General features: G+C 47.2%; 6 protein-coding genes across 16 annotated transcripts; 1 reads left to right on the top strand and 5 right to left on the bottom strand.

The window, feature by feature from the left end:
* Positions 1–2,893: 2,893 nt before the first annotated feature.
* Positions 2,894–5,163, bottom strand: LOC130880172 (cytochrome c oxidase subunit 8A, mitochondrial). The gene is made up of 2 exons (XM_057779105.1): positions 4,956–5,163; positions 2,894–3,344 (listed from the first exon to the last, which is right to left on the bottom strand). The coding sequence occupies exons 1-2, from the start codon at positions 5,067–5,069 to the stop codon at positions 3,249–3,251; spliced, it is 210 nt and encodes a 69-aa protein (XP_057635088.1). The 5' UTR covers positions 5,070–5,163; the 3' UTR covers positions 2,894–3,248.
* A 4,110-nt stretch (positions 5,164–9,273) lies between these two features.
* Positions 9,274–9,935, bottom strand: LOC130880043 (60S ribosomal protein L9-like). The gene has a single exon (XM_057778863.1). The coding sequence runs from the start codon at positions 9,917–9,919 to the stop codon at positions 9,341–9,343; it is 579 nt and encodes a 192-aa protein (XP_057634846.1). The 5' UTR covers positions 9,920–9,935; the 3' UTR covers positions 9,274–9,340.
* Positions 9,936–12,977: 3,042 nt separating this feature from the next.
* Naa40 (N-alpha-acetyltransferase 40, NatD catalytic subunit) lies at positions 12,978–30,187 on the bottom strand. The gene is made up of 8 exons (XM_057779765.1): positions 29,951–30,187; positions 23,530–23,625; positions 22,547–22,599; positions 17,350–17,445; positions 17,107–17,265; positions 16,879–16,962; positions 15,648–15,725; positions 12,978–15,399 (listed from the first exon to the last, which is right to left on the bottom strand). Exons 1-8 carry the CDS (start codon positions 30,062–30,064, stop codon positions 15,258–15,260), a joined length of 822 nt encoding a protein of 273 aa, XP_057635748.1. The 5' UTR covers positions 30,065–30,187; the 3' UTR covers positions 12,978–15,257.
* A 25,663-nt stretch (positions 30,188–55,850) lies between these two features.
* On the top strand, positions 55,851–63,418 carry Rcor2 (REST corepressor 2). The gene is made up of 13 exons (XM_057779738.1): positions 55,851–55,872; positions 57,301–57,539; positions 58,216–58,272; positions 58,545–58,625; positions 58,829–58,881; positions 58,970–59,131; positions 59,242–59,366; positions 59,458–59,527; positions 59,607–59,822; positions 61,313–61,390; positions 62,025–62,082; positions 62,211–62,440; positions 62,537–63,418. The coding sequence occupies exons 2-13, from the start codon at positions 57,413–57,415 to the stop codon at positions 62,849–62,851; spliced, it is 1,572 nt and encodes a 523-aa protein (XP_057635721.1). The 5' UTR covers positions 55,851–55,872; positions 57,301–57,412; the 3' UTR covers positions 62,852–63,418.
* Positions 63,419–63,581: 163 nt separating this feature from the next.
* On the bottom strand, positions 63,582–130,099 carry Mark2 (microtubule affinity regulating kinase 2). Of its 10 annotated transcripts, none has more exons than XM_057779093.1 (19): positions 130,082–130,099; positions 79,529–79,708; positions 79,252–79,305; positions 76,015–76,063; positions 75,692–75,757; positions 75,526–75,596; positions 75,102–75,158; positions 74,258–74,494; positions 72,918–73,037; positions 72,714–72,813; positions 72,519–72,631; positions 71,554–71,686; positions 71,139–71,311; positions 70,844–70,941; positions 69,952–70,113; positions 69,165–69,422; positions 68,240–68,266; positions 66,265–66,309; positions 63,582–65,628 (listed from the first exon to the last, which is right to left on the bottom strand). In XM_057779093.1, exons 2-19 carry the CDS (start codon positions 79,661–79,663, stop codon positions 65,268–65,270), a joined length of 2,259 nt encoding a protein of 752 aa, XP_057635076.1. In that variant the 5' UTR covers positions 79,664–79,708; positions 130,082–130,099; the 3' UTR covers positions 63,582–65,267. The 10 variants fall into 10 exon arrangements, with proteins under 10 accessions (XP_057635076.1, XP_057635075.1, XP_057635070.1 ...); XM_057779092.1 differs by lacking the exon at positions 130,082–130,099 and adding an exon at positions 129,905–130,037; XM_057779087.1 differs by lacking the exon at positions 130,082–130,099 and adding an exon at positions 129,486–130,018 and having other exon boundaries at positions 79,529–79,776.
* A 20,569-nt stretch (positions 130,100–150,668) lies between these two features.
* Positions 150,669–166,169, bottom strand: Spindoc (spindlin interactor and repressor of chromatin binding). 2 transcript variants are annotated; one of them, XM_057779094.1, is made up of 6 exons: positions 165,795–166,169; positions 158,281–158,610; positions 158,056–158,205; positions 157,812–157,937; positions 157,461–157,661; positions 150,669–151,451 (listed from the first exon to the last, which is right to left on the bottom strand). In XM_057779094.1, the coding sequence occupies exons 1-6, from the start codon at positions 165,922–165,924 to the stop codon at positions 151,240–151,242; spliced, it is 1,149 nt and encodes a 382-aa protein (XP_057635077.1). In that variant the 5' UTR covers positions 165,925–166,169; the 3' UTR covers positions 150,669–151,239. The 2 variants fall into 2 exon arrangements, with proteins under 2 accessions (XP_057635077.1, XP_057635078.1); XM_057779095.1 differs by having other exon boundaries at positions 151,251–151,413.
* Between the last annotated feature and the right edge of the window lie 47,205 nt (positions 166,170–213,374).

Here is a 213,374-nt window from a genome sequence, read left to right as displayed (position 1 = left end):
AGGGCGAGTAAATAGAAGGAGAAATTGAGGTTCAAAGGAGAAAGAGAGGAAAAAAGAAAAAGAGATGGCAGGTGCCAGACAGACACAAAGGAGCAGGAAAGTAGGACATACAGAATGAACGGTAAAAACCCCAGGGCAAAACGTAGATGAATAGAAACAGGTTCAGTTAAAAGAGCTAGCGGGACAAGGCTAAGCTAAGGCCGAGCATTCATAATTAGTAAGTCTCTGTCTTATTTGGGAGCTTGTAAGTGGCCCAGCTACACCCCTAGAGTTGTACTGCTGTACCCACCAGGGTCTAGGGATGCGGGGAGCTGAACAGAGGCTGGACTTTGGGGCAGTTAGCTGAGCTGTGACAGTCACCTGTAGGATCCAGGCCACTGAAGCACAAGACAGTGGGGAGCAGAGCAAGGGAACACAGAGTTCTACCCACACTCCTAGCTGGGGACCTGTGGCAGTGTCCCGTTGGCCCCAGAAAGATAACAAGCACCCCCTACACTTGCCATAACCCATGGAACCTCCTGAATCAGGTGTTTGCACTTGTGTTGTATTTTTGGAAGCTTCATTCAGGTTATTTTGAGATATTGAAATTTACTGGCTAAATTCGTTCTCCAAGTGTCTCTGAGTCTCCATTTCATGGACCTGTGACAGGGAACTCATCTGGAAATGTCATACATGAGTTTGCTTTGTGTCACCCAGAGGCTGAGAGACAATCCATCTCTTCCTTTCCACACTGCTGGCAAAATCCAGATGGTCCTATGTTAGGGGAAGTCTCCCAGTCCTCCTAGCAGTAAACTGAGGGCTATTGCAACTGTGGCTAGGCATCCCTTAGCTCTAACCCACTTCCTGCAGTGACAGGATGGGCTTGCTTGCAGGGCATGCCGTGTTGGGTGATCACATTAGGCCACCCAGATAATCCAGGATATCTCTAGGCTCAAGGCCCAGAACCTTAATCACATCTGCAAAATCACCTTGGCCATTCAAAATGACATCATGGATTCCTGGGATCAAAGAAGTGACATCCTGCCTTTTTTTTTTTTTTTTGTAGTCCTGAAAACTGACTTGTTAAGGTCACCCTGGAGTCTCCAGACTCTCAGCCCATGCCCATCACACACCAGACAGGACACAAGATATAGCTCAGAGCACAAAGCCTTACTTGGTGGGACATCATTTAAGGATCCCTAGCTTGGTGAAAGAGCCACTGAAAGGTGATAGATTCCAGGCCCGTGAGGATGCCCAACCATGACAAATCAGTGGAAATCTCTTAAGCCCTCCTTCATGTCCCCAAGCCATGTGCCAGCCCACCCCCCCACTTCCCCTGAGATGTTAAACCTGCTTAAGGGCTCAGACCAGGGTATGGGAACTTATAGCCAATTGGCTTCCCTCCAGCCTGAACTGACTCAAGACAGAACTTTGGTTTCGAGCAGTTCTGTGACAGGGTGTCTGTCATATACTTCCTGGGCACAGAATAGGAGATAATTAATCCTTGGCAGAGCAGTGACATTACCATAGAAACTGGACCAAAACTTCTGGAACTGCATCCTTGCTTCAGGACAGCCCATGGCTCTGAGATCAAGGTATTAATCTCTGTCGGTGGACAGAGCAGGTCTGGGCAGCTGAACCTCTTCTGGCAGCAGAGGTTTGGCAAGGAGGGCCACTGTCCGCCCACAAGCCTCCATCACTTCCAAGGTGAGGAAGCAGATGACACACACCCCGTTTTCACCCCACCCTGAGCTGCTGTGGACAGGAATTGTGAAGGCAGGTACAGACAGCTGAGGTCACTTGGCCAAGACTTTTGAAGTCATCCCTTCATTTTTATCCATTTCTTTAGTGGGGTTTTTGTTTTAAGAGGTAGTATCTTTGCTGGGCTGGTGGTGGCACACACCTTTAATCCCAGCACTTGGAAGGCAGAGGCAGGTAGATTTCTGTGAGTTTGAGGCCAGCCTGACCTACAAAATGAGTTCCAGAATAGCCAAGGCTTTTTACACAGAAAAAACCCATCTTGGAAGGTTTGGGGGGAAGGGAGATAGTATCCTTACTATGTAGCTCAGGCTAGTCCGGAAGTCAGGATCCTTCTGCCTCAGTGTGCTGGGATTACAGGTATGAGCCACAACACTGGGCCCTTGAGACTAGGCAGCAGCATACTCCCCCTGGCCAGTGTCCTACGCTGTGCCCACCTTGTAACATTCTCCGCCTACTCTGGCAGCAGGTCCACAATTCCTCGGTTGAGGGCAACAGCCCCTCAGGAGGCAGGGAGTCCTTTCCTACCCTTAGGGAAGCATCCTTGGCCTTGGGTGTATAGCATCATCAAACACCATGCAGAAAAGCCAGGTGTAAAGGGAACGGAGGGGAGCCAGCTCTACCTGAAGCTCAGAACACAGGCCTCCAGAAGGCCACTGTTCCAGCCCCAGGTGCACAGGGAATGGTGTCCCTGTGTCTGTCTGAGCGAAGTATCCAAGTGAAGTGAAGCCATGTCACCTTCGGGGGCCCAGAGTGTGGCTTCCTACGCACCACATGGCTAGAGAGGCCATCTCCAGATCGCCCCCTCCTGAAAATACTGAGGTACAATGAGGAAGGCCGCTCAGCTGATAGCATTTATGAAGGACTAAACAGGCCCTGAATTTGACATAAGTGGTGGTAATGCCCAGCACAAACCCCTTGGGCTCCACCATACCCAACCTGCAAGGTACTGCACATGGACACCCAAGCCAGCAAAGACGCTTGATAAAACATCACACTACAGCTGGCCTTAAAAGTGGAGTCCTCTGCATACAGACAAGCACTTACAGGGAGCCACAGGCAAGGAAACTGGAAGGGATGAGCAGCAAGGTGGAGCACTCAATAACAGGCGTTTTCCAGAAGCCGAGAACCATTTAAATAAGTAAAGTACAGCTGACACACACCTAAGAAACCTCAGACAGCACTGGGACCTGCCCAGCCAGGTGTCCCCCCCATAAGCCCCAATCCAACCATCCTCGGTTCCTGTGCAGGCAGGAGCCCAGAGCAGGAGGGCACGATGTACTTCTGGGGCAAGGTTTAAACAGACTTTATTGTTACAAGGGGGACCCCACCAAGCAGCAGCAATATATGTGGTCCCAGTTGTCACCATGGAAACATCGAGAGGTCATGATTGCAGAAGAGGTGACTGGAATTGAATGGCATGATCCCAGGGAAGGCCAGCCAGGAATGCAGGAAACATGATCAAGATGGGCTGGCAAGGGTGGTCTAGTCACAGAGGGAGGAAGCTCCCTTCACTCCCGCTTCTTGTAGCTCTCCAGATGTGACAGGACCCAGCCCGCAGGCAGGAGGCAACAGACGAAGCAGGAAGTGAGCCCAACGGTGACATCCTACACAGAGCACAAGAAAGAAGGATGCCTCAGGGCACGGATTCTGTAGGCACTCCCGAGGCATAACTCTCAGCGAGCCAGGAGCTCAGTGACTCCGGTAGACAATCTAAGCAGCGGGCTCCAGGGAGTTCCCTGCCTCTGCCCCCTTCAACACTGAAGTTAAAGACTAGCTGGTGGAGCCGGGCGGTGGTGGCGCACGCCTCTAATCCCAGCACTCGGTAGGCAGAGCCAGGCGGATCTCTGGGAGTTCGAGGCCAGCCTGGTCTACAAGAGCTAGTTCCGGGACAGGCACCAAAGCTACAGAGACCCTTCCTCGGGGGAAAAAAAAAAAAAGATTAGCTGGTGGCTGGGTGTCCAAACTCAAATCCTTATGCTTGTGAGGCAAGTATTGTACAAAATAAGCCATTTCCCCAGGCCCTTGTTTTTTGTGTGTATTTTTTCTTTCTTTTTTTAGTTATTGTTTCGAGACAGGGTTTCTCTATGTAGCTCTGGCTGTCCTGGAACTCACTTAGTAGATCGCCTGCGTCTGCCTCATGGATGCTGGGACTGAAGGCATGTGCCACCACTGCCTGCCTGGTTTTTGTTACTTTTAAAGATTTGTTTTAGCTGCATCTGTGTGGTGTGTGTTGGGGTGTGAGCACAGGTGTGTGCTCCTGTGCTTTCCCAAAGGTCAGGGGAAGGTGTCAGATCCCTTGAAGCTGGAGTTACAAACACCTGGCTCGTTACACGGCTGCCAGGACCCACGCTTAAGTCTTCCTGTAACCACACACCAAACATTCTTAAGTGCTGAGCCACCTACTTCTCCAGCTCCCAGGCACAGTGAGACCCTGTCACAAAACATGTCTCATTATGTTGCCCAAACTGGCCTGAATTCCTGAGCTCAGTCTTCCTGCCTCAACCTCCCCCATGACTTGATTGTCAGTTTCCTCAGTGGCAACACTTTGCCTCTACCACTAATTCAGTGCCCAGCTGCCTGGATTCAGGACCCACTCTCACTAAAAACAGGAAAGCTTAAAATAAGAAAAAAAAATTTAAAAAAAAGAGGAAGAGGAGGGCCTGGGCAGGGGTGTAGTTTCTGACAAAGCCGGGGTTTGATCGCCTGCACCACATAAAACCAAATGCGGTGGCACGTGCTTGCAATCCCAGCACTACAGGTGCAGACAGGATTATCAGTTCAAGGTCAAATATGGCTACAAATTTGAAGCCATCCTGGGCTACGTGAGACCCTACCTCAATTTAAAAAAAGGAAAGTTTAAAAAGTGAAAATTGTCCACATAGCTATCTTTCATTTCTGATAATTCCAAAGACAAAGTGGGACTTCTACATTTCTTAGTTTAAAAAAAAAAAAAAATAGAGGCAACAACCATTACCGTCGCTGCCTGTCAGTCATCAGGCATTTCCCACCAAAAATTGGAAAGGTAAACCGGTTTGGAGAGGCTGAGCAGCGAGTAAACAACAAAGCGGGCTGACGGGCTGACCTGAGATCCAAGGGCTTGGGGGGGAAAGACCTAGGGCTTAAGAGCATCCGAGCAACTTGTCCCATCCACGCCCTGCAGCCAGGCCCGAGCAAGGGCAGCAAGCCGCCCCCAGCACCCTGTCGGTCCCGCTCACCACGACCCCGATCTGCTCCCGCGGCGGCTTCGAGTGGACCTGAGCGCGCGGCACCATGAGCCGCCGGGCCGAGCCGGTCAGGCCTCTCAGCAGCAGTGGCGTCAAGAGAGACATGTTAGCGCGCCGACCAAAGACGAGGACCAGAGGCAGACCAAGGTCAGGAAGTCAAGATGGCCACACCAGCCGGAAGTTCCGGCGCTGAAGTTGACGGACGCGGCAGCCCGGAACTATCTCGGAAATGGCGTCACGACAGTCCCTCGCCCGCCTGGGTCGTTTCTGGCGCGCTCCTCGAAGCAGCCAATCGACACCATCCTACCCCGATGGGAGGAGAAATGATACACCTTTTGTCCCACCTCCACCATCTTCGAGAGTGACGTCTAGAGCCACCCAATCACACAAGCAAGAAGTATAACTGAATTCTTGACTCCTCCCCCCATTCATATAGCTGTTTAGCATCCTCTCTCCGCAGGGCCTGAGACGATGCTGAGAGTAGCCTCCCAACTGGTCGCCTCTGCGTTTAAAAACACTGTTAATAGCCGAGCGGTGGTGGCACACGGGAGGCAAAGACAGAAGCATCTCTGAGCTCCAGGCCAGCCAGGTCTACAGAGCGAGTTCCTGGACAGCCGGGCTACACAGAGAAACCCTGTCTCTTAACACACACACCACAAACACACGTTATTATATATATATATTTATATATATATATATAATTTTTTTTTTTTCGAGGCAGGGTTTCTCCGTAGCTTTTGGTTCCTGTCCTGGAACTAGCTCTTGTAGACCAGGCTGGCCTCGAACTCACAGAGATCTGCCTGCCTCTGCCCCCCGAGTGCTGGGATTAAAGGTGTGTGCCACCACCGCCCAGCTAGAGTTCCTTTTCTACTGTCCTCCTTTTCATCACGCCAGCTCCACGTCCTGGCCTCCACATACTAACATGGCTTCTTTATTCAACAAGTGCTTATTAGCCCGGTGGTGCGCCAGGAAGTGTTCTAGACAATGCAGTGAACAAGGCAGACAGGCTTCTCATCCTTCAGAAGAAAGATGTAACAATAAGAAAGCTTTCTTTAAAATTTTTGTGCATGTTTTTTTTTTTTTAAAAAAAGATTTATTGCCGGGCGGTGGTGGCGCACGCCTTTAATCCCAGCACTTGGGAGGCAGAGGCAGGCGGATCTCTGTGAGTTCGAGACCAGCCTGGTCTACAAGAGCTAGTTCCAGGACAGGCTCCAAAACCACAGAGAAACCCTGTCTCGAAAAAGCAAAAAAAAAAAAAAAAAAAAAAAGATTTATTTATTTACTATGTATACAGTGATCTGCCTGCATGTATGCCTGCAGGCCAGAAGAGGGCACCAGATCTCATTATAGATGGTTATGAGCCACCATGTGGTTGCTGGGAGTTGAACTCTGGACCTTTTGAAGAACAGCCAGTGCTCTTAACTGCTGAGTCATCTCCCCAATCCAAGAGAGCTTTTTAAAAAGGATTTGTTTATTCTTTTTTTTTTTTTTTTTTGGTTTTTCGAGACAGGGTTTCTCTGTGGCTTTGGAGCCTGTCCTAGAACTAGCTCTGTAGACCAGGCTGGTCTCGAACTCACAGAGATCCGCCTGCCTCTGCCTCCCAAGTGCTAGGATTAAAGGCGTGCGCCACCACCGCCCGGCTGATTTGTTTATTCTTTTTTTTTTTTTTTTTTTATTTATTATGTATACAATATTCTGTCTGTGTGCATGCCTGATAGCCAGAAGAGGGCACCAGACCCCATTACAGATGGTTGTGAGCCACCATGTGGTTGCTGGGAATTGAACTCAGGACCTTTGGAAGAGCAGGCAATGCTCTTAACCTCTGAGCCATCTCTCCAGCCCCTTGTTTATTCTTATTTAATGTGTTTTGTCTGCATGTATGTCTGTGTGAGAGTGTCAGAGCCTCCGGAACTGGAGTTGCAGACAGTTGTGAGCTGCCACTGGGTGCTGGGAATTGAACCTGGGTCCTCTGATCAGCTAGTTGAACCTGGGTCCTCTGATCAGCTAGTGCTGTTAACTGCTGAGTTATCTCTCCAGCCCACACAAGAAAACTTTTAATGCTATGGTGAAGATAAAACTGCCATATATTACAGGTCATGGTGGTGCACACCTTTAATCCCAGCACTCGGGGGGCAGAGGCAGGCGGATCTCTCTGAGTTCAAGATCAGCCTGGTCTACATAGTGAGTTCCAGGACAACCAGGGTTATGTAGAGCCTGTATCAAAAATAAAAAAATAAACAAAAAACTGCCTTCTGTTTGGCAGTGTCTTTGAATGCCTCAGGACACCTTCTGAGCACTCCACACCTTTGCATCCTCCACATCCTGCAGCAGCTATGGTAACACTAGTCAGTCACAGGGTGGACCTCTATCCTAAGCCTAGGCGGATACCTGTAGGCAGAGGCTGTCTGACTACCCACACTGTCTGTCTCCCAATATCCTGACAATCCTCAGACACTGGAAGAATGTATTGTATTCAAGTAGGTAAAAGGCAAAGCAGAAAAAGGAGCAGGGCGAGCCTTAGAGCCAGGCCCCAGCCACACACTTTCAACTGTCTTCCTCACAGTGCCATGAAGGGAGCTGCCAGTACTCCTGTGATGTTTCACCAATAGGGAAACAGGCTGCTCAAACTGTGCAGCCGAGAGGCTGCCAGGCAGGATTCCAGGGCAGGTCTGTACCCCGAGACTGCACTTTGAACTGCATACCAGCCGCTGACAGAAAGGAGTCTCTAGAGCTTCAGAGAGGTTTGTCTGTTTAAACAGGGTCTATGTGTCCTTGGCTTTAACCCCTAGGTTTTACCGGATGACCCTGAACTTCTGATCTCCCCATCGCCCTCTGCTGACTATTGGGATTACATGCCTATATAAGCGTGCCCAGTTTTTGCAATACTGAGGATCAAACCCACAGGCTTGTGTACATTAGGCAAAAATTTGATCAAGTGAAGTACAACTCCAGCCCTAGAGAGCAGGGTGTTTGTTTGCTTGTTTGTTGTCTGATATGCTGAGGCAGGACCTGGCTCTGTGACCCAGGCTGCCTTCACACTGGTACTCTTCCTGCCTCAACCTCCTGGATGCTGGGTTTATAGGCATCTACCACCAACCATCCCAACTTCACAAGTTCATTTTACATCCAGGGTCAACAGCATCAAAGACTGTGGCAAGGGATGGGAGCACCGGGGAGAGATAGGGAAATAGCTTTGAAAAGAACCTCAACTCCTTGGATGAGGTGGAGAGGAAGTGAAGGAAAAGTGACAATGTACCAGGGTGTCTGGGAGGGCAAGCTGTGTCTTATGCCTCTTCTGATGTGTCCCTGGTCCTAAATCAACCTGGTTTTGGTACATCCTCAGTTACTAGCCACCCCTGCCTTTCTTTTTCCCTGGGCCCTGGCAAACAGTCTAGGACAGATAATTCTAAATTCCTCAACCCCATCTCTAAGGGAACAGGAGCTGCTATCACCAGGGAAGAAGGGAATAACGTCTAGGTGTGAGCACAACCATGAGAAGAGCCTGGAGCCATCCCAGCATGAGAGCCTATCTCAAAATAAGAATTAAAAATATCCTTGCCTGGTGTGGTGGTGCATATCTTTAATCCCAGCACTTAGAAGGCAGAGTCAGGTGGAGCTCTAACTCTACAGTGACCAGGAAGAGCTACATAGTGAGAGCCTGTATCAATTAATAGCGATAATAATCTTGAATATACATATAATTTTACTATTGATGGAAGACAAGCTGGGGCTACAGCTTAAGTCAGACAAATAATTGCATAGCATGTACAGAAAGGACCTGGGTTCTCTTCCCCAGCTCTACACAGACAATTGATTTGGTGGCCCAGCCCTGTAATCCCTGCTTTTGGAAGGCAGAGTCAGGAGAACCAGATTCAAGGTCATCCTTGACTATATCAAGTTTCTAACCAAATAGGGACTTTGGATGGGTATCTCTTTTGTTTTAGGTTTTTTTTTGTTGTTGTTTGTTTTGTTTTGTTTTGTTTTTTGAGACAGGGTTTCTATGTGTTAACAGCCCTAGACATCTTGGATCTCGTTTTTTTAAGTCAGGCTGGCCTTGAACTCAAAGATCTGTTTCTGCATCCCTGAGATTGAAGGTGTACACCACCACACCTGGCTGCTTTTTTTGTTTGTTTTTGAGTCAAGTTCTTGTGTGGGCCTGGCTGGCCTAATGTTTGCTATGTGAACTAAGCTGGTATCCAGTTTCCAGCAATCCTTCTGCCCGAGCCACCCAACTGCTGGAATATACACATTAGGCCTTTTCATTGTTGGTTCTTTTTTTTTTTTTTTTTTTTTCAATACAAGTCTTTTATTGTCCCAAAAGACACCCCAAATCGTAATAAAATTCCGAGCTTGTTTCTGGGACTGGTACCTTATGTCTACTCATCAGCCTGCTGCACTGTTCCCTTTTCAGACACATAGATACCATCCAAAAACTTCCTGATATCCTTGTTCTTAACTGTTGTGGCCTGCTGTATCAGAGCCACCGAGTTTGAAACAAGTTCAATATCATTTCCTTCAAGGATTAATTCATCCTTCTGGGCTTGAGAGACAGAACAAGCAACGCCTGTCCTCATCCGAACCCTGCGGATGTATTTTTCACCCAAGAAATTTCGGATTTCAACCAAAGACCCATTCTCCTGAATAACGACGTTGATGGGGAAGTGAGCATACACAGACCTCATCTTGTAGCGGAAGCCCAGTGTAACACCCTTGATCATGTTTTGAACGTGGCTGCAGATGGTTCTGACGGTGGCCAGTTCCTTCCTGTTGCCCCACCATTTGTCAACCCGGAGCCTCTTCTTCTTCTTCCCAAGAAGGCTCAGCTCTACGTTGATGTGATTGAAGTCCCTCCGGAGGGTTCCTCTGGGGCCCTTCACAATGACTGTGCGCCCCTTCAGAGTGATGTCCACATTTTCTGGAATGTCGACCGTCTGATTGCTGAGAATGGTCTTCATTCTCGCAGTAGATGGGGCAAAGCTCATTGTTGGTTCTTGTTTTATTTGTTTAATACAGCATCTCACTCTTGCAGCCCTGATTGGCCTGGGACTCTCTGTGTAGCCAAGGCTGGTCTCAGACTTATGGTAGTCTTCCTGCTTCAGCCTTCCTGAGTGCTGGGATTATAGACATGAACCATGTCCAGCTAAAGAGATTCCTCTAGCTGTGCTAAAACACCATGACCAAGATAATTTAAGATTGAGCTTATTTGGGTTTACTGTTCCAGAGGATTAAATGCCATGATGGTGGGATAGAGGTGGCAGGCAGCAGACATGGTGGCTGGAGCAAGAAATTGAGAGCTTACGTCTTGATCCCCAAACACAAAGAGAGCCAGGCACTAGGCGGTGGTGGCGCACACCTTTAATCCCAGTACTTGGGAGGCAGTGGCAGGTGAATCTCTGTGAGTTCGAGTCCAGCCTGGTCTACAAGAGCTAGTTCCAGGACAGGCTCCAAAGCCACAGAGAAACCCTGTCTCGAAAAACCAAAAAAAAAAAACTTAAAAAAAACAAAAACAAAAACCAAACAAACAAAAAAGTCAGCAGTGGGAATGGTGCCTGTGCCTGCTGCCCTCTATGATACTCCTCCAACACGGTCACACCTCCTAAATGTACCCAAACAGCACCACCAACTGGGAACCAAGTATTCCGAGTATTCAAACTTCTGCGTCTATGGGGACAACTCTCACTTACGCCATCACACCCACTGGTACTCCGCACCTTGTGCCACCTTCAAGAATAAGGAGCACTATTCCTCACCTATGATTGCCCCTCAGCTGACTGTGGGCCTCCCACTGTGCTAAGGGCTAAAAGGCCCAACTGAGATCCTGCTTTAGGTTAAAGGGCCCTAGTTGTTTCTACGGTTCCCTCTTCCCTATACAGGACACTAAGAAGAAATGCCAGGCCTTGAGGATGGGCAGGGGAGCTGGTCCCTAGCTCTGATATATGCTTTTTTTTTTTTTTTTTTTTGGTTTTTCGAGGCAGGGTTTCTCTGTAGCTTTGGTGCCCTTCCCAGAACTAGCTCTTGTAGACCAGGCTGGCCTCAAACTCCCAGAGATTCTCCTGCCTCTGCCTCCCGAGTGCTGGGATTAAAGGCGTGTGCCTCCACCGCCCGGCTCTGATATATGCTTTATGGTCTCCATGTCTGATATTGACCAGAATGACGAGAGGCAGATTCGGCTGGCTCAAGATACCACTGGACAGTCTGGTGAAACAACAGATGTTCTTTTTCTGTTTTTGTTTTTTTTTTTTTTTTTTTTTTCCGAGACAGAGTTTCTCTGTGATGCTTTGGTGTCTGTCCTGGAACTAGCTCTTGTGGACCAGGCTGGCCTCAAACTCATAGATCTGCCTGCCTCTGCCTCCTGAGTGCTGGGATTAAGGGCATGTCCCATCACTGCCCAGCCACCAGGTGTCCTTTACTTGTTTATGAAAGGCTTGGGCCCAGGAGATGCTGAGGCCAGTGTCATGGAAAAGTGCCTTTACTGTTCCTGCTCTCAGAACTCTGACTCTCCAGTCTTCTCTTAGCTTGGACTCTCCTCGGCATGTTGAATGGTACACACCGAACCCAAAGGCTGCCTGCAGGAGGCTGGCGGAAAGGGCCTGCACTGGTCTTGTCTTTAGACTGTGACTCTCACTGAGGGTCAAGGAAATTGGGCCTTCCTACATCCACAGGAAACTGACGCCCTAGCTGGTGACAGCAGGAGACACCAGGATAGTTTCAGGATATACCCAATATATCCTGGCTAAACCCAGGAGGTAGAGGACAAGGCTTGGCTGTTAGAAAAGAGCTGGTCTAGGAACCTGAGCAAAGGGGGGGGGGGGGGACACAGCGACTCAGGGTCCTGGAGGTGTTTGCTCTTCCTGGGGCACAGCTGTCACCAGGAATCCTGAAGTGGCTGGACTCAACTATCAATCAGGTGGAGCAATGAGGTGTAAGTGCAGGGGAGCCAACTGCTTCTGCTGCTTCTGCCCCTGCAGTCACAGCTGTCTGGCCTGGCACCCTAGCATCCAAAAGCCTAAAGATGCTGGTGTAGCCATCTGGGACTTGGAATCAGACTGACAGTTAGCCGGGCGGTGGTGGCGCACACCTTTAATCCCAGCACTCGGGAGGCAGAGGCAGGCGGATCTCTGTGAGTTCGAGGCCAGCCTGGTCTACAAGAGCTAGTTCCAGGACAGGAACCAAAAGCTACGGAGAAACCCTGTCTCGAAAAATCAAAAAAAAAAAAAAAAAAAAAAAAAAAAAAGAGACTGACAGTTAACCCCTTCAGGCCTGTAATGGTGATCAAATCCCCATCCTCATATGGAACAATGCTCCCAGCTTTGAGAGGAACCACAGGGCTGGCACTTCAGTTCTCTTCATTGTGGACGGAACCCTGCCGTATCCTTCCCCTGGTGTGTCCAGGTGTACCCAGTATCCTCACCTGCCAGGGACCTCAGTGACTTGTCCTTCACCTACCACTACACCTGACCAAGAGTACAGTGAAGACGGTCCCTCCTCAGTCCACAGGAAGTTCTGAACTCCAGTTCCCAGGACCACTTCCTGCCTCTGAGCCTGTGCCAGGCAGGAGCCCAGCCTAGGGAAGCAGCTGTAAACTCTCCCAGACATGCTGCAGAGGTCTGGCGGGGCGAACCCTTCCTTTGGGCCTCTTTCTGTGAAGAGACTTCAGAGTCCTCGCTGAGGACTTTGATGAGGACCACTCTTGAGTATTGTAGCAAACACAGGGACAAAGCTCATCCTTCCACTTACACAGGGGACTGAATTCATGGCTGGGTGTTGATGCCCAGTCAGAGCCTGGCTCAGGGCCTGTTCCAGGATGCCAAGCAGACAGCATTCTGAACATCCCTGACCTCACCCCACAACTTCTGGGAAATGGCACAAATAAGTACACTTAGGCTCCACTTACCCATGGCTTCCTTCTCAGAAAGGGGGTGGGGCCAGCACAGCCCATGTGGCTCCCAAAAGCAATGCATAAAACCCACTGCCCATGGCACACAGCATCTGGACACCATCCCAGCATCTGAACAAAGTGTCTTTTATTAATGACATACAAATAAAACTGATACAAAAGGAGACATTTTCCCTCTTTGATTCCAGTGATAAGAAGCTGCTAGGAAAAAATACATAAAACAAGAAACTTATCTTCCAACTTTCCTCTAAAAAACAAAAAACCCTCCAGAAAGTTAAAAAGAACCACACACATTTAACAGCAACAAAAATAACCTGAAATGGGACAGGCTCACTAAAACAAAAACCTTTTTAAAACATTTTTTAACACGTCCCAAACAAAAAACAAAAGAGCCTGGTACAGCAGGCTAGACCTTCTGTTTCTCAAAATCATGAGGGTGGAAGATGACGTAGCCTGATAAACCACTGGACTCAACACCCACAGATCTGCTGGTCTTGGCCACCATCCCTCTGGTGATGAGTGAGAGATCCTGAAGGGTCCTTTGGGATGTGGTCTGCAGAGGGTGAGGAGCAGGGCAGGCACTCAGCACCACAAGCGCCCTGATGCCAGGTGTCCAGTGACTGGAGACAAGACACTCACCTCACATAGGATTTAGACTGGGGGTTCCTTTTGGTTCCCCCTAAGTGTGAGGCATCAAAAATTCATGATCTAAGACAGATGAGGATCAGGGAGTAACTCTTCCAAGCATGTTCCTGTTTCCTGATTCTTGGAAGGAGCCTACCAATCCCATCTGGGCAGCTTCAACTCTCACCAGGGGATACTCCCCAGAAGCTAGTAGGCCAGGCAAAGGTAGACCTATTCCAGTGTAAAGCACCAAGGCCCTCTCCAAGGCAAGACTGACAGGCCTAAGAACAGCACAGGGTGCTCACAGAGGACAGGCCATGGCAAAAAAGGACCCTCCATGCCCAGGCTACCATGCAAGCAAGGATCTGAGTGAGAGGTGACTGCTCTGGGAAGACCTGCCAGGACAGACAGCCAGAGTCAGGCAGGGGGTGAGCTGAGCAGACTCTGAGGAAGGGTCTCAGAGCAACTGCACAAAGGCAAGTTCTTTGTCATGCCTCAAGGCAAAACTCAGGGATGGCAATGGGGAAGCGGCAAGTGTGTTTTCCTAGGTGAAGATTTGGTTTTGCTTCCTTGGAAGAACATAACACAGAGATCAGGATAAGTTCAAGTTCTAAGCCTACATCCTCTTCATCCTCTGAAGAGGAAGGCCTTCTCCTGGCCCTGGCCTGCCACTGCACGACGACACCAATGACAGAAGGCAGTGGCGAGCCCCTGAGAGGCTCCTGAGTATCCCAGTGGGCCAGGACAGGGCACAAGTGCCTCATTGAGGCAGTGAGGGATGGGGCTGGGGAGAACAGGCAAAGAGGCCTGCTGCTGGCTGGGGCTCCTCAGACAGGGAGAATGGGGGGGTATAACCCACCTTCAGAGAGCAATCAGCACCAAGAGTAGGAGAAAACGGTATCAACTATACCAGGAAGGAGGGGCCTTCTGGGGAAGAAGAGGGGTTCCCTGCTGTTACTTCTCTTGAGATTAAGAACAGAGGTATCTGGGCTGAAGAGAGAGGTGTGTGAACAGGCGGGACTGTGGTTTCCTTCTTGAGTAAAAAGGCTGAGTCAAGATCATGAAAAATGCAGCAAAATTCAAAGGCCCAGAGATGCTGCATCCCTAGGGCAAACACGTAAGAGATTGGCAGCTCTTCCTGGTCTTCTCTGCCTTACTGATAGTGATGGAGACATAGTCTCCTCCTGAAGTTGGCTGGTCCTGAGATTCCACCCTGTGGATCTATAAGAACACAGCACAAACCCCTGCATCTTGCCATCAAAGAGCTACATGGTCTCCAGGAGAGCACTTGGTCCCCAGAGTAAAAATGTCCAAGGGCTGTTGTGTGCCCAGATCTGCATCCAATCCTTGCTGGGAACCAGCAGACTCCAGGTCTTTCACAAAGGTGGGGATAAACATTCCATCTGTCCATACGGGGCATGGTGTGGGGCCCTGTCAGGAACTCAGCTGTAGACAAGTGGGAACCTTCCATTTTAGGGTCCCAAGAGCTAAGCAAGGAGGCAGCCACTGCACAAGGATGGGCTCGGTGGCCAACCTGTCACCCTTCTCACAGCACCCTCTCCCTGTGCTCCCTCCTGACACTCTGCTTTTCCAGGAGGGGGTGGAAAGGCAGCTGGGGTCACGGCTCCCCAGGGTTCTGTGCTCTCAGGGTATGCCTGGCTTATGCAGGGCTAAGGCACCCACAGTTCTGGGGGTACCTGGCAAGTAGCTTAAGACCAGGGAAGAGGACAGGCCTAAGGAGAGTGACTTCACTTGCAAATGGTTCTGGGAGTTCAGTGACAGCAGCCACCACAGTGCCCGCCTGTGTGGGAGTGCTGACTATCCCCAAACTTGGTCCTCCGGCTCAGGATCTCGTAAGAACAGTCCTCCCCACAGCAACCAGACATGCTGGGGGAAGAGTCATCGATTTCAAACCTACAAGACAGACAGGAGGAAAGGGTTGGCAGCTGGTTTTGCTCACGAGCCGAGAATTTCTGCAGCAGTTCTGAGACCCTTGGAATGAGGCAAAGGGACCAAGTCAGAGGGCACTGGCACACCATCTCACAAACCCCAATACCCACAGACCACTGACAGGATCAGCATGAGGACAAGCAGGCACCTGGGATCAGCAGAGGGAGCACCCTAACCACCCAGAAGGACCACGCCAGAGCCGCGCTCCTTACTGAAGTGCCTCTCGGAAGAACTGATAGGCGCCATGGTTGTGTTTAAAGACAGTTAGCATCACCTTCTTCATCTGTGTGCTGGAAGGGAGCAGAGAGAGCACCTTTTAGAAACTGAATCAAGGGTCTAGAGAGATGGCTCAGCAGTGAAGAAAGAACACTTCTGTTCTTCCAGAGGACTGGAGTTTATTTCCCAGCCACAGGGTGGCTCACACCTACCTACCTGTAACTCAAGATCTAGAGTATCCCACACCCTCTGGCTTCTCCAGGCACTGTACTCACATGGCAGGCATGCACATACACATAAAAATATGTAAAATAAAAACAAAACTAAATACACACACACATTTTATTTTTTAACCTAAGAGTGCTCTATCCGTATGTATGCCTTTATGCCGGAAGAGGGCATCAGATCCCACTAGAGATGGTTATAAACCACCATATGGTTGCTGGGAATTAAACTCAGGACCTCTGGAAGAGCAGTCAATGCTCTTAACAGCTGAGCTATCTTGTTTTAAAACAAAACAAAACAAAAACACAAGGTTTGGAGAAATGTCTCAGAGGTTAGGAACACTGGTTGCTCTTGCAGAAGACCTGGGGTTTAATCTTTAGCCCTGACACGGTGGTGCATAGCTATCTGTAACCCTAGGTCCAAGGAATCTGATGCCCTCTTTGGGCCTTCAAAAGGTACCAAGTACAAACATGGTGCATGTATAAACACACAGGAAAAAACACCCATACACTCATAAAAGTAAAAAACAAGCTGTAACTTAGCGTTAGTGCAGCCTTTAATCCCAGTACTTGGGAGGCAGAGGCAAGTGGCTCTCTGAGTTTCAGGCCAGCCTGGACTACAGAGTGAGATCCATGACAGCCAGGGCTACCCAGATAAAACCCTGTCCCAGACAACAACAACAAAGCGAATCAATCTATCAATCAATACAGAACAGAGACTAAGGTCAGGCCTCCTCTTTCTCTTCCTTACATTTTGCCCCAAAAGGAGTCCTCCAGTCCCTCCTCCAGCCTGCAGAGGTCTTGGCCCCCTTGGCACCGAGTCCCTCCTACCACTGCAGGTTGGCCAGAGTACCCCAGTGTCAGGGATCTTTCCCACTTGCCCTCTAACCTAGAGGTGTAATAAAGCAGGGCCGGCTTTCTGACGGATCTAGATACATTTTTCCTCCGAGATCAGTGGCCCCCTTGATGCAGCTTTCCCCCGCAGCTGTGCGGCAGCCCTTACCTGTTGGCCATGAGCTGCAGGATCTGAATGAGGAACTTCCCCAGGCCTTTCCGCCGCACCTTGCTCTCCAACTGCACTTCGTAGCTAACAAAGAAAGCAGAAGCATGCACAGGACAGTGCCAAGGAAAGGACCCTCCAGAGGAGCCTGCTGTCCAGACCCAGAGAGGCTCGGTGGGCTCCACCACCTGGTCTCCTCCCTCTCTACCCAAGTTAAGCCTCAGTTCCTACCAGTACAGGACTTCATCCCCGCACTCCACATCAAACCGGAAGTGAGAAAAGGCAACTGGGATGGAACTGTTTTCCCAAGCAATGAGGTACCAGGCTCGGTCATCAGTCATTTCCTCCCGTTTCTCTCGGTCCTTCCAGCCCCATTCACTTTGCTCATACCTGAGGAGTTGGGGCAATCAGGACAGGGGACCTTGGAAGAAAGCCACTGGGATGCAGGGCTGCCCTCAGTGAGGCCATGCTTACATTGTCTGCATATTGGTTTTGGTGAGGTCAAAGGCCCAATCCACAGTAGCTGGCTCCAATCCAGACACTCGCTTACATTCAATGGAGATATTCAACCTGAGAAGTGGACAGGGAGACATCAGGGCCAGGGTTCCCACCAGGAACTGCTGTTCCTCCTTTAATGTCTGCCAGGGAGGCATGCCACTCTCAGGCACCCTACAGGAAAAGCCAGATTTTCCAGATGTAGGACTAACAACAGTCATGGCAGGCCTATTTCCCGCTCACCTGTACAGTCTATCAGGCTTGCTGTCAGCTGCTCCCCTACCTGCCCAGTCTCTGCAGCTTCTAGTACTTACCAGAAACACTCTACTCCCCAGCTGTTTGTAAGCACCTGTCCTGCTAACTGCACCTCTGCTCCTCCTCTTACCGGGCTCACAGGACCAGGGCTTTAGCTAACTGCCATCTCTGCAGAGCAGCTGGGTGACCTGGGCTTTCAAGAAGACACAGGTCGATACCTCTCCCCCAGTCCAGTCCTACCTGCCTCTTCCTTGTGACACCCAATGGGGACTGACGTGTGGAACGGGATATAAACCACTACTACAGGCATGAAGGTCCTTCATTCCAGTAAGACTGAAAGGAACCAGACTGAAAACTCAAGATTTTAAGGAAAAAAAAAAAAAAAATGGGGGAGAGTGGCTGGAGTTAACGGCTTGCTGTTAAAGATCACTTGCGCCAGGCAGTGGTGGCGCACGCCTTTAATTCCAGCACTCAGGAGGCAGAGGCAGGTGAATTTCTTTGAGTTTGAGGCCAGCCTGGTCTACAAGAGTTAGTTCCTGGACAGGCTGCAAAAAAGCTACAGAAAAACCCTGTTTTGGGGAACAGAAAACAAACAAACAAACAAAAAAACACTTGTGCTCTTCCAGTGAACTGAGTTTGGCACCCAGCACTCACATCAGGCCGTTCACTGGCTTGTAACTGGAGCTCGAGTCAATTGGATGCACCTGATCTCAGGACACTTGCATACACAATTTAAAATGAAATCAATACTTACTGTTTAATTATTTCACACTGAGTACGGTGGGGCACACCTTTAGTCCCAGCACTCAGGAGGCAGAGACAGACAGTTCAAAATCAGCCTGGTCTACACAGTAAGATAGTTCCAGGCCAGCTAAGGCTATACAGTGAGACCCTGACTCGAAATACACACAAAAGAGGGGTGTGTGTGTGTGTGTTGCATATGAGTGAAGACTCACACAGGTCAGAGGGCAGTCTTGGGAGACAGGTTTCTTCTTCTTGTTTTTTTTTGTTTGTTTCTTTTGGTTTTTCGAGACAGGGTTTCTCTGTAGCTTTGGAGCCTGTTCTGGAACTAGCTCTTGTAGACCAGGCTGGGCTCGAACTCACAGAGATCCGCCTGCCTCTGCCTCCCGAGTGCTGGGATTAAAGGCGTGCGCCACCATCGCCCGGCCAGGTTTCTTCTTCTATCATGGCTACCTGGAGATGAAGCGCAGACGTCATGCCTGTGCAGCATGCACTAACTGCAGAACTATCTCACCAGTCTTTTTGTTTGTTTGGAAACGGTTTCTATGTGTAGCTCTAGCTGTCCTGGAGCTTACTATGTATACCAGGCTGGCCTCAAAATCAAGCGATCAGCCGGGCGGTGGTGGCGCACGCCTTTAATCCCAGCACTCGGGAGGCAGAGGCAGGCGGATCTCTGTGAGTTCGAGGCCAGCCTGGTCTACAAAGGGAGTTCCAGGACAGGCTCCAAAGCTACAGAGAAACCCTGTCTCGAAAAAACCAAAAAACCAAAAAAAAAAACAACAAAAAAAAATCAAGCGATCAGCCTGTCTCTGTCTCCTGAGTACCCAGATTAAAGGAAGGCGCCATCACTCCCAGCTAGGTTGGACACAGGGTCTTACTATGTACCTCTGACTAACCTTGGACTCATGAGTTGTTTCAGCCTTCCAACTACTAAAGTGACATGGACTCCCGCCTAAAATTAAACCTTTAAAAATTCCCACATCAGGCTGGGCAGTGGTGGCACATGCCTTTAATCCCAGCCACTGGGAAGGCAGAGGCAGGTGGATCTCTGTGAGTTCGAGGCCAGCCTAGTCTATATGAGCTAGCTCCAGGACAGGCTCCAAAGCTACAGAGAAACCCTGTCTCGAAAAACCAAAAATATAAACAAATAAACAAACAAACAAACAAATAAATAAAGAATTCTCATATCAGTTGGGCGATGGTGGCGCACGCCTTTAATCCCAGCACTCGGGAGGCAGAGGCAGGCGGATCTCTGCGAGTTCGAGACCAGCCTGGTCTACAAGAGCTAGTTCCAGGACGGGCTCCAAAGGCACAGAGAAACCCTGTCTCGAAAAACCAAAAAAAAAAAAAAAATTTTCATATTGCTGGGCGGTGGTGGCACATGCCTTTAAACACTGGGGAGGGGCAGAGGCAGGGGGAATCTCTGTGAGTTCAAGACCAACCTGGTCTACAAGAGCTAGTTCCAGGACAGGCTCTAAAGCTATAGAGAAACTGTGTCTCGAAAAACAAACAGCAACAAACAAACAACAACAAAAAGAACCAACACATTAGAACCATTCAAATCCAGCTCTGTACCTGTTAGCTAGAAAATACCCAAAGTCCAGCCTACAGTAATCTGCATTCCTTTATTCTTTTGGTCTTATAAGATAGGATCTCTCCATGAAGCTCAGGCTAGCCTTGAATCAGTATGCAACCCTCAAACTCATGGAAAGCCCCCTGCATCAGCTTCTCAAGTGCTGTCGCAGGCATGCTGAAGGATCGGAGCTACAGGAACCATATGAAAAGCAAAGCACTAAAGCCTGCTGGTATGGTCTGCTTCAGAACACATTGATTTCTGGAAGAGAAACACGGCACATGAAAACACTAGGAATCACAGAAGAGATCCCTAAACCATGCAACAACGTCCCAGAAATGGAATAACAAAGCTGCTACAAGAACTGTCATATGCCAGATCCCAGATGAGAAGAGGTAAGAGTAAGTGAATTGATTCCATGATAGCCACATAGTTATAAAAAGTCACAGCAGGGGCTGGAGAGATGGCTCAGAGGTTAAGGGCATTGCCTGTTCTTCCAAAGGTCCTGAGTTCAATTCCCAGCAACCACATGGTGGCTCACAGCCATCTGTAATGAGATCTGGTGCCCTCTTCTGGCCTGTAGGCATACACGCAGACAGAATATTGTACACATAATAAATAAAATATTTTTTAAAAAGTCACAGGCCTGGGCTGGAGAGATGGCTCAGAGGTTAAGAGCACGGGCTGCTCTTCCAGAGGTCCTGAGTTCAATTCCCAGCAACCACATGGTGGCTCACAACCATCTGTAATGAGATCTGGCGCCCTCTTCTGGCGTGCGGGCATACATGGAGGCAGAATGTTGTATACATAATAAATAAATCTTAAAAAAAAAAAAAAGTCACAGGCCTTTGGAATCTACACAGCAGTCCTTCTCCTCCTTGTCCACTTTCTACCTGGGTATTTGCTCATCTTCTCAGTACATCATTTAAGCTTCTAGCATCATCCTATTTGACAGGTAAGAAACCAAGGCTTAAGGTGTATGGGTGGTTTATTCCAGGGGCATAATGCAAAGTCCAGCCATTCTTCACCATCATAGAGAAACTGTAACCTCTGACTTTCCTGAAGCAAGCCAGAACAATACAAAAACATCACTCAGGAAGACAGAGGGGAAAGGCCTGCAACCTAGACCTGCATGTCAGCTGGGACAGCTGTCACCAACAGCCATAATTACGTTCAACAGGCTCCACTGATCAGAGCTTTGGACCTAACCCTTCAAACTCCTAAGGAAGAAACCATTAGACCCCAATCTTTTTCCTTTTCCTTTCTTCCCTTTTGCTCTTTAGTCTGAGACAGTGTCTTACTATAAAGCCTAGGCTGGTCAAAAACTCACGATCCTTTTATCTCTCTAAACCAAGTTTTTAGACCCATTTCTGATTATAAAACTAAGGCAAGATATACAATGTATACTCCAGAAAAAACAAAACAAAAACAAACAAACAAACAAAAAAACTCACATAATTGGGAATGAAAAGCTCCTTCAGATGGAAGGGCATACTCCAAAACGTCATTCAAACATTTGAACTTTCTGAGGCTCAATTTTCTAATAATAAAATGCAACAGTGGGCCAACAAGTTTCCAGGTTTCATCATATTCTTTTTTCTTTCTTTTTTTTTTTTTTTTGGTTTTTCAAGACAGGGTTTCTCTGTGGTTTTGGAGCCTGTCCTGGAACTAGCTCTGTAGACCAGGCTGGTCTCGAACTCACAGAGATCCGCCTGCCTCTGCCTCCCAAGTGCTGGGATTAAAGGCGTGCGCCACCACCGCCCGGCTAAATTATTATTATTATGGATACAATATGCTGTCTGTGTGTATGCCTGCAGGCCAGAAGAGGGCACCAAACCTCATTAGAGATGGTTGTGAGCCACCATGTGGTTGCTAGGAATTGAACTCAGGACCTTTGGAAGAGCAGGCAATGCTCTTAACCGCTGAGCTATCTCTCCAGCTTGTTGTTTTTTCGAGACAGAGTTTCTCTATGTAGCTCTGGCTGTCCTGGAACTAGCTCTGTAGATCAGGCTGGCCTTGAACTCAGAGATCTGCCTGCCTCTGTCTCCCAAGTGCTGGGATTAAAGGTATGCACCATCACAGCCTGGCTTTATCTGATTCTTTGAACACAGAAAATTATAAGTCCTAAAAAGGGCAATCAGAGGGCTGGGAATGTGGCTCCTGCACAGAGTGGTCATCTAGGACACTCAAGGCTATGGGTTCAATTCTCAGTGCCAGGAAAACTAAAAAACTGACAATATTCTGTTGCTGGGCGGTGGTGGCGCACACCTTTAATCCCAGCACTTGGGAGGCAGAGGCAGGTGGATCTGTGAGTTTGAAGCCAGTCTGGTCTACAAGAGCTAGTTCCAGGACAGGCTCCAAACTTCAGAGAAACCCTGTCTGGGGGGGACTGGGGCGGGCTATCAGTTATTAGTTGTGCAACCTCAATCATACACAGTCTTTGTACACCTACCAATTCCTGCATCACCTTAACTGGGAGACTGTATCAATAGGAAGCATCAGCCAGTTGTTGCTTTTTCATAATGGAGAAAAACATGCAAGACTCTGGGGGAGTGACCGCCCAAGAACCCCCAGGAGACAATCATTAGGAAAGCCAGCACAACTCACCCATTGCGGTCATATTTCTTGAAGACTGGGAATGCCTCCAGAGGGTCTCCAAGCTGTGAAGAGAAAGAGTACACAAAGATGAACGAAGACACTGGTAAGGTGTGGGACCATGTCAGCTTTACGTGGTGGGAGAGAATGGACAGGACTGGCCTGTGGCATAATGCCTGACCCCGTGTAGGAATTCCAAGAAAGAGGTGACTGATGTGCTTGAGTACTTCAGGAACAAGACTGCCAACTGACTACAGCCTGTCCATCACCCCGGATGGAAAGCACAGCCTTGAAGGGTATCTGTTCAGAAGCACAGCTGTTTACCATGATGGAGATTAATAAACGTGACATAATGGGCTGGAGAGACGGCTCGGGGGTTAAGAGTACTTACTGCACCTCCAGAGGACCTGAGTTCATTCCCTAACACCCATGTAGGATGGCTTACAAATTCCCATGACACCAGCTCCAGGGGGCTTTAAAGCCTCTGCCCACCCCCATGGACACCCACACTCACGTGCACACAACCCTCACCACACCCCCACAAAATTTGGAAAAAATGTGAAATATAGCATGAGACAGGAAGGCCACCAAGGCCAAGCCCTTAGGCTCGGCCTGAAAGCTCCCAGGCCCAAGAGCTGATTCACAGCAGCTGCTCCTGACTTCAGCCCCAGGGCCCAGGCTGCTGAAGCCTTGGGTAAAGCAGAGTTTACAGCACTCATGGGTAGGCAGTAACCTCTGAAAGAAGGAAGGGTTAAGAACACCATGTGCCATGTCTCATGAGAGAGATTTCCTCACCCAAAAGCAAAGTAGCAGAAAATCTCCCCAATTCCCCTATCAGGAAGTCCTGTTCACACTTTCCTCTGCACCTGAGCCAACTCTGCCTGGGCATAGGCCTGTGTGTACAATGCCACAGATCTACCACTGGGTGGCGCCAAGAAGTCAAATTAAAAAAAAAAAAAACTGAAATTGAGGGAGAAATTGAAAAGGAGAGTCACCCTGTTGGCAGCATCCACTTTGGCACAGACAGCATCCATGGCCGCTCGCTCCTCCAACCGCTTCTGCTTCTTCTCCTTGGCTTTGCTCGACTTTCTCTGCAACAAAGAAAACACCACCACTAGAAGGACTGTGACTAGCACCCTCAGAGGAATCCAAGGGGCCTTGTACCATTCACCTGGCCCTGCAACAGGAAACAACCTGAGTGTGTGGCCCAGTGAAGAACAGTGTTCGCTCATGGTCCTGAGGTCAAGGAGGAGAGGCAGGGCTCTTGAGGAAGAGCACTCCTCCAGCTGTGACGCTGGGAGTGCTGGCCATGGGGCAGCCTGCTGACCCAGCATGGTGCATTTTCCTACAGAGGAAGCACTCACTTTCAGGAACACTTAGGGAAATGTTCTGGGATCTGAGGTGGCCCCAGACACTGTTCCTTTATGTCTTCTGACTCTGAGAGACACAGACAGTCCCATGAAATCAGCATCATATGCACATGAAGGCCAAGGCACACTAGCTTCATGACACAGTACAGAGCCACTCCCAGAAGCTCTGCCCAGTGAAGGCCAACGAGTGGCAGGTACAACATGCACCTGTTGATGACAAGGCTGGACTGAGAGCCTCATGGGTTCACCTCAGGGCAGAGATGCCACATCGTCAGCAAGACCAAGCTGCAGGGGCATGACAGCACGGACAGGCAAAGGCAAGTTGTCCCTACCTGCATCTTGACCAGACCTTATCTGAAGACTAATGTGAGGCTCTCTCAAAAATACCTCCTCGGGCTGGAGAGATGGGCTCAGAGGGTAAGAGCATTGCCTGCTCTTCCAAAGGTCTTGAGTTCAATTCCCAGTAACCACATGGTGGCTCACAACCATCTGTAATGAGGTCTGGTGCCCTCTTCTGGCCTGCAGGCATACACACAGACAGAATAGTGTTATACATAATAAATAAAAAAAATAAAATAAAAAATAAAAATAAAAAAGTACCTCCTCCACTGGGGGATGGGGTGGTCTCAATACTGTAGCTCAGGCAGGCCTCCAACTCAACTGTCTAGGATTACAGGTGTGAACCATGTCCCCAGTTTCTCATCAAAGGTGCTTGTTCCTCTTTCCCTGCCAGATCCTACAACAAAAGAGCCTCATGCTCTGGTGCTGTCGTGACTACAGCTACAGAAAGGTGCTCAATGACAGCACGTATCTCCTGACTCCACCCCTACCTCTCTACAGCTCACTGGAAGGTCAAAGAGCATCAATGCCAATGTGACCGTGGCACTGCCTGGCCCTAGGACACAGCACCGAACAATCCACATTCACACGAATTGAAAACCAGCTGCTAAACAGCTGGGTAAGTTCCAAAGCATAACCTCAGCCTCGATTTCTAAAGAACAACATTGCTTAACTCCTGCCTCAGCAACCAGAAGGTAAAAGAATTACACAAAGAACTCACAAGATTCTTCTGACAGGCAAAATGCCAGCAGCATCTACTACTGCTAAGCACTATGCCAGGAACCAGGCTAGCTCCCATGTCTAACCTCCCCCAAGAAAGGCACACACAGAGAGCAGAGCAGGATTTTGTCCCTGTGGTGCTGAGAATGGAACTCAGGGCCTTGTGCGTGCCAGGCCAGTGATCTAACATTTAGCTACACACCCGCAACCCGAGGCTGTCTTCACAGAGACACAAAGGGAACAGAGTGGCCGGGCGGTGGTGGCGCACGCCTTTAATCCCAGCACTCGGGAGGCAGAGGCAGGCGGATCTCTGTAAGTTCGAGGCCAGCCTGGTCTACAAAGGGAGTTCCAGGCAGGCTCCAAAGCTACAGAGAAACCCTATCTCGAAAAACCAAAAAAAAAAAAAAAAAAAAAAGGGAACAGAGTGGCCCCTCTCACAGATAGGTTTTCAGAATTCATTTCTCCTCTGGGACAACACTGACATTGGTTAACAAAACACTTTCACAGAATACATGAGCCAAGGCTCAGAGTGGAAACCATCAATTACCTTTACACATGAAGAAACTGAGGCTCGCTGGGCAGTGGTGGCGCACGCCTTTAATCCCAGCACTCAGGAGGCAGAAGCAGGTGGAACTGTGAGTTGAGGCCAGCCTGGTCTACAGAGCTGAGTTCTAGGACAGCTAGGGCTGTTATACAGTAAAACCCTGTCTCAAAAAAAAAGAAGAAAGAAAAAGAAACACACACACACAGAAACTGAGGCTCAAGGGAGTATGACTCATGCACAGCTCCCCAGGCAGCAAAGCGGCCACATGAAGATAACCTCAGGGGTCAGCCACAGATGCAGTGTTTGTGCAGCAGGTCATCTGTTTCCACAGCTTCCTGACGGAGTATTAGGAGCACGAGCCTTCCATCAACCAGACCAGGCTGCGCCCCACCTACCACCCCTGAACGACCATTTGAACATCTCCAGGGAGACTGGGGTACAACCTAGCTTCACCTTCACAGGAGATAGAAGCCCCCCTCTCCAGCCTGCCAAGCAGACAGACTGTCAAACTGCTGGACTGTCACATAACAGCCGGGGCGGGAGGAAAGGTGCTGGAAGGCAAGCGTGACTGTCAGGCCCCCAAAAGCACAATACCTGGGTTCCCTCCATAGCGTCACGTTTCTGAACACAGTTCCGAAGACTTGTTACGCAGGTTGGTGAGCCAGGCAACCCCCAAATTGAGGCCCAAGGCTGCCACCACGGAGACTGAGATACTAAAAACAGCCCGTAAGCACTTGGCTACCAGCACAGAGAGGGGTGGAGGCAGGCTGTAGCAGGCTAGGCCACACAGGCAGGGGCTCCCCCTCAACCCCAGCAAGCACCAGTTAGAGTGGTCTCCCACTGTTCCAATTAGCTTCACTGCAGCCTTGTGGAGGGAAGGCTGTCCTGCAGGGACGAGGGAAAACTTGGCTAATTAAAATGGGAAATAAGTACAGTGAACAGTAAAGCTCATTGCGGTTAAGTGTCTTTCCCAAGGGAGCTTTATATAATAAAAAGAGTGTGGGATTTTGAGTCAAGAGACCTGGATTTGATTCTGAGCTCTTTTACTTAATAGCTGTGACTTTAGGCATGTTACTTAAAACCCTTTTGGCAAGTTACTCAATTTGTCAAAACCTCAGTTTCCTCAACCATAAAACGGGGCTGCTATACAGATAAAATGATACTATGCATTGGATAGAAATTCTCTTTGGCTACACCTGTGTTACTGCCCAACTTCATCCATGGCCAGAAGCTGCATTACACTGAGCTATACACATCTCCAGCTGTAGACGGTCTGTTTACAGAAATTCACTAGTGTTGGACACTCTGCTTGGTGCATTTTTTTTGGGGGGGGAGGTGGGGATAGGGATAGGATCTCCTATAGCCCAGATTGGTCCCTAACTTGCTATGTAGCTAAGGTTGACCTTGAATTCTTGTTCCTCCTGACTCCACTTCCTGAGTGCTAGAATTACCAGCTTCTGTCAGTTCATCCAGTTTATATGGCTAGGGATCAACCCAGTGCTTCTCGCATGCTAGGCAGGCACTCTACAGAATAGCTAAAGATCCCTCACCCTCTGCCACTGCTTTTCTAAAGAGATTGTGTCAGACAGCTCAGCTGGGACTAACTCAAGCTATAGAGCCCGGAAGTTCTGAGATGTCTTAAACCTGCCTTGGACTGGGCTCCACCAGGCAACCAGTCAGGGGTGGATCTACTTTACTTACCAGTGTGTGCATCCAGTGCTCACAAACAGGACACCCAAGATTCACATTTAGGCTTGAGCCGTAAAGTATACGTCCCTTCCATGATATCACATGTGGCTCATGTTAATGTTGTGTAAATACTGCATTCACTGGGTAGCTGCACATCTGATCTCCCTTCACTATTCCTGTTAAAGCAGTAACTCTACACAGTTCTAAGAGGCTCAGGAATCACAAAGAAAAATTTGAAAAAAAAAAAAAAAAAAAAAAAACCAACAAACAAAACACAAGTGGCTGCTTCCAGAAGAGATTTGACATCATTTAGATTTCAGTGCCAATGCTTCTATTGAGCTGGTTTTGGCAACGGGAGAGAGATCTAATGTATAACTCAAACCCCATGAGTAGTAACTAGTACACAAGAACATAGGAGAAGCGGGTGGTGGTGGCATACGTCTTTTTTTAATCCCAGCACTCGTCTTTAATCCCAGCACTCTGGAGGCAAAAGCAGGAGGACCTGAATTCAAGGTCAGCCTGGTCTACAGAGTGCATACCAAGACAACCGAGCGGGGCTGGAGAGATGGCTCAGAGGTTAAGAGCATTGCCTGCTCTTCCAAAGGTCCTGAGTTCAATTCCCAGCAACCACATGGTGGCTCACAACCATCTGTAATGAGGTCTGGTGCCCTCTTCTGGCCAGCAGGCATACACACAGACAGAATATTGTATACATAATAAATAAATAAATATTTTTTTAAAAAAAAGACAACCAAGCTACACAGAGAAACCCTGTCTCTAAGGGGAAAAAATAATCTTGAAGAGGTGTTTCACTTGCTGCCCCCTCACTCAGCCTGGGGTAAAGCAGGGTTCTACCTCCTTGGAATGGGTGGAGACCACAACTGCCAGCCGTGCAGCAGGGCGTGAGGTGGGGCCTGATGAGCAGGAGAGTCCCATCGGAGTCAGAGAAGGTAATTCAAGTCTCTGCTGCCTTCTAGGCTAGGAGACACTCTGAAGGGGGCTGTTGTGAGAAACATCTCCAAATTAAGAGCAATAGAGCGGGACCCAAAGGAAGCAAAGCAGGCAGCACATCTGGGCCGGCTACTTCAGGGCCCCGATGAGGACTAGAGCACCTGCGGCATGCTACCCTCCTTACTGAGGGCTGTCTGCAATGGCTGGTCCTGGGCAGTTACGGAGTAATACTAGAAACTTGGACTTCATTTAGCTTGTTCAACAACAGCTGGGGCCTAGGATCGCTTATTAAATCTACGCTAAATATGCCAAGGTCTCTAAGCTCGATTTTCTTCATATTAGGTAAACAACAGTAAACTGCCTGAACTATGACAAATGCTTTGGAAGATTTTGTTTTTTCCTTTTTTGGATGCTGGAGATTGAACTCAGAGCCTTACATATGCTAAGCACATACTCTACTACAGAGCTATATAACCCAGACCCCCTTCCCCAGGTTTGTTTTGACATGGGTCCCCAAAAAGTTTTTTGACACAGACTAATTTTCTTCTAACAAGCTGATTTGTTTGTGAAAAAAGAAAAAAAACTAGGTTAGCTGTCATTAACTGAGGACAAACCCAATGAGATAAAAATAGCACCAATCCATTTATGATCCTTAAAGTGAGTTTGAGAATAAAAGCAAAGTAGCAGCCACTGCTTATATGGCACCTAGTGGGCTATTTACATCCATTACCTTGTTTAGTCTTCAGCACTATCCTAAGAGGGAGGTCATGTGCCTCACGCAGATGAGGAGAATAAAATTAAGAAAGGCCTCATCACTGGTGGGGTCAAGCTGCTAGCCATGAAGATGGGGCTGTCACTGAGTCATCTGGTTCCAAAGTCAGGACTCCCTAAAGGTGTTGCAAATCCCACACAAACCCTAATAAGCCATGCTCAGGAAGGGCCAGTTACATTTTTAGGAGGGTGAACTCAAACACAAGACACTGCTTTTTCCCAGTCCTAGATCTGCCATTCCAGGAACGGACACGGAAAAGCATCTTCTCACTGCCAACGCTTAACAGGTGGTTACTATGCATCCTGCCTGGGGCCATCACCAGTGGCTCCATCCTCCCTGCTCATCAGCACAATCCCCCCCTCCAGCAAGTCACCTGCAGTGATGTGACTAAGAACAATCGAACCTTCTGAGACCCACTTTCCTGCAGTCAGGGGCTGAACAGACAGGCCTCTGTGGGAAGACTATTTTATCAGGAACAGGAGGAAGCTGGTAACGACGACCCAAAAGTATAGCGCAACAGACTGGGCTGAGGCTTGAGCAGCGGGAAGCAGATTGCACTGGGGCTCCGAAGGAGACGGAGGATGGGGTCCAGCGCCCAAGCCATTGTCAGTGTGACCTTGGCCGTGCGCCTTCTCGCCTCACGGCCTCAGTGTCCTACAAGTCCGGGTAGCAGAAAACCGTTGAAACCGTGACAGCCAGATGATGGGTAACCTCAAGGAGCAACGGACTAACCACAGAGACGGAACGGGGTTCGGGAGTGGGGAGGCACACCAGGAGGTCAGAAAGGCAAGAAGGGGCGCGAGGGGCGAGGGGCGCGAAGAGGGGCGGGAGAAGGGGACTCCAAGAGGATTCCTAGGCTAGGCTCAACCCGGGGACCCTTACAACAGGGGACTCCGGTCAAGTGAGGGTCGGGGGTCACGTGAGGCTGGAGGGGGGGGTCAGGGTCACGTGAGGGGGATTCACGAAACAATAAGGACGCGGAGGATGAAGAGCAGCTGTGTACTTCCCATTACTTCTCCAGCCTCACTTACCCCCATGGTTGCGGCAGCGGCGACCCTCGGCTCCTCCTTCTCGCACTTGCCGGTAGGGAGGCGGCAACGGCAGCGGGCGAGCGACAGCGGAGCGGCGGGCCACGCACTACGCATGCGCCACACCAATCCCCCGCGCGTCCTAGCGGGCCCGCGCCGGCGCAGAACCGGATAGAGCCGGGCGGCGAGCGCGAAGGCGCGCAGGTGGAGCGGTCGCCGGGCGCGCGGAGGGCCTGAGAAAGGCGGGAGGCGCGGCGGAGCGTCGCGCTTGGAATGACGCGCACACGCCGACCCCACCCCTTCACCAGTACGCGTCCGTAGCTATGGAAACGACCACGCGGAGCAGGAGAGCGCTCAGGCTTGGAGCTGCGCGCCTCGGAGAGGCTCGGTGGGCGGTGGCGAGGGCCGCCTTGGCGGGCGCGCGGGCACAGCTAAGTCTTGGGAGGCGTTCCGGCCTTCTAGAAGCTGACCCTCGGCATTGCGTGCCTTTTCTAACCAGTCCTGCTATCTATCCTGCTCACATTTGTTCACACAGTATTAACGTGCACCTACACTGTGTTGAACCCAGAGGACATAGAAGTTACTGCAGTCTTAAACTTCGCTGTTTAGAGGGAAAACGGGCGTGCAACTACCGTGTAAGTGTTGTTTAAAAGGCGGCTGTTAAAAGAAGACCTCAGGTGTCCTGGGTAGTATTCATTTCAGTCTGTGCAAACACCTGGGAGTGTGACCTCCGCATGACCTTGCATGGGAATCACCTGGGGAGACAGGGCAGTTTGTAAACCCCTGGGACTAACCCTGGAATCTAGGGTAGGCGCGAATCAGAGATTTGGCTTTCTTGTGATTTTTGTTTTGTTTGGTTTGGGGTGTCCTCCTCCCCCGCACCCCGCACCGCCTGCCCTACTGAGAGGATCAAATCCAGGGCTAGGTGAGTTCTGTCACTGAGCTACAACCCCACCCCAGAGTCTTCACTGATACACAAAAAATTAGAGAGCCAGCGCTCCAGACTTAATGGATTTTTCAGATTTTAATCATCCTACGTTTATTACTCAGAGAAGCTGTAGTTCTGGCAAAATTCAGTGAGTGCCTACTGCACCGAAGGCACTGTTATGGACAGCAAGGAAAACAACGCCAAGGCAGGGGTGGTAGCTCACACCTGTGACCCCAGTACTGAAGAGACAGGAAAGTGGATCCCTGGAAGTTCGAGGCAGTATTGGTCGCTATAACAAGTTTCAGGCCTGCCAGAGCTACTTAGTGAAACTCTGTCCTCAGAAAGGAAAAAGGAGATGAGAAGGTAAGAGAAGGAACGGATGGCTCAACGGTTAAGACCACTAACTGCTATTCCTGAAGACCGGCTTCACTTCCCAGCCCCCAGCATGTTGGCTCACAGTTGCCTGGAACTCCAGCTGCGGGATCTGACGCCCTCTTCTGGTCTTCACGAACACTCCATGCACGTGGTGCATAGGGATACATATAAATAAAATATCAAAAAAATTAAAAAGAAAGGAAACAGTACCAAACATGAATGACACTTCTGGTATTTTCTAGAAAGGAGATAATAAACTAATTAAACAAATAATATACACAGAACATTATGTGACGTAGATTCCATGAAGAGAAATAAAGCAGGTCAGGAAAGGGTAAAGTTTACAGTTATAAGTAGGATTCTTGGGGAGGGCAACATGAGGTGATGAGTTAAAATCTTTTTTTTCGAGACAGGGTTTCTCTGTGGTTTTGGAGCCTGTCCTGGAACTAGCTCTTGTAGACCAGGCTGGTCTCGAACTCACAGAGATCCACCTGCCTCTGCCTCCCAAGTGCTGGGATTAAAGGCGTGCGCCACCACCGCCCGGCATGAGTTAAAATCTTTAAGGATTAAGAGAGCAAGTCATAACCAAGATTTATGGCGCAGGCCTTTAATCCCAGCACTCAGGAGAGACTGGTGGATCTCTGAATTCGAGGCCAGTCTGGTCTACAAATTGAGTTCCGGAGCAGCTAGGGCCAACAGAAAAACCTGTCTAGATAAAACAAAAAGAGCAACTCATGAGGCTACTTGGGAACAGGGCATTCCAGGCAAGGGGTTGGGGATTGTCAAAGAGTTCAAGACATCTTACCTCCAAGCTACCTTCAAGTGGAAACACTATTGGTTGGCACTCCTAGTATTAAGTATAGTATAGCCGTGGATGGAACCTGCAGAAGGATAATACAAGGTGCATAGACTTGCAAATTTAAGTATATAGACTTAGAATATTGTTGGAAAGTTTGAATGGAGGAGTCACCCAGCTGGCTTAGGTGTTCAGAAGAAGGGCTGCTAATTTGAAAGTCACTGCTGTAATCAAGGGGTGAGTCTGTGCCCCACGATAGGCAAGAGGGAGAAGGCCAGGAGCGTTGAGGGCAGAGATGGAGGAGGATTTGCTGGCATAGTGGATATGGGGTGTAAGGGATGCATCAAGATCCATCCCTTCTTAGGGTGGGAAGAATCAGGAAGTCTGGTTTTGGGGGGGGGTTGTTTTGGTTTTTCAAGACAGGGTTTCTTTGCATAGCTCTTGCTGTCTGGGGTCTTCGTAGACAAGGCTGGCTTCAAACTCACAAAGATCCGTCTGCCTTTTGTCTCAAGTGGTGAGATTAAAGGTGTGTGCCACCACCAGCTGGCTAGGAATTCTATATTTTTATATTTATTGGTTTTTCAAGACAGGGTTTCTCTGTGTATCCCTGGAACTTGCTCTGTAGACCAGACTGATCTTGAATTTAGAGATCCACCTGACTCTGCTTCCTGAGTGCTGGGATGGAAGGCACGTGTCACCATGACCCAGCCAGAAATTCTATTTTTAATATTATTTAAAGACACCAAGAGACTGTAGGAAAATGAGTGAATCTGCAACTGGTTCCTTACCTGGACACCAAAACATGTGCTGCTGGTGGTCACCTAGCACTCTGGGGACTGGCCCGGGAGAGGGAGCTAAGGTGTGGGTGAGTAGAGAGGACAAGGCAGGAGTCCACCAGTAAAACCTGGAGGAGAGAGGCAATTGAGGCTTCAGTCCACTTTCTGCCATTTGACTTTTCTCCTTCCCTCCGTCCTTGTCATAGTTTGCTTTCTGTCCCAATACAGCCATCACGTCCCTTGTACCACCTTCCTCCCAGGCTCTGGAGTTTTCTTCCTTTTTTTTTTTTTTTTTTCTCCAGTATTGGGAACTGAAGCCAAAGCATCATTGATTTGCCTTTGAGCTATGTCCCCAGTCCTATAAAAGGAGTTCAGACAAACCACCTCCCCACTCAAGTCACCTGAGAAGACCCAATACCCTATTATTGTCTCCAAGGCAGCATTCTCCTGGATGTATTTATTTATTTATTTAGAGACAAGGTTTTTATGTGTAACAGTCCTAGGTGTCCTGGAACTCAATCTGTAGATCAGGCTGACCTTGAACTCACAAAGATCTGCCTGCCTGCCTCTGCCTCCCAAGTGCTGGGAATAAAGTATACCACCACTGCCTGGCCCTCCTGAACGTCTTTAAATATTGGCCTTTTCGTTTTTCAGGGCATCCTAGGTCCTCAGTCTGGTCAGAGGCTTAGAGTCAGACCAGCTTGGCTTTAAGCCCATTCCTTGCTGCTGACTGGCTTTGTTACTGAACACTTCTCATTTCTTTTTTGGATTTTTAAATTATGTATACAACGTTCTGCCTGCATGTATGCCTGCAGGCCAGAAGAGGGCACCAGATCTCATTACAGATGGTTGTGAGCTATCATGTGGTTGCTGGGAATTGAACTCAGGACCTCTGGAAGAGCAGTAAGTGCTCTTAACTTCTGAGCCATCTCTCTAGATTCCCTCATTTCTCCCTCCCTTCCTCCCTCTCTCTTTCTGGCAGTTAACATCTCTAAGACTCAATTTCCTTACTTGTGAATAAGATAGCTGCAGGACCTGGCAAGGAAAGGTCCCTTCCTTGTCCCTGCAAACATCCTTCCGTTGTGAGGGTGCTTTCTATTAACACCTCACTAACCATTCCCTGAGGGTTAAAGAAGCCCTTGTCCATTCTCTTTCTGACTTCATAGACAGGGATATTAATCCCTAGTCTCACCCACGTCTGGAGTGTCTCTGGCAGCTCTTCCCACCTGCCCCCTGGATAATCTCTCTCTCAACACAGGATCTCTTGTAGTCCAAACTGGCCTCAATTTTGCTATAGAACTCAGGCTGGCTTTGAACCTCTGATCTTTCTGCCTCTACCTCTTAGGTGCTAGGACTTGAGGGTGAACCAGCACACCCTACTTAAGTCCTTCCCCTTTTCTTCCCTTTCCTCTAATGCAGCCAACCCCTCCAAACACCTACAGCCCTCCTTAGACACTCACTCTCCTGCTTAGTGTTGTTTTTAAGTTCCAGGAACTAGGGAGGGAAGGTTGAGTGTGTGTGTCTGTACATTGTATGTGTCTGTGCCTCTGTGTGTGTGACAGGACTCCCTCCCCCTGGAGAGGTATGGTGTGGAAGGAGAATCATGGTGAGAGTCCCCCAAGTTCCCAAGGAAAATTCTATTTTAGCTTTCTCACCTCTATACCCTGTGCTTCATCCCTGAACATACCAGGATTCCTTCCCTAGTCTTCAGCTCTGCTCCTCCCCCCCCTGCCTCTTGCTTGCCCCAGGGCCTCCCCTCTACAAGTTGTTTCAGAAGTCACTCTCCTTCCTGTTGGCATCACCCCACTCCCGGGACAGGCTGGGCCGCTGGGCTCCTGGCTCCCCTGGCCTCATGCCCACATTGAGTTTAACCAGCTGTGCTGGGATGCCCTTGAGCATTCCAGCCCTCTCCACAGCATCTATTCTTCTCTCTCTCTCCTTCACTTGGGTAACACAGGACACCCCTGTTTTTGTGAGGCTCAATTAAAAGCCTGTTAGGGAGGCTGCCTGTTCATGCCTCTAATCCCAGACCTGAGGAAGCTGAGGCAAGAGAATGGTGAATTCCAGCACTAAGGTGCACAGTGATGTCTTGTCTCTCAAATTTAGTCTTCATATCACAGATCAGCAACATGGCCCTTCTTCTTTTGGCTTAGTTTGAGTAGTAGGGTTTGAATGTGCTAGACAAGGGTTCTACTGCAGAGCTACCTTCCATGACTTCTTCCTGAGTTCTGGATTTTATGCTCTCTCTCAGAAACCCTTTTTCCTCCTCTTGATGATTCAGGTCCCAGCTTAGATTGTGACCACCTTCTCTCATTCCACATGGATGACCTGGGCACCTACTGAGGACTTCCACCATCCCTGCCATTCCCTCTGTTGCCTACACATCCACCTTCTTTTGAAGACAGGGTTTCACATAGCCCAGGTTGGCCCCGAATCTATTATGGAGCTGAGGGATGAGCTTTAACTTTTTTGCTTTATTCTATTATCTTATGTATGTGGATGTTATTCCTGTATGTATATTTATCTGGTGACCAAGAAAGCCAGAAAACTCATCGCACAGCCTGGAACTGGAGTTACAGGTGATTGTGAGCCACCATATCAGTGCTGGGAATTGAACTCAGGTCCTTTGGAAGACCAGCTGGTGCTCAAAACTGCTGAGCCATCTCTCCAGCTGCAATCTTGAACTCTTGATCCCCTCCCTGACTCTGCCTCCAGGTCCTGGGATTTCAGGAGTGTGCCTCCACTGTAGTGCTGGGATTTCAGGAGTGTGCCTCCACTGTAGTGCTGGGATTTCAGGAGTGTCCCTCCACTAGGTAGGGCTGGGATTTCAGGAGTGTGCCTCCATGAGTAGTGCTGGCAAGCAAACACAGGCTTCCTCTTGCTAGGCAGTTGCTCTTCCTACTCAGCTACATTCCCAGCCTCTTTCATCACTCTGTTGGCTCCCCGCGGCTGGGAATTGTACTTTCTCGCCATTGCTGTTAGGACAGCAGACTCAATGCACAAATTCCAACTTGTCCCTTATCTGACACCACCACTGAACTGGGTACCCAGCTCAAAGCAATTTCAGAGAGGTGTTTCAGATGCTAATGCCAACAACCTCTGTCAGGGCAGCTGTACCTCTGGGACCCAGTAAGTTTCCATAGTTGGAGTGGTGGTAAGCAGAGGTGCTATAATGGATCTCAGAGGGGAGAGCAAACTCCTAGGATGAGGGGACATCTGAGCTGAAGCAGGCAGAGATTTGAGGTCCCAGCACCGTCTTTTCCATGGTGATGCCTCCTGTGGTAGCCTGAGCAGGGTTCTCCCAGGAGCTAAGACCCAGTCCTAACCCTCTGGGACCTGTGAATGTGACCTTGTGTGGAAATAGGGTCTTTGCAGATTGTTAGGATTTAGGCTTTTCTCTCTTGAGTTTATGAGTTAAGCTGGTCCCCAGTGTGGGCCTTTGAAGGGGAAGAACCAAGTGTAAGGTAGGTAGGTAATTAGGCCATGGGGGGGAGGGCACTGTCTAGAAGGAATTAAGGCAGTTCTCTTGGGACCCAAGTGTTACTGCTTGGGTGTTGTTATGAAAGAGCAAGGGTGACTCCAAGCTGGTCTGTCTGGCTTCCTGTCATGACGGGTGACTCTTTTTTTTTGGTTTTTCGAGACAGGGTTTCTCTGTGGTTTTGGAGCCTGTCCTGGAACTAGCTCTTGTAGACCAGGCTGGTCTCGAACTCACAGAGATCCGGGCCTCCCAAGTGCTGGGATTAAAGGCGTGCGCCACCACCGCCAGGCTTTTTTTGTTTTTCGAGACAGGGTTTCTCTGTGGCTTTGGAGCCTGTCCTGTAGTGCACCACCACCGCCCGGCTGGCCTTTCAGGCTCTATATTAAACTTTGTCATTGTAACCAATGGACCCCACAGAAAGAGTTTGATTGGCTCATGATTCAGAGGGTTCAGCACGAGATCCCTTATCCCACGTGCATGATCCAAACATTATGGAGGTGTGAGAATGGGAGAGGCTGTTGTTACCTCTTGGAAGACAGGATTTGGAGACAATGGCAGACAAGAAGAGGCCAGGTCAAGATATCTCCCCATGGACACATTCCAGCGATGACTTCCTCTAACTAGGGGCTAACCCCCCTCTGTCCTCCACGTCCCAGTAATTCCATTATATGAATCTGATCCCTTCATGAAGTCAGAGCAATCAAGATACCTTCATAGGTCAGGCAGTGGTAGCACATGTCTTTAATCCTAGCACTCAGAAGGCAGAAGCAAGCAGATCTCTGAGTTCAAAGCCAGCCTGGTCTATGTAGTAAGTTTCAGGACTGCCAGAGCTATACAGAGAAACCCTGTCTTGAAGAAAAATAAATAAAACTCTTCTTGGTTTTGAGACAGGGTCTCACTAATAGCCTTCACTGGCCTCGAACTGTGTAGACCAAACTGCCAAGCTGGCCTCAAACTCACAAAGATTCACCTGCCTCTGCCTCTCAAGTCTTGGGACTGTAGGTGTGTACCACTGTGCCTGGACCCTTGGTATTTTTTCTTTCTTTCTTTCCTTTTTTTTTTTTTGAATTCCCTGTGTAGCTTTGGAGCCCATCCTGGAACTTGCTCTGTACACCACGCTGGCCTTGAACTCAGAGATCCACCTGTCTCTGCCCCCAAGTGGTGGGATTAAAGACACGCATCACACCGCCTGGCTCCATTGGCACTTCTTAATCTAAACTGACCACCGACTCTGGACTGACAGTTAGGGAGCCAGCGTGGGACCGACCTCGGCCGTCTGCGTGTGTGTCACAGTTGTGCAGCTTAGTCTGTCTGTAAGGCTCCTAGCAGTGGGGTCAGGGCCTGTCCTTGGCACTTGGACTGGCTTTTGGGACCCCAAGCCCCAGGCTAGGTTGCCTGGCCCAACCTTAATGCAGGGGGAGGAGCTTTGTCCCGCCTCAACTTGTTGCCTTGCTTTGTTGACTCCCCTGGAAGGCCCGCCCCTTTCTGAATGGAGTCAGAGGAGGAGTGAAGTAGAAGGGGGGTGGGGAAGGGAACAGGAGGAAAGGAGGGAGGAAAAATTGTGGTTGGTATGTAAAATAAATGAAAAAAATTTGGCCGGGCGGTGGTGGCGCACGCCTTTAATCCCAGCACTTGGGAGGCAGAGGCAGGTGGATCTCTGTGAGTTCGAGACCAGCCTGGTCTACAGAGCTAGTTCCAGGACAGGCTCCAAAAAACCACAGAGAAACCCTGTCTCGAAAAACCAAAAAAAAAAAAAAAAAAAAAAAAATTTAATAAATAAATTGGCAATCACAATTAACCAGCAGCTTCCATCCCCAGTGCTAACATACATACAACTGCAGCATTTAAGTATGAACTAAAGGAACTTTCCAAAACACCAGCCACCAATAATTTCAGTAAACAGTAAATGGACAACTATATAGATGTAATTAAGAATCTTTTTATCATTATTTTATTTTGTTCCTAGACTTATTTATTATGTATGCAGTGTTCTGCCCATATGTATCCCTGAAGGCCAAAAGAGGGCACCAGATCTCATTACGGATGGCTGTGAGCCACCATGTGGTTGCTGGGAATTGAACTCAGGACCTCTGGAAGAGCAGCCAGTGCTCTTAACCTCTGAGCCACCTCTCCAACCCCATAATTAAGAATCTTTAACTAACAGACAGTAGTGGTGCACACCTTTGATCACAGCACTGGGGAGGCAGAGGCAGGCAGATTTCTGTGAGTTTGAGGCCGGCCTGGTCTACAGGGCGAGTTCCAGGACAGGTTCCAAAGTTACAGAAAAGCCCTGTCTTGAAATACCCCCCCCCCAAAAAAAAAAGGAAAGAAAAAGCTTGAGCTAGCCAGGCGTGGTGAGGCATGCTTTTAATCTTACCCTCAGGAGGCAGAGGCAGGTGGATCTCTGTAAGTTTGAGGCCAGCCTGGTCTATATAGTGCATTCCAGAATAGCCAGATCTATATAAAAAGACCCTGTCTCAAAGAACGGAAGGGAAAGGAAGGGGACGGGGAGGGGAGGAAAGAAAAGGAAGATAATTTATTTATTTATTTATTTAGGTGTTTTGAGACAGGGTTTCTCTATGCAGCTTTGGAGCTTGTCCTGGAACTCACTCTGTAGACCAAGCTTGCCTTGAATTCCCGAGCGCTGGAATTAAAAGTCATGAGCCACAAACCAAAGTACTTATTCTTCCATAAGACCCAAGATCTGTTCCCAGCACCCAAATTAGGCAGCTCACTACCACATGTGACTCCATCTCCAGGGAATCTGATGCCTTCTGGCCTCTGGAGCTACTTGCATACATACACACACGCACACACATGCACACAATAAAAAAATTCTTTAGCTGGGCGCACGCCTTTAATCCCAGCACTCGGGAGGCAGAGGCAGGCGGATCTCTGTGAGTTCGAGACCAGCCTGGTCTACAAGAGCTAGTTCCAGGACAGGCTCCAAAACCACAGAGAAAACCTGTCTCGAAAAAACCAAAAAAAAAAAAAAAAAAAAAAAAAAAAAAAATCTTTAGGTGCTGGAGAGATGACCTAGCAATTACAAGAGCATAACATAAAAGCGAATCTTTGGGACTGGGGAGCCAGATGTCTCAGTGGTTAAGAGCACTTGTTGCTCTTGCTGAGGAGGCCAGGTTCAAGTTCCAGCACCCACACTTCAGCTCACAAACACAGAACTCCAGTTCCACATGACCGTCATGACACCTTCTTCTGCCCCCACAGACACCAGTTACACGCATGGCACACATATATACATACAGGTAAAATATTCGTGTAAAGAATAAAGAATAGAGAATAAAATAATAAAGAATAAAATAATAAATTAATTTTTAAAAAAGGTAGAGGCAAGACTGAAACCAGACAATTTCCAGCCAGGAGACACCGAGGAGAAAATACAGAGCAGGCCCTTCCTTATCACCTCCCAGAGGAACCAACCTTGCCAGCACCTTGACTTTGGTCTTCTGACCTACAAACCCTGGATATTGTTTGTGGGACATTATCACCGTGCCCACAGGAACTAGTACATTCCAGAGCTGTTTCCTTAGCCCAATTGTAAGATCCTCCTTCCTGCTTCCTAGCCTCCAGCAACCCCTCCAGTGCCAGATATTACATCCAGCCTGTGGCCACCCATTGCCACAGGGTCTAGTGTCCCTGCCTGTACAGGTCTCTGTCTGGCACTGGACGGTTAAATCTTTTTTTAAAAAATATTTATTTATTTATTATATATACAATAGTCTGTGTACATGTATGCCTGCAGGCCAGAAGAGGGCACCAGACCTCATTACAGATGGTTGTGAGCCACCATTTGGTTGCTGGGAATTGAACTCAGGACCTTTGGAAGAGCAGGCAATGCTCTTAACCGCTGAGCCATCTCTCCAGCCCCAGGACAGTTAAATCTTGTAGAAGTGATGGCGTGAGGTCCCCAGGGAGCCAGCTTCCACACTTCATCTCTAGAAAGCATCTCTGATCATGTAGGTCTGGGTGCTGAGTGTTCAAGAAGGATGAGAAGCCTATGTCACAAGGAAGCCCAGCTTGCCAGCTGAGGGATCACACTGGAGAGGTCATCCAGTATTCCTCACACAGCGACTGAAGCCCTGGCCAACAACACTTAGATTTCATGGGAGATTCCAAGTCAGGGCCACTCAGTTGAAACTGTTCCTGAATGCCAAACATGCTAAGTGTGGGAGTTTTAATGAAATCTGTCCCCACAGTCTTGGCATTTGAACACTTGGTCCCAGATGGTGCTGTTTAGGGGAGGTTTCGGTGGTGGGGTCTTGCTGGAGGAAGCATGTCACTGGGTGTAGGCTTTAAAGGCCCCACCCTTCATCTAGTTCACTCTCGGTGCTTCATGCTTGCCATCAAAGACATGGATTCTCCACTGCCTACTTCCTACCTCAAGCCTGCACTTGCTCCTCCTGGAACCACAGCCCAAATGAAGTTTCCTTCTGTTCTTTTGGCCATGGTGGTTTTTGCTTGTGTATGGGTGGAGTAGGATGTTTTACCTGTGTATAGTCTGTGCACTTGCATGCTTGGTGCCAGATGAGGTCAGAAGAAAGCACTGGGTCCCTTGTAACTAGGGTTACAGATGGGGTTGTAAACCACCGTGTGGGTACAGGGAACGGTCCCTGCCTTCTGGAAGAGCTATCTCTCCAGTCCCAGCCATGGTGTTTCTGTATATCAACAGAAAACCAAGTGATACAGTAACACACAGCTGTAATCTCAGCACTTGGGAGGCGGGGGCAGGTGGATCAGAAGTTCAAAGTCATTCTCAGCTGTGTAGAGAGTTGGAGGCCAGCATGACTACATGAAATTGTCTCAGCTGTGGAGAGAGTTTGAGGCTAGCCTGGCTACATGAAATTGTTTCAAAAGTCAAAGCCAAGGACTGGTGAGGTGGCTCAGAGGACAGATGTGCTTGGGGAGCAAGCCTGATGACCTGAGTTAATCCCAGAACCCACAACGGGAGGAGAGAACCAACTCCAGAAAGTTGTCTCTGGCCTCCAGATGTTTATTGTAGCCCACAGGTACATCTTTCTCTCACACACAAAAATAAGTAAATAGCTGGGGTGGTGGCGCACGCCTTTAATCTCAGCATTTAGGAGGCAGAGGCAGGCAGATCTCTGTGAGTTCGAGGCCAAGCTGGTCTGCAGAGCAAGTTCCAGGAGAGCCAGAGCTAAACAGAGAAGCCCTGACTGGAAAAACAAATCAAAACAAACAAAATCTGTCCCTGCTTTTTCCTAAGAAAAACAATAAGTGGCAGATGACACAGGTGCACTGGGAAGGCCCTGGGGCCAAGCCTGGGTAGCCACTGTGTCTCCAGAGCCCAGTTATGGCTATGACTGAGGCCAGAGCAGAGGCCCTTGGGCTCAGGAAGTGGAACTGAAGACAAGGAGTGGATCCTCATCACCAGGCTGGGCCACCTGGATTAGGACAGGAACCCTGGAGAACGACCTTTCTCCTTCCTCATTGAGGGATCTGAGACTATATTACCTTTTTCCCCCCAAGAGTGTACGTTGAGGTTGAGTTTTGTTTGTTTTGTTTCCAGCTAGAGAGATGGCTCTGTTGGTGACTAAGAGCCAGGCCTGTTTTTCCAGAGAACCTGGGTTCAGTTCTCAGCATCTACAATGGGGGGCTCACAGCCACAGACAACTCCAGTTTCAGAGGATCAGATGTGCCTCTGATTTCTCTGGGCACCCACACTCATTTACATTTACAAACACATTACACATACATGTAATTAAAAATTAAAAAAATCTTAAAAAATAACATAAGACATTATTATGTCTGCATGAGTTTGTGTGCACCACTCTGAGGTGGTCAGAGTGTTGGGTCTTCTAGAACTGGAGTTACATATGGTCCTAAGCAGCTTGATGTGGGTGCTGAGAACCCAACCCAGGTTCTGTGGGAGAGCTGCAAGTGCTTTAATAGCTGAGCCGCTCTCCAGCTCAGGGATGAGGTTTTTATTTTATTTTGGTTTTTCAAGACAGGGTTTCTCTGTAGCTGGGATTAAAGGCGTGTGCCACCACCGCCCAGCCCGGGATGAGATTTTTTTTTTGTTTTGTTTTGTTTTTTGTTTTTCGAGACAGGGTTTCTCTGTGGCTTTGGAGCCTGTCCTGGAACTAACTCTTGTAGACCAGGCTGGTCTCGAACTCACAGAGATCCGCCTGCCTCTGCCTCCCGAGTGCTGGGATTAAAGGCGTGCGCCACCATCGCCGGGCCCGGGATGAGATTTTAAGGAACATACCTGTTGTAGAAAATTAGTTTAAGATGTGTTACATTTGTTTATGCTGTAGAACATTTGTTTAAAGATGCAAAGATGTGTTGCATTCTTTTATGCTACATTTGTTTAACTCTTTGAAGCTGTGTTACTTTGCCTAAAATACCTGATTATTCTAATATATAGCTGAACAGCACAAGCTTGGGAAATTTCCAAGTAGCCATGCCCACTTAGCTCTGCTGTGGCGGGAGTGGGGGTTTACAAAATACCACTTAGTAGGTGAAAGCAAGCCAAGGGGTGGGAGACATGTGGGGCACCAGATGAAGACGGACGCTAGAAAGAAATCCCACAGTGGCTCAGAACTGAGTATAATAAAGGGTTATTTATTTAGGGGTAGATTCACAGATCATAGTCCTCTAAAAGAACGGGAAACACGAACTGAATCCAGCAGCCGAAAGAGAGAGGGGGCGTGTTTTATCAGCATTTATAGTATAAGAGGCCACGCCCAAGTGGGCGGGTAATTTAAAGGCTAAAGGATTTCCTACAGCATAGCAAGATAGGAGAAAGGATTGAGGGGGCTGGGAGGCAGAGAGAATAAATAGAAGGAGAGCCGGGCAGTGGTGGCGCATGCCTTAATCCTAGCACTCAGGAGGCAGAGGGAAGTGGATCTCTGTGAGTTCAAGGCCTGCCTGCTCTAACAAGAGCTAGTTCAGGATAGACACCAAAGCTACAGAGAAGCCCTGTTTCAAAAAACTGGGGGAAAAAAAAAAAGGAGAAAAAGAAAGATCAAAGAGTGAGAAAAGAAGGGGCCACCCGCATAGCCAGACACTAATAAGAAGGAAAGAAAAGAAATACAGAAATAAAGACAAAACGCCAGAGGTAAAAAGTAGACAGAATAATTTAGGAAAAGCTTACTAGAAACAAGCCAAGCGAAGGCCAGGCATTCATAAGTAATAGTAAGTAAGTCTCCATGTGTGATTATTTGGGAGCTGGGTGGCAGGCCCCCCAAAGAGTCAAAGAGTCAAAACAACAACACTCGCAGTGATGAAGCGCATCAGACTGACCAGCAGACTGGGCTCAAGCTTGGGTTTCATTATTTTTGTTTTTCAAGGCAACTTGTCACCGCGTAGCCCTGGCTGTCCTGGAACTAGCTACAGGAGTTAGAGTCTCGGGAACTGCAGTTACGGGTGGTCGTGTGTTTGGAATTGAACTTGGGTCCTCTGGAAGGGCAATATGAGCTCTTTTTTTTTTTTTTTTTTTTTTTTTTTTGGTTTTTTCGAGACAGGGTTTCTCTGTGGTTTTGGAGCCTGTCCTGGAACTAGCTCTTGTAGACCAGGCTGGTCTCGAACTCACAGAGATCTGCCTGCCTCTGCCTCCAATATGAACTCTTAACCATCTCTGTAGCTCCAAGTCCAAGCTTTTTGTCGCCATTGGAGACTATACCAGTTGGGCGGGTGTTAATTCTAAGAAGGTAGTCAGAATCACTGGAAAGATCATCTTACCCAAACTTGCCACGGTCTCTGTGCGGAGAGGTTACTGGGGAACACAATGCAAGCCTTGCACTGCCCCATGCAAGGGATCAGCCACTGTGGCTCTGCTGGTGTGTCTCAGCTCTGGTGCCCAAGAAGCTGCTGTTGCTGTTGTGGTCATTGTATGTACTAGGTACACAGGTGTACAACAGGCCACCCCCCACTCCCCACCCGCACCCCCCACTCCTCACCCTCCACCCGAATGCCCACTCCCCACCCCCACTCCACCCCCACCCCCCACCCGGCCACGGGCTCTAGAGTGCTAGTGGAGGTGATGAGTAGCAGCTGGATTCCGGAAGCAGTCTCCATGGCCACTGTCAGGAGCCATGTGTTAGTCACTCTTTGTCACTGTGACTAGATACTGGGAGCAAACTAGCAAGGAAGATCTGTTTTGGCTCCTGGTGTTACAGGTCCTTACAGTTGGCTGGCTCCACAAGGCTTTTAGGCTTCTGTGAGAACATCATGGTGGCAGCGGGGCTGGTGGGGGAAATGAACATGCTCATCTGGTGGTGGCTAGGAAGAAGTGGGGGAGAGAAGAGGAGGGGAATGGATGGAAGCCAGGGACAAAGTATACCAGTCACGTTATGTCAGTGACCTCCTTCCTCCATCCTAGCCCCACCGTTTAATATCCTGCTTAGCGGAGACCTCATCAATGGGTCACCCATCCATGTCCCAGCAGGTTCTCAGTGCCAGCAGCTGGGACAAAGCCTTCAGCACAGTAATCTTTTTGGGGATACTTTATATGGTAACTATAACAACCGTGCAGTGTTTATCTAGTCTGTACTTCCTTTTCATGGATGGAAAGAAAGGTGAGCCAGAAGGGAGAGGTCCCAGTCTGAGACCCTTTAGCTTTTTGTTTGTTGTTTTTTTGTTTGTTTGGTTGGTTTTTGTTTTTGTTTTTCGAGACAGGGTTTCTCTGTGGTTTTGGAGCCTGTCCTGGAACTAGCTCTTGTAGACCAGGCTGGTCTCAAACTCACAGAGATCCACCTGCCTCTGCCTCCCAAGTGCTGGGATTAAAGGCATGCGCCACCACCGCCCGGCTTGTTTTTTTGTTTTTGTTTTTAAACATCATTTTTTTTTAAAATATTTATTTATTCATTATGTATACAATATTCTGTCTGTGTTACCAGAAGAGGGCACCAGACCCCATTACAGATGGTTGTGAGCCACCATGTGGTTGCTGGGAATTGAACTCAGGACCTTTGGAAGAGCAGGCAATGCTCTGAGCCATCTCTCCAGCCCCTAAACATCATTTTTTAATATTTATTAATTTATTATGTATACAATATTCTGTCCATGTGTATGCCTGCAGGCCAGTAGAGGGCACGAGACCCCATTACAGATGGTTGTGAGCCACCATGTGGTTGCTGGGAATTGAACTCAGGACCTTTGGAAGAGCAGGCAATTTTAACCTCTGAGCCATCTCTCCAGCCCTGTTTTTTTGTTTTTTGAGACAGTATAACAGCTCTGACTGTCCTGGAACTCACCCTATAGACCAGGCTGGCCTCAAACTCACAGAGATCCATCTGCTTGTGCCTCCTGAGTGATAGGATCAAAGACGTGTGCCACCACCATCTGGGGAGACCCTTTAACTTTTTAAAAAGTAAGTAATCACATAGAAACCCTGTCTCGAAAAACCAAAAAACGGTAAGCATTTATTTATTTGATGTGTTTGAGACAAGGTCTCACTGTGGTGCCCAGGATGACCTGGAGCTCAAAGGGAGCCACACACCCCTGCCAAATGCTGGTTAAGATTAAAAGTGTGCACCGCCACACTCAGCTTCCTGCACCTTTTGCTAAAGTTCAGTTGTTGCTGTCTGTGTATTATATAGATACGCCACAGTGGACATGTGGAGATCATGGGGTAACTTTGGAATTGGGTCTCCTTTCACTGGGATCCCAAAGGTCCAAGCCAGATTGTAAGCCATAAATGGCAAGAGCTTTTACCCCGAGCAGTCTCAGGAGTACCTGTTTAGGAGACGGGGTCTCGTGTGTCCGTGGCTGACTTCAAAGTTGGTGTGTTGCAAAGGATGACCTTAAACTCCTGGGCGCCAGTCTGCCCCTCCTGATCCTGGAATGGCTTGTTTAGTTCTCTGTCCTGTTATCTCTGTGAAGAGACTGTCACCCTCTCCAGTGATTTGCTAGATTGGCTGGCAAAAGCCAAGCAGCACACACCAGGGGCTTAACCTACAAACATTCGTTGTCTTCCAGTTCTAGGACTGTGGAGTCAGGGCGCTGTCGGGGCCTAGGAAAGAGGCGCTGAACTGCCTTTCTCCTTGGGTTCTAGAGGAATGCAATCATGGCATAGCGTGTGCTCCTCGTACGGCTCGCCTGAGTCCTACCACCACCTCCCTTAGAAATATCTACTTATTGGGGGCTGGAGAGATGGCTCAGAGGTTAAGAGCATTGCCTGCTCTTCCAAAGGTCCTGAGTTCAATTCCCAGCAACCACATGGTGACTCACAGCCATCTATAATGGGGTCTGGTGCCCTCTTCTGGCCTGCAGGCATACACACAGACAGAATATTGTATACATAATAAATAAATAAATATTAAAAAAAAAAAGATAAGTAGATATTTAATCCCAGCACTCGGGAGGCAGAGGCAGGCCGATTTCTATGAGTTAGAGGCCAGTCTGGTCTACAGGACAAGTTCCGGGACAGGCTCCTTAGCTACTTGAAACTCTTTCTAAAAAAATCAAACCAAAACCAAACCAAAACAACAACAACAACAAAAAAGAAGTAAATATCTGGGCTGTAGAGATGGCTCAGAGGTTAAGAGCACTGACAGCTCTTTCAGAGGTCCTGAGTTCAATTCCCAGCAACCACATGGTGGCTCACAACCATCTGTGGTGATATTTGGTGCCCTTTTCTGGCCTGCAGCTATATGTGCAGACAGAACACTGTACACATAATAAATAAATAAATCTTTAAAAAGAGAAAGAAATACCTTTTGTCTGTTTGTTTGTTTGTATGCTAGGGTTAGGAGGGCATTGCCACAGTGTAAGTGTGGAGGTCAGAGGACTTGTAGAAGCTTATTCTCTCCTTCCACTAGTTGGGCTCTGGAAATTGAACTCAGATTCCCAGAATTTGTGACAAGCATCCATGCCATGAGGTGCCATGAGCCACCTCACCAGCCCTACCTCCTTCCCAGTGATCTTAATTTGATTGCTTTCGCTTCCGAAAAGACTAGCTCTACAAGTGAGGTGTGGTGGCTGTCCTGATAACTTCTGCCCACTTGACTTATGCTAACATCATCTAGGAAGAGGGACTAGCAACTGGGGAATTGCCTAGATCAGACTCAACTGTGGGCATGTCTATGGGGAAATTTTCTTGATTAATGATTGATGTGGGAGAGTCCAGGCCAGTGTGGTGGCACCACCCCTGGGCTGGTGGTCCTGGGCTGTATAAGAAAGCAGGCAGAGCAAGCCATGAAGGGCAAAGCAATGACCAATGTTCTGTGGCCTCTGTTTCGGTTCCTGCTTTGAGTCCCTGCCCTGACTCTCCTCTGTGATGAATGACCTGAGGGTGGTGAAATGAAAAGAGCCCCTTTTACTCCCCAACTTGCTTCTGGCCATGTTTTTATCACAACACAAGCCTAACTAGGCCAGTAGTATGTCTGTATAATCCCAGCCCTCATGGGGTCAAGGCCAGAGGACTGGGAATGAAAGAGTAACCTCCCTTGTCTCAAAAAAACAGCAATTCCCTCTACCCCTGTCCTGCAAGACAGGGTTTCTCTGTGTAACTCTTGACTGTCCTGGAACTCACACTCCAGGCTGGCCTCCAACTAAGAGACCCCTCTGCCTCTGCCTCCTGATTCCTGGAATAAAAAACATTGCCCAGCACTCCCGGCTGGAGCAATACTGTTTGTTTGTTTGTGTTTGTTTTTTCAAGACAGCATTTCTCTACGTAACTGCTCTGGCTGTCCTGGAACCTTACTTTGTAGACCAGGCTGGCCTTGAATTCACAGAGATCCACCTGCCTCTGCCTCCTTCCTGAGTGCTGGAATTAAAGGCAAGCAACATCTTGACCAGTTTGGTTTTTAATTCTCCTGCCTCCAAATCCTGGGATTAAAGTAACGTGCCACCATGCCTAGTTTAATGCGGTGCCAGAGATCAAGCTTGGGACTTTATGAATATCAGACAAACACTCTCTCAGCAGAGCTAAGATAACTAGCCCCAACACCAGAATTTTGGAGGAAGTGTGGTTACTGGGGGTCACCTGACACAGTACATTTCCTGCAATACTGCCTGTCTGTATGACGGGGGGGGGGGGGGACGACACGGGACGACACGGGACAGGACCCACAGCCATGCCCAGAGGTGAATAAAGATTTAGATTTCCCCGAGGGACCCAGTAGTGAACCTGCAGGGACATGTAACCCAGCATAGAGAGGCAAGCTGAGGGATGGCGGGATGTCTATAGGTGTGGTACAGTCATTCACTTAACAAATGCTGCTCGTCCACTACCTCCCCAGACCCACCTCCTTGCTGGCACAGCCTTTGCCAGTGGATATTGACTGGCACGGGGCCCGGAGACTGCTGATGGGGACTCTGCTCTGCAGCTTGCTTCAGCAAAAAAGGCTGCCAGGAGGGATTAGTAATGTCTGCCACCAGCATGAAATGGGATGGCAGGGAGGCAGATGGAGGGAAAGAGGCCAGACACAGCCAATGAGGCACAGAAAGACAGCGACTTTAAAGGGGACATCCAGGGTCTGCATAAGATGAACCGTGTCTTCTCTAGGATTCCTGCGCTAAAGTCCTAAATCTCAGCACCTCAGAAGGTGACCACATCAGAGATAGGCTGTTTTGTGTTGTTGTGCGTTTTTATGTATTTATTTGTTTGTTTTTGAAACAGTGTTTTTCTATATCCCTGGCTATATTAGAACTCACTATGTTGACCAAGATGGCCTCAAACTCAAAGATATCTGCCTTTCTCTTCCTCCCAAATGCTGGGAGTAAAGGCTTGTGTGTGTTTCAAAAGCATGCCCTGCTTTAATTGTTTTTATTACATTTTTAGTGTGTGTGTTGCAAAACGTGGAGGTCAGAGGACAATCCTAGGGAGTTGGTTCTCTCCTTTTAATGAAGTGGGTCCTGAGGTTGGAATTCAGGTTGACAGGCATTGCCCACTGAACCATCTCACCAGCCCTGTTAAACTGTTAATGTTTCTGTTTCTTTTCTTTTTCTTTTTGGTTTTTCGAGACAGGGTTTCTCTGTAGCTTTGGGGCCTGTCCTGGAACTAGCTCTTGTAGACCAGGCTGGCCTCGAACTCACAGAGATCCACCTGCCTCTGCCTCCAAGTGCTGGGATTAAAGGCGTGCACCACCACCTCTCGGCAATATTTGCGTTTCTAAACAGAGTCTCAAGCCAGGTGGTGGCTATGTATACTTTTAATGGCAGTATTTAGGAGGCAGAGGCAGGTGAATCTCTGAGTTCAAGGACAGCCTGGTCTACAGAGGGAGTTCCAGGACAGCCAGGGCTGTGTAGAAAAACCCCATCTTGAAAACATAAACAAAAATAAGCAAATAAACAAACAAAAAGAGCTCAAAGCCAGTCTCTGCTATATAGTGAGTTCAAGCTGTCCTGGGCTATTTAAGACCCTTTTTTAGCCGGGCGGTGGTGGCGCACGCCTTTAATCCCAGCACTCAGGAGGCAGAGGCAGGCGGATCTCTGTGAGTTCGAGACCAGCCTGGTCTACAGAGCTAGTTCCAGGACAGGCTCCAAAGCCACAGAGAAACCCTGTCTCGAAAAACCAAAAAAAAAAAAAAAAAAAAAAAAAGCAAAGACCCTTTTTTAAAAAACAAACAAAAAACAACAGAAGAGAAAGAAAGAATGAAGGTAGATAGAGACAGACAGACAGAATAATGACCTGGGACTTTGGCTGTGCTTTGGCATCAGTTCCCAACCCCTCTCCTCATCAAGCCAATGATCTGTAGGTGACCTGAGACCTGGGCTTCTCACCTGTGACAGAGTTTCTGGGAGAGTGGCAGAGAAAGAACTCAGGTAGGGCCCCGCTGCACACGGTGGTTCGTATTTATAAGCTTTAAATTCTCTTGCTTATTCATCCACTAATCTATTCAATAATAGTTATTGAGCGCCCGCTGTGTACTTCTGCTAATTAGGGCCTGGGAATGGAGTGTGAAAAGCTAACTAATAGGCTCTTCAAGTTCATTCTTATTTCTATGATTATTGCAAGTCTCTGCCTTCAAAGCAGCTGCTGGTATGTTGGTGGATAAGAGCAAGCTTGTCCCTGAGGTGACCAGGGACCTAGCAGTGTGGTCTGAGGATTGAGAAGGGTCCAGGCAGTGAGAGGCTGAGGAGGGATTTCCTGGGGAGGCAAAGCCCTCAGCAGGGTTGGGCTTGGTTAGTACTGGGATGTGGATGCATGCGTCTACCGCGTGGCACTTGCCGTGAAAACCAGTGAGGAGCTGGAGGGGCTCAGGTGGGGGACAGCGGCCTCTGTGGCTGAGCTCATGGTAAACCAGCCAGCTGGGAGTGTTGAAACAGAGAGTGCAGATACACTAGACAAGGTGACACCTGAGTTACATTTGGAGGATTTGTTAGTCAGCTAGCCTGCAGGAAGCACTGGGGCTCATGCTGAGGGTGACAAGGTTGCTTGGACAGTTACATTGTTTCTGAGGTGGCAGAGAATGGAGATTTTCAAATGTGTTGGCCAATGAGAAAGAGGTTCAGAGGTTTAGTGGTTTCTTGGGTTGGCCCAAGGGTTCAATGTCACTAAGAAACCAATGTTTTTCTATCTCATCAGTGTGCCCTTGAATATGCTGCCTTTATTCTCCCCTCCCTCTTCCTTTCTTTTTTGTGCACACAGACGTGTTCATGTGTGCACATATATGTGTGCGTATATAAAGGCTAAAGGTCAGCAGTGTGTCTCATCCTCAATTGCTCTCCAATTAATTTTTTAAATTTTTTTATTTATTTTATGCATGTGGTATTTTGCCTATGTCTGTCCACCACGTGCTGGCAGTGCCCTTGGAGGCCAGAAGAGGGCATAGAACACCCTAGAACTGGAGCTGTGAGCTGCCATGTAGGTGTGGAAATCGAACCCAGGTTCTCTGGAAGAGCAGACTGTGCTTTTAAGTCGAGCCCTTCTAACTTATTTTGTTTTATTTTTTCAAGACAGGGTTTCTCTGTAGCTTTGGAGCCTGTCCTGGAACTCCCTTTGCAGACCAGGCTGGTCTCAAACTCACAGAGATCCGCCTGCCTCTGCCTCTCGAGTGCTGGGATTAAAGGCTTGCACCACCACCGTCCGGCTTCATGGTCAGTTTTGAGGGGACCTGGGCAGAGGGCTGGGTGGGGGATAGTGCTGGGGCTGCTCATAGCCTAGACGGTAGCGTTGGAGCCTGGGGAGCTGAGGGACTCAGAGTCCCAAGGACTAACCAGTAAGGCTTTGGAGACTGGTGTCCAGTGTGCCCAGGGCAGAATGACCACCCTGCCCAATGTCTTTGGCATTTAGAGATAACCACACTGCTGGTGACCTTGGCAAATAGCCTCTGTGGGGTGGCACTGCTTGGACTGGGGAGTGAGTGGGAGGTGAGGGCAAGGATAGGTGTGTGGTGTGTGCGAACCATGAAGAACCCCTTCCGGAAGCCCTGCCTGGGGGATGGGGACAACGGCAGCTTTAGCTGGAAAGGGAAGCCACAATAAAAGAGGCTGGAGAGAGGTGAAGAGGGTTTGGCTGGGGTGAGGCTAGGCAGAGGGTGCCTTGGGAGAGGCGGAGCAGAATACATCCTTTGGCAGTTGATTGGAGGGGCTGCCCCTGGGGCACATGGATGGATGGGCCAGGCTGGTGTGTGCAGGGTGGGTAAGGTACCTGGGGCTCCAGGTAAGGCTCTGGGGATGGTGAACAGACCTGTTTGATTGGACAAGGCAAGGCTAGAAAGCCCCTCCAAGTACTAGGCTGGGCAAGATTTGCAGGAAGACAATAGGAAACCATGGGAGGTTATTGAGCGGGAGTGGGCCGTGATGGAAAAAGTATTGAAGACCCTGTATCCAGCTCCACATTCATCACGGAGTGATAGGGTCAGATAGGCAGGGACCTGGGTTGTTGGTTAAGTCTAGAGGGAAGCTGCAGGTTGTCTGATGTCAGAGGAGCTTCTTGGACAGAGGTCAAACCCTGGAGTCCCTCTGTGGATCCAGTAGACCAGAGGTGATGGCCTTAAGCTGGTCCACAGGGTATGGGCTGCCTCCTGCAGCAGTAAACTAAGGCCTGTGGGGGTGCTGGGTTAGCTGGATGCTGGCTCCACAAGGAAACCAGTATTGAGGGATGTGCTTGCTGCATTCCACCTGAGACGTTATTGGATCCTCTTAATAATTGATGAGGTGAAAATTATTCCCTTTTACGAGTGGAGAAGAGGGTCAGAGAGGGCAAGTCACTCACATACGGCCACATGGCAAGCAAGAAGGAGAACTGGAGTCACCCTGGATTGGAGTTCTCTGGCTTGCTTTTGTCTAGCGTGTTCCACTCTGAGAGAGTCTCGGCAGCTCTGAGGTGGGGCTTACTGTGGATGGATCTGAGCTTCAGTGACTCCCATGACTCAGGGTAGGTGGGTGGGCACCAAAGGCCAGATAACCAGTCCAGGAGCTTTGTTCCTCTTGGTGCCAGGCTCAGCCTCCTTGGGAGGTCACTCATGCCCTGGTCAACGTGGGTCTCCTCTGGTCTGGACTGCCACCGCCAGAGGGCGCATCTGTTACCCAGGTGAGGGTGAGGGGCATCCACTCCGCAAAGCTTCTGGAACCCAAGAAGCCTCCAGGAGCAGGAAGCTGCCTCTTATGTGCTCTGGGAGGTCCCTGCCGCTTTCCTGTCAACCAAGACCGCTTAAACCCTTTCCTCCTAGCTCTGCAGACGCTAGGCTCGAGGTATCAGATCTCCCTGGCCCTGGGGGCCAGGAAGCCTGGGTCCAACTCTCAGACTTCATAGCTACTTCTGCTTGGCCCAGAGCCTCCTTTAGCCTCTGAGCAGAGGTGGTGCCAAACACTGGACTGCCACCTCTGTTACCTCTCAGCATTTTTTTTTTTTGCACAGTGGGGGTGGGGTGGGTGTTGCTGCAGAGAAGGGTGATCACTAATAGGGCTCAGAGATGGGGAGGAAGCACCCTGGGTCCCCAGTAAGCCAGAAGGTCCCTAGGGGGCACAGAGGGCTCTGAAGGAGGCATTCCTGTCTGAGCAGCACTGAAGAGGCTAGGGAGAACTCCCTGGGCTCCTCCCATAGGACACCTCTCCTACCCACCTCCTCAGAAGGGGAGCAGGTCTCCCCCCCCCCCCCCCCCCCGTTGCTCAACCAGGTTTCTGCCTGGGTCCTGCCACCCTCCTCCCTCCACTCTAGACTGCCTTCCTCCCCAAGTTTAGCCCCTTGGCTGTGGCCACTGAGGGCCTGGCGAGGGTCCCAGGCACCACACCACAGCAGCCAGCCTCCAGCCTCTGCCCCGGACAGTCCCAGTCTGTCTGGCAGGGCTGGCAGATTAGGGATTGGCTGGAGCTGCCCCCGCCTTTGAGGGGAGGGGAGGCCCGGTGGCTCACCCAAGGTCACCCTTCCTTTCCTTTCCCAGCATCCCTGTTCAACCCTGTCCCTCTGCCTCACCTTGAAGAGGAAGGAGGCCAGATGCCCAGCAGGTCTAGCACACAGGAGCCCAGCTAAGGGAAAAGACTGTGGGCTTCTGTTGCTTGTTCTTCCCTCCAGCCAACGCTGAGCGCCTGCTGTATGCTAGGCTCTAAGAACACAGCCGTGAACACAATGACCCAAGCTATCAAGCACGTTTGTGTCTGTGAACCAAGTGGTAAATTAATGAGTTCTGGGCTGGCTGGGCCAAAGAAGGCTTTCCTGGGGATCTGAGGGCCCAGGAGTCTTTCAGGGCCTAGGCAAGGGAGGCAAGCCTCAGGCAGAGGCCTGTATGGGGCCAAGCTGGGCCCTAGTTCTCTCAGCAAGACTGCTCAGGGGACAAATGTGCCTGACTGTGGGCTTGGGCTTGCTGTGAGGCAGCCTGTGCCCTGGCTTGCATCCCTGAGAAGAAGGCAGGGCACTGTCGTGTTTGCCTTCCCTCCCTGAGGGCCGACGAGAGTGGAAGCTCATCCGTCAAAATGGCGGGGGAGACCTGCACTCTCTCGCCAAGCTTGCAGGTGGCCTCAGGGAGGTGAGGGACCCGGTTCTAGCAGCTTGCGTCTGTGCTTCCTCAGGCTGCATGAGAGGAGGGGCTGGCCCCTGGCTGACTCTTTCCCTTATCACACCCCATATTCCTGGCCACGTGGCACCTCTGTACCCCACATCTGAAGGAAGAAGATTCCTGACCTTAGGACTTGGGGAACTAGAGAAAGGTGGGTGGGACCTGGGGTACCGTGGGGATTAGTCCTGTGGCATAGCCACACCCCACAGCCCTAGGGCTGCAGGGAGGGGGTGCTGTCTCTTTAAGAGCCTCCAGGCTGCTAGGAGCAGATGGCCAGACCGGCCAGGGCCCTTGTCCTTTGTGTGCCTTCGCACAAAAGAGGGGGCCAGCTGGGGAGGGGGCGGCTGCAGCAGGTGGGAGGGGTGGGGCCTTGCCCCTCCCCTGAACCCTTGCAGCTTGGGGCTGAAATTGATCACATGGAACCAGCCACCTCTCTGCGCCCCGTGGCCCTCACAGTTGTCCCTAAACTCTTCTGATGCCCCCACTGTGTTGTGTCTTATCTCCTTGGCAGAAGGCTCACGACATCAGGGCTTCCAGACAGCTCCCTTACCTCAAAATAATAATAAAACCTCCCTGCCCTGCCCCCACCCCAGAGTAGGATCTTCCTTTGGTGTGTGGGGTGGAGTGCGTGGGAGGGGGTCCAGGCTGGCTTCAGGGATGAATGAGAACAGAATTGGTCCTAGCGTATGGGAGAAGTGGCTATAGGACAGAAGGGAAGCTAGTGGCTTGGGATCCTCGCTAGGCCTTGTGCTAAGGCCCGTGGGGCAGCCTGGTGGAAGGAGACAAGAACTAAGCTTGAGGTTTGAGGCCTGGGGTAGGACAAAATCTTGGCCTAGGAGCCTAGGTTCTAGAATGGAAGGAGACAAGTGGAGGATGGGGACCCAAGGGAAGTCTTGACTAATGGTCGCCATAAGCAAGGAAGCTGCCATCATAGCAGAGTGTGCTGTGCACAGCGGTCACCAGCTAGGCATAGAAATAGCAACACCTCCCTAAAGGGTAGCTTGGGACAGGTATAGCCCCCTGCCACTGGTTTCTAGGGTTCACCAGAAGTCACTTTGCTTCTTGGAACAGACCCTTTCAGGTCAGATAGCCTCTGGTTCATTCATTCTCTCTTTGTCCCAGATCTCCCCATCCTGGGGCCTGATGCCCAGCTCATGATTTAAGGGGAGGAAAAAGGTCCTATAACTCTGGCCCGAGGTGCGGCGGGCAACGTGGCCGCTGGCTGGGTGGCTCTATGTGGCCCGATAGTGCTAAAGTCGGGTGGGGTAATGTCTGCCTCTGCCAGCCGAGGGCAAGGAACCCCCAGGAACAGGACGCCCCAGCCAGGTCGTGGCCTGACCGCAGGACCCCGGCCGGTCGGCCACAGCCAGTGGATGGGGGCGGGGATCCCCGGTTGGGGCCAGGGCTGCTTCTAAATTTAGGAATCTGATTACAGAGTGGCCAAGGAAGGGAAGGGAGAGGAGGGTGCGAGTGCAGGCTCGGCTCGATCTGGGCATAGCGGGGTGTGCCTGGATAGAGGCGTGTCCAAGGAGTCCGGGGCTCTCCGTGGGAGGGGCGGCGGGCGGGGGCTTAGGCCTGTGTGCGCTGCAGCACGTGCCCCAGGCGGCGGGGACGGGCACGGGCGCAGCTCGCAGGCTTCGAGCTGCTGCCGGTGAGTGCGCTGGCTCTTTGTGTGCCTGGCAGGGTGGCTGGGTCTGGCTTTGAAAGTCTCTGCCCACCCCCTCCCCCAACTCCGTCTGTGCCTCCCAACCGGCTTCCCTGTCTGTCACTCTGCCCGTGCCTGTCCGGGGGGATGGGGGGGATGCTGCTTCCAGCTGGGGTGACAGTGAATCCAGTGGGGAGTTCGCCCCATTCAGCCCAGACCTTGCCCTGTAGCTTCCATGCCCATTCCTCTTTGGTACCACTGATTTGGGGTGCAGACTGCAGCAGTTAAGAGACACTAGGGTGACCCCTGGGGACCCACAGATCCCGCAGAAGTCAGGTTCTGGCCCAGTAGCTCTTGGAGAAATTCATCTCGCGCCTGTCCGGCCTCCCATCCGCTTTGGCCCCCAAGGGCGCATGAAGGGGGGGGGTCCCCCTGCGGAAGGGGGGGCAGGGAGTTCCTTGGCAGGAAGAGAAATGGAAGGAAAAGCTGGGCTCCACCCGGGCGGGCGGACAGGCGGCCTCTGGGCCCCCGGGGCAGACCACAGTAATCGGAGCCCACTGGTGTGTGGAGCCGGTGTGCTTGTGGGTGGGGCTGACCCCGGGGCTTCTCCTGGGGGACACTGAGGTCTACCCCACAGGGCCAAGTCTGAGAGCTCAAAGACGCGAGGGGCGCTCCCTGGGGGGGGGTACGCGCGCCCCATCCTGGTCCTGACCCCACCCCCTGGAGGTCTAGCCCCGGCCCTAGGCCCCGCCCCCCGGGCCCTCCCTCCCACCCCAGGGCCAGATGTTCAGCTGGCGGAGGCATCGACTGGGGGAGGGGTGCTGAGGCCGCAGCCGGCACTACTTCCCTGCCAGCAGCTTCATTGTGTGCGCGAGGAGCGAGCGGCGGCGGAGAGCGGGCGAGCGAGCGGCGGTAGCGCGAGCGCGGCGGGGCGAGGAGCGCGCCGGGGAGGGTGCGAGGCGGCGCCCGCGGCTGCGCTGCGCCCGCCTCCCGGCAACTCTGCTCCAGCGCCGCACGCCGTGCGCGCCGTCCCGCCGCCGGGGCCCCCGCGGGCTGGAGTGGCTGTCGTGGGGTCCGGCCGGGCAGGATCCCCCCCAGTGGGGACTGGGCATCCTCGGCATAGCCGAGGGGCGCGGAGCCCGCAGCGGCGGCCACTGCGCGGCAGCCCTCGCCGGCCGAACGGCGTGGGCAGGCGCGCGGCGCGGCTCCGGGGCTCCCCGAGGGCAGCGCGCCCCGACTCCTCCCGGGGGAGCCCCAACCCCGAAGGGCGCACGGAGCAAGTGTGCCCCCGGCCGCATCGTCCCTCACGTACCCCCACTTCTTCATAAACTTTTCTGCGGTCCTCGCCCGTGGGGGTCGCAGTGAGCGCTAGGGCAGCCCTCCGGGGCCCCGACCTCTCGGACCCTAGCCACGCTGACCTCCCGCCTCTTATAGCCTCAGTGGCGACCTCTCCAGGTCGGACCGGGCGCGGCACTCGAGGCAAGCGCGGCAAGCTCCGACGCTCTCCAAAGGCTCCCGCGCCCCCCCGGGGCAGCCGGGCGGGGTAATGCCCTCGGTGATGGAGAAGCCCAGTGCGGGCTCTGGGATCCTGTCCCGAAGTCGGGCCAAGACGGCACCTAACGGCGGACAGCCGCACTCGGAGGATGACAGCAGCGAGGAGGAGCACTCGCACGGTGAGCCCGGTGGCCTAGGGTTAAAGGCGCGCTGGTCCGGGGAGGAGACACGGAAGGTGGGGAGGGGGAGAGTTGCAAACCACAGATGGTTTCTGCCTCTCCTGAATTGCAGCCTTTGCTTTCTCATGCTTGGGGCTACCGGCACCGGGAATCCACAGCCTGGGCCGCTGCCCACCCACCTCCCCTTTGCCCTCCGTTGCTGAGGGAGCTTATAGGGTGCCTCACTTGGATGGATTGGGTCCCTTATTCCTTGCCACCTTGCAGGGGACTGAGGTCTGATTGGGCCAGGGGCTGGAAAGACATCTCCATGCGGAGCTGTGAAGCTCATGTGGTGGGGAGGAGCCCAGGGCTCCCTGCAAGGATGAGGTCCAGGTCTAGGGGCAACCCTCCAAGCCTCCACCCCCCAGCCAGAACAAAGCACTTTGCTCTGGCCTGGCCTTTAAAACTGTCCTCTTAACCCCCTCCCCCCATGGCCATGACTAGGCAGGGTCTCTCCCAGTCCCCTCTGTCTGGGAGGGTAGCTGCGGGGGTGGGGGGGAACTACCAGGGAAAAGTGAGTTTCCTGGGTGGTGGGGGCCCCGAGTGGCCAGAAAGAAGAACTCCAAATCAGCCACCTCCCCCGCCATATCCTCCCCCCACTTCCCTGGAGTCTTGACTGCCTCCCCTGGCTCCACAGACAGCATGATCCGTGTTGGAACCAATTACCAAGCAGTAATTCCGGAGTGCAAGCCTGGTGAGTGGCAGGACAGACATGGAGGGAGGGGTGGAGGCTGATGGCTTGGCCTGCAGCCCCACCTGGGAACTCTTGGCTGGCTCCTGCTTGAGGGACAGGCGGTGGGTGGGGTGGGTGGCCCCGTGGCACTGTTACTTTTCCTGCTCTGCCTTCCTGTCTGGGTCTCTGCTCCTCCTTCCCTTCTGGGCCTCACCTCCCAGCTTGACTGTGTTGCTCAGTGGTCTCCTGTCCCTGTGAATGCCACGAGGCTAATTCTCTCTTCTGCCTTCCAGAGAGCCCCGCGCGCTATAGCAACAAGGAGCTGAAGGGGATGCTGGTGTGGTCCCCTAACCACTGTGTATCGGACGCCAAACGTGAGTGGGGTGGGCCCTGGTTAGGCCCAATCTTGGGAGCAGGGCTCCAGCCCTGCCTTAGCAGTGGGCTGTTGTCCCACCTACATGGAAGTCTGGTAGGAGCACAGCCTAGGAGCTTGAGCAATAGAAAGGGGTTATAGGCTGACAAGAGGCCCTTGCTTTGAGGGGCTTACCCTCTGTGACCCCACTCCTTCCCCCTGCAGTTGACAAGTACATTGCCATGGCCAAGGAGAAGCATGGCTACAACATTGAGCAGGTGGGCTGGAGGTCCTGAGAAATGGGAGTGGGATAGGGTAGAGCAGCACCGGGGTGGCAGAGCCTGAGCTGCCCCTGTCCTGGGCCAGGCACTCGGCATGCTTCTGTGGCATAAACACGACGTGGAGAAGTCGCTGGCTGATCTAGCCAACTTCACCCCCTTCCCTGACGAGTGGACGGTCGAGGACAAGGTGCTGTTTGAACAGGCCTTTGGATTTCATGGCAAGTGCTTCCAGCGGATCCAGCAGATGGTAAGTCTATGCCCATGGCCCATTGAGTGCTCCTCAGCCCTTCAGTCAGAAACAACTTCCCTGGGGCCAGAGTCTCAGGTGGACTCCTGTTTCTGGCCTTGCTTCCCCAGCTACCCGACAAGCTGATTCCCAGCCTGGTGAAGTATTACTACTCTTGGAAGAAGACCCGAAGTCGAACTAGTGTGATGGACAGGCAGGCCAGGCGGCTGGGTGGCCGCAAGGACAAAGAAGACAGGTGGGGGTGGAGGTTGCTGGTAAGGGGCAGGGGGCTGACAATATTTTGGGTTGGGCCTCGCCTCATTTCCTCCCTGGCCCTGTGTCAGCAGTGATGAGCTTGAAGAGGGACGAGGGACAGTGAGTGAGGGAGAGCCAGATCCTGGAGACCCCAAACGCGAGGTAAGGCTCCTAGCTGCTCTGCCCTGCCTACCCCTCAACTTGGCCTCAGAAGTACACAGTGTTCCTTATTTCCCATCAGCCTCTGCCATCTCGACCTCTGAATGCACGGCCTGGTCCTGGGAAGAAGGAGGTTCAGGTGTCTCAGTACCGCCACCACCCACTTCGAACTCGGAGACGTCCACCCAAGGGCATGTACCTGAGTCCTGAAGGCCTCACGGCAGTGTCAGGAAGCCCAGACCTCGCTAACCTCACACTCCGAGGTCTCGACTCACAGCTCATCTCTCTTAAGCGCCAGGTGGGGGCCCAAGGAAAGGGGACCATGCAGAGGGGATCATCAGCTCCCGAGACCTGTGTTGGGGCAGCTGAGGTGTAAGGGAGATGGTGAGATGGTGCAGTGCTAAGCTTGACTCTCTGCCACCGTCAGGAACTCAGGATAGCTTGACATTCTTTTCTGGTGTGTGTGTGTGTGTGCACACGTGCGTGCACAGGTGTTCACATGTGTGTATGGTAGGTGCGGGGCATGTGTGCCTTGGTGTTCATGTAGTTCTTTCTACCTTTACATGAATTCGGGGAGCAAGCTTAGGTTGTTGGGCTTTGTGGCAAGCACTTTTACCTGCCTGTCTGGGCAGCTCCCTGGCGTTTTTTGGGAGGAGTGGGGAACAGGGTCTCATGTATTCTAGGCTAGTCTCAAACTAGCTCTGTAATAGAGGATAACCTTGAGTTTCTGACTCCAGCCTCCACTCCCCCACCCCCAGTGCTGGGATTATAGGCATGTGTCATCATGTCTTGTTTATGAAGTGTTGGGGATCATGCACACTGGGCAAGCAGTACCAGCTGAGCTACTTACTCTCTAGCTCTTCTAGACCTTAGACGTAGGCAGGTGGCTGTCCTTGGCTACAGAGTGAAGTTGAGGCTATCTGGGGTATGTGAGGCCTTATCTCGTTTATTTTATTATTTTGTGTGTGGTCAGGGGCTCACACATGCCATAGTGGAGGGCAGACAACTTGTGGAGTTGGCTCTACTAGGTAGGACCTGGGAATCAAACTCAGGTCAGGATTGGTGTCAAGCACCTTTTAGGAAGTGCAAGCTGCACGTATGTATGTGTAGACAATACATGTGTGGGCACGGTGCCATGTGCTCACATGGTTCTCTGCTACCTTTATGAGTTCTGGGAATCAGACTCAGGTCATCAGGTTTTGTGGCGAGCACTTCCACCTGTCTGTTTCACCCCTCGGCTTCCTAGCAAGCCCCAAGACTTGTTCTCAGATAAGAAAGTTGGGTGCTGTGGCAAGCACCAGTAGTCCCAGCACTTGGGAGGGAGAGGCAGGAGAATTACGAGTTGAAGGTCAGTCTCAGCTCTATAGCAAGTTTGAGGTCAGACTGGGCTGTGGTTCCCTCAAAAAAAAAAAACAAAAAACAAAAAAACAAAAATAAGCCGGGCGGTGGTGGCGCACGCCTTTAATCCCAGCATTCGGGAGGCAGAGTCAGGCGGATCTCTGTGAGTTCGAGACCAGCCTGGTCTACAAGAGCTAGTTCCAGGACAGGCTCCAAAACCACAGAGAAACCCTGTCTCGAAAAACAAACAAAACAAACAAACAAAAAAAAAAACAAAAATAAAAAAACCACCAACATGAGCAAATCGCCAGTGTCCTAAGATTTTGAGGAAGGAGTGGGTTGGGATGGTGGTGGCAGCTCAGTGCTCTGTGGAGGGGAGGGCAGGGGCGGGGGTGGTGTTGACCTCCTGGGATGCACAGTCCCATGGTCCTTTCTCCTTGGCCTCTGTAGGTTCAGAGCATGAAGCAGACCAATAGCAGCCTCCGCCAAGCACTGGAGGGTGGCATTGACCCTCTCCGCCCCCCTGAGGTAAGGCCTTTAGGTTTATTTGGGTGCAAAAGGGGCTTTTCCCTAGAGGAGAACAGAAATGAGGAGGAAGCATGTATTTTTACAAAATCCTTTTCATATTGACTTGGATGGGTGGAGTTGGACGGGGCGGACACCACAGTGCACACGAGGGGGTCAGAGGGTAATCTGCAGGAGTCATTTCCTTTCGTGTTGTGGATCCTGGGGATCACACTCAGGCTGTCAGCTGTGGCGGCAGAAGCCTGTACCCCCTGAGACATCTAACCAGCCCCCACATACGTATTTTAATTCATTACTTATTTTTGGCTTTTTGAGACAAGGTTTCTCTTTGTAGACCAGGCTGGCCTTGAACTCAGAGATCTGACTGTTTCTGCCTCCCAAATCCTGGCATTTTGAAAGATTATTTCTTTTCATGTGTGTTTGTCTACTGTCTTCGTAAATGTGTCCCTGCTGACCGTGGAAGCCAGAAGAGGGCGCCAGATAGCCTGGAGCTGGAGTTCCAGATAGTGCTGGGAACTGACTATAGGTTCCTCTGCTGGAGCGCCAGTGCTCTTAACCACTGACCATTTATCTCTCTATTCCCTCCCTCCATTTATATATTTTTAGTATAATGATTATTTATATTCTTGCTTTTCAGGCGAATACCAAGTTCAATTCCCGCTGGACCACAGATGAGCAACTTCTGGCTGTACAAGGTGGGTCATGCCATGGCAAGAATTGAGAACCTTAGAGACCTATCTTACCTTTTCAGGAGCTGAAGTAGAGGGGAAATAAATAGTTCTGAGGGGCATTTACAGTTTGCTGCCCTTTTTGACCCTTGCAGCTATCCGTAGATATGGGAAAGACTTTGGGGCTATTGCAGAGGTGATTGGGAACAAGACACTGACCCAAGTGAAGACCTTCTTTGTGAGCTACCGTCGCCGCTTTAACCTGGAGGAGGTGCTGCAGGAATGGGAGGCTGAACAGGATGGGGCCCCTGCAGCTCCAGTCCCTATGGAAGAGGCCAGACGAGGGGCTCCTGTTCCGGCCCCAGCCCTAGAAGAAGATGATGAGGTGAGAGGCAGGGGGTTGTCTTCAGAGGACAGGTTAAGTTTAGGGCTGCTGAGCATGTCCAGGAGCAGCCTCCTCACCCTTTTCTCTCCCCTTCAGGTCCAGATTACATCTGTCTCAACATCAGTACCCCGATCAGTACCCCCTGCACCGCCCCCACCTCCACCACCCACCTCACTTTCCCAGCCACCTCCACTGCTGAGGCCACCTCTGCCCACAGCTCCCACATTGCTCCGCCAGCCACCTCCCTTGCAACAGGGCCGCTTCCTGCAGCCCCGGCTGGCCCCCAACCAGCCCCCACCACCTCTCATCCGCCCTGCCCTGGCTGCCTCTCGCCACAGTGCCCGCCCTGGTCCTCAGCCTCCACCTACCCTGATTGGAGCCCCCTTGGAGCCCCCTGCACCCTCAATTTGAGCCCTGGATCCTTCACTGCCCAGAAGCTCCTGAACCCTTGGCTGGATATCTCTAGCATCACTTAAGGACGGAAGGGACTAGGGCTTTTGCCAGGTCTTTCAAAGACCCAGAGCTGCCAGTTGGCACAGCTTGGACCTGTGGGTTCTGCATGTGTTCTTGGCAGCTGAGCTTGTCAACCCCCAGCCAGGGGCTAGAGCTCAGGGCCTGCAGGGACTCTGCTTCCTGGCTGTGACTGGAATGGCTGCCTCCTTGCCTGCCTGCCGAGGGCTTGGCCTCTGGGCCTACCCGTTGTGTGGGGGTAGTGACTTTAGCATGGGGGATGGGCGAGAGGACAGTTGGGGTGTTAGCTGGCCTCATTCACCTTTTCCTTCTTTTAGCAATAAGTCAGGTGCACTGGGGAGGGGATTGGGGTGGTGACGGCAGAGACCTGGTAGGAAGAATACTGAGCAGCTATAGGGGGCCCACTTTGTCCACCCCCAAGAAGCTTGGAGAAAGGAGGGTTGGGGACTTACACAGACATGGGTTTATTTTTCAACATTTTTAAAAAAGAAATAAATGCAACCTCTTAATGTATGAGTGAGTCTTTATGTCTTTGTGTGGGTGGAAGGGGGCTGGCCACCTAGCCCTGGCCTCCCCCCAGGACCTAGACAGTAAGCAATTCTGCAAGGCCACATCTTGCCCAGGGGAGCAGTGAGTCCCCGCCCAACAGGGAGAAGAAACAGGAGGCAGCTCAGATTCCAAACATTCTCTTTATTACGTGTTTGATCCAGAGGAGAAACTAAGTGCAGGGTAAGGGAAGAGGGGGCTAGGCAGGGAGGGGCCACCTTGCCTGGGTGCCCCGGCCCCCACCCCAGTCGCTGGGAGCCAAGCCATGCCCTCCTGGCCCCCTTGGAGCACCCGGGCTGTTCCATAGGGCAAGAGGGGGGAGGAGGAGCCCTTGGTCTGAGCCATAGCCAGTGGAGCACGGGGCTGGAGGGTTGAGGTTGGCAAGGTCCCTTCCTGGAACCCAAGGACTCAACATGTGGCTGAGTCTGGCCTGGTCTGGGAGCCAGGGTGATGAACCGGTGAGGGTAGGGCTGACATGACACAGGCTAGGGGTGGAGTCATTGTAAATCAAAAAAATAATAAAAAATAAAACCCATCACAAAAAAAATGTACAACTCAGGTGAGGGCAGGGGCAGCCTCTGTAAGACTCCCCCAATTTCTCAAGAACTGAAACAGCAGAGAAATAAATTAAGGGATGCAGTGGCCACCACCAGCCAAACGCCTAGAGCCACCCATTCACACACTGGCCTTGGAGGTTAGCAAGCGCGAGTCACTTTGCCTCACCCTATGAAGGACAGAGGCTCCTGGACCTGCCGCCCAATCCAGCCTTCCGCCAGGCAGCCACAGAGGCCCTGGGCAGTCTCCTGAGAGGAGGGCGGCAGGTCCAGGAGGAAAAGCAAGGCTGAAGGAGAACGGTGCCCAGATTAATGCCAAGGAAGGGGAAGCAGTGGGGTGGTGGTGGTGAGGGGCTGTGCTTTCAGACAAACACGCCCCTAACGGAGAAGGCTGTGTTCCCGCTCCCAAGCAGCCCCCTGGGGGCTGAGAGCCCACGACCCAACCCCCACCCCTCTCCCAGTACTGGGGTCAGCCCCGCCTTCCGCCGGAAAGGTGGGAGAAGATGGCACAGACTTCTAAAGAGGGGAACAAATATCCCCACAGCAGCTCATGGAAGGAAATGCCCAGCTCTGGGGAAGGTGAGCAGAGGACATGGTATGGAGGGGACCAGGGTCCCACCGCCCGCCCTCGCCAAGGCTGTGCAGTACCCCCACCCGGCCTCAGTGTAAAGGCCTGTAGCCCAAGGGCCCGGGGGCGGGGAAGGCCACCTCTGGTGGGTCACTTAGAGGGGAAAGAAGAGGGGAGAGGGGAGAAGCCCAAAGTGGGCCTGGCGGAGGGCCTGCCAGGGAACTCCACCACTCTTGCCTGAGAGTGTTCCAGCCCTGAGCCACCCTTCCAGGAACCCCACAGATCCAGTCTTGACTGTCCCAATGGGGCAGGGAGGAAAGGTGGCCGCTGGGAGTTTTTTTTTTTCATTTTTTTCTTTTTGGTAATAAAAATTTTCTTGGTTTAGGCGAAATACTCTGTGCAACCGCAGTACCGAGGGGGAGCCCTGCCCCCCCCTTCCCCTTCCTTTGCCTCCTGTAGGGGAAGAGGGGAAGGAGGGACTTCTGGGCAGGGGTGAATGTGAGGGAGGAAGAACCATTTCCCATCCCCCACAAACATGGAAGAAAAAACTGAGAAGAGCCTGGAAGGGGACAAGTGCCAGCAGGGGAGACACACCAATTCATCCTGCAGTTTCTCCCTGGGGATGCAGGGTTGGCCCAAGCAGCCAAGTCCACTGGTGGGTCTCTGCTGCCCCCCTCCTGACAGCCTGTTAAAGCTTCAGCTCATTGGCTATTTTGGAGGCAATGTTTTTGAAGGCCATGGAGGTGCCCGATATCCGCTTAAACCGAACACCGTTGAGAGACAGCCGGGGCAGTTTGCACACCTCCATCTCCCACTGCACAAAGTTCTCGTGGCCTGGGGTGCCATGCATGCACAGCAGCATGTATCGCTCGTGCAGCTCGCTTTGGCAGCTGTTGGCGTCCAGCACCTTGCGGATTTCCCGCATCATCTCATTGGGCTCCATAGAGCTCGTGGTCTTCATGCTCCAGGTGAAGCGCAGGGAACGAGGCTTGGCCTCCCGAAATTCTTCCTTTTCCTTGTCATTGCCTCCACCGCCTACCACGTGAGGTCTGTGGACAGGGTAGAGGGAGGTGTAAGATAGGGCTGAGACATCCTACCCATGAGAGAGCCACCCTGGCAGACAGACCCTGAGGCCAGAGAGGAAAGCAGGAAGGAGTGCAGCAACAGCTGGAAGAGGGAGCGGCCAGTCCCTTGTCCTGGAGAGGCACATAGGACATGGGAGGCTCTTGTCTCTCAGGATGGAGGGTGAGAAGAGGCCAGCTGGGGTAGGGTGGCAGGTCCATGCTGTTACTGGTTCTTTTCTTTAGGGAACCAGGCAGGGAACAAGGGCACCGAGCAGCACCAAGCAGACTGTCTTCCATGAGGATGAGGAGGCTGAGCAGCAAGGCCAGGAAGCGTAGGAACCTGGAGTGTCCCTGCCCTGCCAGGGTTCTGGTTCCAGAATGCACTAGGACCTGAGCAAGGCCCAGAGCCACTGCGGGTAGGGTAGGCGTGGGAAAGGGAAATTCTCCTAGGAAAGGGAGCCCCCAAGAGGGAGGCAGGGCAGAATCGCCAGAGAGAGAGAGAGAGAGAGAGAGAGCGCGAGAGAGAGCGAGAGCGCGAGCCACTGGAGGAAGAGGAGCAGGATGCTGTGGCAAGCCCGGCGGCCTGGGCGGGGCCAATACTGCTGGCTCCGGCCCTCTCACCTGAGCGGCTCCACTCGGTCTTTGCTTTCAGGTTCATTCAGGTTCCTCAAAAAACAGAGCGAGGGAGAGTTTAGTCTGGGATCTCTCGCTCCTTCCACCCTGCAGACCCAGGTGAGGCTGGGTCTGGGGACAGGCCACCAGTGGGTGGGCAGGACCCAAACCCAAAAGCTACTTGCCAGCCAACTACAGACCAACATGGCTTGGTAGTCCCTCACACTGGCAGCTTGACTGCCCCTTTCTGACAGGGAGCCCCAGCGGGGGGCTGTCCCTCCCCACATTCCCAGAGATCTGTGCTGGTGGAAGGAGCCCTAGCTCTGGGGGAGGAGGGTGTGGCTGTGCAGGCACATTGTACCCAGAGCACAGCCCAGCACCAGTAGCTCCCCATCCAGCCCACAGCCAGGCTCAAGATCGCTACTGGCATGGGGGCTGGGAGTAAATTTCTGTGCCAATAACCAGAGTGTCAGAATGAAGACGGAGGTGAAGGCCATACTGTCTGTCTTGGAAGAGGGACTGTGAAAGCCTCTTAGAGGTCACTGTGTCAAAACCTGGAGTTGATAAGTAGACACCTGGGATAGGTGTCTGGGGTCCAGTGGGAAAGACCACTGTGCTGCTAGCTCCCCTACTGCTGGCTGCCAGGCTGGTTGCTCACACAAGGCAAGGGCTGGGCAGGGCCCTAGGGAGGTGAGAAAGAGGTCTGGCCCCACTGAGCGGCTTCTCCAGCTCCTGCCAGGAAGATGAGTACCCGGACCTGGGATTCTGGGGGCTGTAGGGAGAGGAGGGACAAGGAGGAGAGAGAGCAGTAGCAGCAGCACATGTAAAAGGAGCAGGAAGACACAAGACACAGATGCCAACGAGCACACTGTGAGCAGGACCCGAGTGCCAAGGATGGGGCTCTGTCCGCTCTCTCCAGGCCCCAATGGGGCAGGTCCTGCCAGCCATGCAGTGAGCTGGGGGTGGGCTGGGTGATAGGGATGTCTCAAGATCCCATCTGGCCCATTTCTCTCTCATCTGAGGAGCCAAGGCACCTGCCAGGCAAATCCAGAGCTCCCAATCTGGCCCTCAGTCTGCAGCTCAGTACCTGGCGTACCTACGCCTGCAGAGGACATGGCCAAGGCTGAACAAGCCAGGCTCTGTCCCAGGAAGGGAGATGCAGGAGCAAGGTGTGGGCCTCCTGCTGTTCCACCAGGGCCTGGCGGCAGAATGACCCCTGCCTGAGAATATCCAGCTCTTGGCTCTTTGGCAGGCTCAGGCGACATCTGGAGGAAACAGCCCAGAGGAGAGCAGTGTAAGAGCCCAGATGCGGTGCCAGGGTGGGCTGGGTCAGTTCTGCAGTATCCACCAGAAGGGGGCGCTCTACTACATCCATGAGGCAAAAGCTTCTGGGGCCTGGAGGAGTCAGGCTAGTCAAGGGACCCTTAATGTCCCTGTAGTACCTCCAAAGTCCTGTCATACCATAGTCCAGGGGAGACAGGTCACAGCCCTGAGGTTCAGCAAGTCCAGGACACCCCCAAATAAGACATCATTGCAGATGCACCTCAACCCCGTGAAGGTTTCTTGCAGCACATGCACACAACAGGGAAGGGCCAGAAAGGGAGCCCAGTGCGACCCAAACCTGGGTAGGGATGAGGACACAATCTTAAAGGGAGAGTCCCTGAGGTCTCTTCTCTTCGAGGACATGTGCCTGCAGACCAAGGGAGGCCCCTCACTTGCAAAGTCTTTTGCTCTGAGGGACCCAAAATGTCTTCTCAGGAGAACACGTATTCTAAGTCCTGCCAGTGTGAAAGGGCAGGAAGGTCGGCTTAGGGCTGAGACCCCACCAGAGAAATCTTCATCCCTTTAAGATAGCAGACAGGAGGTCCACATATACAAGGTCAGCAGAGAGACAGGAAGCATCAGCCAACAGGGGAGTTAGTGACAGAGGCAGGACAAAGACACAGACAAACACACACACATACAGAGCGGGCTCAACGCCTACCTTCTGGCAAACCTGAAAGACAGATTTCTAAAAAAAAAACAAAACAAAAAAAGACAAAATAAAAAAAGAAATAAAAAGAAAACCCAATCAAACAAACAAACAAACAAAAAACAAAAAAAACCAACAAGACGGTATGTGGATAAGCAGGTGGGAGTGGGCTTGTCAGGTTCAAGGGCCTCCCGAGTTTTAGAAGAGCCGCTCAGCGAGACTAGAGTCCTGGACTTCAGGTCTGTTGGCCCCTGCAGCCTCACCTGTGTCTGGCGGCTTGGATGGGTGAAGGGACAAGCAGCAGGTGGGGTAGATCGGCTCTCAAAAAGCCCCCCCCCCCCGTGTTCTGAACAGTTTAGTATCCCTAGGAGATTCCATGGCTGAGCCACCTCATGAAGAAATTCCCCACCTGGGTCTAGGCTAGGAAGGTACTGGAACCCTGGTGCTGCAGGAGAGGCCACTCGGCCCTCAGCAGCCATTTGATTTATGGGGTTTGCCTGGGAAGCCCCAGGGCAGAAGAACATTGTTAGAGCCAGACACAATCTACCTGGGGGAGGGCGAACAGGGGAAGGAGGTCAAAGGGGGCAAGAATAGACTAGGAAAATCTTGTCAACCCAGCCTAGCTCATGCCTCATGACTTTGCAGCTGCGTCACCAAATATAAGTTTCCATGGGAACCCAGGAGAGAAGAGGGGGCTTTTATTTTAGCATCTGAGTTCACACTCCTCTAGAGAGGAGGCGGCATCGCCCATCTGCTTGGGGCCATCAAATGAGGGGTGCCTGAGAAGAGCTGGGGAAAGGCCTAAGAGGATGAGTCTAGGTGCCGACGATGTTGAGAACAACTCTATTTCTTAGTCCTGCTAAGGCCCCAACCCCAGCTCTGTTGTCCCCACCACCAACCCCCACGCAAGTGGGAAAGCCTGGTCCCAGCCCCTTACCTGCGGACAAACTTGGAGGTGAACTTGCTGAAGATGCTGCCAGAGGCCCCCCGCCGGCCCTGGCTATGGCCAGAGGGAGAGGCTGGGGTCACACCGTAGGGCAGATTCTGCTGGTCCCGCACCTGTCGGAGCTGCCCAGCATGGAAAGTGCTTCGACTGGACACACCCCGGGGGAAATTAGTTCGGTCTGGGGCTCCACCACTGCTGCTGATGTTGTGGGCGGAGGGGGAGGCGACAGGGACACGCTGGGGGGCTGTGCTATGGGAAAAGAGGTAGGGGCAAAGGCATATGTCAGGTATAGGGAGCCACCAGTGCTGAGCACATGCAGGCCCTGGGATGGGGAAGGGGAATGCTAGGGCAGAAGCAGCCATCACGGAGGACACAGAAGGAGAAGACTGACCATTGAGGACAGTAGTGAGATGGTCTGGGGAGGAGGAGGGGAGACAAGGAGGACCCATGTATACAAGCAGTATAGGCTGGAGAGAGTTGGCCCTGGACCTGCAAGGGGACAACGAGAACCCTCAAGAGCTGACTGTCCGTTCAGAACAGAACAAAAAAGCCTTCCCTCTGGAGCTTCTAGACAGCCTCCTGCACTCCTGTTCCGGGGGGCTGGAGGAGGAGGGCATTGCTGTCACGTGTGTCCTCTGTTTCCTGGGTGTAGGGCACAGAGCTATTTCTCGTAGCTAAGATGACAAAAATGCAGCAGGCCCCCCTAGGTGGGAAGATACCGTAGGGCAAGGGTGAGACAGGCCAGGGACAAGTGCATTAGCCACCCCAGCACACTTGCCTGGGCCGAGGCACCTCACAGTTACTCTCCGTGGGGGGCAACCCAGAGGCCTTGTTGGGGTGTACGGAGGCAGACATGGATTTCTGGTGCTGGCGGGGCCGGGCCGCAGAGACTGCGGCAGAAGCAGAAGCCGTGGAGGCCCGGGACCCTGGCATGGTTAGGCTAGGAGACAAAAGCAGCGGAGAGGCCCGGATTAAGGGTGAGATAAGAGTCTGGGTTAGGAAGCAAGGGCAGGGCCAGGGTCAGAGCTGTAGCCTTGGCGGATGCAGGTCAGGCCCAGGGAGCGGTTCCAGGGAGTGAGAGCTAAGGACCATCACTGAAGGAGGGCAAGGTGAGTAAACAGCTAGGAGGGCCAGAGCCTGGGAAGAGAAAACCAAAGTGAGGGAAAACTGAGAGGAGGGCCACCATATTGAGGCCACACAATGGTTTTCCCTCTATACAAAGGACAGGATGCTGTTGAGGAGAAACTTTCATTAAACTCAAAAGACGTGGAACCAGAAATGTAACACGCCAAGCAAGGTGGCAGGCAAGGTGGGGAACTGTGCTTCTAAGGCCACAGTAAAGCCCTCACTGGGGAGTCCCTCAGTCGGGGTCCCAAACATAAAGTCATAGGTACCTAGACAGATGGACAATTCTGGGCTTGGCGTGATCAAGAAGCAGGATGACTGATGAGCAGCTCATGTGGTAACCTATGCTTGGCAAATGTCAAAGAGCAGAGGAGGACAGGAGGAAGGACGGCATGGAGCAGGGAGGGCGGATGGCTAGACTGGACAGGGCCAGGACACGACTCCAGGGACACTGCTCTGGAGAGCAGAAGATGATGCTATTGACAGGTATCTTTGCCACTGTGAGAAGTGGCCCCGACATCGCGGCAGGCAATCCAGGTACTCACCTGTCTTTACCATTCTGGATAGAGGACTGGCCAAGGCTGGCCCTGTCCAAAAGTGGGGAGTTCCTGCTTCGGTTTGTGCTGGTGGAGAGGACGCTGTTCTGTGAGGAATGGAGGGCAAGAGCTGTCTCACAGGAGCCAATGCTGTTTCCCAGGACTACTGGATGCCCCTGCCCCAAGCTGCTCTGTAGCTTACTTTCTACAGTAAGCTCAGGTACAGCCAAGGGCCAGGCTGCACCAAGGAAGACCAGAGGACAAGAGGGAGACGAGGGCCTGGGGATGGTAGCTCATGGCTTACTGTGGAGGGGGTAGGAGTGGTTTTCTTCCTCTCCAGGCCAGGCAGAGGGCTGGCAGGCACTTTGGCGGTGCTGCTGGCTTTCCGCCCTGTCTCTTCCTCAGGCCGCTTATTTTCTGCATTGTTACTCTGAGTCTTCTTAGAATAGGAATTCGAGGTGGGAATGGCAGGGACGGCTACGGGGCAAAACGTGAAATGTGTAAGAGAAGTAGTCTGCCTGAAGTCCTGCTGTGTGCTTGCTACTTTCTTACCATTACAGCTCCTTCACAGAAGTAGAGGAAGTTAGTAACCTGCCCATAGCCAAGCTATTATGAAGGAGCTGAACCAGGACTGAAATGGAGCTGTTCCCCACAGCCTTAGACCCTACTGGGGCTCAGAAGAAAGCTGTCCCCGCCATGTGATTCCCAAAAGCACATACCCTGGTCACTGGAGCGTCGCTGCTTTGGGTTGGCAGAGACACTGCGTTGAACCTTGTGGGATGGAGATGGGGCACTACTGTTGCTCAAATCAGCTGAAGGCCGGGGCTTCAAAGTGATGGTGTCACCTTCCAGCTGCAAGAACAGAAAACGTGGCTTTAAAGGAGACTGAAAGTCCCGAAGAGATTCCTCCAGATAGATAAGCTTGCATGTTCCACCTGCCCTAACACACAGACTTCATCTTATATGACTGATGCAGACAGATGCCCTTGATCACATATGCTCTGACATTGACAGGACACGTCCCACAAAGACACTAATTCCTCAGAGAGGGCTACTCAAATCTGCATATCCAGAGACACACGCACCCACAAGCACACGCACATTCAGACTAAGAAACCCATCCCTTCCCACAGGGAAACCTGGGGCTCATACCAGGTGCCATGGAAATATCTCTAAACCAGGTGAAAGTTATAACCAAGAGAGACCCCCACCACTACCGGGGCAGGCAACTGTGAGTACAGGTGGGCACTTAGAACCTAAACTAGCAAAAGAACAACCATAGAGCTTCCAGATCCATAGCCAAGACAGACACGCGACACAAAGAAACACATCCAGATACAAGATCCAGAAAGAGGCAATACACTGGGGAAGCTTCCTGTAAAACAGACACGGATACACACAGAAACCTAGAGATGGACACTTCCAGACAGAGAGACAAGATAATGGGCCTCCACAGAACTTCCATCCTGACCACCTCAGCCCTTTCTAATCAACACAATGAGCCACTTCAACTCATCACTCAGAGTCCAGGCCTGGCCTAGTGCCACCTCCTGCTCTTTAACGGAGGATCTTATGCACCATGGCTGAGGCCTCACGCTAATTAGGCAGAGGGTATGAGGCTAAAGGCTGGGCGCCACCTACAGTGCAAACGGCAGGTCAGGGCACGAGAATACAGAGTACGCACCTCAGAGCTCTTGTAGCCCAGAAGCAAATAGGTGGCCATCACTTCATTGTACCTCTGGCCCACCAGTGAGTCTTGGATCTCTTCCCGTGTGTAACCCATGGACACCATCAACTCTGGTGGTTGGGGGAGAGAAGGACAGTTAAGGCTGGTCTCCATCTATGGGCAGGCTCCAGTTCCCAGCCAGCACAGGCTCACCTGTCCGCCGGGGGTCCTTGTAGTCAGGGAGTGGCTCCACGTAAGGCTTCAGCTCATCGTCCTCGTGCCCCACGTTCATCCACCGGTCTTTCATAATTTGCTGGGAAGAGAGGGAAAGGCAAAGTACAGAGATGGAGGAAACTCAGCATGGTGGTCTCCTTGGGAACCCCAGGATTTTTGGCCGGCTGGATTCTCGCTGCTCACCTCTAAAGTACCTCTCTTACTAGGATTAAGTATGAGAAATTTCTTAAGCAGGTTTTCACAGTCCGTGGACATGTAGAACGGAATACGGTATTTCCCCCTCAGTACCCGCTCTCGTAGCTCCTGTGGTTAGAGAATTTAAGTCACCCCCAGGCCAAGGGAACAGTCTTACATCCATTACAGGATCCAGATAAGCAGACATTGAAAAAGAGGATGCAAAGTCTGGGGTTACAGCAACTCACACGTGAGGCCACCAAGCCCTATAAACCATGTACATCTTAGAGTGCTTCAGAGAGGTAGACATACACTGTCTCTTCCAGACAGGATCAAGATTCTAATTCCTATGCTTAAATACTGCATTTTTTGGCCGGGCGGTGGTGGCGCACGCCTTTAATCCCAGCACTCGGGAGGCAGAGGCAGGCGGATCTCTGTGAGTTCGAGACCAGCCTGGTCTACAGAGCTAGTTCCAGGACAGGCTCCAAAACCACAGAGAAACCCTGTCTCGAAAAACCAAAAAAAAAAAAAAAAAAAAAAAAAACAAAAAAAAAAACTGCATTTTTTTTTAAAAAAAGAAAAATAACTTTGTTGACGGGGTATGTGTGCACTACAGTGTGAGTGGAGGTCAAAGGACAACTTGTAGGAGGTCAGGTTTTCTTCCTCTACTGTGCAGGTCCTGGGGAATAAAACTTTATCCACCAACCTACCTTGCTAGTCCCTTTTTGTTTTTGCTGCTTTCCACCCCCCACCCCCCGACAGGGTTTCTCTGTGAAACAGTCCTGGCTATCCTGGAACTCACTCTTTTTTTTTTGTTTTGTTTTGTTTTTTTCGAGACAGGGTTTCTCTTGTGGTTTTTGGAGCCTATCCTGGAACCAGCTCTTATAGACCAGGTCTCGAACTCACAGAGATCCGCCTGCCTCTGCCTCCCTCCCGAGTGCTGGGATTAAAGGCGTGCGCCACCACCGCCCGTGGAACTCACTCTGTAGACCAGGCTGGCCTTGAACTCATAGAGATCCACCTGCCTCTGCCTCCCAAGTGCTGGGATTAAAGGCGGGCATCGCCGCTGCTGCCGCCACCACCACCCATTAAGTTTGTTTTGTGATCTCTCACTCTCCAGCCCAGGCTGGCATGAAATTCTGAATCTTCTTGCCCCAGCCTCTCCACTGCTGAAATTACAAGCATGTGACTCTATCCAGCAGGGAAGACCACTGAACTGCTTTTCTCAGCCTTTCTGAGGCTCTGGCTTGAGAAAAAATGTGGACAAGTAGAAAGTTGTTGAGAGAATAGAGGTAAGACCAGAGGCCAAGAAGAGACAAAACCAGAAAGGATCTAAGGCTGCACTTCACCTTGAGGTTCTGTCCATCGAAAGGCAGGGACCCGCTGACCAGTGTATAGAGGATGACTCCCAGGCTCCATACATCCACCTCAGGACCATCGTATTTTTTGCCCTGGAAGAGCTCTGGGGCAGCATAAGGAGGACTGCCACAGAAAGTATCCAGCTTGTTCCCAAAGGTGAATTCGTTGCTAAAGCCAAAGTCTGCAATCTTGATGTTCATATCAGCATCCAAGAGTAGGTTTTCTGCCTGAGAGGGAAGATGGGGAGCATCAGAGCCCCATGGAGAGAACCCCAAGACACTGGGATAAGGCACGATTGAGGGCAATGGGAGAGCCACCAGAAAGCCATCTCTAGTTCAGATCTTTCTCCATCTTCAGGGCAGGGTCAGTCAGCACAGAAGGCTGGACAGGAGGCATGAAGATGGGATCTGAGGCCTAGGGATCTTGAGAGCTACACAAGCTCCAGAGTAGCCTCTGTGTCGTGGTCATGCCTGCACGTTCTTTCAGCAACGGAGACTCACAAGCAGTGCAAATATGAGTGTCTTGGTAACAGAGATAACGTGTGTATGTCTACAGAGTAGCTGTGGTATCAGAATCACATTTACACTTTTTCCTAGGTCAGCCGCCAGGATGTCCAAAGGACGAGGAAAGCCTTGAGTATTCCTGCCATACCTGAGAGCTGGCAAGGAGAAAGACTCTATGCTTTTAGTGGTGTGGTAGGAGCCTAAGTCTAGGTACAAGGCCATTCTTAAAGACTTCCAGGTCTTTAGGAAGTTTCTGGAATACTCATCCTGACTGAAGGAGAACAGTCAGACCCACAGGAAGACACAGGAGAGACGTACACACACTCCTCACCTTTAGATCTCTGTGAACAATAAACTTCTGGTGACAGTACTGTACAGCAGACACTATCTGAAAGGAAGGAATCAGGGTTAGCTTGGGGGTCTGAGAGTGAGCCACAGGGATTGGCAGGGCTGTCACCCATGACCTATTTTGAAGTTACCAAGAGAACCAGCAGAGATCAAAAGGACCCTCTTCTAAGGCCATGGCTCAGGCAGTTCCTCTTCTGTGCCAAACCCCAAAAATGTCAAATGTGTAAGAGAAGTAATCAGTAGTCTGCCTGAAGTCCCACTGTGTGCTTGGCAATTTCTTACCATCACAGCTCCTTCACAGAAGGAGGGACTCATTAACCTGCCCATGGCCAAGCTATTATGAAGGAGCTGAACCATGACTGAAATGACTGAGCTGGGTCTACAGCAGAGGGTGGAGACACACTCACCTGGCGGAATTTCGCTCGAGCTTCTTTTTCTTTCATCCTGCCGTGGGCCACCAGATAATCAAATACCTCTCCTGCAAGAGGTGAGATGGTGGAGTACACTGAGTAGGGTGGGAGTGGAGGGTGTGGTGGGAACAGAGAGTAATGCAAGAGGCAGCGTCGGACCTACCACCACTGGCATACTCCATGACAAGGTAGAGGGTCTTCTCAGTCTCGATCACTTCAAATAACTTAACTGCAAGGGAAAAGGCTGTGTTGGGACTTAGGAGTCACACATTAAATCTGCTGTATCCAGACATGTTAAGGGCCTCTTGAACCATCCAAATTACTCAGGGCAGCCCACAGGGCCAGGAGGCAGCTGCACTGTGAGCTGAGCCTTCAGAAGTAGAGTCTGCCTAGGCCAGAATGGGAGGTGAGAAGGACGCATGTGTGCAGAGACACAAGCGTGTGGAGCCTTGCTGAGGGGAGAAGAAGGATGACAACACTTCTCACCTATGTTAGGATGATTCAAAACCTTCATTATTCTTACTTCTCGAAATAGCTGGAAGAGAAAACACAAGCGTTTACATTCATGCCCGCTTGATGAACGTACTTCAGGTCCCCCCACCCCCACCCCGTCCAGAGCCCCCAGTAAGGTTTCCTTCCTTTCTTTTTTTTTTTTTTAAAACAGACCCTTCCTTTTCCCCAAAGAAACCAAATCCAAACCCACAAAGAGAGGGAAGCAGGAGTCGAGCAAGCTCCCTAACTAACTTCCTGCTCAGACCATGCCTTTTCCCGTGCCCATCTAATCTAGCCTCCGACAGCAGTTAACAGCCTCTGCAGGGGAAGAGGCCCGAATCCTGCAGTATTTGACACTGAGTTCCTTTGCCAGCTCAGAGCCCAAATCTTTTTTTTTTTTTTTGGGGGGGGGGGGGTTGAGACAGGGTCTCTCTGTAGCTTTGGAGCCTGTCCCGGAACTAGCTCTTGTAGACCAGGCTGGCCTCGAACTCACAGAGATCCGCCTGCCTCTGCCTCCTGAGTGCTGGGATTAAAGGCATGCGCCACCACCGCCCGGCTCAGAGCCCAAATCTTTGGGTGGCGTTAGTGACCAGAGGGGAGCTCCAAAGGGGCATCATGTCATCTTCTGACATCTAGATGTCAGAGGGCCTGCACTAGGGGCGGGGGGAGGCCTTTCTCTCCAGAGCCTCTGAAGTAGCAAGAGAAGAAACCACTCCTATATATAGCTGATGCCAATTTTAATCAAATCCACCTCCACACACTCACGCTCTCTGTGAAACAAAATCAGGGGCTCCAAACCATACATTTCCATACAGAAAGATGACAGAAATGAACTTCTTCCCCTGCAGGGTCCAGAGAACTGGAAAAGGTTTTGCAATTTTCCAGGTCTCACCACTTATATGAGGACTGGGGGTTTTTGTTTGTTTGTTTGTTTTGGGTGGTGGTGGTTTATCTGGAGCCCTAATCCAGAAGGCAGTTTACAGAATATAGTAAAAATGGCTTTCTCTCTCTAATGGTGTCCCAGAGTGTTCATGGACTGGAATGAAAGGGATCTGGCCCAACTTTTCCCTCCACCAGCTCCCAGGCTTTTCTTGTTCTTTCTTTACCCAATAATTATGCTAGTAAAAAGCAAAGGCCCCTGGTCACCATCTCAGGGGTGACCGCTGGGGGCAGATCTGCGATGGCAGTCAGAGCCAGTACCACCATCCCATTCTCAAGCATATCCATTTGTTCTGAAGGAGCACTCTTCTGGGAAAGCCTAGAGCTTTCTGGGCTTGCCTAAAATCCTGAGGGCAGCAGTGTCCTCAGAAACTCAGACTTTAGGGAACACTGCTAAGAAGAAATGTCAACAGAGTGAATGGCCAGAATGAGACTGTCTTTGCTAAGAAAGCATATAAATAAAAAAGCTTTTTAAAAAAATGGCTAGGCCGGGCGGTGGTGGCGCACGCCTTTAATCCCAGCACTCGGGAGGCAGAGGCAGGCGGATCTCTGTGAGTTCGAGACCAGCCTGGTCTACAGAGCTAGTTCCAGGACAGGCTCCAAAGCCACAGAGAAACCCTGTCTCGAAAAACCAAAAAAAAAAAAAAAAAAAAAAAAAAAAAAAAGGCTATATTTCTGCATCCTGGTGGTGGAGGCAGGAGGAACAAGAGTTCAAAACTAGCCTCAGCTACATGGTGAGTTCCTGATTCAAAAAAGAAAACAAACAAACAAACAAAAACAATACAAAAAAATCTCTCATTTGTCTGGCACTGGTACCTTCCAATCAATCAGGAAGAAGCAGGTTGAAAAAGAGAGGTAGGGAATGAGATGTCCTGGTTGTCATGACAATGAACAGAGTGGTAAGCCACAATGCTACAAGGCCCATCCCATGCTAGTTTCATCTCTGCAGGGCTAGAGCCAATGTAGCAGGGACAAGTCTCCTTCTCTTCCTCCATAAGCTCTGAGCAGGAGGCCCTGGTGATGACAGCATTGCATCTGTTTTGTAATAAAAACTTTTCAGGGCTAACAGGATTTGTGAACCCCTTGATTCTAGTTGTTAGCAAGCCAAGGGATGTCACTTTATCCACTCTAACTCTGGCAGCAACTCCTTGGTAGCAATCCCTGCCTCCCATCACCATGACTGTTTACATGGTCATATCCCTCTAATTCAGCCATTGTAATATGTTCACAAAAAAATTCCCTTGAAGCTGGCGGTGGTGGCGCACGCCTTTAATCCCCAGCACTTGGGAGGAAGAGTTCAAGGCCAGCCTGGTCTACAAGAGCTAGTTCCAGGATAGCCAGGACTGTTTCACAGAGAAACCCTGTCTCAAAAAACAAAACAAAACAAAACACCTCTCTTGGCCATACCAGACAAAGAATCAGATCTTAGAAAAAACAAGCAGGGGTCAACTACACTGGGAAGGCCAAGGGAAACATGACTAACCTGGGTAAGAACTGCTTTATTTTCCAGTCTGGAGCCTCCTTCTCCTAAATATCTGAATCCAGGAAAATGAGGGGGATAGTGCGCTTCCAACTCTGTCAGTTACCTGCAAGCTGATGCCCCTCTGCCCTTTCTTTTCACACACACATCTGTACAGTTTCTTTAGTACAGGGTTTATGCCCCTACTTGAGAGTTCTCCTACAACCTAAGGAAAACTCCAGTAATAAGGGAAGAAAAGTTCAACTTTATCTACAAAAGCTGCATACTCCCAAAATGATATCCAGCAAAAGAGCCTAAAGATCAGGGGTAACTAGGGGTACTTTTAATGTGTGCACCTTGTCACAGACTTAGAATTCGAGTCTTCTATATTCATCCCTGAACTTCTAGGGGCACTCCACTGGATCACCTGGTGTCTCAGTGTAGCTGCATGTCCTTCTAGTAATGCTATAGACGTGTTTGTACAGAGAGCTGGACCCAGGCCAGAAGATAACACAATCAGGAAGTAGGTCAGACAGGTAGGGCCAAGTGGCTGGAAAGGGGCCACTTCAGAAGAGCCTGTGCCTGTGGACAGGAGGCCTACTGGGTGGAGTTGCCACGAAAACCCAACCAGGGCCATAGGGGAGAAGCACAAGTTTTTTGGTTTTATTGTTTGCTTATTTTGAGACAGGATTTCTTTGTGTAGCCCTGGGTGTCCTGAAACTTGCTCTGTAGACCAGGCTGGTCTTGAATTCAGAGATACACCTGCCTCCGCCTCCAGAGTGCTGGGACTAAGAGCAAAGTTTAGAAATGGACGGAAGGTACTGGGCACTTACTTTCTGAAGGCTGGAGGAGTTCAGCTGAGTCTTGTCAATGATCTTCACAGCTACCTGGACATGAGACAAAAGCCTAAGATCACTTCCTTGATCAGGTTAAAACCAGGACCTGATGATAACTTTCTCCACTGGATTTCCTACTCCTTCTAATGCTTGGCTCCTGGCATACCTATCACATAGATACACAAGAAGCTGGCTGTGGGAACAGTCTCAGCACTGCCTGTTGGAGTGTCAACACGATGGGAGCTGCTGCCATGGTCCCAACCCCAGTGCTCACCTCTTTCCCCGTCAGGATGTGCCGGGCCAACTTCACCTTGGCAAAGTTACCCTTGCCAATGGTCTTAAGGAGCCGGTAGTTGCCAATATGGGGCTGCTCATCAGCAGAGGTGGCTGAGTTGCGGCCCCGCAGCATGTTGGACTTACTGCTGGGCTTGGAATCAAGGTGTCCCAAGGTGGGCTGCAGGGTGGAAACAGACATGCCTTTACAGGCTGCCCCTCCAGTTCTGTCTAATGCTACCCTCAATTCTGAAAAAAAAAAAAAACATGGCAAGAGGCTGGGTGCAGGGGCAGATTCCATGGGACTGGCAGGCATGCAAAAAATTATAAAACAAGAGGAAGAGGGCAGGGGCAGGGGAGGGCATCACAACCAGTCTTCATTGCAAAGGCACACAACAAAGGGCTCAGGGCTAAGACTCTATACACACAGGACCAGAGCTGTACCTCATTAGCACCACCAAGCCCCATTAACTCCCATTACTAATCTAGCGGAGCCTCTGCTCCCATCACATTTGGGAAACCTTGTCCTGATGGCCCTGTTCAAACCGCGAGAGTGCTGCTTCTCAGTTGCAGGAGCACATGGTCTGACCACTTCAAAGTCTTCCTCATCACCCAGTTCTTAGCATCAACCTCTACTATTCATTCTTTACATTTGTTTATTGTTGTGCCCACTGAGACGGCCTATAATGTCCTTTATTCACTGACACATCACACTGCAGCACCTGACAGAATGAACTGAGTGACTGGGTCTGTTACAGCAGCCTGCCCAGCCCTGCTCTCCTGTACTCAATGGTTCAAACAAGGTGGGAAGCAGCAGCAGTTACAGATGCTGCACGGGTGAATGGGCTGAATACAAAGTGCGTAGATCTAATGAAGATCTATACATTTTCCAAAGACCAGGACTCCCAGTAATTCCTAGGGAGATGCTCAAAAGGAACGAGGATGCATGCCCACACAAATCCCAGTGCATTAATGGTCACAGGAGCATAATCCTCACTGCCAGAGGAGAAACAACTCAAACGCTTATCAGCTGTCAAATGACAACACGATGGAGTATGAGCTGAGCGTAACTAGAAAGGAAGCACTGACACGTGCTACTCTCCAAAGGATCCTGAAGACACAGAGAAGCCGGCCACGAAGGACCATCTTATCTGACTCCATTTTTATCACTGTCTAAAACACAAAACTCTAGGAAGGCAAATAAAGATTCGTGACTATTTAGGGGGTGGCGGGACATTGGAGGGTGACAAGTTAGTAAAGGGTGTAAAGTTTCTTTTGGGGGGCAATTAAAATGTTCTGAAATCAAATGACACAAAACAGAATTTAATATAAGCCACCCATCTGTACTTTCAATGGGTAGATGATATGGTGTGTGAATTATACTCCAATGTAACTGTCAAAGGGAGTCTGGTTTCATCCCTATATGGGCCCTGATTTATCTATCTCTCATAGGACATCTTAGCACACCAGGAAGATGCTGAGCCAGATCCAAGCAAGCTGCCTTGGAATCTTCAAGGATGGGCAGCAGGGTGACTGGAGATGGCGGGTCCAGTTTCTGACTCTCAGAGTCCCTCTTGATTCAACAGCCATAGAGGAAAAGCGTGACTTACTTCAACCCAGGGAGTTGTCTGGGGGGTTCCTTAGCAAACTGTGGGCATTACAGAGTCCCCTCTTCTCCGACATGTCGATTGAAGACCTTCGTGCAGCAGCTGTGTGTTTTTTCCCCTCAACTGCTAACTCAGCCCCCAGAAGTACTTGCAATGGACGACTGCGAAGGCCCCCTTGTCCCTTGGGGCGTCACCTCTGCTACAGTTCCTCACCATTTCTCATGTCCCCCTGCAGCCACCCTGTAGCGCTCCACAGTAGAGGCCGGACAAGCACATTTTAAGTTTCTGCTTTATGTCTTCCCAAAGGAACTGTGAGGCTCATCCTTGCCAAGAAGCAAATTCTATCCCCAGCTATGTCTGCTATGTCAGTCTCTTGAATGATACCCTGAGCCCATCCACAGGTCTCAAAGGCCTAGCTTCTAAAGTCTCCTTTCCTTAGCCCCATTCTCCCTGACAAACTGCCCTCAGGTCCCCCCTCCCCTGCTGCTAACCAGGACACCAACAGCTGGGAACCTTCCTCTGCTTCAGCTGCTAAGTGGGTAAATTCCTTGGCAATTTTCTTTTTTGTGGTGCTGGGGATTGAACCCAAAATCTCAATACATGCTTAGGCAACTGATCTACCCCAGACCCTTTCCTTGGCATTTTAAAAGATAATTATATCTCTGTACATGTGCCTCAGTGTGTGTATTTGCACCATGTGTGGGGATAAGCCTACTGATAACAGAACAGCACTGGATCCTCCAGAACTAGTTATAGCAGCTGTAACCACTATGTGGATGCTTAAAATTGTAACAGCAGTACATGTTCTTAACCACTGAGCCATCTCTCTAATCCCCTTGGTAACTATTTTTTTTGGGGGGGGGGTGTGGGATAACTTTTAATAAGTTCTTGTGATACCCTTTTTCCAAGAGCACAACCAAAGACAGTGGGAGCTTTAGGGCAGAAGCCTGAAGACTCGCAATTCTCATTCTAAACAGATGTGGGGAGTAGGGCCCTTTGCAGCTCTGAAGCACAAGTTAGGAAGTTCCAGCCAGCCTGCTGCTTCACCTGCTGGTCCCTTGGTGTTTCTGGTCTAGGTCTGGTCTATGTGAGACAGGCAGCATTTCCACATAAGCCTGCTGTGTCTGCTTCCTTATAGGTTAGGATTAGCAGTGTAGATATTAGATACAAACTGCCAGGGTTCAGATCCTAACTGCCACTCAGCTCAGGTTAACTTTCTTGCATCAACATCTTCCTGAAAAGGGGAAAGGAGAAGAGACCCACCCCAACATGACCTGTGTTAGCATTCATGCTGAAGGACTGTCTGGAGTTCAGAATAAGTAAGGTTCAAGTCCTAGTTCCTCACCTACTAACTTTAGTTTCCTTATCTGTAAAGTGGCAATAAAACATCTACTTTTCATGGGCAGATGAAAAAACATATGTCAACTGTTTTATTCAAAATTAAATTAAAGAGCAATCATCAGGCAGCCTAGGCTACACAGCAAGTCCAAGGTCAGCCTAGGCTATATAATGGGACCACTATATAGTTTTTGAGCAACTATTATGTCTCCAACTGTCAAGTCCTCCTGTAATGAATGTTTTGCACCCAAGCTACACGTGCTAAGCCAACTATGGTCTCACGGAGATGTATAGGAGTGACAAGGATCCAAAGTGAAACACAATCTGAGCTGTTTTGATGACTATCACAGGCTTTGTAGCTTAGCAGGAAAGAAGGGGTGCCAGGCACCCAGGTGGGATAGCCGTGAAGGGTTAGTCCCCAGCACTGTGAGACCCATAAAAGTCAGCCAGCTCTGGTGTCTGCTCCTACATTCCCTGTTCCAGTCACTAAACCCTCCTCAGATATGAGTCATCCAACTCTTAGGACTAAACCAGTATTTCTCTGACCCCACTATCTCTTTAAGCCACAAGATATTTCTTATAGCAGGGAAATGGGGACAGGATGAAGAGAACCCATGAGGAAGAGCACAGAAAGAAGTCAGAAAGTAAACTTTCATCAGGGTGGCAGCAGTGCACACCTTTAATTCCAGCACTCGGGAGACAGAGGCAAGAGGATCTCTATGAGTTTGAGGCTGGTCTTGTCTATAGAGAGAGAAGATTACATAGAGAGAGAGGATTACATAGAGAAACCCTGTCTCAAAAAAGTGAAAGGGGAGGGGGTGTAAAACTTTTTGTAGACAATGCTTCTTAAGCCACTGGCTCAAGGGAGGTACCCCTGTCCTCTCCCGCTGCTGCTCTGGGAGGTAAGATAGGGGATAGCTACTATGGAGAGAGAACTCCCCTCCCGTGGTTCAGACCAGTCCATTCTTCCTGGTCCAAACAGGTGGTGGGGGTGAGACCAAGCTGTCCTTCTGAACCACAAAGCAAGATCTGGCTAAGCCCTGTTCTCCTCCCACACCCAGTCTCCCAGTTCACACCACAGCTCTGACCCATACCCCACCTGAGGCAGGCCCCTAGCCTCCTCAATGAAAGAACCCCTGTGGCTCTCAAGTTGCCTTCAGAGGTTCTAAACAGCCCAGATCAGAAGGAGATTCCAAGGAGCTCTGGGATTAGTGATAGACAGATGACAGAGTCTTACATCCACTGGACCTGCAGAGTCTTTTGGACTGGGATCTCAGAACTTGGTCTTGGCATGCTGCTAGGCTTGCCCAAAGATAGCTTCCACCCCAGAGATCCAGCACTGACTCAGGCTGGGCAAGGCCCCCTGCCCTAATATTGGAGGCTGCCATCAACTATTCTCTTGAAAAGCTGCGCTCGGGGGCTCAGCACACAGGGTTGGCCCTCAAGTATACTGTAGCTTCTGTAGGCTAGGAAAGGGCCAGACACAGAGTAAAAGCTCAAGTGAGGCAGAGTAAAAAAAGGTATCCTTGGAAATGGCCCCAGGTTCTCGCTGGGTTCCCACTGTGACACCCTTTCTTCCACAGTCTTGTCTTCTTGGCCTCTGGCTGCTGAAGCAAAAGACCTTTTCGTATTTGCCCATTTTCCTTTCCTCCTTCCTAGCCAATCCCTCTTCAACAACTGGATGCCCTTCCTGAGAATCTGACTACCTGGTGCTAGGGCCCAATTCCACTGAGCAACTCTGCAAGATTTTGTCTGAAGCAGAAAGGAGAAAGGAGAGGATAGTCTCAGGGGTAAAACGGGGAAAACATACCCAGCCGGAGAAAGGGACAAGGGATACCAGCAACTTCCATTCAGCAGAACCTGTCAGACAGCGAGGGCAAAGTACAGAGGCCGGGAAGAGCCAGGCCCAGGGCGGGGGCTGCCGGCTCAGCCAGCCACCCTTACTCAGCCGGCACAAGCCAGACGACACCTTCCACCACCTCCTCAAGTGAAAAGCGAAGCAGCCAGGCTGAGCGGTTCCTGCCTGGGAACCTAGACTGTGTCGCAACCGAAACCACCAAGAGAGAGAGAGAGAGAGACAGAGGGAGAGGGAGAGAGACACAGACAGACAGACAGACAGACAGACAGACAGACAGACACTAACTGGATTTGGCAAAGAGCTTCACAGCTTGGCCAGTTTGGGTGGTCAGAATGTGTCCACTCCAGGATGGTCTAATCAGAAGTTAGATGAAGAGAGGGGCAGGAAGGGAGACCAAGAGAGAGGCGGGTTTAGAACAACTTCCTTCTCCCTTCCCCCTCCCTCCATCCCCGGAAGTGGGCTGCCCCACCCTCCCCAAGGTGCTCTACTGTTAACAGCTGAAGAGAGTGAAGAGCAGACTTCAGCCTGGGCTGTCATAAAGCTCTTATCTCACCTGCTGCAGCAGGTAAGCCCCAGGGAGGGGCAGATCAGCAAGGCCTCTAACGTGGCTACACTGTGTGACTCAGATATGCTAACTCAGAGAGAGCAGTAGCTCTACTGAAGACCAACAAACCTTCCCCAGTACCAAAGTAGGAAGGGTGCAAGCAGACACCAGTAAGCGTATAGTGACAATCAGACTTCCTATTTTCTAGACCTTAGAAAATGCATGCTGCACTAAGACACAAAGCTTTTCAGTCTAACTTCAGGGGGGTCTAGTGAACATGTGAAAGAATCCCCTTGAGGCATATGCTCAAGGAGCCCAACATATGACAGAACGAAAGTCTTTCCCCCAACTTCTGCCCGAAGGCTGGGAACAATCTAAATGTTCCCTTTCTTTCTAGTCCTGCTTCTATAGATCTGTCCTCAGGGTACCCCATTCACCTCAGGCACCAAATAACAAAGTCCCTATAATCTGGACTGTGGTGAGGAAGGGGCAAATCTCTGATCCTGCCACTGACAGATCACCTGTGTCATGTCTCAAGTCTCTGGTGCTCTCTCCAGAACTCTAGGGTCAGGATGTCCACTGAGCCGTGCCCCCCACCAACAGTTCTGTAAAGACTTCATGCTGGTTATCCATCAACCCTCCTAGGAACAACCAAGGCTTACTTCTGTGTCCTCCTGGCACCACTGGGAGACCATGCTTCTCAGGGGGAGCAGAAATGCCCAACACACATGCATCAAGCCTCCTTTTCCATTAAGAAACTGATACAGGTTACAAGACATAACCCAGGGTTCCCCAACCTCTCCAGTGCACAGCTGGGATAGAGTCCAAGGGCAACTGCCCCCGCTTAGCATGACAGCACCTACTGTTCAAGTCAGTCCCCTTTCCCAGTCTTACCTCAACCTTTCTTGATGGAGATTTGCTCTCATTTCCTCCCCAGAAAAGGTGAGTCCAAGGCCCTCCTTCAACGGTAGCAGGAGGGGAAGAAGCTCAGGGACTGTACAGTGTACAGGGACAGCAGAAAGGACAGGACTGACTGAAGTCAGCTGAGAGCTGCTAGAGGGGCTGTCATGTAGCACCCTTCCTCCTCCTGCCCTCCCCAGGAGGTTCTGGTTTCAGGAAGGAGTTGGCATGGATCCTAGACTCCAGTTTGCCCTTGTCTAGGAATACCTGCCTTTCCATCCACTGGCAGACTCAGAAACCAGAATGATACCAAACAGCTTCATTGTCTCAGTCCCCAGGTTTTGAATGTGACAGAATTATTTCCTCAGTCAGGATGGGAAACAGCAGTTCTGTCAACTGAATAAGTACCAAGCACTGACCGACCTTCTATTCTAAGAGAGCAGTTAGGGAGAAATGGGGTCAGATACAGATGAAGTTATGGGGCCCTCCCTCATAGCATTCAGGAGCCTTCCTACCATCCTCTGATCCAAGCAACTGTCACTACCAATAGTCCATATACCAGGAGCATTCTGGGTAGGGAGAGAACATAAAAACTGTATTTGGCATTTACCAGGTCCCCCCAAATTCCCTGAGATAACTTAACTTGTGAAACACCTACATTCCCCTAACATTCTGTTGCAATAAGGCTTCAAAGACCTGCTTACTTTCTCCGGCCAGGGTAGTCCTCCTGGACTATGAAAATCAGCAGGACATGCAGCTGAAGCTAGTTGTGTGGCTTACTATTCAAAAGTGTCTGCGCTACAACCCTCATCCCCCAGCAATAGTCAGAGCCTGCCTGAGAATAGCAGGCCCATGAAGTGAGCCGAAAGTCGCTCACCCCTTTCATGTCTGGAAGCCATAATGACCAATAACCCCCACCCTCTGGTCTTCAGGTCCACTAGAGATGCTCTTAGAGTACTAAGGATCTACTGTGTACCCAGAGCACCTACAAGTCTCTAGTCCCACCTCATCCCTGAATCTGCTTATTGTTAAGTTGTTTCTTTTGGGCTAGTGGTGCTCAGCAAGCCATTGTCAAACATCAATCTGTGCAGCTAGAGCCATCTGCAAAGTTAACTGTGGGGAAGGTACACAGTCTCTGCCTACTGTATATAAGGGGAAGCAGGAGACAGGCAGAGCTCAGGAGCAAGCTACATCTCTGCTACTTACTAGTTGACTAGTTGACTGAGCAGGGTTATGTGACTCCTCTAAATTGGAACCTTCCCTTTCTTGCTAGTGCCTTAACTCCTTCCTTCCAGAAACAGTCAAAGAAAGAGCCAACATACCAGTACCACATGGTGCCAAGGGTTGGGGGAAGCTCACATTGCCAGCCTTGTACTTCATTTGGCTCCTCCCGTACCAGTGGGTTACTGTAACCATGGAGACAGTGAGTTCCTCCATATCACAGGAGAGCCAGGCTGCCAGAAGCCCAGGCTTTGGAGGATGGGGGTGGGGGTGAGGCAGGAGGCAGTCAGAAACATAAAAGCTTGACTCACTTTACAAAGAAGTGTGGAAGTGGAAGGGCACTACCAGTGCAGCTGAGGTGTCAGGGCTCCCTCTTAGGCTCACCTCCTTTTCTCTGAACAGTAGTTTGTTTCTGGTATATTTTCTGGACTGGGCTTCCATTCCTACCCAGTTCCACTCTGTGTACTGGGAAGCTGTCACTGCATTAGACCTGTAGTGGGGTCCAGGTTCTGCTACATTGGCTGTCACACAGAGAATGAGACAGGATCACACAGTTGTACACACACTACAAGAAAGTGCTTCATCTAGTACATGGTGTCTTCCTTTAAGCAATCCAGGAAGGGAGCTCTGATGCCTTGTTCATCTCAATTTTGGATACCTTCATAGCTAGGAGTCATTTCCTTCTCTGGACTTTGAAGCACAGGACTTGCACTTCTTGTGTCCCCTCAAGCTCTGCAAAGTCAGATCGTGCCTTGCTCACCTTCATATCCTCTTAGTGTCCAATAGTGCTCACACCTAACTATGTTAAAGTACTTGTAGAATAGAGCAGGTGTGATTTTTAAAAAAGATTTATTTACTTTTTATGTGCATTGGGGTTTTCGCTTGCAAGTATGCCAGTGTGAGGATGCCAGGTCCCCTGGAACTGGAGTTACAGACAGTTGTGAGCTGCCATGTGGGTGCTGGGAACCACTGAACTATCTCTCCAGCCCCCTGTGGGTGTAATTTTTTGATCCTTACAAGTTGCCCTCCCTTGACCCCTAGGGAATAAGACAAGGGAAGAGGAAGGAAGGTCAAAACTTTGTATCAGAAGAGCCATTTCCTCCCTTTCAAACATTTGCTGCCCTTGAAGTTTGTAAGTTTAGTGTCTGTCAAAAGGAGGAACTTTGGTTTGTCTTATTCATGGCCCAGAATGCCTAGCACAATATTCAGTATTGTGCAGAGTGAAGAAGAAAATGTGTTGGGACTGAAGAAAAGGTTTGGCAGTTAGGAGCACTTGTTACTCTTGCGGAGAACCCAGGCTAGGTTCTCAGCAACCACAGCAGGCTGTTTACAAGTGCCTACAACTCCAGTTTTGGGAATCACATGCCCTCTTCTGACCTTCTTGGGCACCTGCACACATATGCTACACAGATAGATATGTAGGACATAGATATAGATAAATAATATGTAACTCTTTAAAAAAGGAAAAAGGGGTGAGATGGCTCAGCAGATAAGAGCCTGACTGCTCTTCCAGAGGATCCGCGCTCAAGTCCCAGCACCCACATGACAGCTCACAACTGTCTGTAACTCCAATTTCAAAGACTCTGACATCGTTACACCAATGCAAATAAAATAAAATAGATAAATTTAAAAAAAAAAAAAGAAATAAAAGCCAGTCAGGTGTGGGTGAGATGTGGTGAACAGGGAAGCTTAAGACTGGTAGATCTCTGATTTCAAGGCTACCCTGGGCTACATATGGCATTCAAGGCAACCAACCAAGTCTACACAATAAGAACCGGTCTCAAAAAGGAGGAAGGGGGCGAAAGAAAAAGCAAAGAAAGGAAATGTGCTGGGAGGAGACAGGGGATGTAGCTCTGTTGCTTGAATACAAAGCCCTGGGCTCCACCCACAGCACAGTATAAAACTAGGCATAGTGTCATACACCTGTAATCCTAGCACTTGGAAGGCAGAGTTAGAAGCATCAGAAGTTCAAGGTTATCCTCCACTACATAGAAAGTTTAAGACCAGCCTGGACTAGATGAGTCTTTCTCTCAAAGAAAAAGGAAGGAAGCAAGTATGCTGGGGAGCTGAGTGTACACCTGTAATCCTAGCATCTAGAGGCTGGGGCAGAACAACTGCCATGAGTTCCTGGCTAGCTTGGGCTACAGTGAATTCTGGGCTAGTCTGGTCTACCCAGCAAGACCTGCCCCAAGAACAACAACTACAAAAGTGTACTGGCTCAGAGGGTCAAAGCACTTGCTATCCAAGCCCTGACTATCTGGGCCCCACCCTCCAGAAGCCATGAAGAAGCCAGGCATGGTGGTGCACATCTCCATTTCCAACATTCCTATAGAGAGGTGTGAGGCAGAGACAGGAAAGCTTATGGACTAGCTAGTCTGGCATCTGTTACACAGAAGAAAGAATAAAGGGCTTGCCTAGCAGGCACAAGTCCCTGGGTTCAATACCAGCATTACATAAATTGGGTGTAATAGCAGACACCTTCAATCCTCAGAAAGTAGAAGCAGGATTCTGACTGAATTCAAGGTAATCCTTGGCAACAGAGCAAGTTCAAGATCAACCTAGGATATTTGACTCAAAAAAAGGGGGAAGAGTTGAGGTGTCTTCAGATGTCCAATGTTCTCAGCTTACAACAACCAAGTGGGCATTTGCCCACAATGGATGGTAGGTAGTCAGTCACTAATGGAAAATGGAGTTCACACAGACAGCCAGAGATCAGCTCCCTATTTCCTCAAAGGGGGAATCCTTGCCTCTCGTGACAATCAATACTCCTACTTTAGACAGTTCTTCTCTTTGCCTCTCTACATTCAATCCCTCCTGTTTTGCTAGGAAACAGCATGTGTTGCAGAGAGAACACAATTCAATTTAAACTATTTCAAAAGCTACTGAACAGGGAAGTGACAACTACTTGTATAAGGATGGCAACGGACATTAGTATACGTTATGTTCAGAGTGCTGCTCTAGTATTTCCTGCTCTGGTCGGCGGCTACAAGGCTCTGCCAACCTTGGGGTGCTCACAAAACACACTGCCCCACTACACAGAGCAGCATTTCCACCCTGCCCCTCCCCACGATGCCTCCTTCTCCTATGAGGCACGCAGGAACTAAACACAGCAGCAGCGGGAGCTCAGTGACTCACTCAGCACAACCAACTCCTCCCAGAATCTCCCGACTTCTCCTGGGGCTTTGCCAAAGCAAAGCAACAAAGAAGCTTGAGATCTGGGGGAAAAAAAAAATCAAAACCAAAAGCCACCTCAACATTTATGCAACAGTTTTTCTACTTGATGCAGACTTAACCCTTTGCTCCTACCCTGCCTTTCATGACACCCTATGGAGGTTTCCTGTCTAGGGGTACAGCCAGCCCCAGGCTAGGAAGCAGGCTTCCAGGTCTTAACCAGTTCCAGAAGCTCCTGGGAAGTAATGAACAAGAGTCTATTTCCACTTCACCTTTTCCTGCAAGAATAAAAAAGGCTGCCTCCTACCTCTGAAAGTTCAAAGAGGGAGTTGAAGGAGGAAGAAAGAAACAGGAAAAATACCAAGGCTGTTCACCACTCCAGAAGTCACTGTGGCCAGAGGTCAGCATGAGAAGGAGAAAGGTTCAGAAACTACCCAAGGCTGTCACTGCTAATCTGGGCCTCACAACTGCCCCCATCAGACCAGACTTTCCACCGTGTGGCTACTCCCTTGGAGTGACTGTTAAACATTCAACTGGCTGCCCTTTCCAGAAGTCAGGCTCCCTTACCCTGATGGGCAGAGGTGCTACATGCCCATCTTCTTCTGCAACTAGAGTAGAAGACGGCCTGAGGAACAGAAGGGGGTTCTGCCAGACCACAGGGTAAATTCATTGTGCTGAAGATCCTGGCATACCTGTGACTCAGGGCCATAACAGTGCAGTGCAGTCTCCAGCAAACGTGCTGTGAGCAAAGAGGAAGCTCCTTTTCATCTTTGTTGTTTGGCATCTGGGACAACTTCATGTGCGTACTAGCTGCTGGGACTACTGACTAAGGAGAACGCTCAGGCAAGCACAATCAGATGCAGAGTGTTCCTCCAGAAATTCCCTACTAGGAGCTGGGGTGGGGTTTGGGGGGAGCTCACTGGTGTTGTGCTGGCTCTACTAAAAAGATTCCTTCTGAGAAACCTTACCAATGGTGGCAGTGCTCTCAGGCCAGCCCATGAATACCCCCATTGCACTGGTCCAGCTTGGGAATATATCTTTGCTCTCTGGGCTAAATACACATAGAGCACCCTAATCCCCCAAATCTTGATGACACTGTGATACAGAGAGCTTGAATAAGGATGCTTCAAAAACTCTTGGCATGGCTGAAGCTTGCAGTAGAACAGGAGAGAGGGTCTGATGAGACAGGAACCCAGATGGAAATTAGCCTTCTGAACATGTACTGCCTTACTGAAGAGAGAGCTATTGCAAGAGGAACGAGGAAGAACATTTCCAGCTAGAGTCAGGAGAGAGCCTGTGTGTGACAGTATCCTGACACAGGTGGGGGCAATATTCTTTGGAGCTACCTTCCCTACAGCACAACCAAAGCACCTTTGGCTGAAGGCAGACATTACTGTATCCTGTTACTAAAGCAGCCACAGTTAGAGCAGGCATCTTGGATAGGCTGGTTGTCAGCAGTTAGGTGAAGACTGGAAAGTCCAAGCTTTGCTTCCCAGCAAGACCCAGGCCCTCAGCTTGCCATTCTAGGCCTGGGGACAGAGATGGCAAAGGGGTGGGCAAATAAATGTTCAATTACTGACAGTAATGGCTGTTTTGCTTCTGGAGAGGCCCTAACTATATGTACTTTTAGCCTAAAGCAAGGCATGAAAAGCAGATCACAGTCATCTTTTACTACATGTGTCTTCTTTTTTTGTTTATTTTGGTTTTGAGACAGGGTTCTCTGAGTAGCTCTGGCTGTCCTGGAACTTGCTCTATAGACCAGGCTGTCCTCAAATTCAGAGATCTGTCTGCTTCTGCCTCCCAAGTCCCGGGTTTAAAGGCATGCACTACCACACCCAGCTCTTAAAGAGTATTCTTACTTACAGTCTATATTTTCAGAGCCCTAGGAAGAGGTCCAAGAAAAGTGAAGATGCAGAGAAGAGCCCGTTCAAGCCCTGGTGAGGGTGAGGGCACTAGTGCTCTGGGACTTCCTGGCCAGACCGCTTGATGTGCATCAGCTGTGTACTGGGGAAGCCCTCAAGAACAACAACCACAATTAACCAGTGTGCTGGGGAGAAAGGGCCATGCTGGGGTCTTGTTAGATGGACCGTTACACTGACTGACTGAATGAGACAGGCAGCCAAGTCTGTAGCTACCAACCTCTGAATTTACTGAGGACCTGAAATTGCAATCAAGCTGAGTAGAAGGGCACTACTGTACCCATCCTATTCCTCCACCCAGTCCATGCTACCCACCAAAGACAAAGAGCCTCTCAGGAATAAAGAGGCTCTGAACAGAAGACTTGAAAACAGTAAAATCAGAAATTACCAAATACCCAACCCCACCCCAAACTCTGAATAATCGTGGCCTGTATTAAATGCTCAAGACACACCAGCTATCATTACTGTAATTCTAGCTTTCTCACTATTCTATAGGTTGCCAGAAGACACAGACTGAACTTCTTTACCCAGTAACTACCATAGATGCTGTGCACCTCCAAGAAAAGATGGCTTTTCTCAAACAGGTCCAGGAAAGCTCTTTAGTGAAAGGCCAAGTTCTGGTCATCTCACACAACCCAGACAGGGACTTGGGTTCCTTACAGAGAAGGCTCCAGCAGCTCAGCTGTTTTATCCCTTCCATAAAAGGCCACACTAGGCTGCCCTGATAAAAGGCACTTTAAACAAAAACATCCCACCCTACAAAAACTCAGTACATCACAACTCCTGGAAGCAGAGTATTGCCATCTTGCGAGGACTTTCTAGATAAATGGGTCTGGAAACTTTCTAAGTTAACAGTCATAGCAAGAAATGTGACTAATGCATAAGACACATGTGCACTATCATGTAGCACGTGCATACAAACATTGCTGTATGGGTATACTTAGATACTCACGAAAGTTCAAGCTGCCTTTCAACCCTGAGAAGAAGAGCCTGTGTGTGCATGTGTAATGGTAAGTGCTCGGCTCAGCAACACTTCAGTTCCGGACGTCCCTTCCAAGAGACATTCTGTGGCAGCCAGGCTCCCATCACCACCTGTCTACCACTAACAGGATAACTATTTGGGAAGATAAGATTCAGAGGTATTGGCGTTGCTATCCTGTGAACTATCTGGTGTCTGTCTCAGGGACAGTTTCCTAAAAAACTGCGTGTTGTGGATCCTTATAGACAAGATCTGAGAACAGGAGAAATAAAAGAATGCTAAAATTAGGAATGCTGGGACAATAAAACAGGGAAGGAAACATCTCGTAGCTGAAGCCCTTCTCTAGGGACACTGACATTTCCCACCTGGGCTTCACTATGGAATCACGTAGCCTCCCATGTACATTCTCTGGCAGACCTAGGCTTTCTCCTGGCATCTCCCCTCCTTTACTCAGTCAGCTCCACAAGGTCAAATGACTGACTGTGGCATATAATGCCGATGCTGGTTACCCCGTGAAGAGATAACCAAGGTCATGTGAGCTGGACCGACACGTTCTACTGCACTTGTTTATAAGCAAGAGGATTGAAACAACCTGTCAGGGGAGGGGAGCAGAGGGCAAACCTTGGACACAGGGCAAGCATTGGGAACACAGCATAAAGGGCTCCTGCCAAGAAATCTTTTGCTCAAATACAAAGATGAAATCCCTTACCAAACGCCAAACCAGTCACCTATGCCAAATACCAAGTACACTTCAGTGACCTTGAGGCACTGCTTCATCTTTCCAGAGCTCTTCACATAAAACGCTAGTTTGGGTCAATCTGGGGTGAGGTGGAAGGTTAAGCAAATGAGCAACATAAAGCTCCTAAAGAGTCACAAATTGGCCGGGCGGTGGTGGCGCATGCCGCCTTTAGTCCCAGCACTCAGGAGGCAGAGGCAGGCGGATCTGAGTTCGAGGCTGGCTTGGTCTACAAGAGCTAGCTCTAGGACAGGCTCAAAAGCTATAGAGAAACCCTGTCTGAAAAACCAAAAGAAAAAAAAAAGTCACAAATTGGTCAGGCAAGATACATACCTGTAATTTCAAATCCCAGCACTCAGGAGGCAGAGGCAGGCGGATCTCTAAGGTCCAGGCCCCACATGGAATAAATAACCAAAGTCTTTCCAACTCTGAGAAGCACGTGTGTATCCTGAGGGAGGAGTGTTATTATTTTTACTCTTCCTCGGGTGCTGGAGCTTAAACTCGGTCAAGGAAGGGCTTTCCCATGAGGCTGCATATGCAGCCAGCCGAAAGAGGAGAAATGCCAGGTGTGTACTTAAAGGGAGTGATGTTTTCAGAGATCCAACCCTCAGCTAGAAGCAAAACACCAAAACAGACCTTCCAGTGACCAATGTCAGAACTTCTAAAACAACAAATCGCCTTGAGGTTCAGCTCCAGGACACAGGATTGAAACAGCAGAGTCAGGATCATCCAATGTGGCCTGGAGGTCAACCTAACAGTGATGATCACTAGCCAGACACAGGAGGGAAGGCACCAGGCACACGGCCTTTGCTCCAGGCAGCCAGGCTGCAGAAGCTGACCTCTGGCTCTGCTACAGCACTCCTCCCCAGCTCCAGTTCCCATTGACCCTAAGTAACCACTCCTCCGACTCAGCAAGCTGGGGCTCTGCTTTAGGTACTCACAGCTGCCAGCAGGAAGTTGTTGCCAGCGATGCTTCCTGGCTGACCACAGAGGTCAGCAAAAGACTAAGGTGTCACTGCCTCTGACCAGCCAAAAGGAGAATAGATAAAGCCACTGGCAACCCCTGCCCCTCTACTACACTCCCTTTCCAGCACAGGAGCAGCACTGTGCAGTTCTGAGAGGTAGGGAAGGTGCCTCCTCTATCTGCTGCTGCTAAAGAAACGGAGTGCAGTCTTGGCAAGACGGCTGAGAGGATAGGGTGCTTGCTGACAGGCCTGACCCCTGAGACCTACATGGAAGGAGAGAACCTCTGACCTACATGTACACTTCACGACACATGAATATCCCTTCATGTGTACCAAATACATAAAACACCATAACAAATTTCACAAAGTTACTATTTCAAAAAAACAAAGCCTGAATATAACTAAGTTAGGAATAAAAACAATTTAACTGGGTGTGGTGGTGCATGTCTTTAATCTCACTGCTTGGGAGGCAGAGGCAGGCAGATCTCTGTGGGTTCACAGTCAACCTGGTCTACATAGTAAGATCCTATCTTGAAAACAACAAAACAAAACAAAAAAGCACCCAGGTAAGGGATTTAAAAGCCTGGTTAAGGGGCACTGTACTGCAAAGGGTTCCAAGGACAAATGACCCAGCTCCTAGCTTCCTGGGCAGCAGGGGTATGTGGAAGTAGTCTTCATTCCTCAGCACGTTAGAGAAAACAGTGGCCTTGGGCAGACTTTCCTGATACCTGGTGGGGTCACCATTGGCTCTAAGTCTGCTGGCCCAAGAACACACAGAGTTTGCATGCTCACTGTTCATGAATCTCTACAGATCACTGCTGTCTTCCAGAGCAGTGAAGCAGGCGTGCTGAGTCTCACTCAGAGCTGGTCACTCCAGTTTACCTGGCAGCATGGCAGTGGGGAGGAGGAGGAAGAGGAGCGAGGGATTATGATTCTCTATTTTCAAGCTCCACCCCAGAGGCCAGGAAAGGAAGCAGCTATGTTCCCACTGCAGGATCTCCAATCTCTAGCCACTATAGAGCCAATCAGCTGCCTAAGAACTCTGGGCAACAAGCACATCAAACAAGTTGGAAAAGGGAGGGGAATCAACCTGGGTAGAAGTAGGCTGGTCTCCTGCCAAGAACTTTGAATGGTATTCCTATCCAAACTAGAACACTGCAGGTGTGTGCTCCCTGGGAAGAGGCAGACTTGTATGGCACACACATCCCTGGAGAGGGACAGGCAAGCAGTGAAAGCTGCCTCATGAGGCCTCCAAGGCAAGCAGTTTATTCTAACCTTAGGTCTAATTTTGCTCTCAGGTGTGGAGCATGGTCATCTTGCTCATCTCAGGTCAGGTCTGAGCACTCTGTGACACTGTAGGATAAGAGGGGAGGGGCTCTTGCTAGCTCCTGTGTGGAATCCTGTCTGTAGAGGGGAGGGGCTCTTGCTAGCTCCTGTGTGGAATCCTGTCTGTAGAGGGGAGGGGCTCTTGCTAGCTCCTGTGTGGAATCCTGTCTGTAGAGGGGAGGGGCTCTTGCTAGCTCCTGTGTGGAATCCTGTCTGTAGAGGGGAGGGGCTCTTGCTAGCTCCTGTGTGGAATCCTGTCTGTAGAGGGGAGGGGCTCTTGCTAGCTCCTGTGTGGAATCCTGTCTGTAGCCAAGGGTACTGCAAGAGCTATCTATGAAGGCTCCTGTAGAGAGAGGAGGGTGTCTCTCTCCTCAGCACAGAACCCAAGACTGCCACAGAGAAGTGCTATTTGGTGACAAATAGGAACGTCTGTGGGGGTCAAGGAGCAAGACAGATACTTTATCTTTTCCACCAACTACGGCATCAACTCCCCCAGATCTTCTAATGGCAGCCAAGGCCTGTGAGTCCCTCCTTATGGAAAAGGAAAACAATCCTGATCTCTGGCTTAACAATGATCCAGCGTCTCCAGCTAATTCCGCTACAAAGCCAAGTCTCCCAGAAGGACAAAAACCTCAGTCTGCTGAACACACACACCTGCACACACACAAATTTGTCCTCTTTCCTGTATAACAAGGCTTGTTGTTGTACCCAGCGCCAGGAATAGGAAATCCTATCCCAAACACACCTCTCATAAAATTCTGTCTCAGGCTGGTGAGATGGCTCAGCAGACACAGGTACTTGCTGCTAAGTCTGATGACCTGTAATGGATCCCTAGGACCTGAATGGTGGAAGGAGAGAATCAACTCCAGGTTCTCCTCCGACCTACATTGAATTCACATACACAAAATAAAATTCTATCTCTGCCTTACCTGTCCCTACCCACAATCAATTTATCTGAGTATATATCTACCTATACACTTAAAGCTGATGATTTCCAACTAGACTCACAGGCCTGCAAACTGCATGAGGGATTATCTGGCTTTCTTTTCTGATAGCAGCTGCGCCCCAGCCACCTGTCTCCCAGTCTGCAATGAAAGACCTACAGGTTTTTGCTGTAGCGCCCCACAGCCTGGGTCACTTTCCCTCCATTTAGACCCCATCCTTCCTTTTGGTGAGCTAAAGGCAGACATCCCTCCCAGCAGGAAGCTTTCCAGGCTTCCTTCCACCTAGCTTACTGTAGAGTCTCCACTGTGTCCTCCTAGGTATCCTTAGCTCTTCACTGGTTGGTCTCCTTTGCAACTCTTAGTGGTTATTTGTTCACTAGTATGCAAAACTAAAAGCAGCCCCCAGGGAAGTTTCCAGGACTCGGGTCCTTCCGTGTTCTTGGAGTCCTGGCACAGTGGTGGCCACTAGCAGACCCTCCAGAAATTACTAAGTCAAGCTGGAATGTCATGGGGTCAGACCTTCCTGATTCCTCTTTAGCCAGCAGCCCCTAACCCAGCTCTGATCCATGTGACCTTTTGACCTGAGCCAGGGTTCGAATGCTGCTGCCTACTGTTTTAAATCCATTCCCTAGGGACTTCTGGCACCTGGATGGACACAGTCCCTGAAGAGAAGCCAGTGTCTTTGGTGTGTGTGTACACCTGTCCTTTTCCAGATGGCTTCTTACCACAGAAGTCTGTAGGCCTTCTAAGGAGAATCGCCATTAAAGTGGGGGCTATGAGGACAAGTACCAAGGGCCCCAAGGGAGATCTATTCTAGACTCAAATCTGCCTAAACAAGTTATATAACTTTGAACAAATCACTCTCCCAGGACCTGTCTCCACACTTGTAAAGGCTCTAAAGATTTGTGCTGGGTGAATGGAGTTCTTCATATCTGTGCAGGTTCAAGCTTTCTACACCCATCCCTCAGACCAAAGCAGGAAGTGAGCAGGGGCTGCCTGTCATGAGCCCACTTCCTGATCTTGGCTAACATTAAGTGAACCTGCCAAGGAGCCTGGCTAAGGAGCCTTGTCCAGCATGCTGTGGACACTAGGCCCCCACACACTGAAAAACTTTGACTAGGGTAAAAAAAAAAAAAAAAAAAAAAAAAGGGAGATATTCAATTCTAAACTCAAGGAGTTAGATGGATGATACTTTTCTTCCCAAAGATTTCATCTACCCCGTGTTGAAGCTCCTCACTCCCCCCACCCCCCAACAGGAATGTGGCCACAGGGCACAGGGCAAGGCACTGTGGGCCCAGGCTATTTCCCTCAGGCCTCCAGGCGATTCAACACGAGTGAGCCTTTATGCTCAGAGCCTAGCAGGCGAGCAGCACACCCAACAAGCTGCGCAGAGCCTGCCCCCACCCGCATGGTTCCCACAGTGTCTGGCTCCTGGGTGGGGAGCTGCCCGCCTGCAGTGAGCAGGTAATCCTTGAGGAGAAACTGATTTGGCAAAGCCCTGCAAGCAGCAGTTTCAGTCTCCCTGCCCAGGGTGGGGGAGGGGAGCTAGGTCCAAGCAGACCTGTCTAACAGGTCCTTAGTTCTACCACCCAGCCAGAGCTTTTTTCTGGGTTCAAATCAGGATATACAAAAGTTAGAGGGACTTACAAGAAAGAAGAAAGGGTCATATTCTCACCTTGTCTATCTATGATGGTTCTGGACCTCACAATTATTGGCCCATCTAGAAAAACAATTCTCAGGACTGGAGAGATAGCTCAGCAGGTAAGAGCACTTTCTGCTGTTCTAAGGACCCAGGTTCAATTCCCAGCACCCAGAATCGCCTGAAACTCCAGCTCCAGGGGATTCAATGCTCTCTTCTAGCCTCTACCACACAAGACACAAAGAGGTGTACATACACATGCACCCATGGCAAAAAACCCATTCATACAAAACAAATGTTTTTCTTTTTTTTCTTTTCTTTCTCTCTCTCTTTTTTTTTTTTTTTTTTCGAGACAGGGTTCTTCTGTGTAGTCCTGGCTGTCCTGGAACTCACTCTGTAGTCCAGGCTGGCTTTGAACTTACAGAGCCGTATCTACCTCTGCTTCCTGAGTGCTAGGATTAAAGGCATGTGCCATATGACCTGGCTAAAACAAAATGATTTTTTTAAAAAGTTAGAAAGGAACCTATCAGCACCGCACCCTGGAAGGTTCCCATTTCCACAGATCTCAGAACCCAAACAAACAGAGCCAGGCCTGGTTAGTACTTAAGACGGAAGAATAGCAACTCATCTCTAATGTGCTCAAAGAAAAATCTGGGTCCTTGCCATCACCAGTACTGAGCTGGTGTGAAATCAGTGCTTCCCGTGCACACTCCTGAGCTCTCCTGCCCTATAAATAAACCGCAGTCTTCTGTCCTCTGGACAGAAGTCCCAACACTCCTTGAAGCTGTTTGCCTATCACAGAGGAAAGGATGAAGCCGGTTAACCAGCCACTCAAACATCGACAAAGAACAGAGGGCTTGGCTTTCTGGCTCTTGTCTCTACGGCAGGAGGCCAGACAGGGATTCCTTAGTAGAGCGTTCTCTCCTGTGGTTTCCTGAGTTCTTATCCAGCAACAGTTTTAAACCTTCCCCTTCATTTTTTCATTTTCAAAAAGAAGTTCTTTTGGGGCCAGTGAGATTGCCAACCCCCACGACCTGAGTTCAGTCCCTAAAGCCCACCACACTGTGGGAGAACCGACAGGAACAGGTGTCTAGGCTGCAAAGCAGGACGGGCACTTTCCCTAAGGGGCACTACAAGGAAGAATGCCCAGACTGCAATTTTTATTTTTTGCAATGAGACTTAAATCCAGAGCCTCCACCAAGGCACACCCTCAGACCATTTCTTATTTTTCACCTCACAGTTAATTCATTAAGAGCTGACTGTGTGAAAAGCATCTCTAGGCTTTGGAGAAGGGTTTTACAGACACAGACACATGGGGATATAACAAGCCTTCAAAGCGTTAGCAGTCTAACATGAAAGATACAGAGATTATAACCCAAATCCAGAATCTGAAGTTATAATTAGCCCATTTACCCAATTTATTAGTGGTCTGTGACCTTTAGTTATTTTTCAGGGAACAGTGGGCAAAGACAATCACAGACCTAACTTAGAGTGAGACCCACCAGTGCTGCCAGGATCTGCTTTAAACTTTGATGAGTCTGGACACACAGGCACTGAGTGGGTTCTGCTAAGAGGCACTCTGTGCTGAGCAAGAGGAAAATGACCCAGAAATACTGATGACAACTGTGTAGCCTTCCTTGTCTTTCATTTCTATCTGAACTTCAAAAATCAGGCTCAATAATAAGATGATTAAAAACAACAACAACAACAACTTTATTTTTGTTTCTTTGAGACAGGGTTTCTCTCTACCTTTGGAGCCTGTCCTGGAACCAGGCTGGCCTCCAACTCACAGCCTGCCGCTGCCTGCTGAGTGCCGGGATTAAAGTAGTGAGCCTCCACCGTCAGGCTTACAAAAAGAAAAAAAAATTTTTTTTAAAGCCACAAAAATTGCTTTAGGGCTGGTGACATGGCTCAGTAGGTAAAGGTGCTTGGCGTCAAGCCTGAGGACTTTAGTTCAATTCTTAGAACACACAGCGTGGAAGAAGAGAACTGACTTCTGTGGGCTGTCCTCTGACCTCTACGTGTACACTGGAGCACAAATACAACCACACCCATAGGTACACCCCCCAATACATAAATAAAAATAAATAAATATACGTAAATAAATTGTTCAAGATTTAATCATGGAAATAAAGACAAAATAGGAAATGAGTTGTCTTGGTGAAGACTGGGAAGTCCAGGTTCTGTACCCAGATTCCCATCACAGCCTACACCGGCTGTGACTAAGCATGTTTATAAATTTTCCTTTTGTCTCTCAGTGGTCAATTATCAAGTCTGGTTTCCTTCCTTAACTCCTGTTCAACTGGCTCAAGTCAGACTGTCTCACTACTGCACAGGTTTCCTCCTTAGTTGCAGAGCTCTTCAGGAAGAAAGCTGGGAGAAATGACCAACCTGGCCTACATAGAGAGTTCCAGGACAGTCTAGGCTTCACAATGAGACCCTGTTTAAAAGTCACAAGTAATAAAAGATGCCTCTAATCTCAGCACTTGGGAGGTTGTCTTAGGGTTACTATAGCTGTGATAAAACACCATGACCAAAGCAACCCACAGAGGAAAGGGTCTGTTCATTTTACACTTCCAGGTCACACCCTCTCACCGAGAGAAATCAGGGCCGGAACCTGGAGGCAGGAACTGAAGCAGAGGCCATCAAGGGATGCAATTTACTGCCTTATTCTCTAGGGCTTGCTCAGTCTGCTTTCTCATACACCCCAGGACCACCCTGCCTGGAAATGAGCTGGGCAGATTGCTCAGAGGTTAAGAGCACTGGCTGTTCTTCTAGAGGTCCTGAGTTCAATTCTCAGTAACTACATGGTGGCTCACAACTCTCTATAATGAGATCTGGTGTGTAGACAGAACACTGTATGCATAGTAAATAAATAAATCCTTAAAAAAAAAAAGTGTCTCGTGCCAATTTTATGGAGGCATTTTCTCAATTGTGGTCCCTTGTGTCAAGCTGACACAAACAAACCAATGAGAAAATCAATAGAAGCAATGAACACCAAAAGTTCAAAGCCAGTCTGGATTATATCACAAGTTCAAGGCAAGAGGCTACACAAGGCTCTTTCACAAAATAAAACAAAACAAAAAGATAAAAAGAAAAGTCAGGGCTAGGGACTACATCTCACTGAAGGAGAACCAGCTTGGTATATACTTGGGCCTGTGCTTGATCCCAGCTCCAAGAAAGAAGAGGAGGAAGGAGGGAGGAAGGGAAAAGTCAAATATGTTAGCAAATGCCTGTGATGGCAGCTAAGGCAGGAGCATCGTATGCTTGGGGCATGCCTACGTTACATAAGAATCACCATCCTCCCCCCGCACCCGTCAAGAAAACAGGCTGATGAGATGGCTCAGCAGGTAAAGCCACTTAACTTTAAAGCTCAAAAACCTGTACTCGATCCCCAGATCCCATGACGGAAGGGGAGAATCAGCTCCCCAAAACTGTCTTCTAACTAACCTTTCTTCATATGCAGACCCATTGTAACACACACAAACACGCATATTCTTTAATAGTCAGTTAATTCAGAACCCAGGGATGTGACTAATTCTAATTTCTGTTCTTTGTGTGTGCATGTCTGTACGCATAGAAGCCAAAGCTCACTCTCAGGTATAAATCCTCAGGCACTGTTTCTCAGACCATTACCTTGTTACTGTTTATTGAAACAGGGTCTCTCACAGTTTGGGGCTCACAAATTAAGCTGGGCTGGTCAGAAAGCCCCAGGGATCCTCCTGTCTCTGTCTCCCCAGCACTGGGATTACAGGCATACCAAGTCCCATCTAGGTTTTTTTGTGATTTCTGGCACTGAAATTCAGGTCCTTTGACAAAACCATCTTCCCACTCTCTTCTAGATGTTAAAACCAAGATGCGCCAAGGGCATACACCTATTGTCAGGCTACTTGGGAGACGAAGACAGGGAGACCACTTGAGCCAGGATAGGTAAAAACAAACAAAATTTTGGAAAAGCTGGTGAGAGGACTGGTCTAAACCACCTCAATAAGATCTTTTCCTGAAATCAGAAGCAAGGATGCGGTGGGAGCAGATGAGGTGAGCTGAGAAGAGCCTGCCTGACATGTCCTACAGATCGTCGGCTTCTCTGAACTACGGAGAGTAATGAGAGAAGCCTGCAAACGCAGAGGGATAAGTCAACAGCTAAGTGCTACTGTGAGACCCTCACACCATGATCCGATGAAGGGCTAACATCACCAGTGTATGGCACTTTGTCACTGAGGGATCGGCATTAACAGTCTGGATTTGGCAGCCTGCCCTATCGGCTGCTTCACAAGCAGTGTCTGTGGTTTCAGAAGGCAGGGTACTTGCTCCTGAAACACTGTCTTAAAAATATATTTCAGAATAAGCATCACCCATTCCAAGACAGAAGGAGGGAATGAAAACCAAACCAAATAAAGGAATCTGCTGCTGCCAAACAGAAAGGGGCACACTGGAGGGAGAGCAGGGCATGAAGACATTACTCACCACCTGCACCAAAATGGAAACCAAGACACTCAAGACTGCTTACTACCAAGCTAGAAAACAATGGGGCTGGACACGAGGCACCTACTTGCCTTGTATCGGGTCTCAGTCTGAGATACAGCATCACATTAAGGCGCGGGCCACCACTGCCCAGCACTTATTTTTTAAAATGTGATGCTATGGCTCAGACTGAGGATCCGGTGGTGATGCACACCTTTAATCCCAGCATTTGGGAGGCAATGGCAGGTGGATCTCTGTGAGTCTGAGGCCAGCTTGGTTTAGAGTGAGTTCCAGATCAGCCAGGGATAAATAGTGAGACTGTCTCAAAACCAAACAAAATAAAAGTACACACACAAAAAGAAATGAGGACACAGAAGAACTAATGTGAGTAAAGAAAGCCCTGCACATCTTCATCGTGATATCAACTTACCTGCCCAAGTTCGTTCATCTATTGAAAACAAAAACAAACAAACACAACCAAGACAAAGCATCAGATGTTCCACAGCCGTGCAAAGGACTGTCGACTAATCAATTAGCAGCCGCACCTCTCTGCCAGCATGCTGTCAGTAATTGAGGCCCTGTGCTTATTTTCTCTGGGAATACAAGCACAGAAGGGCAGAGCCCCTATGGACCTAACCCATTAGGACAGCCTTTTCATTAGCAAGGAAAGCACTGCCATGCGCTCTCCAAGGAAGGGTGGCTGCATCACTGCGGACCACCTGAAGGCACCTGTGTCTGAACAGCAGAGACCTCAGTAAGAGAGAATCTGCAGGAAATGGGTATAGAGATGGGGTCTATTCACAACAAAGGCAGCTGGTTCAGAAAGTCAGTGCTCTTCAAAATAGCTCATGTGAATTTGGGCTTTTCCATTTTAACAAAAACAAGCAGGTTCTAAACAATTTTTTTTCTTTAGAATTTATCAGTTTCTAACACCAATGCTAATACCTTTCTCTGCTAATGGGACCCAATTGGCTGGTTAAGCTATACTTTATCAAGGTTAGCAGTTCACCTCTTCACCCCATGCTAGCATCTTCAAAGAAAAGGTACCCTTGCCAAAGTTAGATTTACAAGTAGATAAACTATACACTCCACTCGTGTTTCATTCTGTAGCAGTGTACACACAGCAATTACTTTCAATCTCAACTGCAGTTACCTAGGAGGGCCACATGCACTGTGACAGAGACCAGCTTCAGTAGACAAATACGAATGAACCAGAGACTGAGAAAATGCAAACAGAAAATGGTAGCATATTATACAGGGCACCAGGCTAAAGTTGCTCTAGCAGGATGGCCATAGTTTGGCTTCCAGGACAGAACTAGCAAGTCCCAAAGGCACAGTAGCCTGGTACTACCAGTCGTGGTGCTCAAGTCAAGCAGCACGCAGAGAGCTGTGAAGAAAGAATCTGAGTTTGCATCCTATGGATAGAATTGCACACAGTTAAACTCTATACACTAAAGCTTCTTTTTCTTTTTCAGGGTAAGGAGGTTATGCTTTAAAAAAAATAAAAAATAAAAAAAATAAAAGAGTGCCAGCAAGATAGCTCAGTGGGTAAAATCTACTTGCAATCAAGCCTAAGGACCTGGGTTTAATATCCTGAACTCACATGGCAGCTTCAATCACCTGTAACTCCAGTTCCTGAGCATCTGAAGCCCTTGCCTGGCCCTGAGGGTATCAGGCACACATGGGGTACACAGACACACATTCAGGCACAACACAAATAAACATGGTGGGTGTGTGCATGCGAGACATTTAAAAATAAAAACGAGCCGGGCAGTGGTGGCTCACGCCTTTAATCCCAGCACTTGCAAGGCAGAGGCAGGTGGATCTCTGTGAGTTCAAGGCCAGCCTGGTCTACAAGAGCTAGTTCCAGGACAGGCACCAGTAACTACAGAGAAACCCTGTCTCGAAAATAAAAAAAAAAAAATAAAATAAATAAATACAATTTTAAAACATGAGGTCTAGCCAGGTGGTAGTGCACACCTTTAATCCCAGCACTTAGGAGGTGAGTTCGAGGCCAGCCTGGTCCACAAAGCAGATGCCAGGACAGCCAGGACCATTACAGAGAAATCCTGTCTTGAAAAAACACAAAAAACAAACAAACAAAAACCACGAGGTTGGTCTAGAATCCCAGTATTTCATTGAGCTTCAAAGCAAATCTAGAAATCACAATTGTTGTGGGGGGTCCTTGAGATGGGGAGAAAACAACAAAGGAAAAGTCAGGATAAAATGAGAATTATGAAGCGCTTACTGTCTCCAATGGAGCCATGAAATGCCCATGCTGTGCTGACAGAACAAAGACAGAAAGAAACAGCTGTGACCCCATAACACACAGCTACCCCCAAAGGGCGCTAATCCTAAGGGAAGCACAGGCTGAGCAGCCCTCATCCGAAATTATGGGGGAACAGTGCTTGGGATGTTTCTTAGACTTTAGAATATTTGCACATATAAGAACTAGTTTGGAGGTAGGACTAAAGTCTAAACATGACATTTCATGTTTCTTAAAACAAGCAGAACATTTTTTATTTAGCCAGGATCTCATGCAGCCGAGGCTAGCCATAAGTTACTCTAAAGCCTGGGATGACTTTGACTTTTGCTCCTTCTGCCTCTACTTTCTAAGTGTTGGAATTACAGGTGTGTGCCATGACACTGGTTTATGCTTACTATAAAATGTACTCAGAACTGAGCCAGGAACTTGAGTATACTAAGCAAATACTCTTATAACTGAGATCTCCAGTGCCCACCCACCCATCCCTTGTTTTTGTTTATTGAGACAGGGTTTCTTTGTATAACATCCTTGGCTGTCCTGGAACTCACTTTGTAGACCGGGCTGAACTTTGTAGATCAGGCTGATCTCGAACTCACCACCGAGATCGGCCTGCCTCTCACTCCCGAGTGCGCCACCACTGCCTGGCCTCACCAGTCAAGGGAGGGTTTCATACAATCCAGTATGGCCTTGATTCACAAAGCAGCTGAAGATGACTCTGGACTTCCAATCCTCCTGTTTCTACCTCCTAAGTGCTGGGATAACAGGGGTGCCTAGGTTAAAGATCACTTTATATAAATTTTTTGATGGGCCTGAGTTTTAATTGCAACGTTTTATATGGGATCAGGTTTCCCATTTATGGCATCATCTACTGCTAAAAATGGTAAGAACCCTCAGGGTTCTTGCAAAGTACCCAAGCTCAGATCCCAGAACCTATGTGAGGCAGCTCACAACTCTCTAACTCCAGCTCCAAGTGATCTGATGCCTTTTTCTACCCTCCACAGACATCAGCACATACATGTCATATACATAGAGATACATACATGGACTTACATAAAAGCATCTGTTTAAAATTTGAAACTCTGCATCTTTCCTTTTATAGTTTTTCAGGCAAGGTTTCTGTTTAGTCAAGGCTGGTTCTGAACTCATGACCCTCCTTTCTCTGCTTCCCAAGTACTGGTATTTCAAAAACACCATGTGCCTCTCACTTTGGACTGTAGAATGAAAAAAATGATAAACCTGTACTTTCTTCTGTAAAGATGAAACCAGGAGTGAAAAGCTCTCTGTAGCCTACAATGGCTTGTCCAGGCAACAGTATTCACTCCGGACCACCTGGTTTATGGTGTCAGATCAGTGTTCTGACATCTCTTAGCCTATGTCCTTCATCTGAGGAGTGGAGAAAATAACAAGATCCCACAGAGCAAATGGGTTAATGGATGTAAAACAGCTAAATAAGTAATAAGGACAAAGCAGTGCTCAGTAAAGAAATGGTGGTTATTATAGGTGTAGTTAAAGATAGACAGCCTCAGAGGCAAACCACCTAAATGAGTGGGAATGAGTAAGGCAATGTCTATTCTTCAAGTACTCATCCATTCCTTTCAAACCAAGTTTCCTAATAATCTGGAACAGAGTTCTGCATTTGGAGGACCATCCAGGAGACACCATTACTGAGTCACTACTGTCTTTGCTAGTAAACAGATCTTTCAAAGTGAAAGTTTCTAGCATCTCTACAGACCAATGGTCAAAGAAAACAGTATATCAAGTACAATTCTGAAACTGAAGTGAAAGTCATGAACCGGGAATATAGCCCAGCAGTAGAATACTCAGAATGTGCAAAGTCCTGGTTCAATCCATAACACACACACAACACACACACACACACACACACACACACACGTAGAACAAACCATATGTAATTCTGAAAAGGAAAAACAAAACAACAACAATGAAAACTACCTTGTAGAAAGAACTGAAGTTATAGGACTTGCTGAATGATTGGAATAGAACTACAGTCCCGCCATATATGCAAATCAATTGTATCTGTATATGCAAATCAATGCTAAACACCTGATTAAAATTTTGTTTTTCAAAATTATTCTGGAGCTAATGAGGTGGCCTGATAAGGATCAAGCCTGCCGACCTCCTGTGACCCCAGGCTCACTGCCTCCTGAAAGCTGTCCTCTGACTTCCACTTGTACATACCATAAATATAATTTAAAGTTATTATTATAATATATGATTCAATGCAAATGATATTAGTTTAAAAAGATTTAGTTGGCTAGGCAGTGCTGGCTCAGGCCTTTAATCCTAGCACGGATCTCTGCAAATTCTTATCCAACCTAGTTTACATACACAGCAAGTTCCAGGACAGCCAGGGCTCTAGAGAGCCTGTCTCAAAAAACAAACAAGAAAACAAAAAGAAGCAGTTGTTTGCCAAACTGAAGTTAATTCCGGCACTTGGGAGCTTGATGTACAGAGTGAGTTTCAGTCTAGCTAGAGCGACACAGAAACCAAGGTGAGCTGGGAGAGCAGTTCAGCGTGAGTTCAATCTCCAGCACCCCAAGAAAAGAAAGGAAGAAGTGAGGGAGGCTGAAGACAGTAAAGCAAGAAAAGAAAAAGGGACGAGTATGCAGGCTCAGAATCCAGGAAAGGGACGAACTGCTCGGTAAGGGGCCCAGGCCTGACTCTGCGGGGGGGGGGGGGGGGGGGGCAGATAACCTCAGGCTACAAGTCTCTTCAAGGATGAAAGGGTCTAAGTGCAAGCTTTGCAGTTTTCAAATTGGGAACTGACCAATAGCCAACAAATAAACTTTTAAAAAACCTGTTATAATGAAACTCAAGTAAGCCAAATGATCTTTTTAATGGAATGTTTAAAAGGCCAATGCTACCAGCCTGGTCTACAAGAGCTAGCTCCAGGACAGGAACCAAAAAGCTACGGAGAAACCCTGTCTCGAAATTAAAAAAAAAAAAAAAAAAAAAAAAAAAAAAAAAGGCCAATGCTATACACTCAAAGGAGAAAAGGAGCAAACTCTGAACAAAGTCCCCTAGGTCACTGAGAACTGACTTCCTCAGCTAGAAGGACTGCAAACCCAGGCAGCAAGTGCCTTCCTGAGGGCAGGTCAGGAATCACAAAACAAAGGCTCACGATGAGGTCATACCAAATCACCAACCAATCAAGGACAGTGCTGACTAAGCTGGTATTTGGTTATTTACCTAAGAAATGGTTCTCACACTTCTGTTCAGAACTTTCTGCACTCCCTCAACCCAAAGTCTTGCCTTTATACTACAGTGCCCATGGCATCAAACAGCTTTTGTTCACGTGGCTAAAGCTCTTCCTAATCGATAGCATTAAAATTAAAACAGGCCTTGGATATAGCTCAATGAAAGAGCACTACCTGCCTAGCATGCAAAAGGCCCTGGGTTCGATTACTAGAACAAGAAAACGAAAGTAGAACAGAGGAAATGTTAAACTGTGGATTCATTTAAAGTAAGTTCACTAACCTTAACAAATGACAGACGGTATTTCTTATGAAAAGTAATTGTACTTTTCTTTTTGCTTGTTGTTGTTTTGTTTTTTGAGACAGGGCCTCTCTACACAGCCTTGGCTGGCTTAGAACTCACTATATAGACTACGCTGGCCTCCAACTCACAGAAATTTGCCAGCTTCTACTTCCCAGAGTTCTATGATTAAAGGTGTACAAAACCAGGCTGAGTGGTGGTAGTGCACACCTTTAATCCCAGAACCTGGAAGACAGAAGCCTTATTTTCTAAGTTTTCTAAGTTTTATTTTATATGTATGTATATACAGTACCTGCATGCTAGGTGCCAGGGGTGGCCAAAAAAGGGAGTTGGATCATAGGCAACTGGAGTTATGGATGGCTGTGAGCAATACATGTGGGTGCTGGGAATCAAACCCAGGTCCTCTGCAAGAGCAACACGTACTCTAGGCCATCTCTCCAGCACCACTAATTGAATCAGAATTAAAGCTTCAATTTGAATTTACCCTGAAAATATTACATTTTGAAATCAGCCAGACATAGGACAGATGTATTATTCCACTTACATGAGAAATTTAGAATTCATAGGGATAAAAGAGGAATAGGAGTTGCCAGGGCTGGAAGAGCTAGGATGGGGAGAAACTATTAAGTTAATTAGAGCAGACTCCATTTCAGATGATAAAAAAGTTCTAGAATCATAGACTTATATAACGACGTGAATCAACTTAAAAGACACAGGACTAAATAAAAAAATTATCAAGTCGAGTAGCGGTGGGGACATTCCTTTAATCCCAGCACTTGGAAGTCAGAGGCAGAAGGATCTGTTAGTTCAAGGCCAGTCTGGTCTACCAAGCAAGTTTCAGGATATCCAGGGCTACACAGAGAAACTGTGTCTCATCCCCACCCCCAAAGGAGCTGGAAAGATGGCTCAGCAGCTGAAAACACTACCTGCTCTTCCAGGACCCTGGTTCAATCCCCAGCACCTACATATCGACAAACACTGTCTTTAACTACACTCCCACAAGATCAGACATCCTATTTTGGCCTCTAAGGGGACAAGACACACACATGGTGTATTAACATTTAAGCAGCCAGGTGGTGGCGCACGCCTTTAATCCCAGCACTTGGGAGGCAGAGGCAGGCGGATCTCTCTGAGTTCGAGACCAGCCTGGTCTACAAGAGCTAGTTCCAGGACAGGCTCCAAAACCACAGAAAAACCCTGTCTCCAAAAACCAAAAAAAAAAAACAAAAAAAAAAAAACAAAAAACCCAGGAATAACATTTAAGCAGATAAAACACCCATATACATAATGTTTTTTTCCAAGACAGAAATGTTTCTCTGTGTAATCTTGGTTATCATGGAAATCGCTTTGTAGACCAGGTGACCTACTTCTGAGTGCTGGGATTAAAGGCATGCACCACCACCCAGTCACATAAATTTTTAGAAAAATTAATTATTAAAATAAATTTTATGGGCCGGGCGGTGGTGGTGCATGCCTTTAGTCCCAGCACTCAGGAGACAGAGGCAGGCGGATCTTTGTGAGTTCGAGGCCAGCATGGTCTACAAGAGCTAGTTCCAGGACAGGCTCCAAAGCTACAGAGAAACCCTGTCTTGAAAAACCAATAAACAAACAAACAAACAAATAGATAGATTTTATGGGCTAGGCAGTGATGACACACACTTTTAATCCCAGCACTCAGGAGGCAGAGGCAGGTGGATCTCTGTGAGTTCAAGGCCAGCCTGGTTTACAGAGCGAGTTCCAGGACAGCCAGGGCTGTAGAAAGAAACCCTGTCTTGAAAAACCAAAACAATAAATCAATTAAAAAATAAACTTCATGAGCTGGGCAGTGGTGGCGCACGCCTTTAATCCCAGCACTCGGGAGGCAGAGACAGGCAGATCTCTGTGAGTTTGAGACCAGCCTGGTCTACAAGAGCTAGTTCCAGGACAGGCTCCAAAACCACAGAGAAACCCTGTCTCGAAAAAAAAAAACCAAAAAATAAGAAAAAAAAAATAAATAAACTTCATGTAATAATTTTTACCATAGTAAAAGCAGTGCTTAAGTACATGGTCATAAAGAAATTTCAGACCATCATAACTGAGAAAGTTTCTAAAATACGTGATGAGCATTCTTTAAAGAATCAAGGCTGGGGCTGGTAAGATGCTTAGAGTAGAGTGCTCTGCTCTAGAATCAGGAGCACAGTTTTGGGACCCAGAACTGACACCAACACCACATGGGTGTGGCAGCCCACTGTAGTCTCAGTACATGAGAGACAGAGATCAGCTCTCAGGAGTAAGCTGGCTAGCTAGACACAAAACTCAGGCATGGTGGAGCCAGAGAAAGGAGGATCCCTAGAGCTGGGAGCCCACGTCCCAGTAAGAGACCTTGTCTCATAGAAGAAGGTACAAAGCTACCAAGGAGCAACATAAGGTTGACCCCTGGACTCCACATACACACACATACCTACATATTGTACACACATGTATCCTATACATGAACACAAACAGAAAAAGTTTAAATGAAATAAATTACATGTAAACAAAAATTATTTTTTTTATTTTTTGTTAAGTGTTTTTGGTTTGTCTCCCTGTGCCCCTCTCCCCCCAGCCTCCTCCCAAGACAGGGTTTCTCTGTGTAATAGTCCTGCCTGTCTTGGAACTAGCTTTGTAGACTGGATTGGCCTCAAACTCAGAGACTGGTCTGCCTCTGCCTTCCCAGTGCTTGGATTAAAGGTGTGTGCCACCACACTAGGCTGAAATGATTTATTTCTAATAAAAATATATTTTCTAAGCACCAATTGAATTTATACCACAGAAAGTACACTTGAGGAACTGACATGCAACCAAACACACAGGCAAGGCTGGTGTTACTCAGTGGTAAAGTATTTCTCTGGCATGTGCAAAGTTCTGGGTCCAATCCCAGCACCAAAAAGGCCCCAGACCAAAACTTTTGTAACAGCACAGGGAAGAGAGGGGTGGGAGCTGATTATAACATACAAAAGGCAGGAAGACTAAGTTCTGATATATCATTACACAGAAGGGTGATTAATATTGAATCCTATAAATCAAATGCCTAGGAGGAGTTGAATGTTCCCATCACAGAGAAATGACAAATGTTTGAGTTGGACAACCAAAAATATCCTGAGCAGATCATTATATAATATATATGTGCTAAAATACACTATACCCTATAAATATGCATATTATTTTGGAGGCAGGGTCTTGCTATGTAGCCTAGCCTGGACTCCACAGCAATCCTCTGGCCTTAACCTCCCACGTGCTGGGATTACAGGCATGCACTCAGTCAATACACACACATTTTTATTCAATGTTTTATATTTATCCATTAAAATACATGTTTTAAAAGATTTTTAGCTGGGTGGTGACATCCCACACCTTTAATCCCAGCACTCAGAAAGCAGAGGCAGTTGAGTCTGAGTTCGAGGTTAGTTTGGTCTATAGAGTTAGTTCCAGGACAGCCAAGACTACACAAAGAAACCCTATCTAAAAAACAAACAACAAAAACAAAACAAAACAAACAAACAAACAAACAAAAAGTTATTTTAAATTCACCGAACATGGCAGCGCACACCTTTAGTCCCAGCATTTAGGAGGCAGAGGCAGGTGGACCCCTGAGTTCGAGGGCAGCCTGGTCTATGGAACAAGTTCCAGGATAGTCAGGGCTACACAAAGAAACCTTGTCTCAAAAATATTTTTTGAATTTTATATGTATGCATGTATGCCTGTATTGGGCTATGCGTCCATGAGTGCAGGTGCCAGAGGAAGCTAGAGGTGTGGGATCCCCTGGAGCTGGAGTTGTGAACTACCCAACACGGGTGCTGGGAACTGACCTTAGGTCTTTTGCAAAACCAGTTCATACTCTTTCTTAACCACTAAGCCACCATTTCTCCAATTCCTAAAAGCATACATTTTTAAGAGCTGGGGAAGTGGAGTGCTTGCTAACATACACAGAGCCTTAGCACCAAGACCCTATCTCAAAAAGAAATGTGAAGGGATGCAACTCAGTGACAGAGCAGTTACCTTTTATGTATGAGGTCTGAGCGCACATCCCCAGCACAGTAACAAAACCCCCACAGCTCTAAGTAATACCTCACTCACCTCAGCCTTTTCCTGTGTTGAACCACAAGCCGATACTACTACCTCTGCAGGTGAGACAGATCATTGTACAAAGTATTTATTCACCCAGTCCATGTTTATACAACCTACTCTTTTTATAGAAACATGTTTTCCAAAACATCTGAAATTTGATAAAAAAAAAAAAGCCCTTAATATATTTGGCTTAGTGACAGATGACTTCTTATATCTAGTTCTGTATTCAGTGTTTCATAGTGTTTTATGAAATGTACAGAGAAATTCATATTGACATGCAGATGGAAAACAGAATTCAGCAGCCTTCCAAATACTGATATTTTCTATGACTAGACTAAAACTCACTGAGTGAGAGCTTTAAAGCCTAGTTATGGGCCAGCGAGATGGCTCAGCAGCTAAAATGCTTGTCACCAGGCCTGACACCTGAGTTCAAGTCTGGAGCCTCTGTAAAGGAGGACAGAGAGAACCAACTCCTACAGTTGTGCTCCACCCCACCCACCCCTACAAGAAAACACACACACACACACACACACACGGATGGACGGGCAGACGGATGGAAGGACGCATGGACACCCACCCACCCACAATCACCATGTAGAATCCAATTCTGCACACATCTAAATGAAAAGTCATATTATCAGCCGGATATGGAACCACACACCTTTAATCCCCACTCAGGAGGCAGAGACAGGCAAATCCCTCTGAGTTTGAGGCCAGCATGGTCTATAGAAGGGCTCCAGGACAGTTAGAACTACACAGAGAAACCCTGTCTTGAAAAGTTAAAAAAGAAAAAAGAAAAAATTGCCTTTATTTTTGTTTGCGTGTATAAGCACCCTAGGAAGACACGGACCCCAGAGCTGGAGTCACAGGTGGCTGTGAGCTAGCCAGTGTGAGTGCTGGGACCTAACTCAAGGCCTCAGGAAGCGCACCAAGTGTTCATAACTGCTGAGCCATCTCTGTAGAACCCCAACTTCAAGTAAACCTTTATTCCCGTGTTTCTCAAACTGAGCTAGCTGAGTTTGGTGTTCCTAAGGGATTTGTCAGAAACCAAACCCCACACCCTCATCTGACTCCTCTGACTCTTCCTTGGCTTCTGTTTTGGCTGAGGCTGCAGCAGCAGGAGGGACAGCACCATAAACACAGCTGGATCAGCAAGTGGGAAGTGTACTCAGTCTCCACAGACAAGAGCAGGTCCTGCCTGTATCCACTAATGATAGAGTGGCACTGAAGCAGCAGTCAGATAACCAATCTTGTGCCCCAAATTTTAATTTGCTTGAAAACTCAACAAGCTCATTTTGTTCATAACCAGTTTGTAAATAAGTTGTTACTTCAAGTTAAAAACAACTCATGTGGCTGGTTTAGCTCCATCACACATGTGCCTTTCTATTACAATACGGCATGTAACAATAATGCTCTGTGAATACTTGTTATTATTATTTACTAGGACTAGTTTTTTGAGACAAAGTGTATGCTTCATTGAGTTGGACAACCAAAAATATCCTGAGCAGAACATTACATAATGTGTATGTGCTAAAATACACTATACCCTATAAATATGTATATTACTTTGGAGGCCTAGCCTGGCCTCCATGGCAATCCTCTAGGACTGCAGGCATGCACCACCACACCTAGCTAACACATACACATTTCTAGTCAATGTCTTATATTTCTCCACTAAAATATACATTTAAACAAAATTTAAATTGCTTTTAATTATATGTATTTGTGTATGCCTGTATAGGGGTTTGAGTATATAAATGCAGGTGACACTTGAGGCCAGATGTAGAATCCCCTGGATCTGGAGCTACACGCAGTTGTGAGCATGCTGTCCTGGAACTTGCTATGTAGACCACGCAGGCTGGTCAGGAATTCAAGAGAGATTCACCTGCTTCTGTTTCTTGAGTGCTGGGATTAAAGATATGGGATCAAAGGATCAAAGAGTTAATGAAAATCACTTGTCAGCTCTTCATCTAGGCCACTCTCATATGCAGGTGACTTTTCCTCCTGCTGAAAAATATGTGACTGAAATGAGGACCCTGGCTACCGGCAGTTTGGTGCTATCACCTTGAGCCCTGCCTTGGCTCCAGTGGTTTTCCTTGCCACTGCATCTATGCCATCAGTGTGAAGGGAGATGAAGTTGGACCAGGTAACTTATGAGATTCAAAAAGTCACTCATGTGCTGGGTGTGGTGGTGCATACCTTTATTCCCCAGCACCAGGGTAGTAGAGGCAGAAGAATCTGAGTTCAAGGCCAGTCTGCTCTACGTAGTGAGCCCTAGGTCACCCAGGTCTACACAGAAAGACACTGTCTCAAAAAAGAAAACATTAACAAAGTTATTCACCCTTCGAATGTGTAGCACTGCTGTGTCTGCTGCTGAGTAACCATACAAGAGAAACTACCCTGTGATAACTGGTGGGTGTTGAAGCACCCTGACCACTCTGTACATAGGTGAACAAAAAACTCTGTAAATATGGAGCTGCACAGAGCTCAGTTCTGTTCCCAGCACCCAGGTAAGGTGGCTCATAAGCACCCATGACGTCAGCTCCAAGAGATCTGATGCTTATAGCCTCCAAGGATACCTGCACTCATGTGCACATACCCATACATATACATAACTCTGTAAATGAGACATTAACCAGGTTTTTGCATATACAGCTAACTCTTGCCAAATTCTAGTAACATCAGAAGCAACACTGCCCTGAAATCTACTGACTTTTCACCTATTCTAGGCAGGTCAGCTGTGTTAAGACTGATAACGGAGGGGGTGTCTCCACTCAAAGCAAAGTGGCCACTTATTCTATACCATACCAGGTTTCAAGACCCCCCTCCTTTTTGGTTTTTCGAGACAGAGTTTCTCTGTATAGCCCTGGCTGACCAGTAACTATATAGACCAGGTAGCTGGCTTCAAACTCGGAGATCTGCCTGCCTCTGCCTCCTAAGTGCTGGACTTAGAGGCATGCACCATCACCGCCCGGCCTAATTTAATTTTTTCAAGTCAACAATTGATCCTTAAGTAAAAGAGAAACATAAATTTTCTCCTACTTTAGGATAAAATAGAATAGAATGCTAAAATAAATTAGAAATTAAAATCAGAACTTTTTCCAAATGTTTTTATAAATAAGTTTCACGAATTGTATCTATTTCTTGTTTCCTCAGGTGTCAAGAAAATATAGATTCCAAAACAATAACGTATTAGGCAACAGTGAGGTTCATAAATGATACAAAGTATAACCAAACAGGACTAGTAAGGGTGCAATCCAAGTTCCAAGAACAAATTGAGTTCGTTATTAAAAACTCCATATTTATGTCTGAAACTATTACTCTAAAAGTTCTAGAAAACACAAGAATATAGAACTTTACCTCTCATAAACCATCAATGTCAAGTCTTGGAAGATACCAATGCACACTAGTGAGGAGATGAAGAATTCAGAGACTGGGGAGATATCTCAGTGAGTAAGACCACTTGCCATACAAGCCTGAAGACCTGAGTTCAGATCCCCAGCTCCTGAGTAAAAACCAGACATGGCTACCTATGTACCTCTGTACCCTAATATTACAGGGTACAGAGACATATAGACCCCAAGAGTTTGCTGGCCAACAAACCTGGCCAAAACGGTTTCAAGTGAGAGACCCTGTCTCAAGGAAGTAAGGCAGCAAGTAAGAGCAAAACACCCAGTGTTCACTGGTCTCCACCTTTGCTCACGGGCACACATCTACATACACACCTGTATATACAAGCCCCACACATTAAAAAAAATTTTTTTAAATGTCAATGGGGGGGGTGCGGATAGAGGGAGTGGCCCACACCTTTAATCCCAGCACTCAGGAGGCAGAGGCAGGTGAATCTCTGTAAATTCAAGGCCAGCCTGGTTTTGACAGAGTAAATTCCAGGACAGACAGAGCTATACAGAATTCACACACACACACACACAAAGCTCATGTTACATACAATAAAAGCAATTCTGGCCTGAAGGAATCTAGGTAACACCTAGGACTTCCAAGTCACAATGAAAACCAAACTCAACATTGCAATATCCAAGATTAACAAAATGAAAAACAAGAACAGGGTCTATGAAAACACAACATTCTTGACAGGTCAGAGGAAAAAGCTCAGAACTGGTTTAGGACTATGTCACCCAGGAAACCAAAATGCAGTCCCTAAAGTTGTCAGGCCCACAGGCCTGGGTTTACTAACGAAAAGGGTTCCAAAAGCCTACAATGGAAATTGTTTTTCTTTTACATTTTATTTATTTTTCATTACTAATTTCTTTTATGAAACAGGGACTCTTTATGTAGTCCCAAACTGGTCTTAAAATTCCAGTCCTCTGCATGAGTCTCCCAAGTGCTAGGATTACAGATGAACACTACCAATGCCTGGCTTTCTTTTTTTCTTTTCTTTTTTTTTTTTGGTTTTTTCGAGACAGGGTTTCTCTGTGGTTTTGGAGCCTGTCCTGGAACTAGCTCTTGTAGACCAGGCTGGTCTCGAACTCAGAGAGATCCGCCTGCCTCTGCCTCCCAAGTGCTGGGATTAAAGGTGTGCGCCACCACCGCCCAGCTTTTTTTTTTTGAGAGTCAGGTTCTTGCCATGTAGCCCACAATTCCCCTGCCTCATCCTCTGAAGAGTTGGTATTATAGGAGTGTGTTATGATGTCCAGCAGGGACTTTTTTCTTAGAGCAGCAAATTCAAGGCTACACATGAGGCTCACTCTGTTAGTTTTGCATGTTCAAGGCCTTGGGTGCAATCCCCAGTACCAACAACAGTAAACCAGCAATCCTTTAACTGTACAGAAATCAAAGCAATAGACAGAGGACAGGAGTGGATGGGTCTGGGACTCTATGATTAACAAAATTTCTGTCCTGAGCCAGTGGGATGGCTCAATGGGGAAACTTTGATCCCCATAATAGGGTGAAAGGAGAGAACTGACTCCTGAAAAGTTACCTTCTGATTTCTGCAAACACTGTGGCATGTGTGCATACCCACACACTAACTCTACAGCTGGAAAGCTGGATCAGTGGTTGAGCACTGACTGCTCTTCCAAAGGACTCAGGTTCAATTCTCAGTAGCTCAGAAACATCTGTAACTAGTCCCCAAGGGACCCAAAGCCTCTTCTGGCCTCTGAGAACACCAGGCACACGTGTAGTTTGGTCATACATGCAGGCAAACACCCATACACATAGAATAAAATTACACACACATATATATTCACACACAAACAGGACTCTCCTCTCAGAGAGATGGCACACATTTGTAAACCTATCATAAGTGGCTGAAGCCAGATGATCTTGAGTTAAAGGACATCTTGGGGTACATAGCAAAACCTGTAGCCTAAGCGGGGGGAGTCTTTCTTCAGAGAGGTAAACAAGCAAAAAAGAGTGGGACAAAGATCGGAGATGACGGGAACATGAATGAACAGCATAAAGGAGAGAGTTCAAATACACAAGAAAGGGAGGGAGGGAGGGAGGGAGGGAGGGAGGGAGGGAGGGAGGGAGGGAGGGAGGGAGGGAGGGACTGTGACAAAAGGGATTAAAAGGGAAGAAGAAATATAGACACAGAAGAAATGCCCAATGATCTCTGAAGTGATGTTGTTACTTTCCTTCCTGGTCATGGGTGTAGTGTAAAAATCCCAGCAACTTGCTATTCTGACAGGTATTCAGGCTCCAGAGACACCAAGAAACTGAGATAAACAAGGAACCAGTGTAGACCACAATCTGAGCCTAAGATTCAGAGTCCATGCCAGGTGGTAGTGGTACAGGCCTTTAATTCTTGAAAAATGAAAAAAAAGAAAGAAACAAAACAATTAAAAAGATTCAGAGTCTGCAAAATCACAGGGGCAGCTGAGAGACTGCACCCCTCAATGCATTTGAAAGATGAGGTAATAAGAATCTCCCCTTGAAGGCTGCTCTACTAAGGAAAAAGGAACCCTCAACCGCCCGCCAAGTCCCATGTGGTCTGTAAGAGAAACAGAGCTTTCTCTAGTACCTAAAGAGTCAACACTCGGTGCAGAGAAAGGGACAGTGTGGTGAAGGAGAGTTCTGCATGGAGGTTTAATCCTGGGGCGGGGAGAGGCGGACATGACAACAGGACATACTACTTACTCCCTCTAGCACTGGGATCCCAATTCCTATAAAATCTACAGTCTAGGAACTTTGGATTGGTCTTCCAGTCATTAATATATTAGTTCATGCAGGCTAATATATTCACTGTACCACTCATGAGAGAAATATGGACAGGCAGTTGGTAGTATCTTTTTCCTTTAATCAAAATTGCCTACTATTGAAGTTTAAAGAAAAGCCGGGTGGTAGTGGCACATGCCTTTAATCTCAGCACTAGGGAGACAGAGGCAGGAGGATCTCTCAGTTTGAGGCCAGCCTGGTCTACAAGAGTGAGTTCCAGGACAGGCTCCAAAGCTACAGAGAAACCCTGTTTAGAAAAACAAAAAACAAAAAACAAAAAAAAAAAAAGAAAAGGGGGAGGGAAAAAAGAGGGAGCCAGACAGAGGCAGTGCATGCCTTCAATTCCAGTACTTAGGAAGCAGAGGCAGGTGGATCTCTGTGAGTTCAAAGACAGCCTGGTCTACAGAGTGAGCTCCAGGACAGCCAGGGCTGTTACACAGAAAAACCCTGTCTCAAAAACTAAAAAACAATAAATAAGTAAAAATAAGTAAAAAAATAAACAAAAACAAAAACAATAAAAAAGGAAGAAGAAAAAAGAGGGGAGAAGAGAAAGAAAGAGCTGCAGGGCATGGAGTAAATCATACGTGATATCCCAGCACTTAAAAAGTTAACACTGGAGGATCACATGTTCAAGTCAGTGTGAACCCCCCCCAACTTTTTAAATAAAGTACCCATTTAGTCCAGGCTGACCTCAAACTCAGCAATCCCTCAGCCTCCCCAGGTATAGGGATTCTCAGCACATGCCACTAAATGTAGGCCTCTTTTTTCTTTTAAAGTGGCCTCAAAAGTACATGAAGTAGGGGGCTGGAGACATGGCTCAATGGTTAAGAGCACTTGGCTGTTCTTCCAAAGGATACAGGTTCAATTCCCAGCACCCACATGGCAGCTCACAATTGTCTGTAACTCCAGTTCCAAGGGTTCTAATATTCTGACACCAATGCATGTAAAATAAAGTTAAATAAATTATTTTTACATGAAGTGGGACAGGCATGGCAGTAGATGACTTTGATTTCAGCACCAGAGAGGCAGAAGCAGCCCGATCTGAGTTCAAGGCTAGTCTAGCCTACACAGCAAGTCCCAGGCCAGCCAGGGGCAACATAGCGAAACATTTGCTAAAATTAATTAACTAATTAATCAATCTAAGTAAGAACCAGTTGCTCTTCCAGAGGATCTGAATTTAGTTCCTAGCATCCATATCTATATCAGGTGGTTCACAATAACTTGTAACTCTAGTTCCAGGAGATTAGGTATCATCTCCTGGCCTGAGAGTGCACGCGTGCGCACACAACCCACACTCTCTCAAACACATTTAAAAAGTACACGAAGCTATCTAACAGTACTCTATTTCTTTCAGACAGGTAGCTAATTTTTTTGGTCTTTTTTGATTTTTGAGACAGGGTTTCTCTTTGTAGCCCTGACTGTCTTGGAACTCACTGTGTAGACTAGGCTGGCCTTGAACTCTCAGAGATCCACCTGAATCTGCCTCCCAAAAGCTGGAATTAAAGGTGTGAGCCATCATGACAGGATCGACAGCTAATGAACAACAAAAGAATTGGTAGAAAACACACCTATGGGTCATCAATGGCTGGAAAGGCTGGGAAGAACAAGCCTTCTTCAACCAATGGCAAAAAAATCCTAGTATGCGTCCCTCTGCCACCTAGAGCTGTGAGGTCCTCAGCTGCTCAAGTGGAATGGCAGTGACGCCTCATGTATTGTCCCACAAACCCTTCTACTAACTTTATATGTGCCCACCGCTTATAAACATACCTACAAGAAGCCAGACGGAGGTGGCGCACACCTCTAATCCCAGCACTTGGGAGGTACAGGCAGGCGGATCTCTGTGAGTTCTAGACCAGCCTGATCTACAAGAGCTAGATCCAGAACCGGCTCCAAAGCTACAGAGAAACCCTGTCTCGAAAAAACAAAATGAAACAAACAAACAAACCCAAAGACACAGCTACAAGATAGCTGTTGTTTGGTTTTGGTTTTTTGAGACATGATTTTGCTATATAACCCAGGCTGGCCTTTGACTAACACTCCTATTGCTTCAGCCTCCCAAGAGCTGCACCATAGGAGTGCACCATCACACCTGACTAAGATAGGTAGCCCTGTCATTATCCCCACTCTACAGAAGAGTGGCTGGGGCAGAAGGACTAAAGAAGCTAAGGACACAGTAGAGGCTACCTAGGATTCCAGGGAAGTTAGCTGCAAACCTGCTCATAATTATAGCAGAATCATTTATGGAATCTGAAAACATACTAAGATCTCGTCTTAATTCTGTTAGAAGCTCATTTCAATGCTATGCTACATCAAGCAGGCCAAAGGAGCATACTTCCTGTGACTAGAGAATCAGTCATTGTGAACTCCTGTGGAGGGCTGGAATGTAGGTCAGAGTGCTTGCCTAATATATATACAGAAGGCCCTGGGTTCAATCCCTAGCAAGGAAAAGGAGAGGGAGAGGAAGGAAGAGAGAGGAGGGGAGGAGAGAAAGCGAACGAGCTCAGTACTACCAATCAACAAACCACAACTGACCCTCAACATTACACGCAATGAGAGCAAATGTCAGCGGAGGAGAGGATGAAAGCTGTGGCACGAAGGAAGACAAAAGGTGGGAGGAGAGGCGCTCACCCTGCATCTGGGAGATCAGTAATAGAAGAACTCTGGGCAGTTTTCTAGGAGAACAAGCAGGTCACCACAGCAGTGACAGAAGCAGCCAGCCCACAGCCTGGAGCTGTCTGCAAACAAATTCAATCAAATTACCAAACTTCCACACCTCAGATTTTCTGCTTTTGTGGAGACTGGGAGAGCTGTCCTGCTCCACCTCCCAGCACTAGCGACTGCATCTTAGAACCTGGATTAGTCTACTCCCTGAAAAAAACTCTCCATGCCACCAAGTAACTGAACTTGGAAGAGGTAGGACTATGGCTAAGTACCTTTAGGCTGCCAGAGACGAAAAGCCAAGCTGTGCCCCTCTCCTCCTCCTCCCAGCAGTCTGGGGTGGTTCCACTGCTCACGCTCCAAGGGTCTGAGGTCACTAAGTTTAGTGTCCACATCACAGGAGCCGGGATTCAGGATTCCCAATTCCTTCCCACACTCCAAAGAGGATCCAACCACAGAACCCTAACCTTCCTTCTGGCCAGTCTGACTTTTTGACAAATGAGTGAGAAGGGGCCAAGAAAAGTTGTGCCGTAGAGCTTCCAGGGAAAGTACATAAAACAGACCAGTTGCTCTGAGGATCAGCATAGGGTGCAAAAAGAGCCCCCTTTCAGGAGGAGATCCAATTCCCAGGCTCATCTAGGTATTGCGGAGGGTGGAGGTTGTTTACAGAGGTGGTCCAAACTCACTCAGCAGCTCAATTAATCTACAGGGGGCAGACCTCTGAGTTGCCAACTTCCCAGAGAGGACCGGAAAATAGGCTAGCTCTGCGCAAAACCAGCTTGACTGGTTCTACAGAGCAGCCCAGTGCCTGCTCCACCTACATCACGCTGAAAAGAAAAGGCCAAAAGGGTGGCTAGGAGCAGTCATTAAATACACCTTTCTCCTGTTTCTCCATACCTACCACAACTGCCTGTCCCCAAGAGTCCCCCAAGGCAGTATAAGCATCCAATTCCACCTCTCTCCTACCAAAACCCGTGCCTTACACTTTATTTCACAAGCCTCAATTTAATGACTTCATACACTAAAGGAGACCTTTTCTGCTGGTTTTACCCTGCAGATGAGAAAAGTAGAAGTACAAACCCAAAGACAAGACACCTGTGGGAAGAGGGTTCGTGAACTACCGGCATGTCAGACAAATACATGCAGGTAAAGGGGTCCAGCCCATCTGCACCTCCACCCCACAAAGAGGGGCTGGGGCACTGAGCAGGCAAGCTACAGGGAAGCCTCCTTCTCTAAGAGACAACTGGAAACTAAGGCCAGATTCTCTTGATATTGTTTCAAAATCGGTGGTTTCATTGCAGTCTAAAAGCAATGGCAGGGAGCTGGAAAGATGGCTCAGAGGCTAAAAGCACATACTGTTCTTCTGGAGGACCTGAGTTGACTCTCATCACAACTGCCTATAGCCATGCAATGGTGGAACAAGCCTTAATCACAGCACTCTGAAAGCAAAGGCAGCCGGATCTTTGAGTTCAAGGCTAGCATAGTCTATAGAGTGAGTTCCAGGACAAGCAAGGCTACACAGGGAAATCCTGTCTTAAAAATCAAAAGCAAACAAAACCAAAAAAAAAAACCTGCCTGCAATTCAGGGCTAAGTATCTGATGCCTCCAGACTCCAAGAGAACCCGCGTATAACCCCACACAAGATATATATATAATTTAAAAATAATAGAGTCTGGGGCCAGGTTGTGGTGGCACACTCCTTTATCCAGCAGCACTCAGAAGGCAGAGGCAATTGGAGGCTCTGAGTTTCAGGCCACCAGGCAGAGATATAGAGTGAAACCCTGTTTCAGAAAATACAAACATAAAGCAAAAATTGGGGGGGGGGGCAGACGACTGAAGAGATGGTTCAGAGATTAAGCATATTTGTTGTTCTTCCAGAGGACCAGATCCATTCCTAGCACCCATATGGTGGCTCACAACCACCTCTAACTTCAGTCCCACAAAGATCTAATGTCCTCTTCTGACCTCTTCAAGCACCAGGCATGCAGGAGGTGGTACACACAGACACATATACATATAAAACAAACAAACCAAAAAGTCCCCATCGGAAAAATACTGATAATTTTTGTTTTTGTTTGTTTGAGAGAGTCTCTCTATGTAGACCTGGAACTTGCTATGCAGACCAGGTTGGCCTTAAACTCACCAAGATCCACCTGCCTCTGCTGGGATTGAAGGCATGTGCCACCATGCCTGGTTATAATAATAAACTTTTAATTAAGAAAAGAAGAAGAAATGTATTCAGTGGCTTACCCCAAGAGGCTTGTGGTGGGGGCAGTGACACTGTTGGGTTAAGCCTCAGTGCCAGCATGGGGAAAGGGTGAGTTCCTCCCCCAGGAGGTTTGCAAAGGCTTATTCTTCCTTGTGCTGAAACAGAAGGGGAAAGCACACAGCTAACATTTCAGTGACTCACAATCATGTTTGATGAAGGCTGGGAGAAAGCCTAGAGAACCCAAGCTTCAAGTGCAAAAACATACAAATACTGGAATCCCCCATCAAGAGAAGGAAACTCGGTCACCTATCCTGTTTGTCATTTTGCTGAGATTCCAAGGAAGGGCCAGGCTGGAACACCACCCTTTTCATATTACTCTGAGTTTTTGCTTTGATAGGAAAGCATCAAACCTGGTAGCAGCAACATAGCTAGAAGAGAACAAACCAAAGTCTCCACACACACACACACCACTCAGAAGAGAGGCCAGGCAGTGGGGCCCACAATTAACCAAGCAGAGGGAAGCAAGAGAATGTGGGTACAGCAGGAACCCTCATCAGGCAGCCTACAAGAAGGAAGATGACCAGTCCCCTGGCCCTTTCCATCTGCTGAAGTTACTACATCCCAACCCATTAATGGGTTTCAAAGTGCTGCTGGGGGAATCCATTTAGCAAAGACACTATTATAGGGTCAAAGGTGGCGCCCCGCCCCCATCCCACTTGTCAGTAATGTGCCACAAAGTCTGAGGCCTGACTGCACTATAAGCATAAAATATTCATTCAAGCCAACATAATACATATGTAGGAACATCACAGAAGCTCCTGGGGGAAGAGAAGTGTCAGCTAGGTGGCTAAGAGCTCCGTGAGAGTCAGTTCTTGAAGGCCTAGGTCAGTCCTAGTCAAATGCCCACTGAGAATCATGCTGTTCTGTCCAAAGGGAAACAGTCTAGCCAGACAAATGCTGACTCCTGAGAGATCTCAACATGAAAAACCTCTCAGGCAAACAAGATGATCCATCTCTTTCTACCTCATGGAACTTTGCCTAAGACATGTAAACTCGAGATTCCCAGCCCATGCTATGGTCACAGTCTGAAAGATGCAGCTCTCCCTATGCTAACTTGATTTCAATCTAAAGCAGACCTCTGAACCACTTACTTGTACCATATGTTTAGCTACCTCCCCAAATCCACACAACAGAGAAGCATTATTGTAGCTCATTAGAGAATCACTTTTAAAGTCAAAGGGTATAATGTTACTGTCTCAGAGAGACACCACTCCAACAAGCCTCATACAGAATCCCTAAGGCCCAGCAGCATCCTCACCCAGAAGGCAGAAGCCCTGTCAAGGAGCCCCACCATCAAGAGTCAAAACACAAAATCTCACATCCTCAAAAATGAAGTATTTGGTCCAGTGTTAGCCAAAAAGGAAACTGGAATCTCACAATGTGTATACGGAATGGCTCAACTCTTACCCCAAAGCCATCCTTCATATCCACCTCAATGGAAATTGAACCTTCAGCTTTGTACATGCTGGACAAACACACCACTACTAAATCACATCTCCAATCGTTTGTATATTGGACTTTGAGAGACAGGGTCTCACTAAGTTGCTAGTCTTGAATTTATCCTGTAACTCAGACAGACCTTGAATTTGTGACTCTCCTGCCTCAGCTCCGGAGTACCTGGGGTTCCATGCCCCCACAACTGGCTGGTAAGAGGCTCTTTGGTTGTTATTTTAAAAATTATTACGATTACATTTATTTAGCATACATAAGAGAAAGATTGAGAGAGAGAAAGAGAGAGAGCGCACATGTGTATATGGACATCAGAGGATATCGTGCCAGAGTGAGTTCACTTCTTCCACCAGGTATAAGAATCTCGGAGATCCAACTCAGGCAGTCAGGCTTGGGACAAGTGCCCTTACCCACTAAGCATTTCACCAGCCTTCAACAGTATGTTTTTACAGGATTCTGAAACTTAGATTTACCCTCCTCATCAGTCTTCCAAACTCCTCTTCCTTGACAATATATTCTGACACCCACTCTCTAGAAGGTTTAGGGTAGCACTGTCATCTGACTGAGGAATACCAAAAGGCTCCTGTTTTCTATCAGGTGCCCTCTGTTTGCAGGCTCTGAAGCCATATGTCTCTTCCCCCAAGTCAGGAAAGCTCTAGCCAGGGGCAGGCGAACTCTGGAAGTTGTACCCTTCTCCACACTTGACTACTAAGGCTGCTGCTGGCTGGAAGACAAATAGTCATCTTGCTGATTGCTTTCAACGTTGCCAAGCCTCCAGGCCAGCAGAGCTATTTGGAAAAGCAACTCACAGAAAGCTCAGTTCAGAGTTGAGAAACCCCAAAACTACTAGCCCCAGGTCAGAGTCCTGCAAAAGGAAGCCATCTACGGTGAAAATGCACATCTAAAATCAGGCGTCACCAAAATCATCTTCAAGACAGAGCTTGGCTTTCTCTTATCTCCTACTTCCACTGTTAGAAGCAGAGTTGACAGCAAACAGGCAATCTCCTGCAACATAAGGTTTATTTTTATGCTTCAACATGCTCTCTGTGTGTTTCAGATGTGATCAAAGTGCTCCTGGAAACAGCTTATCGCCACAATTTTAAAGAAGGGGGGCGGGGGAGGCACAAGAAGAGATTGGAAACGTCCGCTGGAGTTTGTTCACCTGTTCTCTGGTAAAGGCCAGTTTAAATAATTTAAACCTAAATAAGGTGACAGTGGAGAGGGACCGGCCCAACCAATTCCTTGCTTTCTATTTCCTACCACCGAGGCTACTGCAGCGGTTGAGCTTCCACGATGGTTTTATCATCGGCAATGGGATCGAGGGGAGGGGACTCAGTTTCACCTGGTGGCAGGATCTATTCTACAGAAGCTGGATGCTTTCTCCTGTCTTTTTTCTTTTTCTAAAGAATACAAGGTTGGCCTGGGGATGTCAATCAGTATAGAGCACTTGTCTATCAAGACAAGCACAGTCCTGATCCAATCCCCAGCAGCACTAGAAACAAAAAAGGCAGTCAGGCACCTGTAATGGGTGTACATTTAGTTTTTCCAAGTTCCCACACGGAGCAGGAAGAATATAAAGTTGACAGTCTGAATGGAGAACCAAGAACTGGCTCAGTGCAGCTAAGTTCATGAAGAATCGAGTCAAAGATGAGCAGGATGACAACGCAGCCTGTGCTCTGAACTAAGTTATCACAGAGCGGCTCCCGTGCCAACTGGTCACTGATTCTACTCTCCTGAAATCAGTGCACATGCACCAAATCCCAACTATAGGATCCACCAGTTTACGAAACACATCTGAGCACACCTAACAAGAAAAAGAGCAAGAGGACCAATAATACACTTACATTTAGTAAAGAGCACACTGAGTTCACTCTCTCTGCCCGACACAATGCCCCCACAGCCTCTCTGGGGAACAGGTAGGCCAACCACTCCCCAAATGCCTGAAGGTGCCAGTCAGTCACTTGGCCTCCACCTCCTTGCTCATAATCAACTGTCTGGGAAAGTTCTCCAGTTAAGCAAGGTCTACCTACTAAAACAAAGGTAAGAGCACTGGGGGTGTACAGAACAGCCTCACAAGAGGCTGGAGAAAAGTGGTTCCCAGGAGAGATGCCACTGGCACACAAGGGACTGTGCAACACGGACCAACTTTTCAATTGGCAGGACCAATTGCCAAGCCCAGTGATGAAATAAATCAACCATCCCTCCATCTCAAGCCCTGCTTTGCCCCAAAAATGAAACAGTCCGTTGGTAGTATGGATCCACCACGACAGCAGAACACAATGCTGACGCCTCTTTAGACAGCAAGAAGGTAACAAGGCGGAAAAGTACAGTACAGAGACAGAGAAGGCTTTTCAAAGAAGGCAGGTCATGTTAAGCAAGTACAGCAGCAGCTCTATCCAACTGGCTACAAAAAAAGAAAAAGAAAAGGAAAAACCAAAAGCCAGGAAACAAAAGGGAAACACAGAGGACTGGGGACAAAGTATGCTCCTTTTTCAACACAAGTTTGCATTTACTAAAATTTACCCAGAAACATATGACCGGCAGTGGACTGTCCAAAAAGCAGGCAGCAAGGGACACAGGAGACAGTGAAACAAAGGAGAGAAGTGGAAAGTGGATGCCTTGGTGTAGACGTGAGGGGGTGACACAGAAAAGGCAAAGGCTTGGGTGGCAAATAGCACTAACTGCCAGGAAGAAAGGGAAAGCACAGGGCCCAGCGGCTGACCTGTAGCACAAGCAGCTAGCAAGAGACAATAGAGAGGGGATGGGCACAGCAGAAGAGGTGTAAATAAACAAGGAAGAAGGCAGGAGACCCGTGTGAACACGAAAGTAGCACTTATTCAGAGGCATATAGTAAGAAAGATGGGGGAAGGTTGAGTAACAGGAAGTAGCAAACAAGGAGGAAGATACTATGAGAAGCGACAGGCACCAGTGCAGAGAGGCGATCAGTGTCCTAATTTGTGTTGCAGTTAAGTAGGCAGTGAGGTAAGGACTGAAGCAGTCCGCCAAAGACTGAGCAACAGGTTATGTTAATACAGCCGGGCTGAAACACTGTTTTTTCCATGATGGAGGGAGAGCCCAGGGATAATCGGGAAGACCATTCAGACAGGAAGCCCAGGAACTTAAATGTCAAACCCCAGGGGGAAGAAACAGGAGCGATCCAAAGACTTTGAAAGGAGCGGTGGCTGGAACCCCAAAGGCAACCTGTGGGAAAACTATGCGCATGACAGCTGTATGGGAAACACGGAAGCGACACATGCCAGTGCCAGGAGCAAGGGAGCTCCTGCCGAAAAGAAGGGAAAGTGATGAGCAAAGAGTAGGCGAACGATTTGGAAAGGTGACGAGGGTGGAGCTGGTGGGATGCAAGCAACAGGGAGAGCCCAATTTGGAACAGGAAAGGAGGATAGAAAAAGCTGGGGAACTGAAAGGAGATAGGGACCGAGAACACACTCCGGGGCAAAGACCCCTGAGGGAGAAAACCGAGGACTGGGAGAGCCGGTGCGGGCAGAGGGGGTACAAGGCTAGAGAGATGCAGGAAGAGGTGGACAACAGTTCGCCGCAAACCGCGGGGTGTTATTCGAGGAGCAGAAAGGTGGCTGCTTTAAAGCGTGGGTGGAGGAAGACTAGAAAGGCCCCTGAGAGAAAAGGGAAGAGAAGGGGAAGCTGGGGAGATAGCACGGAAGAACGCAGGCGGGCGGTGAGAGACAAGGGGCGTTTTGGCAGAGACACAAGTGTGCAGCTCAGTCAGGACAAGGTGGGGTCCCAGGTCAGGACTCGGAAGAGGGATGTGCGGGACTAGAGCCCGGGGCCAGATGACAAGACAGCCCAGGCTTGCAGAAGGCAGTTAGGAGCACGAGGAGAGCAGAGGGAGGAGGCTCTGCAAGGTGCAAGGGCCCAGCCACAGAATTGTGGGAGCCTTAAGGGCTCCTTACCTGCTCCGTGTCCCTTTCGTTCAGCGTGGGTAGGGGGGTCCGAGCGCTGGACATGGCGCCGGTATCTCAGGGGAGGGAATCGAGAAGCTTGGAGGAAGGGAGGAAAGGGAAGGCTTGGAGCCCGACCGGGCGGGGCTCCTCACAGCAGGCGCACCCGCTGCATGGGCCCCGGCCGGGGGTGCGGGGAGGCCGGGCGATCGCTCACGCCAGCCCGGGGATGCGCCGCTCGGGCTAGGCCTCGCCGGCTCCGAGCGGCTCCGGACCGCACCCCCCCGACCCCCGGCTGGGCTGTGCCGCCTTTCGGCCGGGCCGCGCCGCTCCGCCTACTCTCTGCCGCCGCAGCCGGCCGCCTGCCTCGCTCCTCCCCTGCCCTCAGCCGCACTGCTCCGCGCCCGGCACACAGGCAGCCGCCGCCGGACCTGCTGCTCCCAACATGGCCGCCACCACCGCCAGCCCTCGGCTCTTTCCGCCGGCAAGAGCCGGAAACATCCGAAACAACTAGGAACGGGAGGGGGGACGAGCCTTCTCCTCTCGGCCCAGACTATGGGTGAATTCCGGAAACTACCGAAGAAGGTAATCCCCAGGGACGAGCGCACCTCCTCGATTCCGAAGACCAAGCTTCGGCTCTGTTTACGGAAATTCACGAAGAGACTCTCCGCACCTCCAGAGCCAACCGACAGCCACGCCTACCGGCCTTTCTCCGCCCACTTGGAGTTGACTTTCGGTAGTTTCCGGAAACACCCGAAGAGTCTCCGCGTGTGCTAAACCGGCCACGCCCCCGTTCCGTCGCTCAGCTGAGGACGGTTATCAGCCATTTCCGGCAACACCCGAGACCTACCGAGGTTAACAGACTCTATCTCTTCGTTTCTTTCCGTCAGTTTTCGTTTATTTTCAAACCTTGAACAGGTGTGAGTCACCTGTACCTGTTGTTTGACTTCTTAGAAAAATGCAACTATTAGCTGTTCTGTGGTTAGTGTATTTGATCCTAAGGCAACTTCCCATCATCATGTTTGTCCGTTAGCTCATAAAACCCACCTTATCGTTCAACCTTTCTATCAACGCGTGTCAACTGCCAAATGTAGTATCACCCTATTACCTGTCTCCTGCTTTGTACACCTGCCGTCTCCCGACCATCTTGGCTTCTAGATAGCCATCTGACATCCCCAAATTCAGTCCCCTCATTGCTCCAAAGGCCTGGGACAGGCAGGCACCTTTAAAACACAATTCTGTCCCAAGAAAATGCTTGTGTGATCTTGGGGATGTGCGATCACATAACAAAGGCTGGCTAAAGGGCTCAATGGACCTGAACTTGATCCTGGAGACCCACATAGTAACTGAGAACCAAGTCTAAAGAACCAAGTCCAGCGTCCATGGGCATGCTATGCTACCCTATACACTAAAAATGTCATCAAGGTTTGTACGAGTTGGTTCAGAAGTCAAGAGGGAGCACTGCTTGCTCTCCCAGAGGCCCGGTGTTCATGTTACCAGCCCCATATAGGTGGTTAATTTCAACTTTGTAACTCCAGTTCCAGGTGGTGGCCTCCGCTAGACAGACAGTTGCACAAACCTACATACAGGCTAAACATACACAAACACAAAAGTTTTAAAAAATTGAAAAAAAGGGGGCTGGAGCAATGGCTCAGAGGTTAAGAGCACTGACTGCTCTTCCTGAGATTCTGAGTTCAATTCCCAGCAACTACATGGTGGTTCACAACCCTCTGTAATGAGATCTGGTGCCCTCTCTGGCGAGTAGGCATATATGCAGACAGAACACTGTATACATAAATAAAAATTTTTTTGTTTTTTGTTTTTCGAGACAGGGTTTCTCTGTGGTTTTGGAGCCTGTCCTGGAACTAGCTCTTGTAGACCAGGCTGGTCTCGAACTCACAGAGATCCGCCTGCCTCTGCCTCCCGAGTGCTGGGATTAAAGGCGTGCGCCACCACCGCCCGGCATAAATAAAAATCTTTAAAAAAATTGAAAAAAAGAAAACATAACAGGCTAGAGAGATGGTTCATCATTTAAGAGCACCTACTTTTTTTCAGAGGACCTGGACCAGGTCCCAGAACTCACCTCGAGTGGCTTCACTACCTCCTGGAATTGCAGTTCCAGAAGAGCTGAGCCCTCTGGCCTCTACTAGCACCTGCATGCCAGTGATACACACAAATCCATAAAGCTACATGTATATACATACAAATCAATATTTTTTAAAATCATGTAACATTTAATTTTTACTGTCAGTTTTGATTTTGTGACATGATTTCATTATGTAGACCAGGCTGGCCAAGAGCTCATAGAGATCTATCTGCTTCTGCTTCCCAAGTACTGGGATTAAAGGTGTGTACTACCTACCACCATGCCCGGCCAGGTTTTTAATTTTTTTGAAACAAGGTATCACATAGCCCAGGCTGGCCTTACTATGCATCCAAGGGTGGCATTGAACTCCTGATGCTCCTGTCTCTATCGTCCCCTAAGTAATTTGATTGCGGGTGTGTGTGCTATCATCCCTGGCCTTAAATTACCTTTTAAAATATTCTAGAAGGCAACTCGGAGAGACCATTTTATTTTAATTTTCATTTCAAATCTCGCTTCTAAAACAAAGAAACTCATGGTAAAAGAATAGGCACTCATGAAAATAAGGATTGCTGGGGTTGTAAGATAGTGGGAGAGTGCTTTTTAACACCCTCACATAGCATGAAGGAGGCCATGCAGTCAATCCCTAGCATCAAAAAGAAAAGACAGGCCGGGCGGTGGTGGCGCACGCCTTTAATCCCAGCACTCGGGAGGCAGAGGCAGGCGGATCTCTGTGAGTTCGAGACCAGCCTGGTCTACAAGAGCTAGTTCCAGGACAGGCTCCAAAGCCACAGAGAAACCCTGTCTCGAAAAAAACAAAACAAAACAAAACAAAAAAAACAAACAAAAAAAGAAAAGACAGACAACCAAAATGAAAGAATTCCTTAAGCTGAGTATGGTGGTCTGCCTTTTAATCCTGGCACAAACAAACAAACAAAAACCCAAAGGCAGAATAGATGATTCCTGGCCAGCCTGGTCTACATAATGGACAGGCAGGCAGGTCTACAAAGTAAACCCGTTTCAAAAACAAACCAAACCAGGCAAAGGCGACACATGCCTTTAATCCCAGCACTCCAGAGGCAGAGACATGTTGATTTCTGAGTTTGAGGCCAGCCTGGTCTACAGAGTGGTTTCAGGACAGGCTCCAAAACCACAGAGAAACCCTGTCTCGAAACCCCCCCCCCCAAAAAAAAAAAAAAAACATTATGAGACTTCTGTATGGGCCATTTTAATCTATAACCTGATTTCGGCTTTCAGGCACAGACTCAGTAGATGACAATGCGCTGTCAGAGTCCCACCAGGCAGAGGCAGTAGCCTATGCTGACTTCTGCTTCAAGCCCTCCCCCTTTCCTGGTTCCATAGAAGTTAGAATTTGCCCACTGACCCTCCCTCTAAGCGCAACAGGAGGGATGTAGCTAGGTCCCTGAGTGTAAAGAAGCCGAGAGAGCTCCTGGAGTTATAGGGAGAATACCAACTGAACCTCTGAGAGCTGACTGAGTGGTACCCATGATCTGCTAGTTACGGTGAGAGCTGGACAGATGCAGAGAGAGGAAAGAGAGGGTTTCATAAGGTTTGCACCACGGGACTCCAGGAAGTTCCCCTGGGCCACACTCCAGGGCCACAAAAGCAGCACCCCTGGGGAAGAGGAGGGGGAAAGCAGAGCTCCAGAGTAGTGGGAAACGGAATGGAGCTCAGACCACGCCCCCACCCCAAATTTAAACATGAGAATGATCTGCCCTCTGGTGGTCAAAGGGAGTCACGCGGCCCATCCTGTGCCAGATGTCATTTTAAGGACCACGGTCTGAATGAAGAGCAGGGTGGAGAGAGGAAACTGTTGAAGGGTGAAGGCAGATACAGTCGGGGGCGGGAGTGGGGGCGGGGGCGGGGCTCCTACTGACCCTAAATAGTCTCTGCTTCCTCAAGATTCCACTCAAACCCTGATCTTCCCTTTGGTCACTTCCCTTCCTTTCCTCCTCTCACAAGGCTGCCAAACCAGCCAACCCACCCCAGCCTCTGACCCAGCTTCTATAGAAGCCAGAATAATCTTCAAGTCCAATTCCAGAAACATCTGGAACACTGTCCTCCCCAGTGGGCTTAAGTCAGGGTCACTCTGTGGGCCAGTGACCTATGTGGCCTGTGACAGTGACCTGTGGGTCTGTACTCAGAGGATTTTTGTACTCAGAGGAGTTTTGGCTTGATTTAATGTAAAGCTATCTTTTTTTTTTTTTTTTTTTGGTTTTTCGAGACAGGGTTTCTCTGTGGTTTTGGAGCCTGTCCTGGAGCTAGCTCTTGTAGATCAGGCTGGTCTCGAACTCACAGAGATCCACCTGCCTCTGCCTCCCAAGTGCTGGGATTAAAGGCGTGCGCCACCACCGCCCGGCCAAAGCTATCATTTTTTGTTTTGGTTTTATAAGACAGGACTTCTCTGTGTAGTCCTGGTTGTCCTGGAACTCACTCTGTAGACGAGGCTGACCTTGAATTCACAGAGATCTGCCTGCTCCTACTTCATCTTGAGTGCTCAGATGAAAGGCGTGCACCACCACTCCCTGTAAAGCTGTCATTCTTTTTTTTTTTTAATATTTATTTATTATATATACAATATTCTGTCTGTGTGTATGTATGCAGGCCAGAAGAGGGCACCAGACCTCATTACAGATGGTTGTGAGCCACCATGTGGTTGCCGGGAATTGAACTCAGGACCTTTGGAAGAGCAGGCAATGCTCTTAACCACTGAGCCATCTCTCCAGCCCAAAGCTGTCATTCTTTTTTTTTTTTTTTTAATATTTATTTTTATTTATTATGTATACAATATTCTGTCTGTGTGTACACCTGCAGGCCAGAAGAGGGCACCAGACCCCATTACAGATGGTTGTCAGCCACCATGTGGTTGCTGGGAATTGAACTCAGGACCTTTGGAAGAACAAGCAGCGCTCTTAACCACTGAGCCATCTCTCCAGCCCCCAAAGCTGTCATTCTTATGAAAAAAAAATCTTTAAGCTAAGAAAGCTCCCGTTTGTTTTTGTTGTGTGTGTGTAGAACATGTATGCATCTGTATGGTTGTGTACATGTGATGTGCATGTGAGTGCTTCTATCTGAACAAATGCCAGAGATCAATCAACCAAACTTCAATGTCTTTTCTCGGTCCTTCTCCATCTTGGTTTTTTTTTTTTTTTTTTTTTTTTGGTTTTTCGAGACAGAGTTTCTCTGTGGTTTTGGAGCCTGTCCTGGAACTAGCTCTTGTAGACCAGGCTGGTCTCGAACTCACAGAGATCCGCCTGCCTCTGCCTCCCAAGTGTTGGGATTAAAGGTGTGCACTACCACCACCCGACTCCATCTTGGTTTTTGTTGTTGTTTACAGTTGTTGATTTGTGTGTGTCCATGTTTAGGTGCATGTGGAGGTCACAGGTCAACGTGTGGTAATTGGCTCTCCCTTCCACTGGAGTAGGAACTCAAGTCTTCTAGCCTGGAGGCAAGTGCCTTATCCACTAAACCATCTCAACAGTTTTCCAACTTCATTTTGTTGTTGTTTGTTTCTGAGACAGCATCTTACTATGCAGCCCTGAGTGTCCTGGAACTCACTATATACTCCACAAGATGGCCTCGAATTTATAACAATTTGCTTGCTTCATAAATGCTTGAATGCTTAGATTGAAGGCTATGTCTAGACTAACCATATCTTTCTTTCTTCCTTTCTCTCTCAGTCTGTCTGTCTCTCTCTCCCTTCCTTGCTCTTGCTTCCCTTCTTTCCTTCTCTCCCCTCCCCCCCCTTTTTTTTTTTCCAAGACAGGGTTTTACTGTAGCTTTGGAGCCTGTCCTGGAGCTCACTCTGTAGACCAGGTTAGTCTTGAACTCACATAGATCTGCCTGTCTCTGCCTCCCGAGTGTTGAAATTAAAGGTGTGTGTGCACCACCACCGCCCGGACTTTTTAAAAAAAGATCAGTGTATGAGTGTTTTCCTGCATGCCTGCATGTATATCTATCCACTACACACATGTTTGGTGCTCTCAGAGAGCAAAAGAGGGGTCAGATCTCCTGGAACTGATGCTATAATTGTCATGTTATAGATGATTAATGAATCACTGTGTGGGTGCTAAGAACTGAATTCAGTTCCTCTGCAAAGGCAATCAGTGCTCTTGACTACTGAGCAGTCTCTCCAGTTCCTTGCTGTTGTTTGTTGTTTGTGTTCTTGTTTTGAGACAGTCTCTCTGTGTAGCCTTGACTGTCCTAGAACTCATTATGTAGGCCAGGCTGGCTTCAAATTCACAAATAATTTTATGCCTCTATCTCTTTCATTGGAACTGGAGTTCAAATCGGCTAGGTTGGCTGGTTGACAAGTTCTAGGATTTTTTTGCCTGTCACCACATCCTGGTGCTAAGTTTACAGCTATGCTAACACATACAAACTAGGCTTTTTATGTGAGTACTGGGGATTTCAACTCAGGTCCCCATCTTGTATGGCAAGCATTTGACCAAGTGAGTTCTCATCTCCCCAGTACCAAAGCGCTCATTTTCATTCTGCAGTGTGCCCACAAGTGATGCAGGTGGTCCTGGTTGTGGGAGAAACTTTTGTCCTGCATGTCAGAGTTAGTTTAATCTTGCCTTAAACCATCTAATACCCACTCTAAATAAGAATCCCTGGTAGAGAGGTCTGTTGTAGGATAATCTTCCTTGTACACTGTGAAGATGGGCCTTTGTCAAGGCACCTTATGATTGGTTTAATAAAGTGCTGAAGGACCAATAACTTAGCAAGAAGAGAATAGGCGGGACTTCTGGGCAGGGAGAAGAGGGTTAGAATCTAAGCAGAAGAGAAATGCCAGCAAGACACTGAAGAAATTGGACATACAGAATGAAAGAGAGGTAAAAAGTTACGTGGTAGAATGTAGATGAATAGAAACTGTTTAATTGCCGGGCGGTGGTGGCGCACGCCTTTAATCCCAGCACTCGGGAGGCAGAGGCAGGCAGATCTCTGTGAGTTCGAGACCAGCCTGGTCTACAAGAGCTAGTTCCAGGACAGGCTCCAAAACCACAGAGAAACCCTGTCTCAAAAAACAAAAAACAAAAAAAAACAACAAAAAAAAGAAACCGTTTAATTTAGATTGGGAACAAGCCTAAGGTAAAGGCCAAGCTTTCATAATTAATAATAAGTCTCAGTAGGCGGTGGTCCCACAAGGGAAAGTCCGGCTGCATTTGGCACTCAACATGGGGTCACATTTATCCACATAGGGCCTGAAAAAGCTGGAAAAAAAAAGTTCTAAACATGGAGTCATATGTGGCTTTCTGGTGGCTGCAGTCTCTCAGGCAGGCTTTACACTAGCAGTGTAAAGAAGTGCGGCGCCTTTTTAAGGCCCTGCAGTGCAGCAGAACACTTGAGCAGCCTGGAAGGTAAAAAAAAAAAAAAAAAAAAAAAAAAAAAAAAAAAAAAAAAAAAAAGCCTGCAGTATCTGGACACAGCAACTTCCCAGAGCTGGGATGACTGGGCAAGGCTGGGATGGTTAGGCATAGGTGGAACAGTTAGTCTCTGCTCTCCCAGCTGCCTACAGATCTGAAGGGGGCAGAGCCAGTCTCTAGCACCATGTGCTAAGCAGTTAAAAGTTGGCTCACGTGGAGGTCAGAGGAGGTTGCAGGCACAGAGAGAGCCAGACCCAGGCCAAGAAAGCCACTGAACAATACAGCATGCTTAAAGGTGTGTTTAGATGCTGAATAAAAAGAAGATGGGTATAGACAGTCATAAAAAAATAGCTTAAAAATAATAAAATAAAATCTTTTAAAAAAGAGTCAAGCCAGGCGGTGGTGGCACACGCCTTTCATCCCAGTACTTGGAAGGCAGAGGCAGGCGAATCTCTGTGAGTTCGAAGCTAGCCTGGTCTACAAGAGCTAGTTCCAGGACAAGCTCCAAGGCCACAAAGAAACCCTGTCTCGAAAAAAAAAAAGAGTCAAGTAATATAAAAAGAATAAGCCACAGAAGGATGGGAAATAGGACATCTGGATCCTGTGTGATGATTTGTTGACTCTGATTTTTTTTTCTTTTTCTTTTTCTTTTTTTTTTTTTGCTTTTTCAAGACAGGGTTTCTCTGTGGTTTTGGAGCCTGTCCTGGAACTAGCTCTTTGTAGACCAGGCTGGTTTCGAACTCACAGAGATCCACCTGCCTCTGCCTCCCAAGTGCTGGGATTAAAGGCGTGCTCCACTACCGCCCAGCTTTGATTCTGAATTTTTAAAGTGCCGATGAGCAAAAGACAAACACTGCTGAGAGATAATGAATTAAAAAAAAAACCCTGCTAAATTAAACCAGGCTATTTATTTTAAGGGCTTCTTAGCTTTAAAATGGAAGTCAGAAAATGTGTTGCAATGGGGGAGAGGTTATGCCTTTGTTTCCACAAGAGACAAAAAGCTACGGGTTCCTTCAAAATTAACAAAAACCAAGCCGGGCGGTGGTGGCGCACGCCTTTAATCCTAGCACTCAGGAGGCAGAGGCAGGCGGATCTCTGGGAGTTCGAGGCCAGCCTGGTCTACAAGAGTTAGTTCCAGGGCCGGGCGGTGGTGGCGCACGCCTTTAATCCTAGCACTCAGGAGGCAGAGGCAGGCGGATCTCTGTGAGTTCGAGACCAGCCTGGTCTACAGAGCTAGTTCCAGGACAGGCTCCAAAACCACAGAGAAACCCTGTCTCAAAAAACAACAAAAAAAAAAAGAGTTAGTTCCAGGACAGGCACCAAAGCTACAGAGAAACCCTGTCTCGAAAAAACAAAAAAAAACAACAACAACAAAAAAATTAACAAAAAACATATTTGCTTGGGGGTAGACCTCCTGAAAAATCTTGACTTCAGACATGAAGAAAGAAAGCACAGTAGCTACAGGACAGGTGATATATATGTTGATCCTCCACTATGGAAACAGCTCTGAGACTGGATAAGACATGATAAATCTTGCTGGCTACAGAGTCCTCAGGACTTATTATTACATGCTATTCTTTCAAATGACATGAAGGGAGATTTATATTACAATCTGGCTATAGAGTCCAAATGGACTTATAAAGTTTACAGAGCAGGGGATCATCTTTAGTTGATTTGTACACACCACAATTCCACACTTGTGCTAATGCAGTGTACTAGCTGGTTTTGTGTGTCAAGTTGACACAAGCTAAAGTCATCAGAGGATGGAGACTCGAGGAAATGCCTCCTTGAGATCCAACTGTAAGGCATTATTAGTGATCAATGGGGTGTTGGACTCTAGCGTCCAAACACCGAGGAGGAGTCACCCCCAGAGACCACTTCATACACCACAGCCGATGCAAAAGCATGAGGATTTTATTAATTCTGTCATGACAGGGTCCCCCAGCATTCGGGAAGCCGAGGGACCTGGAATAGCTGGTACAGTCTACTTTTAAAGGGGCCACAGAAGCAAGGGGGGGCTGTTCTTTGACTATTTTGATTGGCTTATTCGAAAGGGCTATTACCAATAATTGACTGGAGAGCTGTTGCCAGATCAGGTGAGGTAAGAGGTCATTTTGACCCCGTTTCCCAGGGGACCGAATCAAAACATACATATATGGGTAATTGTTCAGGAACTGAGTACGTGCGAGTGTAGCTGTTAGGTCCTTGGTTCCCAGGGGAGGAGGGGAAGCACTATGGCACGGAGGCTGAGAAGATTCAGAATTGTCAAAATGGCTTCAGAATTGTCTTAAAGTCTTACAGGGGGAGGGCCCAACCCATAGTGGGTGGTGCCAACCCTGGGCTGCTGGTCCTGGGTTCTATAAGAAAGTAGACTGAATGGGTCAGGGTAAGCAAGCCAGTTAGCTCTCTTCCATGGCCCCTGCATCAGCTCCTACTTCCAGGATACTGCCCTGTCTGACTTCCCATCCTGACTTCCTGCAGTGATGGACGGCGATGTGGAAGAGTAAGCCAAATGAGCCCTGTCCTCCCCAACTTAATTTTTGGTCACGGTGTTTTGTCACAGCAATAGAACCCTGACTAAGGGGACTGGAGAGATGGCTCAGTGGTTAGGAGCACTGATTGTTCTTCCAGAGGTCCTGAGTTCAATTCCCAGCAACCACGTGGTGGTTCACAACCACCTGTAATAAAATCTGGTGCCAACTTCTGGCCTGCAGGGACACATGCAGGCAGAACATTGTATACATAATAAATAAATCTTTATAAAAGAAAGAAAGAAAAAAAACCCTGACTAAGACATGCAGATATATATGTTACCTTTAAATGTTTGTGTGTTTACAGAAAAAAAAAGACCAGACACTGATAAAGACAGTAGCCCAGGTGATCTAGCCTCTCCGAATGCCTTTGTTGAAGTTTCCTTAAAAATCTGCATCCAGAATAACTCCAAAGTGGCTAGCTGAGAGATCCAGCCTTACAGCCCACTTAGTCAGGACTTCAGTTAAATCCTGCACTTTCCCATTACACAGAGACTGGACAACAAATGATATCGTTAGTTCTCAATTGTCTCAGGGTGCCCTAAAGATGCCATCACCCCCAGACAATAGGAGATAATTTTAAGAACACAACACCCACATTACAGAGAGGTGGGGTGGGCGATTTTGGTCATTGAATGAGTTATGGGTGTTTATCATTGCTTGGGGGTGGTTGGTTATAAGTTGTTACTAGTCATGGTAAGGGAGTAAACTAACAGGCCAATGTTGATATTACTTTAGTTAGGCAAAGATGCATCACATTTGTTTATGTTGCATTTGTTTAATTATGTAAAGATGTGTTGCGGTTTCACTTTGCTTGCCTAAGGCACCTATTTGGTCTAATTAAAAGGTGAATGACCAATAGCTAGGCGGTAGAGAGATAGGCAGGCTGGTAGGCAGAAAGAATAAATAAGATGAGGAATCTAGGCTTGAGGGGAATAGAGAGAATGAGGGAGAAAAAAAAGGGATACTCCTGGAGCCAGTCTGCAAGACACGGAGTAGGACATACAGAAGAGAAAGGTAAAAAATTATTATATTATTATTACAAACAAGAAATACAGGTTAGTAGTTATCTATAACAATCAAATTTGTGGCCATATTAAGCATGTTTTCAAGGTCAAACATAGATAGTTTAAATAGATAGGTGGTCTTCAAACACTTCAGAGACTTTTAGAAAATGGCAGTTAAGATATTTTAATAACATAAGGGTTTTCATAATAGTGAGACATGTCTGCTCCTGGCAGCACCAATCTACTTCAAAAGAGGCTGATGGGCATTGAAGAGCCTTTATAAGGAATTTACTTTCACTGTGGCAATGTTAACTACGACTGCTCTTGCCTCAACTGCTGACAGTATGCTGTCCAAAGGGGACAAGCAGGACACAAAAGGTGACTGTCTTCAAAATTCCTGCTTCAAAAAACAGTCTGCTAGATATCCTCTACCATCGGTTGAAAATGGATGCCCCAATGTTGCAGAGGGAACTCGGGTGACAGTCCTGGCAGCCAGATGTCTCTGTCACTTCTATAGTTTTGGAAGTTATTTGCTCTGCACTTCCTGTTTACTCAGGTAATTTTGTATCTTTCTCAGGTCTTTGATGGGGTTAAAGAATAAATTAATACAGTTTTACAGTTTTCCTTGTTACCAAATTAAAAAAAAAACTTACAAAAGAGATGTAAAGTTTATAAGGTTGAGAGATATAAAACCTTAAGTTGTTTAAGAAAATGTTTTAAGATGGGCAGTGGTGGCACACGCCTTTAATCCCAGCACTCGGGAGGCAGAGGCAGGCGGATCTCTGTGAGCTCGAGGCCAGCCTGGTCTACAAGAGCTAGTTCCAGGACAGGCTCCAAAACCACAGAGAAACCCTGTCTCGAAAATCAAAAAAAAAAAAAAAGAAAGAAAGAAAGAAAGAAAGAAAAAAAAAAAGAAAAAGAAAATGTTTTAAGGTCTAAAAATATATTTTTAGGATGGTAATATAAATTATGATTTAAAAAATTGGCTTAGGTATAAAATTGGACTTACCAAGCTAGGATAGGTAGTAATTTCTCTGAAGTTGAGACACCAGGGCATTTACCCACCCATGTGTATACGGGCCCAGCATCCTCATCCTTATGAAATATGTGCCATTAAGGTACCACTTCGCTAGGCAGTGGTGGCGCACGCCTTTAATCCCAGTATTTGGGAGGCAGACACAGACGGATCTCTGTGAGTTCAAGACCAGCCAGGTCTCCAAAGCAAGATCCAGGACAGCCAAGACTGTTCCACAGAGAAACCCTGTCTCAACAACAACAACAACAAAAAAAAAGACATCACTTCTATTGTGGCTTTAACCCCACATCCCTTTCGTATGTTTTTTTCTAGAAAGAAATATCTTAAAAAGGAGATCTGGTCCACTATGATTTTATTTTATTTTTTATTTATTTTTTTTTTTTTCGAGACAGGGTTTCTCTGTGGTTTTGGAGCCTGTCCTGGTACTAGCTCTTGTAGACCAGGCTGGTCTCGAACTCACAGAGATCCGCCTGCCTCTGCCTCCCAAGTGTTGGGATTAAAGGCGTGCGCCACCACCGCCCAGCTCCACTATGATTTTAGAAGGAAAAAAAGTTACCTTATCCTATGAATATGCCTAGGCTACCTACCTTGTAAATATAAAATACTTCTCTAAGAGGCCTGTGAGGTTGCTCAGTGGGTAAGGTACCTTCCTTCCAAGCCAGATGACCTGAGCCATATGGTAGAAGGAGAGAACTGACTCCCACTAGTTGTCCTCTAACCTACACACACACATGGCATGTGCACATAACACAGAAATAAATACAATGATCTTATACCCTGTAAAGATTTATCAGTTGTATTTTAATAAAATGCTGATTGGTCAGTAGTCAGGCAGGAAGTATAGGTGGGGTGACCAGGCAAGAAGTATAGAAGAGGCAACGAGAATAGGAGAATTCTGGGAAGAGGAAAGGTTGTCTTCAGTCGTTACCCAGACACAGAGGATGCAAGATGAGAATGCCTCACTGATAAAGGTACCAAGCCACATGGCTAACACAGACAAGAATTATGGTCTAATATAAGAGTTAATAAGAAACTTGAGCTAATAGGTCAATCAGTTTATGATTAATTTAGACCTCTGTGTGTTTCTTTGGGACAGAACAGCTGTGGGACCAGGTGGGACAGAAACCTCTGTCAACAGATTGCTGTCAATTTGAGGCCAGCCTGGGTTACATAGTAAGACCTTGTCTCAAAAGAAAACTGAAAAAGTAAAGGGAAGGGGTGGGAAGGAGGATGCTGGGGAAGTATCTGCCTAGCCTGCACAAAGCTCTAGTGCCAGACAAGCAGGGCACGGTGGTTTACGTCTCTGATCTCAGCACTTGGGAAATACAGGCAGAAAGTTCAGAAGTTCAAGGTCATCCTGGCCTATGTGTTAAGTTGGAGGCCAGCTATGAGTTATATAGGACCCTATCTCAAAAGGGAACAGGGACTGGTGAGAGTCTGAAGGTGGGACAACGGCCACCATGCCTGACGACCTGAGTCTGGACCCTGAGGAGCACATGCACACATGAATGAACACATACAAGTACACACACACACACACAAACAGAATGTTTTGTTTTTTGAAACAGGGTTTCTCCATGTAGCCCTGGTTGTCCTAGAACTCCCTCTGTAGACCAGGCTGGCCCTCCCAAGTGCTGGGATTAAAGGCATGCTCCACCTTGCCCAACTGATAGATACATTTTTTTAAAGAATAAAAAGGGGGGTTCAGGAGAGATGGCTCAATGGTTAAGGGTGAAGAGTACTCAGTGCTCCTGGAATCAGTTCGCAGCACCCACATGACTACTCCTGTGACTCTACCAGGGGTGCTGGTACCTTCTTCTGACCTCTAGATGCACTAAGCACATGCACAGTGCTCATAAGAAAATAACAACAAAACACTCATACACACAAACTCTTTTTTATTTTTTATTTTTTTTTTGGTTTTTCGAGACAGGGTTTCTCTGTGGTTTTGGAGCCTGTCCTGGAACTAGCTCTTGTAGACCAGGCTGGTCTCGAACTCACAGAGATCCGCCTGCCTCTGCCTCCCGAGTGCTGGGATTAAAGGCACACAAACTCTTTTTAAATAAAGTGTTATAATGATGATTTACTGAAGCGTCTGAATCTCTCAGAGATACAAACTTCCAGATGAAATGATGAACGGAGTATGCCTTAAAATAATTTGAAGAGTCACACTAGACCAGTTTAGAGGTCTATCCACAGTGGATGTCTAAAGAAACTAGTTGGGTACAGTGGCTCAGTGAAGGTAATCCTAGCACTTGGAATCCTGAGGCAGGACAGTCACATGGTGGAGGCCAGCATGGACTAGATAGCAAGTTCCAGGCTATCCTGTGCTACACAAGAGTTCCAGGAGGACAATCTCAGCTACAGACAAGAAGATGTCACAATAAACCCTAACGTGATTTATTTAACCATTTATTATAAAATAAAATTTGGGGACAAATTTTAAAGATAAAAACCTGAGACAATCGCCAAGCGACCACGACACACAACACTGTTCACTTCCCAGCTGGAAAGGGCCCTCGTGACCTTCCAGCTCCATCTCCTCTCCCCGTAGGCCTCTGTACCCGCCCAGCAGGTCCAGTTATTCCAGGGTCTGAGGGGGCGCTACCTGAAAGAACATGGGCGAGAGAGAGAATTGGAGACCAAGCAAAATTCTCTTGTCAAAGTCTCCGTTTATTTTTTTTTTTTTTTTTTTTTTTTTTTTGGTTTTTTCGAGACAGGGTTTCTCTGTGGTTTTGGAGCCTGTCCTGGAACTAGCTCTTGTAGACCAGGCTGGTCTCGAACTCACAGAGATCCGCCTGCCTCTGCCTCCCGAGTGCTGGAAAGTCTCCGTTTATTGAAGCAAGCTTTAGTCTTAAATACTCCTCAGTGAGAAACTCGGGCAGGGCAAACTGGGGAAGGGGGAAGGGAGAAGGGGGAAGGGATTTGGCAGCTTGGCAGTTGCAAGGTCAGTGGCTAGAACACCTGCTGTTAGCGATAAGCAGCAAGCAATGAAGACACTCTGTTGGTGCTTTCCAGAGCTTGAGTCTCCAAGGTCAGCGCATAATGTTTTGGTTAACTTTAAGTTTTCTGTCTTAAGGTTTTTACTTCAAGGCCCTGTGAGAAAGGCGAAGCCTGAAATGGCTCCTGACAGGCCTCTCTTTCCCAAGTCCATCAGGGATCTCCATGATCCATTCGGACCAGTTGAGTATTAACCCTGCCTCCTGAACCAACTTCTGACTCCATTGGACATTGTACAACAGACAAATTCCCATAACATTTCCCCCTTACTATCTAATTAAAAAGGAAAGGTTCTAACTCTAACATAGCAAAACTATATACAATAAGAATAATTATCACCAAGTGGTGGTGATACACACCTTTAATCCCAGCACTCGGGAGGTAGAGGCAGGCAGATCTCTGTGAGTTTGAGGCCAGCCTGATTTACAGAGTGAGTTTCACAGGACAGGCTCCAAAGCTACACAGAGAAACCTCATCTTGAAAAAAACCATAGTAATAGTAGTAGTAGTGGTAATAATTATCAAGTATTGTCCAAATAGAAAGGAAAGGTATTAACTTTAACAAAACGAAACTATATTCAACAAGAACAATTATCAAATAAGAAATACATTCGCAATGTCCAGTTCATTTGTATTTGGCAAATTAAAGAACATACTCCATCAGCTGTCCTCTCCTAAAGAGTCAAGCGCTTCCTACCTAATTACTTTCTTCTACCATGATTAGGGGAACTGTGACTGTAGTTATCTAGTCTTCGGTTCCACCAAAGACTTGAGAAGGACAGACTATTACCTGAGGAAATAGGAAGTGCAGAGCAAGCATCTTCCAAAAAAGAGAAATGACAGACACAGCTGGCTGCCTGGACAGTCACCCAAGTTTATTTGTAATGTTAGAGCATCCATCTTTGGCCTACATATCTAGAATATCTGGCAGACTTTTCTGTGAAGAAGGAAATTTTGAAGGACTGTCACCCTGTCTTGGCAAAGTTTGGCAGTCATTTCTTTTGAATCCTGCTTTGAATAGCATACTGTCAACCATCGAGGTAAGGGCAGTTTCTTGCCAAAATGGCTAGCTTTTACCACAAAGAATGTAAACTCCTATATAGAGGTTCTTTGATGTCTATCCTCCTTTAATGAAGTAAATTGGTGCTGCTGGGAGCAGATGCATCTCATTGTCTCGAAAAACCAAAAAAAAAAAAAAAAAAGGAAGAATTTTAAAGAGTCAAAATAAAATAAGTCCAAGGGCTATGAGATTAGTGACAATAGTCTCTAGACTTTGGTTTTCTTCTGTCCCATACCAAGTGCCTCTTCTGCTATGAGACAAAGGCTTAGCCTGTTGGAAGTGTGCTGCACCATTCGGCAAATTTACTCCTTTTCTTGGGAAATTCTTTGGATGATTCTGTCTTCTTCAGATGCTTCATTTGTCCAAAGGTCTTCAGATTCCTTAGTTGAATGCTTTTATTCTCCTGGAATGATAAAAACAAATCCCTGCCCAACCTTAACTTTGGGGAGTTTTCCTTGTTGCCAGGTAAATTGCCACAGTTCGATGAACTATCGCCTCTCCTAATCAAAGGGTCTCTTATGTTTCAATCAAATAGTTATCAATTTTGATGTATCCATAGCTTTTCTTTTCCAGTGGAAACAAAAGGAAAACCTCTTCCCCAATGTAACACATATCCTGGTTTCCAATTTGAGGTCAATTCATCTTTGAAGTATACAAGCTAACTTAGTTCAGCATTTATTTTTCTATTATCTAATGTCTCTCTGCAGCTGTTTGTTACCTTTTCATTAGTATTTAAACATTTTAAAGTTAATAAAGAATTGTGCAATCTGTCTCTGGGGTCTTTATTACGACTTTCTGTTTATTAAGCGTTTTTTGAGGTATGATCAGCCTGTTCTATTACTGTTTGTCCTGTACAATTGTGTGCTATATCTGTAATATGTTTAGGGCTGGAGAGATGGCTCAGTGGTTAAGAGCATTGCCTGCTCTACCAAAGGTCATGAGTTCAATTCCCAGCAACCACATGATGGCTCACAACCATCTGTAATGAGGTCTGGTGCCCTCTTCTGGCCTGCAGACATACATACAGACAGACTATTGTATACATAATAAATAAATAAATATTTAAAAAAAAAATCTGTAATATGTTTATGTTGTAAAATGTAAAAAACTGTTTCATTTTACTGGACATATACTGGAGCACTGTCTTAACTTGCAAAGGTATCCCCATAATGGCCATAACCTCTAATAAATGTGTGATTACAGAATCAGCCTTTTCAGAACTCAAAGCTTATCCATTAAAATCCTGAATATGTATCTATGGTATGGTGCACAGAGTTTTAATTTTCCAAACTCTACAAAATGAAATATCCATTTCTCCATTCAAGGTGGGTGACTTTTCCCCTCTGCCGACCTCCTATGGCTAATTACAAACCTACACTTCTGCAAGTTACAACTTTCCTGCCATTTACTTGTGCATCACTCACTTTCATTAGATTCCAGGCTCTGTGACTCTAAAGAAATAAAATACTATTTAGGGGCTGAAGGCACTTCTTACTGGGCAAGAGCGCTGACTGACTCTTCCAGAATTCAACCTCCAGAGTTCACAACACTTTTTAACTCCAGATGTCATGTCCTCAGGCACCAACTATGCATGCGATACAAAAACATACATGGAAACAAAACACTCATACACATAAATATATATATACATATATCTATATCTATCTATCTATCTATATATATATATATATATATATATATATATATATATATATATATATAGACAGACAGACAGACAGACAGACAGACAGATAGGCTGGGCAGTGGTGGTGCACGCCTTTAATCCTAGCACTTGGGAGGCAGAGGCAGGCGGATCCTTTTGAGTTCAAGGCCAACCTGGTCTACAGTTTTGGAGCCAGGATAGGCTCCAAAGCTCATACCTGTGACCTCAGCAGTGGAGGCTGATGGTACAAGTTTGAGGCCAGGCTGGTCTACCTATGGAACTCCCTAGGGCTCAGAGCTGAGTAAAGGCAGAGACAAAATAGCTTAGCTGAGGGCCGCTGGGGCAGATAGGGGACTGGAGCTGTAAATCAGAGCTGGAGGCTCCAGGGGCTCTGACTAGGTCCTCACCGCTCTCTCCATTTTTCTCTGGAAGCCCACTTGCTAGCAAGGCAGCACATCCCGAGTCTGGTAGGACACACTGCCATGGTGTTCAAATTCCTGGTAGCATACTCTGTAATAATAAACTCAGCAAACTAAGTACAAGTTTCCTGGGGTTAATGTGAGACCTCATAGCCAATTTCAAAATTTTATGTGTATGTATGCCATGCATGCAGTTGCCCATGGAGGTCCCCTTAGAGCTGGGGCCACCCAGGCAACTGTGAGTCCTTTGAGGTGGGTACTGAGATCCAAACTCAGGTCGTATAGAAGAGCACCAAGCGCCTAAAGTCAGAGTCATCTCTCCAGCTCTACTTGTTTTCAATTTTTAAAAATTACTTTTATTTATGTGTCTGTGTGTGCATGTCTGTGTGCACAGAGACCAAGAGTGTCAGATCCCCTAGAGCCGGGGTTATGGGCACAGTGCACCCCTGGATATGGGTGCTTTTGTACAAGAGCAGCAAACACTCTTAACCATGAACCAAGCCATCCCTTACCTTGGTGATTTGTTTTTTGCTTTTATTTTGTCAAAGTGTCTTACTACACAGACCTGGATGGTCTGGAACTCTATAAACCAGGCTAGTGTCTGAACTCAAGTGAACTGCCTATCTCTCTGCCTCCTAAGTTCTGGAATTACAGGTGTATACCACAATACCTCTGTCCGAGCACAGGTGCACAAGTGCAGTGGTTCTTGAATGCCAGGCACACGGAGCTCAGGACCACTTCCAGAAGTCTCCTTCCACTATGAGTTCTGGGAAGGGAAGGAGCTTGGGTCATTAGGTTTGCATGGCGTGTGCCATCTGACCAGGCTTTCCATATCAAATTAACCATCTGAGGGGGCTCTGGGAACTCTCAATTTGAAGCTAGTTGATTATAAGACAACTCAAAGACCCTCATCCTGAAGGGTCAGTGTTAATACTTTTTTTTTTTTAACTGTCTTAAGTTTAGTGTTAAGAGTGGGCATGGTGGAGAATACCTACAATCCCAGCACCTGGGAGGATATGGAGGCTGATCATCGGTTTGAAACAGCCAGAATATCTAAAAAGAACAAAAATAAACAAAACCCAAAAAGAACTGAGTCAGTCATTGGCTGTATGAGAAAAAGGTCACACAGAATGCACACCTAGAGACCAAGATAGCATCTGACAGACGTTTATTGAGCACCTATGTACCAGGTCCCTATGCGGGGCACCAAAAATATCAAATCAATGTCCCTGCTCCAGAGTTCACAGGCTAGGAGAAACCAGGATCATACTGCAACAAATGGGCTTTTCGGTCATCATTTCACAACACAATCTTTGACACGTTTCCTCAATACTTTGTGATAGCCACGATGTCTTTAAAAGGAAGTTGGCATAAATGTAAAGTCATACAATTGTTGGGACAGAAACTACCTACAACTCCAACCTGGTACGTTCAGAGATGGGGAGCATTATTGTTAGGGAGCAAACAAATTGTGTCAATCTGCAGAAACACATACAGACCCAGGAGTCCTGTGGCCTGTCTCATACATGGCTGAGGCATTCTGGACATGAGGTACCCTGAAACTTTGCTATCTCTACTTTATGCTTGTCTCAGCCTGTCCTGGACAAGGACCCTCTACATTCCTAGGCTCCTTCTGAGAACATCATCAGATGGTTTAAAAGGGCCAATCCCATTAGTCCGGTGTGAGATCTAGCACAGCCTGACTCTCTCCACTTGAAACGTCTTCCTTGCAGTCGGGCGGTGGTGGCGCATGCCTTTAATCCCAGCACTTGGGAGGCAGAGGCAGGTGGATCTCTGTGAGTTCGAGACCAGCCTGGTCTACAAGAGCTAGTTCCAGGACAGGCTCCAAAACCACAGAGAAACCCTGTCTCGAAAAAACAAAACAAAAACAAACAAAGCCACAGAGAAACCCTGTCTCGAAAAACCAAAAAAAAAAAAAAAAAAAAAAAAAAAGTCTTCCTTTTTCTCCCTAGGTCTGTAATTTCCTGGAACAGCCAGTCAGCAGTGTGGGGTGGCCCCAGTTCACGAAATACCTGCTGGGGATTCTGAACAGGACCATGGAACCTAGGATTTTGGATTAAGCAACCTGGAAGGTTCATTTTGCCCCAAGGGCAAGAGCCCACAGATTAGGCCTGTATAAGGATAGCTCGAGAGCCCAAAATCTGCAGAGATCCGAGGCAGACTTGTGTTGAGGCTGGGGGCTAAGGGTGAGTTGTGTAGCGGAGAGTATAGAACTACAAGAAAGCAGGTATGTGCTACCTTCTCCTCACAGGAGAGATGTCTGTGCAGGCTGGCTAGGATTAGGCTCCAATAACATTTATTTTATTTTATTTTAATTTTAAGACAGCGTTTTGCTGGGAGCCGATTCGAGTGGCCGCCATTACAAGATGGCGCTTGGCCCCGGCCTCGCTTGCTGGACAGCTCCATATTAGGCAATGCAGTGGAACCGTGCCTCTCGCATGTGCAGTGACGATGATGTGCTTAGGGCCAATCCCGTGGCCAGGAGCATCGGCAGGCGCATCGGCCAATCCAGGCACGACTCGTTCCCTTACCCCCTATATAAGCAGCCGCCGTTTGGCGCTCGGGGCCCCTCGCTTCCACTTTCCCTTCAACCAAGAGGCTCCAATAAAGCGTGATTTGGGAAGAATCCTCGTCTGGTGATCGTCTTTTCCTGCTGGTCAGGGAGTTCGCCGCAGCGTTTCTCTGTGTAACAGCTTTGGCTGTCCAGGAACTCACTTTGTAGACCAGTCTAGCTTTGAACTCATGCTTGGACAGAGGTCTACCAGGTGGGTCAAATAAAGAAAATGTGTTAATGGAGAGAAGTAAGGTGTCTCTCAGTTGACTGACACCAAATTAGAACAGTTCCAGAGGCCCAAGCAAGCTCTGTTCTGGGCTCAAGGCTCCCTTGCCCGGGACAGGGGTCTCTGGCTCCAACTTAGGATGACCTTTCAATTTTCCTGACCCTCAAATTGCTCCCTTTTCCCAATGATGGCCCAGACAGAACTTTTAATTAAAAAAAAAATAATTTATTGTCAACAAAGGCAATATATACAACTGGATAAAAGATGCAACAGAACAATAGGAGAAGGGGTGGTAAAGGGAGCCCTCGGCAGGGATGAGGCGGTTAAGAGGTAATGGAGGTCTCCTCCTGAAGGAGCCAGAAGTGGGGGAGGAGAGGTGTCCCCCGAGGTAGTGGGACTCAGTTCAAACCCCATCATGACCACCTCTGCATAAGGCACTGTGCCAGGGGAGAATGGTGGGAGCTGACAGGAAGGAGGTGTGGGGTCAGAGGGTGAGTCAGCGAAGGATTGGGGAAGGTGTTCTCCACAGGCCCAATGCCGTATCACCCAATAGCCTAAGCCACCTCTGCCTCATTCAGGACTGTCCAGGGGCAGGCATTTTGTACTGTCCCACTGTGACAGTGATGTCACTTCTCCTTCCACATTTTCCTGGCACCTGGTTTTAAAACTCAATCAGGTGGCTGAGCTGGGCAGATCTGAGATTTAAGCCAAAGGGGGATACTGCCTCCTCTCTCCCACCTTTCCTTCCTCCCACTCCTCCCTCCCCAGGAAAGTAAAAACTCATACCCCATTTCCCGCCTCTGGTTGTCCCTTAACAGTGGCACTGGACTCTGACAGAACGGTGGGCCAGTCTGGATTGTCACCTGTTCCCACCCCCTTGGTACCCTGGGGATGCTTGGACCAGTCCTGTAAGAGGCGGACGGCTGGTGGCTCCTCCATCCTAACACGAATAACCTGGAGATCCAGTGTCCCACGAAGCCCCGGAGGGGGAGCTGGGAAGGGATGGGAGCAGAGAGTACAGTCAGGGCCTTCCAATGGTCCCCAAAACTGCAAACCAGACTACCAGGGTTTCCCATTTCTACAGCCCACAGTCTTGTCCTGGGGTAAGTCCAGGAAAAAGCATAAAGCTGACTCTTGATTGACCAGCAATGACTAGTCTCACAGCCCTTAGGCACAGGGCAAGCATAGAATACAGCTTTCTCCTTGTGTACTTGGCATCTGGGTTCACAATGCCGTGATGCTGCTCCCCAGCTCCTAACTTCCAAGACTGCACACAGAAGTGATATGCTGAGAAACACATCCACTGACTCCACGGAGTATGGGAGTAACATGGCAGAGCACATCACAGACACCCTGGGTTAATGCTTCAGCTTTGCTCTGCAGCGTTCATCCAGGCTCCACATTCCCAGAGTTGACAGGTGTCACACAGTCAGGTGTCTTGGCATGAGGGTACTGGGAATAGCAAGGCCAAGCCTCCAGATAAGACAGGTAGAACAACAAAAAAATGTTCTTGACTTGGACCCACACACATGATATTATATGGCTTAGCAATCTCAGCTCTTGAGAGACAGAGGCAGACCAACCAAGAGGTCAAGGTCATTTCCAAATCCTACTGTATGAGACTGCCCTGCTCCACAAAAGCTGGGCACATGCCTTGCCTATAATACCAGCATTTGGGAGGCAGAGGCAGGTGGATCTTAGTTCAAGGCCAGCCTGATCTACAGTGTGAATTGCAGGACAGTCAGGATACACAGAAAAACCAAAACAAACAAACAAAAAAAAAGTCAAACAGGAAATGGTAATCAAACTGTGCTAATTATGTACTTAAACATATCCAGTAAATTTTCTTCCTCCCAGGAATTCTTTTCTGTATAATTAAAGCAGGTTATGATTTTGCTGATTTTTGCTTGAGTTTAAAATTATGCACATGAGCATATAAGCTAGGCCTGGTGGCCCACAACTTTAATCCAAGCACTCAGGAGGTAGAGGCAGGTGGATCTCCGTGAATTTGAGGCCAGCCAGCCTACACTACAGTGAGTTCTGTGACAGCCAGGTCTATGTATAAACTCTATTTAAAAAACAAAAAGGAGCTGAGAAAACAGCAAGCTCAGTGGTGGAGCATGAAAACTCTAAGCCCTGGGTTCAATTCACATACAAAGAGATTCATCAAACCAGTGTGGACCACACACATGCTCATAACCCCAGCCTATAGGAAGATCATAACCCAAAGTTCAAGGCCTACCTGAGCAACTGAATGAGACTCTGTCTCACAATAAAGAATAAACAGAGCTGGGGCATTAGTTCAGTGGCAGAACACTAAGGTGAGCTGAGCATCTTATCAGGAGGAAGCAGACATTTCTTCATATCTCCGCAGGAAAAGTTAAGGCAACATTAGGTCAGAGTAGTGGTAGTTGACAGAAGAGTAAACTGAGGTTTGCAGATGGACTCATGTGGGGTTGAGAGACAGAAGAGAATAACTAGCTGATGGTTTGGCGACAGCAAACCAAAGGTAGCAGTTTACTAGAGAAAGGGAAGCATCTCCCCACAACCCCACCCCCAGGTTTCTCTGCGTAGGTCTGGCTGCCCTCGAACTCAGATATCCAATTGCCTCTGCTTTTCAAATAATGGGGTTAAAGGTGTGCCCAACCTCAAGAGAATGGTGTCTGAAAGAAAACTTTTCTGAGGTAAGAAACCCTGTATCCAAAATAAATAAATAAATAAATAAATAAATAAATAAAATTCTGTTGGGATTTTTGTTTTGGTTGAGATAACGTCTTGTTATGTAGCCTTGGCTGCCCTGGAACTTGCAGATCAGACTGGTCACAAACTCCACAAAGTCACTGCAATCTGCTGCCTCTGCCTCTTGGGTGCTAGAGTTTGTTTTGTTTTTTGAGACAGGATCTCACTATATATCCTCTGCTGACAACTTTAATAGACCAAGTAGAGGTAATGCCTGGCTACCAGTAGAGAGTGTGGAACCAAAAGGAGAGAGGGCCATGCTGGAACCACACACGTCATTTCCTAGATACACATAAACAGTGTTGCACCTGAAGTATTATGACCCCTGGGACCATCATGGGGCTAACAAGCTTACATTCTAGAATGGGGACAACAGACAATAATATGATGTGTTACCAACTGTAGGACATGAGAAATGCCAGGTATGATGACTTGTATCTGTAAACCTGGCACTTGGGAAGAAGAGGATGAAGGTCTACAAGGTTATATAGTCTGTTTCAGATTAACTCAAAGGATGGAAATGGAGGTCAGACTGTGGTCTTTAACTTTATGGCAGTCAACAGGTGTTGGTAAAGAAAAAGCTTCAGTTTGTTATGGATAAAATCTGAGCCCAGAAACTCCAGAGACAGAGGCAAGAGGCAGCTGAAAGCAAACACTCCATCTTGGGAATAAATGGACATAGTCAGAAGGATGAAGGGGTCAGGAAAAGAGAAATAGCAGCTTTGTGTGAGATGACAGAAGATTTAGAAGAGATGATTGCCAAAGAGGAGAAAACCCATGGCTCCTGCAATGGGAGAAGAAGAGGTAATCCCTGCTAGGGGCTTCCCCTGAGAGGAGAGGAGATAGACTTGGAAGGGCTTGCATAACAATATCCTTGGAGATAGAAACATTCTATCCTGCAGGGAAGCCACTTAAGCAGGAAGGTAAACAACTCAGAAAACCTTCAGGAAGTCCTGGAAACTGATCAGATTCACTAAGCCCCTCCCTGCAAGAGTAAACAATGAAAGCTGAGCATCCTCAGGAGAGAAGTAAAGCTGAGCTGTAAAACAGACTGCCAGACAGGTGGAGAGTCAATGAAGAGGAGAAAAGCTGCCTGAGGCCAGACCCCTTGCCTGGAGAAGCAGAAACCAACTCTACCTGGAAGAGGTTTGGCCCAAATGAGCCACCTGGAAAGGACATCTTCAACCTGTTGAACTGTCTGGAAGCAGACAGTGTGCTCCAGGTTCAGTTTTGAAAGTAACATGTCAATCATGCTGGAGTGGGCTCTGATGACACAGCGATCTGAGTCATTTCTGCTCCTGTAAGTAACCCCTCATTCATATGCCTATAAATAAACCCAATAAAACTCACTGGTTAACCAAATTGAACATCAGTGGTCTCTGTATTTTGGTATGTAGCTTGCAACACCCCAAGAAAAGTTGTCACACAACAGGGCCGAGTACCAAGCTCGCAGCGAGATGTCTGAATGGGCCTGGTGGAAGGACAACAAGCTCTAGCCTGCTGGGTGAGAGGCCCTAGCCAAGAAACTTTACTTGTCCAGGGTCTAGCTTCCATCCCTTAACCCTTTACTTTTGTACTGTTGAGGATAAAAATCTTTGTAGGATTTTGCAGCAGTTTATGCTTATAATCTTAGCCTGCGGGGGCTGAGGCAGGAAAATTGAGAGATTAAGGCCAGCCTAGGCTACTGGAAAAAAAATAAAACCAAAAAAACCCAAAACAGAAAGCAGAAACAAAAACCAAACTAGTGCTGGGGAAATGATTAGTAGATTTTTATAGCACTGGCTATTTTTTTTTTTTTTTTTTTTTGGTTTTTAGAGACAGGGTTTCTCTGTGGTTTTGGAGCCTGACCTGGAACTAGCTCTTGTAGACCAGGCTGATCTCAGCACTGGCTATTCTTGCAAAGGACTTAAGTTCAAAACCCAGCATCTACATGGTAGCTCACAACCATCTATAACTTTGCAGGAGATTAAAAACCTTCTTCTGGCCTCAGCAAGTCCCAGGCACGCAGGTGATGTACAAACGTACATGCAGCCCAAACAACACTACACATTGGGATTTTAGACGCAAGCTAAACAAGTATTCCACACTAGCAACCCAACCTTCCTTATTTTCTGGTTTTTCATCACAATAACTATTATTATTGGGAGGAGAGCTATAGATGATGTGAGGCTGCATGTGTCTGAGTAGGCTGGAGGACAACTTTTAGAGTTGGTGCTCTCCTATAGTGGAATCTGGGCATCAAACTCAGGTCATCTGGTTTCTACAAGTTTTTTATCCTCCGAGCTGCCTCTCCAGCCCCTCCCTGGCTTTTCTTTTGACATGTGGTCAGTACAGGCTGACATCAGGCACCTGAGTTCAAAAGCAGTATCTGGGACTAAAGGTGTGCACCATTACAATGCTTGATTCAGTTTCCCCTCAATAAAACAAAATCGTAAGGCTTCCTTCCCATGCTCTACTTTCATGAGCAAGACATAAGGAAAAGATCAGAACTTAGTTAAGGGTCCAGGAGCTGGAGACTCCTCAAGTCTTAACCTGAGTTAAGCACTCACTCTTCCAAGAGACAAGGAGGTAAAGGACCAAATGGTGGAAACAGAAGTTCAGTAAAGCAAAGCCTGATGGGATAGAGACCAGAACCCTAAAGCAACAGAAAGCAAGCTGGGAGCTACTAAGTCTGCTGATGTGAGTTCACTCTCAGGCCCCACACGGTGAAGGAGAAAACAGACTCCTACAGGTTGTCCTCTGACCTCTCTGTACCATGCCATGTGCCCTCCCATGAGTAAAATAAACAATTTAAAAAAGCTTAAGCAAACAAACAAAAGGAAGGAAGGGAGGGAGGAAGGGAAGGCAAGTTAGGAGAATTGATGATCAGTGGTGATCAGCTTCCTGGGTCAGCACTTGGGAAGCAGAGGCAGCAGGATAAAGAATTAAATGCCAACCTTGGCTAAATAGTTTTGAGGCCAGCCTGGGCTATAGACTGTTTCAAAAGAAAAAAAAAAAAAAAAAAAAACCCAAACAAAAACATAACAAAAGCCAGGCATTGTACTTTTTTTGGTTTTAGCTTTTATGTTTTGACTTTGTAACCTAGGTTGACCTCCAACCTGCAGCAATTTTCCTTGTTAAGTCTCAAACAAATGGCTGAGGTGCCTATTTATCAAAGTGGACATGGCCACCAGGTTTTCCCAGTATCCTCCAGTCCCTACCTGTTACAGGGTATGGTTGGCATATCCCATCCTCTACCCCTGAATTCTCTACCCCAGGGGCTGGGCTGTTATTCCCCCAGCTGTCTCACTTCCCAACCATTTCTGTTACCCCTCCCTTATTACCTTCTCTTCTTTGGCTGCTGCACCTGGTTCTCCTCTCTCCTCCCCACCTCTCATCGCATGGTTGAGGGGCTAGTTCACTCGGGACTTTTCCAAATGCCTCTCGCTCTGCTCTCCCTATTATCTACAATAAACTTTTTCCTCCACCATACCCAGGAGGAGCAGACACTCCCTTTCTTTTCTTTTTTTTTTTAATATTTATTATGTATACAATAGTCTGTGTGTATGCCTGAAGGCCAGAAGAGGACAACAGACCTCATTACAGATGGTTGTGAGCCACCATGTGGTTGCCGGGAATTGAACTCAGGACCTTTGGAAGAGCAGGCAATGCTCTTAACCGCTGAGCCATCTCTCCAGCCCCTCTCTGTAGCTTCTTGGAGCCTGTCTTGGAACTCTTATAGACCGGGCTGGTCTCAAATTTACAGAGATTCGCCTGCCTCTGCCTCCCGAGTGCTGGGATTAAAGGCATGCACCACCTTTTTATTTATTTCATTCACTCCTGTCTCAGATTTCCAAGTGTTGGATTATGCTTGGTTTATAAGGAAACAAACGAATTACATACAAAAGCTCCTCAGTCAGTTTGACAGGTTATAAACACATGCTGTCAAAGTTCACTAAGCTTGCTGGACTATGGAGTACCTATCTGATGTTCATCACCTGTCTATGGTGCTCCACACCTGTTTAAATGGCTGAGTATCTTACGGGGCTCCAGCTGCAACTAGCTTCATGGATGAAGTTGGGCACCAAGCTTTCGGAGGCCTAGTACAACCTAATGACCACCCTAAGAGATGCTCAGCACAGGGGCCAGTTTCCTCAGTATTCAAATCCCCCTGTCCTTGGCCTTCTCTTGGGGGCCTAAACATTGAGCACCTCCACCCTGGGCTCTGGCTGGGATCTAGGGACTCAGCTTCCTTGACAGCCCCTCCCCCCAGGAGGGCTCACCTGAAGAGGGACTTTCTGGCTGAGGCAGGCCCTCTGCTGCTCCTTTGCTGACTTTAGAAGGGTCCTTACTGTCTGTGGTCCTGAGCTGCGTGTGGGAGAAGAGCTGGAGTACAAAGCCAGGAGGGAAGCTGCCATCAGTGAAGTGTCGGACTTCGGCTGGTGCTGAGAACGTCTCTGTGGGAGACTCAGGAGATGGGGGGTCTGGAAGAAGGCCAGGAAGAACTGTGAGTAGAGGAGGCAAGAACCCAAAGCCTTAAGCTTCAGCTGAACTGCATGCAGGTGTCCTTTGCCTGTCCACGTCCTCATTGACTTCATGCTATAGCCAGGCCCAGCACCCCTAGATCCCCTCACCTGGGTCAGGGTCCAGGTTTTTGGTTATATGCCTGCTTCTTTTCTTCCTAGGAGGCTCCTCCTCAGAGGACTCCTTCCATCTCTGACCACGGGCCCTTTTATTTCCTGGCTCTGTGACAGGGGCAACTGCAAAAGGAAAAACCTTAGCACTTTAAGGCTACTATGCCTGAACTTTGTGACCTCAGGCTCCTGAGAACACATGCCCACCCGAGCCCATAGAATAGGGTCTCCTCTGTTGACTGACCAGGTAGTTCAAGAGGGCGGAGTCCTCTGGGCCGGAGTCTCTTAGGGAGGGATGGGTTGTCCTCGGAGTCCAAGAGGACCACGATCTCTGCTGGCATCCTGGCAGGGTCCGGGTTGGAGTTGGGGTCTGGATGGCCATCCTGGCCTGACTCTGAGGGGGCAAAAGCCCACTGAGCTCTAGGGCCCCTACAGACCCCACTTTTCCCTCAGCCCTCACCCTCACTACCTAGGCTGGGCAGGGATGGCTGGTCAACTTGGATGTCTTGCAGAAGGGCCACCCCTTCGCTCCAGGCTTCCAAGATGTTGTTCTTTTCAGAGGGACTCAGGTCCAGGGTATGCGGATGCTGCTCCAGGATGTGTGTGCGAGCAGTATCTGCTGATGGGGACCGGATCTCAGCCCCACACACCATGCACAGTGCCCGTCCACTGCCTCCTGGGCTGTTCCCCACCAGGAACTCCTGTTCCCATGACACTTGCTGCTTGGGCTCCTCACAGCCTTCGACACCTGCTTCCAGCAGGTTAGGCCTAGGTGGCGGCGTCTTTTCCTGTTGGGTTACTGCAGAAAGGGGAAAGTGCTGTGAAGATGCCAGGAGCACATCTGTGTGGGGTGGGTGAGGGGTTCCTGTGCAGTGCTCCACCTCCGCACCAGATCCCAACAGAGCAGCATGAGACACACAGCCAGGGAACCTGGTATTGCACCTTCTTTTACATTATCTCACATCTAGTCATGAGTCCCATTCCGTACGTTTCTGGGGCTACCAGGCACCCTATGTCTGCCTTGACCTCCCTGATCACCTGGCAGATAACACTCCAGTGAGATTTCCAGGTTTCCTCACCCACTAGTCAACTGTACCCATATCTGATGTGTAGATCACAAAGCATACTTCAGTCTCAAATAGTCCAAGCTGACCTCAAGTTTCCTATGTAGCTAAAGATAACTTTCCACCTCCTTAGTGCAGCATGCACCACCATGCCTGTTATTTATTTATTTATTTATTTATTTATTTATTTATTTTGGTTTTTCGAGACAGGGTTTCTCGTGGTTTTGGAGCCTGTCCTGGAGCTAGCTCTTATAGACCAGGCTGGTCTCGAACTCACAGCGATCCGCCTGCCTCTGCCTCCCGAGTGCTGGGATTAAAGGCGTGCGCCACCACCGCCCGGCCATGCCTGTTATTTAAAGTGTTAGCGATCAAACCTAGGGCTCCATGCATGCTAGGCAAGTATTCTACCCACTGAGATATAGCTCTAGCCTTCTCCCTTTAAAGTATTAATTTATGTATGTATAATAGGGGGACACATGTGCCAAGGAGTACACGTGGAGGCCCGAGGACAACCCTGTGGGATGACGTTCTATCCTTCCACCTTTATATGGATTCCGGCAACACAACTGAGGGACACGCTTAGTTAACCAGGCTGGCCTTGAACATGCAATTCTCCCGTCTTGGCCTCCTGAATAGGTAGATTTATAGGGTTTTACAACCAGATTCGGTGTTTTAGTTCTTCTAGTTTGATTTTTGTGTTGTGTTATGTTATGATAAACACCAAAATCAAAGCAACTTGGAAAAGAAAGGGATTACAGGTTACGGCATATCACAAAAAAAGCCAAAGTAGGAAGGATTCAAGGTAGGAGTTTAAAAGAATAATGTTCCTATATCCAAGACAGCTTCAAAGCTGCTGGTTGAGATAGTCCAGCCTCTCAAACTACTCCAGCCAAGATCAAACAATTATACCAACTTTGTCAAGGTTCCTCCAAAGACAACAAGGCCCACAGAAGTCTAGAGAATGATGCCCACATTTCCAAAATATCGGTTATGAATGTTTGTTATTATTTAAGGGGGTTGGTTACAAATTTTATTGGTTATAGTATTTTAAAAAAGGTTAAACAAAGGAATTAAATTAAAAGATATCTTCCTAAGGGAAAAAGAGGAATATGATATAGGAAGGATGGGAAAAGGGCAGATTACTGAATCTAAATAAGAAAACAAACCCTATTTATCTCAAAATATTTTTAGGTTTTGGTTTATTGACACAAATAAAATTATTTTTCCTATACTATATATATGTATGTTTCTACTCTTGTTTGGGGTATTGTGCTTATGCAACTCATTTAAAAATGTAATGTATAATTCAAAAATAACAGACTAATAGTCATCTATAATAGTGAAACTTACATTCATGTTAGGTATGTTTTCAAGGGTCATGCACAGATATATTTAGGGAGATGGTCTTCAAACACTTCAAAGACCTACAGAATATGGCATTTAATGTTTAACAACTTAAAGCTTTTCATGACAGTGAGACACATCTGCTCCTGACAGCACCAATCTACTTCAGAGAAGATAATGGGCATTGAAAAAAAACAAAAAACCACCATTATGGAGTCTATTTTTATTATGGCAAAGTTAGCCATATGGGCCAAGAAACTGCCCATGCCTCAATTGCTGACAGTATACTGTCCAAACTGGACCAGCAAGACCCAAAAGAAAGCAACTGTCAAACTTGGCTAAGACATTGTATAAAGTCCCTCAAATTTCCCTACCTCACAGGAAAAGAAATTGTCAGTTTTGGAAGGCTTATAGGCCAGAGCTGGATACCCCAATGTTACAGAAGAACTTAGGGTAACGGGGCGGGCAGCCAGATGTCCTGTTGTTAGGTAACATTTCACCCCTCTGGGGTCTCTGACAGAGTTGATGACTAGACAGTCATAGTTAAAGTTTTCCATAAGTTATAATAAAATGTAAATTAGGTATAAAACTTGAGTCACAAAGATAAGATAAATAATAGAGTATTTTCTCTAAATTTGACAAATACAAATGGGCTGGATATTGTAACTGTAATTCTTATTGTTTTGTTAGTTTTACTATGTCAAGGTTAAAACCTTTTTTTTTTAAAAAATATTTATTTATTTATTATGTATACAATATTCTGTGTGTCTGCAGCCAGAAGAGGGCATCAGATCTCATTTCAGATGGTTGTGAGCCACCATGTGGTTGCTGGGAATTGAACTCAGGACCTTTGGAAGAGCAGGCAGTGCTCTTAACCTCTGAGCCATCTCTCCAGCCCTTAAAACCTTTTTAATAAGACAAAAAAGGAACATGCTGTGGAATAATCCTTCTGTACACTGTGGATATGTATTATTCTCACTGGTTAATAAAGAACTGACTGGCTAGTAGCCAGGCAGGAAGTATAGGCAGGACAACCAAACTAAGGATACTGGGATGAAGAAGGATGGAGTCAGAGGAGTAGTGACCACACAGAGAGAGAAGCTTGCTGCTTAAGCGCTGCAAACTCCATTGTGACGGGGATTTTACACACTTACATACACACACACACACACAAAGCTTAGACAAAAGGAAGCCTATCTGGGCTAAGGAAGGACCAAACTATCCGCCAGGTGTCGCGGTTGTGTGTGTGTGTGTGTATATGGGTGGGGAATAGTCATTTATTAAGGGGTAAACTCACAAATCAGAATCCTCTGCTTGACCGGTTGAACCATGTGATCCAAAGGAGCGGCTGGCGGCAAAAGAGCAAGGGAAAGGAGAACAAAAGGAAGCATGCCCGATTCGCTTCCACGAATATACTATAGTATATGAAGCCAAGTCCCAATAGGCCAGTAATTACAAGCTGCAATACTTCCTACAGTACCTCTTTCCTGGTGGCACCAGGATCAACCACAGTAATATATATTCTTTTTTGAGGGTGAGGATGCTAAATTTGGTCATTTTATTGTTATTAAAAGAACTGGCATGCAGGGAACGGCTACCCTGCTTGTTTCTCTATAGGCTGAAGACTCATTCAGCATCAGCCTGGTACTCTTCTGCCAAGTGTCTGTGATTCCTGGGTACTGTAACTGTCTCTGTATTAACTGGATTCCTTCATTTACCTTGGGCTTTAGGAAAAGGTAACATCTAGAATAGTCTAGGTCCCAGAACTTTTCTCCCATGTGACAGGATACCCTAGTTTCAACTGGCCTTCTTCCCCCCCCATTCTCCTAAACCAGGTCTTTGTGATGGTCACCAACCCAAACAGCAATTCTTTTTTTTTTTGGTTTTTCGAGACAGGGTTTCTCTGTGGTTTTGGAGCCTATCCTGGAACTAGCTCTTGTAGACCAGGCTGGTCTCGAACTCACAGAGATCCACCTGCCTCTGCCTCCCGAGTGCTGGGATTAAAGGCGTGCATCACCACCACCCGGCCCAAACAGCAATTCTTTTACTCAATCGCCTTCCATCTTGACTTTTACCACTCACAGGCATTTAGGGCACTGCTTGTCCTCCTTGAGTCTCTTACTTAGCTTGCCTGTTCCTACTTACATCACTCAACCTTCTTCAGAAGCTGCAACCTACCAGGTGACTACGCCACTCCCCCCTGCTTTTTTTCCTCCAGAGCACAGCACAACATAGCACCAGCCCTTGATAGATTTCTCTTTATGTCTACACCTCAAGAACAACAGTATGAGGTATCAAAGACAAGGGACTGGCTGCCTCAGTCCTTTTGACCCCATTTGGCCTCCTCCTCTGGGTGATTCTCACCTGTTGCCTGCTGACAACTCCTGTATTTTATTTATTTCGGCATTATTGGAGACTTATTGTAGGGTTGCATACTTGTACTTGTTATTTAGCAAATGTGCTACCAACGAGCTCTATATTCTATATCCAGCTATTTTTTTTTAAACTTTTTGAGACAAGTCCAGGATGTTCAAGTATTCGTGATCCTCCTGCCTGCATCAGCCTCTTGAGTAGCTCAGATTACAAGCTTGATTATCTAACCTGGCAACTCATATACCCATGGGACAAGAATTCTAGGTGTAGCCGGGTGGTGGTGGCGCACGCCTTTAATCCCAGTACTCAGGAGGCAGAGGCTGGCGGATCTCTGTGAGTTCGAGACCAGCCTGGTCTACAAGAACTAGTTCCAGGACAGGCTCCAAAGCCACAGAGAAACCCTGTCTCAAACCCCCCCCCCCCAAAAAAAAAAAAAAAGAATTCTAGGTGTAGATATCCAAATGCTTAGTTAATCACTCTGCTAGAACCTCTAAGAGATACTGTGAATGTAACCATATTCAAAGACCTAACCTAATCTTCCAACAAGTCTACACCTCAGCCGTGTCTGTCTCAGTAAACTGATAATCCTCCCACTTTCAGAGAACAAAATTGTGGGTGGTTTGAATGAGAATGGCCCAAAAGACTCACGTATAAGAATGCTTGATCCAGTTAGTGGAACAGTGATGGAGGAAGGTCATTGGTTAAAAAATAAAGAAACCACTTGGCCCTCATAGGTTAGAACATAGGTGGGTGGAGTAAACAGAACAGAATGCTGGGAGGAAGAGGAAGTGAGCTCAGACTCGATAGCTCTCCTCTCTGGGGCAGATACAATGACGCTCCAACCCAGGACGGATGTAGGCTAGAATCTTCCCGGTAAGCGCACCTTGGGGTGCTACACACATTATTAGAAATGGGCTAGTCCAGGTGCGAGAGTTAGCCGAGAAGAGGCTAGATATAATGGGCCAAGCAGTGTTTAAAAGAATACAGTTTGTGTGTTGTTATTTCGGGGCATAAGCTAGCCAGGCGACCAGGAGCTGGGGCCGCTGGAACACAACCCGCAGCTCCTACTACAGAACAGTCTAGGAAGGATCAGGAGGTGTGGCATTCCTTGTTAGAGGTGCTGGGTCACTGGGGGTGGGGCTTCAAATACTCTATGCATTCCCAGTTAGCACATTATGCTCTTTGTCTCAGGGTCTCCCAGGTAAGCTCCTATGTACTCTCTCTGCCTTGTGCTTGTGGATCAGGTATAAGCTCTCAGATACTGCCCCAGCACCATGCTTTCCTGCCTGCATGGATTCTAAGTTTCTAATTAAGTTCCCTCCACCAGCTTTCCTGTGTAACCTGGCTATCCTGGAACTCGCTCTATAGATCAGGATAGCCTTGAATTCATTCAGAGATCTGCCAGTCTATCCTCTGCCTCCCAAGTGCTGGGTATATGCCAACAAGTCCCACAAACAAGTTGTCTTGTGTTTATCACAAATGAAAAGTCACTAAGACAAAACAAAAACAAACCAAACTAAGCTCCCTTTTCTTTATAAAAACACTGTTTCACTATAGCTCTAGTTGGCCTGCAACTCACTAGGTAGACTAGATGACCTGAAACTCGGTGGTTGGCCTGCCTCTGCTCCTGAGTGATAGAATTAAAGGGGTGCACCACGCTGAGCCCAAACAACAAAACTTTAAACTCATCTACTTTCTTTCTTCCTTCTGTTCTTTTTTCCTAACCACTTGACAGGAACAAAATTCTTACTATACCCTGACTTTTCTATTCCACTTTCGTGTTCCCTAAAAAAACTGATTGCTGGGCCAGGGAGATGGCTGGACTGGTAAAAGCTCTTGCTGCCAGACCCTTATGAGCAAATTCAATCCCACATGGTGGAAGAATTGACTCTCAAAAGTTGTCCTGACCTCTTCATGCATGCTGTGACACACAAACCAAGTAAAAAAAGAACTTATTGCCAGCTAACACACTATAGTTCAATTTTCCTGTTGGCTGCCACCGGGATGTATTTTCCAGAGCAGGATTTCATTGACCCTGCTCACCACTGAAACAACGCTTGGCATATAGTTGCCCAGTAAATAAATATAGTTGAATGAATGAACCTCTGTAGATGTCTATTTCCTTCTAACAGTGATGAGGCCACCCTGGCAGGGACATTGAATGGATTAACAGCGCGCCTTTGACAATAGCAGAGCAAGCACTCCATAGACTAGCACAAGCAGAAAATAACCTGCAACCTGCGTGATGCAAACACTGAGAGGAATGTGCCCTTTATTTCTCGAATTTTCTAATCCTCCCTTCTTGAAAAGGGAGGGGCGCAGAAATCCTCAAGAAGCAGGACTACGGACTTAGTTCTCAATCGCTTTTGGGCACTGTCTTACTTAAGGGAAACAGGCATTCCACCATAAGAAAATATTTGCAATTTCATGACTGCATTTAAACTACAACAATGACTGATAGCCTTGCACAAAGGTAGTTCTTTGTTTTCTCCTCTGGACCAAAGAAGCAGGGGAAGAGAAATGGAGAAGGGGAGGGGTGAGCGAGTTATTTCCAATTGTCCCTCAAATATCTCCTTTGGTGACTAATCTCCATGTAGATGGCTTAGTACTACCCCCCAAGCAAGTCCCACTTTTCTCAAACTGGGTGCTGCTTGCAGTGCCATTCAACGACGGGGTTCTGGAACTGACACCTGTGGCTCCTGCGAGAGAAGGCCTGGGGATGGGGTCGGGCGGGCTCTACTAGGCAGGGCTTTTAAAATGCTCCTCTCGGGAGTTTAGCAGTCGCGCTAGCCTTCGCCCCCGTTATCGCTTCGGCGACCAGCCTGGGGCCTAGAGGCCTGGTCGCCCCTCGGCCTACGACGCAGTCAGGCCGAAACGGGGAGACGGCAGCGGCGCACAAACTACGGTCCTGGGAATCCGGCCTCTAAGCTGGGCCCGAGAGGGCACAAGGAACCGGAAGACACGAAGCGCTCATTTGGTGTGGATGGAAGCCTCCAGACCCTGAGCGGGGGAGGGGAGCGGAGGGAGGGGGCTCCGAGAGGCCTGGGATTCCAAACCCCGGTGGGGGAGGAGCGAGGGCGCGCGCCCGCCGTGGACTCCACCGGGAAGGGCCCGGACCGCGCCTGGGGACCAGGGAATGGGAACCGGTGGCCGAGCCCCTTGTCGCCATGCGGAAGTGAGGTTCACTCCCTCCCCCCCTTACCTCGGAGCATCGGCTCGGGCCGCGGGATCACGGCAACCACCACGGCCTCCTCGTCGTCCTCTCCTTCCTCACACTTGAGCGTCACCTCGAAGCAGTCGAGCGCCGCGGCTCCTTCTGCTCTGAGGGCCATGGTGAGGCGGAGAAGGGCGACCCGATAGCGGAGGACGGGCGCGCAGGCCTCGGCGCGCCGCCTCTGGCGGCGGCCTCCCGCCCCGGACCACGCAGGGCCCGCGGACCGTCTAGTTCACCCTCCCGCTGCCCACCCGGCCTCCCGGCCAGCCACGGCCTTCAGCTCGTCACGACCCCGGGCGGGGAGGGCTCGATCCGGGGCCCCCGACCCCGCCGCTCCCTTTTATGGAGGCTCATTGTCAGCGTCCGTCCGGCAGCCCCGCCTCCTGTCCCAGATAGCCAATCACGTGAGGTCCCGCCCCTTGCTCCGCCCCAGGCACGCGCCGGCCAGAACCCGGACGGCGTGCGGACTTGCTGGGTGCTCCTGGTCGCCTAGAGGCCTGGAGTCGCCCTCGGGAGGGGTGTCCGCAGTCGTGGGGACCCAGCAGGGCAGCCCCACCAGCCGCTGGCGAACAGGACGCTGCGGGGCGGCTCGTCTCGCTTGATGGCTTTCCCTCGACTAGCCGCTTGGAAGGCATCCCAACGAAAAAAGAGCGGCAGGGGTGTTGGAAGGACCTCGGCTCAGAATCCTTCAGACAGCATCTCTTCTAATTTCCTTTGCGCCTTGTTTCTTTTTACTAGTTAATACGCTCGCGGGGTGCGGGGGGGGGGGAATCATTTTGGATCCTCCTAAACAAAGATTCTAGATGATGAAGAGGACTGGAGTGGCGTGTGGGCGTGTGTAAACCCCCTCCCAGTGAAAATCATTTCCGCGTTTTAAAAAACGTGAGTCCAGTGAGTGTGGCCTTTTCCCAGGACACAGAAAATCCCTTGGGAACCTCCAAGACCGGGATGCGGTTGCCATGGCACTGCTGCCTGGCATTCGTGCTCTGAGTGGAGGCTGTTACAATGAATGCTTACTCGGCTACGGAACAGCCCATCATCCTCCTCCCCAGCCCTCACCAACACCCCCTTCCCCCTCCCACTAGATTTCAGCTGAAAAACAGTAAAAATGTCTGGCTCTAAAAATTCCGATTTAAAACTAAAATCAGCCTAGAAACAGTAATCCAGGATGATCTAGAAGACTAGATTTCAATATTTTTTGTGTGTACTGTATCACCAGTCTTCATTTTGTTGAGATAATGAGTCGCTTTGTCGTCAGCCTGGCCTGGAGCTTCTGTAACCCTAGTAACCTTGGAACTGTTCCCCATCCCTCAGTTTCCCTATTGTTAGGATCAAAGTGTCCTGGCAGGGTGGTGGTGGTACACACCTTTAATTCCAGCACTCCCAAGGCAGAGACAGGTGGATCTCTGGAGTTGGAAGGCCAGCCTGGTATACAGAGTGAGCTCCAGAACAGCCAGAAGTCTCAAAAGATAAAACAAGAAACTTAGTGAAGTCTAAGACTGCATGGAGATCCTGTCTCAAAAAACAAAGCAAGCTAAAGAGATGGCGCAGTGGTTAAAAACACTGGCTATTCTTCCCAAGGTCCTAACTTCAATTCCCAAGAACCACATGGTGGCTCACAACCATCTATGATGGGATCCTATTTCCTCAATGCAGATAGAGCACTAATATGCATAAATGTTTTTATTGTCTTTTTTTTTTTTTTTTTTTTTTTTTTGAGACAGGGTTTCTCTGTAACCCTGACTGTCTTGGAACTCACTTTGCAGACCAGGTTGGTCTTGAATTCTGAAATCTGCCTGCCTCTGCCTCCCAAGTGCTGGAACTAATTTTTTTTTTTTTTTTTCGAGACAGGGTTTCTCTGTGGTTTTGGAGCCTGTCCTGGAACTAGCTCTTGTAGACCAGGCTGGTCTCGAACTCACAAAGATCCACCTGCCTCTGCCTCCCGAGTGCTGGGATTAAAGGCGTGCACCACCACCTCCAGGCTTGGAACTAATTTTTGTTACAATACTGCCTAACCCTTAATGTTACAAGTTTTAAACTAACTTTTTTTTGCTTTTAAGTTTACTGATTTTTAAGATGTTTAAACCAGCCGGGCGATGGTGGCGCACGCCTTTAATCCCAGCACTTGGGAGGCAGAGGCAGGCGGATCTCTGTGAGTTCGAGGCCAGCCTGGTCTACAGAGCTAGTTCCAGGACAGGCTCCAAAGCCACAGAGAAACCCTGTCTCGAAAAACAAACAAACAAAAAAAAAAAAAAAAAAAAAAAAAGATGTTTAAACCACACACCCAGTGGCCTTACATATCCTGAGATAAAGAAATTTACATTTCAACAGAAACTTGAAAGATTTATTTCATTTCTTTTCCCTCCCTTTGCTCCCTTTAGCCCATCCCAGCTATCCTCCCGTGAGTCCCTCCTATGTTCTCAATTTGATAGCCTCTTTTTCTTGTTATTGTTACATACATATAGATGTATGTGTATGCACAAATACACACATCAACACATACACACATCAACACAACCAACTGGGTCTGCTTTGTTACATACAGATGTATGTGTATGCACAAATACACACACACATCAACACATATATACATAAACACAACCAGTTGGGTCTGCTTTGTTGCTGATGTGTATATGGTGTCAAGGCTGACCACTTTGATAGCAGCTTGGGTTACATGAGCTCCTACCTCAAGAAATTTCTAAAAAATGAGATGGGTGTAGTGGTGCAGGCTTTTAATCCCAACACTCAGGAGGCAGAGGCAAGTGAATCTCTGTGAGTTTGAGATTTGATCAGCCTAATCTACATAGTGAGTTCCAGGATAGCCAGGGCTACATAGAGAGTACCTGTCTCGCCAGGTAGTGGTGGCACATGCCTTTAATCCCAGAGCTTGAGAGGCAGAGGCAGGCAGATCTCTGTGAGTTTGAGATCAGCCTAGTCTACATGAGCTAGTTCCAGGACAGGCTCCAGAGAAACCCTGTCTCAAAAACCAAAAAAGGGAGGGGAGGGGGGCTGGAGAAATGGCTCAGAGGTTAAGAGCACTGACTGCTCTTCCAGAGGTCCCGAGTTCAATTCCCAGCAACCACCATGGTTCCTCAGAGCCATCTATAATGAGATCTGGTGCCCTCTTCTGGCATGCAGGCTACACGGAGGTAGAATGTTGGATACATAATAATAAATAAACATTTTTTAAAAAAGATATCTGCTAGTGATCAGGCATGGTATCCCATGCCTTTAATCCCAGAATTTGGAAGGCAGAGGCAAGTGGATTAAAAAAAAAAAAAAAAAAAGAGTACCTGTCTCAAAAAAGAAAAATACAAAACAAAATACGGGAAAGGGCTGGAGAGGTGGCTCAGCAGTTGAGATACTTGGTCACTCTTACAGATGACTGGAGTTCAGTTTTTAGCACCCATATGGTGGCTCACAATCATCCATAACTCCAGGTCCAGGGGATCTGATGCCTACCCTGGCCTCCTCAGACAAAACATACATTAAATAAATATAGTGATATTTTATGTATGATTGATTGATTGATTGATTGATTGATTGATTTATTTATTTATTTATTTTGTTTTTCGAGACAGGGTTTCTCTGTGGTTTTGGAGCCTGTCCTGGAACTAGCTCTTGTAGACCAGGCTGGTCTCGAACTCACAGAGATCCACCTGCCTCTGCCTCCCGAGTGCTGGGATTAAAGGCGTGTGCCACCACCGCCCGGCATTTTATGTATGTTTTAATAAAGTTTGCCTGAATATCGGAGTGCAAGGCTAGCTACACTAGGCAGCAGTGGCGCACACCTTTAATCCCAGCACTAGAGAGGAATGTGAGACAGGAGGAGACGGGAGCTCAGGGTCTCAGTCTGGGGTCGTCTGCAGTCGCTGACTACAAGATCTCCCAGTCTTGGTAGAGGTAAGAAATCTCTAGAGTTTGACTGTTTTGCTTTTCTGATCTTCAGTTTGAACCCCAGTATCTGTCCCTGGGTTTTTATTAGTGGTGCTACATAAATCTAAACATTACTTAAAGAAACAAAGGAGTTGGGGGAGAGAAAAGAAACCATGTGTCATAGTTTAACAACAGTTTTTCCTTAGGAATAAATATATAGTAGTTCTTCTTGTTTGGTTTTTTTTGTTTTGTTTTGATTTTTAGGTATTTGATACAGGCTTCTCTGTGTAGTCCTGGCTGTCCTTGAACTCACTTTGCAGACCAGGATGGCCTCGAACTCAGAGACCTACTTGTCTCTGCTTCCTGAGTGCTGGGATTAAAGGTGTGTGCCACTACAACCTGGCTTAGTTGTTTCTCTTGTAATTTATAATGTTCCAGACTTAATAGAGCATGGCTGTTGCCAAGACAGGAATCCCTAGTTCTGTTTGAATCTTCATAATATTACATTGCCTCTTGGAAACCTGAAAGATTTTGGGGGGATTTATTCATTTTATATGAATGACAGTTTTGCCTACGTATACATATTGTGTGCCTGGTGCCAATGGTGTCATAAGAGGGCATTGGCTCCAGTTCCAGGGGATTGTAAATCACCATGTGGGGAGCTGGGAATTGAACCCTGATCCTTTGCAAAATCAACAAGTGTGTTCTAAATTCCTGGAGCACCCACCTCTTGGATCGGATCCTCTTGGGAACTTTACATCGCTGTCCAGAGAATAGCAGAGTATGTACCATTAGTTCTAACACATTTGTTTTTGTTTGTTTGTTTGGTTGGTTTTTCGAGACAGGGTTTCTCTGTAGCTTTTGGAACCTATCCTGGAATTAGCTCTTTTTTTTTTTTTTTTTTTTTTTTTTTGAATTAGCTCTTGTATACCAGGTTGGCCTCCAACTCACAAAGATCCGCCTGTCACTGCCTCCTAAGTGCTGGGATTAAAGATGTGCGCCACCACCACCCGGCTGCACATTCTTGAAGAAACCAAATTGAACAACATGAACATGACAGAGTGGAAACTCTAGCCCATCTTCTACCGAGCTGTGACCACTACTGTGTGTTATGATCTGCTGGCCTGGTCTATCACCTGGGTACCCTGTCCCTTTAAGAGATGAGCCCCGCCCTCTCCCAACCCCTTCCACTGCAGGGAAGCAGATATTCCACCCCCTCCAGCAGCGCTCCAGTGCTCTCGGGAGCGCACACGCGCTCTCTCTCTCTCTCTCTCTCTCTCTCTCTCTCTCTCTCTCTCTCTCTCTCTCTCTCTCTCTCCTCTCTCTCTCTCTCTCTCTCTCTCTCTCTCTCTCTCTCTCTCTCTCTCTCTCTCTCTCTCTCTCTCTCTCTCTCTCTCTCTCTCCCCATCTCTCCCTCCGTCCTCTATCCTCTCTCTCTCTTTCTCCCTCCTTCCCTCCTCCCTCCCTCCTCCTTCCTCACTCTCTGTCTCCATTCCTCTTCAAAAGAGGTGGCTGCTGCCTCTTCTCTCCCCCCCTCCACCTGTCTGTTTTTTTTTCTCTCTCTCCCCCTTCCCCTTCCCTTCCATAACCCACATAATAAACTCTATACTCACCCTGCATGATGTATCTGTCTGTCTCTCATCTGCCGTGGTCTCCCTCCTACATGGGACCGCTGCCCCTCGTGGAACCCTTGCCCCTCGTGGAACCCTTGCCCCTCGTGGAACCCTTACCCCTCGTGGAACCCCTGCCCCTCATGGGACTGGCCTTCCTCCCTTTTATCTTTAAAAAACAGTAATGCTAAGTACTCCATGCTAAGCGAGAATACCCCAAAGAAATGGGAATTCCCGCTGTTGATTTCTGCCACTGAGATAGGGGCGGAGCCTTGTCAGAAAGCCTAGTCTTTTTCACGTCAGGAATTTGTCCTTGGAATATGAGTTCTCAAGCTAGGGCTGGCAGGACTGGGTGGAGATGAAGAGGTGGGGTGAACCGCCTTTGTTCCAGCAATGACTGACTCCAGGCCTTCAGTGTGTGCTTAGCTGAGGCCAAAGCTGGGATGAAAATTTCTTTGAGCATAGTTTTTATTGTTGATATTTCAGTCACCTGCTGAAGATTTTAAGTTGATTCATCAAGGGAAGGGGTGGGACAACACACCTAACATAGTGTGTACTGTGATTTCTAATTAGTCTTAATAATAAAAATCCAGAGTCAGATAGGGGGTAAAAGCTGAAAGATCAGAAAAGCAAGCAGCCAGCCACTAGAGAGTTCTTACCTTTACCAATGCTCAGACAAAATGGGCCAGATCCTGTCTGTATGAAACCTCAGACTGAATGGGTGATCCTGTCTCTAGGAATCCTCAGACTGCATCCCGAGCTCCTGTTTCCTCTTGTTTTGTATTCCTCTCTCTGTCCAGCCTATCACTTCCCATCGTCACCTCCCTAGTGCTGGGATTAAAGATGTGAGCCATCAACACTTGGCTCTGTTTCTCTTGTAGACTGATTCAGTCTCCTATAACCTAGGGTAGCCTTGAAGTCACAGAGATCTGTCTGGCTTTGTCTCCCGAGTGCTGGGATTAAAGGTGTGTGCCACCACTGCCTGGCCTCTATGGCTAACTATTGTGGCTCCTCCACACTCTGAACTTCAGGCAAGCTTTGTTTGTTAAAGCACAAACAAAATATCACCACAGTAGTGACTTCAACCAAAGCCATATGGCCTACTTTGTGGCTCAGGTCTGTAGCCCTAGCTACTTGGGTGAAATTTTCTTGTGTTGAAGCATGTCAAAGATCTTTGGACCAAGTGGCTGGAGAGAGGGCTCAGCTACTAAGAGACCTTGCTGCTTTTCCAAAGGAACCTGTCAGTCCCATACAATGGCTCACAACTATTTGTAACTCTAGTTCCAGGAGGTATGACACCTTCTTCTAGCCATCTCAGGCATCAGACACTCATGGTACTCAGACATACATGCAGACAGAACACCTATACACTTATTTTTTTTAAATATTTATATATTTATTATGTATACAATATTCTGTCTACATGTATGCCCGCATGCTAGAAGAGGGCACCAGACCTCATTACAGATGGTTGTCAACCACCATGTGGTTGCTGGGAATTGAACTCAGGACCTTTTGGAAGAGCAGGCAATGCTCTTAACCACTGAGCCATCTCTCCAGCCCACTTATTATTATTTTTTAATTAAGAAAACAGTTTGGAGAGACAGCTAAGCAATTAAGAGCACTTACTGATCTTTCTGAAGACTGGGTTCAATTTCTAGCACTCACTTGGCAGCTTACAACTGTCATAACTCAAATTCCGGGGAATCTCACATCCTCTTCTGCCATCTGTAGATACCAACCCTGACCTATCTTAGTGGTACACACCTTTAATTCCAGCTCTTGGGAGACAGAGGCAAGTGGATCTCTATGAGTCTACATAGTGAGTTCCAGGCTAGCCAGCAATACAGGGTTACAGGTTATACACTAAGAGTTTTTTTTTTCTCTCTCTCTCAAAAGAAAAAAAAAAGAAAGACATTAGTGATGTGGGAGGGTCATCTGTCTATGTGTTACTTTCATTGGTTAATAAAGAGACTGCGTTGGCCTTTTGATAGGGCAGAAAATTAGGTGGGTGGAGTAGACAGAACAGAATGCTGGGAAGAAGGGAAGTGAGGCAGACGCCATGATTCTCCGACCCAAGACAGATGTAGGCGAGAATCTTTCCCGGTAAGCCACCACCTCGTGGTGCTACACAGATTATTAGAAATGGGTTAATCAGGATGTGAAAATTAGCCAATAAGAGGCTAGAACTAATGGGCTAGGCAGTGTTTAAAAGAATATAATTTGTGTGTTGTTATTTTGGCGCATAAGCTAGCCATGCGGCCGGGAGCCGGGTGGCAGGAATGCAGCCTGCAGCTCCTTTCAACACATTAGTCTTTCAAGAAGTCAAGAAGATGACTTCCTAGGTAAAGATGCTTATATAAGCCTGATAATGTAAGTTCCATTTCCTGTGGAAGGAGATAACCAATTCCCAAAAGTTGGACTACGACCTCGAATGCTCCCCCACACACAAATGCACACACACATACACACACACTCAAAAAATTAAAAAGAAATTAAATATGACTAAATATCAAGAAATAAATATTAATTGAATGGCGGGCTTATAGCAATTTTTACACTTTAAGGTTTTTTCACAGTCTGATTATTTTTATAATAAGACCTTATTTACTTGTTTATTTTGAGATGGGGTCCTGTTGTACTCAAGGCAATCCTCCTGGGATCACCTCCCTAGTGCCAGGGTTTGCACAACTGTGTCTGACTAGTTGGACTGTGTTTGTTTGTTTGTTTGTTTTGGGCAATCCTGGGTCTAAAACCACCAGACACCAAACATGTTAGGGAAGTATTTGTCCCTGAGTTACAATTCAACATTAAAACAACTCTATACTTTTCTATCTATCTATCTATCTATCTATCTATCTATCTATCTATCTATCTATCTATCTATCTTTATTTCTTTCTTTTTTAGATAAGGTTTCTTTGTGTAGCCCTGGCTGTTCTAGAACTCACTTTGTAGACTAGGTTGGCCTTGGACTCACAGAGATCCTCTGCCTCTGCCTCCTGAGTGTTGGGAATAAAGACGTGTACCACCATGCCTTGCCTGGCTCTCTCCTTTTACCGTGTGGGTCCTGCAGATGGAATTCAGGGCACCCGTCTTGGTAGTAAGCCTACATACCTGTAGAACCAACTAGCTGGGCCTATTACCATTTGGAAAATATACTTTCATTTTCTTAAGACTTCTTTTTTTTTTTTAATATTTATTTATTATGTATACAATGTTCTGTCTGTGTGTATGCCTGCAGGCCAGAAGAGGGCACCAGACCTCATTACAGATGGTTGTGAGCAACCATGTGGTTGCCGGGAATTGAACTCAGGACCTTTGGAAGAGCAGGCAATGCTCTTAACCACTGAGCCATCTCTCCAGCCCCCTTCTTAAGACTTCTTTATTTTTATGCACACAAATATTTGCCAGCATTTATGTATGAGCACCATGTGTGTGCCAGGTACCCCTCTGAGGTCAGAAGAGGGTGACAGATCTCCTGGAAGTGGAATTGTGAGTCACCATGTTTGTGCTGTGAACTGAACCCAGGTTCTCTTCAAATGTAGTGATATTTTGTTTGTGTTTAACAAATAAAGCTTATCTGAAGATCAGAGTGCAGAGCTAAGCTACTAGAGGCCAGGCAGTGGTGGCACACACCGTTAATCCCAGGACTCAGGGGGACAGAGGTAGAGTAATCTCTGTTAGTTCAAGGTCACCCTGGACTACACAAAATTGATCCAGTCTAAAAGAGAAACAGCTCACACAAAGGTGATCCCAGCACTTGGGATCACATGTCTTTATTCTTAGCACTAGGGAGGTTGAGACAGGAGTGATATGGCTGGGCAGAGAGAGGCATATAAGGTGGGGGGAGACAGGAGCTCATTGTAGTCTGAGGAGCAGTGCAGTCTGGGGAAGCAATTGGTCTAAAGAAATCTAAGGATGCAGTCTGAGGACAGGATCTGCCCTTTGGTCTGAGCATTAGCAGAGGTAAGAACTCTAGAGACTGACCTGTCTCTGATCCTTCACTTTTTACCCCAATAATGCCAATTAGAATTAGTGTTATGCCTGGCGTCCAACTATTGGGGTACAAATTCACGACAAAACGTTTACCTGTGACTTTGAAGCCACCAGCATAGGGTGGAGCTGCACATGGCCAGAGTCACTGCCCCACTGGCTAGGTTTTCCTTTATTTTCTCCTGGTGGGCTTTCCCCGGACCCCAGTCAGGCTTCTGTGTTGTATGCAGCAGCAGTCAGCCTCACACTGCATCGTCACTGTGGGCGGATCTGGGAGGAAAGTGGGAATTCTTAAAGGGGGGGATTAGTTAAAAGACAGAGTGTTTCCCACATTAAATAATGGTAAACCCAATTACAATAGAGAAAGTTAGGTCCCTGTACGATCATGCAATGCATAATTTAAAAATGAAACAATTAAATGAAGGGGTAATCAACTTAACTGGAATTGACAAAATGTTAATTATCCTTTGGATAACTGTTGTTGTTATTTTGATAAATCTTGGTTTAGCTCTTAAAAAGTTGTTTGGTATGAGCCCCAAGATACAGACCTTAGAAAAACTTAATAAAACAGATCATAGAAATATTCAAACCCAGACAGAGAAATTGCATTATAAGGTTAGAGAAGAACAGTTTTCAAACAACGAACCTTAATATATCCAGTATACTTACAGGATCTGCCAAATGATAGAAGCTCTGTAAAAGCTAATTGGACTCCTGTGGCAATGTTAGATTTAAGGAGATTCAAGGAAGTATTAGTCTCATACGGCATGCATTCACCATTTGTCAAGCAGATGTTAAACTCATGGTCAACTTGTAATAGAACCACCCCTCAAGACTGGGGAGACTTGGAACCTGGTCAACAATTACAGTGAAGGACCTGGTGGAAAGATGAGGTTAGGACCATTACACAATGGAATAGAGCTAGTGGTATGGAAATCGCCCAAGATCAACTTCTTGGAAAAGGAGATTATGCTAATATAGAAAGGCAATTCCTGCCGGGCGGTGGTGGCGCACACCTTTAATCCCAGCACTCGGGAGGCAGAGGTAGGCGGATCTCTGTGAGTTCGAGGCCAGCCTGGTCTACAAGAGCTAGTTCCAGGACAGGAACCCAAAAGCTACAGAGAAACCCTGTCTCGAAAATCAAAAAAAAAAAAAAAAAAAAAAGGCAATTTGTATATGATGGTCACATCCTGGCTTTAGGCCATACAGCAGCTTTGAATGCTTGGGACAGAATTGAAGTAGGAAAGAAGGTCGAGCCATTTATTAAAGTCATACAGGGCCCAAAAGAAAGATTCACTGATTTATTTTATTTTATTTTTTTACATAAATTGACATTAGCAGTAAATAGAATAAAACCAAATTCATAAGCTAGACAAATAATAATTTGTAATAATAATCTCTGGATTTTGAAAATGTTAATTCTCAATGCAAAAGGATAATTAGGCCTTTAAAGGCAAGATCAGCACCTTTGGAGGAGTGAATCTGAGATACACTCAATATTGAATCTCATGATCATGATGACGCTTGAATAGGAGAGGTGATTTCCAGAGGTTTGAAGAAAAACCAAAATGTCAAGTGTTTCCATTGCAGCAAACAAGGTCACCTTAAAAAGGATTGTAAAAAAATCAATGTTTTTCTAAGCATAATTCAAACAAAACAATCCTCCCCTCTGGATGGTGCAAAAGGTGTAGCAAAGGAGGCATTGGACTAATGGACATAGATCAGTAAGGGAAATTCAAGGTGACTCTCTGCCTTTGGAAACTCCTTAAAGGGCCTCTCTCAGGCCCCCATGCCAAATTCAGTTCAGTCATTTCCTGTCATCATGGAGGAAACTTCTTTCCAGAGCATTTAAAGAACCTAGTGCCTATTGTAAGAAACCATACTGCTCTGGATGACAGAACAGCTATAGAAGAGAGAACAAAAATTCTATAAAGCAAGTGTTTTGGCGAACTTCTATAAATGAACAAAGAACAAAATTATAAATGCAAATAAATGACATTGTCATGGAAGGTCTGATAGATACAGGCGTGGATGTGATGATAATTGCACCAGGATCTTGGCATCCAAATTGGCCTCTTCAGGAAGTAAATGTTCAACTTTTAGGGATTGGTACTTTATTTCAGGTAAAACAGTACACAATATAGGTCAAATACATAGGGGTCAGAAGGACAGAGAGGAAAATTAAAGCCATATGTGTCTAACAAAGCAATGCATTTGTGGAGATGTGATTTGTTACAGCAATGGAATACTCAGATTAACATTTCCCCAATTTTAGAAACAAACCATTAATTAACGTGTGTTTCTGGGAAAAATATTGCAAGGTATTATTAAAAAAAAAAACAGTCATCAACCATTCAGGCTGTACAAGAACAGGGCATAGCAGCTGCTGATATTTGAAAGGCACCAACAGCCCTACCTTTAAAATGGTTGACAGACAAACCTGTATGGGTTAAGCAGTGGCCTTTAACAATAGAGAAACTGCAGGCTTTAGAACACCTGGTACAGGAGCAGCTAGATGCTCACCATATTGAAGAATCAACCAGCCTTTGGAATTCTGTATTTGTTATTAAAAAGAAATCTGAAAAATGGTAACAGATCTAAGAGTTATTAATAAGGAGATTCAGTCAATGACTCTCTCTAGTCTGGATTCCTTTACCTTCTCTATTGCCTAAAGGATGGCCTCTTAAAGTTATTGATTCAAAAGATTGTTTCTTCACTGTATCTTTACAAGAAAGAAAAAGATATTTTCTTTATACTGCCTACTTATAATAATTCTCACTCTGCTAAGAGATATCATTGGAAGGTTCTCCCATAAGGAATATTAAATAGCCTGACTCTGTGCCAGTATTTTGTATGGCAGCCGTTGGAAGTGATATGTAAGCAATTTCCTCAGTCTATGATTTGCCATTACATGGATGGCATTTTATAATCTGATTCAAATGTAGATATTTTAAAAAGAAGTAATTACTTTCAAAGTAATTACTTTCAAAGATTGCCAGGAGACATTTCCTATCTGGCTCACTATTGGGATAGGTCCTGATGAACTGAGTAATTTGTTTAGATATGTTCCTTGTATCCTTGCTCTCTCCAAGACCTTTATCATGAAGGGATGTTGTATTTTGTCAAAAGTTTTTTCAGCATCTAGTGAGATGATCATGTGGTTTTTATTTTTCAGCGTATTTGTATGGTGGATTACGTTGACAGATTTTCGTATGTTGAACCATCTCTGCATCTGTGGGATGAAGCTGACTTGATCATGTTAGATAATAAGGGTTTTGATGTGTTCTTGGATTTGATTTGCCAGTATTTTATTTAGTATTTTTGCATCAATGTTCATGAGTGAGATTGGTCTGTAATTATCTTTCTTAGTAACTTCTTTCTGTGGTTTGGGTATCAGGGTAATTGTAGCCTCATAAAAAGAGTTTGGCAATGTTCCTTCTGTTTCTATTGTGTGGAATAATTTGAGGAATATTGATCTTAGTTCTTCTTTGAAAGTCTTGTAGAATTCTGAGCTGAAACCATCTGGTCCTGGGATTTTTTTGGTTGAGATACTTTTGATGACTGTTTCTATTTCTTCAGCAGTTATAGGTCTGTTTAATTTACTTCTCTTGTCTTGATTTAATTTTGGTAAGTGATATTTATCCAGAAAGTTGTCCATTTCCTTTAAGTTTTCCAATTTTGTGGAGTACAGGTTTTCTAAATACAACCTGATGATTCTCTGTATTTCCTCCATGTTTGTTGTTATGGCCCCCTTTTCATTTCTGATTTTGTTAATTTGGATATTCTCTCTTTGCCTATAGGTTAGTTTGGATAAAGGTTTGTCTATTTTGTTGATTTTCTCGAAGAACCAACTCTTTGTCTCATTGATTCTTTGTATTGTTTTGTTTGTTTCTATTTTGTTGATTTCAGCTCTCAATTTGATTATTTCCTGTCATCTAGTTCTTTTAGGTGAGTTTTCTTCTTTTTATTCTAAAGTTTTCAAATGTTCTGTTAATTCACTAGTGTGGGATTTTCCCAGCTTTTTATGTAGGTGTTGAATTTTCCTCTTAACACTGCTTTCATTGTATCCCATAAATAGGGGTGTGTTGTGTGGTCATTTTCATGGAATTTTAGAAAGTTTTTAATTTCTCCCTTTATTTTTTCCTTGGCTTATTCAGGTGAGCATTGCTTAATTTCCATGTGTTTGTGGGTTTCTGGAATTAGTATTGCTGTTGACTTCTAGTTTTAAACCATGGTGATCTGATAAGGTACATTGGGTTATTCCAATTTTTTTTTGTATTTGTTGAGGTTTGTTTTGTTACCGAGTATGTGATCAATTTTTGAGAAGTTTCCATGAGATGCTGAGAAGAAGGTATATTCTTTTCTGTTTGAATGGAATATCCTATAGATGTTTGTTAAGTCCATTTGAGTCATAACATCTGTTAGTTCTCTGTTCATTTTTTGTCTGACTGACCTGTCCAGTTGTGAGAGGGGAATGTTGAACTATCCCACTATTGGTGTGTTGGGTTTAATGTATGATTTAAGCTTTATAAGTGTTTTTTTGACATATGAGGGTACCCTTGTATTGGGGGCATAGGTGTTCAGTATTGAGATTTCTTCTTGATGGATTTTTCCTGTGACTAATATGTAATGACTTTCTTTGTCTCTTTTGACTGATTTTAGCTTGAAGTCTCTTTTGTTAAATATTAATATAGCTATACCCGTTTGTTTCTTAGTTTCATTTGATTGGCATTTTTTTTTTTTACCAACCCTTTACTCTGAGATGATGTCTGTCTTTGAGGTTGAGATGTGTTTCCTGTATGCAGAAGAAGGATGGATTAAATTAGATAAGCTTGTACATTTTATAGAAGTGTTGACCTCAGAATGGAAACCAGGATATATGTTACAGTGGGTAAGGGGTTTTGCATTTGTATCCACAGGAAAAGAAAAGCTATGGATAACATCAAAACTGATAAATATTCTATTTGAACAAGAGACACCTCTTAATTAGAAGAGATAATAGTTCATTAAACAGCATGGCTGTTTAAACTAACCTATAACTAAGAAATGCTTTTCATTTGATCAGATATAACTTGCCAAAAGAGAACCCCCTCAAAATTAGGGGTGGGGAAGGGTTTTGTTTCTGTCTTTTCATCTAAACTGAAGTTCTCCAGACAGTGGATAGAATTGCTGGAATCAACAGCCTAGCTGCTCAGGTCAATGTAGGCCTGTCTTTCTACAGATTTCTTAGCCCATAGGATCTTCTGGAGCCTGGCAGGCCCTGCACTAAACAGCAAAAGAAAAAAAAAATATGACCCTCAGCGACCATGGAGGACCCTGAGGAGTAGCTCTGGTGCCAACCAAGTAAGTTCTCTGTTGTTTTTTAATCAGTAACTCAAGTAAAATTTTATCTTTCTCAAAGATCTCTGATGCACTTTGATAGCTGAGAGGTTTTGTCAGTTTAAAGGGACAGCCTCACCAAACAAATTTCAGTAAATTATAAATATAAGTTATAAAGGTGTGAGGACAAGTGCATGCTATCAGATTTCTCTCTCACGCTGCCTTAGTCTTAAAAATACTTTTCACTGCTGGGCGGTGGTGGCGCATGCCTTTAATCCCAGCACTCAGGAGAGGCAGGCAGATCTCTGGGAGTTCGAGACCAGCCTGGTCTACAAGAGCTAGTTCCAGGACAGTCTCCAAAACCACAGAGAAACCCTGTCTCGAAAAACCAAAAAAAAAAAAAAAAAAAAAAAAAGAAAAAATACTTTTCACTGTACAAAAATATCTGTCACAGTCATTCATCCATAAACATGCTACTGTTTATATAGTGTATATGTCCAGAACTTCTGTTTTCACAAACTCAAAAAATTTTTGTGAGTTCCATGGAGCCGAATTGAAGGATCCTCCTTAAACAGGTCAGATACACCCCTCTCAATTCCCTGGTCCTAATTTTTTTTTCCCTAGACTTAAATTTGTCCTCTGTTCTGCCAATACCTTAAACAGGTGTAAGAGACACCAGACATTTCTATACAAGCACCAGACAGGAACAAACAAACCAGGTTGCTAGGATGTGACCAGCACCCAGTTTTCTCAGGTTCCCCCCCCAAAAAAGCAATGCCCACAAAAAAGCAAGAAGCAGTCTTGAGAATCTGCCACCCCAATTCCTTTAACCTGTAGTGCATGACCTCCCGCCTTTTATTATAAAAAAGAAATGGGAGGGGCTGGAGAGATGGCTCCGTGGTTAAGAGCATTGCCTGTTCTTCCAAAGGTCCTGAGTTCAATTCCCGGCAACCACATGGTTGCTCACAACCATCTGTAATGAGGTCTGGTGCCCTCTTCTGACCTGCAGACATACACACAGACAGAATATTGTATACATAATAAATAAATAAATATTTTAAAAAAAGAGATGGGAATGTAATGATCTGTTCTGTCTCTTTAAGAGACAAGCCACATCCACTCCCTCCCCTGTTGTCTGAGTCAGGCTGATCTTCAGCTTCCAGCCTGAGTTCCTTCCTTCTCCCTTTCCCCCCCTTCTGTCCACCCCCTCTCTCTCTGTCCTCCCCCCTCTGCACATCGATTCCCCAGGCCTGTACACACCCCCTCTAATAAACTCCTAAGAAGGTTTGTTGTGTGTTCGTGTTTCCTTCTCACTTGCGCCCAGATAATTTCAAAATTTGTAGGAGTAATATATGTATGTAGCACAAATAATAAAAACCCATAGACAGATATTGGGGTTCAACCTGAAGATCAGAATAGCAAAGCTGCCAAGCCACTAGAGAATTCCTACCTCTGTTTAATCTTTTGACTGAAAGAGAGCGAATGCCTGTCCCATTCTGCTTCATATTCTTCTCCGGGACTGGGATTAAAGGTGTGCACCACCGCAGCCTGGCCTCTACAGCTGACTAGTGTGGCTGCTGTGATTAGAGGTATGTGCCACTGCCTGACCTGTATGGCTGACTAGTGTGACCATTTTGTGCTCTGTTCTTCAGACAAGTTTTATTTATTAAAATACAAATGAAATATCACTATATACACATACACACATATTAACCTTTTGTCATGACATATAGAGTACTAACCAATTCTAGAAAAATGCTTCATCTACCTTTCTGCACATGATTTCAGGTTTGAGTCTCTATCAGTTTTCTGCAGTGAACCAAGAGCATACCTAACAGCAACCTTTGAAGTTTCCAAAAGGAGAATAGGTCCCACAATGACAATTCCTCCAGGACTATGATAACCCCAGTAAGCTGAAAAACACCACCTAAAGATAGGTTTTGGACTACAAACTTCTGAGAACAGTTTTGAGGCTCTTAGTTGGGATGATCCAGCCTCACAGAGTACTCTCCAGGACTCAGTTAAGCCCTGCAGTTTCCTCTTATGCAGAAACTGGACAACAAAAGAGGCAGCTGCCTCTCCCAGGACTTGACAATTAACACAAATTTTTCCTTTCAGGATCCCCTAAAGCTGCCCTCACCTCCCAGACAACAGGAAGTAAATTTAAGAATATTCCCAGCAGGTGGGGTGGGTGGTTTTTGGTCTCTCCTTGGGTTATGGATATTTGTCATTATTTAGGGGGTTGGTTAGCAGTTGTTATTGGTAATGGGCAGGAAAAGAGCTGAACAAAGAAGTTTAGATTCAGGGTTCTTATTTTGAAAAGAAAAAGGGAGATACAGATATGATAGAAGAAAAGGGTAGATTATTGAATGTACTCTGGAAAAAATAAGGGAGGATATAGATTTGATAAGAAAAAAGGTAGATTATTGAATCTACTTTTTAAAAGCAACTACTAGTTTTAAATAATTTACATTGTATTGGATTTTTGTATATTGTATAAAAATTTTGTATATTGATACAAATTTGAGATTAATTTGTTAGAACATACTATTCATACATTTCTACTCTTGTTCAAGGTATTGTACCTACATAACTCATTTAACAATGTAATGCAAATTTCTAGACCTTGAAAATTCTTTTTATCAATTGTTTAGGATAATAAAAAATGCAGTTTAGTAGTTAATCACCTAGTATAATTGAACTTGTAGTCACATTAGGTATGTTTTCAAGGTCAAACAAAGATGTATTTTAGATAGACAGGTCATCTTCAAACACTTCAGAGATCTATGGAATATGGCATTTAAGGTATTTTCTTTTTTTTCTATTTTCTTTTTTTTTTTGCATTTAAGGTATTTTAACAACATAGGTTCTTTTCCTATTTTTATGACAATGAGACATGTCTGATCCTGGCCGCACCAAGCTACTTCAGAGAAGATAATGGGTGTCAAAGAAACTCCATATGGGGTTTACTTTCTTTGCAAAAGTAAGCCACCAGGCAAGAAAGTGCCCTTGCTTTGACTGCTGACAGTTTGCTGTCCTAATTGGACAAGTAGGACACAAAAGAATGTGACTGCCAAACCTTGTCAAGACAAGGTGGGACAGTCCTTCAAAAATCCTGCTTCATAGAAAAGTCTGTCGAATATTCTAGGCCTTCAGGTCAAAGATGGATGCCTCAATATTGCAGAGGAACTGTGGGTGACTGTCCAGACAGTCAGCTGTTTCTGTCATTTCTCAAACTTTTGGAAGTTGCTTGCTCACATTTTCTGCTTACCCAGTTAATATTATTTCCTTCTTAGATACTAGATAGTTATAGTAGTTTTTCTTGTTTATCAGATTCAGAAAAGAAATTCACTAAAGAAAAGTAAAGTATATAAGGTTGAGAGACATAAACAGATTTTGAGTTGATAATGCAAGTTAGAATAGAAAGTGAATTAAGTACAACACTGGACTCACCAAGATAGGGTAGATAATGGAGTATTTTCTCTGAATTTGTCAAATACAAATGGACTACACTTTGCTGATGTACTTATTGCCTGCATATATTGTATATAGTTATTGTAGTTATTATACATAGTTTTTCTTATATTAGCTATAACCTTGTTTTTTTCTTTCAGTCAAAAATGGAAAACTTAGTGATTTTTTTTGTGTTTTAACAAATAAAGGGCTGGAGAGATGGCTCAACAGTTAAGAGCACTGCCTGCTCTTCCAAAGAGCCTGAGTTCAACTCCCAGCAACCACATGGTGGCTCACAACCATCTGTAATGAGATCTGGTGCCCTCTGGAGGAAGAGACCTGGTCAGTTGTCGTCATCAACCTAGATCATGAAACTCAATATGGACAAGTTCAAGAGAACCGCCATATATGGGCTGCCCATGCCTGCTTCAGCATTGCCAGGGCATAAGCTTCATTCATTTTTTAAACAATAAAGATTTTCTGAAAGATCAGAGTGCAGAGCTAAGCTACTAGAAGCCGGGCAGTGGTGGCTCACACCTTTAATCCCAGAAGTTTTTTGGGGGAGGGGCAGGGCAGATGGATTTCTGTTAGTTCAAGACAACTCTGGACTACATGAAATTGATCCAGTCTAAAAGAGAAACAGAGCTCACGCAAAGGTGATCCCAGCACTTGAGATCCCACGCCTATAATCCCAGCACTGGGGAGGTACAGACAGGAGTGATATGGCTGGGCAGAGAGAGGAATATAGGGCGAGAGGAGACAGGAGCTCAGTGCAGTTTGAGGAGCAGTGCAGTCTGAGGATGCAGTTTGAGAATGCAGTCTGAGGACAGGATTGCCCCTTTGGTCTGTGCATTGATAGAGGTAAGAACTCTCTACTGATTGGCCCTTCTGCTTCTTTGATCTTCAGCATTAACCCCTATATCTGACTCTGGATTTTTACTAATAATACCAATTAGAATTTGTGCTACATTCAAGAGCAACAAGTGCTCTTAATTGTTGAGTTATTTCTCAGGCCCCTCCTTTCCTAATGCATCAGTTACATGAACTAATCAGAGCATCCTTCTTGGCCTGTCCACCAGCGTCTGTCTGAGAGCACAAACACCAAGTCTATGGGTAAAGCACTACCAGAGATCAGAGGGACTCTTCCACCTTGTTGCAGGTGGATCACTTTCCAGCCCACCACCTGGAGACTACAGAGAGCTTTTCATTAGGAAGTGAATAGCGTCCTATCTCCTTGACCATGTGACTTGCCTTGGCCAGTAGAGTATGAGTTTTCCTAAAAAAGCTAAGTCCCCCCCATTCACACACACTAAAACTTCCTCATTGGGAGCTGTGGTTTGGCTTCTTGTGTTCATGCTGTTTGTTGTGTAGCAATTGCCTTCCAGATAGTTTTATATCACCTTGGCAGAAACTAAAGTCAAATTGAGTAGAGGATGCAGAGGAAAAGGGCCAGCCAAAGAAACCCACCCTGGCCCTGAAACCAGAGCCAGCCAAAGAAACCCACCCTGGCTCTGAGACTAGAGCCAGCCAAAGAAACCCACCCTGGCTCTGAGACTAGAGCCAGTGAAAGAAATACTTTAGCCCTGAACCCAGAACCAAAGAAATGCACCCTGACTCTGAACCCAGAGTCAAAGAAACACACTTTGGCCCTAGAATCAGAACCAGTGAAAGAGATACACCCTGGCCCTGACATAAGAGCCAAAAGGCTAAAAAGGGCCAGAGAAAGACACACACTCTGACCCTGAAACCAGAGCCAAATCTTCACTGACCAACTAAGCAGAAAACCAACCAGTTCCTGTGCAGGGAAGCAAACCAATCCCTGAGCAGAAAACCAGCCAATCCCTACCCACGAGATCTAGCCAATCTGAGCTCAAGGGACTGAAATCTGACCAATTCCCACCCTGAAAATCTCCCTGGAAAAACAATCTGCCCCTAAGAAACCGTATATAAGCCCTGTACCTGCTTAGTTTGCTGCTGCCCTTTTTCCAGCCTGGCAGAGGCAGCCGCTCCTGGATTCTTCCCTCCCAATAAATCCGTTGAGTGAGGTTTAAGTAAGACCTTCTTTTGCAGGAATGGAGCAGAGGAGAGAAATAACAACTTTCTGCTGGAACCAGAGCATAGTAGAGTGGAACAGAGCAGGACTGTAACACTTCGGCTCAGGAAACCTTCCCCTAGCAGAGCAGAGTTGCTACCTCTGAGATACGAGAGCCGAACTGTAACAACTTCGCTGGGGAAGCCCTCTCCTGCCAGAGCCGAGCTCTTCCATTGGGGAAGCCTTCCCCCAGGAGCAGGGCTGTAAACTGCTACCCTTATCCCTTGGTTCCCGACTGCCAGAATACTTTTCCATCGGGGCTTTAACACTCAGCATTCCTTGGCTCCGAACTGCCAGGATTCCTTTCCATCTGAGCTGTAAGGGGGGAGTTTCAATTAAGAAAATGCTGCTGCCTGGCAGTGGTGGTAGAGGCAGGTGGATCTGAGTTGGAGGCCAGCCTGGTCTACAGAGCAAGTTCTAGGGCAGCCAGAACTACATAGAGGAACCCCATCTCGAAAACCAAACCAAAACAAAATAATATAAGAAATAAAAATAAAAATAAATGCCTCCATAAGATCAGTATTTGTATATTTTCTTAATCAGTGACTGATGGGGGAGGTCCCAGCCCATTGTGGGTTGGGTCATCCCCTGGGCTGGTGGTTCTGGGTTCTATAAGAAAGAAGGCAGTGAATGCCATGGCAAGCAGGCCAAAACCCAGCATCCTTCCATGGCCTCTGCATCAGTTCCTGCTTCTAGGTTCCTGCCTTGTTTGAGTTCCTGTCCTGACTTCCTTTGATGATGACCAGTGCTGTGGCAGTGTAAACCAAACAAACACTTTCCTCCTCAAGTTGCTGTGGTGATAGTTTCGTCACAGCAGTAGACACCTAAGGAGGACAGTCCATAAGGCACAGGTTGTTCTAAAGGGAGCTGACACATTCCATTCCACCAGGAAGTAAACAACTCAATAACTCCAGTTCTCTCCTCATGCTTCTGTAGCAGTAAGGACTGCTGAGAAATACTAGAAGACTCTAAGCAACAGCCAACCTGCCTGGAAAATCAAAAATCAGCCACACTCTCTAGAAGAGGCAAAAGGCCAGCTGAGCTACCCAGAACAACCACTCTCTACTCTGTCAAGCTGCCTACAGGCTGTGCAGTGTGCTTCAGTCTTGTGAGCCACCACCTATGCTGGGGCAGGCTTTTGTAGCTTGTCTTTAGTCAATTCTGCTCCTGTCAGTGACTCATAGAGTCACATTTTCCCTTGCTGTGATAGAGCACCATGACCAAGATAATCACAGAAGAGTTTATGGTAAGCTTATTTCACAGGGCTAAGAATCCATCACCATCACCATCACAGCAGGCATGGCAACAGCACTAGCTGAGAGCTTACTTCTCCAGCTACAAGAAGCAAGCAGAGGAGATGGCAGATGGCTTTGAAAGGCCAAGGCCCGCCCCATCGCTGCACTTCTTCCGAAGGCCACACTTCCTAACCTCCCTAGATCTGAGGACCAAATATTCAAATGCTGAAGAATATGGTGGACACACCATTCAAACAATCAACTAATCCTTGTTGTACACGGAGCAGCAGGCTGCGTCCCGCCGCCTGGCTAGCTTAACCCCCGAAATAACCACATGGAAATTGTATTAATTAGATTACTTCCTGGCCCATTATATCTAGCCTCTTCTTGGCTAATTCTTACTGTTGTGATTCAGCTGCCCTCATTCCCCCGGTCCTTGTGGTCTGTAATTGACAAGGATGTTTGTGTTCTTTCTGGCCGGTGAGTCTCCACAGAAGGAGTAGAGGTATAAAAGGTTGCTGGGCAAAATAAAGGTTGTTGTTCTTCCACCTGAAAAGAAGCGTCTGTGTCTCAATCCTGGCACACCCCCCCCCCCCCCCCCCCCCCCCGTCAGTCTTGGCTATCCAGGCTGCGCTGGCCTGCAGCATTTACATCTTGGTTCAACCCATTTTTAATAATCTGTGTAGAACCATGAGGTCGTGATTTACCGGGAAAGATTCAGCATATCTGACTCTGGCGACTTCATGGCGGCTCTCTCTCCTGCCTTCTTCCCAGCATCCTGTTCTGTCTACTCCGCCCACCTAATTTTCTGCCCTATCAAAAGGCCAAGGCAGTCTCTTTATTTAACCAATGAAAGTAACACATGACACAAGACCCTCCTACACCAAATCCTTTACCCACACTCCTGTTCATAACCTAAACAAAACCTACCAAGATGGACCCTGTGGAATCCTTACTTTTGTCTGTCATTGGTTCCTTACCTGGGGTGAGTAGACTTTGGTTCATGTGTCTTCAGGAAGAGTGTCACACAACACTGTCTACCAGAAGAGCTCTCTCCCGGGAAATGCAAGAGGTGCTTGGGGTCAGAATCAGAACCTGCAAGTCCACAGCCTGGTCTACAAGAGCACCAAAGCTACAGAGAAACCCTGTCTCGAAAAACAAAAAACAAAACAAAACAAAAAAAAAGGTGTGAGCCAGAACCTGCAGTGACTCATAGACCTATGACCTAGTAGTAAATGCTGTTGTAAATGGCTGAGTTTTGGTCCCTCTTGTTATTTAGCACTGCCATAGTGAAAAGCTTGTTAACGTCCCAGACTGAACTTTCTCCCACATTTTGTTGTTTTGTGTATTTTTATTTAAAGAATTTAATTCTATCATTAAGGGAGCTATGTCTCCTGGCTTACCTAATATTGGAATTTTTCTAGAAGTCAAGACTTCCAAGTATTTTTTAATTTATTTTGGTTTTTCAAGACAGGGTTTTTCTGCAGCTTTGGAGCCTGTCCTGGAACTCACTCTGTAGACCAGGTTGGCCCCAAACTTGCAGAGATCCACCTGTCTCTGCCTCCCGAGTGCTGGGATTAAAGGTGTGCCCACTTACTGCCAGATAAGACCCTATTCCAAAACTAAAAAAGGAGGTGCTTGGTAGATGGCATAGCTCATAAAGTCCTTGGTAAAGAAGCATGAAGACCCACGTTCAGTCCCAGGCATCCATATAAAAAAGCCAGGTATGATGACATGGACCTATAATACCAGCTCTGTGGAGACAGAAATGGGAGGATTCTTCCACCATGTGGGTTCCAGGATCGAACTCAGATGATCAGTCTTGGTGGCAAGAGTCTTTATCCATTGAGTCATTTTGCCAAGCCATTTGACGTTTGCTTTTGAGTTTTTGAGACAGGATCTCACAGTATAGACTTGGTTGGTGTAGAGCATCATGTAGACCATGGTGGCTTCAAGCTCCCAGAGATCTGCCTGGTTTTGCATCCAGAGTATTAGAACTAAGGTTGTGAACCAACACATCCAGAATCATTGGATGTAAGTGTGTGTTTTATAGATTAAAAAACATGTGCATGAGTATTTTGCCTGCATGTTTGTATTTATACCATGTGCATGCATGATACCTGGAGGTCAGAAGAGGGCACTGAACCCCATGGAATGGGACTTGTCCCACAACTGTTTAGTCCCAAAGAAACACACAGAGGCTTATATTAATTATAAAATGTTTGGTTATGCCGGGCGGTGGTGGCGCACGCCTTTAATCCCAGCACTCGGGAGGCAGAGGCAGGCGGATCTCTGTGAGTTCGAGGCCAGCCTGGTCTACAAGAGCTAGTTCCAGGACAGGCACCAAAGCTACAGAGAAACCCTGTCTCGAAAAAAAAAAATGTTTGGTTTATTAGCACAGACTTATTATTAACTAGCTCTCACAACTTAAATTAACCATAGTTCTTGTCTATGTTTAGCCACGAGGCTTGCTTCCTTTTCTCAGTAATGCATTCTCGTCTTGTTTCCTCTGTGTCTCCCTTTCCTCTTCCCAGAATTCCCCTACTCTGGTTGCCCTGCCTGTACTTCCTGCCTGGCTACTGGCCACTCAGTGTTTTATTAAACCAATATGAGTGACAAATCTTTTTTTTAAATTTTTTTATGGTTTATTTAGCTTTATTTTATGTGCATTGGTGTGAAGGTATCAGATCCCCTGGAACTGGATCTTCAGACAGTTGTGAGCTGCCATGTGGGTGCTGGGAATTGAACCCCGGTCCTCGGAAAGAGCAGTCAGTGCTCTTAACCGCTGAGCCATCTCTCCAGCCCCTGAGTGACAAATCTTTACAGTGTACAAGAGCATTATCCCACAGCAGCTCTTCATTGCTGAGCATCTCTTCAGCCCTTAATAGAATCTAGAATCATTTGGGAAATGGGCCTCTGGGCATGCCTATACAGGGATTATCTGATTACATTAATTGGTGTGGGGAGACCAATCTTAATTATAGTACAATCATTTCCTGATCAGGGGACTCCTGCACTGTATGAAACACAGGAAACAAGCTGAGTGGTAGTAGGCACACAGCCATTGCTTTCTTTCCTGGTTGTAGATGTGCTGTGATCAGCTGCTTCACGCTCCTGCTGCCTTGCTGTGGCAGATTGAACCTGGAACTGTGAGCTAAAAGAAGCCACTTCTCCTTTGAGTTGCTTTTGTCTAGCTTTTAGCACAGAAACAGGAAGAATAACTAGGATACCTGCTAAGGTTCATGCAACCGTTGTTCTTTCTAATCTGTCTGTATACATGTATGCATTCTAGAAATGTCATGAGATGGAACCATAAAAATGTGACTTTTGTGACTTCAGCCTCATGATGGACTTTTTAAAATTACTGTAATATTTTCTAGGGATGTTCATTTTTGTTTCTCTTAGTTTGTTAAAAACAAAACAAACAAAGAACCAACCCATAGCCTAGTGGCTGGAGAGATGGCTCAGTGGCTAAGATCACTGATTATTCTTTCAGAGAACTGTTTGATTATCATTGCCTATGTGGCTGCCTGCAACCTTCTGTAACTACTTCTGGGGGATCCTTTGCCCTCTTCTGGTCCTCTCAGGCACCAGGCTCACGAGTGGTGCATAGACAGAGATGCAAGCAGAAGACCCAGGCACAGAAAATAAAACAACACTGTAGCCCAGCCTGACCTTGATTCCGGCACCCTCAGTCTTGGCCACTGAGTGCTGGGACTACAGGCATGCCCAGCGGTGCCCCTTCCATGCCATGATCCTTTGGATTGTCTCCACCCTTCGGGCACCATGAAGAGAGCAGTTGTATACTCTCACGTGCAGTTTTGTTTGGACATCTGTTTTCAGTTCTCTTGGGCATATGCCTGAAGGGGACTGCTGAGTGAGGTGGCTGATTCTTTCAGCTTACTGGGAACCTGCCAGGTCGTTTTCCACAGCTGCCAAGTGACGCTTTCCCACCCGCAGTGTAAGTGGGATCCAATTCCCCCGTAACCTTGCCAACACTTGGTATTGTCTAGCTCATGTAGAAAGCTGTCCTGGTGGATCCGACAATGGCATGTCACGGTGCTGTTTATTTGCATTTCCTTAGTGACCACAGTGGTGGACTCACCATTTTGTGCCTTCTTTGGACATATTAGTTCAAATATTTTGCTTTTTTTTTCCAGTGCCAGGGATAGAACACAAGGCCTTGGTTATGCTGGGTAAGCCCTTGATAACTAGATAACCAGGCTATACTCCAACCACTCTTTTATTCATTTTATTTATTTTTTAAAAGCAATTTTTTGTTTGGTTGGTTGCTTTTGTATTTTTTTTTTTTTTTTTTTTTTGGTTTTTCGAGACAGGGTTTCTCTGTAGCTTTGGAGCCTGTCCTGGAACTAGCTCTTGTAGACCAGACTGTCCTGAATCTCACAGAGATTCACCTGCCTCTGCCTCCCAAGTGCTGGGATTAAAAGTGTGTGGCACCACCTCCCGGCCCCATCTTAGAATTTGATTTTAATCCCAGCACTTGGGAGGTAGAGAGAGGCAGATCTCTGAGTTTGAGGTCAGCCTGGTTTGCATAGTGAGTTCCAGGACAGCCAAGGCTACATAGAGAAACCCTGTCTTTTAAAAATAAACAAACTATTCTTTTTCTTTTTTCCCTTCTTTTCTTTCTTTCTCCCTTACGAGCTGTTGAAGGAGGCTGCTTGTTTGTTTCCTGACCGCTCAGCCCAGAAATAATCACACAAAAACTGTATTAATTAAATTACGGCTTGGCCCATTAGCTCTAGCTTCTTATTGGATAACTCTTACATTTGAATTTAACCCATCTCTGTGAATCACCATGTGGCAGTGGCTTACTGGGAAAGTTCCGGTGTCTGTGACCAGCGGGGCTTCATGGTTCTCTCTGACTCCGCCTTCTCTGTCCCAGCATGCAGTTTAGTTTTCCCTGCCTCGCTAAGTTCTGCCATATCAACAGGCCAAGTCTGCTTCTTTATTAACCAGAGGTATTCACAGCATACAGAGGGGAATCCCACATCAACAAGCTTCTAGCAAGTTTTATTTATTTAATGTGTGTGTAGAGGTCACATGTCCACAAAGGTTGTTTCCTTCCTCTTGTAGATTCTAGAGACTGAACTCAAGTCTTCAGCCTTGGTGGCAATTGCTTTTATTAGGTAAATCATCTTTTTTTTTTTTTTTTTTTTTTTTTTTTGGTTTTTCGAGACAGGGTTTCTCTGTAGCTATGGAGCCTGTCCTGGAACTAGCTCTTGTAGACCAGGCTGGCCTCGAACTCACAAAGATCCACCTGTCTCTGCCTCCAAGTGCTGGGATTAAAGGCGTGCGCCACTACTGCCCGGCTAGGTAAATCATCTTGTTAGTCTTGTTAGCCCTCTTTTGTTCTTTTTTTTTTTTTTTTCCCAGTGCTGGACCTTAGGCTTGGTAATATACATCTTTAATCTCAGGACTCCAGATGGATCCAGTCTGGTCTACAGAACAGATTCCAGGATAGCCAAAGCTACATAATAGAGAGATCCTGTCTCAAAATAAATATATAAATACATTTATTTTATTTTATTATTTTGATTATGTGTATGTTTGTGGGAGGGGTGTGTGGTCTCTACATATAGAGCTTACAGAGGCCAAAGGAGGGTGTAGGATTCCTGGAGGTGGAGTTACAGACAATTGTGAGCTACCATAAGGGTGCTGGGAACTGAATCTGGGCCCCCTACAAAAGCAGCCAGTGCTAAGCCACATGTAGTTAACGTCTTGCTAGGGATTACGCTTTGTGCACACCAGACACGCCTCTGCAAACTGAATGATGTCCACACTACAAATTTTAAAAAAATGTTTGATTTACTTTTATTTTATGTGCATTGGTGTTTTGCCCGCACGTATGTCTGTGTGAGGGTGTCAAATCATTTGGACCTGGACTGTAGACAGTTCAGAGCTACTATGTGGGTGCTGGGAATTGAATCTGAGTCCTCTGGAAGAGCAGCCGTTGCTCTTAACCACTGAGCCATCTCTCCAGTCCCCGCAGTACAAGTCTTTAATGTTCATCATTCTTTGTTTGCTTGTGTTCTTGGAGTTGCAGCTCCCAAGCTCCTTGTTCATGGAAGACACCTCTAATCAGTTAATTACGGTATTCTTTCTTGCTGAGCCGGGATGCATCCAACGCTGAAATCCCCTCAGCACTGGATTATAGACTCTGTGTTGGTGGTACTTCACCAGGAGACCAGGATGGCGATGGCTCTTTCCCTGAATCCTCATTCCACAAGCTGATTCAGTTGGGGCTCAGGCAGACCTGGGAATTCAAGAAATGAAGTAAGGTGGGTATGGCAGTGCGTACCACTATTCCTAGCACCCAGGAGCCAGAGAGGTCAAAGTCAACCTCAGTGCATATCAAGTTTGAAAGTGTGGACTACATCAAACCCTCTTTCTAACAAAACAAAGGAACTGAGGTCTGAGTGTTGCAGGATATTCAGTCACACTGTGAATCCTGAGTTTGTGGTTTGTGTTAATTAAATAAAATCAACTTTGCTTCAGGAGACAGAGCCAGCAACTAGTTGACAGAAAGTAGTCAGAGCGTCAGAGGGAGTCTGGAAGACAAATAGAGAGCCATGCAGAAGTAGTAGGGAGGGACTTTGAGTGTGGCAGTCTTTTTTGTTTGGTGGAGTGAAAGGAGACACCTGTGATGAGCTAGTCATTCCTCAGCCTCTCTGAGCTAGCAGGTTTTCACCCCAGCCTCTGACTCCCGGGTCTTACTGATAGATAGAATGACAGAGATTTAGTTAAAGATGACATTGGTGGCAGTGGCAGGAGGCAGATTCAGCAGGACATAAAAGTCCCACAGGGCCACTGCCAGAGAAGCAGGCCAGTATCTGCAGAGCCGTAATTACTGGCTGAAACAGTCGTAGATTCTGGTGCAGCTGCTGTGCCAATGGAAAGACAACAAGGACTGGTTAAAGCACTTGCCGCAAGTGTGAGGACTGGAAACTCACATAAACGCCAGGTGGGCGTGGCTGCCTACCTGTAACTCCAGCCTTACGGGGAACTCTAGATGAGACCATGTCTCAAAGAATAAAGTAGACGAGGGAATGAGGATGATTGCTGACATCCACCTCGGGCTGTCACATACATGCCTGCTCACACAGAGTGCATACATACACACAAAGCATCACACACACACATGAAATGGGAAAAGAATAACGAAACAAATGAGACACAGAGGAAGTCTTAGTGTGTCCCCTTGAAGCTTACTGGCCATTCCACTATCAAGTCACTGCTATCGGCAAGTTTGTTTTGTTTGTTTTGTCTTTGAGACAGTCTTTCTACATAGTCCATGCTGACCTAGAGTTTTCTAAGAACCTGTCTCTGCCTCCCAAGTGACTGGGAGTCCAGGCATAGACACTAACACCAGGTGTTAAACCAGTTCTAGGTAGGTTTCATCAGCTTTACACAAGTACAACTCAAATGTACTGAACCAGGCCTAGAACCTCTGGCTTCCTGTCCTGGGGCTTCTGTGACCCCAGCATGAGTTGACCATGGGCATGGGAACTAATGGATAAATGCTTCTATATATTCTATATCTTTACATTTTTTACACTTATTAACATACTTGTGTTTGTATATGTATGTATATTTGTTGTTGTGTGGGGGGGGTCAAGACACCAGGAGTGTGAGGTCACACAATATCCATGAGGAAGTGAGAGAGATGAATACAGGTGATGGTTTCTTTCTTTTTTCTTCTTTACAGATTCAGGATGGGTCTTTTCTCGTCAGTTAAACTTCTCTGGATATGAAACCATGCAGGGTAGAAACAGGTATACTCTTAGTACTTAGGAGGTAGAGCTGAGAGGAATTCAAGGTCATCATCTATGCAGCAATTCTGAGGCCAGCCTGGACTGCAGGAGAGGCTATCTCAGCTACCCTGTCTGGGCCCCCTCAAAAGAAAACCTTCTTGGAGATGACCTCACAGACAGATCCTGAGGCACATCTCCTAAGTGATTCCAGATACAATCAATGACAATGAAGATGAACCGTACAGCTCCCCACTCAGTACTGAAGATGATGAACCGTACAGCTCCCCACTCAGCACTGAAGATGAAGATGAACCGTACAGCTCCCCACTCAGTACTGAAGATGAAGATGAACCGTACAGCTCCCCACTCAGCACTGAAGATGAAGATGAACCGTACAGCTCCCCACTCAGCACTGAAGATGAAGATGAACCGTACAGCTCCCCACTCAGCACTGAAGATGAAGATGAACCGTACAGCTCCCCACTCAGCACTGAAGATGAACCGTACAGCTCCCCACTCAGTACTGAAAGAAGAACTGGAGATGCAGAATAGACACAGACAACAGTTGCTGATCCACATGGCGATGCATGCCTTTAATCCAACACTCAACAGTGCAGAGACAGGAGGATGACTCCAAGTTCAAGGCCAGCCTGGGTTACATAGTGACTTCCAGGCTAGCCTGCTTGCCACGGCACACAGCTCAGGAATCCACTATCTTCAACAAGTACATACGAGTGTCCACTAATATGTCAACACTGAGTTAGCTAAATTCCCGGATGCAATGTACATTACAACGATTGCAGTTTTTGCTCACTCGGTCATGCCCTTGCAGCACACAGGAAAGCAGTATGGGCTGCGGTCTCCGAAGGATGGAGGCTGTCTGCATCCAATTCTTGGGTCACCCAATGAGCGCACGTGAGAGCTTCCTCCCAGTTTCTAAGGAAGGCAACTTCTCTTTCCTAAGGAAGACTCCACCCCTTTCCACAGGAGGCTTTGCTTCTGGGTTCCTTCCTGCATCCTGTTGTCTAGAGTTGAATCCTGGGCTTTAGCAGGAAGGGCATGGATGTTCACTTCCTGCCACCCCAGGAAGCTCTGGGTTACTCCTCCTGCCAAGACCCAGATGAGACTGGAGGGTGGTGGGCCTACACAATTAGAGAGATGTAGGTCCTGGGGTCTGCTGGTTTCTTTGTTAGGTAACTTCTCTAAATTTTTGTTATTACATTAATTAAATGGGTTATTGTGTGTGTATGTTTACTTACACAAGAGTCAGAGTGTATGCAGAGGTCAGAGGGCAAATGAAGGAAGCTGATGTACACGTGTGAGAGCACATGACATAGCTTGCATGTGAAGGTCAGATGGACACGTGTGAGAGCATACGACATAGCTTGCATGTGAAGGTCAGATGACAACTTGGAGGATCAGGTATTTTCTTCCACCCTATGGATCCTGAGGCTTGAACTCAGATCATCAGGCTCGACAGCAAGTGCCTTTACCTACCGAGTCACAGCATCAACCCGAGTTGACTTCTTTTTAAAATCTATGGGCTGAAGAGACGGCTCAGTGGATCAGAACACTGACCACTTTCCCAGAGGCCCCGGGTTTGAGTTCCTGGATCCACACGGCAGATCACAACTCTTGTAACCTCCAGTTGCAGGGGATCTGACATCCTCTTCCGGCTTCCTCCAGCACTGCATGTATGTGGTGCACAGACAGACAATGCACAAGACACATGCACATTAAATAAAAACTTTTTTAAAGTATTTATTGAGCTGGGCGGTGGTGGCACACACCTTTAATCCCAGCACTCGGGAGGCAGAGGCAGGCGGATCTCTGTGAGTTCGAGACCAGCCTGGTCTACAGAGCTAGTTCCAGGACAGGCTCCAAAACCACGGAGAAACCCTGTCTCGAAAAACCAAAAAGAAAAAAAAAAAAGTATTTATTGGAGTCAGGCGGTGGTGGAACATGCCTTTAAGCCCAACACTCCGGAGGCAGAGGCAGGGGGATTTCTGTGAGTTCAAGACTAACCTGGTCTAGGAATTGAGTTCTAGGACAGTTACACAGAGAAATCCTGTCTCAAAAAGATAACCAACCAACCAACTAACCAACCAAACAAAATATTTCCTGGAGCTGGAGACACGGCTTAGAGGTGGAAAAGTACAGGATTTCAGTTCAGTTCCCAGTGCCCATCAGTGGCTCACAGCCATCTGTGAATCCGATTCCAGGAAATACGATGTCCTCCTCTGGTGTCTTCAGGCACCAGCATCTAGTGGTGCACAGACATATATGCAGGCAAAGTGCCCATATGCATAAAATAAAATATCTTTCAAAGAAAATGGGGTGGGAAGTAACTGAGAAAGGTGCCCTCTATATGTATGCTCTTGAACACACCCACACCCTCCCACAAAACATGATAATTTTTTTCTAATAAAAAAATAAATATTAGCCAGATAGTGGTGGCACTCGCCTTTAATTCCAGCACTTAGGAGGCAGAAGTAGGCAGATCTCTGTGAGTTCAAGGCCAGTCTGGTCTATAGAGCAAGTTCTAGGACAGCCAGGGCTGTTACACAGAGAAACCCTGCCTCAAACACAAACAAAAACTCTTTTTCCCTCTCCTCTTTTATAAATTTTTAATTTTTTGTTTGTTATTTTTTTGTTTTGTTTTGTTTTTTGAGCTAGGGTTTCTCTGTGTAACAGCCCTAGCTGTCCTGGAACTAGCTCTGTAGAACAGACTGGACTTGAACTCACAGAGATCCACCTGCCCCCCACCCCAGTGCTAGGATTAAAGGCAAGCGCTACTGATACCTGGCCTCTGCTTAAAATATATATCTATATATCTATAACTTTATTTTATGTACATTGGTGTGAAGGTATAAGATCTCCTGGAACTAGAGTTACAGACAGTTGTGAGCTGCCATGTGGGTGCCGGGAATCAAACACAGGTCTTCTGGAAGAGCAGCCAGTGTTTTTAACCCCTGACTCATCCATCTCTCCAGCCCCTCCTCTTCTTTTTTGAGACAGGGTCTTACTATGTAGCCCTGGCTTGCCTGGAAATTTCTGTATAGACCAGTATGGCCTTGTTGCCTGCCTCTGCCTCCTAAGTGCTGGGATTAAAAATGTGTGCCACCACCCAGCTTCATTACTAACTCTTACATTTAAATCAATGCATATTTCTTATTCATGCTTTGCCACAGGGTTTATTACTTCATTTTCTACACATTCTGCTTCCTCGGCGGCTGGCTGGTGTCTCCTCTGACTCACCCTTCTTTCCAGAGTCTCCTGTTCCACCTATAGTTCCTGTCTGGCTACCAGCCTTTTAGCTTTTTATTAACCAATGAGAGTAATACATATTCAGTGTACAGAAGGATTATTCCACAGCATTTCTCCCTATTTGTCTAATTAAAAAGGAAGGTTTTGACTTTAACATAGTAAAATTATATACAACAAAACAGTTATCAAGTAAGAATTATAGTTACAATACCAGTCTATTTATATTTGGCAAAATTAAAGAAAATACTCTATTATCTATCTTATCTTGGTGAGTCTAAAGTTTTATAGCTAATTTGCTTTTTATCATAAATAAGGAAAATTATAACTATAACTATCTAGTCTTCAACTCCATCAAAGACAGAATGGCAAAATGTTACCTAACAACAGGGATATTTAGCTATCTAGTCAGTCACCCCAAGTTTCTCTGTAACATTAGGGGCATCCATCTTTGGCCTGCAGGCCTAGTGTAACTGACAGACTTTTTTGAGAAGCAGGGAATTTTAAAGGACTGTCCTACCTCATCTTGGCAATGTTTGGCAGTCACTTTTGCTTTGTGTTGGTCCAGTTTGGACAGTATACTGTCAGCAATCAAGGCAAGGGGAGTTTCTTGTCCTAATGGCTGACTTTTTCCACAAAGAGAACTCCATATGGAGTTTCTTTGATGCCCATCATCCTCTTTAGAAATAGGTTGGTGCTTCAAGGAGCAGATGCATCTTATGTTGGAAAAAGTCTAAGTTATTAAACTATTTTAAATGCCATATTGTGTTTGAAGAATATCTATTTGAAATATATCTCTAAATACCTAGAAAACCTAACTAGCATGACTATAAGTTTTGTGGAGATGGGTGACTATTTTTTTTTTTTTTTTTTTTTTTTGGTTTTTCGAGACAGGGTTTCTCTGTGGTTTTGGAGCCTGTCCTGGAACTAGCTCTGTAGACCAGGCTGGTCTCGAACTCACAGAGATCCACCTGCCTCTGCCTCCCGAGTGCTGGGATTAAAGGCGTGCGCCACCATCGCCCGGCTGAGATGGGTGACTATTAACCTGTGTTTCTTTATATCCTGAATAGCTTTTAAGGACTAAAATTTCACATTGCATAATTAGACAAGTTGTATAGGTATGTGCTGTATAGATAATACCTTAAGCAAAAATAGAAACAAAGGTAAGTATATTCCTTTGATAGAAACAAAGTATAAGGACAATAACCTTAAATTTGTATCAATATACAAAAATCCATAGTGATGTAAAATATTTAAGACTAGTAGTTGCTTCTTTTGAAAGTAGGTTCAATAATCTACCTTTTTATCCTAACATATCCATCTCCTTTTTCTTTTTAGAACATGATCCCTGGATCTAATTCCTTCTGTTCAGCTTTTTTCCTATTACCAATAACAATTCTAACCAACCTCCCTTAAATGATAATAAACACCCATAATCCTTTTCCAGGGAATGTGGGCATAGCTCTCTAGACTGCTTCCTGTTGATTGATGGTACTGGTAATCTTTGGGGGATGTAGTGATATTTTGTTTGAAATCTAACAAATTAAGCTTACTTGAAGATCAGAGTCAGATCCAAACCACTAGTCAGCCATAGAGGCCAGGCAGTGATGACACACACCTTTAATCCCAGGATTCAGGAGACAGAAGCAGACAAATCTCTGTGAGATCAAGGCCACCCTGGGCTACACTAGATTAAATCTGTTTAAAAGAGAAACAGAGCTCACACAAAAGTGATCCCAGCACTGGATCCCATGCCTTTAGTCCCAGCACTAGAGAGGTGTAGACAGGAGTGATATGGCTGGGCAGAGAGAGGATTATAAGGTGGGAGGAGACAGGAGCTCAGTGCAGTCTGAGGATGCAGTCTGAGGATGCAGTCTGAGGATGCAGTCTGAGAAGCAGTCTAAGGATTCACAGAGATAAATGCAGTCTGAGGTTCATAGAGAGAGCATTCAGTCTGAGGATTTGTAGAGACAGGACACCATTCCGTCTGAGCATTGGTAGAGGTAAGAACTCTAGTGGTTGGGGCTCTCCTTCTGATTCTTCAGCTTTCACCCCCAATACCTGACTCTGAGTTTTTATTATTAAGAACAATTAGAATTCTTTCTATAGGGGGACCCTAAGAAAGATCAAGTCCTGACTGGAGTATACTTTTTTCTTTTTTCCTTCCTTCCTTCCTTCCTTCCTTCCTTCCTTCCTTCCTTCCTTCCTTCTTTCTTTCTTTCTTTGGTTTTTCAAGACAGGGTTTCTCTATGAGGCTGGATCATCTCAACCAGCAGCCTTGAAGCTATTCTGGGTGCAGATTTCTGAGGAGACTGTAACAGAGGCATTTTGAGATGTTAGATCGCCCAGACCATCTGTTTTTATTGGTATCTGGTCACTTCGTTCTGAAAATACATAGACTTTTAAAGTTAACATACATATCTGCATTAATATAGGCATAAACTATGCATTGTACACAAGTTAGCCAAAGATGATTTTTTTGTTTTGTGTTTGAGCAGGTAAAATACACATTACATGTCTTATAGTTCTTCTAGGTTTTTATTTATTTATTTATTTATTTATTTATTTATTTATTTATTTATTTATTTCTCTGTAGCCAGAAGGGAGGAAACTTCCATCTCTGTGTTCTGTAACCAATACCCTGGCTACTAGAATCTGTCTGTTTGGTTGGTTGTTTGAATTAGGGTTTCTCTGTGTTGCCCTAGCTGCCCTTAGAACTGGATTTGTAGACCGGGCTGGCCTTGAAGTCACATAGAGATCTACCCGCCTCTGCCTCTGGAGTGCTGGGACTGAAGGCATGTGCCCATGTCTCACTTGTTTTTCTGTTTTTTAAGACAGGGTCTCTCTACACCTTGATGTCCTGAAACCCACTTTGTAGGCCAGTCTGGGCTTAGATCCTCCTGACTGTCTCCCAAGTACTGGAATCAATGGTGTGTGCCACCACACCTGGTTCAGTTTGTTCATATTCATAACATAACTTGCTGATTTTTTTTTCCAAACAGGGTATCCCTGTATATCCCTGACTGTCCTGGGACTCACTCTGTAGACCAAGCTGACCAGGCTGACCTCAAACACAGAGACACACTGACCCCTGCCTCTCAAATGCTGGGCTGCTAATTTTTTTTTTTTTGAGTAAGATTTTACTTAATCTGTGGATAAAGTTGGAAAATGACATCTTTTTTTTTTTTTTTTTTTTTTTTTTTTTTTTTTTTTTTTGGTTTTTCGAGACAGGGTTTCTCTGTGGTTTTGGGGCCTGTCCTGGAACTACCTCTTGTAGACCAGGCTGGTCTCGAACTCACAGAGATCCGCCTGCCTCTGCCTCCCAAGTGCTGGGATTAAAGGCGTGCACCACCGACCGCCCGGCGAAAATGACATCTTGAGTCAATGGGATGGCTCTGTGGATAAAGGTGCTCGTCACAAAGCCTAACAATATGAGTTGGAGCCTCAGGACTCACGGGGTGGAGGAGAAAATTTGTTGCTGCAAGTTTTCTTCCTATCTCCACAAGTGCAGCATGGTGTGCACACCCCTTACACACATAATAAATAAAATGCAATTAAAAGAAATTGACAGGGGTTGAATGATGGTGTTGCATGCCTTTAATCCCAGTACTTAGGAGGCAGAAGCAGGTAGGTCTCCGAGTTTGGAACCAGCTTGATCTACAGGGCTAGTTTGGGGACAGGCAGGGCTACACAGAGAAATCTTGTCTCAAAAAAGAAAAAAAAAAAAAAAAGAGAAAAGAAAAAGAAAGTGATGAACCTGATGGAAGGAAATAGGTTAAAGTCTGACCAGAACTGCGCAGGGAAAAACTTTCAATTTCTCTGCCTTGCTTATAACAAATTTAGGATTACTGGAAAGTGGGAAAAACTTAGAAAATATACATGCATTGATATAAGTTGGAGGTTGGTTATCAAACTTGTGAGGTAATGCCTCCTGCCACCTCGCCCCCTAGAACAGTGGTTCTCAATCTTCTCAATGCTGTGACCTTTTAATACAGTTCCTCACGCTGTGGTGACCCCAACCACAAAACTATCTCATTGCTACTTCATAACCGTAATATTGCTACTGTTATGAATTGCAATGTAAGTATCTGTGTTTTCCAATGATCTTAGGTGATCCCTGTGAAAGGGTCGTTTGACCCCCAAAGGGTCATGACCCAGAGGTTGAGAACTGCTGCCCTGGACAGTTTTCTATTCCTCCCACCCCAGGCTGTACCAGGCTTTTTCTATGGGACTACCACCCAGCTCCTAGATCATGAACGCAGACTTGTTATTAATTATAAATGCTTGACCTAGTTTAGGCTCATTTCTGGCTAGCTTTTAACTGAAATTAATCTGCTTCTCTTTATCTAACTTTTGCCTTGGGGCTTTTACCTTTCTTTCTCTGTATGTCCTACTTTTCCTGTCTGGCTGGCAGCTGCCTGGCTGACTGGTTCCAGGCATCTCCCCCTCTTCCTCCCTCATTGTCTCCTCTTTCTTCTTTCCTCTCATTCTTCTCTTCTATTTATTCTCTCTGCCTGCCAGCACTACCTGTCCTTTCTCTGCCTAGCTATTGGCCATTCAGCTTTTTATTAGACCAATCAGGTGCCTTAGGCAGGCAAGGTGAAACAGCAACACATCTTTACATAATTTAACAGATGTGACATAAGCAATTGTAACACATCTTTACACAGCTACATATTCTACAACATCAGGCCTATTCTCACCTTCAGCATTTAATTTTCGAAAGAAATATCCAGATGCAGGAGAATCCAACTGGGGGACCAGAATAGCTACAATGTAGCCCAACACAAGATAGTAAATGTACTTAAAACATTGTGTAATTTTTTATCTTTATGTATTCTTATACATTTATTGAGCATGGGGTGCGCGTGCCATGCCATGGCACACGTGGAGATGAAAAGACAACCTGTGGAGTTGGTTTTCTCCCTCTGCCATGCGCTGGTGGAGGTGGCACTCAATCAGTCAGGCCTGGCAGCAAGTGCCCTTCCACACTGCATCATCCCACCTGCCCTTGTTTTTTACTCTCCAAAGAATTTTTTGAGACGATCTTACGTTGCCCAGGCTGGGCTTGAACTTGCTGTGTCATCAAGGATGGACTTGAACTACTCTTTTAAAAATTACATTTATTAACTTTGTGTATGGGAGTTGGGATACAAGTCCCATACCTCCTGAGAAGGTCAGAGGACCACTTGGTCAGTTTTCTCCTCCCACCACCAGGATCTTGAGAGGATTAAATTTGGCTTGACAGGCATGACTCTAAGTCCCTTCACCTCCTGAGTCATCTCACTGTCCCTCAAAGTTTTAGAATTTGAAATCTAGAGTGATACCGTTTACGGGACTGGAGACATGGCTCAGCAGTTAAAGAGTACAAGGATTAGCCAGGAGAGGTGGCTCCCAGACAGAGGCATGCAGACCTCTGTGAGTTTGAGGCTAATCTGCTCCAGAGAGTGAATTCCTGGCCAGCCAGAGCTACATAGTGAGACTCTGTTTCCAAAACAACAAAGAAACAATGAGTACTTGCTGCTCTTGTAGAAAACCTAGGTTTGGTTGGCTCCCAGCACCCATACGGTGACTACAGTTTCAGAAACCCCAGTGTCAGGGGCTCTGGTGCCCTTTCCTGCCCTCTAAGCGTTCTGCACACCCGTGGTGAACACTTGCAGGCAAAACTTCCATACACACAAAACTAAAATATTTTGAAAAATCATATAGGCAGAGTGATACCAATTCCTTTAAGGTTTAATGAAAATTGGGCGCTGGAGAAGTGGCTCAGCAGTTAAGAGCGTGCGCTGTTCTTTCCAAGGACCAGAGTCCCATCGTCCATATGGTGGCTCACAACCATACACAGGCACCCACATGGTGCACCTACATACATGTAGGCAGCACATTCATGCCCATTTAAAAAAAAAAACAGTTGGGTAACGGTGGCACGCATCTTTGATCCCAGCACTTGGGAGGCAGAGGCACACTGATCTCTGTGAGTTCAAGGCCAGCCTGGTTTACAGAGAATTCCAGGATATCCGGTCCAGGGCTGTTACACAGAAAAACCCTGTCTTGAGAAAGAGAGAGAGAGAGAGAGAGAGAGAGAGAGAGAGAGAGAGAGAAATATTGATTGATTAAAAGAAGGTTTCTTGGGCTGGAGAGATGGCTCAGTGGTTAAGAGCACTGCCTGCTCTTCCAAAGGTCCTGAGTTCAATTCCCAGCAACCACATGGTGGCTCACAGCCATCTGTAATGAGATCTGGTGCCCTATTCTGGCCTGCAGGAATGCATACAGGCAGAACACTGTATACTTAATAAATAAATAAATCTTTAAAGGGAGAAGATCTTCACCAACCCCGCAACTGACAAAGGTCTGATCTCCAAAATATATAAAGAACTCAAGAAACTAGACCATAAAAGGCTAATCAACCCAATTAAAAAATGGGGCACTAAGCTGAACAGAGAATTCTCAACAGAAGAAGTTCAAATGGCCAAAAGACATTTAAGGTCATGCTCAACTTCCTTAGCGATCAGGGAAATGCAAATCAAGACATAAGATACCATCTTACACCTGTCAGAATGGCTAAAATCAAAAACACCAATGATAGCCTTTGCTGGAGAGGTTGTGGAGAAAGGGGTACACTCATCCATTGCTGGTGGGAATGCAAACTTGTGCAACCACTTTGGAAAGCAGTGTGGCGGTTTCTCAGGAAAGTCGGGTTCAACCTACCCCTGGACACAGCAATACCACTCTTGGGAATATACCCAAGAAATGCCCTATCATACAACAAAAGTATATGCTCAGCTATGTTCACAGCAGCATTGTTTGTAATAGCCAGAACCTGGAAACAACCTAGATGCCCTTCAATGGAAGAATGGATGAAGAAAGTATGGAATATATACATATTAGAGTACTACTCAGCGGTAAAAAACAATGACTTCCTGAATTTTGCATGCAAATGAACGGAAATAGAAAACACTATCCTGAGTGAGGTAAGCCAGACCCAAAAAGAGGAACATGGGATGTACTCACTCATATTTGGTTTCTAGCCATAAATAAAGGACATTGAGCCTATAATTCGTGATCCTAGAGAAGCTAAATAAGAAGGTGAACCCAAAGAAAAACATATAGACATCCTCCTGAATATTAACCTTCATCAGGTGATGAAAGGAGACAGAGACAGAGACCCACATTGGAGCACCGGACTGAAATCTCAAGGTCCAAATCAAGAGCAGAAGGAGAGAGAGCACGAGCAAGGAACTCAGGACCGCGAGGGGTGCACCCACACACTGAGACAATGGGGATGTTCTATCAGAACTCACCAAGGCCAGCTGGCCTGGGTCTGAAAAAGCATGGGATAAAACCGGACTCGCTGATCATAGCGGACAATGAGGACTACTGAGAACTCAAGAACAATGGCAATGGGTTTTTGATCCTACTGCACGTACTGGCTTTGTGGGAGCCTAGGCAGTTTGGATGCTCACCTTACTAGACCTGGATGGAGGTGGGTGGTCCTTGGACTTCCCACAGGGCAGGGAACCCTGATTGCTCTTCAGGCTGACGAGGGAGGGGGACTTGATCGGGGGAGGGGGAGGGAAATGGGAGGTGGTGGTGGGGAGGAGGCAGAAATCTTTAATAAATAAATAAATTTTTAAAAAATGTAAAAAAAAATAAAAAATAAAAGATTAAAAAAAAAAGATTTGGTTAGAGAGGGTTTCCACTTAGGATGACAACATCAAACTACTGTATTATCGGAAAACAATTACAAGGGCCACATGGAGCAAAGCCTGGACTACTTCAGGAAGAGTATGCTTTACAGTCCTTCAACAATAAATGGAAAAGTTATTTTCTGATAACTTCACAAACTTAGCTTTTCTGAAACTACTCAGAGTTCCACTCAGCTTTATCGTGAACTCGGGCATCTTTCCCAAGAATATTCTGACACTAATTAGTCAGTAACTCCGTTGCAATAGGTTTTCAGCTCCAGAATATTCATGTTAGGCTCACCCTGCTGTTTCAACTTGTTTGGGAAATTATAAGAAGTATTTTTCCACCTTCAAGTGAAAAAAAAAAAAAAAGGTTTCTTCTGAGACAGGGTCTCACTATGTAGCCATGGCTGACCTGGAACAAATTCTTATATGTCCATCTTCTTACGTCTCCTGTGTCCTGGGATGAGAGGTTTGTCCTACTAGCTCTGGCATTTATTTATTTATTTATTTATTTATTTAGTTAGTTAGTTATGTTTTTTGAAGACAGGGTTTCTCTGTATAACAGCCCTGGCTGTCCTAGAACTCACTTTGTAGACCAGGCTGGCCTCAAACTCACAGAGATTCATTTGCCTTTTCCTCCCAAGTGCTGAACTTAAAGGCATGCACCACCGTGCTCAACTCTTATTGTTGTTTTTGAAGCCGGGCGCTTGTCCTGGAACTAACTACTTGATCTATTCTGCATGTTCATTATATAGACCAGACTGGTCTCTGGCTTTCTTAAGTGCAGAGATTAAGTCCCTTGAGTTAATTTATTGAATTTTGTGTGTGTGCGTGTGTGTGAGTGTACGCGCATGTGTATATGGCTATGCAGGTTCACATAGGCTTGTCTGGTGACAGGAGACAGTCGGATGCTTCAGAGCCAGTCATAGGTGTTTGTTTACCTGTCTGCACCATTGCACAATGTGGAGGTCAAAGGACAACCTGTGTGTGTTGGGGATTGAACTCAGGCAGTCAGGCCTGGCAGCAAGTGCCCAGGGACACCTGGCTTATTTACACAGCTTCTGGGGTCTGAACTCTCAATTTTTTTTTTTTTTTTTTTTTTTTGGGTGGTGGGGAGCCAGGTGTCTAACTCAGGCCCTTCAGCTGCTAGGAAGCACTCTACTGCTGAGTTAAGCCTCCAACCCCTAACCTGGGTCTTGATGTTGCCCAGGAAACAGCACTCTTAACTGCTGAGCCCTCTCTCTGCCTCCTATTGATCCATTGCTATTGTTTTTTGTTCAGGGGCAGTGAATATGTGCAGACCCAGAGGGCAATGTGAGCACTGTTTTAGGAAGGGTTAACTTGGGAAGAGCAAAGTAGGAACTGTGGTTATTTATTATTATTATTATTATTTTTTATTTTTTGGCTTTTCGAGACAGGTTTTCTCTTCCTGGAACTTGCTCTGTAGACCAGGCTGGCATCTAACTCAGAGTCCTACCTGCCTCTGCCTCCTGAGTGCTGTGGTTAAAAGCGTGCACCACCACCTTCTAGTGATAATTCTTTCTTGAAAGATGGTTGTGCACTGGGCAGTGGTGGTGCACTTTTAATTCCAGCATTTGGGAGGCAGAGGTAGATGGATCTCCGGGTTTGAGGCCAGACTGTGCTACAAATTGAGTTCTAGGACAGCCAGAGCTAAACACAGAGAAACCCTTTTTCAGAAAAAAAAAAATGGTTGTAGCAAATAAGCCATTCCTAATATTCTTTTCCTATGTGTGTGTGTGCATGCGTGGGAGGAAGGAAGGAAGGAAGGGAGGGAGGAGAGAGGAAGGGAGGGATGAGAGAGAAAGAGAGAGAGAGAGAGAGAGAGAGAGAGAGAGAGGAGAGAGAGAGATATTTGTCAATGTCTTTGTTTTATGAGACAGACTATATGGCCTCCTTTGTGCCGGGTTTAAAGTTTGTACTGTGATGCCCAGCTTCCCACCTTGTTTGTTGTTGGATGCTTCTTCATACAACAGGCTGGCCCAAGAGTCCTATCATGATTCTCTATCTTAGATTCCTGAGTGCTCAGATTACAGTTGTGTGCCTCCATGTCTGGTTATATGCTTTTGTCATTGGGTTATTATTATTATTTTGAGATAGGGCCTCATGTATTTCAGGCTGACCTTGAATTGATGTGACTTTCAATTTCCTGCTTCCACTTCCTAAATACTGGGATTACGGGTATGCGGCATCGTGTTGTCTGGTCTATGAGGTATTAGCAATGGAACCCAGAGCTTTGTATATGTTGGTTGAATAAATCCTGTTTTAAATTTTATTTACTTATTTTTTAAGTTTTTCTTTTTTCTTTCTTCTTTTTTTAGAGGAACGGGCTTGGGTCTCTTCTCAAAGTGTTATCTGTGCTTTGGACAAATTGTCTCCTTTCTCACCTGAAGCCCTCCTGGCCTGTCACAAACCTTATCCTGCTTTGAACTTTCCGTTGAGTTAACATCAGAAAACAGTTTGCCTGGTTTCTCTTTTCTAAAAAGCAAGACATTTACTGACTGCTTTATTTCCAAATGTGTGTGGGACTAAAATTACTGCCTTCTTCCCCATCACAAAGCCTTCAGTTTTGGCTTAAACCTGGATCAAACATAGCCCAGATTGCTCTGAGTTTGCCATATGGTCAAAGCCGGTCTCACTGCACACAGATCCTCTTGCCTTCAGCTCCTAAATATTGGGATTATCGGCCTGAGTCATCATACCCTGCTTGGATACAATCTTTATGTCTGGAATTCTTTAGGAATTTTACAAGGGATGATTTCATTTCCAGTTTATACAGAAAGTTCTTTGAGGGCTGAGGTGTAGTTCAGTGATAGGGAACTTGTCTAGAATGTTGGATTCTGGTTTCTATCTCAACAAAACACACACACACACGCACACTTGACACACTGGATATATATATATATATATACCGGTTGGAGGGGTCAAAAGGCTGCCTTCCAGAACCAGTATTTGTTTCTGAGCTCCACATATGTTGAAAAATAGACTAGACTAGTGTTTGTGGGCAATTTGGGTCCAGTGATGTTAAGGTATTTGCCCCCTTCAAGGGTCCCCTTTCATGGGCTCTTCTGGGTTGGTTCTCGTCATGGCTCTGCACAAAGAAATATCTAAGAAGGAGGAGGAAGTAGCTTCTCACTCTGAGGGGCTCTGGCTCTGTGAGGCTAGGGAACCCACGGCCCTGGCTGGTAACAGTAGTGGACAGACCACGCATCTGAGGCTGAGGATGAAGAGAAGAGGCAAGATGAAAAGACTGGGAGGTTTCTGGGGCTGGGGCGATGGCTCAGCAGTTAAGAGTACTTGTTGCTCTTGCAGAGTACCATGGATCTGTTCCCAGCACCCACACGCTGGTTCGATCATAACTCCGGTTCCAGAGCATCCAATGCTGTCTTCTAACTTCCTTAGCCACCAGGCAGGCGTATGGTACACATACATACATGTAGGCAAAACCCACACTCATACATATAAAATAAATCAATCTAAAAAATTAGGGTATCTCTGGTTCAGATTCCAAAGTATCTCTGGTTCAGGCTCCACTATGTAGCTTTGGTTGGTCACTATGTCGACCAAGTTAGCCTCAAACTCCTAGAGATCTGCTTACCTGTAGCCGGGTTTAAAGTCTGTACTGTGATGCCCAGCTTCTTTGAGCTAGGGTCTTTTTATTTGTTGTTGAATGCTTCTTCATACAACAGGCTGGCCTAAGAGTACTCAGGTTTCTCCTTCACCTTCCATCTTGACACAGGAGCAGCAGGTGTGCCACCACACCTGGGTTTACACGGACTCTGGAGAATCCAACCTGGGTCCTCATGTTTGGGTAGCAAGCCACACTGGGCCAGCTCTCTCGCTTCTGACAGGGCTCCTAATTCTCTCGCCTCTACATTTGAAGCGCTGGGCCTACAATGAGCTCTGCTACACCCAGCTCTACATTTTTGTTTTGTTTTGCTTGAGGCAGGGTTTATCTGTGTAGCCCTGGCTGTGGTGTTATTCTGTTTGTGTTTTAACAAATAAAGCTTGCCTGAAGATCAGTGCAGAGCTAAACCACTGGAGGTCAGGCGACACCTTTAGTGAAACAGAGGGAGACAGATCTCTGTTAGTTCAAGGCCACCGTGGGCTACTTGAAATTGATCCAGTCTAAAATAGAAACAGAGCTCACACTAGTCAACCACAGAGGCCAGGCAGTGATGATACACACCTTTAATCCCAGGATTTAGGTGTCAGAGGCAGACGAATCTCTGTGCGAAAGAGAAACAGCTCACACATAGGTGATCCCAGCACTTGGGATGCCATGCCTTTAATCCCAACATTAGGGAGGTAGAGACAGGAGAGATATGGCTTGGTGGAGAGAGGAAGATAAGGTGGGAGGAGACAGGAGCTCAGTGCAGTCTGAGCAAGCAGTCTGAGGAAGCAGTGCAGTCTAGGCAGTCAGTCTGAGGACAGGATCGCCCCTTTGGTCTGAGCATTGGTAGAGGTAAGAACTCTAGTGGTAGCTGCTTTGCTTCTCTGATTCTTCAGCTTTCACCCCTAATATCTGACTCCAGTTTTTTATTATTAAGACCAATTAGAATTTGTACTACACCTGGCAGTCCTGGAACTCACTCTGTAGACCAGGCTGGCCTTGAACTCACAGAGACCTGCCTGCCTCTGCCTCCCAAGTCCTGGGATTAAATGTGTGTGCCACCACCACCCAGTTCCAGCTCTATCTTCTTAATAAGGTTCAAGCCAAAGCCACTGTAACCTAGATACTGGGCAGAAGGACAAACTCTGGGTGTGAGCAGCTTAAGTCACATGGGTCATAAAGGTACCTTCTCCCAGCATCCATTGCAGGGATGAGGGGTGGACAGAGTGAGCATCTCACTTTCCAGCCCACCTCCTCCTGTGTGCAGTGCCTACTCAAGCCCTGTCCCCTTGCCCTCGCTGGCACCGCTGCTTTGATGGCTGAAGTCTCTTGGGGCTGCTGCTGCTCTAAGGGCTTCCTCCCGTTGTGTTGCTCTGGAACTTCCCTCTCTGGTATCCTTAGGGCCGCCTCCTGGAAGTTTAACCTTCCAGTCCTCCAGGAAAGACTGGACTTTCAAGGTAGCCCCCGAAGGCTTAGTTCTTGTTAAGTTCCCTTTCCTTTTCTGTTTCTTTCCCTTGCCTATGACCTCAATAGGCCTGGCCTGGCCTGGGCCAGCAGGGCCTGCTGTCTCGTTCCCGTCCTGGCAATGCCTCCTGGTCTGTTCAAGCCATGCTGTCCCTTGGATGCCTTCCCAGATTAGTGGCTGTTCTTGGACATATGACCCATACTGCAACCCACTCTCTGGCAACCCATTAGCCTGAGAAGCCACAATGCTTTCAGGGGGTTATGAGACATTTAAAATTTTTTTTTGGATCAGAAACAAACAAACAAACAAAAATTTAGCTGGGCGGTGGTGGCGCATGCCTTTAATTCCAGTACTCGGGAGGCAGGGACAGGCGGATCTCTGTGAGTTTGAGGTCAGCCTGGTCTACAGAGTGAGTGCCAGGACAGGTTCCAAAGCTACACACAGAAACCCTGTCTTTTTTTTTTTTTATTTTACTTTTTATTTTTTGAAACAGGGTTTCTCTGTGGTTTTGGAGCCTGCCTATCCTGGAACTAGCTCTTGTAGACCAGGCTGGCCTAGAACTCACAGAGATCCGCCTGCCTCTGCCTCCCGAGTGCTGGGATTAAATGCGTGCGCCACCACCGCCCGGCAGAAACCTTGTTTTGAAAAACTAAAATAAGTAAACAAATAAATGAAGAAAGAAATACAATAAAATTTAAAGGGTTAAAGAGGGCCAGGCAGTAGTGGTGCATGACTCTAATCCCAGCTCTCAGGAGGCAGAGGCAGGTGGATCTCTGTGAGTTTGAGGCCAGCCTGGTCTACAGAATGAGTTCCAGGACAGCCAGGGCGACCCAAAGAAACCCTGTCTCAAAAAAACAAAAACCAAAAATAACAGCAAACAAAAAAGGGTTGAAGAAGGGCTGGAGAGATGGCTCAGTGGTTAAGAGCACTGTCTGCTCTTCCAGATGAGCCAGGCTCTATTCCTAACACTAACTTGGTAGCTTATACATGTAATTCCAGTTCAGAGGATCCAATGCCATCTTCTTGCCTCTTCAGGAACCAGGCATGCACATAGAACTCATATATATATATATATATATATATATATATATATATATATATATGCAAAACATCCATATACATAAAAATAATTAAAACATATTTTATTTAAAAAGTGGTGGTGAAGCCGGGTGGTGGTGGCGCACACCTTTAATCCCAGCACTTGGGAGGCAGAGGCAGGTGGATCTCTGTGAGTTCGAGACCAGCCTGGTCTACAGAGCTAGTTCCAGGACAGGCTCCAAAGCCACAGAGAAACCCTGTCTCGAAAAACCAAAAATAAATAAATAAATAAATAAATAAATAAAAAGTGGTGGTGGTGCACACGTGTAATCCCAGCATTTGGAAGACAGAAGCAGGCAGATCTCTGAGTTCAAGGCCAGTCTGGTCTACGAAGAGAGTTCCATGATAGTCAGAGCTGTTTTCTTCCCCTTCTAAAACTGTATTTGCTTACATTTTCCTCTTCCTTTCCTCTCTCCCTTTCTTTCCCCCTTCCCTCTCTTCTCATACCCTCCCCTTTCTCATGCTGGCCTCAAACTTGGGATCCTCTTGTCTTTGCTCCTACCTGTTGACATTGCCCATGTCATTGCCTACCTGTTGACATTTATTTCTTCCTTTTGCCTTATTTTGCAATATGGTCTATATGTAACTCTGGTCACACACTGGTCACATTTCTGCTCCTACCTCTGCTTGTCTACCACTGTGTCCACTAGACATTTCTTTCTTTTTCTTTTCTAGTTTTTTGAGACAGGGATTTTCTGTATAGCCCTGGCTGTCCTGGAACTCACTCTGTAGACCAGGCTGGCCTTGAACTCAGTGATCCATCTGTCTCCTGAGTGCTCAGGGAGGTGGACAGTCCCTTGACAGTCATGTCATGTTCCTGATCATCATTTGTGGTTCTTCCTTCCCACAGTTACCTGAGAGTGCCTCCACAGTTACCCGAGAGTGCCTAGCGAAGAAGTGGATCATTTGTTTTTGTGTTACTGAGGGTCAAACCTGGGACCTCGAGTGTCCTAGGTATAAAGTCTGTCTCTGAGCTGCACCTTAGGCATAGCTTTGAAACCGTTCAAATTTTTTTCACATGTGTGTGGTGTATATGTGATGTTCATGCATGTGTGGTGTATACATACATGT

Source organism: Chionomys nivalis, chromosome 8, assembly GCF_950005125.1.
Source record: "Chionomys nivalis chromosome 8, mChiNiv1.1, whole genome shotgun sequence".
NCBI classification, from domain to species: domain Eukaryota; kingdom Metazoa; phylum Chordata; class Mammalia; order Rodentia; family Cricetidae; genus Chionomys; species Chionomys nivalis.
Note: the sequence above shows the minus strand (reverse complement) of the source record. Positions and strands in the feature narration are given on the sequence as shown.

What these genes read in the sequence shown, in the direction of transcription:
- LOC130880172 (XM_057779105.1), bottom strand. Translation starts at nt 5,069, where the DNA reads ATGTCTCTCTTGACGCCACTGCTGCTGAGAGGCCTGACCGGCTCGGCC. An exon ending in GGGAGCAGATCGGGGTCGTG is followed by an intron (nt 3,345 to 4,955) that starts GTGAGCGGGACC and finishes TGCTCTGTGTAG; the next exon opens with GATGTCACCGTTGGGCTCAC.
- LOC130880043 (XM_057778863.1), bottom strand. Translation starts at nt 9,919, where the DNA reads ATGAAGACCATTCTCAGCAATCAGACGGTCGACATTCCAGAAAATGTG.
- Naa40 (XM_057779765.1), bottom strand. Translation starts at nt 30,064, where the DNA reads ATGCGTAGTGCGTGGCCCGCCGCTCCGCTGTCGCTCGCCCGCTGCCGT. An exon ending in AAGTGGATGCTGCCAACAGG is followed by an intron (nt 22,600 to 23,529) that starts GTGACTCTCCTT and finishes TTCTCTTCACAG; the next exon opens with CTTGGAGACCCTCTGGAGGC. An exon ending in AAGAAATATGACCGCAATGG is followed by an intron (nt 17,446 to 22,546) that starts GTGAGTTGTGCT and finishes TCCACTTCTCAG; the next exon opens with GTTGAATATCTCCATTGAAT.
- Rcor2 (XM_057779738.1), top strand. Translation starts at nt 57,413, where the DNA reads ATGCCCTCGGTGATGGAGAAGCCCAGTGCGGGCTCTGGGATCCTGTCC. An exon ending in CTGTGTATCGGACGCCAAAC is followed by an intron (nt 58,626 to 58,828) that starts GTGAGTGGGGTG and finishes TTCCCCCTGCAG; the next exon opens with TTGACAAGTACATTGCCATG. An exon ending in CTGGAGACCCCAAACGCGAG is followed by an intron (nt 59,528 to 59,606) that starts GTAAGGCTCCTA and finishes ATTTCCCATCAG; the next exon opens with CCTCTGCCATCTCGACCTCT.
- Mark2 (XM_057779083.1), bottom strand. Translation starts at nt 87,436, where the DNA reads ATGGAAGCCCAGTCCAGAAAATATACCAGAAACAAACTACTGTTCAGA. An exon ending in TTGTTCACAGAGATCTAAAG is followed by an intron (nt 74,495 to 75,101) that starts GTGAGGAGTGTG and finishes CTTCCCTCTCAG; the next exon opens with GCAGAAAACCTACTCTTGGA. An exon ending in TGGGCTACAAGAGCTCTGAG is followed by an intron (nt 71,687 to 72,518) that starts GTGCGTACTCTG and finishes CTGTTCTTGCAG; the next exon opens with CTGGAAGGTGACACCATCAC.
- Spindoc (XM_057779094.1), bottom strand. Translation starts at nt 165,924, where the DNA reads ATGGCCCTCAGAGCAGAAGGAGCCGCGGCGCTCGACTGCTTCGAGGTG. An exon ending in GCCCGAGCCGATGCTCCGAG is followed by an intron (nt 158,611 to 165,794) that starts GTAAGGGGGGGA and finishes CCCTTTCTGCAG; the next exon opens with TAACCCAACAGGAAAAGACG. An exon ending in GCCATCCCTGCCCAGCCTAG is followed by an intron (nt 158,206 to 158,280) that starts GTAGTGAGGGTG and finishes TTGCCCCCTCAG; the next exon opens with AGTCAGGCCAGGATGGCCAT.